The 243,793-nt window shown below is 40.7% G+C and overlaps 10 protein-coding genes and 1 long non-coding RNA gene across 13 annotated transcripts in view; 4 read left to right on the forward strand and 7 right to left on the reverse strand.

The window, feature by feature from the left end:
* The window catches only part of LOC139548569 (zinc finger protein ZFP2-like), a 54,225-nt gene extending 52,633 nt beyond the window's left edge, over positions 1-1,592 (reverse strand). For both annotated transcript variants that reach the window (XM_071358326.1, XM_071358318.1), the window contains exon 1: positions 993-1,592. In XM_071358326.1, coding sequence (XP_071214427.1) covers positions 993-1,356 — 364 coding nt within the window. In that variant the 5' untranslated portion in view covers positions 1,357-1,592. The remainder of the gene's footprint in view (positions 1-992) is intronic.
* The window catches only part of LOC139550284 (chemotaxis regulatory protein ChePep-like), a 196,554-nt gene extending 117,597 nt beyond the window's left edge, over positions 1-78,957 (forward strand). The window contains exon 2 of the mRNA XM_071361082.1: positions 78,203-78,957. Coding sequence (XP_071217183.1) covers positions 78,203-78,216 — 14 coding nt within the window. The 3' untranslated portion in view covers positions 78,217-78,957. The remainder of the gene's footprint in view (positions 1-78,202) is intronic.
* On the reverse strand, positions 17,739-62,928 carry LOC139550401 (zinc finger protein 271-like). Its single transcript, XM_071361283.1, has 5 exons — positions 62,289-62,928; positions 53,217-53,810; positions 28,332-28,405; positions 28,190-28,207; positions 17,739-19,491 (listed from the first exon to the last, which is right to left on the reverse strand). Exons 1-5 carry the CDS (start codon positions 62,638-62,640, stop codon positions 18,580-18,582), a joined length of 1,950 nt encoding a protein of 649 aa, XP_071217384.1. The 5' UTR covers positions 62,641-62,928; the 3' UTR covers positions 17,739-18,579.
* Positions 78,958-85,757: 6,800 nt separating the features above from the next.
* LOC139542161 (zinc finger protein 850-like) lies at positions 85,758-92,104 on the forward strand. The gene is made up of 2 exons (XM_071347255.1): positions 85,758-85,789; positions 87,298-92,104. The coding sequence occupies exons 1-2, from the start codon at positions 85,758-85,760 to the stop codon at positions 89,483-89,485; spliced, it is 2,220 nt and encodes a 739-aa protein (XP_071203356.1). The 3' UTR covers positions 89,486-92,104.
* Positions 92,105-100,740: 8,636 nt separating this feature from the next.
* On the reverse strand, positions 100,741-109,207 carry LOC139548537 (zinc finger protein ZFP2-like). Its single transcript, XM_071358237.1, has 2 exons — positions 108,796-109,207; positions 100,741-104,092 (listed from the first exon to the last, which is right to left on the reverse strand). The coding sequence occupies exons 1-2, from the start codon at positions 108,935-108,937 to the stop codon at positions 102,765-102,767; spliced, it is 1,470 nt and encodes a 489-aa protein (XP_071214338.1). The 5' UTR covers positions 108,938-109,207; the 3' UTR covers positions 100,741-102,764.
* Positions 109,208-117,942: 8,735 nt separating this feature from the next.
* LOC139547843 (zinc finger protein 271-like) lies at positions 117,943-205,546 on the reverse strand. Of its 2 annotated transcripts, none has more exons than XM_071356974.1 (2): positions 204,944-205,546; positions 117,943-121,476 (listed from the first exon to the last, which is right to left on the reverse strand). In XM_071356974.1, the coding sequence occupies exons 1-2, from the start codon at positions 205,287-205,289 to the stop codon at positions 119,774-119,776; spliced, it is 2,049 nt and encodes a 682-aa protein (XP_071213075.1). In that variant the 5' UTR covers positions 205,290-205,546; the 3' UTR covers positions 117,943-119,773. The 2 variants fall into 2 exon arrangements, with proteins under 2 accessions (XP_071213075.1, XP_071213084.1); XM_071356983.1 differs by lacking the exon at positions 204,944-205,546 and adding an exon at positions 135,215-135,851.
* LOC139550450 (uncharacterized) lies at positions 168,545-170,653 on the forward strand. The gene is made up of 3 exons (XR_011670043.1): positions 168,545-168,677; positions 168,878-169,927; positions 170,322-170,653. It is a non-coding gene; the product is annotated as an uncharacterized lncRNA (long non-coding RNA).
* On the forward strand, positions 172,392-187,793 carry LOC139548000 (zinc finger protein 135-like). Its single transcript, XM_071357291.1, has 2 exons — positions 172,392-172,997; positions 183,343-187,793. The coding sequence occupies exons 1-2, from the start codon at positions 172,631-172,633 to the stop codon at positions 184,749-184,751; spliced, it is 1,776 nt and encodes a 591-aa protein (XP_071213392.1). The 5' UTR covers positions 172,392-172,630; the 3' UTR covers positions 184,752-187,793.
* A 4,617-nt stretch (positions 205,547-210,163) lies between the features above and the next one.
* LOC139549295 (zinc finger protein ZFP2-like) lies at positions 210,164-212,371 on the reverse strand. Its single transcript, XM_071359596.1, has 2 exons — positions 211,738-212,371; positions 210,164-211,288 (listed from the first exon to the last, which is right to left on the reverse strand). Exons 1-2 carry the CDS (start codon positions 212,129-212,131, stop codon positions 210,579-210,581), a joined length of 1,104 nt encoding a protein of 367 aa, XP_071215697.1. The 5' UTR covers positions 212,132-212,371; the 3' UTR covers positions 210,164-210,578.
* An 11,414-nt stretch (positions 212,372-223,785) lies between these two features.
* LOC139550148 (cilia- and flagella-associated protein 251-like) lies at positions 223,786-228,075 on the reverse strand. The gene is made up of 3 exons (XM_071360821.1): positions 227,303-228,075; positions 224,752-226,177; positions 223,786-224,362 (listed from the first exon to the last, which is right to left on the reverse strand). The coding sequence occupies exons 1-2, from the start codon at positions 227,616-227,618 to the stop codon at positions 225,987-225,989; spliced, it is 507 nt and encodes a 168-aa protein (XP_071216922.1). The 5' UTR covers positions 227,619-228,075; the 3' UTR covers positions 223,786-224,362; positions 224,752-225,986.
* Positions 228,076-231,082: 3,007 nt separating this feature from the next.
* LOC139548940 (zinc finger protein 180-like) lies at positions 231,083-242,562 on the reverse strand. Its single transcript, XM_071358917.1, has 2 exons — positions 241,987-242,562; positions 231,083-234,035 (listed from the first exon to the last, which is right to left on the reverse strand). Exons 1-2 carry the CDS (start codon positions 242,321-242,323, stop codon positions 233,077-233,079), a joined length of 1,296 nt encoding a protein of 431 aa, XP_071215018.1. The 5' UTR covers positions 242,324-242,562; the 3' UTR covers positions 231,083-233,076.
* Positions 242,563-243,793: the final 1,231 nt, after the last annotated feature.

Raw genomic sequence — 243,793 nt, forward strand, 5'->3', positions numbered from 1 at the left:
GTTACAGTAGGTTGTAACTCTCTAGGTCATGCCAGTAGGTTACAGTAGGTTGTATCTCTCTAGGTCAAGCCAGTAGGCTACAGTAGGTTGTATCTCTCTAGGTCATGCCAGTAGGCTACAGTAGGTTGTATCTCTCTAGGTCATGCCAGTAGGCTACAGTAGGTTGCATCTCTCTAGGTCATGCCAGTAGCTTACAGTAGGTTGTATCTCTCTAGGTCATGCCAGTAGGCTACAGTAGATTGTATCTCTCTAGGTCATGCCAGTAGGCTACAGTAGGTTGTATCCAAGTGGAAACAATTATCTACCCAATGTGGAAAGTGTAGAATTTGGTCAACAACAAAATTAATGGCTTATTTGCTACGTGAGGTTTACTTGATCCAACAGAAGTTTCGTAATGCTTAAGTTGTTATGTGGACATGTGACATACCGACAACTTTGATAAAAACACTATAGGAGTTGTCTCCAGATCGCTATGCATATTCATGCTAGTAGCTTAGCATCTCTCTCCATTGAATACAGGCGGTTGACGTCAACAACCCTCAGAATAGAAACAATAGATTACAATAATTAGATGAATCCACCAATCCAAAGAAAGGATAGGCAGGAGCTAGACAACCCACAGTGCCGCTTTGTGGACAACTACTCCCCTTGTTAGGGCGGAGAGACATCTTGTCAGTATATCCATAATCTTTGGTGTAGCCAACCCAACTCTCACATGGCACTATTGGGGGGCACGGTGTGTAGTAAAACATCACTACATGAAAAACACTACATGCCGTGCCCCCCAGTCTGCGGTCAGCAGATAGACCCTTCTCAAATATATATGTTAAGTCACTTTTTGGAAACGGAACAGAGAAAACAAGGGGTAGCTTGCTCTCTACGTCGTCTGATTCTAGACATATCAATCATCATCCTGGGCCCTCCGTTGAAGAGGTATTGACGAGCCAACTCCGAATATCGAAAGTAAAAAACAAATTTAAGGCGGTACTTACTGGTGTTACTCAGATCTCCTATCTCCTCCTCTTCATCTTTCAATGTGACAGTAATCTCCCCTTCCTTCTTCACTCCAAAAACTGCATCCTCATCTTTCTCCTCTTCTTTCACAGTAACATCTTCCACCTTCACTCTGAACTCGTCTTCCTCTTCTTTCACTCTGAAATCGTCTTCCTCTTCTTTCACTGAAACGTCTTTCTCTTCTTCTTTCACCGTAACAGCCTCACCCTCTACTTCTTGTTTTACTGTGACATCCTCTTCTTCCTTCTCCTCTTTCACGACAATGTTCAGCCCCAGAGCTTCTTTCTCCGTCCAGCAGACCCCCTCTTCTTCAACGAGAGGGGAGATGTTTAGTGAGCTCATGTTCAGGGATGTTAGCTAGCTAGCTATCATTAGCGACTAGGCTAGTGCTAATTTAACCAGCCAGCTACTATAGCTGACTAATACAAAATAACGTAATATTAAACTAAATAGGTTAACAAGTAGATACGACAGAAGTGTGTCTAAAACACAGTAGCTAATATACACCAAAAGCGTATAAATAGCTTGAATCTTTCGGCTATGTTGGCTAGCAAGCTACCGAGGTGGTTGACGAGCTGTTTCTGAAGAACCGTCCACTAGATTATACGTCACGCTGGCAGCGTCGCCTGAAAGACGCACATCGCCGTCTGCTGACTGGAGGGGAAACGCAGTTGAGGATCATATTTTATTTTCAAACAATTTTAAATGGATTTAATGAAATAATACTATTATATTGACACATACAAAGACAATAATGTGTTGATTGATTAGTGCGAATAAAAAATGTTTACCACAGCACATTTAAGGCAGTTTCATTAAGTCATACTAAATCTAAATTAGCAGCTAGCTACTGTAGGTCTATACTGCTCCTACATAGTGTAACAATACATCATGTAGATGTATATAATGAACAGACTAGGTCTATACTGCTCCTACATGGTGTAACAATACATCATGTAGATGTATATAATGAACAGACTAGGTCTATACTGCTCCTACATGGTGTAACAATACATCATGTAGATGTATATAATGAACAGACTAGGTCTATACTGCTCCTACATGGTGTAACAATACATCATGTAGATGTATATAATGAACAGACTAGGTCCATACTGCTCCTACATGGTGTAACAATACATCATGTAGATGTATATAATGAACAGACTAGGTCTATACTGCTCCTACATGGTGTAACAATACATCATGTAGATGTATATAATGAACAGACTAGGTCTATACTGCTCCAACATGGTGTAACAATACATCATGTAGATGTATATAATGAACAGACTAGGTCTATACTGCTCCTACATGGTGTAACAATACATCATGTAGATGTATATAATGAACAGACTAGGTCTATACTGCTCCAACATGGTGTAACAATACATCATGTAGATGTATATAATGAACAGACTAGGTCTATACTACTCCTACATGGTGTAACAATACATCTACATGAAGGAAAGAAATTCCACAAATTAACATTTAACAAGGCACACCTGTTAATTGAAATTAATTTCAGGTGACTACCTCATGAAGCTGGTTGAGATAATGCCAAGAGTGTGCAAAGCTGTCATCAAGGCAAAGGGCGACTGCTTTGAAGAGTCTCAAATATAAATATATTTTGATTTGATTAACCCTTTTTTGGTTACTACATGATTCCATTTGTGTTATTTCATAGTTTTGATGTCTTCATTATTATTCTCCAATGTAGAAAATAGTAAAAATAAAGAAAAACCCTTGAATGAGTAGGTGTGTCCAAACTTTTGACTGGTACTGTATGTAAATGTGATATTTCAGTTGTTGTTTTTGATACATTTGAAACATTTATAAAAACCTGTTTTTGTTTTGTCATTATGGGGTATTGTGATGTCATTATGGGGTATTGTGATGTCATTATGGGGTATTGTGTGTAGAATGATGAGGGTAAATTATTGATTTAATCCATTTTAGAATAACGTAACAGATGTGGAAAAAGTGAAGGAAATGCATTGTATATATAGGGGCAGTAGTTAGTGACATCACTTCATGAAACAGGAGGTACAAATATATAACTTAGGTTCACAATATCAACATTCAATGCATTAAAATATATGACTAAGCTGGAAGTGGAAACGCCAGCCCAGCCACAATCCTAGAGGTTCACTGATGATCAACCTCCTCCTTCACATCTGACTCCTGATGATCAACCTCCTCCTTCACATCTGACTCCTGATGATCAACCTCCTCCTTCACATCTGACTCCTGATGATCAACCTCCTCCTTCACATCTGACTCCAGATAATCAACCTCTTCCTTCACATCTGACTCCTGATGATCAACCTCCTCCTTCACATCTGACTCCTGATGATCAACCTCCTCCTTCACATCTGACTCCTGATGATCAACCTCCTCCTTCACATCTGACTCCAATGATCAATCCAGAGCGTCTTCTTTTTGGGGAATCCCGATGGACGACGTCATCGAATAGGACGTCATCACCACCACCGCCCACAAGTTAATTGTCTTTCAGGTTATTAATGGGAAGAACATTGGCAATATGTCCTGTCTGGTAACTTGTCTCGTTCAAAGGATTTACATTGGCAGGTGCACAGGGAGAAACCCCATTAAAAAAACTCAGTTGATCTTAAACTGCGGAAACACTTTTGGAAGTCTTTAACTGCATCAAAGTCTGTGGCCTGTGATGTTGGGACAAATGATAGTCCCTTATTATACAAGAGACAAAATTCACAAATTCTACAGCACAACGGCAGAGTCATGTCTTCAGTGTAAAACTAACAATGACTCAATAATCCTTCTGGGAATGTTATGATGTCATAAAGTTATGGGCGGAGTTAGAAAGTTGGCTGTCAGAAGTACAGTTATACAATGTAAAATTACTTTTAATCTGTCTGTCTGTATATTTCAAAACATGGCATTTGAGGGTGCAGTGAGATACTCCAGAGTTGGACGATACTTTTCTCATCAATCATCTTAAATATTATACTTAATTAAAACCTGGAAATCAACCAATCCTCTGTTGTTAATTCAAAAGAAAGGTCAAATGCTTTATTATCCAAAAGTTCAAAGTGACGGAGAGAAATAAAATGGTGCTGATGCGGGCACTGGCTGGATGCAGGAGCTGGAGGTGTGTTCTAGTTGGTCTGGGCAGGTGTGATGTAGTTAATGTAGATGGAGGTGTGTTCTAGTGGGTCTGGGCAGGTGGGATGTAGTTAATGGAGATGGAGGTGTGTTCTAGTTGGTCTGGGCAGGTGTGATGTAGTTAATGGAGATGGAGGTGTGTTCTAGTGGGTCTGGTCAGGTGTGATGTAGTTAGTGGAGATGGAGGTGTGTTCTAGTGGGTCTGGACAGGTGTGATGTAGTTAATGGAGATGGAGGTGTGTTCTAGTGGGTCTGGGCAGGTGTTATGTAGTTAATGTTTCTATGATGTTGTTTGTATGTGTATGTTTTGTATTGTTTATAAAATATAAAATAAAATATAAAAAAATGTCCAATGCAAAGTAACACCTCACAGTTCTATGTTTGGAGTTATTACATTAAACCAATCAGAATTTAGAAGAATGCCAAAGTCAGGTGTGAAGTAATATGGAGGACCAGCCTATTCCCTATGATGTATACTACAACAGAAATAACTTAAAATGTATAACTTAAAATTAAACCAATAATTTGCACTCGTGACTTGAATGATTAAAGTAAACCACAGTTTTGTAAATACATAACGCCATCTAACCAAATATAAAAGAATGTTAGCTATATGCAGTTATCTTAGCCAGCCAGCTAACATTAGCTATATGCTGTTATCTTAGCCAGCCAGCTAACATTAGCTATATGCTGTTATCTTAGCCAGCCAGCTAACGTTAGCTATATGCAGTTATCTTAGCCAGCCAGCTAACATTAGCTATATGCAGTTATCTATATGCGGTTAGCCAACCAGCTAACGTTAGCTATTTAGCCAACCAGCACGGTTATGGTCAGCGAGACCAACTACCGGAGACCAGTTAGAACCCAAGTAACAGTAAGCCAAGGTGGGAAAAGTTACAAAACTCCCGTAGTCTAATTCACAAAGAACATGCTGAAAAGTAGTGATGGGGAAACAAAGAATCCTGAATCATTGATGCTTTCGAGCAAATTGTGTCAAAACAAAAATAGGTTCATTACTCAAGGCTTTGAGCGACACAGAATTTAGAACAGACACATTTTATAGATGAAGTCACACGCCGTAGCAGCGTAAACATTATGTGGCCGTGTTCGAGAGCATCAAATCCATGCTGCGTTGTGGGTAAACGGTGACTGGCTTACTGATTTATAATTAATAATAATTAGTAGTTATTTACGATGCAAGGTGATTTGTAAATTAGTCAGTCAGCAGCCACCTGCAATATCGGCTGCAATGTCGAACGAGCCCAATACCAAACCAATCAGGTGTTCGACGAAATTATTCTTCAGACGTCATTGATCACGTGTTGCTGATAAAGTGACACTGGTTTGAATTATACCGCTTAGCGACTTCAGTACATGCCTCATAGCTCCAGTCTCAAACTTAACCCCGTTCCTGCTGAAGAAGAGAAGGTCTGCTGGATGGAGAAAGAAGCTTTCGCGAAAGAGGAGGAAGAGGAGGTTGTTACAATACAAAAACAAGTAGAGGGTGATGCTGTTACCGTGAAAGAAGAAGAGAAAGATGTTTCAGTGAAAGAAGAGGAGACTGACGATGAACGGGCCCTGATTAACACTAGTAAGTACTGTCTTAACAGAAGCACAAACTCTGTGGTTGTTGAACTGATGCTTGGTGTTAAAGTGGAAATCTGCAAATGCTACATCCATATTTTGACTTTAAAAGTATTTATTTATTTATATATATGTATTTATATATTTATAGCCATTGATTCTTGGAGAATATAACACATGCCTCATGAGCTTAGTTAAACTGTTGTACCCCATCAGAACCCCAAATAAGCTTTTTTTACTCCAATGTTTAGAAACAATGTAAATCAACAGCCTCAACATGGTTAAAACTATAATGTTGATATCATGGATGGTCAGTCCTTGCATCCATCGGTCTGTCTATGAATTTGAGACCAGTTACATTTCTCCAGCCCCATCCATCATCTTGTTACCAAAACAGTGGTGGAATTACAGCTTTGTTATTGGTTGACTGCAGATTGGTTGATTGATTGTTGAGTGGCTTTTTTAAAGGGGCAACCTAGTTTTTAAACAAACAAAATGGCTGCCCAGAGTCCTGAGCTGTGTTAGAATACTCATACTAACCATACTATTTGTGAAGTAAACTGAGTATATATTCTGCTTATTGGTCATAGTATGATGTAGTTAGTATGCCAAAAGTTCCTGGATGTCGTCCTAAATTCGCCAAAAATACGAAGTATACACGCAGTACTTTAGGGCCCATAAAGCAATTATTCAGGAAATGGGCGTGGCTTCAACGTTTTGAGATTTGAAGAAAATGGAGGAAAATATGCAGCCGAAGTCCAACGAGAGAGGAGATACAAATGAACTGCTTTAAATAATTATGACAAATGTTGAGGAATGTAATAAAGTAATGACTTTTCAAACAAGTTACCTAACACTTTATATGACTATTGTTGTTCACTTGAGAATCTTAAGACAAATGTCAAATAATGAACATTCATTACAGACGTCATTGTTTGTACAACATCATGGCCACACATCACCTTGTACAGTGGATTTCTGCTGTTGTGGGCCTTAAACCATCTGTCTGACTTGTTGTTCACAAAGGAAAGAGACGTGACTATTGTGGATCCTCTGGGGAGCCTACACAACCTCATGATGCTGACGAGGCAGAGAAGAGTCTCTCTACGTCGAAACACCAGCAGAGAACCACAGGGAAGAAATCTCATTGCTGCTCTGACTGTGGGAAAGGTTGCACATCTTCATCAGAACTTAAAATACACCAGAGAACACACACAGGAGAGAAACCTTATAGCTGTGATCAATGTGGGATGAGTTTTACTACATATAGCTCTCTGACATCACACCAGAGAATACACACAGGAGAGAAATCTTATAGTTGTAATCAATGTGGGATGAGTTTTACCACATATAGCTCTCTGACATCACACCAGAGAATACACACAGGAGAGAAATCTTATAGTTGTGATCAATGTGGGATGAGTTTTACCACATATAGCTCTCTGACATCACACCAGAGAATACACACAGGAGAGAAGCCTTATATCTGTGATCAATGTGGGAAGAGTTTTTCTACATCTAGCCAGATGACTTCACACCAGAGAACACACACAGGAGAGAAACCTTAAAGCTGTGATCAATGTGGGATGAGTTTTACTACATCAAGCCATCTGATTCGACACCAGAGAACACAGACAGGAGAGAAATCTTATAGCTGTGATCAATGTGAAAAGAGTTTTACTACATATTGCTCTCTGACTGTACACCAGAGAACACACACAGGAGAGAAACCGTATAGTTGTAATCATTGTGAGAAGAGTTTTCCTACATCTGGCCAGCTGACATCACACCAGAGAACACACACAGGAGAGAAACCTCATAGCTGTGATCAATGTGACAAGAGATACTCTGATAAAAGATCTTTGATCAAACATCAGAAAATGCATACATGAAGGAGTTGTTTCATGATATCAATGAAATAATGTCACAATGTAGAATGTTTTAACATTGTATTAGGATTATTTTAATGATGTCACAATGTAGAATGTTTTAACATTGTAGTAGGAGTATTTTAATGACGTCACAATGTAGAATGTTTTAACATTGTAGTAGGAGTATTTTAATGATGTCACAATGTAGAACCCTAAATGTTTGTCCCCTGTTCAATTGATTGCAGCATGATATGGATATTAGCCTCAGGGGAAAATCCAGGCTCTACATTGAAAGAGTATTATTTAACAAAAAGTGACTAACAAAAAAAGAGCTGTGTTACACTTACTGCGTTGGTGACCCACTTCAATCAAAATGCAGCACTTCAAAATGTAGCCAGCTGTTTTCTACAAGTTGAAAAAGCTGCTTGTTTAAAAAATACATGTAATATGATAATTGTTGCAGATGTTTGTGTATATACACACATGAAAGCAGTATAATAAATTGGTCTATAATCAATTTTATTAACAATCTGACATCACTCCAGTATTTCTTTACAACATTCAAATGCTAATTGTCTTTATTCCACTACTGAAGAAGCATGACTCAAATCACCTCATATTTCAAACATTCAGCCTGACAAAAGATACATGTTTTATTATTCCATGCCTCACTGAAGTATTGCCAATACATATTAACAAAGGGGTGTACATTTGGTTTTGATTTTCATATTTACAATTTATGAAATATTTAGTAGTCATAATTATTTATGCAACCAGCTGACCATTTTCGGGTACAATTATATTGACAATGTTGCCCTGCTTTTAGAATATCAGGGTTCTTTCTCAGATGTGCTAACCCAAATGCATGAAATTGGGGACTGGGCCCGATCCAACAACATGCCTATCGAGTGAACCCTGAAAAGAGAGAGAGAAGTAAGGTGGAAAGTTACTACGGATATTGCAGGAGTTGGTTGCTGATTGTCTCAAGGGTGGGCAGTCAACAAGTTTTGCGTTTAGCCAGTGCGTTGCCATGGATCACAATTTATTTTGACTGCACGTTTTTCCGTATTGGAGACAAGTTTTTTGGGGGCTCGTTCCAAGGGGACGAGAGTTCTAGAAGCTAGTGGGTTTTAGGATTCTATTGAAAGAAAAAGGATTTAAAAAATAATACGATTGTATATTATTATTTAGAAATACGTGTTTTTTCTTGATTTTAATTGTTGACAGCCAGTAGACACTATGTTTATATTGTAGACGCATTGTAGTTGATTATGTGAAATGAAATTTGTTTTCTGTCGGTGGTGAGCAAACTTGTCCAACAAAAACATGGGATATATTTGTTTTCTTAAGGGGGAAAGTGTTACAGGCTTTGGTTTTTCCATTTATGTTTTGAGGTTGGACTTTAGCACGTATAGCTCGTTAACACGTATAGCTCGTTAGCACGAATAGCTCGTTAGCACATATAGCTCGTTAGCACGTAGGACTCACTGATTGGTGTCACCTCATTAGTCAGTATGTGTTACACCTGTGCTGGCTTGTCCATCTCGTTAGAGGGAAGGTGTTTCACCTGAGCTGGTCCAGGTTCTATTTAAGAGTGTCTGGCCCAGTGCTCCAGTTGTCTTGATAGATGTGGAGAGTCAACACCTTTAGTTGCTCCACCTTTTTGGTTTGCTTCCTGTCTTTAAGTTTGGTGTGGGTTTTTCTTTTGTTTGCCTCTTCTTGGCAGATTTAGTGGGTCTCATGGTGGGTGTCTTTTAGGTCCCAGTTGTTGTTACTAGTCAACTTTCAGTGGACACTGAGAGCAAAACTGCAACATTATGTTATAATACTTTTATTGGATCAAATGGTTGTTTTATGCAACAGAATAGAGGGTTCTTAGAACTATTGTGTCTGTTTGTTCTACTGAGGATGGGCCTCTGGGAGAAAACACTGACAGGAGATTTACAATGTCTTTTGGGTGATTAAACCTAAAGAGACCACATTCCAGGGCATGAGTTAATGTTTCTGTTCTATATGGTACCAAGGAGAGATGACCCCAGGGCCAGACCCTGGTCTCTACACAAAGAGTACTGTTTTTACAGCAGATACTGTCTGCTGAGAATTATAAATATATTTTCATACAAATCTTAACCTTGTGACCCGTTCTATACATCTGTTGTTCGTTATGTAGGTTGAAAGGGGTGTATCTTGGCTATAAAAGACCTTTGTACTTTTGTCTCGGGGCTCTCAACGAATCATCTGGGGGTGATTTGTTGACCAGCCATCATTTATCATAGATCACTCAATTCATTCACTTTATATGTGTGTGTTGTATTGACCTGCTCCCTTATTAATAAGTGAATAAAGATTTCGATTTAAGAATAACTCTGACTTGTGTGATAAGTTTGTCTGTTTTGAAATTAACCACCACATTTGGCGATGGGGGATGTGAATCTTGACTTGTTGACCGCTCCTGGCGACCTGGGTAAATGGTGCACCAGGGATCCCTCAAACTTGGGATCTCAGGGAGACCACACTTTGGGAATGGAGCAGATGGACCCACCTTTGATCTGAGAGGCAGCGAGCTGAGTGGATACCAAATCTCAAACCTAGTTTAAAAAAAGAGGTGAGCGAACCACACAAAGTGTAGTTTTTAGAAAAGCCTCGTAGGCTTTGAGTGTGTATTCCAGTGTGAGGGGGGTCACCTTGGAGGTGTAAACAGGACCCAGTCAGTAGGCTCTGAGTGTGTATTCCTGTGTGGAGGTGTTAACAGGGCCCAGTCAGGAGGCTCTGAGTGTGTATTCCTGTGTGGAGGTGTTAACAGGGCCCAGTCAGGAGGCTCTGAGTGTGTATTCCTGTGTGGAGGTTTATTATTTTATTAGGTTATTCCTGTAATTTCCCAGTATGAGAGGAGTTGCTAGATGTATTGAATAAACCTTTCTCCATAAAGTTAGTGAACCAAGGTGGCTGATTAGCTGTTGATGTTGAAGAAGTGTCCCGTCCACTAGATTATACTTCACGGTGGCAGAATCACCTGAAAGACGCACATCGCCACCTGCTGACTGGAATTGGTATCGCAGTTGAGAAAATACTTTCAGACAAAAAGCTAAAAAGCGACTGCCACTAAAAACCAACGACTCCCTTTTAAAACGGGCTATGTGGCATCAGAAACATTAATTATAGTGTAAAAATTTACTACAAAGTGTAGCTAAATAGAATAACTTTGGTCATACCCACTCAGCACGTGACGTCGAATTATGGGCCATATCAGGTCTGTCTGTTGTGGCCGCTATTTCGCCCCAAAATATTCATCCCAAATGGGGCTGTGTATAATATAACTATGTAAATGTCTCTCGGACAAGGTAACTTTTATCAATATACACTCTAAAAACTAAAGTTTCTTGGAGTATCCTTTAGGGGTTCTTCAAATTGAAACTGTAGGGGAACCCCTAAAAGTTATTCAAAGAACGTTTTGTGGGAACCCCTATAAGTTCATTGAAGAACCCCTTATCATGGTTCCTCAAAGAACCTTTTGGGTTTCATTTTTTTTAACTTCCTGTCCACCCTCCCTCCATTATAAAAACATATTTTAATAATAACAATATTGACAATATTGATTGAAATAATTCATTGTTTATTTAGTGGCACCACAAATGTGAATTAATATTTACAAAACAACTTACCAAACCAAACACATTACAAATTTGCAACATTTCTGCAGACATGTCAGACCATAATAAATAATATATTTACTTTGTATAGTGCTTTTCATGACATTTAAAAATGTATAAATAATGATGTACAATAAAAACAACATACATTAAAAATGAATCATAGGTAAACTAACAACATTGTAGACTTAATGCTAAATACAGATATTTCAGCTTTAGTGTGTATATCGTATCCACTTAGTTATGTTAGGAAGTTTTCCATCTTTATGACCGGCCCTGGTAACTTCACCCCAACTTCTCTTCTCCCAGAACACAGTAACTTAACAACATAAGTGTTTTTCTGACATTTTGGGGAAATTTAAGGGAAAATAGAAAATACAGCCGTAGCAGAGCCCCAGGACCCATGGAGACGTCCTCGAGGGCGTGGATGTTCTCCCCATCAAAGGCCAGCGGGATTTCACTCTCATGGTGAAATGGATTTCCGCCGATGTGCAGTAAAGGAGTGAAGAGCGGTGAAATCTGTGTCAACAAAAGTAAGAAAAGATTAATACACATACAATTAACAAAGAACAGAACAAATGTTCAGCTGTAGTTTTATATAAGCATGCACACCTATGTTTATGAAGAAACAGATGATTGGTGCATAGGCATACCTTGTCACGGACATAAAGGCCACTCGGGTCCTCATTGAAGAGGTAGGGCAAGAGCAGGATCGCTGCTGTGGTCTCCAGTCCTAGTAAAGTAAAGTAATGATCTTACTACACGTGCTAATTTTATTACAAAATATATTAGAGAAAGGGAAGGAATAAGAGCAAATACCTCTTCTGTATTGTCCTTCAGGGACTGTCAACATAGCAGGATGATGTCCTCACCCCTGCCTCGCCTCTCAACCTCTGATAGTCCTTGAATTATCTTTTTGTCTATATCCATTCCATGGACTTGATTCATTTATGAGAAGATCTGAAAAGATCCTTGGCACACATTTGTATGCTAATAGATGTCAGTTTGTATTGACTGCTATGTAGGTTAAATATGCACTTCAAATGCAGCTGTCCTACAACAGATCTGTACCTTCTTCTTGATCCCAATTGCATTGTGTCCATGTTCTGTCCTATAAGAATTTCAAAGGAAGAGAAAATGTGTCAAAGAAGAGTCTTACAAGCATTAAAATATATATATATATATATATCTATATATGTATATATATATATATATATATATATATTAAATAAATATTGAAAGATAAATGGCATCAACATACAATTGAAAGTAAAATATTAGAACATATTGGAGAAAGCACTAGCCAATACAGTACTGCCATACAGTAACAGTACTGCCATACAGGCCTAATATCACATTTCAAGATATCTTTGTTCACAAAGTGTTCAATATTTTATCAGGCTGACTTGAAAGATTATACGCAACATTTTGCTGCGTGGCAATACTGTGTTTGGATTCTGAAGGGCATTTATACAAAAGAGGTAGTCTAGACAATGTATTAACAACATTATGCATTTGAATCCCATCTACAGCTACCATCTAAGATATGAATTTCCCTCCACAAGGGGGCGGACATGTAACGTTTCCAAAATGGGATAGTATTGTCCATGTAACGTTTCCAAAATGGGATAGTATTGTACATGTAACGTTTCCAAAATGGGATAGTATTGTACATGTACCGTTTCCAAAATGGGATAGTATTGTCCATGTAACGTTATGCCCCCTTGTGAGTTAATAGTATTGCATGCTGTAGCAGGCTATATAAAGAGGAAGACCTCCATTGACGATTCAGTTCGTTGTAACATCTCGTCAGGACAGGTCACCGTCCTTAGTTAGTTAGTTAGTTAACGTTAGCTAGTTCATTATCACAAAAGTGAGAACTGCTCTAGATTGGAAACTTACGTTAATGAGTGTAAAGCCATGTTGGCTTATGGAAACGATGTACAATATATGGGAAAGAATATAGTTCAGGGAAATAATCCAAACCTAGTTGTGCCTAGTTAGGACATAACGTTAGCTAGCTAGATAACGGTACTGTACTGTAGCTCATACAACGCCGACGGTCAAACCCGGCTTTCTAATATTTACGGTAATTAACTATAGTAACGTTATGGAAGATATTCACAGAAAACCAACATTGTCTTCGTTATTCATTATTAGTATGTTATATTATTATAATAAATTATTTAGAGACATATTCAGAGCCAAACATCAACACAACTTAACCTTTTTAACTGTTGTCGCATCCAAACTTGTCACCATCGTTTTCAGTTGTAATTGCGAAGTTCCCGGAAGAAGTCCAGCAACAACGGAGGTTCCTCGATGAACCCACCTTCTAACAAGTTCTTTGAAGAACCTTTTGGGGCTGTTTTTCATTGACCAAGAACCCTACGGTTCTTAGGGGATCTGAGAACAACTCCAGTTGAACCCTTCATTTTTAGAGTTGTAGTCGGCTCTATTTACTCTCAGATTCAAAACATGATGATTAGCATCAACGATCAAGTCAGCTGCTGCTGCTCCAATACAGTATGAGGTGAGACGGTGAACTGATGTTGAACCGGGCAGTCAGCTGCTGCTGCTCCAATACAGTATGAGGTGAGACGGTGAACTGACGTTGAACCGGGCAGTCAGCTGCTGCTGCTCCAATACAGTATGAGGTGAGACGGTGAACTGATGTTGAACCGGGCAGTCAGCTGCTGCTGCTCCAATACAGTATGAGGTGAGACGGTGAACTGAAGTTGAACCGGGCAGTCAGCTGCTGCTGCTCCAATACAGTATGAGGTGAGACGGTGAACTGAAGTTGAACCGGGCAGTCAGCTGCTGCTGCTCCAATACAGTATGAGGTGAGATGGTGAACTGACGTTGAACCGGGCAGTCAGCTGCTGCTGCTCCAATACAGTATGAGGTGAGACGGTGAACTGATGTTGAACCGGGCAGTCAGCTGCTGCTGCTCCAATACAGTATGAAGTGAGACGGTGAACTGACGTTGAACCGGGCAGTCAGCTGCTGCTGCTCCAATACAGTATGAGATGAGACGGTGAACTTACGTTGAATGATAATGATTAAGTTAATACAAATGTATTAGTGAAACTGTTAAAAAATACTATATGGCCTATTAAATATATTACTTTATTGTTATCATATAGAAACATCATGGAATATTGTACATCATATTAAATATATTACTCTATTGTTATCATATAGAAACATCATGGAATATTGTACATCATATTAAATATAATACTCTATTGTTATCATATAGAAACATCATGGAATATTGTACATCATATTAAATATATTACTCTTGTTATCATATAGAAACATCATGGAATATTGTACATCATATTAAATATATTACTCTATTGTTATCATATAGAAACATCATGGAATATTGTAGATCATATTAGCATCAACATACATTATTGTTTCATTCAATTTCACATAATAAGGATATTTCATATTTTCAAGTTCAGAAGTCAGAACCCATCACCTGCTATGTAAAAGAGACAGAAGAATGTACAATGGTCAATGCTATCCGGGATCCTTGGGACATCCCTACCTAAACCCTAACTTAACCATTTTAAATGTGACTTCAACGGGCTAGGGACATCCCAAGGATGTATCTCTACCTGAAAATACATGATCTAAGTGATTGATAGTTGGTATTCAGCAGTCATAAAGCCTTATTTACTTTAAACACACAACACTATGTGTGGAGAACAAAAGGCACAGCACACCAACATCAAAGCCTCGTCCCAACTGTAAAGTCTGGTGGAGGGAGAGTCATGGTTTGGGGCTGCTTTGCTGCCTCAGGGTCTGGACAGCTTGCTGTCATCGACGGAAAAATGAATTCCCAAGTATATCAAGACATTTTTCAGGAGAATGTTAGGCTGTCTGTCCGCCAATTGAAGCTCAACAGAAGTTGGGTGATGCAACAGGACAACGGCTCAAAACACAGAAGTAAATCAACAACAGAATGGATCTAGTTTATCATTGTTGGTGTGGTTACAGACCCACACAAACATACACAAACTTCTCAACCTTAAAGAGATCCTTCAACACATTAGAAGTCGTATGAAGTTAAAGAGGTTAACATAGATTTTTCCCTCACAACACAGAGATAAATCAAACCCAGCCTGAACTGTGATGTAGTAGGGAGTTGTAGTTTCTCTAGAGATAAATCCGATCCAGCCTGAACTGTGATGTAGTAGGGAGTTGTAGTTTCTCTAGAGATAAATCAGATCCAGCCTGAACTGTGTGGTGTAGTAGGGAGTTGTAGTTTCTCTAGAGATAAATCAGATCCAGTCTGAACTGTGTGATGTAGTAGGGAGTTGTAGTTTCTCTAGAGATAAATCAGATCCAGCCTGAACTGTGTGATGTAGTAGGGAGTTGTAGTTTCTCTAGAGATAAATCAGACCCAGCCTGAACTGGGTGATGAAGTAGGGAGTGGTAGTTTCCAACAGGCCAATATTCAACATAATTTAGCGCATAAAACATAATTAACTACAATGACCATAATCCATTGCATGCCTACTTGTCTTGTCTGTGTTTATTTTACACCTGCTATGTAAAAGAGACAGAAGAATGTGCAATGGTCAATGCTATCTGGAATCCTTGGGACATCACTACCCTAAACCTTAACCATTTTAAATGTCAACTTCAACAGGCTAGGGACGTCCCAAGGATTTATCTCTACCTGAAAATACATGATCTAAGTGTTTGATAGTTGGTATTCAGCAGTCATAAAGCCTTATTTACTTTAATGAACTACTAAAATAGTGATTTTGTCAGACAGCAGCTCTACACTTTATTGACTGACTGATCCATTCATCCTTCCATCCCTCCTCAGCCTTCCTCTCCTCTGAAGACCCAGTGAGGGTGGAGCTCAGTCAGAGAGCTGTTGAGGGACTGGTTAGGAAGAACACTTCTACAGCCAGAGAGGTGAGAGGTCACACATGGTTTAGATGGTAAATATTTATGTCCCATTTTTTATTTATTTAACCAGGTAGGCCAGTTGAGAACAAGTTCTCATTTAGTTCTCAGTGCGACACAAACAACAACACACGTAAACAAACGTACAACACAAAAGAAAAATTGAAAAATCTATGTAGTGTGTGCAAATGTAGAAGAGTAGGGAGGTAATAAATAGGCCCTGGAGGCGAAAATAATTACAATTTAGCTGGAGTGATAGATGTGTAGATGATGACGTGCAAGTAGAGATACTGGGGTGCAAAAGAGCAAGGAATAACATGGGGATGAGGTAGTCGGGTGTGCTATTTACAGATTGGCTGTGTACAGGTACAGGGGTGCATCACGTAAGCAAAAGGGAATATGTTCCATCATCTATGTTTATTTACATTACTGCAAATTGTCCACTGATATTGGTGTCATTTCTCACCCCTTTCGGCTGTATGAAAGTTAATTTCCCCTCAGGCACACACATTTGTTCTTTGATATTATGAAGGTAATTTGTGTAGAATGTACTTTTCCCCACTCATTCACCCCATCTCTTTATATTGCTGATGCATATTCAGTGGCCTGACTGCATCCAGACTATGTCAAAGGCCCATCCTGGTAGATCTGAACCGAATGCAGCTTGGAGTGATCAGATGACAAAAGTCACATTTAGGTGCCAGGTGTAACTGAGGCCATAGATGCTCCATATCCATTACTTTGAGTGTTTTATATAATATGACTAAATGTGTTTCTGTGTTGCAGGGGCAGTCAAGAAATGGAACGGCAAGGTCACAGAACATGACATAAGCAGAGCTGTGGGAGACCACCTCAAGCCCCTGGTAGAGCCGGGGGTGGTAGTTACCACTCCACCAGCAGAGCTGTGGGAGACCACCTCAAGCCCCTGGTCGAGCCAGGGGTGGTGTTTACCACTTCACCAGCAGAGCTGTGGGAGACCACCTCAAGCCCCCGGTAGAGCCGGGGGTGGTGTTTACCACTCCACCAGCAGAGCTGTGGGAGACCACCTCAAGCCCCCGGTAGAGCCGGGGGTGGTGTTTACCACTCCACCAGCAGAGCTGTGGGAGACCACCTCAAGCCCCTGGTAGAGCCGGGGGCGGTGTTTACCACTCCACCAGCAGAGCTGTGGGAGACCACCTCAAGCCCCTGGTAGAGCCGGGGGTGGTGTTTACCACTCCACCAGCAGAGCTGTGGGAGACCACCTCAAGCCCCTGGTAGAGCCGGGGGTGGTGTTTACCACTCCACCACGCCTTCAGCCGGCTGGAAAAGTGGGATTGATCTGTTTGATCCATTTGTTTGTTTCAGTAGTTGGATCCTTTCACGTATTGATTTCAACAAATGGACTGGGTTGGTTGAAAAGTGATACTAAAACGTACATACCAGCACTATTTTGACATAGTGGGAGATATACTGAATTTATACTGTTTTTCATACTAAGATGGACCAAGATACGTGTTGCTTTTGCACAGATTTGTTCATTGGTTTAGCAAGAGTCTGTTGATTGGTCAGTCATTGGGTTCATTTATTTTGCAATATGTTCAAATCAAGCTTTATTTATACAGCACATTTCAGACATGATACTTAAACAAGCTCCTTATAAACTGCACAAGCACCAAAAACGCTGTTGTTTTGACAAGTAGCAATAAATCACGGGTATCGATTAGGGGGGAAATCAGGTTGTTCGTGCTGTTGAAACTAACACAACTAAACAAAACATGTGGAAATGAGAGATATATTTTACCTCACTGGTTAGAGGACATCCTGCAGAAGACAGTCAGCTACATTTGGGAGTGATGCATTTAAATTTATGGGTTGAAAAACAAAGGAACGCAACACTTATTTGTCATAACTAATCTATATCATGTTGAAATCATAACTCATCGATATAACGCTAAAATCATTTGTGCGACAGGAGGGAGATGAGGTTGCACGTCCTGTTAAAACTAACAGCTGAAAAACCACAAGGAATCTGGGAATAATGTGTACATCACTGGTTAGAGGACAACTTGTAGAAAACAGATCGCTACATTTTGAGGTGTTCCATTTTGATTCAAGTGGGTCACCAACACGGTAAGTGTAACACAGCTCTTTTTGTGTTAGTCACTTTTTGTTAAATCACATAAATAGTACTCTTTCAATTCAGAGCCTGGATTTCCCCCTGAGGCTAATATCCATATCATGTTGAAATCAATAGAACAGGGGGCAAACGTTTAGGGTTCTACATTGTGACATCATTAAAATACTCCTACTACAATGTTTAAACATTCTACATTGTGACATCATTTCATTGATATCATGAAACAACTCCATGTATTTTCTGATGTTTGATCAGAGATCCTTTATCATAGTATCTCGTCACACAAATCACAGCTATGAGGTTTCTCTCCTGTGTGTATTCTCTGGTGTAGAGTCAGAGTGCTAGATGCACCAAAACTCTTCCCACATTGACCACAGCTGTAAGGTTTCTCTCCTGTGTGTGTTCTCTGGTGTAATGTCAGCTGGTCAGATCTACCAAAACACTTCCCACATTGACCACAGCTATAAGGTTTCTCTCCTGTGTGTATTCTCTGGTGTAGAGTCAGAGTGCTAGATGCACCAAAACTCTTCCCACATTGATCACAGCTATAAGGTTTCTCTCCTGTGTGTGTTCTCTGGTGTGATGTCAGGTGGCCAGATCGACCAAAACTCTTCCCACATTGACCACAGCTATAAGGTTTCTCTCCTGTGTGTGTTCTCTGGTATAATGTCAGCTGGTCAGATCTACCAAAACTCTTCCCACATTGACCACAGCTATAAGGTTTCTCTCCTGTGTGTATTCTCTGGTGTAGAGTCAGAGTGCTAGATGCACCAAAACTCTTCCCACATTGATCACAGCTGTAAGGTTTCTCTCCTGTATGTGTTCTCTGGTGTAATGTCAGCTGGTCAGATCTACCAAAACACTTCCCACATTGCTCACAGCTATAAGGTTTCTCTCCTGTGTGTGTTCTCTGGTGTGATGTCAGGTGGCCAGATCGACCAAAACTCTTCCCACATTGACCACAGCTATAAGGTTTCTCTCCTGTGTGTGTTCTCTGGTGTGCTATCAGGCTGGTTGCCTGAGTAAAACTCTTCCCACATTGATCACAGCTATAAGGTTTCTCTCCTGTGTGTGTTCTCTGGTGTACAGTCAGATTGCTAGATATAGTAAAACTCTTCCCACATTGATCACAGCTATAAGGTTTCTCTCCTGTGTGTATTCTCTGGTGTTGAGTCAGCTGGCCAGATGTAGTACATCTCTTCCCACATTGACCACATCTATAAGATTTCTCTCCTGTGTGTATTCTCTGATGAATTTTAATGTCTGATGAGGAGGTGAATCTCTTCCCACAGTCAGAGCAGCAGTGAGTTCTCCTCCTTGTGGATCTCTGCAGGTGTTTATTGAGGTGTTCTGATCTGGAGAGACTCTTCTCTGCCTCTTCAGCATCATGAGGTTGTTGAGGCTCTCCAGAAGACCCACTGTAGTCCCGTCTCTCTCCTGTGTGAACAACAAAGTCAGACAGATGGTTAAAGGCCCACAACAGCGGAAATCCACTGTAAAAAGTGATGCCAACAGCGTAGCCATGAAGTTGTACAACAATTGACGTCTGTAATGAATGTAATGATTATTTGACATTTGTCTTAAAATGAGCAAGAACAGTCATATTTTGTCTTGTTTTCACATTAGTAGTAACATCTAAGATTGTAGACTTGAAATAAGTTATTCATGTTGTTGAAACTCTAAGCAGTGTGCCAGACGACTTTTGGTCTCCAATATAGGCTCCTTTCTGTGTTTAATAAAATTGCGGCACGAGGGCGATGCAAATGCAATTTGGTTGTAGAAACTCCTCCCTGCTTATGAGGAAACCGATAGTTATGGATGTAGTATATCTGGTAATGAGGAAACCACTAGTTATGGATGTAGTATATCTGGTAATGAGGAAACCACTAGTTATGGATGTAGTTAGTATATCTGGTAATGAGGAAACCACTAGTTATGGATGTAGTATATCTGGTAATGAGGAAACCGCTAGTTATGGATGTAGTATATCTGGTAATGAGGAAACCACTAGTTATGGATGTGGTGTATCTGGTAATGAGGAAACCACTAGTTATGGATGTAGTATATCTGGTAATGAGGAAACAACTAGTTATGGATGTGGTATATCTGGTAATGAGGAAACCACTAGTTATGGATGTAGTATATCTGGTAATGAGGAAACCACTAGTTATGGATGTAGTTAGTATATCTGGTAATGAGGAAACCACTAGTTATGGACGTAGTATATCTGCCTGGAGCAAAAATGGTGAGCAAAGATTTTAGTTTTTCACAATGTATTCTGAATGTGAATGGGGGAAAACTCATGGGAGTAGCCTCCATTTCCAGGTTGCTTATGAGTACATTTCACACTACTTTGGATTATAATTGTAAGGATCGTTTGAATGTCCTACTTAATATAATGTTTGTGTCATCATCGCAAATCAACCGCTTTGTATTTAAAAAACACTTCAACCAGTAAAATGCTCTTTGTCTAGCTTTTCCATCAGCCTGACAATGAGGGTTTGTACACTGTTTGCCAAATTGGCCCATAACTTCACCTAACAACAAATATACCTGTAATGAACGAAGAAGCACTTTGGTTGTTATTGCATGACATATATAGTGTACTCTAGGACCCATAACAACAACATAGACCCACTGTAGGATCCATAACATTACCTAACAATAACATAGACCTACTGTAGGACCCATAACTTCACCAAACAACAACGTAGACCTACAGTAGGACCCATAACAATAACATAGACCTACTGTAGGACCCATAACAATAACATAGACCTACTGTAGGACCCATAACTTCACAGGTCTGTGTCAAGTTTGCATGTTTTGCATTTAGTCTGTTTTAGTTTCACGGTCTTCGATTTGTTGTTTTGCTTCGTTGGTTCGTCTTCTTAATAAAGAGAAGATGTATTCTTTACACGCTGCGCCTTGGTCCGCTTTCTCTCCCTTTGTCGATCGTGACACTGTAGGACCCATAACTTCACCTAACAATAACATAGACCTACTGTAGGACCCATAACTTCACCTAACAATAACATAGACCTACTGTAGGACCCATAACTTCACCTAACAACAAATAAAGGAAAATAGCTCTGTGTGTTGTACAATAGCCTATCCATCAAGGAACAGTTCTCTACACATTATGAGCTAAGTATCTCTGTGTCTAAACAGACTAACGAGACCCTACTGTAAATCAAGCTGACAATAACACATTATAAACATCAATTTGTTAGGGATGTTGGATCCAACGTGGAGCACGGCATAACTGTCTTTACCAGAGTAATGAATGAAGAAGCACTTTGGTTGTTGTTGCATGTCGTGATGTTTGTCATGTGACTGTCATTCAGAAAATTATTTCCTGGATTAGCTGATGATAGTTGAACATGTGACTAACTAAACAGCTACAGTATTAAGAATGATGTGTAATTATTGAAGAACTGCGTTAATGACAGTATCCACTTGGGTGTTGTCAATAAAGTTAAGGTGACTGTCGGTTAGAACCCTTGAATTTAGCAAACTCAAATGATTTGGAATTTCTGTGCCCATGAAAACTGTTTTCCCAGCGTAATATAAGGAAACTAAATGTTACGTAGGTAGAGTGCATTTCAGAGATCTGAATACAAAAAACTGTACTAACAGGACAATAACCTAAACCACAAGGCCAAATCAACGCTGGAGGACCTTGCCAAGATGACATTGAATGTTCCTGAGTGGCCTAGTTACAGTTTGGACTTAAATCATCTTTAAAATCTATGGAAAGACTTGAAAATGGCTTTCTAGCAATGATCAACAACCAACTTGACAGAACAGGAAGGATTTAAAAAAGAATAATGAATATTCACATGAAGATCAGTCTCCTATTGGATGACATCACGACTTCCCATCAAGCCAACTCCTTGAAGGGCTTACTATGACGTCACTCACTCCTTCTAGTTTAAAAAAACAACAACTATTTTGCCCAAAACATTTATTTGTTTCTCTTTAGTGTGTTTATACTTTACTGTATTTATATATCACTTTTCAACAGGAAAAGTTAAAATCACTGGAGGACGTCATGAACAATTCCTACATTTTTTATTTTTCAACTTTTTTTAACCAGGTAGGCCAGTTGAGAACAAGTTCTCATTTACAACTGTGACCTGCCAAGATAAAGCAAAGCAGTGAGACAAAAACAACAGAGTTACACTTGGGATAAACAAACGTACAGTCAATAACACAATAGAAACATCTATATACAGTGTGTGCAAATGGAGTAAGGAGGTAAGACAATAAATAGGCCATAGTAGCGAAGTAATTACAATTTAGCATATTAAACCGAACCTCAACCCCGGATCCGGGATCACCCCCCACCCCCCCCACACTGATTAGCATAGCTAGCATAGCGTCACAATTAAATAGTAGCATCTAAATATCATTAAATCACAAGTCCAAGACACCAGATGAAAGATACAGATCTTGTGAATAACCCCATCATTTCTGTTTTTTAAAATGTTTTACAGGGAAGACACAATATGTAAATCTATTAGCTAAACACGTTAGCAAAATACACAATTTTTCCTTTGTCCACCATTTTCTCTCCACCAGTAGCTATCACCAATTCGGCTAAACTAAGATATTGATAGCCACTAACCAAGAAAAAACCTCCTCAGATGACAGTCTGATAACATATTTATGGTATAGGATAGGTTTTGTTAGAAAAATGTGCATATTTCAGGTAGAAATCACAGTTTACAATTGCACCCACAGTCACAACTGGACTAGAATTACTAGAGAGAGCAACGTGTATGACCAATTTACTCATCATAAAACATTTCATAACAATAGACAAAGCATAGCAATGGAAAGACACAGATCTTGTGATTTCAGACAATATTTCAGATTTTCTAAGCGTTTTACAGCGAAAACACAATAAATCGATAAGTTAGCACACCACATGTGCAAATAACACCAGAGCATCAATTCAAGCCAAAGAGAGCGTAACGTAATCATCGCCAAAAGATATTAATTTTTTCACTAACCTTCTCAGAATTCTTCCGTTGACACTCCTGTAACATCATATTACAACATACATATAGAGTTTGTTCGAAAATGTGCATATTTAGCCATAAAAAACCGTGGTTATACAATGAAGATGGTAGCAAAACCAACATGGAAAAGTCGGTCGCCATCTTTCAGAGTGATCTAGTTTAATCAATAGCTAATCATATACTTGACTAAAAAATACAGGTTTTACAGGAATCGAAAGACAAATTTGTTCTTAATGCAATCGCTGATTTACATTTCTAAAATTATCCTTACTGTGCAATACAGGGTTCGCCAAGCGAAGGGATAGAAAACAAGATGGCGAAATATGCGTTTAAAATATTTCGACAGAACAACGATTTATCATATTAAATATTACTTACTTTGAGGTGATTTTCCATCAGATTCTTGGGCAATGTATTCTTTCTTGGGTCCAATCTTCTTTTGGTCGAAAGATGTCCTTTGTCCGTCGAAATGCCCGCTAACGTTCGACCGGGACCCCGAAACGTGTCCTGGGCTTCAAAGTGTACCACAAAGAAAATACCTCAAAATCGCACTAAACGGATATAAATTGCTATAAAACGGTTTAAATTAACTACCTTATGATGTTTCTAACTCCTATATCAAATTAAATTACAGACGGATACATTTTACGTTGATAACCGAGCCTTTGAAAATGGCATCCCGAGGTGTCTTCATGCGTAAAGGCGAGCGTCGAAAGGGGGGCTACCCTCACTCCTTGGTCTTTTATAACCTCTGAGAGCAACGCAGAAGGCCCATTCCACTTCTCATTGGTTACTGACATCCAGGGGAAGGCGGGTGCAGTTCGTCTCCTTCCATAGGAGATACAGAGACTTTAAAAACTGATCTGAAACCAGAGCTTCGCTCTCAGACCTTTCACTGTCTGTCATGGATTTCGCTGTAGAAAGAGTTCTGGGTCACCCAGAGACATAATTCCAACGGTGTATGAAACTAGAAAGTGTTTTCTATCCAATAGAATTAATAATATGCATATTGTACGAGCAAGAAATTAGTACTAGGCAGTTTAATTTGGAGACGACAATATGCTAATTCGGAACAGCACCCCCTATAGTCGCAAGAAGTTAACACTGGAGTGATAGATGTGCAGATGATGATGTGCAAGTAGAGATACTGGTGTGAGCAAAAGAGAGAAAAAAAAGTTAATAAAAACATGGGGATGAGGTAGTTGGATGGGCTATTTACAGATGGGCTGTGTACAGCTGCAGCGATCGGTAAGCTGCTCAGATAGCTGATGTTTAAAGTTAGTGAGGGAGATATATGTCTCCAACTTCAGCAATTTTTGCATTTCATTCCAGTCATTGGCAGCAGAAAACTGGAAGGAAAGGTGGCCAAAGTAGGTGTTGGCTTTGTGGATGACCAGTGAGATATACTTCCTGGAGTGCGTGCTATGGGTGGGTGTTGCTATGGTGACCAGTGATCTGAGTTAAGGCGGCCTAGCAAAGACTCATAGATGACCTGGAGCCAGTGGGTTTGGCGACGAATATGTAGCGAGGGCCAGCCGACGAGAGCAGCGGTATATGGGGCTTTGGTGACAAAACGGATTGCACTGTGATAGACTGCATCCAGTTTGCTGTGTAGAGTGTTGGAGGCTATTTTGAAAATGAAATCGCCGAAGTCAAGGATCGGTAGGATAGTCAGTTTTACGAGGGTATGTTTGGCAGTGTGAGTGAAGGAGGCTTTGTTGTGAAATAGGAAGCCAATTCTAGATTTCATTTTGGATTGGAAATGCTTAATATTAGTCTGGAAGGAGAGTTTATAGTCTAACCAGACACCTAGGTATTGTAGTTGTCCACATATTCTAAGTCAGCACCGTCCAGAGTAGTGATGCTAGTCGGGCGGGTGTGGGCAGCGATCGGTTGTTGATTGATCGGTTGCTCTTATCGGCTGTTGAGTCTGCTGATAAGAATACGGTGATTGACAGAGTCGAAAAGCCTTGGCCAGGTCGATGAAGACGGCTGCACAGTACTGTCTTTTATCGATGGCGGTTATGATATCGTTTAGTACCTTGAGCGTGGCTGAGGTGCACCCGTGACCAGCTCGGAAACTGGATTGCACAGCGGAGAAGGTACGGTGGGATTCGACATGGTCAGTGATCTGTTTTACTTGGCTTTCGAAGACTTTAGAAAGGCAGGGCAGGATGGATAGAGGTCTGTAACAGTTTGGGTCTAGAGTGTCACACCCTTTGAACAGGGGGATGACCGCGGCAGCTGTACAATCTTTAGGAATCTCGGACGATACGAAAGAGAGATTGAACAGACTATATATATATGTATATATATCTATATGTATATATACACTGCTCAAAAAAATAAAGGGAACACTAAAATAACACATCCTAGATCTGAATGAATTCTTATTAAATACTTGTTTTTTTACATAGTTGAATGTGCTGACAACAAATTCACACAAAAATTATCAATGGAAATCAAATTTATCAACCCATGGAGGTCTGGATTTGGAGTCACACTCAAAATTAAAGTGGAAAACCACACTACAGGCTGATCCAACTTTGATGTAATGTCCTTAAAACAATTCAAAATGAGGCTCAGTAGTGTGTGTGGCCTCCACGTGCCTTTATGACCTCCCTACAACACCTGGGCATGCTCCTGATGTGGCGGAGACACCAGATGTCCAAGTCCAAGACACCAGATGAAAGGTGCACATCTTGTGAATCAAGCCAACATGTCCGATTTTTAAAATGTTTTACAGGGAAGACAAAATATGTAAATCTATTAGCTAACCACGTTAGCAAAAGACACAACTTTTCTAACTCCATCAGTTTCTTACTCCATCAGGTGCTATCACAAATTCGACCAAATAAAGATATAAATAGCCACTAACCAAGAAACAAATTCATCAGATGACAGTCTGATTAAATATTTATTGTATAGCATATGTTTTGTTCGAAAAATGTGCATATTTCATGTATAAACCATAGTTTACATTTCAGCTACAATCCGAAATTGCACCGAAAGCAGCCATAATATTTACAGACACCAACGTCAAATAGCTAATTACTCATCATAAAACATTTCTGAAAAATACACAGTCTGCAGCAATTGAAAGACAGGCATCTTGTGATTCCAAACAATATTTCCGATTTATTAAATGTTTTACAGCGAAAACAAAATGTATCGCTATATTAGCGTAGCTACAATAGACAGACACAATTGGGCGCCCACGGCCAGTTCACATGCACGACAGATATATCAAATAACATCATAAAATGGGTCTTACTTTTGCTGATCTTTCATCAGAATGTTGAAGAAGGTGTCCTCTGTCCCGATGAGTCGTTGTTTCGATCCAGAATGGCAAATTTCCCTCTTCCATTAGCATTGGCACTAGCCGAGTGGCATAAATTTCTCCAACGTAAACACAGTCAGAGTACGGAACACGGCAAAACTCCAGAATAAAGTTTCAATAATCTGATTAAACTATATTGAAAAAACATACATTACGATGATATGGTCACATGTATCAAAAAATATTCGAGCCGGAGATGTTAGCCGTTCGTTACCAAGGCAAAACAGAAGTCAATCCCACTTCCTTCAGAGTACCGGAAGTGGACGGTCACGTCAAAGAAATAGTTTTTTTTCCACCACAGAACAAGATGAGCACAAAAATGTATTCTCTGACATCCTCTTTACACCAATAGGAAGGCGTATAGAGTCTAAGTAGACTCCTAAGTGTCAAGACCATGTATAGGCATCAAGTTGAAAAGAGCATCGATTTCTGACATTTCACTTCCTGGTCAGGAAAAGTGCTGCAGAAGGACTTCTGTTTCACTCAGAGAAATAATTCCAACTGTTTTAGAAACTAGAAAGTGTTTTCTATCCAAAAAGAATAATAATATTCATATTGTACGAGCAAGATTTGAGTAGGAGGCCGTTTGAAATGGGCACGATTTCACTGGCTACTCAACACTTTGCCTTGCAGCCATAATAAGTTAATAAAAGGCACATGATAGCCAGCTTGGAGGTTTCCAAAAGGCATTCAGGCCAAAGAGTTCAATCTTGGTTTCATCAGACCAGAGAATACTGTTTCTCATGGTCTGAGAGTCCTTTAGGTGCCTTTTTGGCAAACTCCAAACGGGCTGTCAGGTGCCTTTTACTGACGAGTGGCTTCCGTCTGGCCACTCTACCACAAATGCCTGATTGGTCACCTCCCTGACAAAGGCCCTTCTCCCCCGATTGCGTAGTTTGGTCGGGTGGCCAGCTCTAGGAAGAGTCTTCCAAACTTCTTCCATTAAAAAATGATGGTGGCCACTGTGTTCTTGGGGACTTTCAATGTTGCAGACATTGTTTGGTACAATTCTCCAGATCTGTGCCTCGACACAATCCTGTCTCGGAGCTCTAAGGACAATTTATTCGACCTCTTTGCTTGGTGTTTGCTCTGACATGCATTGTCAAATGTGGGACATTATATAGACAGGTATAATCATACACAATATGATTTCATGTGGCACAAACAAAAAACACATTCTCAGTCAAAAATATAAGTCAGACTATGGCCTTTCTATTCTCTCATTTGATTTCAGGATCACTGAATGTTCTTCTACACAGAGAGCAGTGGTAGGACTTTTACCGGGTGTGTCCTCTTATGCTCCTTCAGGCTACTTGACCAGGTAAAACCCTTTCCAGACTGTGAACATTGGAAAGGCTTTTCTCCTCTGTATCCTCTCATGAGCTTTAAGGTACGTCATTCGTGAAAATCTATTTTTACACTGGGAGCAGAAAATGCTTTTCTCCTGTGTATTCTCTCATGCCTTTTCAGGTTAGTTAACATGGTAAAACTCTTTTCAAACTGGGAACATTGGTAAGGCTTTTCTCCTGTGTGTTTCCTCTTATGAGCTTTTAGGTCCCCATCCTGATTAAAACTCATTCCACATTGGGAACAGTGATAAGGCTTTTCTCCTGTGTGTATTCTCTTGTGCCTTTTCAGATTAGCTAACACAGCAAAATTCTTTCCACACTGGGAGCATTGGAAAGGCTTTTCTCCAGTGTGTGTCCTCTCATGCAGTTTTAGGTTCCCTAACCAGCAAAAACTATTTTCAGTGGGAGCAGTGGTGTTGTCTCGCTGGTTTGGGCGTCTCTGGGTCTGGTTCCCCTGAAGGACTCTTCCCGCTGTCAGAGTGAGTGTCACGTTCCTTATTTCCCTTGTTTTGTCTTTATTTAGTCAGGGTGTGAGTTGGGGTGGGCAGTCTGTTATTTGTTTCTATGTTTAGGTTTGTTCGTTTGGCCTAATATGGTTCTCAATCAGAGACAGGTGTTTGTCATTGTCTCTGATTGGGAACCATATTAAGGTAGGCTGTTTTTACTGTTTGTTTGTGGGTGATTGTTGCCGTGTCTGTATGTATGTTCGTACCACACGGGACTGTAGCGTTTGTTTGTAGTCTGTACCTGTTCGTGCGTTCTTCGTGTATTTGTATGTGTCTGTGTTTGTTCGCCACACGGTACTGTTTTCGTTCGTTTGTTCACGGCGTTTATTGTTTTGTATTTTGTCAGTGTTCTGTTTGTTGGATCTTCATTAAAATTAATCATCATAAACATTTACCACGCTGCGCCTTGGTCCTCCTCTCTTCCACCATACGACGAGCGTTACAGTGAGAGTCTGGTTTCTCGCAAAGACACACAGAGTATGTCGTTAAACACAGACCTAAATGAAACCTCCACATGATAAAACTGTCTTCCTATGAGGTTTAATCTAGACTAGATCCCTCAATAAAAGAGCAGAACTGTTCATCACAGTGCCTGTAGTGCTTTGTAGGCTGGGTAAATCCATTTGAATTCAATACATTTTTGACAGCATCCCTTTTGATTTAAAAAAATCTTTCCTTACATGTTTGACTATGGAAGAAGTGGTAAGAAAGTGACTTCATGTAACTGAATGTAAAAACATCCATGAGATATACAGTACCAGTCAAACGAGTGGACACACCTACTCATTCAAGGGTTATAATTATTTGTTTTACCATTTTCTACATTGTAGAATAATAGAAGTAATCAAAACTATGAAATAACACATATGGAATCATGTAGTAACCAAAAAAAGTGGTAAACAATTCTAAATATATTTTAGATTTTTCAAAGTAGCCACCCTTTGCCTTGACAGCTTTGCACACTCTTGACATTCTCTCAACCAGCTTCACCTGGAATGCTTTTCCAACAGTCTTGAAGCAGTTCCCACACATGCTGAGCACTTTTTAGCTGCTTTTCCTTCACTCTGTGGTCCAACTCATCCCAAACCATCTCAATTGGGTTGAGGTCAGGTGATTGTGAAGGCCAGGTAATCTGATGCAGCACTCCATCACTCTCCTTTTTGGTCAAATAACCCTTACACAGCCTGGAGGTGTGTTGGGTCATTGTCCTGTTGAAAAACAAATGATAGTCCCACTAAGCGCAAACCAGATGGGATGGCGTATCGCTTCAGAATGCTGTGGTAGCCAGACAGGTGTGTGCCTTTCCAAATCATGTCAATCAATTGAATTTACCACAGGTGGACTCCAAACAAGTTGTAGAAACATCTCAACCATGATCATTGGAAACAGGATGCACCTGAGGTCAATTTCAAGTCTCATAGCAAAGGGTCTGAATACTTATGTAAATAAGGTATTTCTGTTTTTTATTTTTAATAAATGTGACATTTTTTCTCCAAACCTATTTTCTCTTTGTCATTCGGGGTATTGTGTGTAGACTGATGAGGGTTTTTATTTATTTAATCCATTGTAGAATAAGGCTGTAATGTAACAAAATGTGGAAAGACTTAAGTGACAAAAAAAGGGGGTTAAAGACTTAAAGACATGTAAAAATATAGATATAATTTTTTACATCTCTTAGATATCAGACACTTCAGAACAAACTTCCTTTAGATGTTCTGGGGGAAACAAAGTTACTATGGTTACTGTTGTTCCATGTTGTGAATGTTATCCAATGTGTTACTATGGTTACTGTTGTTCCATGTTGTGAATGTTATCCAATGTGTTACTATGGTTACTGTTGTTCCATGTTGTGAATGTTATCTAATGTGTTACTATGGGTTATAGCAGTATGGACTGTTGTTCCATGTTGTGAATGTTAACCAATACGTTACTATGGTTACTGTTGTTCCATGTTGTGAATGTTATCCAATGCGTTACTATGGTAACTGTTGTTCCATGTTGTGAATGTTATCCAATGCGTTACTATGGTTACTGTTGTTCCATGTTGTGAATGTTATCCAATGTGTTACTATGGTTACTGTTGTTCCATGTTGTGAATGTTATCCAATGTGCTACTATGGTTACTGTTGTTCCATGTAGTGAATGCTATCCAATGTGTTACTATGGTTACTGGTGTTCTATGGGTTACAGCAGTATGGACAAATAATTTTTGTTGATACTTCCATGGGTCTTACAGTTCAAATAGCAAAATGATCCTTGGTGTAACCTTCTTAAAACAGTACAATACAGGGGAAGCCCTTCATGTTGTTTAAATCTTCTTAAAACAATTCCATATAGCTTAGAAGAACCTCCCCCTCAGACAGGGCTTAGCCTGTAATGGGTTAAAACTATCTGAAACTTACATTACTCTGAGACTAGTTATCCTGGGATCTAACATTACTCTGAGACTAGTTATCCTGGGATCTTACATTACTCTGAGACTAGTTATCCTGGGATCTTACATTTTACATTAATCTGAGACTAGTTATCCTGGGATCTTACATTACTCTAAGACTAGTTATCCTGGGATCTAACATTAATCTGAGACTAGTTATCCTGGGATCTTACATTACTCTGAGACTAGTTATCCTGGGATCTAACATTACTCTAAGACTAGTTATCCTGGGATCTTACATCTAACATTACTCTGAGACTAGTTATCCTGGGATCTAACATTACTCTAAGACTAGTTATCCTGGGATCTAACATTAATCTGAGACTAGTTATCCTGGGATCTTACATTACTCTGAGACTAGTTATCCTGGGATCTAACATTACTCTAAGACTAGTTATCCTGGGATCTTACATCTAACATTACTCTGAGACTAGTTATCCTGGGATCTAACATTACTCTGAGACTAGTTATCCTGGGATCTAACATTACTCTGAGACTAGTTATCCTGGGATCTTAAATTACTCAGACTAGTTATCCTGGGATCTAACATTACTCTGAGACTAGTTATCCTGGGATCTTACATTACTCTGAGACTAGTTATCCTGGGATCTTACATTACTCAGACTAGTTATCCTGGGATCTAACATTACTCTGAGACTAGTTATCCTGGGATCTAACATTACTCTGAGACTAGTTATCCTGGGATCTTACGTTACTCTGAGACTAGTTATCCTGGGATCTAACATTACTCTGAGACTAGTTATCCTGGGATCTTACATCTTACACTACTCTGAGACTAGTTATCCTGGGGAATAGTTTTAATACATTTGCAAAAAATCTAAACCTGTTTTTGATTTGGCATTAAGGGGTATTGTGATGGCATTATGTGGTATTGTGATGGCATTATGGGGTATTGTGATGGCATTATGGGGTATTGTGATGGCATTATGGGGTATTGTGATGGCATTATGGGGTATTGTGATGGCATTAAGGGGTATTGTGGTGGCATTATGGGGTATTGTGATGGCATTATGGGGTATTGTGATGGCATTATGGGGTATTGTGATGGCATTATGATGGCATTATGGGGTATTGTGATGGCATTATGGGGTATTGTGATGGCATTATGGGGTATTGTGATGGCATTATGGGGTATTGTGATGGCATTATGGGGTATTGTGATGGCATTATGGGGTATTGTGGTGACATTAAGGGGTATTGTGATGGCATTAAGGGGTATTGTGATGGCATTATGGGGTATTGTGATGGCATTATGGGGTATTGTGATGGCATTATGATGGCATTATGGGGTATTGTGATGGCATTAAGGGGTATTGTGATGGCATTATGGGGTATTGTGATGGCATTATGGGGTATTGTGATGGCATTATGGGGTATTGTGTGTAGATTGATGAGGGTAAAAAAAATAAATCATTTTTAGAATAATGGAATGCACCGAGATCACATTTTTTTGCCAATATTTTCCTTGCCCCAAAAAACGATACCGATAACCGGCCTTTTAACATTCTAGTACAGTTAAAGAGTTAACACACACGGACGCAGCGGTCTAAGTCACTGCATCTCAGTGCAAGAGGCGTCACTACAGTCCCTGGTTCCAATCCAGGCTGTATCACATCAGGCCGTGATTGGGAGACCCATAGTAGTTGTCTGTTATTGGTGTAGAGGGAACGACAAAGGACAGGGATCCGACAGTAGTTGTCTGTTATTGGTGTAGAGAGGAAGACATAGGAGAGGGATCCCACATGTGGATAGGAAGACACAAATTATCATTATTACTGGAAAATATTCATTTACAATCCAGCTATTGAACAACTTTAACTCTCTAGGTCATGCCAGTAGGTTACAGTAGGTTGTATCTCTCTAGGTCATGCCAGTAGGTTACAGTAGGTTGTATCTCTCTAGGTCATGCCAGTAGCCTACAGTAGGTTGTATCTCTCTAGGTCATGCCAGTAGGTTACAGTAGGTTGTAACTCTAGGTCATGCCAGTAGGCTACAGTAGGTTGTATATCTCTAGGTCATGTCAGTAGGCTACAGTAGATTGTAACTCTCTAGGTCATGCCAGTAGGTTGTAACTCTCTAGGTCATGCCAGTAGGTTACAGTAGGTTGTATCTCTCTAGGTTATGCCAGTAGGTTACAGTAGGTTGTAACTCTCTAGGTCATGCCAGTAGGTTACAGTAGGTTGTAAGTCTCTAGGTCATGCCAGAAGGTTACAGTAGGTTGTATCTCTCTAGGTCATGCCAGTAGGTTACAGTAGGTTGTATCTCTCTAGGTCATGCCAGTAGCCTACAGTAGGTTGTATCTCTCTAGGTCATGCCAGTAGGCTACAGTAGGTTGTAACTCTCTAGGTCATGCCAGTAGGCTACATTAGGCTACAGTAGGTTGTAACGCTCTAGGTCATGCCAGTAGGCTACAGTAGATTGTATCTCTCTAGGTCATGCCAGTAGGCTACAGTAGGTTGTAACTCTCTAGGTCATGCCAGTAGGCTACATTAGGCTACAGTAGGTTGTATCTCTCTAGGTCATGCCAGTAGCCTACAGTAGGTTGTATCTCTCTAGGTCATGCCAGTAGGCTACAGTAGGTTGTAACTCTCTAGGTCATGCCAGTAGGCTACATTAGGCTACAGTAGGTTGTAACGCTCTAGGTCATGCCAGTAGGCTACAGTAGATTGTATCTCTCTAGGTCATGCCAGTAGGCTACAGTAGATTGTATCTCTCTAGGTCATGCCAGTAGGCTACAGTAGATTGTATCTCTCTAGGTCATGCCAGTAGGTTGTAACTCTCTAGGTCATGCCAGTAGGTTACAGTAGGTTGTATCTCTCTAGGTCATGCCAGTAGGTTACAGTAGGTTGTATCTCTCTAGGTCATGCCAGTAGGCTAGAGTAGGTTGTAACTCTCTAGGTCATGCCAGTAGGCTACAGTAGGTTGTACCTCTCTAGGTCATGTCAGTAGGTTGTATCTCTCTAGGTCATGCCAGTAGGCTACAGTAGGTTGTAACTCTCTAGGTCATGCCAGTGGGCTACAGTAGGTTGTAACTCTCTAGGTCATGCCAGTAGGTTACAGTAGGTTGTATCTCTCCAGGTCATGCCAGTAGGTTACAGTAGGTTGTAACTCTCTAGGTCATGCCAGTAGGCTACAGTAGGTTGTATCTCTCTAGGTCATGCCAGTAGGTTACAGTAGGTTGTAACTCTCTAGGTCAAGCCAGTAGGCTACAGTAGGTTGTAACTCTCTAGGTCATGCCAGTAGGTTAGAGTAGGTTGTATCTCTCTAGGTCATGCCAGTAGGCTACAGTAGGTTGTATCTCTCTAGGTCATGCCAGTAGGCTACAGTAGGTTGTAACTCTCTAGGTCATGCCAGTAGGTTACAGTAGGTTGTATCTCTCTAGGTCATGCCAGTAGGCTACAGTAGGTTGTAACTCTCTAGGTCATGCCAGTAGGTTACAGTAGGTTGTATCTCTCTAGGTCATGCCAGTAGCCTACAGTAGGTTGTATCTCTCTAGGTCATGCCAGTAGGTTACAGTAGGTTGTAACTCTAGGTCATGCCAGTAGGCTACAGTAGGTTGTATATCTCTAGGTCATGTCAGTAGGCTACAGTAGATTGTAACTCTCTAGGTCATGCCAGTAGGTTGTAACTCTCTAGGTCATGCCAGTAGGTTACAGTAGGTTGTAACTCTCTAGGTCATGCCAGTAGGTTACAGTAGGTTGTAAGTCTCTAGGTCATGCCAGAAGGTTACAGTAGGTTGTATCTCTCTAGGTCATGCCAGTAGGTTACAGTAGGTTGTATCTCTCTAGGTCATGCCAGTAGCCTACAGTAGGTTGTATCTCTCTAGGTCATGCCAGTAGGTTACAGTAGGTTGTAACTCTAGGTCATGCCAGTAGGCTACAGTAGGTTGTATCTCTCTAGGTCATGCCAGTAGGCTACAGTAGGTTGTAACTCTCTAGGTCAAGCCAGTAGTTTACAGTAGGTTGTATCTCTCTAGGTCATGCCAGTAGGCTACAGTAGATTGTAACTCTCTAGGTCATGCCAGTAGGCTACAGTAGGTTGTATCTCTCTAGGTCATGTCAGTAGGCTACAGTAGATTGTAACTCTCTAGGTCATGCCAGTAGGTTGTAACTCTCTAGGTCATGCCAGTAGGTTACAGTAGGTTGTATCTCTCTAGGTCATGCCAGTAGGTTACAGTAGGTTGTATCCAAGTGGAAACAATTATCAACCCAATGTGGAATGTGTCGAATTTGGTCAACAACATAATGAATGGCTTATTTGCTAAGTGAGGTTTACTTGATCCAACAGAAGTTTCGTAATGCTTAAGTTGTTATGTGGACATGTGACATACCGACAACTTTGATAAAAACACTATAGGAGTTGTCTCCAGATCGCTATGCATATTCATGCTAATAGCTTAGCATCTCTCTACATTGAATACAGGCGGTGCATATTCATGCTAGTAGCTTAGCATCTCTCTCCATTGAATACAGGCGGTGCATATTCATGCTAGTAGCTTAGCATCTCTCTCCATTGAATACAGGCAGTTGACGACAACAACCCTCATAGAATATAAACAATAGATTACAATAATAAGATGTATCCACCAATCCAAAGAAAGGATAGGCGGGAGCTAGACAACCCGCAGTGCCGCTTTGTGGACAACGACTCCCCTTGTTAGGGCGGAGAGACATCTTGTCAGTATATCCATAATCTTTGGTGTAGCCAACCCAACTCTCGCATGGCAATATTGGGGGGCACGGTGTGTAGTAAATCATCACTACATGAAAATCACTACATGCCGTGTCCCCCAGTCTGCGGTCAGCAGATAGACCCTTCTCAAATATATATGTTAAGTCACTTTTTGGAAACGGAGAAAACAAGGGGTAGCTTGCTCTCTACGTCGTCTGATTCTAGACATGCCAGTTATCGTCCTAGGGCCCTCCGTTGAAGAGGTATTGACGAGCCAACTACGAATACCCAAAGTTAAAAACACATTTAAGGCGGTACTTACTGGTGTTAATCAAATCTCCTATTTCCTCCTCTTCATCTTTCAATGTGACAGTAATCTCCCCTTCCTTCTTCACTCCAAAAACTACATCCTCCTCTTTCTCATCCTCCTCCTCTTTCACTCTGAACGCGTCTTCCTCTTCTTTCACTGAAACGTCTTTCTCTTCTTCTTTCACTGTAACAGCCTCACCCTCTACTTCTTGTTTTACTGTGACATCCTCTTCTTCCTTCTCCTCTTTCACAAGAGCTTCTTTCTCAGTCCAGCAGACCGCCTCTTCTTTAACAAGAGGGGAGAGGTTTAGGGAGCTCATGTTCGGAGATGTTAGCTAGCTAGCTATCATTAGCGACTAGGCTAGTGCTAACTTAACCAGCCAGCTACTATAGCTGACTAATAAAGAATAACGTAATATTAAATTAAATAGGTTAACAAGTAGATAAGACAGAAGTGTGTCTAAAACACAGTAGGTAATATACACCGAAAGCGTCTAAATAGCTTTCGGCTATGTTGGCTAGCAAGCTACCGAGGTGGTTGACGAGCCGTTTATGAAGAACCGTCCACTAGATTATACGTCACGCTGGCAGCGTCGCCTGAAAGACGCACATCGCCGTCTGCTGACTGGAGGGGAAACACAGTTGAGGATCATATTTTATTTTCAGACAAAGATTATTTTAAATGGGTTGAATTAAATAATACCATTATATTGAGACATACAAAGACGGGAATGTGTTGATTGATTAGTGCGGATAAAAAATGTTTACTACTGCAGATTTAAGGCAGTTTCATTAAGTCAAACTAAATCTAAGTAATTAGCAAGCTACTGTAGGTCCATACTGCTGCTACATGGTGTAACAATACATTATGTAGATGTATATAATGAATAGACTAAGTCTATACTGCTCCTACATGGTGTAACAATACATCATGTAGATGTATATAATGAACAGACTAGGTCTATACTGCTCCTACATGGTGTAACAATACATCATGTAGATGTATATAATGAACAGACTAGGTCTATACTGCTCCTACATGGTGGAACAATACATCATGTAGATGTATATAATGAACAGACTAGGTCTATACTGCTCCTACATGGTGTAACAATACATCATGTAGATGTATATAATGAACAGACTAGGTCTATACTGCTCCTACATGGTGTAACAATACATCATGTAGATGTATATAATGAACAGACTAGGTCTATACTGCTCCTACATGGTGTAACAATACATACTATAGACCCGAGTGGTGCAGCAGTCTAAGGTACTAGATCACAGTGTTAGAGGTGTCACTATAGACCCGAGTGGTGCAGCAGTCTAAGGTACTGTATCACAGTGTTAGAGGTGTCACTATAGACCCGAGTGGTGCAGCAGTCTAAGGTACTGTATCACAGTGTTAGAGGTGTCACTATAGACCCGAGTGGTGCAGCAGTCTAAGGTACTGTATCACAGTGTTAGAGGTGTCACTATAGACCCGAGTGGTGCAGCAGTCTAAGGTACTGTATCACAGTGCTAGAGGCGTCACTACAGACCCGGGTTCGATCCCGGACTGTACCACAACCTGCTGTGATCGGGAGTCCCATAGGGCGGCACACAATTGGCCAAGCGTCGTCCGGGTTAGGGGAGGGTTTGGCCAAGGGGGGGGGGGCGTTACTTGGCTCATCGCGCTCCAGCGACTCTTTGTGGCGCCTGCAGGCTGACCTCGGTCGTCAGGTGAACGGCGTTTCCTCCGACATATTGGTGCAGCTTGCTTCAGGGTTAAGCGGGCGGGTGTGAAGAAGCTCGGTTTGGCGGGTCATGTTTCAGAGGACGTATGACTTGACCTTCGCCTCCCCAGCGTTGCAAAGATGAAACAAGATCGAAATTGTGGAGAAAAAACGGGGTAAAATGATAAAAATAAAAATAAAAAAGGATATTAAAAAAAGGTTGCATCCCAACGTGGCAATAAACAGCAGGCAACGTGACGTGTCACAATGAACTCAAACGTTTTACCATTGGGACGCTTGATGTAATTAAATCAAACGTTTTACCATTGGGACACTTGATGTAATTAAATCAAACGTTTTACCATTGGGACGCTTGATGTAATTAAATCAAACGTTTTACCATTGGGACGCTTGATGTAATTAAATCAAACGTTTTACCATTGGAACACTTGATGTAATTAAATCAAACGTTTTACCATTGGGACGCTTGATGTAATTAAATCAAACGTTTTACCATTGGGACGCTTGATGTAATGAACTCAAACGTTTTACCATTGGGACGCTTGATGTAATTAAGTAATTGTTCTTTTCGGATATAAAGAATACGCTGTATCAACAAAAAACGGATTGCAACTTGCAAAACATCAGACGGAGGCGCAACAACTTCCAACTTTGTTCGACATTTGAAGCTGCACAAAGAACGGTAAGTCGTGGCGAATATAGCCATCAGCTATACAATATTTGTTTAGCTTGTATAGCATGTAGGCTAACGTAACATTAAATCAATGAGCCTCCACACAGTCAGTCAGTACGGGAACGTGAACATTGCACCCAAGATTGCGCTACAACTGGCTAGGCAGTTGTAGTCTATGTATTACTCATCTCCTATGTATATACTGTATTCTATCCTATTCTACTGTATCTTAGTCTATGTATTACTCATATGTATATACTGTATTCTATCCTATTCTACTGTATCTGTCTATGTATTACTCATCTCATATGTATATACTGTATTCTATCCTATTCTACTGTATCAGTCTATGTATTACTCATCTCATATGTATATACTGTGTTCTATTCTCCCGTATCTTAGTCTATGCATTACTCATCTCATATGTATATACTGTATTCTATCCTATTCTACTGTATCTGTCTATGTATTACTCATCTCATATGTATATACTGTATTCTATCCTACTGTATCAGTCTATGCCGCTCTGACATCACTCGTCCAAATATTTATATATTCTTAATTCCATTCCTTTAGATTGTGTATATTATTAGATATTACTTGTTAGATATTATTGGACTGTTGGAGCTAGAAACACAATTATTACAATTATGCTACACCCGCAATAACATCTGCTAAACTTGTGTATGTGACAAATAAAATGTGATTTGATGTATAGAGGTCTGGTGTTGGAGATCATTCCACACTCTGTGTTCTACTACCCAGGTCTGGTGTTGGAGATCATTCCACACTCTGTGTTCTACTACCCAGGTCTGGTGTTGGAGGTCATTCCACACTCTGTGTTCTACTACCCAGGTCTGGTGTTGGAGGTCATTCCACACTCTGTGTTCTACTACCCAGGTCTGGTGTTGGAGAACATTCTACACTCTGTGTTCTACTACCCAGGTCTGGTGTTGGAGGTCATTCCACACTCTGTGTTCTACTACCCAGGTCTGATGTTGGAGAACATTCCACACTCTGTGTTCTACTACCCAGGTCTGATGTTGGAGAACATTCTACACTCTGTGGATCTCCTGCATGTATTTTCTGATGTTTAATCAGACCACTTGAATGAGAGTATCTCTTGTCACACTGATTAGGCTTCTCTCCTGTGTGGCTAAGTTCAAGTTGGCTACTGAGGTTCCTCTCAGCTCTAAGCTGAAAGTCGAAGGCCGGAGGGCAGTAAAACAGTTAAACAGTTATTGGGGGTAACGATTCTCAGCCGTTTTTGCTTTTCTTTTCAGTGTTTCCTTTTTTGGACGAGAGCGGGAGTGGAGATGGAGCAACATTCTTCAAATAGGTCGGTCCCTGGGATCGGGCTGGCGAATACGGTTCGCTTTGTGTGGAAGGACAAGGAGATGGAGCCATTCGGACGTGAAACTTTTGGAAGGACTATCTTAACTTCTTGCCACTAGGGGGTGCTATTTCGACATAGCACAAATGTGTATCCAATGTAAACGGTCTCCTACTCAATTCTTGCTCGTACAATATGCATATTATTCTTACTATTGGATAGAAAACACTCTCTAGTTTCTAAAACCGTTGGAATTATGTCTGTAAGTGAAACAGAACTCGACTTAGAGCACTTTTCCTATGTCTGTGTGAGAATGGGAAATTTTATCATCTGCTTTGAGACCTGTCTTTAACTTTGCCTGTCTTCTATTGGTTGAGATGCACTGCATACGCCTTCCCCTGGCTGTTAGCGAATAGGGAGAGTTGAAATGACGTCTTTACGTATTTCCCAAAGTTTTTAAATTGATTGGAACCGAGGTGTCCGACCTTTTGGGACTTCGCGCTGACGCAAAGAGGGTCTTGGCATGTCTTTTTAGAACGTCTGGTTTTAGCTCCTAGAAGTATCCGGCTCTGTTTTTATTCGCTATAGGCTTTAAAGACATCATAATCTTGTTATTTTGAACCGAATTATACCAGTTTAGGTCAGTATATTGCGATTTTCAGGTATTTATTTCCATGGCGCTGTAGAAACGTGGGTGTCTCTCTCTCGAATGCCATTCTGTACTGCTAATTGCAACGTCGAGGGAAACATTCTCCAACCCAGCAACGATTCTTTTGGCCAACGGACACCTTTCACAAGATTCTGATGGGAGTTCAGCTAATAGTAGGTACTATTTATGCTGATAAAACGTTGTTCTGTTGAAAAAGAAAAATGTATTAGACGCCATTATTTTCCATGTAGCGTTGCGCTATCGCACCCTGTATTGTACCCAGTATTGCGCAGTAAGGTTAATTTAAAAAATGTAATTCAGCGATTGCATTAAGAACTAATTTCTCTTTCAATTGCTGTCCAACCTGTATTTTTTTAGTCAAGTTTATGAATAGTTTTCGATAAGATTAGGTGCCTTTCCAAAATGGCGCCGGACAGATTGCTTGATTTTTTTGCCCACTAAACACGTTGTGTAACCACGAATTGTGCGGCTAAATATGCACATTTTCGAACAAACTATATGCATTGTGTAATATGATGTTACAGGACTGTCATCTGAAGAATTCTGAGAAGGTTAGTGAAAAAATTAATAGCGTTTGGTGGTTTATAACGTTATTGCTATTTTTGGCTTGAATCAATGCTACTGTGTGACTGACTTGTAGTAAGCTAAGATAACGCTATATTGTGTTTTCGCTGTAAAACACTTAGAAAATCTGACATATTGGCTATATTCACATGATCTGTGTCTTTCATCTGCTGTACGCTGTGTATTTTTAAGAAATGTTTTATGATGAGTAATTAGCTAATACACGATGGTCTCTGTAGTTATTCTAGTCATTTTAGTGATAGTTGTAATGGGGGCTGCAATTGTAAACTATGATTTATACCTGAAATATGCACATTTTTCTAACAAAACCTATGCTATACAATAAATATGTTATCAGACTGTCATCTGATGAGAATTGTTTCTTGGTTAGTGGCTATTTATATCTTTATTTGGTCGAATGTGATAGCTACTGATGCAGTAAAAAAAATGGTGGAATAAAAAAAGTGGTGTCTTTTGCTAACGTGGTTAGCTAATAGATTTACATATTGTGTCTTCCCTGTAAAACATTAAAAAAATCAGAGATGATGGCTTGAATCACAAGATCTGTATCTTTCATTTGGTGTCTTGGACTTGTGATTTCATGAACATTTTATTTTATGATATCCCTGTAACTTTAGGCTAGGCTAGGCTATGCTAGTCAGCTTTTGTGATGGGGGGGATCCGGGATCCGGGTTTGTGACTCGTGAAAGGTTAACGTGGATCCTTAAACTGACAGGGAAGGATGTGTTTTGCCTCCTAGGTTACCCGTTGGAGGGAACTTATGATGTGGCTTTACACACAGAAGAAAAACATGACGAGATCCTGAAAAAGGTGAGAGAAGTGGGAGGTGCGAGGCCAATGTGCCACTACGAGGTAACCAGCTTGGCAAAAAACAATTTCAGGATTGTAACTGTGAACATTTATAATCCGTACGTCAAGGACGAGGAGGTGAGGGCCTTTCTGGAGATACATGGATGACATCTCCTCAGCAAGGCACCTCAAGGACTCCCTGGGTTTTTGGAACGGGAGGAGAGACTTCCAGGCCCTCCTCAGGAAGGACCCAAAGGGACTGGGCGGCTACCTTCATCCTCCAGCTATGTTCTCCCTGGGGGCTGACAGGGGGACATTGTTTTATGCACGTCAGCCCCCGTTTTGCAAGCGTTGTATGGCCTACGGCCACATCCTAGCCTCGTGCAGCACAAGAAAGTGCAGATTTTGTGGATCTGGGGAGCACGAGGCGAAGGACTGTGACGAGCTCAAGGCGTGCCACGGGTGTGGCTCGTCAGCACACCTGTGGCAGGAATGCCCGGCTCGTCAGAGCTCGTCAGAGGTCACACAGTGTACCAGGTGGACATTGGGTTTGATTCAGACCCTGCCAGTGTACCAGGTGGACATTGGGTTTGATTCAGACCCTGCCAGTGTACCAGGTGGACATTGGGTTTGATTCAGACCCTGTCAGTGTACCAGGTGGACATTGGGTTTGATTCAGACCCTGTCAGTGTACCAGGTGGACATTGGGTTTGATTCAGACCCTGCCAGTGTACCAGGTGGACATTGGGTTTGATTCAGACCCTGCCAGTGTACCAGGTGGACATTGGGTTTGATTCAGACCCTGCCAGTGTACCAGGTGGACATTGGGTTTGATTCAGACCCTGCCAGTGTACCAGGTGGACATTGGGTTTGATTCAGACCCTGTCAGTGTACCAGGTGGACATTGGGTTTGATTCAGACCCTGTCAGTGTACCAGGTGGACATTGGGTTTGATTCAGACCCTGCCAGTGTACCAGGTGGACATTGGGTTTGATTCAGACCCTGCCAGTGTACCAGGTGGACATTGGGTTTGATTCAGACCCTGTCAGTGTACCAGGTGGACATTGGGTTTGATTCAGACCCTGCCAGTGTACCAGGTGGACATTGGGTTTGATTCAGACCCTGCCAGTGTACCAGGTGGACATTGGGTTTGATTCAGACCCTGCCAGTGTACCAGGTGGACATTGGGTTTGATTCAGACCCTGTCAGTGTACCGGGTGGACATTGGGTTTGATTCAGACCCTGCCAGTGTACCGGGTGGACATTGGGTTTGATTCAGACCCTGCCAGTGTACCAGGTGGACATTGGGTTTGATGCAGACCCTGTCAGTGTACCAGGTGGACATTGGGTTTGATTCAGACCCTGCCAGTGTACCAGGTGGACATTGGGTTTGATTCAGACCCTGTCAGTGTACCAGGTGGACACTGGGTTTGATTCAGACCGTGCCAGTGTACCAGGTGGACATTGGGTTTGATTCAGACCCTGTCAGTGTACCAGGTGGACATTGGGTTTGATTCAGACCCTGCCAGTGTACCAGGTGGACATTGGGTTTGATTCAGACCGTGCCAGTGTACCAGGTGGACATTGGGTTTGATTCAGACCCTGCCAGTGTACCAGGTGAACATTGGGTTTGATTCAGACCCTGCCAGTGTACCAGGTGAACATTGGGTTTGATTCAGACCCTGTCAGTGTACCAGGTGGACACTGGGTTTGATTCAGACCGTGCCAGTGTACCAGGTGGACATTGGGTTTGATTCAGACCCTGCCAGTGTACCAGGTGAACATTGGGTTTGATTCAGACCCTGCCAGTGTACCAGGTGGACATTGGGTTTGATTCAGACCCTGCCAGTGTGCCGGGTGGACATTGGGTTTGATTCAGACCCTGCCAGTGTACCAGGTGGACATTGGGTTTGATTCAGACCCTGCTAGTGTACCGGGTGGACATTGGGTTTGATTCAGACCCTGCCAGTGTACCAGGTGGACATTGGGTTTGATTCAGACCCTGCCAGTGTACCAGGTGGACATTGGGTTTGATTCAGACCCTGTCAGTGTACCGGGTGGACATTGGGTTTGATTCAGACCCTGCCAGTGTACCGGGTGGACATTGGGTTTGATTCAGACCCTGCCAGTGTACCAGGTGGACATTGGGTTTGATGCAGACCCTGTCAGTGTACCAGGTGGACATTGGGTTTGATTCAGACCGTGCCAGTGTACCAGGTGGACATTGGGTTTGATTCAGACCGTGCCAGTGTACCAGGTGGACATTGGGTTTGATTCAGACCCTGCCAGTGTACCAGGTGAACATTGGGTTTGATTCAGACCCTGCCAGTGTACCAGGTGAACATTGGGTTTGATTCAGACCCTGTCAGTGTACCAGGTGGACACTGGGTTTGATTCAGACCGTGCCAGTGTACCAGGTGGACATTGGGTTTGATTCAGACCCTGCCAGTGTACCAGGTGAACATTGGGTTTGATTCAGACCCTGCCAGTGTACCAGGTGGACATTGGGTTTGATTCAGACCCTGCCAGTGTGCCGGGTGGACATTGGGTTTGATTCAGACCCTGCCAGTGTACCAGGTGGACATTGGGTTTGATTCAGACCCTGCTAGTGTACCGGGTGGACATTGGGTTTGATTCAGACCCTGCCAGTGTACCAGGTGGACATTGGGTTTGATTCAGACCCTGTCAGTGTACCAGGTGGACATTGGGTTTGATTCAGACCCTGCCAGTGTACCAGGTGGACATTGGGTTTGATTCAGACCCTGCCAGTGTACCGGGTGGACATTGGGTTTGATTCAGACCCTGCCAGTGTACCAGGTGGACATTGGGTTTGATTCAGACCCTGCCAGTGTACCAGGTGGACATTGGGTTTGATTCAGACCCTGTCAGTGTACCAGGTGGACACTGGGTTTGATTCAGACCGTGCCAGTGTACCAGGTGGACATTGGGTTTGATTCAGACCCTGCCAGTGTACCAGGTGAACATTGGGTTTGATTCAGACCCTGTCAGTGTACCAGGTGGACACTGGGTTTGATTCAGACCGTGCCAGTGTACCAGGTGGACATTGGGTTTGATTCAGACCCTGCCAGTGTGCCAGGTGGACATTGGGTTTGATTCAGACCCTGCCAGTGTACCAGGTGGACATTGGGTTTGATTCAGACCCTGCCAGTGTGCCAGGTGGACATTGGGTTTGATTCAGACCCTGCCAGTGTTCCAGGTGGACATTTGGTTTGATTCAGACCCTGCCAGCATGGCAAGAAATGTATTCCAAGGTCAGTAACTTATAATCACAGAAGCACCCCAGACCTTTGATGCAAGACAAAAAACACCTAAGAAATTAGATTTACTGCCCTGGTCTAGCATGTCACCGTCACAGACACCATTCACAATGCTGGCTGAGGTACGGGTAAAACATGACATATTATTTCTTAACCATTCACAATGCTGGCTGAGGTACCAGTAAAACATGACATATTATTTCTTAACCATTCACAATGCTGGCTGAGGTACCAGTAAAACATGACATATAATTTCCTAACCATTCACAATGCTGGCTGAGGAATGAGTAAAACATGACATTATTTCCTAACCATTCACAATGCTGGCTGAGGTACGAGTAAAATATGACATTATTTCCTAACCATTCACAATGCTGGCTGAGGTATGTGTCACGTTCCTGACCTGTTCTCTGTTATTTTTGTATGTGTTAGTCGGTCAGGGCGTGAGTTTGGGTGGGCAGTCTATGTTATGTGTTTCTATGTTGGTGAATGGGTGACCTGATATGGTTCTCAATTAGAGGCAGGTGGTTTACGTTTCCTCTGATTGAGAGCCATATTAAGGTTGTAACTCTCTAGGTCATGCCAGTAGATTACAGTAGGCTACAGTAGGTTGTAACTCTCTAGGTCATACCAGTAGATTACAGTAGTCTGTAACTCTCTAGGTCATGCCAGTAGGTTACAGTAGGCTACAGTAGGTTGTATCTCTCTAGGTCATGCCATTAGGTTACAGTAGATTGTAACTCTCTAGGTCATGCCAGTAGGTTACAGTAGGCTACAGTAGGTTGTAACTCTCTAGGTCATGCCAGTAGGTTACAGTAGGCTACAGTAGGTTGTATCTCTCTAGGTCATGCCAGTAGGTTACAGTAGGTTGTAACTCTCTAGGTCATGCCAGTAGGCTACAGTAGGTTGTATCTCTCTAGGTCATGCCAGTAGGTTACAGTAGGTTGTAACTCTCTAGGTCATGCCAGTAGGTTACAGTAGGTTGTAACTCTCTAGGTCATGCCAGTAGGCTACAGTAGGTTGTATCTCTCTAGGTCATGCCAGTAGGCTACAGTAGGTTGTATCTCTCTAGGTCATGCCAGTAGGTTACAGTAGGTTGTAACTCTCTAGGTCATGCCAGTAGGTTACAGTAGGTTGTATCTCTCTAGGTCATGCCAGTAGGTTACAGTTGGTTGTATCTCTCTAGGTCATGCCAGTAGGTTACAGTAGGTTGTATCTCTCTAGGTCATGCCAGTAGGTTACAGTAGGTTGTAACTCTCTAGGTCATGCCAGTAGGTTACAGTAGGTTGTATCCAAGTGGAAACAATTATCAACCCAATGTGGAAAGTGTCGAATTTGGTCAACAACAAAATGAATGGCTTATTTGCTACGTGAGGTTTACTTGATCTAACAGAAGTTTTGTAATGCTTAAGTTGTTATGTGGACATGTGACAACTTTGATAAAAACACTATAGGAGTTGTCTCCAGATCGCTATGCATATTCATGCTAGTAGCTTAGCATCTCTCTCCATTGAATACAGGCGGTAGACGACAACAACCCTGGAACATAAACAATAGATTACAATAATAAGATGTATCCACCAATCCAAAGAAAGGATAGGCGGGAGCTAGACAACCCGCAGTGCCGCTTTGTGGACAACGACTCCCCTTGTGAGGGCAGAGAGACATCTTGTCAGTATATCCATAATCTTTGGTGTAGCCAACCCAACTCTCACATGGCACTATTGGGGGGCACGGTGTGTAGTAAAACATCACTACATGCGGTGCCCCCCAGTCTGCGGTCAGCAGATAGACCCTTCTCAAATATATATGTTAAGTCACTTTTTGGAAACGGAACAGAGAAAACAAGCTTGCTCTCTACGTCGTCTGATTCTAGACATATCAGTCATCATCCTGGGCCCTCCGTTGAAGAGGTATTGACGAGCCAACTCCGAATATCCAAAGTTAAAAATACATTTAAGGCGGTACTTACTGGTGTTAATCAGATCTCCTATCTCCTCCTCTTCATCTTTCAATGTGACAGTAATCTCCCCTTCCTTCTTCACTCCAAAAACTGCATCCTCTTCTTTTCCTCCTCTTCTTTTACTGTAACATCCTCCTCCTCTTTCACTCTGAACGCGTCTTCCTCTTCTTTCACTGAAACGTCTTTCTCTTCTTCTTTCACTGTAACAGCCTCACTCTCTACTTCTTGTTTTACTGTGACATCCTCTTCTTCCTTCTCCTCTTTCACGACAATGTTCAGCCCCAGAGCTTCTTTCTCCGTCCAGCAGACCGCCTCTTCTTTAACAGGAGGGGAGAAGTTTAGGGAGCTCATGGTCGGGGATGTTAGCTAGCTAGCTATCATTAGCGACTAGGCTAGTGCTAACTTAACCAGCCAGCTACTACAGCTGACTAATACAAAATAACGTAATATTAAATAGGTTAACAAGTAGATACGACAGAAGTGTGTTGAAAACACAGTAGGTAATATACACCGAAAGCGTATAAATAGCTTGAATCTTTCGGCTATGTTGGCTAGCAAGCTACCGAGGTGGTTGACGAGCTGTTTATGAAGAACCGTCCACTAGATTATACGTCACGCTGGCAGCGTCGCCTGAAAGACGCACATCGCCGTCTGCTGACTGGAGGGAAACGCAGTTGAGGATCATATTTTATTTTCAGACAAAGATTATTTTAAATGGATTTAATTAAATAATACTATTATATTGAGACATACAAAGACATGAATGTGTTGATCGATTAGTGCGAATAAAAAATGTTTACTACAGCACATTTAAGGCAGTTTCATTAAGTCAAACTAAATCTAAATAAGTAGCTAGCTACTGTAGGTCTATAATGCTCCTACATGGTGTAACAATACATCATATAGATGTATATAATGAACAGACTAGGTCTATACTGCTCCTACATGGTGTAACAATACATCATGTAGATGTATATAATGAACAGACTAGGTCTATACTGCTCTTACATGGTGTAACAATACATCATGTAGATGTATATAATGAACAGACTAGGTCTATACTGCTCCTACATGGTGTAACAATACATCATGTAGATGTATATAATGAACAGACTTGGTCTATACTGCTCCTACATGGTGTAACAATACATCATGTAGATGTATATAATGAACAGACTAGGTCTATACTGCTCCTACATGGTGTAACAATACATCATGTAGATGTATATAATGAACAGACTAGGTCTATACTGCTCCTACATGGTGTAACAATACATCATGTAGATGTATATAATGAACAGGCTAGGTCTATACTGCTCCTACATGGTGTAACAATACATCATGTAGATGTATATAATGAACAGACTAGGTCTATACTGCTCCTACATGGTGTAACAATACATCATGTAGATGTATATAATGAACAGGCTAGGTCTATACTGCTCCTACATGGTGTAACAATACATCATGTAGATGTATATAAAGAACAGACTAGGTCTGTACTGCTCCTACATGGTGTAACAATACATCATGTAGATGTATATAATGAACAGGCTAGGTCTATACTGCTCCTACATGGTGTAACAATACATCATGTAGATGTATGTATTGAACAGACTAGGTCTATACTGCTCCTACATGGTGTAACAATACATCATGTAGATGTATATAATGAACAGACTAGGTCTATACTGCTCCTACATGGTGTAACAATACATCATGTAGATGTATATAATGAACAGACTAGGTCTATACTGCTCCTACATGGTGTAACAATACATCATGTAGATGTATATAATGAACAGACTAGGTCTATACTGCTCCTACATGGTGTAACAATACATCATGTAGATGTATATAATGAACAGACTAGGTCTATACTGCTCCGACATTATTATGTATTATTATGTGTTATTTATTTCTCCTTTTTTTAACCAGGTCGGCCAGTTGAGAACAAGTTCTCATTTACAACTGCAACCTGGCCAAAATAAAGCAAAGCAGTTCGACAAAACCAACAACACAGAGTTACACATGAACAAACATTCAGTCAACAACAGCAATAGAAGATCGAGAATATATTTATGTTTAGAAATATTGTGAAACACGATCATTCCACTATTAATGCAGATATTATGGACATTTTATTTAAAACATGTAATTAAATTATATATGTATATAATATATATATATATATATATATATATATATATATATATATATATATATAATAATGTATGAAACATTATTGTCAACTGACTTGATGTCTACGGTGCCAAAGAGAGTTAGTTAGTTAGATAGTTGAGGGTGTTGGGAGTGTTGATATAACGGTAATAATGTCAAACTCTCACTTTTAACAAGTGAATTGGTTAATTGAAAGTTATACCCGAGTGGTGCAGCAGTCTAAGGTACTGTATCGAAGGGCTAGAGGCATCACTACAGACCCGGGTTTGATCCCGGGCTGTACCACAACCTGCTGTGATCGGGAGTCCCATAGGGCAGCACACTATAGGCCAAGCGTTGCCCAGGTTAGGGGAGGGTTTGGCCGGGGGGGGGGGCTTTACTACTCTAGCGAATCCTTGTGGCGCCTGCAGGCTGACCTCGGCCGTCAGGTGACCAGTGTTTCCTCCGACATATTGGTGCATCTTCCGGGTTAAGCGGGTAGCTGTTCAGAAGCGCAGTTTGGCTGGTTTCAGAGGACGCATGACTCGACCTTCGATATATATTATAATTATATAATATATAGATATATTCAATATTTGTATTTTTTATTTTACCTTTATTTATACAGGTTTTTCTCATTGAGATAACATCTCTTTTCCAAAAGAGACCTGGTCCAATAGCAGCAGGGGGAACAACGTTTCAGACAAAACAACTTACGTACACAACATTAAACAAAGCTATAAACACAGTACAACAATAACATTTTACGTTAAAAACACGAAAGTCTTGACTAAAAACAGCTGTCCTTCAAACAATTACACTCTTATATACATCGATCAAGTGTTTAAGCTCCACCAACAAAACTAGATCATCAAATTTTTAAATGTTCAGGAGAGAATTCCAGGACCACGGAGCTGAGTAACAATTCGACCTGATCTAATTTTTCGTTAGAAGCAAATGAGAAGGGGACCGTAGTTGATATTTATTTACCGACCTGACTAAAACAGAACAGAGATAAAAATGGCATTTTACCCAAAATGGCCTTAAATATCAGTGTATACCCGTGTTTAAGCCTACGCAAGTTCAATGACGACCAGCCAACAGCACTGTAGACATCACAATATCGAAATTGTGGAGAAAAAACGGGGGTAAAATTATTTAAAAAATGCCGAAATTGGTTGTTCCCCCACCATTTACAACAACATCACTGAGCACCATCACTGTCTTTCCTTCGTGGATCTCCTGCATGTTTACATATCTGGCATTACTCATCTCATATGTATATACTGTATTCTATCCTGTTCTACTGTATCTTAGTCTATGTATTACTCATCTCATATGTATATACTGTATTCTATCCTATTCTACTGTATCTTAGTCTATGTATTACTCATCTCATATGTATATACTGTATTCTATCCTATTCTACTGTATCTTAGTCTATGTATTACTCATCTCATATGTATATTCTGTATTCTATCCTATTCTACTGTATCTTAGTCTATGTATTACTCATCTCATATGTATATTCTGTATTCTATCCTATTCTACTGTATCTTAGTCTATGTATTACTCATCTCATATGTATATACTGTATTCTATCCTATTCTACTGTATCTTAGTCTATGTATTACTAATCTCATATGTATATACTGTATTATATTCTATTCTACTGTATCTTAGTCTATGCATTACTCATCTCATATGTATATACTGTATTCTATTCTACTGTATCTTAGTGTATGTATTACTCATCTCATATGTATATACTGTATTCTATCCTATTCTACTGTATCTTAGTCTATGTATCACTCATCTCAAATGTATATACTGTATTCATTAACAAATACTAAAAGGGACCAAGAATCTGTTGATTGGTCAGTCATTGGGTTCATTTGTTGAAATCAAATCAAGCTTTATTTATACAGCACATTTCAGACATGGATGCAACACAATGGCTTCACAGGAAAAAACAGAAATATTTAGTACACAACAAACAGAAGACTAACAACTGAAAGACTAACGGGCACCCTAAGGAAATGCCATTGATAAAAATATTAATTGGATGCAATATCCATCCCAAAATTCATTTTTGGAAATAAAAAACATTTTTTTTTAGGATGGGCTCTGAAAGACACTATGGGGGTGTCCACTGACAATTGACTAGTAACAACAACTGGGACCGAAAAAAGACACCCACCATGAGACCCACTAAATCTGCCCAAGAAGAGGAAAACAAAAGAAAAACCCACACCAAAATTAAAGACAGGAAGCAAACCAAAACGGTGGAGCAACTAAAGGTGTTGACTCTCCACATCTATCAAGACAACTGGAGCACTGGGCCAGACACTCTTAAATAGAACCTGGACCAGCTCAGGTGAAACACCTTCCCACTAACGAGATGGACAAGCCAGCACAGGTGTAACACATACTGACTAACGAGGTGACACCAATCAGTGCGTCCTACGTGCTAACGAGCTATACGTGCTGAAGTCCAACCTCAAAACATAAATGGAAAAACCAAAAGCTGTAACACCTGAAGAGAATGCTCACCACCAACAGAAAACAACTTCCATGTCACATTATAATCAACTACAATGCTTCACCGTCACCAATATAAACATGGTGTCTGTCTAACAACAATTAAAAACAATATTTATTTTTCCCACAAAGAAACCTAAAACTCACTAGCTTCTAGAACTCTCATCCCCTTGGAACGAGCCCAAACAAAACTCATCTCCAATACGGAAAAACAGTCAAAATAAATTGTGATCCATGGCAACGCACTGGCTAAACGCAAAACATTTTGACTGCCCACCCTTGAGACAATCAGCAACCAAGTTGTCCTCACCACAGACATGTCTGATTTCAAGAGGAAACTCCTGCAATATCTGTAGTAACTTTCCACCTAACTGCAGAGCTTCTCTCTCTTTTCAGGGTTCACTAGATAGGCATGTTGTTGTATCGGGGCCCAGTCCCCAATGTCATGCTCTAGTACATTTGGTTTGGCACATGTGAGAATGAACCCTGATATTCTAAAAACAGGGCAACAATGTCAATATAATTGTACCAAAAAACTGTCAGTTGGTTGCATGAATAATTTTCATTACTAAATGTTACATGAAATGTAAATATGAAATATTTGATTGCATAGTATTATTTTCAATGGCTTTTCAATTACATTTTGCTAGGTGGGATAGCCCACTGTCAAAACACAGTTTTAACGTGTCCAAATCAATAACCAATATGCAGAAACAGTTTGGGATAAATTGAAGTTGTCCTCACCATGGACACAAGCACCAGAAACACTGTTGTTTTGACAAGTACCAATAAATCACTGATATCGATTAGGGGGGAAATCAGGTTGTACGTGCTGTTGAAACTAACAACTAAAAAAACACATGGAAATGGGAGATATCTTTTACCTCACTGGTTAGAGGACAACCTGCAGAAGACAGTCAGCTACAATTTGGAGTGATGCATTTAAATTTAGGGGTCGCTAAACAAAGGAACGCAACACTTATTTGTCATAACTCATCAATATCATGCTAAAATCATTTGTGTGACAGGAGGGAGATGAGGTTGCACGTCGTGTTAAAACTAACAGCTCAAAAACCACACGGAGTCTGGGAATAATGTGTATGTCACTGGTTAGAGTTTTCTCTTTTTTTGTCAGTCAATTTTTGTTAAATCACATAAATAGTACTCTTCCAATTCAGAGCCTGGATTTTCCCCCTGAGGCTAATATCCATATCATGTTGAAATCAATAGAACAGGGGACAAACGTTTAGGGTTCTACATTGTGACATCATTAAAATACTCCTACTACAATGTTAAAACATTCTACATTGTGACATTAATTCATTGATATCATTCCTTCATGTATTTTCTGATGTTTAGTCAGAGATCTTTTATCAGATTATCTCTGGTCACAGCTATGAGGTTTCTCTCCTGTGTGTGTTCTCTGGTGTTGTTTGACTGAGTAAAACTCTTCCCACATTGATCACAGCTATAAGATTTCTATTATGTGTGTTTTCTCTGGTGTACATTCAGCTGCCCAGATGTAGTAAAACTCTTCCCACATTGATCACAGCTATACGGTTTCTCTCCTGTGTGTGTTCTCTGGTGCACTGTCAGATCACTAGATTGACAAAAACTCTTCCCACATTGACCACAGCTATAAGGTTTCTCTCCTGTGTGTGTTCTCTGGTGCACTGTCAGATAGCCAGATGTAGTAAAACTCTTCCCACATTCATCACAGCTATACGGTTTCTCTCCTGTGTGTGTTCTCTGGTGTATAGTCAGATTGCTAGATGTAACAAAACTCTTCCCACATTGATCACAGCTATAAGATTTCTCTCCTGTGTGTGTTCTCTGGTGTATAGTCAGATTGCTAGATGCAGTAAAACTTTTCCCACATTGAACACAGCTAAAAGGTTTCTCTCCTGTGTGGATTATCTGATGAATTATAATGCCTGCTGAGGAGGTGAATCTCTTCCCACAGTCAGAGCAGCAGTGAGATTTCTTTCCTGTGGGTCTCTGCTGGTGTTTCTTGAGGAGTTCTGATCGGGAGAGACTCTTCTCTGCCTCGTCAGCATCATGAGGTTGTTGAGGCTCCCCAGAGGATCCACGATAGTCCCGTATCTCTCCTGTGTGAACAACAAAGTCAGATGATTAAAGGCACACAACAGTGGAAATCCACTGTAAAAGGTGATGCCAACAGCGTAGCCATGATGTTGTACAACAATTGACGTCTGTAATGAATGTTAAAATTATTTGACAATTGTCTTAAAATGAGCAAGAATAGTCATATTTTAGTAGTAAGATCGATGATTGTAGACTAGAAATAAGTTATTCATGTTGTTGAAACTCTAAGCAGTGTTTCAGACGACTTTTGGTCTCCAATATAGGCCCCTTTCTGTGTTTAATAAAATTGCGGCACGAGGGCGATGTGCACACAATTTGATTGCAGAAACAGCTCCCTGCTAATGAGGAAACCGATAGTTATGGATGTAGTATATCTGGTAATGAGGAAACCACTAGTTATGGATGTAGTATATCTGTTAATGAGGAAACCACTAGTTATGGATGTAGTATATCTGCTAATGAGGAAACCACTAGTTATGAATGTAGTATATCTGCTAATGAGGAAACCACTAGTTATGGATGTAGTATATCTGGTAATGAGGAAACCACTAGTTATGGATGTAGTATATCTGGTAATGAGGAAACCACTAGTTATGGATGTAGTATATCTGGTAATGAGGAAACCACTAGTTATGGATGTAGTATATCTGGTACTGAGGAAACCACTAGTTATGGCTGTAGTATATCTGGTAATGAGGAAACCACTAGTTATGGATGTAGTATATCTGGTAATGAGGAAACCACTAGTTATGGATGTAGTATATCTGGTAATGAGGAAACCACTAGTTATGGATGTAGTATATCTGCTAATGAGGAAACCACTAGTTATGGATGTAGTATATCTGGTAATGAGGAAACCACTAGTTATGGATGTAGTATATCTGGTAATGAGGAAACCACTAGTTATGGATGTAGTATATCTGCTAATGAGGAAACCACTAGTTATGGATGTAGTATATCTGGTAATGAGGAAAATCTGCTAATGAGGAAACCACTAGTTATGGATGTAGTATATCTGGTAATGAGGAAACCACTAGTTATGGATGTAGTATATCTGGTAATGAGGAAACCACTAGTTATGGATGTAGTATATCTGATAATGAGGAAACCACTAGTTATGGATGTAGTATATCTAGTAATGAGGACACCACTAGTTATGGATGTAGTATATCTGGTAATGAGGAAACCACTAGTTATGGATGTAGTATATCTGGTAATGAGAAAAACACTAGTTATGGATGTAGTATATCTGGTAATGAGGAAACCACTAGTTATGGATGTAGTATATCTGGTAATGCAGAAACCACTAGTTATGGATGTAGTATATCTGGTCATGAGGAAACCACTAGTTAAGGATGTAGTATATCTGGTAATGAGGAAACCACTAGTTATGGATGTAGTATATCTGGTAATGAGGAAACCACTAGTTATGGATGTAGTATATCTGGTAATGAGGAAACCACTAGTTATGGATGTAGTATATCTGGTAATGAGGAAACCACAAGTTATGGATGTAGTATATCTGCCTGGAGCAAAAATGGTGAGCAAATATTTTAGTTTTTCACAATGTATTCTGAATGTGAATGGGGGAAAACTCAGGGGAGTAACCTCTATTTCCAGGTTGATTATGAGTACATTTCACACTACTTTGGATTATAATTGTAAGGCTCGTTTGAATGTCCTGCTTAATATAAATGTTTGCTACAGTATTAAGAATTATGTGTAATTATTGAAGAACCGCGTTAATGACAGTATACATTTGGGTGTTGCTAATAAAGTTAAGATTTCTTTGTATTTCACCTTTATTTAACCAGATAGGCCAGTCGAGAACAAGTTCTCATTTACAACTGCGACCTGGCCAAGATAAAGCAAAGCAGTGCGACAAAAAAAACAACAGAGTTACATACACTTGGGATAAACAAACGTACAGTCAATAACACAATAGAAAAATCTATATACAGTGTGTGCAAATGGAGTAAGGAGGTAAGGCAATAAATAGGCCATAGTAGCGAAGTAATTACAAATGAACACTGGAGTGATAGATGTGCAGATGATGATGTGCAAGTAGAAATACTGGTGTGCAAAAGAGCAAAAAAAGTTAATAAAAACATGGGGACGAGGTAGGCAATTGGATGGGCTATTTACAGATGGGCTGTGTACAGCTGCAGCGATCGGTAAGCTGCTCAGATAGCTGATGCTTAAAGTTAGTGAGGGAGAGTCTCCAGCTTCAGTGATTTTTGCATTTCGTTCCAGTCATTGGCAGCAGAGAACTGGAAGGAAAGGCGGCCAAAATAGGTGTTGGCTTTGGGGATGACCAGTGAGATATACTTCCTGGAGCACGTGCTACGGGTGGGTGTTGCTATGGTGACCAGTGAGCTGAGTTAAGGCGGAGCTTTACCTAGCAAAGACTTATAGATGACCTGGAGCCAGTGGATTTGGAGACGAATATGTAGCGAGGGCCAGCCGACGAGACCAGTGGTATATGGGGATATGGTGACAAAACGGATGGCAATGTGATAGACTGCATCCAGTTTGCTGTGTAGAGTGTTGGAGGCTATTTTGAAAATGACATCACTGAAGTCAAGGATCGGTAGGATAGTCAGTTTTACGAGGGTATGTTCGGCAGCGTGAGTGAAGGAGGCTTTGTTGCAAAATAGGAAGCCAAATCTAGATTTAATTTTGGATTGGAAATGCTTAATATTAGTCTGGAAGGAGAGTTTACAGTCTAGCAAGACACCTAGGTATTTATAGTTGTCCACATATTCTAAAGTCAGAACCGTCCAGAGTAGGCATGCTGGACGGGCGGGTACGGGCAGCGATCGGTTGAAGGGCATACATTTAGTTTTACTACTTAAGAGCAGTTGGAGGCCACAGAAGGAGTGTTGTATGGCATTGAAGCTCATTTGGAGGTTTGTTAACCTTTATGGGATAGGGGGCAGCATTTTCACTTTTGGATGAATAGCGTGCCCAGAGTGAACTGCCTCCTACTCTGTCCCAGATGCTAATCAATCAAGTTTATTTTATGTAGCCCTTCGTACATCAGCTAATATCTCGAAGTGCTGTACAGAAACCCAGCCTAAAACCCCAAACAGCAAGCAATGCAGGTGTAGAAGCACGGTGGCTAGGAAAAACTCCCTAGAAAGGCCAAAACCTAGGAAGAAACCTAGAGAGGAACCAGGCTGAGGGGTGGCCAGTCCTCTTCTGGCTGTGACGGGTGGAGATTATAACAGAACATGGCCAAGATGTTCAAAATGTTCATAAGTGACAAGCATGGTCAAATAATAATCAGGAATAAATGTCAGTTGGCTTTTCATAGCCGATCATTAAGAGTTGAAAACAGCAGGTCTGGGACAGGTAGGGGTTCCATAACCGCAGGCAGAACAGTTGAAACTGGAATAGCAGCAAGGCCAGGTGGATACCCCCGGACAGGGCCAAACAGGAAGGATATAACCCCACCCACTTTGCCAAAGCACAACCCCCGCACCACTAGAGGGATATCTTCAACCACCAACTTACAATCCTGAGACAAGGCCGAGTATAGCCCACAAAGATCTCCACCACAGCACAAACCAAGGGGGGGCGCCCCCCAATAATATATGCATATTATTATTAGTATTGGATAGAAAACACTCATATGGCCAAATAGCCACTTGTTGTTAGCGTGTTCAGCCCAGTCATCCATCTTCATGAGGCGCAGGCACTTCGTCCAGACAAAAACTCGAGAAGTTCCGTTACAGTCCTTTAGAAACATGTTAAACGATGTATGGAATCAATCTTTAGGATGTTTTTAACATAAAAACTTTAACATCAATAATGTTCCAACCGGAGAATTCCTTTGTCTGAAGAAAAGCACTGGAACTAGAGGTAACTCTGTCGGGAGCGCGCGTCATGAGACCAAGGCACTCTGCCAGACAACTGACTCAAAGAGGTCTCATGAGCCCCTCCTTTATAGTAGAAGCCTCATTCAAGTTTCTAAAGACGGTTGACATCTAGTGGAAGCCGTAGGAAGTGCAACTTTATCCATATCTCAATGTGTATTCGGTAAGCCAAGCTTTAAAAAACTACAAACCTCAGATTTCCCACTTCCTGGTTAGATTTGTCTCAGGTTGTCGCCTGCCATATGAGTTCTGTTATACTCACAGACAACATTCAAACAGTTTTAGAAACTTCAGAGTGTTTTCTATCCAATACTAGTAATAATATGCATATATTAGCATCTGGGACAGAGTAGCAGGCATTTTACTCTCAGCACCTTATTCATCCAAGCTACTCAATACTGCCCTCCTGTCACCAAGAAGTTAAAAGTGTCCAAAGTGTCCAAAGAAGGGCCAGATGTATACAGAATGGTGTCGTCTGCATAAAGGTGGATCAAGGAATCACCCGCAGCAAGAGCAACATCGTTGATATATACAGAGAAAAGAGTTGGCCCGAGAATTGAACCCTGTGGTACCCCCATAGAGACTGCCAGAAGTCCATACAACAGGCCCTCCGATTTGACACACTGAACTCTATCTGAGAAGTAGTTGGTGAACCAGGCGAGTCAGTCATTTGAGAAACCAAGGCTGTTGAGTCTGCCGATAAGAATACGGTGATTGACATAGTCGAAATCCTTGGCCAGGTTGATGAAGACAGCGACACAGTATTGTCTTTTATCAATGGCGGTTATGATATCGTTTAGTACCTTGAGCGTGGCTGAGGTGCACCCGTGACCAGCTCGGAAACCGGATTGCACAGCGGAGAAGGTACGGTGGGATTCAAAATGGTCAGTGACCTGTTTGTTGACTTGGCTTTTGAAGACTTTAGAAAGGCAGGGCAGGATGGATATAGGTATGTAACAGTTTGGGTCTAGAGTGTCACCCCCTTTGAAGAGGGGGGTGACCGCAGATAAGAGAGGTTGCATCTCTGGAGGCACTAGTTATGCTAGGTGAGGTCACCGCATGTGTGGAAGGTGGGACAAAAGAGTTCTCTGAGGCATGTTGAGTGGGACTAGGGGCTCCGCAGTAAAATAAAACAATGATAACTACCCTAAACAACAGTATACAAGGCATATTGACAGAGAGACATAACGCGAGGCATAAAGCAATCACAGGTGTTGATTGGGAGAGCTAGCTAAGACAACAACGGTTAAGACAACAGTTAATCAGCTAAGACAACAACAGGTAAAATGGCGATGAATGGGCAGAGAGGGTCAGTTAACTACACACAGGGCCTGAGTTCGAGGCTGGGGCCGACAGATAAACAAAATAAACAAAATGGAGAACCGTGATTAATGAACAGTCCAGCAGGCATCAGCTATGTAGCCAAGTGATCATAGGGTCCAGTGAACAGCAATATATGAACTAGGGAAGCCGTTAGGTAGTCATTACTACGCTAGCTGGGGGATGCACCTGGCTCGAGGCTAACTGGTGCTAGCTTCCGGACAAGGGCGTTAGCCACTGTAGCCAATCTGGTGCAAAGGTCCAGAACTTACGGCAGGAATCCGGTGATGTAGTGGCTTCTAATCGTGTTAGTGAAGAGTCTGGGAGGAATCAGCTGTGTAGCCGAGTGATCATAGGGTCCACTGAGCAGGCCGGGAGATGGGCCTGGCTCAAGGCTAGCGTCGGGGCTGGGCCACTCGGTAGCAGCTAGCCAGCTGCGATTATCCGGTGTAATGGTCCAGAGCTTACGGCAGGAATACGGTGATGTAGTGGAGAAAAACAGTCCGATATGCTCAGGGTTGATATCGCGCTGTGCAGACTGGCAGGTATTATCCAGGCGAAAAGCGGCTGGTGTCTGAGCTAAAAAGGTAAAGGCCGCTAGCAGTGGCTAACAGTGACTAAATAGCTAGTAGCTCATTAGCTGGTTAGCTTCTGATGGCTAGCTTCTGATGGAGGTTCTAGCTATAAGGTCAAAAAAAAAAAAATAGCAGATCCGTATCATATTGGGTGAGGCGGGTTGCCGGAAGGTATATTTAATTTAAAAATGGAGAAAGATTTAAATATATTGCAATATATACAAAAAAAGACAAAAAATACATACCATTTACAACAAACAGGTCTTAATGCTACACCATCTTGGATTACAAGATGACTCAGTTAAAAACCATTGGATTTAGCAAACTCTGAAATGATTTAGTAGTTCTGTGCCCAAGAAAACTGTTTTCCCAGCATAACATAAGGAGCCACTAAATGATACATAGTTCGAGTGCATTTCAGAATACAAAAAAACTATCCGACAGCAAGATCCCTTATTTAAGTTCATCATATGACAAGCGTAACGTTATGACTATAACTACTGTTCCCCTGAAGGAGGGAAACTAGGTACAACATACTATTAAATCCACGCCTCGCTGGAAGCACCACCGTCCACAGGTGATGAGTGAGGCTTGGATTTATTCCTTAAAATGTAATTTACATTTACATTTAAGTCATTTAGCAGACGCTCTTATCCAGAGCGACTTACAAATTGGATGCCGCTCTTCACCAACCCAGGAAAGGGCGGGGACAAACAGGTGTTGAACCTCGATTCCCTCCTTAAGGGAAGAGTAATTATAATCAAAGTTACACTCCCTTTCAGTCGGTCAACTTCGGTACAACATACTATGGGGAAATACAATCATTCCCCAGCCGACCCAAACGGATACTAAATGAAACGTTCCCTGGCAGACCACCCAGACCTGACCCCGCAAGATGCGTCAGTTTTGTCAATTTATTAATTGTCTTTTGTTTGAAACACTCCTGTCAATGTTGAGTAAGGACGCACACCTGATTACACATATAGAAGTAGGACTAGTCTACCTGGCCGGCACACAAATGTAGGCCTATAAATGTGCCCATTTGGGGATGTCTGATAGTATTTCTCATTGTCTTAACGCTGCACCACTAATGAGTTGTGGAGCTTCTCAAAGTAACTTTTTCTTCACCTCCAAACAGCAAGTAAACAAAGTCTACTCAAAATCAATTGCGAATGACAATAGTTCCTCAAATTATTTTCGTAAAATATTTCCACTCGGCATGAAAAGGAAAAAATGTAATTCTCTGATCCAGTGGAAATGTCATAAAATACCTGATAACTTCTTATCCTTTGCACAAATAGCCGACAGCTGTGTCTGTCCTGAACTCACTGGCACGGGAAACTGAGGGCCCAGAATATTTTAGACAATGTCGCAAGCTTGCCATCACAAGTTTCGGAGGACCCAGTTGATAGTTGATACAATGTTTCAAGTTTGTTGTAGACAGGCCATGAGCAGCCAATGTGATTTCTAGGATATTTATTTTTATCAGGATATTTTCTACCTGCAGAATGCAATGTTTTTATTTGTTATGTTGGCTATTTTTTTTTACATAGTTGGCAATAAAAGTTACTTTTAGATTTGTAAAATTTTCATTTAGATTTAGATAGAATGTAGATTAATCACAGACAATGATTTTCAGATACTATTATAAATTAAATGAAACTGTTCCACAAAAATGTGCATATGAAAATCATAACTGACACGCAGATCGGTAGAAATGGTCAGATACATTGTCACTCTAAATGGAAAAGTTTGACGACCGCTTTTGTAGTTAATTACTGAAAACTTCAGGGGCATAACGACAGTATTTACAAAGTCCAGCAGCAGCGGGAGGGAAGAGTTTTTCTCGGTTATATTGATGACTGGCTCCCTCGAGTAACTTGTGTATCTGTAATTATTTAATCAAACAGCATGCTCAAAGCATCAGACAACTTAAAGCAACAACTTTGAGAAGGGTTTAAAACAAAGGTTTCAAACCAATTCATGAATGTAATTGCATCTAGGTATGTTTTGCCTTTAAAGCAAGGGCATGAAAAAAATTGGCTGAATATTATACAATGACTTATCAACAGCTCTAATAATTTGACCCCCACAGGAAATCTACACTGGTAATTCTAGAATATACTATATATCCTAGAAACCTGGTTAAACTATCATTATGACATCATGGATGAATTCTAGAATATACTATATATCCTAGAATTCTCTTTAAAACTATAATTTTGACCTCATGGATGGCTAGTCTTTGTATTCATAGTGTAGTGAATTCAGGGGATAGCCTGAAGGTTGCTACAATAGGTTTCTCAGCTGATTACCAGACCAAGTTTCTGAGCAGCCATTTCGTTGCGTTTTTAAAAAATCACTCCACCACTGTTTTTGGTAATAAGAGAAATGAAACTACTTTCAAATTCATAGAGAGACCATCCATGATATCAACATTATAGTTTTAACCATGTTGAGGCTATACAGTGTTGATTTACATTGTTTCTAAACATTGGAGTAAAAAAAGCTTATTTGGGGTTCTGATGGGGTAAACAGTTGAACTAAGCTCATGAGGCATGTGTTATATTCTTCAAGAATCAATGGCTATATATAAATAAATTAAAAGTCCAAAAATTGATGTAGCAATTGCATATTTCCCCTTTAACGCCACACATCAGTTCAACAACTGCAGAGTTTGTGCCTCTGTTTTTAAGACAGTACTTACGAGTGTTAATCAGGACGCTCTTTCTCAAAACCATCTTACGGCTAATTTCATCGTTGGATGCCTTAAGATGCGTTTGGGAAACCGGCCTCAGACATCCAGTTTCCTCCTCGTTCTCTTTTTTCGATGTAACAGTCATCTCCCCTTCCTCCTCTTTCATTCCAAATACTGCATCCTCCCCTTTCTCTTCCTCTTCCTTCACTGAAACGTATTTATCTTCTTTCACTGTAACAGCCTCATTCTCTACTTCTTGTTTTACTGTGATATCCTCCTCTTCCACCAGAAAGATCAGAGCTTCTTTCTCCGTCCAGCAGATATTATCTTTAGCAGGAGAAGAGTAGCTTAGTGACCGCATGGTCGGGGATGTTAGCGAGCTAGGCTAATGCTAACTTAACCAGCCCGCCAGCTGACTAATAACAACAACACCGTAAATATGAAATTAAATCGGATAACTAACTAGACGACAGAAGTGGTTTTAAAACACAGTGGCTAATAAAAAAACGAAAGCATCTAAAGAGCTTTATTGGTTCGGCTATTTTGTCTAGCAAGCTACCGAGGTGTCTGACTAACTATTGCTGCTGCTGAAAGAAGCGTCCACTAGATTATACGTCACACCAACAGCGTCGCCTTAAATTCCCACACCGCCAACTGCTGACTGGATTGGGTAGTTGAATAAAATGTATATTTAATTTTCAGACAAAAAGTTAAAGGGTAGGAACCAGAGACGTCGCTAGAACTAAAATATTAATTAGCCCCCCCCTAAATATATCAATATCAGTCTATATATTTTGACTGTGATTTTTTTTTTTTTTCGTCAACCATTCCATCGCATCTTAAACTTCTTATAGGGCCAGCACTAGGACCGGGGGAGGCTGCTGCTGCTGCACTAGTGATTGTTAGACTTTCTTCAGCAAAGATGGCTGAAAGAAATACTTCGAGAGAGGGGTACCACTACACAGAACTGGATCAAAGATGGTGGACAGAAATACTAGGAGAGAGAGGTACCCCTACACAGAACTGAACTGGATCAAATATGGTGGACAGAAATACTAGGAGAGAGGGGTACGCCTACACAGAACTGAACTGGATCAAAGATGGCGGACAGAAATACTAGGATGGAAGCAAATGTAAGGGATTATAACGTCAAAATGAATCATGCAAAAACATGCACAGTTGACAGGAATGTTAGTTCATGTAGAGAAAAACGATTCTGCATTTTTTTATCATGAAGTTCATTTCCAAAAATCGTGATTTAGCAAGCTAGCTGACTAGCTAACATTAGCCAGCTAGCTGACTAGCTAACATTAGCCAGCTAGCTGACTAGCTAACATTAGCCAGCTAGCTGACTAGCTAACATTAGCCAGCTAGCTGACCCAGCTAACATTAGCCAGCTAGCAGACTAGCTAACATTAGCCAGCTAGCTGACTAGCTTTATGGGTATTGTGTATTTTAGGGACTCCTGAAACAACAAGAAAACCAGGCTGTCGTTTTGGGAAACAGTGGATGTATAGAATCTAGCTAGCTGAAGAATTTACTGCAAATTGAATGTACAATTTTGTAAGTTTGCCTTGCTGATATTTGCCATGCAGATAGATGAAATCACGTAGCTAGCTATGTTCGTACTTATTGTGCAGTGGATGATTAAAATCCCTGTATGCCCATGGATGTGTAGCTAGCTATCTAGCCGATCTGTGTATGGACCCAAACGTTTGGTATACATATTAGTTCAGAACCTAGCTATGAACCTCAGCTATCATAGCCAGTTGTATCAACTTCAAAACAGCCTGAATGACATTAATGAAGCCTATGGATTGAGTAGAATATCATGTTGTGCCAAGGATGCAAGTCGTATATACATGTAGTTATTACCATGCATGAGATCCCCACATTGTAGCCTGTACATTTAATATATTCACTGATCATGTACTCTACCATGGCAAATAAAGGTGCAGTTTAGGTATGAATGTCTTTGAGATTATTTTTCAGTCATATCCAATACCAGGAGTATCAAATTCCAGTCTTTGAATGACGCTGTGTCTGCATGTATGTATTACAATTCAACAGTGTTTACCAATCTTGGTCCTGGGACATCAATGGTTACACATTGTAACTAATAGACTAGAAACAGGATTTAACTAGTTAATTCATATATACAGAAACATAATGTTAAAAAACAGTACACTACACTTCCTATGCATCATGTAAATACTCTAACACCGGTTCATCTCAACATCTAATGCCCTTCATCTGCATTGATCTGATAAACACAGGATAGGTGGAGTATTTCATCACATTACACTTCATTTCAACCAGTAGAGAATGTGAAACGCTTGATTGAAAAGCTCATTATCCAAGTGTTATAAATACAAGTTCAATCTGTCCTTCAATGCACATCTGTTGTGCATTATAAAAACAGAGGAAGAAAGAGGAGGTGGAGAGAGAGGTGTAAAAGACAGAAAGGGAAAGAGGTAAGCAGATAGGAGCAGGGAAGGCAGCACATGATTAATGAATCACAGTGCTACATAAATATTCTCTCAGTTCATCACAATTACATAATAGTGTCTCACGTCGGCCTAAAGGTTATCTTAAAAGAGGGTGAGGTGGCGATGATGGGACTGGGGGTTGGCATCCTCTCACATCAAAACATATCTGCAGACGAGAGACAGATGGAGAGAGAGAGCATGTTTAAGCCTTGTGTTTTAATTTTTTATTCTAACATTGTTAGTCATCAATCAGGAGGTGAAATGCAAAACTGACCTGGGATCATTAACTCTGGGACTACTGCATCTCTGTCTTTATTTCAATGTAAAGCATCTCTTTAATAATACTTCCTGTATAATATAAACTGACCTGGGATCATTAACTCTGGGACTACTGCATCTATCTGTATTTCAATGTAAAGCGTCTCTTTAATAATACTTCCTGTATAATATAAACTGACCTGGGATCATTAACTCTGGGACTACTACATCTGTCTGTATTTCAATGTAAAGCATCTCTTTAATAATACTTCCTGTTGACCTGACCAAGTGACCTCTCCCCTCTGATCATGCTGTGCCCTCTATGTAGCCAGTTCAGATGCAGGAGGGGTTCACCGACACAGCTGATATAACCTAGAGGATTTAGGGAGAAGGGGAGAGAGGGATGAAGTGAAGGAGAGAGACTGTTATTGAGAAAATAAGGCAGTTAAAGCCTCAGTGTTCAACAGGAATCTGTGTGTGGCCTCACCTGGTGTCCACATCACACTAAGTGGCTGCAGAGTACTTTATGCTGAAAAACATAATGAAGTGTCTTACTATTCTCCATGGTTGGCCCTCTTGCCTATTCTTTGAAGGTGGAAGGAGCCACAGTTTATACACCTGAGCCTGCTTACTGCACAACACAATCCATCAATCAGATTGATACATGGTGTGGGTTATAGGGTGTCTAATTGTTCTACATTTTTTTCAATATGGGTGATAGCCTGTTTTGTTTTTGCACAGACTGTCCGCTGTCTGAAACACTCATCCAGCCATTCCTCTGGGTAACCCCGCTGTCTGAAACACTCACCCTTACCTAAACAGCACCCTCACCTGAGAAGTAGAAATCAAAGGGAGAGAAACTGTGAATTGAATAACTGCAGTTGACATAGCTGAGTAAATGGAAGAATACTCTTATTGCAATGTGATTGGCTCTTAAAAGAGCCTTTGGTTGTGCATAGTGTAGTCTATGGTGTTGCCAGGGAACAGCACCCTCTTTGAAGAAGTAGGAGGTGAAGATCTCCCGCACACGGATTGCCTCTCTTGCTGCGTTGTTGGACCCCATCCTTGAAACATCCTGCAGAGCAGCAGACTTCTCCTCTGGGACACGGCGGCGAGCTGCAGATCCCCTCCTGGTCCTCGTGTCCATCGTCATGAAGTTACGCAGGACACAGGTAGCCTTCACACATCTGCATTCCTCCAGGAGGCAGTCCCAGATGACCCTGGTCACCCAACCTTGCAGTGCCCTCCACGGTAACTGTAGGCAATCGTTTTGAAGGAATCTCCAGTTACAAGGTATCTGTAGGAATATGGAAGACAATGTCATTATTAGACTTTTACATCACCAGGTCATTGTGGATTACTAAAGTATAATAACCCTGATTAAAAAATCATGATAACATTGAATTGATAGATGGATGGGCACACATATGTACATGTGTAGCATGTGACAATAACAGGATCATATCAAGGATGGCATCACAAATGAATACATAAATACCACTTAAAGCTTGATGATGAGTTGATCATTTGAATCAGCTGTGCAGTGCTGAGGCAAAAACAACAATGTGCCTCTGAGTCCCCAGGACTGAGAACCACTGCTCTTCATTGGGACCTCTTCACATGTAGACTGGCTTTCATAGCGCTCTTTATCTGAGGACAGAAAACCTCACAAGAAACACACTTCATTATAGTCAAATTACACCACACTGAATATTATGTTACTTTTTATCTCCGTCCTCACTTCTAGGGACAGGAACTACACAAAAGTACCTGCCCTATCCAGAATAGCCTCCTCTCTCACTGACAGTTGGGGCTGCTATCCTTTCACCCTCCATGGCTGTTAGCTAGCTACCTACAAATGCATTTGGAGTTTGTTTTTTACAGTGATAAATACATCAAGACAGCTAATATGAAGTTAAGTAGCTGGTGATATTTAATTCACTTAGCTATCTATCTATACAGATTGGTTACCTATTTAGATGTGATATAAAAGTATTGTGTGAAATTATTTTGATGTTAAAGTATTTTAAATTATTTTGATGTGATATGAAAGTATCATGTGAAATTATTTTGAGGAGTAACGGGGGCAGAGAATCAGCAGTAGAAACAATAACAAAGCGTACTCCCTGCCCGTTGAGAATCGATTCACATTTAGATGGAATATTTGACTATTTTAGCTGCCAGAGCCAGTCTACCTCTGAAAATAACATACAGTCCTTGGACCTTGAGGAGTAACGGGGGCAGCAATCAGCAGTAGAAACAATAATAAAGCGTACTCCCTGCCCGTTTCGGTAAAAAGCTGAGGGATGGGGCTGGAGAAATGCAACCATCCATGATACCAACATTATAGTTTTAACCATGTTTTGGGAATATACAGTGTTTGTTTATATTTACTGACAAACATTGGAGTAAATAAAGCTCATATTTGGGCTCTGATGGGGTACGACAGTTAAACTAAGCTCATGAGGCATTTATAAGTGAATTCTTCAAGAAACAATGGGTACATATCAAAAATGTATAAGTCCCCAAATGGATGTAACAACTGCTGATTGCCCCTTTAAGACTACATATTGGGCTAATCTAATAAGAGATATTGAGGACCACAGTATTTCAGGCATTGTCTTTGGATGCATTTGATTGATGTTCTACACGTTACAGTGTAGCTTCAGCCATTCCTACAGAACATTAAAGTGTAGAACCCCTTTACTGCATATTGGTTCAACGACTGCAGAGACGGTACTTACTGGTGTTAAACAGATCTCCAACCTCCTCTTCTTCCTCCAATGTGACAGTAATCTCCCCCTCCTCTTTCACTCCAAAAACTGCATCCTCCTCTCCTTTTACTGTAACTTCCTCCTCTTTCACGGTAACAGCCTCACCCTCTACGTGTTTTAATATTGTAACAGCCTCCTCTTCCTTCTCCTCTTTCACTCTGAACGCGTCTTCCTCTTCTTTCACTGTAACATCCTCCTCTTTCTCTTCCTCCTCTTCTTTTACTGTAACATCCTCCTCCTCTTTCACTCTGAACGCATCTTCCTCTTCTTTCACTGAAACGTCTTTCTCTTCTTCTTTCACGGTAACAGCCTCACCCTCTACTTCTGGTTTTACTGTTCACCCTCTACTTGTTTTTGTATTGAAACAGCCTCCTCTTCGTCCTCCTCTTTCACGAAAGCTTCTTTCTCCGTCTCTTCTTCTTTCACGGTAACAGCCTCACCCTCTACTTCTGGTTTTACTGTTCACCCTTGTTGATGATTCGTTACTTGAGAAATGAGACCAAGTCAAGACGCTGGACAGGGTGGATCGGTATTTAGTAAGACAGTTTATTCGATGTAAAGATATCTGAGCAAAACGTGCACGGACTCATTCATTTAGCTCAGAAGGAACTAGCCGACAGGAGTCCCGAGACATGGAGTACATTTACATTTTATACATTAAATGACGTAGGTAGATTCTGGCAGTTCGTACTCCTGACTGGTCGCTGTGAGTGGAGGGCGATCCCCTTCAGGCTGATATCAATGTTCCATTGGTTCTTAGTAGTGTTCTTTGTCCTTGGAACCCAGCCACGACAGAGGGGTGTGAGTGTGTATGTGTGTGCGTTCGTGCAGTGGCATTCTTGTGTGTTTCTGCAGTCATGAGATAAGAGGAGACAGTAACCAGCAGTTGTTGTCTTAGGGCCAGGGGTTCCCTGCCTGGAGGAATGTTGAGCAATTACCCTATTCTGGCGGTTTAGTTTTATTGCTCTTTTATAACACTGGGTATCCTGTTCGTGCCTCAGCAATTTTGTGCTTTAGAAATGGGGTGTGTTGAACAACAGACCATGCTTATAAAATAAGTAGTTATAACAAGTTTTAACTGTGTATTGTTATAAATCAAAAATATCATTTATTACCCACTCTACTTGTTTTTGTATTGAAACAGCCTCCTCTTCCTCCTCCTCTTTCACGAAAGCTTCTTTCTCCGTCCAGCAGATCTCATCTTCTTTAGCAGGAGGAGAGTAGCTTAGTGAACTCATGGTCGGAGATGTTAGCTAGCTAGCATTAGCGACTAGCCTAGTTCTAAGCTAACTTAGCAAACCAGCTAGCTGACAAACAACGTAAATATATAATTAAATGGGCCAACATGTACATACGACAGAAGTGTGTTTAATACACAGCGACTAATATACACCAAAACAGTGTAAAGAGGGTGAATGTTGTAGCTATGTTTGCTAGAAAGCTACCGAGGTGTCTGACTAGCTGTTATTGTTGAAGAAGCGTCCCGTCCACTAGATTATACGTCACACTGGCAGCGTCGCCTGAATCTAAAAGACGCACATCGCCATCTGCTGACTGGAGTAGGTAACGCAGTTGAGGAACCAAAAGTTTATTTTTCATTTATTTCATAAAAGTGTAATCTAACCAAAGTCTTGCAGACGTTTACATGGTTTGACACATCTGCCAGGTGATTCACTTCTAACCGAAGTCTTGCAGGTGTTTACATGGTTTGACACACCTGCCAGGTGATTCACTTCTAACCGAAGTCTTGCAGGTGTTTACATGGTTTGACACACCTGCCAGGTGCTTCACTTCTAACCGAAGTCTTGCAGGTGTTTACATGGTTTGACACACCTGCCAGGTGATTCACTTCTAACCGAAGTCTTGCATGTGTTTACATGGTTTGACACATCTGCCAGGTGATTCACTTCTAACCGAAGTCTTGCAGGTGTTTACATGGTTTGACACATCTTCCAGGTGATTAAAAATCTAATTTCAGTACCAGTGTATTATATATATATTTTTTCACCAATGTCATGAAATCCAATTGCAACTCCTCGGGGGAGAGGCAAAGGTCGAGAGCCATGCGTCCTCCGAAACACGACCCTGCCAAGCTGCACTGCACATCTTGATCCACTGCTCGCTTAACCTGGAAGTGATACTGCCTGGATTAGAACCATAAAATGATGCAGCTGATGATCATTAGATTAGAATCAGGGACTGTAGTTACGCCTCTAGTGACGCCAATGACAAGCATACCCATTACATGATGCAGCCACCACCATGCTTGAAAATATGTAGTCAGTGATGTGTTGAATTTGCCCCAAACATAACGCTTTTGTATTCAGGATATAAAGTTAATTGCTTTGCCACATTGTTTTTCAGTATTACTTTAGTGCCTTATTGCAAACAGAATGAATGTTTTGGAATATTTGTATTCTGTACAGTCTTCCATCTTTTCACTCTGTAATTTAGGTTAGTATTGTGGAGTAACTACAATGTTGTTGATCCATCCTCAGTTTTCTCCTATCACAACCTTTAAACACTAACTATTTTAAAGTCACCATTGGCCTCATGGTGAAATCCCTGAGCGGTTTCCTTCCTCTCCAGCAACTGAATTAGTGACTGGGTATATTGATACACCATCTAAAGTGTAATTAATAACTTCACCATGCTCAAAGGGATATTCAATGTCTGCTTTTTTTTACCCATTTACCAATAGGTGCATTTCTTTGCGAGGCATTGGAAAACCTCCCTTGTCTTTGTGGTTGAATCTGTGTTTGAAATTCACTGCTCGACTGAGGGACATTACAGATAATTGTATGTGTGGGGTACAGAGATGAGGTAGTCGTTCAGACATCATGTTAAACACTATTATTGCACACAGAGTGAGTCCCTGCAACTTATTATGTGAATTGTTAAGCAAAATCTTTACTCCTGAACTTATTTAGGCTTTTAATTACATTTGTAAACATTTCCAAAAACATAATTCCACTTTGACATTATGGGGTATTGAATCCATTTAACCCCAGTATCTCTACTTGCACATTCATCTTCTGCTATTCACATTCACATTCCCTACCATTCCAGTGTTTAATTGCTATATTGTAATTACTTCGCCACCATGGTCTATTTATTGCCTAACCTCTCTTATCCTACCTTATTTGCACATGCTGTATATAGATTTTTCTACTGTATAATTGATTGTATGTTTGTTTATTCCATGTGTAACTCTGTGTTGTTGTATGTGTCATTGCAAATGAGAACTTCTTCTCAACTAGTCTACCTGGTTAAATAAAGGTTAAATAAAAATACATTTTAAATTCAGGGTGTAACACAACAACATGTGGGACCAGTCAAGGGGGGTGAATACTTTCTGAAGTCTCTGTATTTATAAAACTCCCCCCACCCAGCAATCTAATAGCATCAGTAAAATCTGTTGAAATAAAACCACAGATAAATATACCTAACATAGTACATCTATTAAACAATACATCGGAATACATCAGAAATAGTTACACATTATAGATCCATTCATGGATGTACAGGTCTGTTGGATAAACCTTCAGAAATGTCCGCTGCTGATTTCTTCCAGGTGTCCATAGCGGACACCCTGGTCCTGTGAATCCTGGCCGTGGACATATTCTCAGTCAGAAACATAAGTCAGAACACAGCCTCTCTATTCTCTCGTGTGTTTTCAGGTCCTCTGACTGGGAAAATGTCTTTCCACAATGAGAGCAGTGGTATGTTGTCTCCTCCTGTGTATTAGTATGTTGGAAAGGCTTCTCTCCTGTGTGTTTTCTCTCATGCTTTTTCAGAGTCCCTGACCACCTAAAACTCTTTCCACAGTGAGAACAGTGATAAGGCATTTCTCCTGTGTGTATTCTCTCATGCGTTTTCAGACTCCCTGACCATCTAAAACTCTTTCCACAGTGAGAACAGTGATAAGGCTCTTCTCCTGTGTGTATTCTCTCATGCGTTTTCAGGACCCATAACCACCTAAAACTCTTTCCACAGTGAGAACAGTGATACGGCTTTTCTCCTGTGTGTTTTCTCTCATGCGTTTTCAGACTCCCTGACCACCTAAAACTCTTTCCACAGTGGGAGCAGTGGTGTTGGTTAGGCGTCTCTGGGTCTGTTTCCTCTGAGGAACTCTTCCCGCTGTCAGAGTCTGGTCTCTCTCCTGCCAAAAGACAAACAGATTATTTAGTTAAACAGAGAGACCTGAATGAAGCCTGTATTAAATAAAATTGTCTTCCTATGAGGTTTAATCTAGACTAGATCCCTCAATAACCTGAGGTCAGTCTTCACAACATTACATCATTAAAAATAAACTTGGTGACGGTGAGATTTAAAAACAAATGATGTAGAGCTCCAAATCTAATCTCTCAGGGAATGTCATGATGTCATAATAAGAGCTCTATAATAATAGATAATGTCATGGTTACAGGCTGAGCAGAGCTCTATAATAATAGATAATGTCATGTTTATTGGCTGAGCAGAGCTCTATAATAATAGATAATGTCATGTTTATAGGCTGAGCAGAGCTCTATAATAATAGATAATGTCATGTTTATAGGCTGAACAGAGCTCTATAATAATAGATAATGTCATGTTTATAGGCTGAACAGAGCTCTATAATAATAGATAATGTCATGTTTATAGGCTGAACAGAGATCTATAATAATAGATAATGTCATGTTTATAGGCTGAGCAGAGCTCTATAATAATAGATAATGTCATGTTTATAGGCTGAGCAGAGCTCTATAATAATAGATAATGTCATGTTTATAGGCTGAACAGAGCTCTATAATAATAGATAATGTCATGTTTTAGGCTGAACAGAGATCTATAATAATAGATAATGTCATGTTTACAGGCTGAGCAGAGCTCTATAATAATAGATCATGTCATGTTTATAGGCTGAGCAGAGCTCTATAATAATGGATAATGTCATGTTTATAGGCTGAACAGAGCTCTATAATAATAGATAATGTCATGTTTTAGGCTGAACAGAGATCTATAATAATAGATAATGTCATGTTTACAGGCTGAGCAGAGCTCTATAATAATAGATCATGTCATGTTTATAGGCTGAGCAGAGATCTATAATAATAGATAATGTCATGTTTATAGGCTGAACAGAGATCTATAATAATAGACAATGTCATGTTTTAGGCTGAACAGAGATGGTTGTTTGCCATTATGTGAGACAATTAAGTTGTGATTTTGTGGTGGGGGGGGGACTCTGATGGTATACACATGTTACAGTTAAGCAATAAGACCCGAGGAAGTGTGGTATATGGCCAATATAGCATGGTTAAAGACTGTCCTTAAGCACGACGCAACGCAGAGTGCCTGGATACAGCCCTTAGCCGTGGTATATTGGCCATATATCACAAACCCCTGGGGTAGATTATTGCAATTATAAACTGGTTACCAACGTAATTAGAGCAGTAAAAATACATGTTTTGTCATACCCATGGTATACGGCCTGATATACCACGGCTGTCAGCCAATCAGCACTCAGGGCTTTAATCACCCATTTTAAAATGTAGCTTTAACATTATATTATCACATAAATTCCTATAGTACAGAACAACATTTTCAAGTATAGAATTTCAGTAGCATGCTGCTTAAAAACCACACATTCATTCAAAACCTTTAGAGAGTTAGAGCCCGTTTTTAAGACAGTACTTACTGGTGGTAATCAGATCTCCTGACTCCTCTGTCAATATGACCGTTATCTCTCCCTCTTTCTCCTTCTTCACTCCAAAAACTGCATCCTCCTCTTTCTCTTCCTCCTCCTCTTCTTTTACTGTAACATCCTCCTCCTCTTTCACTCTGAACGCGTCTTCCTCTTCTTTCACTGTAACAGCCTCATTCTCTACTTCTTGTTTTACTGTAACATCCTCCTCTTCCTCCTCGACAATGTTCAGCCCCAGAGCTTCTTTCTCCGTCCAGCAGACTGCCTCTTCTTTAACAAGAGTGGAGTAGCTTACTGACCTCATGGTCGGAGATGTTAGCTAGCTAGTTAGCATTAGCGACTAGACTAGCGCTAGGCAAATTTAAGACGTCTGCCTGACTAACAACGTAAATATGAAAATAAATGGGGCAACTCGCTATAAAACAGAAGTATGTCTAAAACACATAGGCAAATATGCACTGAAACAGTCTAAAAAGCTTGAATGTTTAGGCCATGTCGCCTAGCAAGCTACTGAAGTGACTGACTCGCTGTTGTTGTTGAAGTGTCCCGTCCACTAGATTATACGTCACACTGGCAGCATCGTCATCAGCTGACTGGAGTGGGTAACGCAGTATAAGGAAATGTTTATTTTATTTCCTGACAAAAAAATGTATTTTAAAATGTATTTCATTAAATAATATTATATTGATACGTCCAAAGGAAAGCATGTGTTGATTGATTAGTGAAGATGTGTAATAAATGAGAATTTAAACTTTACATCTAACGCTGCATTTAAGGCAATGTCATATTCACTCAGTCAAACAAACGCTCTGCAGCGTCTGGTTTAACAGTGATCTACGTTCTATGAAAGCTGCTGGGAGCAAACTGGAGAATAGCTAGAGGAAAACAACGCTAACTGTGCATCACCAGTCCCTGGTATATCACCAGACTGCATACAAACCTAACTGCATCCCCAGTCCCTGGTATATCACCAGACTACATACAAACCTAACTGCATCCCCAGGCCCTGGTATATCACCAGACTGCATACAAACCTAACTGCATCCCCAGGCCCTGGTATATCACCAGACTACATACAAACCTAACTGCATCCCCAGGCCCTGGTATATCACCAGACTGCATACAAACCTAACTGCATGCATAGTCCCTGGTATATCACCAGACTGCATACAAACCTAACTACATCACCAGGCCCTGGTATATCACCAGACTACATACAAACCTAACTGCATCCCCAGGCCCTGGTATATCACCAGACTGTACAAACCTAACTGCATGCCCATTCCCTGGTATATCACCAGACTACATACAAACTAACTGCATCCCCAGTCCCTGGTATATCACCAGACTACATACAAACTAACTACATCCCCAGTCCCTGGTATATCACCAGACTGTACAAACCTAACTGCATGCATAGTCCCTGGTATATCACCAGACTGTACAAACCTAACTACATCCCCAGTCCCTGGTATATCACCAGACTGTACAAACCTAACTACATCCCCAGTCCCTGGTATATCACCAGACTGCAAAACTAAACCAAACCTAACAAACCTAAATGTTGTAGATCTTAATGTTTTTCCACATAATCCTGGACTATCGGACCACCATTTTATTACGTTTGCAATCGCAACAAATAATCTGCTCAGACCCCAACCAAGGAGCATCAAAAGTCGTGCTATAAATTCTCAGACAACACAAAAATTCCTTGATGCCCTTCCAGACTCCTTCTGCCTACCCAAGGACGTCAGAGGACAAAAATCAGTTAACCACCTAACTGAGGAACTCAATTTAACCTTGCGCAATACCCTAGATGCAGTTGCACCCCTAAAAACGAAAAACATTTGTCATAAGAAACTAGCTCCCTGGTATACAGAAAATACCCGAGCTTTGAAGCAAGCTTCCAGGAAATTGGAACGGAAATGGCGCCACACCAAACTGGAAGTCTTCCGACTAGCTTGGAAAGACAGTACCGTGCAGTACCGAAGAGCCCTCACTGCTGCTCGCTCATCCTACTTTTCCAACTTAATCGAGGAAAATAAGAACAATACAAAATTTATTTTTGATACTGTTGCGAAACTAACTAAAAAGCAGCATTCCCCAAGAGAGGATGGCTTTCACTTCAGCAGTAATAAATTCATGAACTTCTTTGAGGAAAAGATCATGACCATTAGAAAGCAAATTACGGACTCCTCTTTGAATCTGCGTATTCCTCCAGGGCTTAGCTGTCCTGGATCTGCACAGCTCTGCGAGGGCCTGGGATCGGGAGAGACACTTAAGTGTTTTAGTACTATATCTCTTGACACAATGATGAAAATAATCATGGCCTCTAAACCTTCAAGCTGCATACTGGATCCTATTCCTACTAAACTGCTGAAGGAGCTGCTTCCTGTGCTTGGCCCTCCTATGTTGAACATAATAAACAGCTCTCTATCCACCGGATGTGTACCAAACTCACTAAAAGTGGCAGTGATAAAGCCTCTCTTGAAAAAGCCAAACCTTGACCCGGAAAATATAAAAAACTATCGGCCTATATCGAATCTTCCATTCCTCTCAAAGATTTTAGAAAAAGCTGTTGCGCAGCAACTCACTGCCTTTCTGAAGACAAATAATGTATACGAAATGCTTCAGTCTGGTTTTAGACCCCATCATAGCACTGAGACTGCACTTGTGAAGGTGGTAAATGACCTTTTAATGGCGTCAGACCGAGGCTCTGCATCTGTCCTCGTGCTACTAGACCTTAGTGCTGCCTTTGACACCATCGATCACCACATTCTTTTGGAGAGACTGGAAACCCAAATTGGTCTACACGGACAAGTTCTGGCCTGGTTTAGATCTTACCTGTCGGAAAGATATCAGTTTGTCTCTGTGAATGGTCTGTCCTCTGACAAATCAACTGTACATTTCGGTGTTCCTCAAGGTTCCGTTTTAGGACCACTATTGTTTTCACTATATATTTTACCTCTTGGGGATGTTATTCGAAAACATAATGTTAACTTTCACTGCTATGCGGATGACACACAGCTGTACATTTCAATGAAACATGGTGAAGCCCCAAAATTGCCCTCGCTAGAAGCCTGTGTTTCAGACATAAGGAAGTGGATGGCTGAAAACTTTCTACTTTTAAACTCGGACAAAACAGAGATGCTTGTTCTAGGTCCCAAGAAACAAAGAGATCTTCTGTTAAATCTGACAATTCATCTTGATGGTTGTAAAGTCGTCTCAAATAAAACTGTGAAGGACCTCGGCGTTACTCTTGACCCTGATCTCTCTTTTGACGAACATATCAAGACTGTTTCAAGGACAGCTTTTTTCCATCTACGTAACATTGCAAAAATCAGAAATTATCTGTCCAAAAATGATGCAGAAAAATTAATCCATGCATTTGTTACTTCTAGGTTAGACTACTGCAATGCTCTACTTTCCGGCTACCCGGATAAAGCACTAAATAAACTTCAGTTAGTGCTAAATACGGCTGCTAGAATCCTGACTAGAACCAAGAAATTTGATCATATTACTCCAGTGCTAGCTTCCCTACACTGGCTTCCTGTTAAGGCAAGGGCTGATTTCAAGGTTTTACTGTTAACCTATAAAGCGTTACATGGGCTTGCTCCTACCTATCTTTCCGAGTTGGTCCTGCCGTACATACCAATACGTACGCTACGGTCACAAGACGCAGGCCTCCTAATTGTCCCTAGAATTTCTAAGCAAACAGCGGGAGGCAGGGCTTTCTCCTATAGATCTCCATTTTTATGGAACAGTCTGCCTACCCATGTGAGAGACGCAGACTCGGTCTCAACCTTTAAGTCTTTACTGAAGACTTATCTCTTCAGTAGGTCATATGATTGAGTGTAGCCTGGCCCAGGAGTGTGAAGGTGAACGGAAAGGCTCTGGAGCAACGAACCGCCCTTGCTGTCTCTGCCAGGCCGGTTCCCCTCTCTCCACTGGGATTCTCTGCCTCTAACCCTGTTACAGGGGCTGAGTCACTGGCTTGCTGGTGCTCTTTCATGCCGTCCCTAGGAGGGGTGCGTCACTTGAGTGGGTTGAGTTACTGACGTGATCTTCCTGTCTGGGTTGGCGCCCCCCCTTGGTTTGTGCTGTGGTGGAGACCTTTGTGGGCTATACTCGGCCTTGTCTCAGGATTGTAAGTTGGTGGTTGAGGATTTCCCTCTAGTGGTGCGGGGGCTGTGCTTTGGCAAAGTGGGTGGGGTTATATCCTTCCTATTTGGCCCTGTCCGGGGGTTTCTTCGGATGGGGCCACAGTGTCTCCTGACCGCTCCTGTCTCAGCCTCCAGTATTTATGCTGCAGTAGTTTGTGTCGGGGGGCTAGGGTCAGTTGGTTACCTGGAGTACTTCTCCTGTCTTATCCAGTGTCCTGTGTGAATTTAAGTATGCTCTCTCTAATTCTCTCGTTCTCTCTTTCTCTCTGAGAACCTGAGCCCTAGGACCATACGTCAGGACTACCGGGCATGATGACACCTTGCTGTCCCCAGTCCGCCTGGCCTTGCTGCTATTCCAGTTTCAACTGTTCTGCCTGTGGTTACGGAACCCCTACCTGTCCCAGACCTGCTGTTTTCAACTCTTAATGATCGGCTATGAAAAGCCAACTGAGATTTATTCCTGATTATTATTTGACCATGCTTGTCATTTATGAACATTTTGAAAATCTTGGCTCTCTCTAATTTTCTCCTTCTCTCTTTCTTTCTCTCGGAGGACCTGAGCCCTAGGACCATACGTCGGGACTACCGGCCGTGGTGACTCCTTGCTGTCCCCAGTCCGCCTGGCCTTGCTGCTATTCCAGTTTCAACTGTTCTGCCTGCGGTCATGGAACCCCTACCTGTCCCAGACCTGCTGTTTTCAACTCTTAATGATCGGCTATGAAAAGCCAACTGAGATTTATTCCTGATTATTATTTGACCATGCTTGTCATTTATGGAAATTTTGAAAATCTTGGCTCTCTCTAATTTTCTCCTTCTCTCTTTCTTTCTCTCGGAGGACCTGGGCCCTAGGACCATGCGTCGGGACTGCCGCCCGTGGTGACTCCTTGCTGTCCCCAGTCCGCCTGGCCTTGCTGCTATTCCAGTTTCAGCTGTTCTGCCTGCGGTTATGGAACCGCCACCTGTCCCAGACCTGTTGTTTTTCAACTCTTGATGATCGGCTATGAAAAGCCAACTGAAAATTATTCATGATTATTATTTGACCATGCTTGTCACTTATGAACATTTTTGAACATCTTGGCATAGTTCTGTTATAATGTCCACCCGGCACAGCCAGAAGAGGACTGGCCACCCCTCATAGCCTGGTTCCTCTCTAGGTTTCTTCCTAGGTTTTGGCCTTTCTAGGGAGTTTTTCCTAGCCACCGTGCTTCTACACCTGCATTACTAGCTGTTTGGGGTTTTAGGCTGGGTGTCTGTACAGCACTTCGAGATATTAGCTGATGTACGAAGGGCTATATAAAATAAAATTGATTGAACTGCATCACCAGTCCCTGGTATATCACCAGACTGCATACAAACCTAACTGCATGCATAGTCCCTGGTATATCACCAGACTGCATACAGACCTAACTGCATGCATAGTCCCTGGTATATCACCAGACTACATACAAACCTAGCTGCATGCATAGTCCCTGGTATATCACCAGACTACATACAAACCTAACTGCATCCCCAGGCCCTGGTATATCACCAGACTGCATACAAACCTAACTGCATCCCCAGTCCCTGGTATATCACCAGACTGCATACAAACCTAACTACATGCATAGTCCCTGGTATATCACCAGACTGCATACAAACCTAACTACATGCATAGTCCCTGGTATATCACCAGACTGTACAAACCTAACTGCATGCATAGTCCCTCGTATATCACCAGACTGCATACAAACCTAACTGCATGCATAGTACCTGGTATATCACCAGACTGCATACAAACCTAACTGCATCCCCAGGCCCTGGTATATCACCAGACTGCATGGAAACCTAACTACATCCCCAGGCCCTGGTATATCACCAGACTGCATACAAACCTAACTGCATCCCCAGTCCCTGGTATATCACCAGATTGCATACAAACCTAACTGCATCCCCAGGCCCTGGTATATCACCAGACTGCATACAAACCTAACTGCATCCCCAGGCCCTGGTATATCACCAGACTGCATACAAACCTAACTGCATGCATAGTCCCTGGTATATCACCAGACTGCATACAAACCTAGCTGCATCCCCAGTCCCTGGTATATCACCAGACTGTACAAACCTAGCTGCATCCATAGTCCCTGGTATATCACCAGACTGCATACAAACCTAACTGCATCCCCAGGCCCTGGTATATCACCAGACTGCATACAAACCTAACTGCATCCCCAGTCCCTGGTATATCACCAGACTGTACAAACCTAGCTGCATCCATAGTCCCTGGTATATCACCAGACTGCATACAAACCTAGCTGCATCCATAGTCCCTGGTATATCACCAGACTGCATACAAACCTAACTGCATCCATAGTCCCTGGTATATCACCAGACTGCATACAAACCTAGCTGCATCCCCAGTCCCTGGTAAATCACCAGACTGCATACAAACCTAACTGAATCCCTAGTCCCTGGTATATCACCAGACTGCATACAAACCTAACTGCATGCATGGTCCCTGGTATATCACCAGACTGCATACAAACCTAACTGCATCCCCAGTCCCTGGTATATCACCAGACTGTACAAACCTAACTGCATGCATAGTCCCTGGTAAATCACCAGACTGCATACAAACCTAACTGCATGCATAGTCCCTGGTATATCATCAGACTGCATACAAACCTAACTGCATCCCCAGTCCCTGGTATATCACCAGACTGCATCCTCAGTCCCTGGTATATCACCAGACTGCATCCTCAGTCCCTGGTATATCACCAGACTGCATACAAACCTAACTGCATGCATAGTCCCTGGTATATCACCAGACTGCTGTGACGACCCTCCCACTCTGTCTGCAGAATTATTTCTCTTTGCTCTTGTTTTCCTTAATAGGATGTCGGTGGGCGGAGCCGGGAGGGTCTTCAGTGAAATGGGACACACCTGGGCTCGGGTGTGTCCCAGGATAAATGCACCTCTTCCCCCTTCATTGAGGAGACTCTCTCCATGCAGACACAGACAGATTTTGGTTGTTTGGGCTCTGGTGTGTCCCAGGATAAATGCACCTCTTCCCCAGTCATTGAGGAGACTCTCTCCATGCAGACACAGACAGATTTTGGTTGTTTGGGCTCGGGTGTGTCCCAGGATAAATGCACCTCTTCCCCAGTCGTTGAGGAGACTCTCTCCATGCAGACACAGACAGATTTTGGTTGTTTCTGTTGGCACCTTTCAACACCCCTCATTATCACATGAAAAACACGTGACCAATCACTTACACTACTGACTAAACACACAGCAGTGTTAATTGTATTTACTTTACTTCAGTTAATAAATATATTTTGTTATTCTTTATCTCCACGTTGTCTCACTTTTTGTCACGGTCTTCGAGCCGGTTCGTGACACTATGGTCAGTGAGCTGGAGCCCAACTAATGGAGACCAGTTAGAACCCAACTAACAAAACCCAACTAAAACAGGACTGCAGATCAAAAGAGACATACAGAATGATGGCAGGGAAAATCCCCAACATCCAAAATAGATAGATTCCATGATGGTGAAACAAAGCTTCCTGAAGCATTGACGCTTTCCAGCCAATAGTCTCAAAAATAGGTTAATTACTCAAGGCTTTGAGCAACACAGAATTTATAACAGATAAATTATTATAGATGACATCCCACACCGTAGCACGTAGCAGCATAGCCTTTATGTCATTATTATAGATGACATCCCACACCGTAGCAGCAAAGCCTTTATGTCATTATTATAGATGACATCCCACACCGTAGCAGCATAGCCTTTATGTCATTATTATAGATGACATCCCACACCGTAGCAGCATAGCCTTTATGTCATTATTATAGATGACATCCCACACCGTAGCAGCATAGCCTTTATGTCATTATTATAGATGACATTCCACACCGTAGCAGCATAACCTTTATGTCATTATTATAGATGACATCACACACCGTAGCAGCATAGCCTTTATGTCATTATTATAGATGACATCCCACACCGTAGCAGCATAGCCTTTATGTCATTATTATAGATGACATCCCACACCGTAGCACGTAGCAGCATAGCCTTTATGTCATTATTATAGATGACATCCCACACCGTAGCAGCATAGCCTTTATGTCATTATTATAGATGATATTCCACACCGTAGCAGCATAGCCTTTATGTCATTATTATAGATGACATCCCACACCGTAGCACGTAGCAGCATAGCCTTTATGTCATTATTATAGATGACATCCCACACCGTAGCAGCATAGCCTTTATGTCATTATTATAGATGACATCCCACACCGTAGCAGCATAGCCTTTATGTCATTATTATAGATGACATCCCACACCGTAGCAGCATAGCCTTTATGTCATTATTATAGATGACATCCCACACCGTAGCAGCATAACCTTTATGTCATTATTATAGATGACATCCCACACCGTAGCAGCATAGCCTTTATGTCATTATTATAGATGACATCCCACACCGTAGCAGCATAGCCTTTATGTCATTATTATAGATGACATCCCACACCGTAGCAGCATAGCCTTTATGTCATTATTATAGATGACATCCCACACCGTAGCAGCATAGCCTTTATGTCATTATTATAGATGACATCCCACACCGTAGCACGTAGCAGCATAGCCTTTATGTCATTATTATAGATGACATCCCACACCGTAGCAGCATAGCCTTTATGTCATTATTATAGATGACGTCCCACACCGTAGCAGCATAGCCTTTATGTCATTTATGTCATGAAGTCACACGCCGTAGCAGCGTAGACATTATGTCATATATTAAACCACTGGCCGTGTTTGAGAGCATCAAATCCATGCTGCATTGTGGGTAAATGGTGACTGGCTGACTGATTTATAAATAATAATGAGTAGTTATTCATGATGTAAGGTGATTTGTAGATCAGTCAGTCGCCTGCAGTGTCGAACCAGCCCAATACCAAACCAATCAGGTGGTTGTTCGATGAAACGAAGCTTCAGACGTCATTGATCACGTGCTGCTGATAAAGTGATACAGGCATCAACACAAAAAAAGTTTACTGCTTTCAAGGCCTCGTACCTCCGGTATCAAACATAACATTCATATCGAAAAGTTGACAAAACAAAAAGGAGCAAGCAGGTTGATTTCCTCTGTCATTTTGAGCCCACGGCAAGAAGGCACCAGAGCCTACCGTGCTAACGGGTTCCCACTAGATAACACAACCACACAGTTCATGAAAAGCATGAGGTGAAGCTTGAGCTAGATATCAACCTATCGAGCTAGTGTGACCTTCCTGGTCTCTCAAGTCAGTGAGTCAACACAGGAAGGAGCAATGGATGGATAGTTCATTTATTTCCAAAGCTGCAATGATGGGACACACACAGTATGGATGAATGATCAGTAGTGACGGGATATAAATAGCACTCCCACAGCAATTATACATTAATCTGCCCTATAATATTCGAACAAAAAAAATATTGAAATGTCTATCAAAGTCATTGTGATCGTATAGTGGATTTAACAATTCCTACTAATTCCTAATTTACTATAATAAAATGAATAGATTGTTTCCATGTGTCTCATATTCACTACATCAGAATAAACTGTCATCCATTTTACTATCAAAATATATCAAATTAACCTGAAGATTTACTCAATGTCCCCCTCTGGTGGCGAAGAAGTATAATACACCTAAACTAACAAAACCGGGCTGATAAACTGGCTGGTGTTCATGAGTTTATAAAACATGTACTTTATACATTTGTCATAAATGACCTGCATTGATGAGACACACAGTGTGGATGAATAATCAGTAGTCGACAGGGTAAAAATAGCACTCCTAAAGAAGATGCATTTTCCAGTTAGATACCAACTTGAAAGAGGGAACTTTAGCATAAAACCCACATGGAAAACTGAGATTTGGCAAATAACATATAAAGAGAGGCTTATTTGACGCCAAACCAACAACAGTAGTTCCTAAAACATAAATTGCTAATGTATGATTTAAAACGTGGATTTTATGATGTAATGTCAACTTTATACATTTTAACTTGTTGTCTGAAGATAAAATATTAATTTTACTCAACTGCGTTACCCACTCCAGTCAGCAGATGGCGGTCTGCGACTTTAAGGTTATGCTGTTGGTGTGACGTATAATCTAGTGGACCGAACGCGTCTTTCAGCAGCAGCAACAATAGTTAGTCAGACACCTCGGTAGCTTGCTAGACAAAATAGCCGAACCAATATAGCTCTTTAGACGCTTTAGTGTATATTAGCCACAGTGTTTTAAACCCACTTCTGTCGCCTAGTTAGTAATCCGATTTAATTTCATATTTACGGTGTTGTTATTAGTCAGCTTGCGGGCTGGTTAAGTTAGCATTAGCCTAGCTAGCTAACATCCCCGACCATGCGGTCACTAAGCTACTCTCCTGCTAAAGGAGATGAGGATATCACAGTAAAACAAGAAGTAGAGGGTGAGGCTGTTACAGTGAAAGAAGAAGAGAAAGACGTTTCAGTGAAAGAAGAGGAAGACGCGTTCAGAGTGAAAGAGGAGGAGGATGTTACAGTAAAAGGAGAGGAGGATGCAGTTTATGGAGTGAAAGAGGAGGGAGAGATGTCTGTTACATCGAAAAAGTTGGAGGAAGAAGAGGAGGAAACTGGATTTCTGGGCCCGGTTTCCCAAACACATCTTAAGGCATCCAATGGTTCTAACGATGAATTTAGCCATAAGATGGTTTTGGGAAACCGTTCCCTGATTAACACTAGTAAGTACTGTCTTAAATATAGAGGCACAAACTCTGCGGTTGTTGAACTGATTTTTGGTTTTAAAGGGGAAATCTGCAATTGCTACATCCATATTGTGACTTTTAAATTATTTATTTATAGCCATTGATTCTTGAAGAATATAACACATGACTCATGAGCTTAGTTCAACTGTTTACCCCATCAGAACCCAGAATAAGCTTTTTTTACTACAATTTTTAGAAATAATGTAAAGCAACACTGTATAGCCTCAACATGGTTAAAATTATAATGTTGATATCATGGATGGTCAGTCCTTGCATCCATAGGTCTGTCTGTCTCTAGTTACATTTCTCCAACCCCATAATCATTTCATTACCAAAACAGTGGTGGAATGACAGATTTGTTATTGTTTGAACTGCAGATTGCTGGGTTGTGTGGGTTTTTTAAACAGCAACAAAATGGCTGCCCAGAGACTTGGTTTGGTAAACAGCTGAGGGATGGGGGAAGGAGAAGTGTAACCAATCAAGTGCCGAATGGTGAAAGGGCGAGAGCTGGAAATATTTTACGAAAATACTTTGAGGAACTATTGTCATTCGCAATTGATTTCATTAAGACTTTGTTTACTTGCTTTGGTGACGAAAAAATTACTTTGAGAAGCTCCACAACTCATTAGTGGTGGTGCGTTAAAACCTGTTATAGCTGAAGAGGCAGAATCGAATAACCTGGAAAGAGGTGGCCATTTCAAACTGCCTCGTACTCAATTCTTGCTCGTACAATATGCATATTATTATTACTATTGGATAGAAAACAATCTCTAGTTTCTAAAACCGTTTGAAATTTTTCTCTAAGTGGAACAGAAGTCATTTGGCAGCACTTTCCCTGACCAGGAAGTAGAATGTCAGAAATCTATGCTCTCTTCAACGTTCTGCCTATACATGGTCATCATACGTAGGACCCTACTTACACCTCATAGGCCTTCCTCTGGGTGTCATGCGGAAGTGAGAGCAGAAAGGACTTGATTATCTCGTTCAGAGGTGGAATAAAACCAACTTCTTTGACTTGACCGTCCACTTCCGGTACTCTGAGGCGCGCGACTTGGAAGTGAGATTGCCTTATGTTTTGCTGCCGTTTCGGACGACAACTATCTCCGGCTCGGATATTATTTGATAAATGTGACCATATCATCGTAATGTATGTTTTTTCAATATAGTTTAATCAGATTATTGAAATTTTTTCGGGAGTTTTGCCGTGTTCCGTTCTGTTACTTTTTTTACGTTTGAGAGATCCGTGCCACTCGGCTCGTGCCCATGCTAAATGAAGAGGGAAAATTAACGTTTTTAATCCAAACAACGACTGTTCTTGACAAAGGACACCATGTCCAACATTCTGACGGAAGATCACGAAAAGTAAGAAACATTTTATGATGTTATTTCATAGATCTGTTGTGCATGTCTACTGGTCGTGGGCGCCCAAGTGTGTCTGGCTATTGTTGCTATGCTAATATAGCGCTACATTTTGTTTTCGCTGTAAAACATTTAATAAATCGGAAATATTGTCTGGAATCACAAGATGCCTGTCTTTCAATTGCTGCACACTATATATTTTTCAGAAATGTTTTATGATGAGTAATTAGGTATTTGAAGTTGGTGTCTGTAAATATTATGGCTGCTTTCGGTGCAATTTCTGATTGTAGCTGAAATGTAAACTATGATTTATACCTGAAAAATGCACATTTTTCTAAAAAAACATATGCTATACCATAAATATGTTATCAGACTGTCATCTTATGAAGTTTTTTCTTGGTTAGTGGCTATTTATTTCTTTATTTGGTCGAATTTGTGATAGCTAGTGATGGAGTAAGAAACTGATGGAGTAAGAAAAATGGTGTCTTTTGCTAACGTGGTTAGCTAATAGATTTACATATTTTGTCTTCCCTGTAAAACATTTTAAAAATCGGACATGTTGGCTGGATTCACAAGATGTTTATCTTTCAAATGCTGTATTGGACTTGTTAATGTGTGAAAGTTAAATATTTTAAAAAACTATCTTTTGAATTTCGCGCCCTGCACTTGAGCTGGATGTTGTCATAAGTGTACCGGTGTCGGGCTGCAGCCATAACAGGTTAAGACAATCAGAAATACTATCAGACATCCCCAAATGGGCACATTTATAGGCAGGTAGACTAATCCTACTTTTATATGCGCAATCAGGTGTGCGTCCTTACTCAACATTGACAGGAGTGTTTCAAATGAAAGACAATTTAATAAATTGACAAAACTGGCGTATCTTGTGGGGTCAGGTCTGGGTGGTCTGCCAACTATCATCAGCTGATCCAGGAAATCATTTTCTGAATGCCAGTCAAATTACAAACATCACGACATGCTACAACAACCAAAGTGCTTCTTCATTCATTACTCTGGTAAAGACAGTTATGCCGTGCTCCACGTTAGATCCAACATCCCTAACAAATTGGTGTTTATAATGTTATTGTCTGCTTGATTTACTGTAGGGTCCCATTAGTCTGTTTGGACACGGAGATACTTAGCTCATAATGTGTAGATAACTGTTCCTTGATGGATAGGCTATTGTACAACACACAGAGCTATTTTCCTATATTTGTTGTTAGGTGAAGTTATGGGCCAATTTGGCAAACAGTGTACAAACCCTCATTGTCAGGCTGATGGAAAAGCTAGCCAAAGAGCATTTTACTGGTTGAAGTGGTTTTTAAGTACAAAGCGGTTGATTTGCGATGATGACACATACCTTATATTAAGCAGGACATTCAAACGAGCCTTACAATTATAATCCAAAGTAGTGTGAAATGCACTCATAAGCAACCTGGACATGGAGGTTACTCCCCTGAGTTTCCCCCCATTCACATTCAGAATACATTGTGAAAAACTAAAATCTGGAGATTTCTGCTGTTGTGGGCCTTTAACCTTCTGTCTGACATTGTCATTCACACAGGAGAGAGACGGGACTATCGTGGATCCTCTGGGGAGTCTCAACAACATCATGATGCTGACGAGGCAGAGAAGAGTCTCTCCACATCAGACCTCAAGAAACACCAGCAGAGATCCACAGGGAAGAAATCTCACTGCTGCTCTGACTGTGGGAAATGTTGCAAATCTTCATCAGAACTTAAAATACACCAGCGAACACACACAGGAGAGAAACCTTATACCTGTGATCAATGTGGGAAGAGTTTTACTAGATCTCACTATCTAACTATACACCAGAGAACACACACAGGAGAGAAACCTTATAGCTGTGATCAATGTGGGAAGAGTTTTGCTAAATCTATCCATCTGACTGTACACCAGAGAACACACACAGGAGAGAAACCTTATATCTGTGATCAATGTGGGAAGAGTTTTACTCATCTAAGCAGCCTGACAGGACACCGGAGAACTCACACAGGAGAGAAACCTTATGGCTGTGATCAATGTGGGAAGAGTTTTACTATATCTAGCTCTCTGACTGTACACCAGAGAACACACACAGGAGAGAAACCTTATATCTGTGATCAATGTGGGAAGAGTTTTACTATATCTAGCTCTCTGACTGTACACCAGAGAACACACACAGGAGAGAAACCTTATACCTGTGATCAATGTGGGATGAGTTTTACTAGATCTAGCTATCTAACTATACACCAGCGAGTACACACAGGAGAGAAACCATATAGCTGTGATCACTGTAGGAAGAGTTTTACTACATCTGGTAATCTAACTGTACACCAGAGAACACACACAGGAGAGAAATCTTATAGCTGTGATCAATGTGGGAAGAGTTTTGCTAAATCTAGCCATCTGACTGCACACCAGAGAACACACACAGGAGAGAAATCTTATGGCTGTGATCAATGTGGGAAGAGTTTTACTCAGCTAAGCAGCCTGACAGGACACCGGAGAACTCACACAGGAGAGAAACCTTATGGCTGTGATCAATGTGGGAAGAGTTTTACTAGATCTCGCTATCTAACTATACACCAGAGAACACACACAGGAGAGAAACCTTATAGCTGTGATCAATGTGGGAAGAGTTTTACTAGATCTAGCTATCTAACTATACACCATAGAACACACACAGGAGAGAAACCTTATATCTGTGATCAATGTGGGAAGAGTTTTACTATATCTAGCTCTCTGACTGTACACCAGAGAACACACACAGGAGAGAAACCTTATACCTGTGATCAATGTGGGATGAGTTTTACTAGATCTAGCTATCTAACTATACACCAGCGAGTACACACAGGAGAGAAACCATATAGCTGTGATCACTGTAGGAAGAGTTTTACTACATCTGGTAATCTAACTGTACACCAGAGAACACACACAGGAGAGAAACCTTATAGCTGTGATCAATGTGGGAAGAGTTTTGCTAAATCTAGCCATCTGACTGCACACCAGAGAACACACACAGGAGAGAAATCTTATGGCTGTGATCAATGTGGGAAGAGTTTTACTCATCTAAGCAACCTGATAGTACACCTACGGGGACACACAGGAGAGAAACCATATAGCTGTGATCACTGTAGGAAGAGTTTTACTACATCTAGCTATCTAACTATACACCAGAGAACACACACAGGAGAGAAAGCTTATGTCTGTGATCAATGTGGGAAGAGTTTTACTCAGCTAAGCAGCCTGACAGGACACCGGAGAACTCACACAGGAGAGAAACCTTATGGCTGTGATCAATGTGGGGAAAGTTTTACTTCATCTAGTTATCTGACTAAACACCAGAGAACTCACACAGGAGAGAAACCTTATGGCTGTGATCAATGTGGGAAGAGTTTTACTGCATCTAGCGATCTAAATAGACACCAGAGAATACACACAGGAGATAAACCTTATGGCTGTGTTCAATGTGGCAAGAGTTTTATTCGGCTACAAACCCTGAAATCACACCGGAGAACTCACACAGGAGAGAAATCTTATAGCTGTGGTCAATGTGGGAAGAGTTTTACTACATTTAGCTATCTGACTATACACCAGAGAACACACACAGGAGAGAAGCCTTATAGCTGTGATCAATGTGACAAGAGATACTCTGATAAAAGATCTCTGATCAAACATCAGAAAATACATACATGAAGAAGTTGTTTCATGATATCAATGAAGTAATGTCACAATGTAGAATGTTTTAACATTGTAGTAGGAGTATTCTAATGATGTCACAATGTAGAATGTTTTAACATTGTAGTAGGAGTATTTTAATGATGTCACAATGTAGAATGTTTTAACATTGTAGAAGGAGTATTTTAATGATGTCACAATGTAGAACCCTAATCGTTTGTTAAATTGATTTTAGGGAAAAAGAGGAAAAATCCAGGCTCTGAATTGAAAGAGTATTATTTATGAGATTTATCAAAAAGTGACTAACAAAAAAGAGCTGTGTTACACTTTACCATGTTGGTGACCCACTTGAATCAAAATGCAACACTTCAAACTGTTTCTGCATATTGGTTATTGATTTGGACACGTTAAAACTGTGTTTTGACATTGCACTATTCCCATTTAGCAAAATGTCATTCAAAAGACGTTGAAAATAAGACTATTTCTGACGTCCAGTATATGTTCGGTTGTAGTTGAAAGTGAAAGTTGAAAAGATGTCTTTTCTGGTCGATTTTTTTCAATGACTTGAAAACTGCTTAATTTCAACGTACTTGCAGCCGATACACCTATAATCAATTTTTATTAACAATCTGACATCACTCCAGTATTTCTTGACAACATTCAAGTGCTAATTGTCTTTATTCCACTACTGAAGAAGCATGACTCAAATCACCTCATATATTCAAACATCCAGCCTGACAAAAGATACATGTTTTATTATTCCATGCCTCACCATTAAGTTAATTATTGCCAATACATATTAACAAAGGGGTGAACATTTGGTTTTGATATTTCATATTTACAATTATGTAACATTTAGTAATCATAGTTATTCATGCAACCAACTTGACATTTTTGGGTACATTTATATTGACAATGTTACCCTGCTTTTATATCCAACAACATGCCTATCTAGGTAACCCTGAAAAGAGATAGAAGCTCCGCAGTGAGGTGGAAAGTTACTACGGATATCGCAGGAGTTTCATCTTGAAATCAGACATGTCTGTGTTAAGGACAACTTGGTTGCTGATTATCAAGGGTGGGCAGTCAAATAGATTTGTGTTTTGCATTTAGCCAGTGAGTTACCATGATCACAATTTCACAAACACGTTTTTCCCGTGTTGGAGATTAGTTTTATCTCTTATTCTTTTCTGTATTTTTTTTGAAACGGCATTGTTGGTTAGGGGCTCGTAAGTAAGAGTTCCAGTGTTGTATCCGGCCCATGTGACTAATACTATTTGATTTGAGTTTTGTTTGGGCTCATTCCAAGGGGACGAGAGTTCTAGGAGCTAGTGAGTTTTAGGGAGACGAGAGTTCTAGAAGCTAGTGAGTTTTAGGAAGACGAGAGTTCTAGAAGCTAGTGAGTTTTAGGAAGACGAGAGTTCTAGAAGCTAGTGAGTTTTAGGAAGACGAGAGTTCTAGAAGCTAGTGAGTTTTAGGATTCTATAGAAAGAAAAAGGAGAAAAAAATAATACGATTGTATATTATTATTTAGAAATATGTGTTTTTTCTTGTTTTTAATTGTTGACAGCCAGTAGACACCATGTTTATATTGTAGAAGGTGAAGCATTGTAGATGATTATGTGAAATGGAAGTTGTAGAGATACTCTGAAGGATTGGCTATGAAAAGCCAACTGACATTTACTCCTGAGGTGCTGACCTGTTGCACCTTCGACAACCACTGTGATTATTATTATTTGACCCTGCTGGTCATCTATGAACGTTTGAACATCTTGGCCATGTTCTGTTATAATCTCCACCCGGCACAGCCAGAAGAGGACTGGCCACCCCTCAGAGCCTGGTTCCTCTCTAAGTTTCTTCCTAGGTTCTGGTCTTTCTAGGGAGTTTTTCCTAGCCACTGTGCTTCTACACCTGCATTGCTTGCTGTTTGGGGTTTTAGGCTGGGTTTCTGTACAGCACTCTGTGACATCAGCTGATGTAAGAAGGGCTTTATAAATACATTTGATTGATTGATTGATTGTACAACTGAATGCATTCAACTGAAATGTGTCTTGGGAGCACTGATTGGTGTCACCTCGTTAGTCAGTATGTGTTACACCTGTGCTGGCTTGTCCATCTCGTTAGTGGGAAGGTGTTTCACCTGAGCTGGTCCAGGTTCTATTTAAGAGTGTCTGGCCCAGTGCTCCAGTTGTCTTGATAGATGTGGAAAGTAAACACCTTTAGTTGCTCCCCCTTTTTGGTTTACTTCCTGTCTTTAAGTTTGGTGTGAGTTTTTCTTTTTTTTTCCTCTTCTTGGGCAGATTTAGTGGGTCTCATGGTGGGTGTCTTTTAGGTCCCAGTTGTTGTTACTAGTCAACTTTCAGTGGACACCCCCATAGTGTCTTTCAGAACCCCTCCTAAAAAACAAGCTTATATTTTGGGTTGGGTTGGATATAGCATCATATTGTTTATATTTTAATCAATGGCATTTCCTTGCAATGTTCATTTGTCTTTCAGTTGTTATTCTTCTGTTTTTTATCCTCTTATGTTTGTTGTGTACTAAATATTTCATTTTTTTTCTTAGTTTTTTCCTGTGAAGCCATTGTGTTGCATCCATGTCTGACATGTGCTGTATAAATAAAGCTTGATTTGAAAATATCAACAGACTCTTGGTCCATCTTAGTATGAAAATCAGTATCAATCCCACTTTTCCAGCCTGCTGAAGGCCTGGTGGAGTGGTAAACACCACCCCCGGCTCTACCAGGGGCTTGAGGTGGTCTCCCACAGCTCTGCTGGTGGAGTGGTAAACACCACCCCCGGCTCTACCAGGGGCTTGAGGTGGTCTCCCACAGCTCTGCTGGTGGAGTGGTAAACACCACCCCCGGCTCTACCAGGGGCTTGAGGTGGTCTCCCACAGCTCTGATGGTGGAGTGGTAAACACCACCCCCGGCTCTACCAGGGGCTTGAGGTGGTCTCCCACAGCTCTGCTTATGTCATGTTCTGTGGCCTTGCTGTTCCATTTCTTGACTGCCCCTGCAACACAGAAAGAAACACATTTAGTCATATTATATAAAACTCTCAAAGTAATGGATAAGGAGCATCTATGGCCTCAGTTACACCTGGCACCTAAATGTGACTTCTGTCATCCAATCACTCCAAGCTGCATTAGGTTCAGATCTACCAGGATGGGCCTTGACATAGTCTGGATGCAGTCAGGCCACTGAATATGCATCAGCAATATAAAGAGATGGGGTGAATTAGTGGGGAAAAGTACATTCTACATAAATTACCTTCATAATATCAAAGAACAAATGTGTGTGTCTGAGGGGAAATTAACTTTCATACAGCCAAAAGGGGTGAGAAATTACACCCATATCAGTGGACAATTTGCACTAATGTAAATAAACATAGATGATGGAACATATTCCCTTTTGCTGACGTGATGAACCACTAAGGGGACATAAATATTTACCATCTAAACCATGTGTGACCTCTCACCTCTCTGGCTGTAGAAGTGTTCTTCCTAACCAGTCCCTCAACAGCTCTCTGACTGAGCTCCACCCTCACTGGGTCTTCAGAGGAGAGGAAGGCTGAGGAGGGATGGAAGGATGAATGGATCAGTCAGTCAATAAAGTGTAGAGTTGCTGTCTGACAAAATAACTATTTTAGTAGTTCATTAAAGTAAATAAGGAATTATGACTGCTGAATACCAACTATCAATCACTTAGATCATGTATTTTCAGGTAGAGATACATCCTTGGGACGTCCCTAGCTCATTGAAGTTGACATTTAAAATGGTTAAAGTTAGGGTTTAGGTAGGGATGTCCCAAGGATCCCAGGTAGCATTGACCATTGTGCCTTCTTCTGTCTCTTTTATATAGCAGGTGATGGGTTCTGACTTCTGTACTTTTAAATATTAAATATCCTTATTATGTGAAATTGAATGAAACAATAATGTATGTTGATGCTAATATGATGTACAATATTCCATGATGTTTCTATATGATAACAATAGAGTAATATATTTAATATGATGTACAATATTCCATGATGTTTCTATATGATAACAATAGAGTAATATATTTAATATGATGTACAATATTCCATGATACCGTAATATATTTAATATAATGTACAATATTCCATAATGTTTCTATATGATAACAATAGAGTAATATATTTAATTTGCCATATACTATTTTTTAACAGTTTCACTAATTAACTTATTCATTATGATTCAACGTCAGTTCACCGTCTCACCTCATACTGTATTGGAGCAGTAGCAGCTGACTGCCCAGTTCACCGTCTCACCTCGTACTGTATTGGAGCAGCAGCAGCTGACTGCCCGGTTCAACATCATTTCACCGTCTCACCTCATACTGTATTGGAGCAGCAGCAGCTGACTGCCCAGTTCAACGTCAGTTCACCGTCTCACCTCATACTGTATTGGAGCAGCAGCAGCTGACTGCCCAGTTCACCGTCTCACCTCATACTGTATTGGAGCAGCAGCAGCTGACTGCCCAGTTCAACGTCAGTTCACCGTCTCACCACCGTCTCACCTCATACTGTATTGGAGCAGCAGCAGCTGACTGCCCAGTTCAACGTCAGTTCACCGTCTCACCTCATACTGTATTGGAGCAGCAGCAGCTGACTGCCCGGTTCAACGTCAGTTCACCGTCTCTCCTCATACTATATTGGAGCAGCAGCTGACTGCCCAGTTCAACATCAGTTCACCGTCTCACCTCACACTGTATTGGAGCAGCAGCAGCTGACTGCCCGGTTCAACGTCAGTTCACCGTCTCACCTCATACTGTATTGGAGCAGCAGCAGCTGACTGCCCGGTTCAACGTCAGTTCACCGTTTCACCTCATACTGTATTGGAGCAGCAACAGCTGACTGCCGGTTCAACATCAGTTCACCGTCTCACCTCATACTGTATTGGAGCAGCAGCAGCTGACTTGATCGTTGATGCTAATCATCATGTTTTGAATATGAGAGTAAATAGAGCCGACTACAACTCTAAAAATGAAGGGTTCAACTGGAGTTGTTCTCAGATCCCCTAAGAACCGTAGGGTTCTTGGTCAATGAAAAACAGCCCCAAAAGGTTCTTCAAAGAACTTGTTAGAAGGTGGGTTCATTGAGGAACCTCCGTTGTTTGCTGGACTTCTTCCGGGAACTTCGCAATTACAACTGAAAACGATGGTGACAAGTTTGGATGCGACAACAGTTAAAATGGTTAAGTTGGGTTGATGTTTGGCTCTGAATATGTCTCGAAATAATTTATAATAGTAATAATATAACATAATAATTAATAACGGAGAAAATGATGGTTTTCTGTGAATAGCTTCCATAACGTTACTATAGTTAATTACCGTAAATATTAGAAAGCCGGGTTTGACCGTCGGCGTTGTTTGAGCTACAGTACAGTACCGTTATCTAGCTAGATAACGTTATGTCCTAACTAGGCACAACTAGGTTTGGATTATTTCCCTCAACTATATTATTTCACATATATTGTATATCGTTTCCATAAAGCAAACATGGCTTTACACTCATTAACGTAAGTTTCCAATCTAGAGCAGTTCTCACTTTTGTGATAATGAACTAGCTAACGTTAACTAACTAAGGACGGTGACCTGTCCAGACGAGATGTTACAACGAACTGAATCGTCAATGGAGGTCTTCCTCTTTATTTTTATTTTATTTAACCTTTATTTAACCAGGTAGGCAAATTGAGAACACGTTCTCATTTACAATTGCGACCTGGCCAAGATAAAGCAAAGCAGTTCGACACATACAACAACACATAGTTACACATGGAGTAAAACAAACATATAGTCAATAATACAGTGAAAAAAAAAATAAGTCTATATACAATGTGAGCAAGTGAGGTATATAGCCTGCTACAGCATGCAATACTATTAACTCACAAGGGGGCAAAACGTAACATGGACAATACTATCCCATTTTGGAAACGTTACATGGACAATACTATCCCATTTTGGAAACGTTACATGTACAATACTATCCCATTTTGGAAACGTTACATGGACAATACTGTCCCATTTTGGAAACGTTACAGGGACAATACTGTCCCATTTTGGAAACGTTACAGGGACAATACTGTCCCATTTTGGAATCGTTACATGGACAATACTATCCCATTTTGGAAACGTTACATGTCCGCCCCCTTGTGGAGGGAAATTAATATCTTAGATGGTAGCTGTAGATGGGATTCAAATGCATAATGGTATTAATACAGTGTCTAGACTACCTCTTTAGTATAAATGCCCTTCAGAATCCAAACACAGTATTGCCACGCAGCAAAATGTTGCGTATAATCTTTCAAGTCAGCCGGATAAAATATTGAACAATTTGTGTACAAAGATATCTTGAAATGTGATATTAGGCCTGTATGGCAGTACTGTTACTGTATGGCAGTACTGTATTGGCTAGTGCTTTCTCCAATATGTTCTTCTATTTTGCATTCAATTGTATGTCGATGCCATTTATCTTTCAATATTTATTTAATATATATATATATATGTTTTAATGCTTGTAAGACTATTCTTTGACACATTTTCTCTTCCTTTGAAATTCTTATAGGACAGAACATGGACACAATGCAATTGGGATCAAGAAGAAGGTACAGATATGTTGTAGGACAGCTGCATTTGAAGTGTACATTAAACCTACATAGCAGTCAATACAAACTGAAATCTATTAGCATACAAATGTGTGCAAATGATCTTTTCAGATCTTCTCAGAAATGAATCAAGTCCATGGAATGGATATAGACAAAAAGATAATTCAAGGACTATCAGAGGTCGAGAGGCGAGGCAGGGGTGAGGACATCATCCTGCTATGTTGACAGTCCCTGAAGGACAATACAGAAGAGGGATTTTCTCTTATTCCTTCCCTTTCTCTAATGTATTTTGTAATAAAATTAGCAAGTGTAGTAAGGTCATTGCTTTACTTTACTAGGACTCGAGACCACAGCAGCGATTATTTTCAGATCTTCTCAGAAATAAATCAAGTCCAGGGAATGGATATGAGAGTGAAATCCCGCTGACCTTTGAAGGCGAGAACATCCACGCCCTCGAGGACATCCCTATGGGACTTGGGGCTCTGCTAGGGCTGTATTTTTTATTTCAGTGTCAGGATGGCGCTAGGTTGCCCGCAACCGACCAATGATAGATGTGTTTGAGTCGACTGACTCTCAGATCATCCTCCACTGACTCGGCCCTGTCTACACCTCCAAGGTGACCCCCCTCACACTGGAATACACACTCAGAGCCTCCTGACTGGGCCCTGTTTACACCTCCAAGGTGACCGCCCTCACACTGGAATACACACTCAGAGCCTCCTGACTCGGCCCTGTTTACACCTCCACACAGGAATACACACTCAGAGCCTACTGCCTCGGCCCTGTTTACACCTCCAAGGAGCCCCCCTCACACTGGAATACACACTCAGAGCCTCCTGACTGGGCCCTGTTTACACCTCCAAGGTGACCGCCCTCACACAGGAATACACACTCAGAGCCTCCTGACTGGGCCCTGTTTACACGTCCAAGATGACCGCCCTCACACAGGAATACACACTCAGAGCCTCCTGACTCGGCCTTGTTTACACCTCCACACAGGAATACACACTCAGAGCCTCCTGACTCGGCCCTGTTTACACCTCCACACAGGAATACACACTCATAGCCTCCTGACTCGGCCCTGTTTACACCTCCAAGGTGACCGCCCTCACACTGGAATACTCAGAGACTACGAGGTTTTGATAAAAACTCCACTTTGCGTGTTTCGCTCACCTCTTTTTTTAAACTAGGTCCGAGATGTGGTATTCACTCGGCTCGCTGCATCTCAGATCAAAGGTGGGTCCATCGGCTCCGTTCCCGAAGTGTGGTCTCCCTGAGATCCCAAGTTTGAGAGATCCCTTGTGCACCATTTACCCAGGTAATCAGGAGCCAGGTCATTTACCCAGGTCGTCAGGAGCCAGGTCATTTACCCAGGTCGTCAGGAGCCAGGTCATTTACCCAGGTCATCAGGAGCCAGGTCATTTACCCAGGTCGTCAGGAGCCAGGTCATTTACCCAAGTCGTCAGGAGCCAGGTCATTTACCCAGGTCGTCAGGAGCCAGGTCATTTACCCAGGTCATTTACCCAGGTCGTCAGGAGCCAGGTCATTTACCTAGGTCGTCAGGAGCCAGGTCATTTACCCAGGTCGTCAGGACCCAGGTCATTTACCCAGGTCATTTACCCAGGTCGTCAGGAGCCAGGTCATTTACCCAGGTTCACAGGAGCCAGGTCATTTACCCAGGTCGTCAGGAGCCAGGTCATTTACCCAGGTCATCAGGAGCCAGGTCATTTACCCAGGTCGTCAGGAGCAAGGTCATTTACCCAGGTCATTTACCCAGGTCATTTACCCAGGTCGTCAGGAGCCAGGTCATTTACCCAGGTCATTTACCCTGGTCGTCAGGAGCCAGGTCATTTACCCAGGTCCTCAAGAGCCAGGTCATTTACCCAGGTCGTCAGCAGCCAGGCCATTTACCCAGGTCGTCAGGAGCCAGGTAATTTACCCAGGTAGTTAGGATTCAGGTCATTTACCCAGGTCATCAGGAGCCAGGTCATTTACCCAGGTAGTCAGGAGCCAGGTCTTTACCCAGGTAGTTAGGATTCAGGTCATTTACCCAGGTCATCAGGAGCCAGGTCATTTACCCAGGTTGTCAGGAGCCAGGTCATTTACCCAGGTCATCAGGAGCCAGGTCATTTACCCAGGTAGTCAGGAGCCAGGTCGCCAGGAGCCAGGTCATTTACCCAGGTCGTCAGGAGCCAGGTCATTTCCCCAGGTCGTCAGGAGCCAGGTAATTTACCCAGGTCGTCAGGAGCCAGGTCATTTACCCAGGTCATTTTACCAGGTCGTCAGGAGCCAGGTCATTTACCTAGGTCGTCAGGACCCAGGTCATTTACCCAGGTCATTTACCCAGGTCGTCAGGAGCCAGGTCATTTACCCAGGTTCACAGGAGCCAGGTCATTTACCCAGGTCGTCAGGAGCAAGGTCATTTACCCAGGTCATTTACCCAGGTCGTCAGGAGCCAGGTCATTTACCCAGGTCATTTACCCTGGTCGTCAGGAGCCAGGTCATTTACCCAGGTCCTCAAGAGCCAGGTCATTTACCCAGGTCGTCAGCAGCCAGGCCATTTACCCAGGTCGTCAGGAGCCAGGTAATTTACCCAGGTAGTTAGGATTCAGGTCATTTACCCAGGTCATCAGGAGCCAGGTCATTTACCCAGGTAGTCAGGCGCCAGGTCATTTACCCAGGTAGTCAGGAGCCAGGTCGTCAGGAGCAAGGTAATTTACCCAGGTAGTTAGGATTCAGGTCATTTACCCAGGTCATCAGGAGCCAGGTCATTTACCCAGGTAGTCAGGAGCCAGGTCTTTACCCAGGTAGTTAGGATTCAGGTCATTTACCCAGGTCATCAGGAGCCAGGTCATTTACCCAGGTTGTCAGGAGCCAGGTCATTTACCCAGGTCATCAGGAGCCAGGTCATTTACCCAGGTAGTCAGGAGCCAGGTCGCCAGGAGCCAGGTCATTTACCCAGGTCGTCAGGAGCCAGGTCATTTCCCCAGGTCGTCAGGAGCCAGGTAATTTACCCAGGTCGTCAGGAGCCAGGTCATTTACCCAGGTCATTTTACCAGGTCGTCAGGAGCCAGGTCATTTACCTAGGTCGTCAGGACCCAGGTCATTTACCCAGGTCATTTACCCAGGTCGTCAGGAGCCAGGTCATTTACCCAGGTTCACAGGAGCCAGGTCATTTACCCAGGTCGTCAGGAGCAAGGTCATTTACCCAGGTCATTTACCCAGGTCGTCAGGAGCCAGGTCATTTACCCAGGTCATTTACCCTGGTCGTCAGGAGCCAGGTCATTTACCCAGGTCCTCAAGAGCCAGGTCATTTACCCAGGTCGTCAGCAGCCAGGCCATTTACCCAGGTCGTCAGGAGCCAGGTAATTTACCCAGGTAGTTAGGATTCAGGTCATTTACCCAGGTCATCAGGAGCCAGGTCATTTACCCAGGTAGTCAGGCGCCAGGTCATTTACCCAGGTAGTCAGGAGCCAGGTCGTCAGGAGCAAGGTCATTTACCCAGGTCGTCGGGAGGCAGGTCCTTTACTCAGGTAGTCAGGAGCCAGGTCATTTACACAGGTAGTCAGGAGCCAGGTCATTTACCCAGGTTCACAGGAGCCAGGTCATTTACCCAGGTCGTCAGGAGCCAGGTCCTTTACTCAGGTAGTCAGGAGCCAGGTCATTTACACAGGTAGTCAGGAGCCAGGTCATTTACCCAGGTTCACAGGAGCCAGGTCATTTACCCAGGTCGTCAGGAGCCAGGTCATTTACCCAGATCGTCAGAAGCCAGGTCATTTACCTAGGTCGTCAGGAGCCAGGTCATTTACCCAGGTCGTCAGGAGCCAGGTCATTTACCCAGGTCATTTTACCCAGGTCGTCAGGAGCCAGGTCATTTACCCAGGTCGTCAGCAGCCAGGTCATTTACCCAGGTCATCAGGAGCCAGGTCATTACCCAAGTAGTCAGGAGCCAGGTCGTCAGGAGCAAGGTCATTTACCCAGGTCGTCGGGAGGCAGGTCATTTACCCAGGTCATTTACCCAGGTCATCAGGAGCCAGGTCCTTTACTCAGGTAGTCAGGAGCCAGGTCATTTACACAGGTAGTCAGGAGCCAAGTCATTTACCCAGGTTCACAGGAGCCAGGTCATTTACCCAGGTCGTCAGGAGCCAGGTCATTTACCCAGATCGTCAGAAGCCAGGTCATTTACCTAGGTCGTCAGGAGCCAGGTCATTTACCCAGGTCGTCAGGAGCCAGGTCATTTACCCAGGTCATTTACCCAGGTCATTTTACCCAGGTCGTCAGGAGCCAGGTCATTTACCCAGGTCGTCAGCAGCCAGGTCATTTACCCAGGTCATCAGGAGCCAGGTCATTTACCCAGGTAGTCAGGAGCCAGGTCATTTACCCAGGTAGTCAGGAGCCAGGTCTTTTACCCAGGTCGTCAGGAGCCAGGTCATTTACCCAGGTCGTCAGGAGCCAGGTCATTTACCCAGGTCTTCAGGAGCCAGGTCATTTACCCAGGTCGTCAGGAGCCAGGTCATTTACCCAGGTCGTCAGGAGCCAGGTCATTTACCCAGGTCTTCAGGAGCCAGGTCATTTACCCAGGTCGTCAGGAGCCAGGTCATTAACCCAGCTCGTCAGCAGCGGTCACCAAGTCAAGATTCACATCCCCGTTGCCAAATGTGGTTAATTTCTTTCATATCAAATGAGGAGAGACAAACTTATTACACAAGTCAGAGTTATTCTTAAACTAAATCTTTATTCACTTATTAATAAGGGAGCAGGTCAATACAACACGCAAATATAAAGTTAATCAATTGAGTGCTGTACGATGATGGCTGGTTGACAAATCACCCCCAGATGATTCGTTGAGAGCGACAAGACAAAAGTACAAAGGTCGTTCAACCTACATGACGAACAACAGATGTATAGAACGGGTCACAAGGTTAAGATTTGTATGAAAGATACTTATAATTCTCAACAGACAGTATCTGCTGTAAAAACAGTACTCTTTGTGTAGAGACCAGGGTCTGGCCCTGGGGTCATCTCTCCCTGGTTCCATATAGAACAGAAACATTAACTCATGCTCTGGAATGCGGTCTCTTTAGGTTTTATCACCCAAAAGACATTGTAAATCTCCTGTCAGTGTTTTCTCCCAGAGGCCCATCCTCAGTAGAACACACAGACACAATAGTTCTAAGAACCCTCTATTCTGTTGCATAAAACAACCATTTGATGCAATAAAAGTATTTTAACATAATGTTGCAATTTTTCTCTCAGTGTCCACTGAAAGTTGACTAGTAACAACAACTGGGACATAAAAGACACCAACCATGAGACCCACTAAATCTGCCCAAGAAGAGGCAAACAAAAGAAAAACCCACACCAAACTTAAAGACAGGAAGCAAACCAAAAAGGTGGAGCAACTAAAGGTGTTGACTCTCCACATCTATCAAGACAACTGGAGCACTGGGCCAGACACTCTTAAATAGAACCTGGACCAGCTCAGGTGAAACACCTTCCCACTAACGAGATGGACAAGCCAGAAAAGGTGTAACACATACTGACTAACGAGGTGACACAAATCAGTGCGCCCAACGTGCTAACGAGCTATACTTGCTAACGAGCTATACGTGCTAAAGTCCAACCTCAAAACATAAATGGAAAAACCAAAGACTAACACCTTAAGAGAATGTGCACCACCAACAGAAAACAACTTCCAATTCACATTATAATCAACTACAATGCTTCACCTTCACCAATAAAAACATGGTGTCTACTGGCTGTCAACAATTAAAAACAAGAAGAAAAAAAACTTTATTTTTCCCTTCCTAAAACTCACAAGCTTCTAGAACTCTCGTCCCCTTGGAACGAGCGCAAACATAACTCATCTCTAATACGGAAAGTCAAAATAATTTCTGATCCATGGACCGCACTGGCTAAACACAAATCTTTTTGACTGCCAAACCTTGAGACAATCAGAAACCAAGTTGTCCTCACCATGGACACAAGCACCAAAAACGCTGCTGTTTTGACAAGTAGCAATAAATCACTGATATCGATTAGGTGGTAAATCAGGTTGTACGTGCTGTTGAAACTAACATCTAAAATAACACATGGAACTGGGATATATCATTTAGCTCACTGGTTAGAGGACAACCTGCAGAAGACAGTCAGCTACATTTTGGAGTGATGCATTTAAATGTAGGGGTCGCTGAACAAAGGAACACAACACTTATTTGTCATCACTCATCGATATTATGTTGAAATCAATTGTGCGAGAGGAGGTTGCACGTCCTGTTAAAACTAACAGCTCAAAAACCACACGGAACCTGGGAATAATGTGAACATCCCTGGTTAGAGGACAGCTTGTAGAAAACAGATCGCTACATTCTGAAGTGTTGCATTTTGATTCAAGTGGGTCACTAACGTGGTAAGTGGAACACAACTCTTTTCTTGTTAGTCACTTTTTGTTAAATCTCATAAATAGTACTCCTCCCCTGAGGCTGATATCCATATCATGCTGAAATCAATTGATAAGGGGGCAAACATTTAGGCTTCTACATTGTGACATTGTTAAAATATTCCTACTACAAAGTGTTAACATTCTACATTGTGACATTAATTCATTGATATCATGAATCAACTGCTTCATGTATGTATTTTGTAATATTTGATAAGATATCTTTAATCAGATTATCTCTGGTCACAGCTAAAAGATTCCTCTCCTGTGTGTGTTCTCTGGTGCATTGTCAGATCACCAGATGAAACAAAACTCTTCCCACATTGATTACAGCTAAAAGACTTATCTCCTGTGTGTGTTCCCTGGTGTACTGTCAGATCACCAGATGGAACAAAACGTTTCCCACATTGATTACATATAAAATACTTCTCTCCTATGTGTGTTCTCTGGTGTACTGTCAGATCGCCAGATGGAACAAAACTCGTCCCACATTTACCACAGCTATAGTGTTTCTCTCCTGTGTGTGTTCTCTGGTGTACAGTCAGAAGGCCAGATGAAACAAAACTCTTCCCACATTGATAACAGCTATACGATTTCTCTCCTGTGTGTGTTCTCTGGTGTCGTGTCAGGCTAGTTGAATGGCTAAAACTCTTCCTACATTGAATACAGCTATAAGGTTTCTCTCCTGTGTGTATTCGCTGGTGTGATATCAGGCTGGTTGAATGGCTAAAACTCTTCCCACATTGAGTACAGCTATAAGGTTTATCGCCTGTGTGTGTTCTCTGGTGTGATATCAGGCTGGTTGACTGGCTAAAACTCTTCCCACATTGAGTACAGCTATAAGATTTCTCGCCTGTGTGTGTTCTCTGGTGTATTATCAGGCTGCTTAGCTGAGTAAAACTCTTCCCACATTGATCACAGCTGTACGGTTTCTCACCTGTGTGTGTTCTCTGGTGTGTTATCAGGTTGCTTAGCTGAGTAAAACTCTTCCCACATTGATCACAGCTGTACGGTTTCTCTCCTGTGTGTTTTCTCTGGTGTGTTATCAGGTTGCTTAGCTGAGTAAAACTCTTCCCACATTGAGTACAGCTATGAGATTTCTCACCTGTGTGTGTTCTCTGGTGTGTTATCAGGTTGCTTAGCTGAGTAAAACTCTTCCCACATTGATTACAGCTATAAGGTTTCTCTCCTGTGTGTATTCTCTGGTGTACAGTCAGAAGGCCAGATGAAACAAAACTCTTCCCACATTGATAACAGGTATAAGGTTTCTCTCCTGTGTGTGTTCTCTGGTGTCGTGTCAGATTGCAAGACTTAGTAAAACTCTTCCCACATTCATCACAGCTAAAAGGTTTCTCTCCTGTGTGGATTCTCTGATGAATTATAATGCCTGCTGAGGAGGTGAATCTCTTCCCACAGTCAGAGCAGCAGTGAGATTTCTTCCCTGTGGATCTCTGCAGGTGTTTCTTGACGTGTTCTGATCTGGAGAGACTCTTCTCTGCCTCGTCAGCATCATGATGTTGTTGAGGCTCCCCAGAGGATCCACGATAGTCCCGTCTCTCTCCTGTGTGAACAACAAAGTCATACAGATGGTTAAATGCCCACAACAGCAGAAGTTTATTTGAGGTAAAGGGTGATGCCCAGAGCGTACCCATGAAGTTGTACAACAATTGACGTCTGTTAAATTTAACAATTAAGACAGTCAAGATAGGAACAATAGTGATATTTTGTCTTGTTTTCACATTAGTAACATCGATGATTGTCGGCTAGAAATAAGTTATTCAAGTTGTTGAAACTCTAAGCAGTGTGCCAGACGTCTTTTGGTGTCCAATATAGGCCCCTTTCTGTGTTTGCTAAAATTGCGGCACGAGGGCGATGCATACGCAATTTGGTTGCAGAAACTCCTCCCTGCTAATGAGGAAACCACTAGTTATGGATGTAGTATATCTGGTAATGAGGAAACCACTAGTTATGGATGTAGTATATCTGCTAATGAGGAAACCACTAGTTATGGATGTAGTATATCTGCTAATGAGGAAACCACTAGTTATGGATGGAGTATATCTGGTAATGAGGAAACCACTACTTATGGATGTAGTATATCTGGTAATGAGGAAACCGCTAGTTATGGATGTAGTATATCTGGTAATGAGGAAACCACTAGTTATGGATGTAGTATATCTGCCTGGAGCAAAAATGGTGAGCAAAGATTTTAGTTTTTCACAATGTATTCTGAATATTACAGCACAAGATCAGGAGTGCTAGTCAGGGAAACTCACATTAACCTCTGGTATCTATTCACTAATTCACCACCGTGGGGGAAAACTCAGGGGAGTTCTCATAGGCTGACAGCAAAAATAGCCTCCATTTACAGGTTACTTATGAGTGCATTTCACATTTCACATGTGTGTTATTGCATTTTACATTACTTTGGATTATAATTGTAAGGCTCATTTGAATCTCCTGCTTAATATGTGTGTGTTATTGCGGCAAATCAATTGCTTTAAACTGAAACACTTCAACCAGTAAAATGTTCTTTGCCATCAGCCTGACAATGAGGGTTTGTACACTAAGTGTTTGACAAATTGGCCCATAACTTCACCAAACAATAACATAGACCTACTGTAGGACCCATAACTTCACCTAATAACAAAACAGACCTACTGTAGAACCCATAACTTCACCTAACAATAACATAGACCTAGGACTATAAACAATTTAATATTTCAGGTGAAACATGGAAACTAAAATGTCTTTGTCGTGACATTTCATAACCTGGTCACCAGATAATTTGGTGAATAATCCCACTAGGCTACTCTGTAATGTGTTGTCATTCTAAATGTCCTGAATAACGGAAAATAGCTCTGTGTGTTGTACAATAGCCTATCCATCAAGGAACAGTTCTCTACACATTATGAGCTAAGTATCTCTGTGTCCAAACAGACAAACGAGACACTACTGGAAATCAAGCAGACAATAACACATTATAAACATCAATTTGTTAGGGATGTTGGATCCAACATGGAGCACGGCATAACTGTCTTTACCAGAGTAATGAATGAAGAAGCACTTTGGTTGTTGTTGCATGTCGTGATGTTTGTCATTTGACTGTCATTCAGAAAATTATTTCCTGGATCAGCTGATGATAGATGAACATGTGACTAACTAAACAGCTACAGTATTAAGAATGATGTGTAATTATTGAAGAACCGCGTTAATGACAGTTAAAGTTAAGGTGACTCTCGGTTAAAACCATTGGATTTTGCAAACTCTGAAGTTATTTAGGATTTCTGTGTCCATGAAAACTGTTTTCCCAGCGTAACGTAAGGAGACACTAAATGCGTCAGTTTTGTCAATTTATTAAATTGTCTTTCATTTGAAACACTCCTGTCAATGTTGAGTAAGGACGCACACCTGATTACGCATATAGAAGTAGGACTAGTCTACCTGATTACAGATATAGAAGTAGGACTAGTCTACCTGGCCTGAGCACAAATGAAGGCCTATAAATGTGCCCATTTGAGGATGTCTGATAGTATTTCTGATTGTCTTAACGCACCACCACTAATGAGTTGTGGAGCTTCTCAAAGCACATTTCTCTTCACCTCTAACAGCATGTAAACAAAGTCTAATCAAAATCAATTTCAAATGACAATAGTTCAAAGTATTTGAAAAATATTTCCAGCTCTCGCCCTTTCGATAACCACTCATCATGAAAGGGAAAAATGTAATGCTCTGATCCAGTGGAAATGTCATAAAATACCGTATTACTTCTTATCCCTTACACAAATAGCCTACAGCTGTGTCTGTCCAGAACTCACTGGAGCAGGAAACTGAGGGCCTAGAATATTTTATACAATGTTGCAAGCTTGTTGTAGTCAGGCCATGTGCAGCCAAAGTGATTTCTAGCATATTTTTATTAGGATATTTTCTAAATGCAGAATGCAATGTTTTTATGTGTTGGCTTTATGTAGGCTATCTTTTACATAGTGGGCTATAAAAGTTACTTTTAGATTTGTATAATTTTCATTTAGATTTAGATAGAATGTAGATTAATCACAGACAATGATTTTGAGATACTATTATAAATGAAATTAAACTGTTCCAGTAAAATGAACATATGAAAATCATAACTGGCACCAGATCAGTAGAAATGGTAAGATACATTTGCACTCCAAATGTAGGTTGCTGACTGCTTGTGTAGCCGATTACCAGCAACGTCAGAATGTATGAAGGACAGCAAGAGGAGGTGGTTCAGGAAGAGTTTATTCTCTTCTGGTTGGGCGTTATTGATGTAATGGCATGAAAATAAATGCTGAATATTATACAATGATTTATCAACAGCTCTAACAATTTGACCCCCACAGGAAATCTACACTGGCAATTCTAGAATATACTATATAGCCTAGAAACCGGTTCAACTATCATTATGACATCATGGATGAATTCTAGAATATACTATATATCCTAGAAACCTGGTTAAACTATCATTATGACATCATGGATGAATTCTAGAATATACTATATAGCCTAGAAACCTGGTTAAACGATCATTATGACATCATGGATGAATTCTAGAATATACTATATAGCCTAGAAACCGGTTCAACTATCATTATGACATCATGGATGAATTCTAGAATATACTATATATCCTAGAAACCTGGTTAAACTATCATTATGACATCATGGATGAATTTTAGAATATACTATATAGCCTAGAAACCTGGTTAAACTATCATTATGACATCATGGATGAATTCTAGAATATACTATATATCCTAGAAACCTGGTTAAAATATCATTATGACATCATGGATGGCCAGTCCTTGTATTCATTGTGTAGTGAATTCAGGGGGTAGCCCTGAGCTGGACTCAAACCTGGGTCCAGCGACTGTCAAGCCAACACCTTAAAACTGTTTTGCCAAGATGTCTGAACTTCTTGACGAGGTCGCTAGGTGTTGGATTACGGTTGATACAATAGCTTTCTCTATGAATTTGAGAGTGGTTACATTTCTCCAGCCCCCATCCCAGCCCCCATCCCTCAGCTGTTTACCAAACCAAGTCTCTGGGCAGCCATTTTGTTGCTGTTTAAATACTAGGTTGTCCCTTTAAAAAAGCCACACAAGAATCAATCAACCAATAACAAAGCTGTAATTCCACCACTATTTTGCTAATAAGATGATGATGGGGCTGGAGAAATTTAACTACTCTCAAATTCATAGACAGACCTATGGATGCAAGGACTGACCATCCATGATATCAACATTATAGTTTTAACCATGTTGAGGCTTTACAGTGTTGATTTACATTGTTTCTATACATTGGAGTACAAAATCTTATTATGGGTTCTGATGGGGTACAACAGGTGAACTAAGCTCATGAGGCATGTGTTATATTCTTCAAGAATCAATGGCTATAAATAAATAATTTAAAAGTCAAAATATGGATGTAGCAATTGCAGATTTCCCCTTTACCACCACACATCCTTCCAGTTCTCTGCTGCCAGTGACAGGAGCGAATTTCAAAAATCACTGAAGCTGGAGACTTATATCTCCCTCACCAACTTTAAACATCAGCTATCTGAGCAGCTAACCGATCGCTGCAGCTGTACATAGTCCATCTGTAAATAGCCCACCCAGTCCACCTACCTCATCCCCAAACTGTTTTTATTTATTTTTCTGCTCTTTTGCACACCAGTATCTCTACTTGCACATCATCATCTGCTCATTTATCACTCCAGTGTTAATCTGCTAAATTGTAATTCTTCGCTACTATCGACTATTCATTGCCTACCTCATGCCTTTTGCACACACTATATATAGACTTTCTTTTTTTCTACTGTGTCATTAACTTGCTTATTGTGTTATTGGCTTGTTTATTGTTTATTCCATGTGTAACTCTGTGTTGTTGTCTGTGTCACACTGCTTTGCTTTATCTTGGCCAGGTCGCAGTTGTAAATGAGAACGTGTTCTCAACTGGCCTACCTGGTTAAACTATCATTATGACATCATGGCCTACCTGGTTAAACTATCATTATGACATCATGGCCACCTGGTTAAACTATCATTATGACATCACGGTCACCTGGTTAAACTATCATTATGACATCATGGTCACCTGGTTAAACTATCATTATGACATCATGGTCACCTGGTTAAACTATCATTATGACATCATGGCCACCTGGTTAAATAAAGGTTAAATAAAAAAACATCAGTTCAACAACTGCAGAGTTTGTGTCTCTGTTTTTAAGACAGTACTTACTAGTGTTAATCAGGGAACGGTCTCTCAAAAACATCTTATGGCTAAGATCATCCTTAGAACCACTGGATGCCTTAAGATGCGTTTGGGAAACCGGGCCCAGATATCCAGTTTCCTCCTCCTCCTTTTTCGATGTGACAGTCATCTCCCCCTCCTCCTCTTTCACCCCAAAAGCTGCATCCTCCTCTTCTTTTACTGTAAAATCCTCCTCCTCTTTGAACGCGTTTTCCTCTTCTTTCACTGAAACGTCTTTCTCTTCTTCTTTCACTGTAACAGTCTCATCCTCTACTTCTTGTTTAACTGTAACAGCCTCGCCCTCTAATTCTTGTTTTACTGTGATATCCTTCTCTTCCTCCTCCTCTTTCACCAGAGCTCCTTTCTCCGTCCAGCAGTCCTCCTCTTCATTAACAAGAGAGTAGCTCTTCATTAACAAGAGAGTAGCTTAGTGACCTCATGGTTGGAGATGTTAGCTAGCTAGGCTAATGCTAACTTAACCAGCCCGCTAGATGAATAAAAACAATACCGTAAATATGAAAATTATGAAATTAAAAAGGATAACTAACTAGACGACAGAAGTGGGTTTAAAATACATTGGCTAATATACACTAAAGCGTCTAAAGAGCTTTATTGGTTCGTCTATTTTGTCTAGCAAGCTACCGAGGCGTCTGACGAACTGTTGCTGCTGCTGAAAGAAGCGTTCCGTCCACTAGATTATACGTCACAGTAGCAGCATTGCCTTAAAGTCGCAGACCGCCATCAGCTGACTGGAGTGGGTAACGCAGTTGAGTAAAATGTAAATTAAATTTTCAGACAAAAGGTAGGTAGGAATCAGGAACATAGCTAGTCCTAAAATATTAATTACCCCCCCCCCTAAATAATTCAATATCAGTCAATATATTTTTTCTGTGATTTCTTATTTTCGTCAACCGTTCCATCGCATGATAAACTTTTTACAGGGCCGGCACTAGGACCGGGGGAGGCTGCTGCTGCGCTAGTGACTGTTAGACTTTCTTCAGCATCGATGGCGGACAGAAATACTAGGAGAGAGGGGAACCCTACACAGAACTGAATTGAATCAAAGATGGCGGACAGAAATACTAGGAGAGAGGGGTACCCCTACACAGAACTGAATTGAATCAAAGATGGCGGACAGAAATACGAGGAGAGAGGGGAACCCCTACACAGAACTGAACTGAATCAAATATGGCGGACAGAAATACTAGGAGAGAGGGGTACCCCTACACAGAACTGAACTGAATCAAAGATGGCGGACAGAAATACTAGGAGAGAGGGGAACCCCTACACAGAACTGAATCAAAGATGAACTGTAGGATGGAAGCAACTGTAAGGGATTATAACGTCATAACTAATCATGCAAAAAACATGTACAGTTGTCAGGAATGTTAGTTCATGTAGAGACAAACGATTATGCATTTTTTTTTTACATAAAATTTATTTACGAAAATCGCGATTTAGTCAGCTAGCTGACTAGCTAACATTAGCCAGTTAGCCAGCTAGCTTTATGGGTGTTGTGACATGAGTATGACATTGTAATTCTGGTTGTTTTAGGGTCTCCTGAAACAACCAGCAAACCAGGCTTTCGATTTGTGTAACAGTGGATGTAAAGAATCTAGCTAGCTGAAGAATTTACTGCAAATTGAATGTACAATTTTGTAAGCTTGTCTTGCTGATATTTACCATGCAGATAGATGAAATAACGTAGCTAGCTATGTTCTTGCTTATTGTGCAGTGGATGATTAAAATCCCTGTATGCCCATAGATGTGTAGCTAGCTATCTAGCCGATCTGTGTATGGACCCAAACGTTTGGTATACATATTAGTTCAGAACCTAGCTATGAACCTCAGCTATCATAGCCAGTCGTATCAACTTCAAAACAGCCTGAATGACATTAATGAAGCCTATGGATTGAGTAGAATATAATATCATGTTGTGCCAAGGATGCAAGTCGTATATACATGTAGTTATTACCATGCATGAGATCCCCACATTGTAGCCTGTACATTTAATATATTCACTGATCATGTACTCTACCTTGGCAAATAAAGGTGCAGTTTAGGTATGAATGTCTTTGAGATTATTTTTCAGTCATATCCAATACCAGGAGTATCAAATTCCAGTCTTTGAATGACGCTGTCTGCATGTATGTATTACAATTATACACTTCAACAGTGTTTACCAATCTTGGTCCTGGGACATCAATGGTTACACATTGTAACTAATAGACTAGAAACAGGATTTAACTAGTTAATTCATATATACAGAAATATAATGTTAAAAACCAGAACACTACACTTCCTATGCATCATGTAAATACTCTAACACCGGTTCATCTCAATATCTAATGCCCTTCATCTGCATTGATCTGATAAACACAGGATAGGTGGAGTATTTCATCACATTACACTTCATTTCAACCAGTAGAGAATGTGAAACGCTTTATTGAAAAGCTCATTATCCAAGTGTTATAAATACAAGTTCAATCTGTCCTTCAATGCACATCTGTTGTGCATTATAAAAACAGAGGAAGAAAGAGGAGGTGGAGAGAGAGGTGTAAAAGACAGAAAGGGAAAGAGGTAAGCACATAGGAGCAGGGAAGGCAGCACATGATTAATGAATCACAGTGCTACATAAATATTCTCTCAGTTCATCACAATTACATAACAGTGTCTTCTCGTTGGCCTAAAGGTTATCTTAAAAGCAGGTGAGGTGGCGATGATGGGACTGGGGGTTGGCATCCTCTCACATCAAAACATATCTGTAGGAGGCCAGTAGGAGGCACTCTTTCCTCTGGTCTAAAAAAAATATCCCAATGCCCCAGGGCAGTGATTGGGGACACTGCCCTGTGTAGGGTGCCGTCTTTCGGATGGGACGTTAAACGGGTGTCCTGACTCTCTGAGGTCATTAAAGATCCCATGGCACTTATCGTAAGAGTAGGGGTGTTAACGCCGGTGTCCTGGCTAAATTCCCAATCTTGCCCTCGAACCATCACGGTCACCTAATAATCCCCAGTTTACAATTGGCTCATTCATCCCCCTCCTCTCCCCTGTAACTATTCCCCAGGTCGTTGCTGCAAATGAGAACGTGTTCTCAGTCAACTTACCTGGTAAAATAACGGAAAATGAATATCTGCAGATGAGAGACAGATGGAGAGAGAGAGCATGTTTAAGCCTTGTGTTTTTATTTTTTATTCTAACATTGTTAGTCATCAATCAGGAGGTGAAATGCAAAACTGACCTGGGATCATTAACTCTGGGACTACTGCATCTATCTGTATTTCAATGTAAAGCACCTCTTTAATAATACTTCCTGTATAATATAAACTGACCTTGGATCATTAACTCTGGGACTACTGCATCTCTGTCTGTATTTCAATGTAAAGCATCTATTTAATAATACTTCCTGTATAATATAAACTTACCTGGGATCATTAACTCTGGGACTACTGCATCTCTGTCTGTATTTCAATGTAAAGCATCTCTTTAATAATACTTCCTGTATAATATAAACTGACCTGGGATCATTAACTCTGGGACTACTGCATCTATCTGTATTTCAATGTAAAGCGTCTCTTTAATAATACTTCCTGTATAATATAAACTGACCTGGGATCATTAACTCTGGGACTACTACATCTGTCTGTATTTCAATGTAAAGCATCTCTTTAATAATACTTCCTGTTGACCTGACCAAGTGACCTCTCCCCTCTGATCATGCTGTGCCCTCTATGTAGCCAGTTCAGATGCAGGAGGGGTTCACCGACACAGCTGATATAACCTAGAGGATTTAGGGAGAAGGGGAGAGAGGGATGAAGTGAAGGAGAGAGACTGTTATTGAGAAAGGTAGTTAAAGCCACAGTGTTCAACAGGAATCTGTGTGTGGCCTCACCTGGTGTCCACACCACACTAAGTGGCTGCAGAGTACTTTATGCTGAAAAACATGAATGGACACATGAGGACAAACAATATAGTGTAGTTATATAGTGTCTTACTATTCTCCATGGTTGGCCCTCTTGCCTATTCTTTGAAGGTGGAAGGAGCCACAGTTATACACCTGAACCTGTTTACTGCACAACACAATCCATCAATCAGATTGATACATGAGTGTGTAGGTGTGGGTTATAGGGTGTCCAATTGTTCAAAAATTTTGCAATATTAGTGATTTAAGATAGCCTGTTTTGTTTTTGCACAGACATCACACCCTTACCTAAACAGCACCCTCACCTGAGAAGTAGAAATCAAAGGGAGAGAAACTGTGAATTGAATAACTGCAGTTGACATAGCTAAGTAAATGGAAGAATACTCTTATTGTAATGTGGATGGCTCTTAAAAGAGCCTTTGGTTGTGCATAGTGTAGTCTATGGTGTTGCCAGGGAACAGCACCCTCTTAAAAGAGCCTTTGGTTGTGCATAGTGTAGTCTATGGTGTTGCCAGGGAACAGCACCCTCTTAAAAGAGCCCTTGGTTGTGCATAGTGTAGTCTATGGTGTTGCCAGGGAACAGCACCCTCTTAAAAGAGCCTTTGGTTGTGCATAGTGTAGTCTATGGTGTTGCCAGGGAACAGCACCCTCTTTGAAGAAGTAGGAGGTGAAGATCTCCCGCACACGGATTGCCTCTCTTGCTGCGTTGTTGGACCCCATCCTTGAAACATCCTGCAGAGCAGCAGACTTCTCCTCTGGCACACGGCGGCGAGCTGCAAATCCCCTCCTGGTCCTCGTGTCCATCTTCATGAAGTTACGCAGGACACAGGTAGCCTTCACACATCTGCATTCCTCCAGGAGGCAGTCCCAGATGACCCTGGTCACCCAACCTTGCAGTGCCCTACACGTTAACTGTAGGCAATCGTTTTGAAGGAATCTCCAGTTACAAGGTATCTGTAGGAATATGGAAGACAATGTAATTATTAGACTGTTACATCACCAGGTCATTGTGGATTACTAAAGTATAATATCCCTGATAACAAATCATGATAACATTGGATTGATAGATGCATGGGCACACATATGTGCATGTGACAATAACAGGATCATATCAAGGATAGCATCACAAATGAATACATAAATACCACTTGAAGCTTGATGATTAGTTGATCATTTGAATCAGCTGTGCAGTGCTGAGGCAAAAACAACAATGTACCTCTTTGAGTCCCCAGGACTGAGAACCACTGCTCCTCATTGGGACCTCTTCATATGTAGACTGGCTTTCATAGCGCTCTTTATCTGAGGACAGAAAACCTCACAAGAAACACACTTCATTATAGTCAAATTACACCACACTGAATATTATGTTACTATTATCTCCGTCCTCACTTCTAGTGACAGGAATTACACAAAAGTACCTGGCCTATCCAGAATAGCCTCCTCTCTCACTGACAGTTGGGGCTGCTATCCTTTCACCCTCCATGGCTGTTAGCTAGCTACCTACAAATGCATTTGGAGTTTGTTTTTTACAGTGAAAAATACATCAAGATAGATAGCTAATATGAAGTTAGGTAGTTGCTGATATTTCATTCACTTAGTTATCTATCTATACAGTATTTGCTAGCCAACTAGCTAGCTCATTTAGCAGCTCATTTGAGTTAGCCTTCACTGTAGCTAGTTAGCTAATAATACATCATTGCTCCTTTACATTTCCAAAATCTATTTCCTTACTTGAATAGGTTCTCCCAGCCATGTGGACAACTGGAAACAGGGCAGTAAAGTTTGTCCCCAGAGCGTTTTAGAGGATATTACTATTGAACTATGAACCCATTTAATAACCAGACCTTCATACAAACTTGCTCTGCTGAATTCTTGACGGAGTCACAACGGGCGGCCTAAGCGGCATCTAGTCCATCTGCTGACTGGACGCAGTTGAGTAAAATGTAGATTTAATGTTCAGACAAAAAGTTAAAGGGTAGGAAGCATGAGTTTTTACTCACCAGTGTAACAACACAGTGTGGTTAAAGACTTAGTAACTTAGTTGTAGTCACGATCTGGTTACCTACAAGGACAAACAGTTAAGTTTTTGTTTTAAATTTACAAAATTAAAATTACAAATTTACATTTTAAATGTTTTCTTTACTCAAGTATTACAATTGGTTTTTTAGGGGTGTAGGGTGGAAGCTGTCTCTGCGTAAGAGGGAATTCCTGTCCGTCTGCTTCCTGTATAGGTCTGTGCTAAAACCACCCCCCTCCCTCTTAATCAAAATGTCCAGATAACTTGTTTAATGCGCATCAAAGGTGAGGGTGAATTTCAGATGTTCACTGCTTGTATTGATGAAGGAGTGGAATCGATGTTCCTCTGCTGTGAATTTCAGATGTTCACTCTGAAATTGATGAAGTTCCTCTGCTGTCCCCTGGAATAGAAGGAACACGTCATCAATGAAGACTTTTTCAGAGCCTGATGAGGTGCTAGAATGGATTGTTAGGGCTGTCAATCACGTTCTTCTCTAACAACCCCACAAACAGATTGGCATAATTAGATGCTATTATTTAAAATACAATGACCATAATGCACTGCGTGTCTACTTGTCTTGTCTGTTTATTTTACACCTGCTATGTAACAGAGACAGAAGAATGCACAATGGTCAATGCTATCTGGAATCCTTGGGACATCCCTACCCTAAACCCTAACCTTAACCCTTTTAAATGTCAACTTCAACGGGACATCCCTAGCCCGTTGAAAATACATGATCTAAGTGATTGATAGTTGGTATTCAGCAGTCATTAAGCCTTATTTACTTTAATGAACTACCAAAATAGTGATTTTGTCAGACAGCAGCTCTACACTTTATTGACTGACTGATCCATTCATCCTTCCATCCCTCCTCAGCCTTCCTCTCCTCTGAAGACCCAGTGAGGGTGGAGCTCAGTCAGAGAGCTGTTGAGGGACTGGTTAGGAAGAACACTTCTACAGCCAGAGAGGTGAGAGGTCACACATGGTTTAGATGGTAAATATTTATGTCCCCTTAGCAGTTCATCACGTCAGCAAAAGGGAATATGTTCCATAATCCATGTTTATTTACATCAGTGCAAATTGTCCACTGATATTGGTGGAATTTCTCACCCCTTTTGGCTGTATGAAAGGTAATTTCCCCTCAGGCACACACATTTGTTCTTTGTTATTACCCGAGCCACTGCCTGTTCACCCCACTATCATCTAGAAGGCGAGGTCAGTACAGGTGCATCAAAGCCTGTTCACCCCACTATCATCTAGAAGGTGAGGTCAGTACAGGTGCATCAAAGCCTGTTCACCCCGCTATCATCCAGAAGGCGAGGTCAGTACAGGTGCATCAAAGCCTGTTCAGTCCGCTATCATCCAGAAGGCGAGGTCAGTACAGGTGCATCAAAGCTGTGACCGAGAGACAGAAGCTGTTTTTCCATCACTAACACAGAGAGGCTGCTGCCTACATACACAGACTTGAAATCATTGGCCACTTCAAGGAATGGAACACTAGTCACTTTAATAATGTTTATATATCTGGCATTACTCATCTCATATGTATATACTGTATCTTAGTCTATGTATTACTCATCTCATATGTATATACTGTATTCTATCCTATTCTACTGTATCTTAGTCTATGTATTACTCATCTCATATGTATATACTGTATTCTATCCTATTCTACTGTATCTTAGTCTCATCTCATATGTATATACTGTATTCTATCCTATTCTACTGTATCTTAGTCTATGTATTACTCATCTCATATGTATATACTGTATTCTATCCTATTCTACTGTATCTTAGTCTCATCTCATATGTATATACTGTATTCTATCCTATTCTACTGTATCTTAGTCTCATCTCATATGTATATACTGTATTCTATCCTATTCTATTGTATCTGTCTATGTCACTCTGACATCGCTTGTCCATATATTTATATATTCTTATTCCATTACTTAGATTTGTGTGTATTAGGTATTTGTTGTGAAATTGTTAGATATTACTGCACTGTTGGAGCTAGGAACACAAGCATTTAGTTAGATATTACTGCACTGTTGGAGCTAGGAACACAAGCACACAAGCATTTAGTTAGATACTACTGCACTGTTGGAGCTAGGAACACAATCATTTGTTTAGATATTACTGCACTGTTGGAGCTAGGAACAGAAGCATTTCACTACACCAGCAATAACATCTGTATGTGACAAATAACATTTGATTTATTATGAAGGTCATTTGTGTCAAATGTACTTTTCCCCACTCATTCACCCCATCTCTTTACATTGCTTATGTATATTCAGTGGCCTGACTGCATCCAGACTGTCAAAAGCCCATCCTGGTAGATGTGAACCTAATGCAGCTTGGAGTGATCAGATGAAAGAAGTCACATTTAGGTGCCAGGTGTAACTGAGGCCATAGATGCTCCATATCCATTACTTTGAGTGTTTTATATAATATGACTAAATGTGTTTCTGTGTTGCAGGGGCAGTCAAGAAATGGAACGGCAAGGCCACAGAACATGACATAAGCAGAGCTGTGGGAGACCACCTCAAGCCCCTGGTAGAGCCGGGGGTGGTGTTTACCACTCCACCAGCAGAGCTGTGGGAGACCACCTCAAGCCCCCGGTAGAGCCGGGTGTGGTGTTTACCACTCCACCAGCAGAGCTGTGGGAGACCACCTCAAGCCCCCGGTAGAGCCGGGGGTGGTGTTTACCACTCCACCAGCAGAGCTGTGGGAGACAACCTCAAGCCCCCGGTAGAGCCGGGTGTGGTGTTTACCACTCCACCAGCAGAGCTGTGGGAGACAACCTCAAGCCCCTGGTAGAGCCGGGTGTGGTGTTTACCACTCCACCAGCAGAGCTGTGGGAGACCACCTCAAGCCCCTGGTAGAGCCGCCTTCAGCAGGCTGGAAAAGTGGGATTGATCTGTTTGATCCATTTGTTTGTTTCAGTTTTCAGTAGTTGAATCCTTTGAAGTATTGTTGATTAAAAAAAAAAACATTTTTTAACAAATGAACTAGGTTGGTTGAAAAGTGATACTAAACGTACATACCAGCACTATTTTGACAGTGGAAGATACACTGAATTGATACTGTTTTTCATACTAAGATGGACCAAGATCTGTGTTGCTTTTGCACATATTTTGTTCATTTGTTTTGCAAGAGTCTGATTGGTCAGTCATTGGGTTCATTTGTTTTGCAATATGTTCAAATCAAGCTTTATTTATACAGCACATTTCAGACATGGATGCAACTCAATGGCTTCACAGGAAAAAACAATGAAAATTAACAGATATATTTAGTACACAACATAAAAAACAGAAGACTAACAACTGAAAGACTAATGAGCATCCTATGGAAATGCCATTGATTAAAATATTAACAATATGATTCTATATCCGACCCAAAATATCAGCTTGTTTGACTCCATTGTTTGTTGTGACATTCCCCAGCAAGAAAACCAGAAATATTCCTTAAACAGAAGAGGGAACTAACAAAGAGTCACTGACAACAACCACAACTAAACAGGTGGGGTTTTAGGAGGGGCTCTGAAAGACACTATGGGGGTGTCCACTGAAAGTTGACTAGTAACAACTGGGACCTAAAAGACACCCACCATGAGACCCACTAAATCTGCCGAAGAAGAGGCAAACAAAAGAAAAACCCACACCAAACTTAAAGGAAGCAAACCAAAAAGGTGGAGCAACTAAAGGTGTTGACTCTCCACATCTATCAAGACAACTGGAGCACTGGGCCAGACACTCTTAAATAGAACCTGGACCAGCTCAGGTGAAACACCTTCCCACTAACGAGATGGACAAGCCAGCACAGGTGTAACACATACTGACTAACGAGGTGACACCAATCAGTGCGTCCTACGTGCTAACGAGCTATACGTGGTAACGCGCTATACGTGCTAACAAGCTATACGTGCTAAAGTCCAACCTCAAAACATAAATGGAAAAGCCAAAGTCTGTAACACCTTCCCCCTTAAGACAACAAATATATCCTACATTTATGACTCAATTTATTAGGATTGTTAATAAAATTGATTATAGACCGATTTATTATACTGCGTCCATGTGTATAAGCTGCAAGTACGTTGAAATTAAATAGTTTTTTACACTTTCAAGTAAAACCAAACTTATATTGTACGTCGGTCATAGTCTTATTTTCAACGACAGTTTGCTAGGTGGGATATCCCCAATGTCACAGTTTGCTAGGTGGGATATCCCCAATGTCACAGTTTAAACGTGTCCAAATCAATAGTCCAAATGCAGAAACAGTTTGTGATAAATTGAAAACCTAAACATAAAATGTACTATATACACAAACATCTGCCACAATAATCATATTACTTAAACAAGCACCTTATAAACTGCACAAGCACCAAAAACGCTGTTGTTTTGACAAGTAGCAATAAATCACTGATATCGATTAGGGGGGAAATCAGGTTGTACTTGCTGTTGAAACTAACACAACTAAAAAAACACATGGAAATGGGAAATATATTTTACCTCACTAGTTAGAGGACAACCTGCAGAAGACAGTCAGCTACATTTTGGAGTGATGCATTTAAATGTAGGGGTCACTATACAAAGGAACGCAACACTTATTTGTAATCACTCATCGATATCATGTTGAAATCATTTGTGCAAGAGGAGGGAGATGAGGTTGCACATCCTGTTAAAACTAACAGCTCAAAAACCACACGGAATCTGGGAATAATGTGAACATCCCTGGTTAGTGGACAACTTGTAGAAAACAGCTCGCTACATTTTGAGGTGTTGCATTTTGATTCAAGTGGGTCACCAACATGGTAAGTGTAACACAGCTCTTTTATTGTCACTTTTTTGTTAAATAACATAAATAGTACTCTTTCAAGAGCCTGGATTTTTCCCAAGGCTGAAATCAATTGAATGGGGCAAACGTTTAGGGTTCTACATTGTGAAATTCCTAAAAATACTCCTTCTACATTGTTAAAAACATTCTACAATGTGACATTAATTCATTGATATCATGAAACAATTCCTTCATGTATGTATTTTCTGATGTTTGATCAGAGAACTTTTATCAGAGTATTTCTTGTCACACTGATCACAGCTATAAGGCTTCTCTCCTGTGTGTATTCTCTGGTGCAGAGTCAGAGTTCTAGTTGCAGCAAAACTCTTCCCACATTGACCACAGCTATAAGGTTTCTCTCCTGTGTGTGTTCTCTGGTGTTGAGTCAGAGTTCTATATGCAGCAAAACTCTTCCCACATTGATCACAGCTATAAGGTTTCTCTCCTGTGTGTATTCTCTGGTGCACTGTCAGCTCTCCAGATTGACTAAAACTCTTCCCACATTGATCACAGCTATAAGGTTTCTCTCCTGTGTGTGTTCTCTGGTGTATAGTCAGATTATCAGATCTAGTAAAACTCTTCCCACATTGATCACAGCTGTAAGGTTTCTCTTCTGTGTGTGTTCTCTGGTGCACTGTCAGTGCTCCAGATCGAAGAAAACTCTTGCCACATTGAACACAGCTATAAGGCTTCTCTCCTGTGTGTATTCTCTGGTGCAGAGTCAGAGTTCTAGTTGCAGCAAAACTCTTCCCACATTGACCACAGCTATAAGGTTTCTCTCCTGTGTGTATTCTCTGGTGTTGAGTCAGAGTTCTAGTTGCAGCAAAACTCTTCCCACATTGACCACAGCTATAAGGTTTCTCTCCTGTGTGTATTCTCTGGTGTTGAGTCAGAGTTCTAGTTGCAGCAAAACTCTTCCCACATTGACCACAGCTATAAGGTTTCTCTCCTGTGTGTATTCTCTGGTGCACTGTCAGCTCTCCAGATTGACTAAAACTCTTCCCACATTGATCACAGCTATAAGGTTTCTCTCCTGTGTGTGTTCTCTGGTGTATAGTCAGATTGCCAGATCTAGTAAAACTCTTCCCACATTGATCACAGCTGTAAGATTTCTCTCCTGTGTGTGTTCTCTGGTGCACTGTCAGCTCTCCAGATCGAAGAAATCTCTTCCCACATTGACCACAGCTATAAGGCTTCTCTCCTGTGTGTATTCTCTGGTGCAGAGTCAGAGTTCTAGTTGCAGCAAAACTCTTCCCACATTGTCCACAGCTATAAGATTTCTCTCCTGTGTGTATTCTCTGGTGTTGAGTCAGCTCTCCAGATTGACCAAAACTTTTCCCACATTGACCACAGCTATAAGATTTCTCTCCTGTGTGTGTTCTCTGGTGTTGAGTCAGAGTTCTATATGCAGCAAAACTCTTCCCACATTGATCACAGCTATAAGGTTTCTCTCCTGTGTGTGTTCTCTGGTGTAATACCAGATGGCCAGATTGACCAAAACACTTCCCACATTGACCACAGCTGTAGGGTTTCTCTCCTGTGTGTGTTCTCTGGTGTTGAGTCAGAGTCCCAAATGCAGCAAAACTCTTCCCACATAGATCACAAATATAAAATTTCTCTCCTGTGTGTATTCTCTGGTGTTGAGTCAGAGTCCCATATGCAGCAAAACTCTTCCCACATTGACCACAGCTAAAAGGTTTCTCTCCTGTGTGTATTCTCTGATGAATTTTAATGCCTGACGAGGTGAATCTCTTCCCACAGTCAGAGCAGCAGTGAGTTCTCTTCCCTGTGGATCTCTGCAGGATTTCTGATCTGGAGAGACTCTTCTCTGCCTCTTCAGCATCATGAGGTTGTTGAGGATCCCCAGAGGATCCACGATAGTGAAGTATCTCTCCTGTGTGAACAACAAAGTCAGACAGATGATTAAAGGCCCACAACAGCGGTAATCCACTGTAAAAGGTGATGCCAACAGAGTAGCCATGATGTTGTACAACAATTGATGTCTGTAATGAATGTTAAAATTATTTAACAATCGTCTTAAAATGAGCAAGAACAGTCATATTTTGTCTTGTTTTCACATTAGTAGTAACATCAAGGATTGTAGGCTAGAAATAAGTTATTCATGTTCAACTCTAAGCAGTGTGCCAGACGACTTTTGGTCTCCAATATAGGACCCTTTCTGTGTTTGCTAAAATTGTGGCACGAGGGCGATGCAACACAACTTGATTGTAGAAACTCCTCCCTGATAATGAGGAAACCACTAGTTATGGATGTAGTATATCTGGTAATGAGGAAACCACTAGTTATGGATGTAGTATATCTGGTAATGAGGAAACCACTAGTTATGGATGTAGTATATCTGGTAATGAGGAAACCATAAGTTATGGATGTAGTATATCTGGTAATGAGGAAACCACTAGTTATGGATGTAGTATATCTGGTAATGAGGAAACCACTAGTTATGGATGTAGTATATCTGGTAATGAGGAAACCACTAGTTATGGACCTACTGTAGAACCCATAACTTCACCAAACAATAACATAGACCTACTGTAGGACCCATAAGTTCACCTAACAACAACATAGACCTACTGTAGGACCCATAACTTCACCTAACAACAACATAGACCTACTGTAGGACCCATAACTTCACCTAAAAACAACATAGACCTACTGTAGGACCCATAACTTCACCAAACAACAAATATAGGAAAATAGCTCTGTGTGTTGTACAATAGCCTATCCATCAAGGAACAGTTCTCTACACATTATGAGCTAAGTATCTCTGTGTCTAAACAGACTAACGAGACCCTACTGTAAATCAAGCAGACAATAACACTATAAACATCAATTTGTTAGTGATGTTGGATCCAACGTGGAGCACGGCATAACTGTCTTTACCAGAGTAATGAATGAAGAAGCACTTTGGTTGTTGTTGCATGTTGTGATGTTTGTCATTTGACTGTCATTCAGAAAATGATTTCCTGGATCAGCTGATGATAGTTGAACATGTGACTAACTAAACAGCTACAGTATTAAGAATGATGTGTAATTATTGAAAAACCACGTTAATGACAGTATCCATTTGGGTGTTGTCAATAAAGTTAAGGGGACTTTCGGTTAGAACCATTGGATTTAGCAAACTCTGAAATGATTGAAAACTGTTTTCCCAGCGTAACATAAGGAGACACTAAATGTGACGTAGTTAGAGAGCATTTCAGAGATCTGAATACAAAAAACTGTCCCACTGCAAGATCCAGTATTTAAGTTGAAGTTCATCATATGACAAGCGTAACGTTATGACTATAACTACTGTTCCCTGAAGGAGGGAAACTAGGTACAACATACTATTAAATCCACATGTTATCCACGCCTTCCTGGAATCCCTGTCTTCCACAGGTGATGAGCGTGAGGCTTGGATTTATTCCTTCAATTTAATACCGCTCTTCACCGACCCAGGAAGGGGTGGGGCCAATCAGGTGTTGTACCTCGTTTCCCTCCTTGAGGAAACAGTAATTATAGTCAAAGTTACACTTCCTTACAGTCGGTCAACTTCGGTACAACATACTATGGAGAAATAGATTCATTCCCCATGCCGACCCAAACGGATACTAAATGAAACGACCCATGGCAGATCACCCAGACCTTACCCCGCAAGATGCGTCAGTTTATTCATTCTTTCGTTTGAAACACTCCTGTCAATGTTGAGTAAGGACGCACACCTGATTACCCATATAGAAGTAGGATTAGTCTACCTGGTTACACATATAGAAGTAGGACTAGTCTACCTGATTACACATACAGAAGTAGGACTAGTCTACCTGATTACACATATAGAAGTAGGACTAGTCTACCTGACTACACATACAGAAGTAGGACTAGTCTACCTGACTACACATACAGAAGTAGGACTAGTCTACCTGGTTACACATATAGAGGTAGGACTAGTCTACCTGGTTACACATATAGAAGTAGGACTAGTCTACCTGGTTACACATATAGAAGTAGGACTAGTCTACCTGGTCACACATATAGAAGTAGGACTAGTCTACCTGATTACACATACAGAAGTAGGACTAGTCTACCTGGTTACACATATAGAAGTAGGACTAGTCTACCTGATTACACATACAGAAGTAGGACTAGTCTACCTGATTACACATATAGAAGTAGGACTAGTCTACCTGACTACACATATAGAAGTAGGACTAGTCTACCTGACTACACATACAGAAGTAGGACTAGTCTACCTGACTACACATACAGAAGTAGGACTAGTCTACCTGACTACACATACAGAAGTAGGACTAGTCTACCTGACTACACATACAGAAGTAGGACTAGTCTACCTGGTTACACATATAGAGGTAGGACTAGTCTACCTGGTTACACATATAGAAGTAGGACTAGTCTACCTGGTTACACATATAGAAGTAGGACTAGTCTACCTGGTTACACATATAGAAGTAGGACTAGTCTACCTGGTTACACATATAGAAGTAGGACTAGTCTACCTGGTTACACATATAGAGGTAGGACTAGTCTACCTGGTTACACATATAGAAGTAGGACTAGTCTACCTGGTTACACATATAGCAGGAGGACTAGTCTACCTGGTTACACATATAGAAGTAGGACTAGTCTTCCTTCCCTGAGCGCAAATTAAGGCCTATAAATGTGCGCATTTGGGGATGTCTGATAGTATTTCAGATTGTCTTAACGCACCACCACTAATGAGTTGTGGAGCTTCTCAAAAAAAAAATGATTCAGCTTCTCCAACTAATTTTTATTAGAATCCATTACGAATGACAATAGTTGCTCAAAGTATTTGTAAATTATTTCCAGCTCTCGCCCTTTCGATAACCACTCAGCATTAAAGGGAAAAACGTAATGCTCTGATCCAGTGGAAATGTTATAAAATACCTGATTACTTCTTATCCTTTGCACAAATAGACGACAGATGTGTCTGTCCAGAACTCACTGGCCCGGGAAAACTGAGTGCCCAGAATATTTTATACAATGTTGCAAGTTTTGGAGGACCCAGTTGATAGTTGATAGAATGTTTCAAGTTCGTTGTTGACAGGCCATGTACAGCCAATGTGATTTATAGGATATTTATTTTTAAAATCGGGATATTTTCTACCTGCAGGCTGCAAATGTTTTTTGTTTGTTGGTTTCATGTAGGCTATTTTTACATAGTTGGCAATGGCAATAAAAGTTACTTTTAGATTTGTATAATTTTCATTTAGATAGAATGTAGATTAATCACAGATAATGATGTTGAGATAAAGACTATTATAATAATTATTACTATTATAAATTAAATGAAACTGTTCCAGTAAAATGTGAATATGAAAATCCTAACTGGCACCAGATCAGTAGAAATGGTCAGATAAATTGGCACCAAATGGAAAAGGTTGCTGACTGCTGGTGTAGCCTATTACCAGAAACTATAGGAGCATAACGACTGCTGGTGTAGTCTATTACCAGAAACTATAGGAGCAAAACGACTGCTGGTGTAGCCTATTACCAGAAACTATAGGAGCATAACGACTGCCAGTGTAATCTATTACCAGAAACTGTAGGAGCATAACGACTGCTGGTGTAGCCTATTACCAGAAACTGTAGGAGCATAACGACTGCTGGTGTAGCCTATTACCAGAAACTATAGGAGCATAACGACTGCTGGTGTAGCCTATTACCAGAAACTATAGGAGCATAACGACTGCTGGTGTAGCCTATTATCAGAAACTATAGGAGCATATGTCGGGTTCACCTAGGGGTCATAAAAGGGGTTGTACCCAAATGTTTGATGTATTAGAAAAAATTGTATTATGTTTATGTTTTATTAATAGAAGGGGAGGGGTTGAAAGACCCCTCCCTCCTTACATTTATAGGGTTTTAGACTACTGATTAACAATAGATATAGTCATTGTAGAAGTTTAGTATTGTTCTCTCTCTGCCTCATTATAAAGAGGCCCTTAGACAGAACAGGGGAGTGAATGAGATAAGACTAGGTAAACATTCCACAATGGGTCAACTGGGGGAAGGGGACATTTACTGCTATGTGTTTAGCTAACAATAAAGGGCCTGTTTATACAGCTTTGTAGGCATGGTTTTGGTCCCAGGAGTAGAGGATGATGATATTGGCAGTGACATCACCAGGGCGCGACTTAAGGTTTTAATAAAACCACTGGATACCCATTGGTGGGGGCAGAACTTACTCAGAAACATGCGTGCTATGTTCCTGTTTGTCAACTTCTGTCTGCAATTGCATTAATCAAGGTTTTGAATGATTTAATTAAAGATATTGTCATAATGCTAATTTCACCAATGAACCAATGATTGACAAAAAAGGACGTAAGGAACGAACCCTAACACATAACATCAGAATTTACGAAGGCCAGCAGCAGCGGGAGGAGTAGGCTAAAGAAGAAGTTTTTCTGATGGTTAGCCTTTTGAGAATACAGGGGGTGCTGTTTCAACTTCGACATTTTGCGTCTCCAAATTAAACTGCCTCGTACTCAATTCTTGCTCGTACAATATGCATATTATTATTACTATTGGATAGAAAACAATCTCTAGTTTCTAAAACCGTTTGAATTATGTCTGTGGGTGAACCAGAACTCTTTCTACAGCGAAAATCATGACAGGACATGCGAAGGTCAGAAAAATAGTCTCTGTTCTCAGATCAGTTTAAAGCTCTGTGTGTGCCCTATGGATCGAAATGAACTGCACCCGCCTTCCCCTGGATGTCAGTAACCAATGAGAAGTGGAATGGAGTCTCTACGTATTTCTCAGAGTTTATAAAAGGCAATGGAGTGACATGTCCTTTCTTTTGGACGCTCGCCAAGGCGCAAGAGAGGACATCAGAATGGCATGCTGAAAAGCTCTCGTTATCGGCCTAAGATATATCCGTCTGTGATTTAATCCGATATAGGTGTTAGAAAAATCATAACGAAGTTATTTGAAACCGATTTATATCAGTTTATGCGAGTATATTGCTATTTTCGGAATTTTCGTAGTATTGCGTTTGAGGATTTGGACATGTTGTGGCCACATAGCAATTGTTAGCTGCTAGTTCCGAAGTTGAAGACGACATTTTACAACAAAGCAACGATTCTTTTGGAGACACCTTGCCCAAGATTCTGATGGAAGCTCGTCCAAAAGTAAGAGCTATTTATGATTTTATTCCGTATTTATGTGGAAAAATTTAAACGCATTTTGTCGGCCATTATTGCGGCACTAGTCTGGCTGTAACGCACACTGTATGTCTAGTAACGTTAATTTAAAAAATCAGCGGTTGCATTAATAACCAATGCATCTTTCATTAGCTGTCCAACCTGTATTTTTTTAGTCAATCTAATCGATAAATAATCGTAAACTTAGGTGCCTTTCCAAGATGGCGCCGGCCAGAATGCATGCCATGTTTTGACAGATTACATTGCATAACCACGATTTGTGATGCTAAATATGCACATTTTCGAACAAACTCTATATGCATTGTGTAATATGATGTTACAGGACTGTCATCTGAAGAATTCTGAGAAGGTTAGTGAAAAAATTAATATATTTTGGTGGTGATAACGTTATCGCTCTTTTTGCCTTGAATCAATGCTGGGGTGATGTTAGCTCATGTGGTATGCTAATATAACGATATATTGTATTTTCGCTGTAAAACACTTAAAAAATCGGACATATTGGCTGGATTCACAAGATGTTGGGCTTTCATTTGCTGTACGCTGTGTATTTTTAAGAAATGTTTTATGATGAGTAATTAGGTAATACACGTTGCTCTCTGTAGTTATTCTAGTCGCTTTGGTGAGTTTTGTGATAGTGGCTGCAATGGTAAACTATGATTTATACCTGAAAAATGCAAATTTTTCTAAAAAAACATATGCTATACCATAAATATGTTATCAGACTGTCATCTTATGAAGTTGTTTCTTGGTTAGTGGCTATATATATCTTTATTTAGTCGAATTAGTGATAGCTACTGATGGAGTAAAAAACTGGTGGAGTAAAAAGTGGTGTCTTTTGCTAACGTGGTTAGCTAATAGATTTACATAGTGTCTTCCCTGTAAAACATTTTAAAAATCAGAAATGATGGCTGGATTCACAAGATGTTGGTCTTTCATTTGCTGTATGCTGTGTATTTTTCAGAAATGTTTTAGGATGAGTATTTTGGTAATTGACGTCGGTCTCTGTAATTATTCCGGCTGCTTCCAACGCTATTTCAGATTGCAGCTGCAATGTAGAACTGTGATTTATACCTGAAATATGCACATTTTTCTAAAAAAACATATGCTATACCATACATATGTTATCAGACTGTCATCTTATGAAGTTGTTTCTTGGTTAGTGGCTATATATATCTTTATTTAGTCGAAATTGTGATAGCTGCCCATGCAGGAAAAAAATGGTGGAGAAAAAAAAGTTGTGTCTTTTGCTATCGTGGTTAGCTAATAGATTTACATATTGTGTCTTCCCTGTAAAACATTTTAAAAATCAGAAATGATGGCTGGATTCACAAGATCTGTATCTTTCATCTGGTGTCTTGGACTTGTGATTTAATGATATTTAGATGCTAGTATTTACTTGTGACGCTATGCTAGGCTATGCTAGTCAGCTTTTTACTGTGGGGGGTGCTCCCGGATCCGGGATGGTGACTCGTGAGAAGTTAAGCTATCTTGTTTCAGAGGGGTGTCATCAATAGCCCATAATGACAGTGAAAACAGGTAAAAAACAGAAATACCTTATTTTCATAAGTATTCAGACCCTTCGCTATGAGACTCAAAATTGCTTTCAGGTGCATCTTGTTTCCATTAATCATCCTTGAGATGTATCTTCAACTGTATCTTCAAGTCCACCTGTGGTAAATTCAATTGATTGGATATGATTTGGAAGGCACACCTGTCTATATAAGGTCCCACAGTTGACAGTGCATGTCAGAGAAAAAAACAAGCAATGAGGTCGAAGGAATTGTCCGTAGAGCTCCGAGACAGGATTATGTCGAGGCACAGATCTGGGGAAGGGTACCAAAACAATTCTGCAGCATTGAAGGTCCCCAAGAACACAGTGGCCTCCATCATTTTTAAATGTAATACTCTTCCTAGTCACCTGGCCAAACTGGGCGATTGTGGGAGAAGGGCCTTGGTCAGGGAGGTGACCAAAAACCTGATGGTCACTGACAGAGCTCCAGAGTTCCTCTGTGGAGATGGGAAAACTTTTCAGAAGGACAACCATCTCTGCAGCACTCCAACAATCAGGCCTTTATGGTAGAGTGGCCAGACGGAAGCCACTCCTCAGTAAAAGACACATGACAGCCTGCTTGGAGTTTGCCAAAAGGAACCCAAAGGATGGATGGAATGGAAAAGGTCGCCGACTGCTGTTGTAGCTTATTACCAGAAACTATAGGAGCATAACATCAGAATTTACGAAGGCCAGCAGCAGCGGGTGGAGGAAGAGTTTCTTTCTGATGGTTAGGTTATCTTGATCTCTGGCTCCCGAGTCATTTGTGGGTCTTAATTATTTAATAAACAGCGTGCTTAAAGCATCAGACCAGTTCAGTACATATAGTTGATTTAATTAAAACACATGGGGCATGTCTATATATGGAAAAATACACGTTATAACATTTCTACCAATCGAAAGTGCCCTAGTGCATTCATTAAGTTCAGACCACTCCCCTTTTTACACATTTTGATATTGAGGACTACAGTATTTCAGGTATTGTTATTGGATGCATTTTATCACTTGTTAACGTTTTGTTGATGGTCCACTCTTGATGTTCTACACGTTAACAGTGTAGCTCCAGCCATTCCTACAGAACAACATTAAAGTGTAGAACCCCTTTACTGCATATTGGTTCAACGACTGCAGAGACGGTACTTACTGGGGTTAAACGGATCTCCAACCTCCTCTTCTTCCTCCAATGTGACAGTAATCTCCTGCTCCTCTTTCACATCCTTCTCCTCTTCTTTTACTGTAACTTCCTCCTCCTCTTTCACTCTGAACGCGTCCTCTTCTTTCACTGAAACGTCTTTCTCTTCTTCTTTCACTGTAACAGCCTCATCCTCTACTTCTTGTTTAACTGTGACATCCTCCTCTTCCTTCTCCTCTTTCACGACAATGTTCAGCCCCAGAGCTTCTTTCTCCGTCCAGCAGACCGCCTCTTCTTTAACAGGAGGGGAGTAGTTTAGGGAGCTCATGTTCGGGGATGTTAGCTAGCTAGCTATCATTAGCAACTAGGCTAGTGCTAACTTAACCAGCCAACTACTATAGCTGACTAATACAAAATAACGTAATATTAAATTAAATAGGTTAACAAGTAGATACGACCTAAGTGTGTCTAAAACACAGCAGCTAATATACACCGAAAGCGTATAAATAGCTTGAATCTTTCGGCTGTGTTGGCTAGCAAGCTACCGAGGTGGTTGACGAGCTGTTTATGAAGATTTTTTTTTTTACCACAGCATATTTAAGGCAGTTTCATTAAGTTATACTACATCTAAATAAGTAGCTAGCTACTGTAGGTCTATACTGCTCCTACACGGTGTAACAATACATCATGTAGATGTATATAATTAACAGACTAGGTCTATACTGCTCCTACATGGTGTAACAATACATCATGTAGATGCATATAATGAACAGACTAGGTCTATACTAGTCTGGTCTAGGTCTATACTGCTCCTACATGGTGTAACAATACATCATCTAGAAGTATATAATGAACAGACTAGGTCTATACTGCTCCTACACGGTGTAACAATACATCATGTAGATGTATATAATGAACAGACTAGGTCTATACTGCTCCTACATGGTGTAACAATACATCATGTAGATGTATATAATGAACAGACTAGGTCTATACTGCTCCTACACGGTGTAACAATACATCATGTAGATGTATATAATGAACAGACTAGGTCTATACTGCTCCTACACGGTGTAACAATACATCATCTAGATGTATATAATGAACAGACTAGGTCTATACTGCTCCTACATGGTGTAACAATACATCATGTATATAATGAACAGACTAGGTCTATACTGCTGCTACATTTTTTGTATTATAATTTTATATTTACTTAACCTTTATTTATCCAGGTCGGCCAGTTGAGAACAAGTTCTCATTTACAACTGCAACCTGGCCAAGATAAAGCAAAGCAGTGTGACAAAAACAGAGTTACACATAAACAAACGTACAGTCAATAACACCATAGAAAAATCTATATACAGTGTGTGCAAATGGAGTACGAAGGTAAGGCAATAAATAGGCCATAGTAGCGAAGTAATTACAATTTAGCAAATTAACACTGGAGTGATAAATGATGATGTGACGGGAATGGGAACAATCTTTGTTTGGTTTTAGAATGGCATTTTCCCCTCTTGAATTAGCAAGCACACTAGCGAAGTGGCGCGAAGCTCTCCATCGTCAACAAACGCAGACAACGCAACACGCCTAACGTCCCGAAAAAATGTCAATAATCTAATAAAACTATATTGAAAAAACATACTTTACGATGATAGTCACATTTATGAAATAAAATCAAAGCCGGAGATATTAGCCGTCTATAACGACAGCTTTTCAGAAGGCAATACCCGGTCCCTTCTCGCGCGTTCCAGAAAACAGGAAATTGGTGTCACGTCATGCCAAGAGCTCTTATTCAACCTCAGATCAAGTTATACACTACATTTCTTCTCTCCCTGCCTGTTGACATCTAGTGGAAGGCGTATGCAGTGCATGTCGACCAATAGAACACATGCAAATTAATAAACTGACCCTAGAACAGACTGCCTGATTTCAGATTTCTCACTTCCTGTCAGGAAGTTTGCTGCAAAATGAGTTCTGTTTTACTCACAGATATAATTCAAACGGTTTTAGAAACTAGAGAGTGTTTTCTATCCAATAGTAATAATAATATGCATATTGTACGAGCAAGAATTGAGTACGAGGCAGTTTAATTTGGGAACGAAATTTTTACAAAGTGAAAACAGCACCCCCTATTGAGAAAAGGTTAATGAACAGTCCAGCAGGCATCAGCTATGTAGCCAAGTGATCATAGGGTCCAGTGAACAGCAATATATGAACCAGTGAACAGCAATATATGAACCAGGGAAGCCATTAGGTAGTCGTTACTATGCTAGCCGGGAGCCGCGCCTGGGTCGAGGCTAACTAGTGCTATCTTCGGGACAAGGGTGTCACCGACGTCTGGCAAAGACCGGTTGAGGGCACATCTGACGGAATTGCGTTGGCAGACCAGTCGTGATGGATCGGCGGGGCTCTGTGTCGACAGAGGGTCCAGGCCAACTGGCAAAAGAGGTATTGTAGCTGGAGTAATTTTGTTTGCTAGCCGGGAGATGCACCTGGCTCGAGGCTAACTTGTGCTAGCTTCGGGACAAGGGCGTTAGCCACTATAGCCAATCCAGTGCAAAGGTCCAGAGCTTACGGCAGGAATGCGGTAATGTAGTGGCTTCTAGTCGTCTTAGTGAAGAGTCTGGGAGACATCAGCTGTGTAGCCGAGTGATCATAGGGTCCACTGAGCAGGCCGGGTGATGGGCCTGGCTCAAGGCTAGCTTAGGGGCTGGGCCACTCGGTGGCAGCTAGCTAGCTGCGATTAGCCGGTGTAATGGTCCAGAGCTTACGGCAGGAATACGGTGATGTAGTGGAGAAAAACAGTCCGATATGCTCAGGGTTGATATCGCGCAGTGCAGACTGGCAGGTATTATCCAGGCTAAAAGCGGCTGGTGTCTGAGCTAAAAAGGTAAAGGCCGCTAGCAGTGGCTAACAATGACTAAATAGCTAGTAGCTAATTAGCTTCTGATGGCTAGCTTCTGATGGAGGTTCTAGCTATAAGGTCTAAAAAAAAAATAGCAGATCCGTATCACATTGGGTGAGGCGGGTTGCCGGAAGGTATATGTAATTAAAAAAATGGAAAAAGAGATTGAAATATATTGCAATATATACAAAAAAAGATAACATTTACAACAACAAACACGTCTTACTGCTACACGCCATCTTGGATTACAAGATGACTCAGTTAAAAACCATTGGATTTAGCAAACTCTGAAATTATTTAGTATTTCTGTGCCCATGAAAACGGTTTCCCCAGCGTAACATAAGGAGCCACTAAATGATAAGTGGGTCGAGTGCATTTCAGAATACAAAAAAATTGTCCGACAGCAATATCCCGTATTTAAGTTGAAGTTCATCATATGACAAGCGTAACGTTATGACTATAACTACTGTTCCCTGAAGGAGGGAAACTAGGTACAACATACGATCAAATCCACGCCTTGCTGGAAGCCCCACCACCCACAGGTGATGAGAGGCGTGGATTTATTCTGCTCTTTAATACCGCTCTTCACCGACACAGGAAAGGGCGGGGACAAACAGGTGTTGTACCTCATTTCCCTCCTTCAGGGAAGTGCAATTATAATCAAAGTTACACTCCCTTTCAGTCATTCAACTTCGGTACAACATACTATGGGGAAATACAATCATTCCCGATGCTGACCCAAACGGATACTAAATGAAACAGCCCCCTGCAGACCACCCAGACCTGATCCTACAAGATGCGTCAGTTGTCAATTTATTCATTGTCTTTTGTTTGAAATAGTCTATCTATCTGTAGACTATTAGTCTACTACTGAAAACTTAAGTAGCAGAACGGCAGAATTTACGAAGTCCAGCAGCGGAGGGGCGAATGGTGTAGCCTATTACCAGAAACTATAGGAGCATAACGACTGCTGGTGTAGCCTATTACCAGAAACTATAGGAGCATAACGACTGCTGGTGTAGCCTATGACCAGAAACTATAGGAGCATAACGACTGCTGGTGTAGCCTATTACCAGAAACTATAGGAGCATAACGACTGCTGGTGTAGCCTATTACCAGAAACTATAGGAGCATAACATCAGAATTTACGAAGGCCAGCAGCAGCGGGAGGAGTAGGCTAAAGAAGAGGTTTTTCTGATGGTTAGGCTATCTTGTTTCAGAGGGGTGTCATCAATAGCCCATAATGACAAAGTGAAAACAGGTAAAAAAACAGAAATACCTTATTTACTTAATTATTCAGACCCTTTGCTATCAGACTTTTATTTGTTGGCTTTATGTAGGCTATTTTTTACATAGTTGGCAATAAAAGTTACTTTTAGATTTGTATAATTTTCATTTAGATTTAGATGGAATGTAGATTAATCACAGACAATGATTTTGAGAAACTATTATCAATGAAATTAAACTGTTTCAGTAAAATGTGCAAATGAAAATCATAACCGGCACGCAGATCGGTAGAAATGGTAAGATACATTTGCACTCCAAATGTAGGTTGCAGACTGCTTGTGTAGCCTATTACCAGCAACATCAGAATGTATGAAGGCCAGCAGGAGTTGGTTCAGGAAGAGTTTATTCTCTTCTGGTTGGGCGATATTGATGTAATGGCATGAAAATAAATTGGCTGAATATTATACAATGACTTATCAACAGCTCTAACAATTTGACCCCCACAGGAAATCTTCACTGGCAATTCTGGATGAATTCTAGAATATACTATATATCCTAGAAACCTGGTTAAACTATCATTATGACATCATGGATGAATTCTGGAATATACTATATATCCTAGAAACCTGGTTAAACTATTATTATGACATCATGGATGAATTCTAGAATATACTATATATCCTAGAAACCTGGTTAAACTATCACTATGACATCATGGATGAATTCTGGAATGTACTATATAGCCTAGAAACCTGGTTAAACTATCATTATGACATCATGGATGAATTCTAGAATATACTATATATCCTAGAAACCTGGTTAAACTATTATTATGACATCATGGATGAATTCTAGAATATACTATATATCCTAGAAACCTGGTTAAACTATCATTATGACATCATGGATGGCCAGTCCTTGTACTCATAGTGTAGTGAATACAGGGGGTAGCCCTGAGCTGAACTCAAACCTGGGTCCAGTGACTCAAGTTAACACCTTATAACTGTTACACCAAGATGTCTGAACTTCTTGACGAGGTCCCTAGGTTTTGGGTTAAGGTTGATACAATAGCTTTCTCTATGAATTTGAGAGTGGTTACATTTCTCCAACCCCCATCCCCCAAACCAAGTCTCTGGGCAGCCATTTTGTTTCTGTTTAAATCCTAGGTTGTCCCTTTAAAAAAGCCACACAACAAACAACCAATCTGCAGTTGAAACAATAACAAAGCTCTAATTCTACTACTGTTATGCTAATAAGATGATGATGGGGTTGGAGAAATGTAACTACTCTCAAATTCATAGACAGACCAATGGATGCAAGGACTGACCATCCATGATATCAACATTATAGTTTTAACCATGTTGAGGCTATACAGTGTTGATTTACATTGTTTCTAAACATTGGAGTAAAAAAAGCTTATTTGGGGTTCTGATGGGGTACAACAGTTTAACTAAGCTCATGAGGCATGTGTTATATTCTTCAATAATCAATGGCTATAAATAAATAATTTAAAAGTCCAAATATGGATGTAGCAATTGCAGATTTCCCATTTAACACCAAACATCAGTTCAACAACTGCAGAGTTTGTGCCTCTGTTTTTAAGACAGTACTTACGAGTGTTAATCAGGGAACGGTTTCTCAAAACCATCTTAAGGCTAAGTTCACCGTTAGAACCATCAGACACCTTAAGATGCGTTTGGGAAACCGGGACCAGATATCCAGTTTCCTTCTCTTCTTCCTCCTCCTTTTTCGATGTAACAGTCATCTCTTCCTCCTCTTTCACTCCATAAACTGCATCCTCCTCTCCTTTTACTGTAACATCCTCCTCCTCTTTCACTCTGAACGCGTCTTCCTCTTCTTTCACAGTAACGGCCTCACTCTCTACTTCTTGTTTTACTGTGATATCCTCATCTCCTTTAGCAGAGGAGTAGCTTAGTGACCGCATGGTCGGGGATGTTAGCTAGCAAGGCTAATGCTAACTTACCAAGCCCGCAAGCTGACTAATAACAACACCGTAAATATGAAATTAAATCGGATTACTAACTAGGCGACAGAAGTGGGTTTAAAACACTGTGGCTAATATACACTAAAGCGTCTAAAGAGCTATATTGGTTCGGCTATTTTGTCTAGCAAGCTACCGAGGTGTCTGACTAACTATTGTTGCTGCTGCTGAAAGACGCGTTCGGTCCACTAGATTATACGTCACACCAACAGCATAACCTTAAAGTCGCAGACCGCCATCTGCTGACTGGAGTGGGTAACGCAGTTGAGTAAAATGAATATTTTATCTTCAGACAACAAGTTAAAATGTATAAAGTTGACATTACATCATAAAATCCACGTTTTAAATCATACATTAGCAATTTATGTTTTAGGAACTACTGTTGTTGGTTTGGTGTCAAGTAAGCCTCTCTTTATATGTTATTTGCCAAATCCCAGATTTCCATGTGGGTTTTATGCTAAAGTTCCCTCTTTCAAGTTGGTATCTAACTGGAAAATGCATCTTCTTTAGGAGTGCTATTTTTACCCTGTCGACTACTGATTATTCATCCACACTGTGTGTCTCATCAATGCAGGTCATTTATGACAAATGTATAAAGTACATGTTTTATAAACTCATGAACACCAGCCAGTTTATCAGCCCGGTTTTGTTAGTTTAGGTGTATTATACTTCTTCGCCACCAGAGGGGGACATTGAGTAAATCTTCAGGTTAATTTGATATATTTTGATAGTAAAATGGATGACAGTTTATTCTGATGTAGTGAATATGAGACACATGGAAACAATGTATTCATTTTATTATAGTAAATTAGGAATTAGTAGGAATTGTTAAATCCACTATACGATCACAATGACTTTGATAGACATTTCAATATTTTTTTTGTTCGAATATTATAGGGCAGATTAATGGAGAATTGCTGTGGGAGTGCTATTTATATCCCGTCACTACTGATCATTCATCCATACTGTGTGTGTCCCATCATTGCAGCTTTGGAAATAAATGAACTATCCATCCATTGCTCCTTCCTGTGTTGACTCACTGACTTGAGAGACCAGGAAGGTCACACTAGCTCGATAGGTTGATATCTAGCTCAAGCTTCACCTCATGCTTTTCATGAACTGTGTGGTTGTGTTATCTAGTGGGAACCCGTTAGCACGGTAGGCTCTGGTGCCTTCTTGCCGTGGGCTCAAAATGACAGAGGAAATCAACCTGCTTGCTCCTTTTTGTTTTGTCAACTTTTCGATATGGATGTTATGTTTGATACCGGAGGTATCATTGAATTGAATTGAATCATTGCATTGAAAGCAGTAAACTTTTTTTGTGTTGATGCCTGTATCACTTTATCAGCAGCACGTGATCAATGACGTCTGAAGCTTCGTTTCATCGAACAACCACCTGATTGGTTTGGTATTGGGCTGGTTCGACACTGCAGGCGACTGACTGATCTACAAATCACCTTACATCATAAATAACTACTCATTATTATTTATAAATCAGTCAGCCAGTCACCATTTACCCACAATGCAGCATGGATTTGATGCTCTCAAACACGGCCAGTGGTTTAATATTTGACATAATGGCTACGCTGCTACGGCGTGTGACTTCATGACATAAATGACATAAAGGCTATGCTGCTACGGTGTGGGATGTCATCTATAATAATGACATAAAGGCTATGCTGCTACGGTGTGGGATGTCATCTATAATAATGACATAAAGGCTATGCTGCTACGGTGTGGGATGTCATCTATAATAATGACATAAAGGTTATGCTGCTACGGTGTGGAATGTCATCTATAATAATGACATAAAGGCTATGCTGCTACGGTGTGGGATGTCATCTATAATAATGACATAAAGGCTATGCTGCTACGGTGTGGGATGTCATCTATAATAATGACATAAAGGCTTTGCTGCTACGGTGTGGGATGTCATCTATAATAATGACATAAAGGCTATGCTGCTACGTGCTACGGTGTGGGATGTCATCTATAATAATTTATCTGTTATAAATTCTGTGTTGCTCAAAGCCTTGAGTAATTAACCTATTTTTGAGACTATTGGCTGGAAAGCGTCAATGCTTCAGGAAGCTTTGTTTCACCATCATGGAATCTATCTATTTTGGATGTTGGGGATTTTCCCTGCCATCATTCTGTATGTCTCTTTTGATCTGCAGTCATGTTTTAGTTGGGTTTTGTTAGTTGGGTTCTAACTGGTCTCCATTAGTTGGGCTCCAGCTTGCTGACCATAGTGTCACGAACCGGCTCGAAGACCGTGACAAAAAGTGAGACAACGTGGAGATAAAGAATAACAAAATATATTTATTAACTGAAGTAAAGTAAATACAATTAACACTGCTGTGTGTTTAGTCAGTAGTGTAAGTGATTGGTCACGTGTTTTTCATGTGATAATGAGGGGTGTTGAAAGGTGCCAACAGAAACAACCAAAATCTGTCTGTGTCTGCATGGAGAGAGTCTCCTCAACGACTGGGGAAGAGGTGCATTTATCCTGGGACACACCCGAGCCCAAACAACCAAAATCTGTCTGTGTCTGCATGGAGAGAGTCTCCTCAATGACTGGGGAAGAGGTGCATTTATCCTGGGACACACCAGAGCCCAAACAACCAAAATCTGTCTGTGTCTGCATGGAGAGAGTCTCCTCAATGAAGGGGGAAGAGGTGCATTTATCCTGGGACACACCCGAGCCCAGGTGTGTCCCATTTCACTGAAGACCCTCCCGGCTCCGCCCACCGACATCCTATTAAGGAAAACAAGAGCAAAGAGAAATAATTCTGCAGACAGAGTGGGAGGGTCGTCACAGCAGTCTGGTGATATACCAGGGACTATGCATGCAGTTAGGTTTGTATGCAGTCTGGTGATATACCAGGGACTGAGGATGCAGTCTGGTGATATACCAGGGACTGAGGATGCAGTCTGGTGATATACCAGGGACTGGGGATGCAGTTAGGTTTGTATGCAGTCTGATGATATACCAGGGACTATGCATGCAGTTAGGTTTGTATGCAGTCTGGTGATTTACCAGGGACTATGCATGCAGTTAGGTTTGTACAGTCTGGTGATATACCAGGGACTGGGGATGCAGTTAGGTTTGTATGCAGTCTGGTGATATACCAGGGACCATGCATGCAGTTAGGTTTGTATGCAGTCTGGTGATATACCAGGGACTGGGGATGCAGTTAGGTTTGTATGCAGTCTGGTGATTTACCAGGGACTGGGGATGCAGCTAGGTTTGTATGCAGTCTGGTGATATACCAGGGACTATGGATGCAGTTAGGTTTGTATGCAGTCTGGTGATATACCAGGGACTATGGATGCAGCTAGGTTTGTATGCAGTCTGGTGATATACCAGGGACTATGGATGCAGCTAGGTTTGTACAGTCTGGTGATATACCAGGGACTGGGGATGCAGTTAGGTTTGTATGCAGTCTGGTGATATACCAGGGCCTGGGGATGCAGTTAGGTTTGTATGCAGTCTGGTGATATACCAGGGACTATGGATGCAGCTAGGTTTGTACAGTCTGGTGATATACCAGGGACTGGGGATGCAGCTAGGTTTGTATGCAGTCTGGTGATATACCAGGGACTATGCATGCAGTTAGGTTTGTATGCAGTCTGGTGATATACCAGGGCCTGGGGATGCAGTTAGGTTTGTATGCAGTCTGGTGATATACCAGGGCCTGGGGATGCAGTTAGGTTTGTATGCAATCTGGTGATATACCAGGGACTGGGGATGCAGTTAGGTTTGTATGCAGTCTGGTGATATACCAGGGCCTGGGGATGTAGTTAGGTTTCCATGCAGTCTGGTGATATACCAGGGCCTGGGGATGCAGTCAGGTTTGTATGCAGTCTGGTGATATACCAGGTACTATGCATGCAGTTAGGTTTGTATGTAGTCTGGTGATATACGAGGGACTATGCATGCAGTTAGGTTTGTACAGTCTGGTGATATACCAGGGACTATGCATGTAGTTAGGTTTGTATGCAGTCTGGTGATATACCAGGGACTATGCATGCAGTTAGGTTTGTATGCAGTCTGGTGATATACCAGGGACTGGTGATGCAGTTAGGTTTGTATGCAGTCTGGTGATATACCAGGGCCTGGGGATGCAGCTAGGTTTGTATGTAGTCTGGTGATATACCAGGGACTATGCATGCAGTTAGGTCTGTATGCAGTCTGGTGATATACCAGGGACTATGCATGCAGTTAGGTCTGTATGCAGTCTGGTGATATACCAGGGACTATGCATGCAGTTAGGTTTGTATGCAGTCTGGTGATATACCAGGGACTGGTGATGCAGTTCAATCAATTTTATTTTATATAGCCCTTCGTACATCAGCTAATATCTCGAAGTGCTGTACAGACACCCAGCCTAAAACCCCAAACAGCTAGTAATGCAGGTGTAGAAGCACGGTGGCTAGGAAAAACTCCCTAGAAAGGCCAAAACCTAGGAAGAAACCTAGAGAGGAACCAGGCTATGAGGGGTGGCCAGTCCTCTTCTGGCTGTGCCGGGTGGACATTATAACAGAACTATGCCAAGATGTTCAAAAATGTTCATAAGTGACAAGCATGGTCAAATAATAATCATGAATAATTTTCAGTTGGCTTTTCATAGCCGATCATCAAGAGTTGAAAAACAACAGGTCTGGGACAGGTGGCGGTTCCATAACCGCAGGCAGAACAGCTGAAACTGGAATAGCAGCAAGGCCAGGCGGACTGGGGACAGCAAGGAGTCACCACGGGCGGCAGTCCCGACGCATGGTCCTAGGGCCCAGGTCCTCCGAGAGAAAGAAAGAGAGAAGGAGAAAATTAGAGAGAGCCAAGATTTTCAAAATTTCCATAAATGACAAGCATGGTCAAATAATAATCAGGAATAAATCTCAGTTGGCTTTTCATAGCCGATCATTAAGAGTTGAAAACAGCAGGTCTGGGACAGGTAGGGGTTCCATGACCGCAGGCAGAACAGTTGAAACTGGAATAGCAGCAAGGCCAGGCGGACTGGGGACAGCAAGGAGTCACCACGGCCGGTAGTCCCGACGTATGGTCCTAGGGCTCAGGTCCTCCGAGAGAAAGAAAGAGAGAAGGAGAAAATTAGAGAGAGCCAAGATTTTCAAAATGTTCATAAATGACAAGCATGGTCAAATAATAATCAGGAATAAATCTCAGTTGGCTTTTCATAGCCGATCATTAAGAGTTGAAAACAGCAGGTCTGGGACAGGTAGGGGTTCCGTAACCACAGGCAGAACAGTTGAAACTGGAATAGCAGCAAGGCCAGGCGGACTGGGGACAGCAAGGTGTCATCATGCCCGGTAGTCCTGACGTATGGTCCTAGGGCTCAGGTTCTCAGAGAGAAAGAGAGAACGAGAGAATTAGAGAGAGCATACTTAAATTCACACAGGACACTGGATAAGACAGGAGAAGTACTCCAGGTAACCAACTGACCCTAGCCCCCCGACACAAACTACTGCAGCATAAATACTGGAGGCTGAGACAGGAGCGGTCAGGAGACACTGTGGCCCCATCCGAAGAAACCCCCGGACAGGGCCAAATAGGAAGGATATAACCCCACCCACTTTGCCAAAGCACAGCCCCCGCACCACTAGAGGGAAATCCTCAACCACCAACTTACAATCCTGAGACAAGGCCGAGTATAGCCCACAAAGGTCTCCACCACAGCACAAACCAAGGGGGGGCGCCAACCCAGACAGGAAGATCACGTCAGTAACTCAACCCACTCAAGTGACGCACCCCTCCTAGGGACGGCATGAAAGAGCACCAGCAAGCCAGTGACTCAGCCCCTGTAACAGGGTTAGAGGCAGAGAATCCCAGTGGAGAGAGGGGAACCGGCCTGGCAGAGACAGCAAGGGCGGTTCGTTGCTCCAGAGCCTTTCCGTTCACCTTCACACTCCTGGGCCAGGCTACACTCAATCATATGACCTACTGAAGAGATAAGTCTTCAGTAAAGACTTAAAGGTTGAGACCGAGTCTGCGTCTCTCACATGGGTAGGCAGACTGTTCCATAAAAATGGAGATCTATAGGAGAAAGCCCTGCCTCCCGCTGTTTGCTTAGAAATTCTAGGGACAATTAGGAGGCCTGCGTCTTGTGACCGTAGCGTACGTATTGGTATGTACGGCAGGACCAACTCGGAAAGATAGGTAGGAGCAAGCCCATGTAACGCTTTATAGGTTAACAGTAAAACCTTGAAATCAGCCCTTGCCTTAACAGGAAGCCAGTGTAGGGAAGCTAGCACTGGAGTAATATGATCAAATTTCTTGGTTCTAGTCAGGATTCTAGCAGCCGTATTTAGCACTAACTGAAGTTTATTTAGTGCTTTATCCGGGTAGCCGGAAAGTAGAGCATTGCAGTAGTCTAACCTAGAAGTAACAAATGCATGGATTAATTTTTCTGCATCATTTTTGGACAGAAAATTTCTGATTTTTGCAATGTTACGTAGATGGAAAAAAGCTGTCCTTGAAACAGTCTTGATATGTTCGTCAAAAGAGAGATCAGGGTCAAGAGTAACGCCGAGGTCCTTCACAGTTTTATTTGAGACGACTTTACAACCATCAAGATGAATTGTCAGATTTAACAGAAGATCTCTTTGTTTCTTGGGACCTAGAACAAGCATCTCTGTTTTGTCCGAGTTTAAAAGTAGAAAGTTTTCAGCCATCCACTTCCTTATGTCTGAAACACAGGCTTCTAGCGAGGGCAATTTTGGGGCTTCACCATGTTTCATTGAAATGTACAGCTGTGTGTCATCCGCATAGCAGTGAAAGTTAACATTATGTTTTCGAATAACATCCCCAAGAGGTAAAATATATAGTGAAAACAATAGTGGTCCTAAAACGGAACCTTGAGGAACACCGAAATGTACAGTTGATTTGTCAGAGGACAGACCATTCACAGAGACAAACTGATATCTTTCCGACAGGTAAGATCTAAACCAGGCCAGAACTTGTCCGTGTAGACCAATTTGGGTTTCCAGTCTCTCCAAAAGAATGTGGTGATCGATGGTGTCAAAGGCAGCACTAAGGTCTAGTAGCACGAGGACAGATGCAGAGCCTCGGTCTGACGCCATTAAAAGGTCATTTACCACCTTCACAAGTGCAGTCTCAGTGCTATGATGGGGTCTAAAACCAGACTGAAGCATTTCGTATACATTATTTGTCTTCAGAAAGGCAGTGAGTTGCTGCGCAACAGCTTTTTCTAAAATCTTTGAGAGGAATGGAAGATTCGATATAGGCCGATAGTTTTTTATATTTTCCGGGTCAAGGTTTGGCTTTTTCAAGAGAGGCTTTATCACTGCCACTTTTAGTGAGTTTGGTACACATCCGGTGGATAGAGAGCTGTTTATTATGTTCAACATAGGAGGGCCAAGCACAGGAAGCAGCTCCTTCAGCAGTTTAGTAGGAATAGGATCCAGTATGCAGCTTGAAGGTTTAGAGGCCATGATTATTTTCATCATTGTGTCAAGAGATATAGTACTAAAACACTTAAGTGTCTCTCCCGATCCCAGGCCCTCGCAGAGCTGTGCAGATCCAGGACAGCTAAGCCCTGGAGGAATACGCAGATTCAAAGAGGAGTCCGTAATTTGCTTTCTAATGGTCATGATCTTTTCCTCAAAGAAGTTCATGAATTTATTACTGCTGAAGTGAAAGCCATCCTCTCTTGGGGAATGCTGCTTTTTAGTTAGTTTCGCAACAGTATCAAAAATAAATTTTGTATTGTTCTTATTTTCCTCGATTAAGTTGGAAAAGTAGGATGAGCGAGCAGCAGTGAGGGCTCTTCGGTACTGCACGGTACTGTCTTTCCAAGCTAGTCGGAAGACTTCCAGTTTGGTGTGGCGCCATTTCCGTTCCAATTTCCTGGAAGCTTGCTTCAAAGCTCGGGTATTTTCTGTATACCAGGGAGCTAGTTTCTTATGACAAATGTTTTTCGTTTTTAGGGGTGCAACTGCATCTAGGGTATTGCGCAAGGTTAAATTGAGTTCCTCAGTTAGGTGGTTAACTGATTTTTGTCCTCTGACGTCCTTGGGTAGGCAGAAGGAGTCTGGAAGGGCATCAAGGAATTTTTGTGTTGTCTGAGAATTTATAGCACGACTTTTGATGCTCCTTGGTTGGGGTCTGAGCAGATTATTTGTTGCGATTGCAAACGTAATAAAATGGTGGTCCGATAGTCCAGGATTATGTGGAAAAACATTAAGATCTACAACATTTAGGTTTGTTAGGTTTGGTTTAGTTTTGCAGTCTGGTGATATACCAGGGACTGGGGATGTAGTTAGGTTTGTACAGTCTGGTGATATACCAGGGACTGGGGATGTAGTTAGGTTTGTACAGTCTGGTGATATACCAGGGACTATGCATGCAGTTAGGTTTGTACAGTCTGGTGATATACCAGGGACTGGGGATGTAGTTAGTTTGTATGTAGTCTGGTGATATACCAGGGACTGGGGATGCAGTTAGTTTGTATGTAGTCTGGTGATATACCAGGGAATGGGCATGCAGTTAGGTTTGTACAGTCTGGTGATATACCAGGGCCTGGGGATGCAGTTAGGTTTGTATGTAGTCTGGTGATATACCAGGGCCTGGTGATGTAGTTAGGTTTGTATGCAGTCTGGTGATATACCAGGGACTATGCATGCAGTTAGGTTTGTATGCAGTCTGGTGATATACCAGGGCCTGGGGATGCAGTTAGGTTTGTATGTAGTCTGGTGATATACCAGGGCCTGGGGATGCAGTTAGGTTTGTATGCAGTCTGGTGATATACCAGGGCCTGGGGATGCAGTTAGGTTTGTATGTAGTCTGGTGATATACCAGGGACTGGGGATGCAGTTAGGTTTGTATGCAGTCTGGTGATATACCAGGGACTGGTGATGCACAGTTAGCGTTGTTTTCCTCTAGCTATTCTCCAGTTTGCTCCCAGCAGCTTTCATAGAACGTAGATCACTGTTAAACCAGACGCTGCAGAGCGTTTGTTTGACTGAGTGAATATGACATTGCCTTAAATGCAGCGTTAGATGTAAAGTTTAAATTCTCATTTATTACACATCTTCACTAATCAATCAACACATGCTTTCCTTTGGACGTATCAATATAATATTATTTAATGAAATACATTTTAAAATACATTTTTTTGTCAGGAAATAAAATAAACATTTCCTTATACTGCGTTACCCACTCCAGTCAGCTGATGACGATGCTGCCAGTGTGACGTATAATCTAGTGGACGGGACACTTCAACAACAACAGCGAGTCAGTCACTTCAGTAGCTTGCTAGGCGACATGGCCTAAACATTCAAGCTTTTTAGACTGTTTCAGTGCATATTTGCCTATGTGTTTTAGACATACTTCTGTTTTATAGCGAGTTGCCCCATTTATTTTCATATTTACGTTGTTAGTCAGGCAGACGTCTTAAATTTGCCTAGCGCTAGTCTAGTCGCTAATGCTAACTAGCTAGCTAACATCTCCGACCATGAGGTCAGTAAGCTACTCCACTCTTGTTAAAGAAGAGGCAGTCTGCTGGACGGAGAAAGAAGCTCTGGGGCTGAACATTGTCGAGGAGGAAGAGGAGGATGTTACAGTAAAACAAGAAGTAGAGAATGAGGCTGTTACAGTGAAAGAAGAGGAAGACGCGTTCAGAGTGAAAGAGGAGGAGGATGTTACAGTAAAAGAAGAGGAGGAGGAAGAGAAAGAGGAGGATGCAGTTTTTGGAGTGAAGAAGGAGAAAGAGGGAGAGATAACGGTCATATTGACAGAGGAGTCAGGAGATCTGATTACCACCAGTAAGTACTGTCTTAAAAACGGGCTCTAACTCTCTAAAGGTTTTGAATGAATGTGTGGTTTTTAAGCAGCATGCTACTGAAATTCTATACTTGAAAATGTTGTTCTGTACTATAGGAATTTATGTGATAATATAATGTTAAAGCTACATTTTAAAATGGGTGATTAAAGCCCTGAATGCTGATTGGCTGACAGCCGTGGTATATCAGGCCGTATACCATGGGTATGACAAAACATGTATTTTTACTGCTCTAATTACGTTGGTAACCAGTTTATAATTGCAATAATCTACCCCAGGGGTTTGTGATATATGGCCAATATACCACGGCTAAGGGCTGTATCCAGGCACTCTGCGTTGCGTCGTGCTTAAGGACAGTCTTTAACCATGCTATATTGGCCATATACCACACTTCCTCGGGTCTTATTGCTTAACTGTAACATGTGTATACCATCAGAGTCCCCCCCCCACCACAAAATCACAACTTAATTGTCTCACATAATGGCAAACAACCATCTCTGTTCAGCCTAAAACATGACATTGTCTATTATTATAGATCTCTGTTCAGCCTATAAACATGACATTATCTATTATTATAGATCTCTGCTCAGCCTATAAACATGACATGATCTATTATTATAGAGCTCTGCTCAGCCTGTAAACATGACATTATCTATTATTATAGATCTCTGTTCAGCCTAAAACATGACATTATCTATTATTATAGAGCTCTGCTCAGCCTGTAAACATGACATGATCTATTATTATAGAGCTCTGTTCAGCCTATAAACATGACATTATCCATTATTATAGAGCTCTGCTCAGCCTATAAACATGACATGATCTATTATTATAGAGCTCTGCTCAGCCTGTAAATATGACATTATCTATTATTATAGATCTCTGTTCAGCCTAAAACATGACATTATCTATTATTATAGAGCTCTGTTCAGCCTATAAACATGACATTATCTATTATTATAGAGCTCTGCTCAGCCTATAAACATGACATTATCTATTATTATAGAGCTCTGCTCAGCCTATAAACATGACATTATCTATTATTATAGATCTCTGTTCAGCCTATAAACATGACATTATCTATTATTATAGATCTCTGTTCAGCCTATAAACATGACATTATCTATTATTATAGAGCTCTGCTCAGCCTATAAACATGACATTATCTATTATTATAGAGCTCTGCTCAGCCTATAAACATGACATTATCTATTATTATAAATCTCTGTTCAGCCTATAAACATGACATTATCTATTATTATAGAGCTCTGCTCAGCCTATAAACATGACATTATCTATTATTATAGAGCTCTGCTCAGCCTATAAACATGACATTATCTATTATTATAGAGCTCTGCTCAGCCTATAAACATGACATTATCTATTATTATAGATCTCTGTTCAGCCTAAAACATGACATTATCTATTATTATAGAGCTCTGCTCAGCCTATAAACATGACATTATCTATTATTATAGAGCTCTGTTCAGCCTATAAACATGACATTATCTATTATTATAGAGCTCTGTTCAGCCTATAAACATGACATTATCTATTATTATAGAGCTCTGCTCAGCCTATAAACATGACATGATCTATTATTATAGAGCTCTGCTCAGCCTATAAACATGACATTATCTATTATTATAGAGCTCTGTTCAGCCTATAAACATGACATTATCTATTATTATAGAGCTCTGTTCAGCCTATAAACATGACATTATCTATTATTATAGAGCTCTGCTCAGCCTATAAACATGACATGATCTATTATTATAGAGCTCTGCTCAGCCTATAAACATGACATGATCTATTATTATAGAGCTCTGCTCAGCCTGTAACCATGACATTATCTATTATTATAGAGCTCTTATTATGACATCATGACATTCCCTGATAGATTAGATTTGGAGCTCTACATCATTCGTTTTTAAATCTCACCGTCACCAAGTTTATTTTTAATGATGTAATGTTGTGAAGACTGACCTCAGGTTATTGAGGGATTTAGCCTAGATTAAACCTCATAGGAAGACAATTTTATTTAATACAGGCTTCATTCAGGTCTCTCTGTTTAACTAAATAATCTGTTTGTCTTTTGGCAGGAGAGAGACCAGACTCTGACAGCGGGAAGAGTTCCTCAGAGGAAACAGACCCAGAGACGCCTAACCAACACCACTGCTCCCACTGTGGAAAGGGTTTTAGGTGGTCAGGGAGTCTGAAAACGCATGAGAGAATACATACAGGAGAAAAGCCCTACCACTGTTCTCACTGTGGAAAGAGTTTTAGGTGGTTAGTGAGTCTGAAAACACATGAGAGTACACACACAGGAGAAAAACCTTTCCAATGTTCCCAGTGTGAAAAGAGTTTTAGGTGGTATGGGAGTCTGAAAACGCATGAGAGAACACACACAGGAGAGAAGCCTTTCCAACATACTAATACACAGGAGGAGACAACATACCACTGCTCTCATTGTGAAAAGACATTTTCCCAGTCAGAGGACCTGAAAACACATGAGAGAATAGAGAGGCTGTGTTCTGACTTATGTTTCTGACTGAGAATTTGTCCACGGCCAGGATTCACAGGACCAGGGTGTCCGCTATGGACACCTGGAAGAAATCAGCAGCGGACATTTCTGAAGGTTTATCCAACAGACCTGTACATCCATGAATGGATCTCTATAATGTGTAACTATTTCTGAAGGTTTATCCAACAGACCTGTACATCCAGGAATGGGTCTCTATAATGTGTAACTATTTCTGATGTATTGTGATGTATTGTTTAATAGATGTACTATGTTAGGTATATTTATCTGTGGTTTTATTTCAACAGATTTGACTGATGCTATTAGATTGTACTATGTTAGGTATATTTATCTGTGGTTTTATTTCAACAGATTTGACTGATGCTATTAGATTGTACTATGTTAGGTATATTTATCTGTGGTTTTATTTCAACAGATTTTACTGATGCTATTAGATTGCTGGGTGGGGGGAGTTTTATAAATACAGAGACTTCAGAAAGTATTCACACCCCTTGACTGGTCCCACATGTTGTTGTGTTACATCCTGAATTTAAAATGTATTTTTATTTCACCTTTATTTAACCAGGTAGACTAGTTGAGAAGAAGTTCTCATTTGCAATGACACATACAACAACACAGAGTTACACATGGAATAAACAAACATACAATCAATTATACAGTAGAAAAATCTATATACAGCATGTGCAAATAAGGTAGGATAAGAGTGGTTAGGCAATAAATAGACCATGGTGGCGAAGTAATTACAATATAGCAATTAAACACTGGAATGGTAGGGAATGTGAATGTGAATAGCAGAAGATGAATGTGCAAGTAGAGATACTGGGGTTAAATGGATTCAATACCCCATAATGTCAAAGTGGAATTATGTTTTTGGAAATGTTTACAAATGTAATTTAAAGCCTAAATAAGTTCAGGAGTAAAGATGTTGCTTAACAAGTCACATAATAAGTTGCAGGGACTCACTCTGTGTGCAATAATAGTGTTTAACATGATGTCTGAATGACTACCTCATCTCTGTACCCCACACATACAATTATCTGTAATGTGCCTCAGTCGAGCAGTGAATTTCAAACACAGATTCAACCACAAAGACCAGGGAGGTTTTCCAATGCCTCGCAAAGAAGTGCACCTATTGGTAAATGGGTAAAAAAAAGCAGACATTGAATATCCCTTTGAGCATGGTGAAGTTATTAATTACACTTTAGATGGTGTATCAATATACCCAGTCACTAATTCAGTTGCTGGAGAGGAAGGAAACCGCTCAGGGATTTCACCATGAGGCCAATGGTGACTTTAAAATAGTTAGTGTTTAATGATTGTGATAGGAGAAAACTGAGAATGGATCAACAACATTGTAGTTACTCCACAATACTAACCTAAATGACAGAGTGAAAAGATGGAAGCCTGTATAGAATACAAATATTCCAAAACATGCATTCTGTTTGCAATGAGGCACTAAAGTAATACTGAAAAACAATGTGGCAAAGCAATTAACTTTATATCCTGAATACAAAAGCGTTATGTTTGGGGCAAATTCAACACATCACTGACTACATATTTTCAAGCATGGTGGTGGCTGCATCATGTAATGGGTATGCTTGTCATTGGCGAAACTAGAGGCGTAACTACAGTCCCTGGTTCTAATCTAATGATCATCAGCTCCATCATTTTATGGTTCTAATCCAGGCAGTATCACTTCCAGGTTAAGCGAGCAGTGTGTCAAGATGTGCAGTGCGGCTTGGCAGGGTCGTGTTTCGGAGGACGCATGGCTCTCGACCTTCGCCTCTCCCCCGAGTCCGTAGAGGAGTTGCAATTGGATTTCATGACATTGGTGAAAAAATATATATATAATACACTGGTACTGAAATTAGATTTTTAATCACCTGGAAGATGTGTCAAACCATGTAAACACCTGCAAGACTTCGGTTAGAAGTGAATCACCTGGCAGATGTGTCAAACCATGTAAACACCTGCAAGACTTCGGTTAGAAGTGAATCACCTGGCAGGTGTGTCAAACCATGTAAACACCTGCAAGACTTCGGTTAGAAGTGAATCACCTGGCAGGTGTGTCAAACCATGTAAACATCTGCAAGACTTTGGTTAGATTACACTTTTATGAAATAAATGAAAAATAAACTTTTGGTTCCTCAACTGCGTTACCCACTCCAGTCAGCAGATGGCGATGTGCGTCTTTTAGATTCAGGCGACGCTGCCAGTGTGACGTATAATCTAGTGGACGGGACGCTTCTTCAACAATAACAGCTAGTCAGACACCTCGGTAGCTTTCTAGCAAACATAGCTACAACATTCACCCTCTTTACACTGTTTTGGTGTATATTAGTCGCTGTGTATTAAACACACTTCTGTCGTATGTACATGTTGGCCCATTTAATTATATATTTACGTTGTTTGTCAGCTAGCTGGTTTGCTAAGTTAGCTTAGAACTAGGCTAGTCGCTAATGCTAGCTAACATCTCCGACCATGAGTTCACTAAGCTACTCTCCTCCTGCTAAAGAAGATGAGATCTGCTGGACGGAGAAAGAAGCTTTCGTGAAAGAGGAGGAGGAAGAGGAGGCTGTTTCAATACAAAAACAAGTAGAGGGTGAACAGTAAAACCAGAAGTAGAGGGTGAGGCTGTTACCGTGAAAGAAGAAGAGACGGAGAAAGAAGCTTTCGTGAAAGAGGAGGACGAAGAGGAGGCTGTTTCAATACAAAAACAAGTAGAGGGTGAACAGTAAAACCAGAAGTAGAGGGTGAGGCTGTTACCGTGAAAGAAGAAGAGAAAGACGTTTCAGTGAAAGAAGAGGAAGATGCGTTCAGAGTGAAAGAGGAGGAGGATGTTACAGTAAAAGAGGAGGAGGAAGAGAAAGAGGAGGATGTTACAGTGAAAGAAGAGGAAGACGCGTTCAGAGTGAAAGAGGAGAAGGAAGAGGAGGCTGTTACAATATTAAAACACGTAGAGGGTGAGGCTGTGGCTGTTACCGTGAAAGAGGAGGAAGTTACAGTAAAAGGAGAGGAGGATGCAGTTTTTGGAGTGAAAGAGGAGGGGGAGATTACTGTCACATTGGAGGAAGAAGAGGAGGTTGGAGATCTGTTTAACACCAGTAAGTACCGTCTCTGCAGTCGTTGAACCAATATGCAGTAAAGGGGTTCTACACTTTAATGTTCTGTAGGAATGGCTGAAGCTACACTGTAACGTGTAGAACATCAATCAAATGCATCCAAAGACAATGCCTGAAATACTGTGGTCCTCAATATCTCTTATTAGATTAGCCCAATATGTAGTTTTAAAGGGGCAATCAGTAGTTGTTACATCCATTTGGGGACTTATACATTATTGATATGTACCCATTGTTTCTTTAAGAATCCCCCTATAAATGCCTCATGAGCTTAGTTCAACTGTCGTACCCCATCAGAACCCAAATATGAGCTTTTTTTACTCCAATGTTTGTCAGTAAATATAAACAAACACGGTATATCCTCAAAACATGGTTGAAACTATAATGTTGGTATCATGGATGGTTGCATTTCTCCAGCCCCATCCCTCAGCTTTTTACCAAAACGGGCAGGGAGTACGCTTTATTATTGTTTCTACTGCTGATTGCTGCCCCCGTTACTCCTCAAGGTCCAAGGACTGTATGTTATTTTCAGAGGTAGACTGGCTCTGGCAGCTAAAATAGTCAAATATTCCATCTAAATGTGAATCGATTCTCAACGGGCAGGGAGTACGCTTTGTTATTGTTTCTACTGCTGATTCTCTGCCCCCGTTACTCCTCAAAATAATTTCACATGATACTTTCATATCACATCAAAATAATTTAAAATACTTTAACATCAAAATAATTTCACACAATACTTTTATATCACATCTAAATAGGTAACCAATCTGTATAGATAGATAGCTAAGTGAATTAAATATCATCAGCTGTCTAACTTCATATTAGCTAGCTATCTTGATGTATTTATCACTGTAAAAAACAAACTCCAAATGCATTTGTAGGTAGCTAGCTAACAGCCATGGAGGGTGAAAGGATAGCAGCCCCAACTGTCAGTGAGAGAGGAGGCTATTCTGGATAGGGCAGGTACTTTTGTGTAGTTCCTGACCCTAGAAGTGAGGACGGAGATAATAGTAACATAATATTCAGTGTGGTGTAATTTGACTATAATGAAGTCTGTTTCTTGTGAGGTTTTCTGTCCTCAGATAAAGAGCGCTATGAAAGCCAGTCTACATATGAAGAGGTCCCAATGAAGAGCAGTGGTTCTCAGTCCTGGGGACTCAAAGAGGCACATTGTTGTTTTTGCCTCAGCACTGCACAGCTGATTCAAATGATCAACTCATCATCAAGCTTCAAGAGGTATTTATGTATTCATTTGTGATGCCATCCTTGATATGATCCTGTTATTGTCACATGCTACACATGTACATATGTGTGCCCATGCATCTATCAATCCAATGTTATCATGATTTGTTATCAGGGATATTATACTTTAGTAATCCACAATGACCTGTTGTCTTCCATATTCCTACAGATACCTTGTAACTGGAGATTCCTTCAAAACGATTGCCTACAGTTAACGTGTAGGGCACTGCAAGGTTGGGTGACCAGGGTCATCTGGGACTGCCTCCTGGAGGAATGCAGGTGTGTGAAGGTTACCTGTGTCCTGCGTAACTTCATGAGGATGGACAAGAGGACCAGGAAGGGATCTGCAGCTCGCCGCCGTGTGCCAGAGGAGGAGTCTGCTGCTCTGCAGGATGTTTCAAGGACGGGGTCCAACAACGCAGCAAGAGAGGCAATCCGTGTGCAGGAGATCTTCACCTCCTACTTCTTCAAAGAGGGTGCTGTTCCCTGGCAACACCATAGACTACACTATGCACAACCAAAGGCTCTTTTAAGAGGGTGCTGTTCCCTGGCAACACCATAGACTACACTATGCACAACCTAAGGCTCTTTTAATTCAAATTGCAATAGGAGTATTCTTCCATTTACTTAGCTGTCAACTGCAGTTATTCAATTCACAGTTTCTCTCCCTTTGATTTCTACTTCTCAGGTGAGGGTGCTGTTTAGGTAAGGGTGTGATGTCTGTGCAAAAACAAAACAGGCTGTTTTAAATCACCCATATTGAAAAAATGTAGAACAATTAGACACCCTATAACCCACACCTACACACTCATGTATCAATCTGATTGATGGATTGTGTTGTGCAGTAAGCAGGCTCAGGTGTATAACTGTGGCTCCTTCCACCTTCAAAGAATAGGCAAGAGGGCCAACCATGGAGAATAGTAAGACACTTCATTATTTCTATAACTACGCTATATTGTTGGTCCTTGTGGGTCCGTTCATGTTTTTCAGCATAAAGTACTCTGCAGCCACTTAGTGTGGACACCAGGTGAGGCCACACACAGATTCCTGTTGAACACTGTGGCTTTAACTACCTTATTTTCTCAATAACAGTCTCTCTCCTTCTCTTCATCCCTCTCTCCTCTTCTCCCTAAGTCCTCTAGGTTATATCAGCTGTGTCGGTGAACCCCTCCTGCATCTGAACTGGCTACATAGAGGGCACAGCATGATCAGATGTGAGAGGTCACTTGGTCAGGTCAACAGGAAGTATTATTAAAGAAATGCTTTACATTGAAATACAGACAGAGATGCAGTAGTCCCAGAGTTAATGATCCCAGGTCAGTTTATATTATACAGGAACTATTATTAAAGATATGCTTTACATTGAAATACAGATAGATGCAGTAGTCCCAGAGTTAATGATCCCAGGTCAGTTTATATTATACAGGAAGTTTTATTAAAGAGATGCTTTACATTGAAATACAGATAGATGCAGTAGTCCCAGAGTTAATGATCCCAGGTCAGTTTATATTATACAGGAAGTATTATTAAAGAGATGCTTTACATTGAAATACAGATAGATGCAGTAGTCCCAGAGTTAATGATCCCAGGTCAGTTTTGCATTTCACCTCCTGATTGATGACTAACAATGTTAGAATAAAAAATAAAAACACAAGGCTTAAACATGCTCTCTCTCTCCATCTGTCTCTCGTCTGCAGATATGTTTTGATGTGAGAGGATGCCAACCCCCAGTCCCATCATCGACACCTCACCTGCTTTTAAGATAACCTTTGGGCCGACTAGAGACACTATTATGTAATTGTGATGAACTGAGAGAATATTTAGGTAGCACTGCGTTTCATTAATCATGTGCTGCCTTCCCTGCTCCTATGTGCTTACCTCTTTCCCTTTCTGTCTTTTACATCTCTCTCTCCACCTCCTCTTTCTTCCTCTGTTTTTATAATTCACAACAGATGTGCATTGAAGGACAGATTGAACTTGTATTTATAAACCTAGGATAATGAGCTTTTCAATCAAGTGTTTCACATTCTCTACTGGTTGAAATGAAGTGTAATGTGATGAAATACTCCACCTATCCTGTGTTTATCAGATCAATGCAGATGAAGGGCATTAGATGTTGAGATGAACCGGTGTTGGAGTATTTACATGATGCATAGGAAGTGTAGTGTTCTGTTTTTTAAATTCTATTTCTGTATATATGAATTAACTAGTTAAATCCTGTTTCTAGTCTATTAGTTACATAGTGTAACCATTGATGTCCCAGGACCAAGATTGGTAAACACTGTTGAAGTGTAGAATTGTAATACATACATGCAGACACAGCGTCATTCAAAGACTGGAATTTGATTCTCCTGGTATTGGATATGACTGAAAAATCATCTCAAAGACATTCATACTTAAACTGCACCTTTATTTGCCAAGGTAGAGTACATGATCAGTGAATATATTAAATGTACAGGCTACAATGTGGGGATCTCATGCATGGTAATAACTACATGTATATACGACTTGCATCCTTGGCACAACATGATATTATATTCTACTCAGTCCATAGGCTTCATTAATGTCATTCAGGCTGTTTTGAAGTTGATACAACTGGCTATGAGAGCTGAGGTTCATAGCTAGGTTCTGAACTAATATGTATACCAAACGTTTGGGTCCATACACAGATCGGCTAGATATCTAGCTACACATCCATGGGCGTACAGGGATTTTAATCATCCACTGCACAATAAGCAAGAACACAGCTAGCTACGTGATTTCATCTATCTGCATGGCAAATATCAGCAAGGAAAGCATACAAAATTGTACCTTCAATTTGCAGTAAATTCTTCAGCTAGCTAGATTCTATACATCCACTGTTTCACAAAATGACAGCCTGGTTTGCTGGTTGTTTCAGGAGTCCCTAAAACAACCAGAATTACAATGTCATACTCATGTCACAACACCCATAAAGCTAGTCAGCTAGCTGGCTAATGTTAGCTAGTCAGCTAGCTGGCTAATGTTAGCTAGTCAATTTTTGAAAATGAACTTTATGATAAAAAAAATTCATAATCGTTTGTCTCTACATTAACTAACATTCCTGTCAACTGTGCATGTTTTTGCATGATTCGTTTTGACGTTATAATCCCTTACATTTGCTTCCATCTTAGTACTGTTGTCCACCATCTCTCTCCTAGTCACCATCTTTGATCCAGTTCAGTTCTGTGTAGTGGTACCCCTCTCTCCTAGTATTTCTTTCAGCCATCTTTGCTGAAGAAAGTCTAACAATCACTAGTGCAGCAGCAGCTTCCCCCGGTCCTAGGTGCCGGCCCGGTAAGAAGTTTAAGATGCGATGGAATGGTTGACGAAAAAAATAAATCACAGAAAAAATATATAGACTGATATTGATTTATTTAGGGGGGGGCTAATTAATATTTTAGTTCTAGCGACGTCTCTGGTTCCTACCCTTTAACTTTTTGTCTGAAAATTAAATATACATTTTACTCAACTACCCAATCCAGTCAGCAGTTGGCGGTGTGGGAATTTAAGGCGACGCTGTTGGTGTGACGTATAATCTAGTGGACGCTTCTTTCAGCAGCAGCAATAGTTAGTCAGACACCTCGGTAGCTTGCTAGCCAAAATAGCCGAACCAATAAAGCTCTTTAGATGCTTTCGTTTTTTTATTAGCCACTGTGTTTTAAAACCACTTCTGTCGTCTAGTTAGTTATCCGATTTAATTTAATATGTACGGTGTTGTTGTTATTATTCAGCTGGCGGGCTGGTTAAGTTAGCATTAGCCTAGCTAGCTAACATCCCCGACCATGCGGTCACTAAGCTACTCTCCTCCTAAAGATAATATCTGCTGGACGGAGAAAGAAGCTCTGATCTTTCCGGTGAAAGAGGAGAAGGAAGAGGAGGATATCACAGTAAAACAAGAAGTAGAGGGTGAGGATCTTACAGTGAAAGAAGAGGAAGACGCGTTCAGATTGAAAGAGGAAGAGGATGTTACAGTAAAAGAAGAGGAAGAGAAAGGGGATGATGCCGTATTTGGAGTGAAAGAGGAGGAAGGGGAGATTACATCGAAAAAGGAGAACGAGGAGGAAACTGGATGTCTGAGGCCGGTTTCCCAAACGCATCTTAAGGCATCCAACGATGAAATTAGCCGTAAGATGGTTTTGAGAAACAGCGTCCTGATTAATACTAGTAAGTACTGTCTTAAATACCAAACTCAGCAGTTGTTGAACTGATGTGTGGCGTTAAAGGGGAAATATGCAATTGCTACATCCATTTTTGGACTTTTAAATTATTTATATATAGCCATTAATTCTTGAAGAATATAACACATGCCTCATGAGCTTAGTTCAACTGTTTACCCCATCAGAACCCCAAATAAGCTTTTTTTACTCCAATGTTTAGAAACAATGTAAACCAACACTATCGCCTCAACATGGTTAAAACTATAATGTTGATATCATGGATGGTCTCTCTATGAATTTGAAAGTAGTTACATTTCTCTTATTATCAAAACAGTGGTGGAATGATTTTTTAAAAACCGCAACAAAATGGCTGCTCAGAAACTTGGTTTGGTAAACAGCTGAGGGATGGGGGCTGGAGAAATGTAACCACTCTCAAATTCATAGAGAAAGCCATTGTAGCAACCTTCAGGCTATCCCCTGAATTCACTACACTATGAATACAAAGACTGGCCATCCATGAGGTCAAAATTATTGTTTTAAACAGAATTCTAGGCTATATAGTATATTCTAGAATTCATCCATGATGTCATAATGGTAGTTTAACTAGGTTTCTAGGCTATATAGTATATTCTGGACTTCATCCATGATGTCATATTTATAGTTTAACCAGGTTTCTAGGCTATATAGTATATTCTAGAATTCATCCATGATGTCATAATGATAGATTAACCAGGTTTCTAGGCTATATAGTATATTCTAGAATTGCCAGTGTAGATTTCCTGTGGGGGTCAAATTATTAGAGCTGTTGATAAGTCATTGTATAATATTCAGCACATTTTTTTCATGCACTTACTTTAAAGGCAAGACATACCTAGATGCAATTACATTCATGAATTGGTTTGAAACCTTTGTTTTAAACCCTTCTCAAAGTTGTTGCTTTAAGTTGTCTGATGCTTTAAGCATGCTGTTTGATTAAATAATTACAGATACACAAGTTACTCGAGGGAGCCAGTCATCAATATAACCGAGGAAAAACTCTTCCCTCCCGCTGCTGCTGGACTTTGTAAATACTGTCGTTATGCTCCTGAAGTTTTCAGTAATTAACTACACCAGCCGTCGTCAAACTTTTCCATTTAGAGTGACAATGTATCTGACCATTTCTACCGATCTGCGTGCCAGTTATGATTTTCATATGCAAATTTTTGTGGAACAGTTTCATTTAATTTATAATAGTATCTGAAAATCATTGTCTGTGATTAATCTATATTCTATCTAAATCTAAATGAAAATTTTACAAATCTAAAAGTAACTTTTATTGCCAACTATGTAAAAAAAAAAAGCCGACATAACAAATAAAAACATTGCATTCTGCAGGTAGAAAATATCCTGATTAAAAATAAATATCCTAGAAATCACATTGGCTGCTCATGGCCTGTCTACAACAAACTTGAAACATTGTATCAACTATCAACTGGGTCCTCCGAAACTTGTGATGGCAAGCTTGCGACATTGTCTAAAATATTCTGGGCCCTCAGTTTCCCGCGCCAGTGAGTTCAGGACAGACACAGCTGTCGGCTATTTGTGCAAAGGATAAGACGTTATCAGGTATTTTATGACATTTCCACTGGATCAGAGAATTACATTTTTTCCTTTTCATGCCGAGTGGAAATATTTTACGAAAATAATTTGAGGAACTATTGTCGTACGCAATTGATTTTGATTATACTTTGTTTACTTGCTGTTTGAGGTGAAGAAAAAAAATACTTTGAGAAGCTCCACAGCTCATTAGTGGTGGTGCGTTAAGACAATGAGAAATACTATCAGACATCCTCAAATGGGCACATTTATAGGCCTACATTTGCACACAGGCCAGGTAGACTAGTCCTACTTCTATATGCGTAACCAGGTAGACTAGTCCTACTGCTATATGCGTAGTTGGGTGTACATTGGCAGGAGTGTTTCAAACAAAAGACAATGAATACATTGACAAAACTGACGCATCTTGCGGGGTCAGGTCTGGGTGGTCTGCCAGGGGCCGTTTCATTTAGTATCCGTTTGGTTCGGCATGGGGAATGATTGTATTTTCCCATAGTATGTTTTACTGAAGTTGACCGACTGAAAGGGAGTGTAACTTTATGACTATTGTTGGGTTCGGGCTAAACTTTGAAAATTGAGATATTAAAGACATGATAGATCAGACGCAGAGTATATAAAGGAGTGAGATCTGTAGAAAGACAGTGGCTGTGGAATGTGCTGGGTGGACGGGAGGAGATAACAGGATTGCTTTAGGGGAAGTGGATGAACATCTGTGGATTAGGTGAAGGAGGGGTTGAGGTCAGGTCAGATCCCCTGAAGGGAGTAATAAGGGTTTAGTATCCTGTTATCCTCTTCCTGTTGACCCAGAATATGTAAGGACTGGAGAGGAGGATTGTCCAAAGTGGGGTATATATACTTGTGATGGTGAGAACATGTTGTTGTCTGAATTACAGCTCTAACTGGGATGGGATGAATTAAACTTGGTTAACCTCTCTTGTGTATGTGGGATGCTAGCGTCCCAACTCGACCACAGCCATTGAAATAGCAGGGCGCCAAATTCAAAACAACAAAAACCTCATAATTCAAATTTCTCAAACATACAAGTATTAGACACCATTTTAAAGATAAACTTCTCGTTAATCCAACCACAGTGTCCGATTTCAAAAAGGCTTTTCGGCGAAAGTACACCATTAGATTATGCTAGGACAGTGCCAGGACAAGAAAAACCACACAGCCATTTTACAAGCAAGGAGAGGCGTCACAAAAAACAGAAATACAGCTAAAATTAATCACTAACCTTTGACAATCTCCTTCAGATGACACTCCCAGGACTCGCTGTTACACAATACATGTATGTTTTGTTCGATAAAGTTCATATTTATATCCAAAAACCTCAGTTTACATTGGTGCGTTATGTTCAGAAATACTTTGCCTCCAAAACTCTCCGGTGAAATTCCAGAGAGCCACATCAAATGACAGAAATACTCATCATAAACGTTGATTAAAGATATAAGTGTTTTACATGGAATTAAATATAAACTTGTTCTTAATGCATCCGCTGTGTCAGATTTCAAAAAAGCTTTGCGTCGAAAGCACATTGTTCAATATTCTGAGTACAGCGCCCAGAGACAAAGCAAGCCATACAGTTACCAGCCATGTTGTGGAATCAAAGTCAGAAACAGAGTTATAAATCTTCACTTACCTTTGCTGATCTTCGGTGGAATGCACTCGAAAGACTCTCAGTTCCACAATAAATGTTAGTTTTGTTCGATAAAGTCCATATTTATGTCCAAAATCCTCCGTTTTGTTCAGGTGTTTCCTTCACTCTTCCAAATGCACCAGGCGCGCTCAGAACATCAATACGAAAAGTCAAAAAAGTACCATCAAAGTTCGTAGAAACATGTCAAACGTTGTTTACAATCAATCTTTAGGATATTTTTATCAAAAATCTTCAATAATAATCCAACCGGACAATTGCGTATTACAGAAGAATTACAGAACAAAAAGAAAGTAAGGCGAGCATCACGGGAATGCGCGAGTGCACTAAGGTTCTTCAGGAAGCCCCCTCTTCAAACAGCTCTTATTCTCTCATTTTCCACAATAGAAGCCTCAAACAACGTTTTAAAGACTGTTGACATCTGCTGGAAGGCTTGGGAAGTGACCCCATAGACACAGTATATTAGTAAGTCATTCAATTGAAAAACTACAACCCTCAAAATCTCCAACTTCCTGGTTGGATTTCCTCAGGTTTTTGCCTGTCATATGAGTTGTGTTATACTCACAGACATTATTTTAACAGTTTTGGAAACTGTAGAGTGTTTTATATCAAAATCTACACGTTATATGCATATCCTAGCTTCTGCGCCTGAGTAACAGGCAGTTTACTTTTTGCACGCTTTTAATCCTCTTCGAAGGGGGTGACACTCTAGACCCAAACTATTACAGAGCTATATCCATCCTGCCCTGCCGTTCTAATGTCTTTGAAAGTCAAGTTAATTATCAAACAGATCACTGACCATTTTGAATCCCACCGTACCTTCTCCGCTGTGCAATCCAGTTTCCGAGCTGGTCACGGGTGCACCTCAGCCACGCTCAAGGTACTAAAGGATATCATAATAGCCATCGATAAAAGACAGTACTGTGCAGCCGTCTTCATCAACCTAGCCAAGGCTTTCGACTTTGTCACTCACCGTATTCTTATCGGCAGACTCAACAGCCTTCGTTTCTCAAATGACTGCCTCGCCTGGTTCACCAACTACTTCTCAAACAGAGTTCAGTGTGTCAAATCGGAGGGCCTGTTGTCCAGACCTCTGGCAGTCTCTATGGAGGTACCACAGGGTTCAATTCTCGGACCGACTCTTTTCTCTGTATATACCAATGATGTTGCTCTTGCTGCGGGTGAATCCTTGATCCACCTCTATGCAGACGACACCATTCTGTATACATCTGGCCCTTCTTTGGACACTGTGTTAACTTCTACTTGGTCACAATCCCACAATCCCGGATCCGGGAGCATCCTCATCAGTAAAAAAGCTGACTAGCATAGCCTAGCATAGCGCCACAAGTAAATACTAGCATATAAATATCATGAAATCACAAGTCCAACACACCAGATGAAAGATACACATCTTTTGAATCCAGCCATCATTTCCGATTTTTAAAATGTTTTACAGCGAAAACACTATGTATTTCTATTAGCTAACCACGATAGCAAAAGACTCAACTGCATATTTTCACCATTTTTTTACCGCATAAGTAGCTATCACAAATTCGACCAAATAAAGATATAATTAGTCACTAACCAAGAAACAACTTCATCAGATGACAGTCTTATAACAGATTTATTGTATAGCATATGTTTTGTTGGCAAAATGTGCATATTTCAGGTATAAATCATAGTTTTACATTGCAGCCACCATCACAAATCTCACCAAAGCAGCTAGAATAACTACAGAGACCAACGTGAAATACCTAAATACTCATCATAAAACACTTATGAAAAATACATGGTGTACAGCAAATGAAAGACAAACATCTTGTGAATCCAGCCAATACGTCAGATTTTTTAAGTGTTTTACAGCGAAAACACAATATAGCATTATATTAGCTTACTACAATAGCCAACCACACAACCGCATTCATTCACCACAAAGGTAGCGATAGCGAAAAAAACAGCAAAAGATATAAATGTATTCATTAACCTTCACATACTTCATCAGATGACAGTCCTATAACATCATATTACACAATACATATATGGTTTGTTCGAAAATGTGCATATTTAGCGGTACAATTCGTGGTTTTACAATATGAATACGTAGCCAAACCGCACAAAATTATCCGGATATATTTCTGACACTCACCTAATCTAATCAAATAACTCATCATAAACTTTACTACAAAATACATGTTGGACAGCAAATGAAAGATACACTAGTTCTTAATGCAACCGCTGTGTTAGATTTAAAAAAAATAACTTTAGTACGACATACAGCTTACGTTATAGCGAGACAGCGCCCAAAATCAGGGCGGAAAATATGACTACACATTTTCGACAGAAATGCGAAATAACATCATAAATGGTTCCTACTTTTGATGAGCTTCCATTTTGATTCCATCAGACTGTTGTACAAGTTGTCCTTTGTCCAGAATAATCGTTGTTTGATTGTAGAGTCCTCTTCACCTGTCGAATTAGCAATATAAGCCATGTGGCGCAGAAGTGTCCAACATCACATAACGCAAAGAAAAGAAAATGCCGAAATCGCAATAAACATTCAAACAACTGATATAAATTGGTTTAAAATAACTACTTTATGATGTTTTTAACACATATATCAAATAAAATCAGAGCCGGAGATATCTAACGTCTATACCGTAAGCTTTTCAGAACGCAATCCAGGGTTCCTTCCCGCGCCTTGCTGAACAAAGGAAATAGTGGTCACGTCATTCCAAAAGCTCTTGTTCGGCCTCAGATCAAGCCATCAAGCCAGACACCCCATTCCACCTCTCACTGCCTCGTGACATCTAGTGGAAGGCGTATGCAGTGCATGTAGATCCATAGATTTCAGGCAAATTAATAGGATGGCCCTGGAACAGAGCCTCGATTTCAGATTTTTCACTTCCTTTCAGGAAGTTTGCTGCAAAATGAGTTCTGTTTTACTCACAGATATAATTCAAACGGTTTTAGAAACTAGAGAGTGTTTTCTATCCAATAGTAATAATAATATGCATATTGTACGAGCAAGAATTGAATACGAGGCCGTTTGAAATGAGCACCTTTCATCCAAGCTACTCAATACTGCCCCTGCAGCCCAAAGAAGTTAACGCGGTTCTTCAATAATTACACATCATTCTTAATACTGTAGCTGTTTAGTTAGTCACATGTTCAACTATCATCAGCTGATCCAGGAAATAATTTTCAGAATGACAGTCACATGACAAACATTATATGAAACAGGACATTCACATTAGCCTTACAAGTATAATCCAAAGTAGTGTGAAATGCACTAATAAGCAACCTGGACATGACATTGTGAAAAACTAAAATCTTTGTTCACCATTTTTGCTCCAGGCAGATATACTACATCCATAACTAGTGGTTTCCTCATTACCAGATATACTACATCCATAACTAGTGGTTTCCTCATTACCAGATACACTACATCCATAACTAGTGGTGTCCTCATTACCAGTTATACTACATCCATAACTAGTGGTTTCCTCATTACCAGATATACTCCATCCATAACTAGTGGTTTCCTCATTACCAGATATACTACATCCATAACTAGTGGTTTCCTCATTAGCAGATATACTACATCCATAACTATCGGTTTCCTCATTAGCAGGGAGGAGTTTCTACAATCAAATTGTATGTGCTTTGCCCTCGTGCTGCAATTTTATTAAACACAGAAAGGGGCCTATATTGGAGACCAAAAGTCGTCTGGCACACTGCTTAGAGTTTCAACAACATGAATAACTTATTTCTAGCCTACAATCATCGATATTACTACTAATGTGAAAACAAGACAAAATATGATTATTGTTGCTCATTTTAAGACAATTGTCAAATAACTTTAACATTAATTACAGATGTCAATTGTTGTACAACATCATGGCTATGCTGTTGGCATCACCTTTTACTTTTACAGTGGATTTCCGCTGTTGTGGGCCTTTAATCATCTGTCTGACTTTGTTGTTCACACAGGAGAGAGACGGGACTATCGTGGATCCTCTGGGGAGCCTCAACAACTTCATGATGCTGACGAGGCAGAGAAGAGTCTCTCCAGATCAGAACACCTCAAGAAACACCTGCAGAGACCCACAGGGAAGAGAACTCACTGCTGCTCTGACTGTGGGAAGAGATTCACCTCATCAGGCATTAAAATTCATCAGAGAATCCACACAGGAGAGAAACCTTATAGCTGTGGTCAATGTGGGAGGAGTTTTGGTCAATCATGCCATCTGACTCAACACCAGAGAATACACACAGGAGAGAAATCTTGTAGCTGTGTTCAATGTGGGAAGAGTTTTACTCAGTCAACCAGCCTGATATCACACCAGAGAACACACACAGGAGAGAAACATTACACCTGTGATCAATGTGGGAAGAGATGTACTACATCTGGCTCTCTGACTATACACCTGAGAACACACACAGGAGAGAAACCTCATAGCTGTGATTTGTGTGACAGGAGATACTCTGATAAAAGATCTCTGATCAAACATCAGAAAATACATCAAGGAGTTGTTTCATGATATCAATGAAATAATGTCACAATGTAGAATGTTTTAACATTGTAGTAGGAGTATTTTAATGATGTCACAATGTAGAATGTTTTAACAATGTAGAAGGAGTATTTTAATGATGTCACAATGTAGAAGCCTAAATGTTAGTCCCCTGTTCTGTTGATTTCAACATGATATGGATATTAGCCTCAGGGGGAAAATCCAGGCTATGAATTGGAAGAGTACTATTTATGAGATTTATCAGAAAGTGACTAACACAAAAAGAGCTGTGTTACACTTACCATGTTGGTGACCCACTTGAATCAAAATGCAACACTTCAAAATGTAGAGATCTGTTTTCTACAAATTGTCCTCTAACCAGTGATGTACACATTATTCCCTGATTCCGTGTGGTGTTTGAGCTGTTAGTTTTAACAGGACGTGCAACCTCATCTCCCTCCTCTCGCACAATTGATTTCAACATGATGTTGTTGTTCCTTTGTTTAGCGACCCCTAAATTTAAATGCATCACTCCAAAATGTAGCTGACTGTCTTCTGCAGGATGTCCTCTATTCAGTGAGGTTAAATATATCTCCAATTTCCATGTGTTTTTTTTAGTTGTGTTAGTTTCAACAGCACATACAACCTGATGTCCCCCCTAATTGAATTCAGTGATTTGTTGCTATTTGTCAAAACAACAGCGTTTCTGGTGCTTGTGCAGTTTATAAGGAGCTTGTTTAAATAAATAAAATTATTGTGGCAGATGTTTGTGTATATACCACATGTTAGGTTTCAAATTGATCCCAAACTGTTTCTGCATATTGGTTATTGATTTGGACACGTTAAAACTGTGTTTTGACATTGGGCTATCCCACCAAGCAAAATGTCATTGAAAAGACATTGAAAATATGACTATGCAATCAAATATTTCACATTTACATTTCATGTAACATTTTGTAGTGATATTTATTCATGCAATCAACTGACAATTTTTGGGTACAATTATATTGACTTTGTTGCCCTGCTTTTAGAATATCAGGGTTAATTCTCACATGTGCCAAACCAAATGTACTAGAGCATGACATTGGGGACTGGGCCCCGATCCAACAACATGCCTATCGAGTGAACCCTGAAAAGAGAGAGAAGCTCTGCAGTTAGGTGGAAAGTTATTACAGATATTGCAGGATTTTCCTCTTGAAATCAGACATGTCTGTGGTGAGGACAACTTGGTTGCTGATTGTCTCAAGAATGGGCAGTCAAAATGTTTTGTGTTTTGTGTTTAGCCAGTGCGTTGCCATGGATCACAATTTATTTTGACTGCACGTTTTTCCGTATTGGAGATGAGTTTTGTTTGGGCTCGTTTCAAGGGGACGAGAGTTCTAGAAGCTAGTGAGTTTTAGGAAGACGAGAGTTCTAGAAGCTAGTGAGTTTTAGGATTCTATAGAATGAAAAAGGTTTTTAATTGTATATTATTATTTAGAAATACGTGTTTTTTCTTGTTTTTAATTGTTGACAGCCAGTAGACACTATGTTTATAATGGTGAAGGTGAAGCATTGTAGTTGATTATAATGTGAAATGGAAGTTGTTTTCTGTTGGTGGTGAGCATTCTCTTAAGGTGTTACAGCTTTTGGTTTTTCCATTGATGTTTTGAGGTTGGACTTCAGCACATATAGCTCGTCAGCACGTAGGACGCACTGATTGGTGTCACCTCGTTAGTCAGTATGTGTTACACCTGTGCTGGCTTGTCCATCTCGTTAGTGGGAAGGTGTTTCACCTGAGCTGGTCCAGGTTCTATTTAAGAGTGTCTGGCCCAGTGCTCCAGTTGTCCTGATAGATGTGGAGAGTCAACACCTTTAATTGCTCCACCTTTTTGGTTTGCTTCCTGTCTTTATCTTTGCTGTGGGTTTTTCTTTTGTTTGCCTCTTCTTGGGCAGATTTAGTGGGTCTCATGGTGGGTGTCTTTTAGGTCCCAGTTGTCGTTACTAGTCAACTTCCAGTGGACACCCCCATAGTGTCTTTTCAGAACCCCTCCTAAAAAAAAAGCTTATTTTGGGTTGGATATAGCATCATATTGTTTATATTTTAATCAATGGCATTTCCTTACAATGCTCATTAGTCTTTCAGTTGTTTATTCTTGTTCTTCAGTTTTTTTTTTCCTCTTATGTTTGTTAAATATTTATCTTTATTTTTTTTGTGTTGTGCTGTATAAATAAAGATTTAACATATTGCGAAACAAATGAACCCAATGACTGACAATCAACAGACTCTTGGTCCATCTTAGTATAAAAATCAGTATCACTTTTCCAGCCTGCTGAAGGTGTGGTGGAGTGGTAAACACCACCCCCGGCTCTACCAGGGGCTTGAGGTGGTCTCCCACAGCTCTGCTTATGTCATGTTCTGTGGCCTTGCTGTTCCATTTCTTGACTGCCCCTGCAACACAGAAACACATTTAGTCATATTATATAAAACACTGAAAGTAATGGATATGGAGCATCTATGGCCTCAGTTACACCTGGCACCTAAATGTGACTTCTGTCATGTGATCACTCCAAGCTGCATTAGGTTCAGATCTAACAGGATGGGCCTTTGACATAGTCTGGATGCAGTCAGTTCACCGAATATGCATAAGCAATGTAAAGACATGGGGTGAATGAGTGGGGAAAGGTACATTTTACACAAATGACCTTCATATCAAAGAACAAATGTGTGTGCCTGAGGGGAAATGAACTTTCATACAGCCAAAAGGGGTTTGAAATTACACCAATATTAGTGGACAATTTGTACTAATGTAAATAAACATGGGTGATGGAACATATTCCCTTTAGCTTACGTGATAAACCACTAAGGGGACATAAATATTTACCATCTAAACCATGTGTGACCTCTCACCTCTCTGGCTGTAGAAGTGTTCTTCCTAGGTTAGGGATGTCCCAAGGATCCCAGATAGCATTGACTATCTTGCATTATTCTTTAAAAAAAAAGCAGGTGTAAAATAAACAGACAAGACAAGTAGACACGCAGTGCATTATGGTCATTGTAGTTTAACAAGTAGCATCTAATTATGCCAATCTGTATGTGGGGTTGTTAGAGAAGAATGTGATTGACAGCCCTAACAATCCATTCTAGCACCTCATCAGGCTCTGTAAAAGTCTTAATTGATGACGTGTTCCTTCTATTCCAGGGGACAGCAGAGGAACTTCATCGATTCCACTCCTTCATCAATACAAGCAGTGAACATCTGAAATTCACCCTCACCTTTGATGAGCATGAAACAAGTTATCTGGACATTTTGATTAAGAGGGAGGGGTGTGGCTTTAGCACAGACCTATACAGGAAGCCGGACGGACAGGAATTCCCTCTTACGCAGAGACAGCTTCCACCCTACACCCCTAAAAAAACAATTGTAATACTTGAGTAAAGAAAACATTTAAAATGTAAATTTGTAATTTTAATTTTGTAAATTTAAAACTTAACTGTTTGTCCTTGTAGGTAACCAGATCGTGACTACAACTAAGTTACAAAGTCTTTAACCACACTGTGTTGTTACACTGGTGGGTAAAAACTCATGCTTCCTACCGTTTAACTTTTTGTCTGAACATTAAATCTACATTTTACTCAACTGCGTCCAGTCAGCAGATGGACTAGATGCCGCTTTGGCCGCCCGTTGTGACTCCGTCAAGAATTCAGCAGAGCAAGTTTGTATGAAGGTCTGGTTATTAAATGGGTTCATAGTTCAATAGTAATATCCTCTAAAACGCTCTGGGGACAAACTTTGCTGCCCTGTTTCCAGTTGTCCACATGGCTGGGAGAACCTATTCAAGTAAGTAAATCGATTTCGAAAATGTAAAAACAACGATGTATTATTAGCTAACTAGCTACAGTGAAAGGCTAACTCAAATTAGCTGCTAAACGAGCTAACTAGTTGGCTAGCTAGCTATCTAACCAACTTCAAATACTGTATAGATGGCTAGCTAAGTGAATTAAATATCACCATCTACCTAACTTCATATTAGCTATCTATCTATTAATCACTGTAAAAAACAAACTCCAAATGCATTTGTAGGTAGCTAGTTAACAGCCATGGAGGAGGGTGAAAGGATAGCAGCCCCAACTGTCAGTGAGAGAGGAGGCTATTCTGGATAGGGCAGGTACTTTTGTGAAGTTCCTGTCCCTAGAAGTGAGGACGGAGATAATAGTAACATAATATTCAGTGTGGTGAAATTTGACTAATGAAGTGTGTTTCTTGTGAGGTTTTCTGTCCTCAGATAAAGATGAAAGCCAGTCTACATATGAAGAGGTCCCAATGAAGAGCAGTGGTTCTCAGTCCTGGGGACTCAGAGGCACGTTGTTGTTTTTGCCTCAGCACTGCACAGCTGATTCAAATGATCAACTCATCATCAAGCTTCAAGTGGTATTTATGTATTCATTTGTGATGCCATCCTTGATATGATCCTGTTATTGTCACATGCTACACATGTACATATGTGTGCCCATGCATCTATCAATTCAATGTTATCATGATTTGTTATCAGGGATATTATACTTTAGTAATCCACAATGACCTGGTGATGTAACAGTCTAATAATTACATTGTCTTCCGTATTCCTACAGATACCTTGTAACTGGAGATTCCTTCAAAACGATTGCCTACAGTTAACGTGTAGGGCACTGCAAGGTTGGGTGACCAGGGTCATCTGGGACTGCCTCCTGGAGGAATTCAGATGTGTGAAGGCTACCTGTGTCCTGCGTAACTTCATGAGGATGGACACGAGGACCAGGAGGGGATCTGCAGCTCGCCGCCGTGTCCCAGAGGAGAAGTCTGCTGCTCTGCAGGATGTTTCAAGGATGGGATCCAACAACGCAGCAAGAGAGGCAATCCGTGTGCGGGAGATCTTCACCTCCTACTTCTTCAAAGTTTCCTGGCAACCCCATAGACTACACTATGCACAACCAAAGGCTCTTTTAAGAGGGTACTGTTCCCTGGCAACACCATAGACTACACTATGCACAACCAAAGGCTCTTTAAAGAGCCATTCACATTGCAATAGGAGTATTCTTCCATTTACTTAGCTATGTCAACTGCAGTTATTCAATTCACAGTTTCTCTCCCTTTGATTTCTACTTCTCAGGTGAGGGTGCTGTTTAGGTAAGGGTGTGATGTGTGTGCAAAAACAAAAACAGGCTGTTTTAAATCACCCATATTGAAAAAATGTAGAGCAATTAGACACCCTATAACCCACACCTACACACTCGTGTATCAATCTGATTGATGGATTGTGTTGTGCAGTAAGCAGGCTCAGGTGTATAACTGTGGCTCCTTCCACCTTCAAAGAATAGGCAAGAGGGCCAACCATGGAGAATAGTAAGACACTTCATTATTTCTATAACTACGCTATATTGTTTGTCCTTGTGTGTCCGTTCATGTTTTTCAGCATAAAGTACTCTGCAGCCACTTAGTGTGGTGTGGACACCAGGTGAGGCCACACACAGATTCCTGTTGAACACTGTGGCTTTAACTAACTTATTTTCTCAATAACAGTCTCTCTCCTTCACTTCATCCCTCTCTCCCCTTCTCCCTAAATCCTCTAGGTTATATCAGCTGTGTCGGTGAACCCCTCCTGCATCTGAACTGGCTACATCGAGGGCACAGCATGATCAGAGGTGAGAGGTCACTTGGTCAGGACAACAGGAAGTATTATTAAAGAAATGCTTTACATTGAAATACAGACAGAGATGCAGTAGTCCCAGAGTTAATGATCCCAGGTCAGTTTATATTATACAGGAAATATTATTAAAGAGATGCTTTACATTGAAATACAGAGAGATGCAGTAGTCCCAGAGTTAATGATCCCAGGTCAGTTTATATTATACAGGAAGTATTATTAAAGAGATGCTTTACATTGAAATACAGACAGAGATGCAGTAGTCCCAGAGTTAATGATCCCAGGTCAGTTTTGCATTTCACCTCCTGATTGATGATTAACAATGTTAGAATAAAAAATTAAAACACAAGGCTTAAACATGCTCTCTCTCTCCATCTGTCTCTCATCTGCAGATATGTTTTGATGTGAGAGGATGCCAACCCCCAGTCCCATCATCGTCACCTCAGCTGCTTTTAAGATAACCTGTGGGCCGACTAGAGACACTGTTATGTAATTGTGATGAACTGAGAGAATATTTATGTAGCACTGTGATTCATTAATCATGTGCTGCCTTCCCTGCTCCTATGTGCTTACCTCTTTCCCTTTCTGTCTTTTACACCTCTCTCTCCACCTCCTCTTTCTTCCTCTGTTTTTATAATTCACAACAGATGTGCATTGAAGTACAGATTGAACTTGTATTTATAACACTTGGATAATGAGCTTTTCAATCAAGCGTTTCACATTCTCTACTGGTTGAAATGAAGTGTAATGTGATGAAATACTCCACCTATCCTGTGTTTATCAGATCAATGCAGATGAAGGGCATTAGATGTTGAGATGAACCGGTGTTGGAGTATTTACATGATGCATAGGAAGTGTAGTGTTCTGTTTTTAACATTATATTTCTGTATATATGAATTAACTAGTTAAATCCTGTTTCTAGTCTATTAGTTACAATGTGTAACCATTGATGTCCCAGGACCAAGATTGGTAAACACTGTTGAATTGTAATACATACATGCAGACACAGCGTCATTCAAAGACTGGAATTTGATACTCCTGGTATTGGATATGACTGAAAAAATAATCTCAAAGACATTCATACCTAAACTGCACCTTTATTTGCCATGGTAGAGTACATGATCAGTGAATATATTAAATGTACAGGCTACAATGTGGGGATCTCATGCATGGTAATAACTACATGTATATACGACTTGCATCCTTGGCACAACATGATATTATAATCTACTCAATCCATAGGCTTCATTAATGTCATTCAGGCTGTTTTGAAGTTGATACAACTGGCTATGATAGCTGAGGTTCATAGCTAGGTTCTGAACTAATATGTATACCAAACGTTTGGGTCCATACACAGATCGGCTAGATAGCTAGCTACACATCCATGGGCATACAGGGATTTTAATAATCCACTGCACAATAAGCAAGAACATAGTTAGCTACGTTATTTCATCTATCTGCATGGCAAATATCAGCAAGGAAAGCTTACAAAATTGTACATTAAATTTGCAGTAAATTCTTTAGCTAGCTAGATTCTATACATCCACTGTTTTCCAAAACGACAGTCTGGTTTGCTGGTTGTTTCAGGAGTCCCTAAAACAACCAGAATTACAATTTCATACTCATGTCACAACACCCATAAAGCTAGCCAGCTAGCTGGCTAATGTTAGCTAGTCAGCTAGTTGGCTAATGTTAGCTAGTCAGCTAGCTGGCTAATGTTAGCTAGTCAGCTAGCTGGCTAATGTTAGCTAGTCAGCTAGCTGGCTAATGTTAGCCGGGTCAGCTAGCTGGCTAATGTTAGCTGGTCAGCTAGTTGGCTAATGTTAGCTAGTCAGCTAGCTGGCTAATGTTAGCTAGTCAGCTAGCTGGCTAATGTTAGCTAGTCAGCTAGCTGGCTAATGTTAGCTAGTCAGCTAGCTTGCTAAATCACGATTTTTGGAAATGAACTTTATGATAAAAAAAATGCATAATCGTTTGTCTCTACATTAACTAACATTCCTGTCAACTGTGCATGTTTTTGCATGATTCGTTTTGACGTTATAATCACTTACATTTGCTTCCATCTTAGTACTGTTGTCCACCATCTTTGATCCAGTTCAGTTCTGTGTAGTGGTACCCCTCTCTCGAAGTATTTCTTTCAGCCATCTTTGCTGAAGAAAGTCTAACAATCACTAGTGAAGCAGCAGCCTCCCCCGGTCCTAGTGCCAGCCCGTTAAGAAGTTTAAGATGCGATGGAATGGTTGACGAAAAAAATAAATCACAGAAAAAATATATAGACTGATATTGATTTATTCAGGGGGGGGGCTAATTAATATTTTAGTTCTAGCGACGTCTCTGGTTCCTACCCTTTAACTTTTTGTCTGAAAATTAAATATACATTTTTCTCAACTACCCAATCCAGTCAGTAGTGTGGGAATTTAAGGCGACGCTGTTGGTGTGACGTATAATTTAGTGGACGGAACGCTTCTTTCAGCAGCAGCAATAGTTAGTCAGACACCTCGGTAGCTTGCTGGACACAATAGCCGAACCAATAAAGCTCTTTAGATGCTTTCGTTTTTTTTATTAGCCACTGTGTTTTAAAACCACTTCTGTCGTCTTGGTTAGTTATCCGATTTAATTTCATATTTACGGTGTTGTTGTTATTAGTCAGCTGGCGGGCTGGTTAAGTTAGCATTAGCCTAGCTAGCTAACATCCCCGACCATGCGGTCACTAAGCTACTCTTCTCCTGCTAAAGATAATATCTGCTGGATGGAGAAAGAAGCTCTGATCTTTCTGGTGAAAGAGGAGAAGGAAGCGGAGGATGTCACAGTAAAACAAGAAGTAGAGGATGAGGCTGTTACAGTGAAAGAAGAAGAGAAAGACGTTACAGTAAAAGAAGAGGAAGAGAAAGGGGATGATGCCGTAATTGGAGTGAAAGAGGAGGAAGGGGAGATGACTGTCACATCGAAAAAGGAGAACGAGGAGGAAACTGGATGTCTGAGGCCGGTTTCCCAAACGCATCTTAAGGCATCCAACGATGAAATTAGCCGTAAGATGGTTTTGAGAAACAGCGTCCTGATTAATACTAGTAAGTACTGTCTTAAATACCAAACTCAGCAGTTGTTGAACTGATGTGTGGCGTTAAAGGGGAAATATGCAATTGCTACATGCCTCATTAGCTTAGTTAAACTGTTGTAGCCCATCAGAACACCAAATAAGCTTTTTTTACTCCAATGTTTAGAAACAATGTAAACCAACACTGTATCGCCTCAACATGGTTAAAACTATAATGTTGATATCATGGATGGTCTCTCTATGAATTTGAAAGTAGTTACATTTCTCTTATTACCAAAACAGTGGTGGAATGATTTTTTAAACCGCAACAAAATGGCTGCTCAGAAACTTGGTTTGGTAAACAGCTGAGGGATGGGGGCTGGAGAAATGTAACCACTCTCAAATTCATAGAGAAAGACATTGTAGCAACCTTCAGGCTATCCCCTGAATTCACTACACTATGAATACAAAGACTGGCCATCCATGAGGTCAAAAGTATTGTTTTAAACAGAATTCTAGGCTATATAGTATATTCTAGAATTCATCCATGATGTCATAATGATAGTTTAACCAGGTTTCTAGGATATATATAGTATATTGTAGAATTGCCAGTGTAGATTTCCTGTGGAGGCAAATTATTAGAGCTGTTAAGTCATTGTATAATATTCAGCCAATTTTTTTTCATGCCCTTACATTAATGGCAAGACATACCTAGATGCAATTACATTCATGAATTGGTTTGAAACCTTTGTTTTAAACCCTTCTCAAAGTTGGTCCCTTGACGGATTTGTAAAAAATGGTTTATCATGAAACACTTTTTTTTATTTATTTAAATGTAACCTTTATTTAACTAGGCAAGTCAGTTAAGAACAAATTCTTATTTTACAATGACTGCCTACCCCGGAAGACGCTGGGCCAATTGTGCGCCGCCCTATGGGACTCCCAATCACGGTCGGTTGTGATACAGCCTGGTTTTGATCCAGGTTGTCTGTAGTGGCGCCTCAAGCACTGAGATGCAGTGTCCGCTGCGCCACTCGGGAGCCCCAAAATCATGTTCTAGTGCTGTCCCCAACTAAAATACATATTGGTCAACCAAGAGTCATCTGTTCTTTCTACCAATCGCCCCATGTGTTTTTATAAAATCAAATATACGTACTGAATTTGTCTGATGCTTTAAGCATTCTGATCAAATAATTTTGACACACAAATGACTCGAAGTCATAACTAGGGGGATAACCATAACTAGAGGGAGCCGGTCGTCAGCATAACCTGACCAGAGGGAGCCGGTCGTCAGCATAACCTGACCAGAGGGAGCCGGGCGTTAGCATAACCTGACCAGAGGGAGCCGGTCGTCAACACAACCCGACCAGGGGGAGCCGGTCGTCAACACAACCCGACCAGGGGGAGCCGGTCGTCAACACAACCCGACCAGGGGGAGCCGGTCGTCAACACAACCCGACCAGGGGGAGCCGGTCGTCAACACAACCCGACCAGGGGGAGCCGGTCGTCAACACAACCCGACCAGGGGGAGCCGGTCGTCAACACAACCCGACCAGGGGGAGCCGGTCGTCAACATAACCCGACCAGGGGGAGCCGGTCTTCAACAAAACCCGACCAGGGGGATTCCCCCCTCCGCTGCTGGACTTCGTAAATTCTGCCGTTTTGCTCCTGAAGTTTTCAGTAATAGACTAATAGACTACAGATAAATAGACTAATAGACTAGTAATTGACTACACCATCAGTCTGCAACCTTTTCCAGTTGGAGTGCCAATTTATCTGACCGTTTCTGCAAATCTGTGTGCCAGTTATGATTTTCATATGCACATTTTCGTGGAACAGTTTCATTTAAATTATAATAGTATCTCAAAATCTTTGTCTGTGATTAATCTACATTCTAAATGAAAATTATACAAATCTAAAAGTAACTTTTATTGCCATTGCCAACTATGTAAAGATAGCCTACATAAAGCCAACAAATAAAAACATGGCATTCTGCAGGTAGAAAATATCTTGATAGAAATAAATATCCTAGAAATCACATTGGCTGCACATGGCCTGTCTACGACAAACTTGAAACATTGTATCAACTATCAACTGGGTCAGGAAACTCGGATAGCAAGCTTGCGACATTGTATAAAATATTCTAGGCCCTCAGTTTCCTGCTACAGTGAGTTCTTGACAGTAATCAGGTATTTTATGACATTTTTATGACATTTCCACTGGATCAGAGCATTACATTTTTCCCTTTTCTGCTGAGTGGTTATCGGAAGGGCAAGAGCTGTAAATATTTTACGAAAATACTTTGAGGAACTATTGTCATTCGCAATTGATTTTGATTAGACTTTGTTTACTTGCTGTTTGGAGGTGAAGAAAAAGTTACTTTGAGAAGCACCACAACTCATTAGTGGTGGTGCATTAAGACAATCAGAAATACTATCAGACATCCCCAAATGGGCACATTTATAGGCCTACATTTGTGTGCAGGCCAGTTAGACTAGTCCTACTTCTATGTGTAATCAGGTGTACGTCCTTACTCAACATTGACAGGAGTGTTTCAAACAAAAGACAATTAATAAATTGACCAAACTGACGCATCTTGCGGGGTCAGGTCTGGGTGATCTGCCATGGGCCGTTTCATTTAGTATCCGTTTGGGTCGGCTGGGGAATGATTGTATTTCCCCATAGTATGTTGTTCCGAAGTTGACCAACTGAAAGGGAGTGTAACTTTGATTATAATTACTCTTCCCTTAAAACTTCTTAAGGACTGGGGGTGCTGTTTACACTTTTGGGGAAAATCGTATCCAATTTAAACGGCCTCGTACTCAATTCTTGCTCGTACAATATGCATATTATTATTAATATTGGATAGAAAACACTCTCTAGTTTCTAAAACAGTTCTAATTATTTCTCTAAGTGAAACAGAACTCTTTTTACAGCCAATTTCCTATCCGGAAGTGAGATTTCCAATAGCGAGGTCTCTCTTCAAGAGCTTGTCTATAAAAGGGCATGTCACTTATGACTGTAGAAACACGTCATACACCTTCCCCTGGGTGTTATGCGGAAGTGAGAGCAGAAATGACTTGATTATCTCGTTCTGGGATTGAATACAACCTCTTGGAGTGAGAGGTCCGCCATTATTTGTTTTTGGAAGGACCTGGAATCGCCTCCTGGAAAACCGTCGTTATAGGTGAATATGATCTCCGGCTTCGATATTATTTGATACATGTCACAATATCATCCTAAAGTATGTTTTTTCAATATAGTTTAATTATATTATTGAAATTTATTCGGGACTTTAGACGTGATGCGTTGGAGGAATTTGTTCAAGAAGGAGAGGTTAGCGCCGCACGGCCAGTGTGCTTGCTAATTCAAGAGGGAAATAGTTCGTTCTGAATCCAAACAAAGACGCTTCTGAACAAAGGACCCCTTGTACAACATTCTGATGGAAGATCAACAAAGATAAGGACCCAATTTGGGATGCTATTTCATATATCTGTCAAACTGTGCTATCGCTACCGTTTGCATTGAATCAATGCTGTTGTGTGATAGCTATTGTAGTAAGCTAATATAACGATACATTGTGTTTTCGCTGTAAAACACTTCAAAAATCGGAAATATTGGCTTTATTCACAAGATCTTTGTCTTTCATTTGCTATCCACCATATATTTCTCTGAAATGTTTTATGATGAGTAATTAGGTAGTTGACGTTGGTGTCTGTATTTACTCTGGCTACTCCCGTGCTATTTCTGACTGTAGCTATGATGGTAGCAGTAATGTAAAACTGATTTATAGCTCAAATATGCACATTTTTTGAACAAAACATAGATTTATTGTGTAACATGTTATAGGACTGTCATCTGAGGGAGTTGTTTCTAGGTTAGTTAGGTTGGTTCTAGGTTAGTTAGGTTGGCTTTGTGCATGCTACCTGCTGTGAAAAATGGTGCTGTGAAAAATGTCTGTCCTCTTTTGTATTTGGTGGTGAGCTAACATAAATATACGTGGTGTTTTTGCTGTAATACATTTTAAAAATCGGACATGTTGGCTGGATTCACAAGATGTTTATCTTTCAAATGCTGTATTGGACTTGTTAATGTGTGAAAGTTAAATATTTCTAAAAAATATTTTTTTGAATTTCGCGCTCTGCCTTTTCAGTGGAATGTGGGAGGAGTTCCGCTAGCGGAACGCCAGTCCTAAACAGGTTTTAGGGAGGGAATCGAGGTTCAACACCTGTTTGTCCCCGCCCTTTCCTGGGTTGGTGAAGAGCGGCATTACATTTTAAGGAATAAATCCAAGCCTCACTCTCATCACCTGTGGACGGTGGTGCTTCCAGCGAGGCGTGGATTTAATAATATGTTGTACCTAGTTTCCCTCCTTCAGGGAACAGTAGTTATAGTCATAACGTTACACTTGTCATATGATGAACTTCAACTTAAATACTGGATCTTGCTGTCGGACAGTTTTTTTTGTATTCTGAAATGCAACTGTTTTCATGGGCACAGAAATACTAAATCATTTCAGAGTTTGCTAAATCCAATGGTTTTTAACTGAGTCATCTTGTAATCCAAGATGGTGTAGCATTAAGACCTGTTTGTTGTAAATGGTATGTATTTTTCGTCTTTTTTTGTATATATTGCAATATATTTAAATCTTTTTCCATTTTTAAATTAAATATACCTTCCGGCAACCCGCCTCACCCAATATGATACGGATCAGCTATTTTTTTTTTATACCTTATAGCTAGAACCTCCATCAGCAGCTAGCCATCAGAAGCTAACCAGCTAATTAGCTACTAGCTATTTAGTCATTGTTAGCCACTGCTAGCGGCCTTTACCTTTTTAGCTCAGACACCAGCCGCTTTTAGCCTGGATAACACCTGCCAGTCTGCACAGCGCGATATCAACCCTGAGCATATCGGACTGTTTTTCTCCATTACATCACCGTATTCCTGCCGTAAGCTCTGGACCTTTACACCAGATAATCGCAGCTGGCTAGCTGCTACCGAGTGGCCCAGCCCCGAAGCTAGCCTTGAGCCAGGCCCATCTCCCGGCCTGCTCAGTGGACCCTATGATCACTCGGCTACACAGCTGATGCCTCCCAGACTCTTCACTAAGACGACTAGAAGCCTCTACATCACCGGATTCCTGCCGTAAGTTCTGGACCTTTGCACCGGATTGGCTACAGTGGCTAACACCCTTGTCCCGAAGCTAGCACCAGTTAGCCTCGAGCCAGGTGCATCTCCCGGCTAGCAAACAAAATTACTCCAGCTACAATACCTCTTTTGCCAATTGGCCTGGACCCTTTGTCGACACGGAGCACAGCCGATCCATCACGACTGGTCTGCCGACGCAATTCCGTCCGATGTGCCCTCAACCGTCCTTTGCCAGACGTCGGTGACGCCCTTGTCCCGAAGCTAGCACCAGTTAGCCTCGAGCCAGGCGCATCTCCCGGCTAGCGTAGTAATGACTACATAGCGGCTTCCCTGGTTCATATATTGCTGTTCACTGGACCCTATGATCACTTGGCTACTTAGCTGATGACTGCTGGACTGTTTTTCATCACGGTTCTCCATTTTGTTTATCTGTCGGCCCCAGCCTTGAACTCAGGCCCTGTGTGTAGTTAACTGACCCTCTCAGCCCATTCATCGCCATTTTACGTGTTTTTGTTGTTTTAGCTGATTAACTGTTGTCTTACCCGTTGTTGTCTTATCTAGCTCTCCCAATCAACACCTGTGATTGATTTATGCCTCGCTTTATGTCCCTCTAATGTCAATATGCCTTGTATACTGTTGTTTGGGGTAGTTATCATTGTTTTATTTTACTGCGGAGCCCCTAGTCCCACTCAACATGCCTCAGAGAACTACTTTGTCCCACTTCCCACACATGCGGTGACCTCACCTAGCATAACTGGTGCCTCCAGAGATGCAACCTCTTATCGTCACTCAGTGCCTAGGTTTACCTCTACTGTACCCACACTCTACCATACCCCTGTCTGTACATTATGCCTTGAATCTATCCTACCACACCCAGAAATCTGCTCCTTTTATTCTCTGTTCCCAAAGCACTAGACGACCAGTACTGATAGCCTTTAGCCGCACCCTCATCCTACTACTCCTCTGTTCCTCGGGTGATGTAGAGGTTAACCCAGGCCCTGTGTGTCCCCAGGCGCTCTCATTTGTTGACTTTCTGTAACCATAAAAGCCTTGGTTTCATGCATGTTAACATCAGAAGCCTCCTCCCTAAGTCTGTTATACTCACTGCTTTAGCACACTCCAACCTTGATGTCCTTGCCGTGTCTGAATCCTGGCTTTGGAAGGCCACCAAAAATTCAGAAATTTCCAGCCCCATCTACAACATTTTCCGTCAAGATAGAACTGCCAAAGGGGGAGGAGTTGCAATCTACTGCAGAGATGGCCTGCAAAGTTGTATCATGCTTTCCAGGTCTAAACCCAAACAGTTCGAGCTTCTAATTTTAAAAACGAATCTCTCCATAAATAAGTCTCTCACTGTTATAGACACCCCTCAGTTCCCAGCTGTGCTCTGGACACCATATGTGAATTGATTGGCCCCATCTATCTTCAGTTTGTTCTGTTAGGTGACCTAAACTGGGATATGCTTAACCTCTCTAGGAGGTGTGGGACGCTACCGTCCCACCTGGCCAACATCCAGTGAAATTGCAGAGCGCCAAATTCCAAAACAGAAATACTCATTATAAAAATTCATGAAACATACAAGTGTTATACATCAGTTTAAAGATGAACAGTTACCAGCCAAGTAGAGGAGTTACACAAGTCAGAAATAGCAATAAAACTAATCACTTACCTTTGATGATCTTCATATCGTTCCACTCACAAGACTCCCATTTACTCAATAAATGTTTGTTTTGTTCGATAAAGTCTCTCTTTATATCCAAAAACCTCAGTTTTGTTCAGTAATCCACAGGCTCAAAGGCAATCACAACATCCAGACGAAAAATCTGAATAGTATCAGTAAAGTTCGTAGAAACATGTCAAACGATGTTTATAATCAATCCTCAGGTTGTTTTTAGCCTAAATAATAGATAACATTTCAAAGGTAAACAAGAACGGCGCATTCTGGGACACTGAATGGTTCACTCATTCAGAGTGGTCTTACTCTCTCAATTTTCAGAATACAAGCCTGAAACAATTTTTAAAGACCGTTGACATCTAGTGGAAGCCATAGGAAGTGCAATTTGAGTCCTAAGTCAATGGAATCTGTATAGGCAGTCAATGGAAAAATATAAAAATCCCACTTCCTGGATGGATGTTTCTCAGGTTTTCGCCTGTCATATCAGTTCTGTTATACTCACAGACATTATTTTAACAGTTTTGGAAACTTTAGAGTGTTTTCTGTCCAAATCTATCAAGTTTACTTTGGGCACGCTTTTCATCCGGAGGTGAAAAAATAGACCCTAGTGAGGTTAACACCCCCGCCGTCCTACAATCCAAGCTAGATGCCCTCAATCTCACACAAATGATCAAGGAACCCACCAGGTACAACCCTAAATCCGTTAACATGGGCACCCTCATAGATATTATCCTGACCAACTTGCCCTCCAAATACACCTCTGCTGTTTTCAATCAGGATCTCAGCGATCACTGCCTCATTGCCTGCATCCGTTATGGGTCCGCGGTCAAACGACCAGCCCTCATCACTGTCAAACGCTCCCTAAAACACTTGTGCAAGCAGGCATTTCTAATCGACCTGGCCCGGATATCCTGGAAGGATATTGACCTCATCCAGTCAGTAGGAGATGCCTGGTTGTTTTTTAATTGTAATTTCTTCACCACCTTAAATAAGCATGCCCCTTCAAAAAATGTAGAACTAAGAACAGATATAGCCCTTGGTTCACTCAAGACCTGACTGCCCTCGACCAGCACAAAAACATCCTGTGGCGTACTGCACTAACATCGAATAGTCCCCGCGATATGCAACTTTTCAGAGAAGTCAGGAACCAATACACACAGTCAGTTAGGAAAGCAAAGGCTAGCTTTTTCAAACAGAAATTTGCATCCTGTAGCTCTAACTCCAAAAAGTTTTGGGACACTGTAAAGTCCATGGAGAACAAGATTCCTAAAGATTGGAAAGCTGCCACGGTCATCCCCCTCTTCAAAGGGGGTGACACTCTAGACCCAAACTATTACAGACCTATATCCATCCTGCCCTGCCGTTCTAAAGTCTTTGAAAGTCAAGTTAACAAACAGATCACTGACCATTTTGAATCCCACCGTACCTTCTCCGCTGTGCAATCCAGTTTCCGAGCTGGTCACGGGTGCACCTCAGCCACGCTCAAGGTACTAAACGATATCATAACCGCCATTGATAAAAGGCAGTACTGTGCAGCCATCTTCATCGACCTGGCCAAGGCTTTCGACTCTGTCAATCACCGTATTCTTATCGGCAGACTCAATAGCCTTGGTTTCTAAAATGACCGACTCGCCTGGTTTACCAACTACGTCTCAGACAGAGTTCAGCGTGTCAAATCGGAGGACCTGTTGTCTGTACCTCTGGCAGTCTCTATGGGGGTACCACAGGGTTCAATTCTCGGACCGACTCCTTTCTCTGTAAATACCAACGATATTGCTCTTGCTGCGGGTGATTCCTTGATCCACCTCTACGCAGACGACACCATTCTGTATACATCTGGCCCTTCTTTGGACACTGTTAACAAACCTCCAAACGTGCTTCAATGCCATACAACACTCCATCCGTGGCCTCCAACTGCTCTTAAACGCTAGTAAAACTAAATGTATGCTCTTCAACCTATCGCTGCCTCCCCCCGTCCAGCATCACTACGATTCTGACTTAGAATATGTGGACAACTATAAATACCTATGTGTCTGGCTAGACTGTAAACTCTCCTTCCAGACTCACATTAAGCATCTCCAATCCAAAATTAAATCTAGAATCGGCTTCCTATTTTGCAACAAAGCGTCCTTCACTCACGCTGCCAAACATACCCTCGTAAAACTGACTATTCTACCGATCCTTGACTTCGGTGATGTCATTTTCAAAATAGCCTCCAACACTCTACTCAGCAAACTGGATGCAGTCTATCACAGTGCCATCCGTTTTGTCACCAAAGCCCATATACCACCCACCACTGCGACCTGTATGCTCTTGTCGGCTGGCCCTCACTACATATTTGTCGCCAAACCCACTGGCTCCAGGTCATCTATAAGTCTTTGCTAGGCCGCCTTAACTCAGCTCACTGGTCACCATAGCAACACCCACCCATAGCACGCGCTCCAGGACGTTTATCTCACTGGTCATCCCCAAAGCCAACATCTACTTTGGCCGCCCTTCCTTACAGTTCTCTGCTGCCAATAACTGGAACAAATTGCAAAAATCGCTGAAGTAGGAGACATATGGGCAGCTGTACACAGCCCATCTGTAAATAGCCCATCTAACTACCTACCTCATCCCCATGTTTTTATTTACTTTTTTTGCTCTTTTGCACACCAGTAATTCTACTTGCACATCATCATCTGCACATCTATCACTCCAGTGTTAATTTGCTAAATTGTAATTACTTTGCTACTATGGCCTATTTATTGCCTTACCTCCTTACTCCATTTGCGCACACTGTATATAGATTTTTCTATTGTGTTATTGACTGTACTTTTGTTTATCCCACGTGTAACTCTGTTGTTTTTTTGTCGGTCTGCTTTGCTATATATATGAGAAATATACAAATAAAATCTTTACTTTATTGACAACACCCAAATGGATACTGTCATTAACGTGGTTCTTCAATAATTACTTATAATTCTTCAAACATATTAAACAGGACATTCAAACGAGCCTTACAATTATAATCCAAAGTAGTGTGAAATGCACTCATAATCAACCTGGAAATAGAGGTTACTCCCCTGAGTTTTCCCCCATTCACATTCAGAATACATTGTGAAAAACTAAAAGCTTTGCTCACCATTTTTGCTCCAGGCAGATATACTACATCCATAACTTGTGGTTTCCTCATTAGCAGATATACTACATCCATTACTATCGGTTTCCTCATTAGCAGGGAGGTGTTTCTGCAATCAAATTGTGTGCGCATCGCCCTCCTGCCGCAATTTTAGCAAACACAGAAAGGGGCCTATATTGGAGACCAAAAGTCATCTGACACACTGCTTATAGTTTCAACAACATGAATAACTTATTTCTAGTCTACAATCATCGATCTTACTACTAAAATATGACTATTCTTGCTCATTTTAAGACAATTGTTAAATAATTTTTACATTCATTACAGACATCAATTGTTGTACAACATCATGGCTACGCTGTTGGCATCACCTTTTTACAGTGGATTTCCACTGTTGTGGGCCTTTAATCATCTGACTTTGTTGTTCACACAGGAGAGATACGGGACTATCGTGGATCCTCTGGGGAGCCTCAACAACCTCATGATGCTGACGAGGCAGAGAAGAGTCTCTCCAGATCAGAACGCCTCAATAAACACCTGCAGAGATCCACAGGGAAGAGAACTCACTGCTGCTCTGACTGTGGGAAGAGATTCACCTCATCAGGCATTAAAATTCATCAAAGGATCCACACAGGAGAGAAACCATATAGCTGTGTTCAATGTGGGATGAGTTTTAAAGCATCTAGCAATCTGACTACACACCAGAGAACACACACAGGAGAGAAACCTTATAGCTGTGATCAATGTGGGAAGAGTTTTACTACATTTGACTCTCTGACAGTACACCAGAAAATACACACAGGAGAGAAACCTTATAGCTGTGTTCAATGTGGGAAGAGTTTTACTGCATCTAGCAATCTGACTACACACCAGAGAACACACACAGGACAGAAACCTTATAGCTGTGATCAATGTGGGAAGAGTTTTACTACATCTAGCTATCTGACAGTACACCAGAGACTACACACGGGAGAGAAACCTTATAGCTGTGTTCAATGTGGGAAGAGTTTTACTGCATCTAGCAATCTGACTACACACCAGAGAACACACACAGGAGAGAATCCTTATAGCTGTGATCAATGTGGGAAGAGTTTTACTGCATCTAGCAATCTGACTACACACCAGAGAATACACACAGGAGAGAAACTATATATATGTGATGAATGTGGGAAGAGTTTTACTACTTCTGGCCATCTGACAGTGCACCAGAGAACACACACAGGAGATAAGCCTTATAGCTGTTATCAATGTGGGAAGAGTTTTTGTCAATCTGGTGATCTGACAGTGCACCAGAGAACACACACAGGAGAGAAACCGTATAGCTGTGATCAATGTGGGAAGAGTTTTACTACATCTGGCTCTCTGACTTTACACCAGAGAACACACACAGGAGAGAAACCTTATAGCTGTGGTCAATGTGGGAAGAGTTTTGGTCAATCTAGTAAACTGACAGTGCACCAGAGAACACACACAGGAGAGAAACCGTATAGCTGTAATCAATGTGGGAAGAGTTTTGTTACATCTAGCTATGTGACTATACACCAGAGAACACACACAGGAGAGAAACCTTATAGCTGTAATCAATGTGGGAAGAGTTTTGTTACATCTAGCTATGTGACTATACACCAGAGAACACACACAGGAGAGAAACCTTATAGCTGTAATCAATGTGGGAAGAGTTTTGTTACATCTAGCTATGTGACTATACACCAGAGAACACACACAGGAGAGAAACCGTATAGCTGTAATCAATGTGGGAAGAGTTTTGTTACATCTAGCTATGTGACTATACACCAGAGAACACACACAGGAGAGAAATCTCTTAGCTGTGACCAGAGGTAATCTGATAAAAGATCTCTGACTAAACATTAGAAAATACATGAAGCAGTTGTTTCATGATATCAATTAATTAATTTAACATTGTAGTAGGAGTATTTTAATGATGTCACAATGTAGAATGTTTTAACATTGTAGTAGGAGTATTTTAATGATGTCACAATGTAGAATGTTTTAATATTGTAGAAGGAGTATTTTAATGATGTCACAATGTAGATTGTTTTAACATTGTAGTAGGAGTATTTTAATGATGTCACAATGTAGAACCCTAAATGTTTGTCCCCTGTTCTATTGATTTCAACATGATATGGATATTAGCCTCAGGGGAAAAATCCAGGCTCTGAATTGAATGAGTACTATTTATGAGATTTAGTAAGTACACATTATTCCCAGATTCAGTGTGGTTTTTGAGCTGCTAGTTTTAACAGGACGTGCAACCTCATCTCCCTCCTGTCGCATAAATGATTTTAGCATGATATCGATTAGTTATGACAAATTAGTGTTGCGTTCCTTTGTTTAGCGACCCCTACATTTAAATGCATTCCAACATCACGTACAACCTGATTTCCCCCCTAATCGATATCAGTGATTTATTGCTACTTGTCAAAACAACAGGGTTTCTGGTGCTTGTGCAGTTTATAAGGAGCTTGTTTAAAAAAATACAAGAAATATGATTATTGTGGCAGATGTTTGTGTAAATAGCACATGTTATGTTTAGGTTTTCAATTCATCCCAAACTGTTTCTGCATATTGGTTATTCATTTGGACATGTTAAAACTGTGTTTTGACATTGAGGCTATCCCACCGAGCAAAATGTAATTGAAAAGTCATTGAAAATAAGACTATGCAATCAAATGTTTTTTTTTAACATGTTTTATTATACCATGCCTTACCTTAAGTGAATTATTGACAATACATATTAACAAAGGGGTGTACATTTGGCTTTGGTAATTCATGTTTACAATTCATGTAACTTTTAGTAATCATAATTATTTATGCAATCAACTGACAATTTTCGGGTATAATTATATTGACATTGTTGCCCTTCTTTTAGAATAGCAGGGTTAATTCTCAGATGTGACAACCCAAATGTACTAGAGCATGATATTGGGGACTGGGCCCCGATCCAACAACATGCCTATCGAGTGAACTCTGAAAAGAGAGAGAAGCTCCGCAGTGAGGTGGAAAGTTACTATGGTTATTGCAGGAGTTTCCTCTTGAAATCAGACATGTCCGTGTTAAGGACAACTTGGTTGCTGATTGTTTCAAGGGTGGGCAGTCATAGTTTTGCGTTTAGCCATTGCGTTGCCATGGATCAATTTATTTTGACTGCACGTTTTTCCGTATTGGAGATGAGTTTTGTTTGGGCTCGTTCCAAGGGGACGAGAGTTCTAGAAGCTAGTGAGTTTTAGGAAGACGAGAGTTCTAGAAGCTGGTGAGTTTTAGAAAGACGAGAGTTCTAGAAGCTAGTGAGTTTTAGGATTCTATAGAATGAAAAAGGAGAAAAAAATAATACGATTGTATATTATTATTTAGAAATACGTGTTTTTAATTGTTGACAGCCAGTAGACACCATGTTTATATTGTAGAAGGTGATGCATTGTAGTTGATTATAATGTGAAATGGAAGTTGTTTTCTGTTGGTGGTGAGCAAACTTGTCCAACAAAAATTATAGGATTTATTTGTTGTCTTAAGGGGAAAGGTGTTCCAGGCTTTCGTTTCTCCATTTATGTTTTGAGGTTGGACTTTAGCACGTATAGCTCGTTAGCATATATAGCTCGTTAACACGTATAGCTCGTTAGCACGTAGGGCACACTGATTGGTGTCACCTCGTTAGTCAGTATGTGTAACACCAGTTCTTTTGTTTGCCTCTTCTTGGGCAGATTTAGTGGATCTCATGGGTGACTTTTATGTCCCAGTTGTTGTTACTAGTGAATTATTTAGAAATGTTTTTTTTCTTGTTTTTAATTGTTGACAGCCAGTAGACACCATGTTTATATTGGTGAAGCATTGTAGTTGATTATAATGTGAAATGGAAGTTGTTTTCTGTTGGTGGTGAGCAAACTTGTCCAACAAAAATATAGGATATATTTGTTGTCTTAAGGGGGAAGGTGTTACAGGCTTTGGTTTTTCCATTTATGTTTTGAGGTTGGACTTTAGCTCGTCAGCACGTAGGATGCACTGATAAGTGTCACCTCGTTAGTCAGTATGTGTTACACCTGTGCTGGCTTGTCCATCTCGTTAGTGGGAAGGTGTTTCACCTGAGCTGGTCCAGGTTCTATTTAAGAGTGTCTGGCCCAGTGCTCCAGTTGTCTTGATAGATGTGGAGAGTCAACACCTTTAGTTGCTCCACCTTTTTGGTTTGCTTCCTGTCTGTAAGTTTGGTGTGGGTTTTTCTTTTGTTTCCCTCTTCTTGGGCAGATTTAGTGGATCTCATGGTGGGTGTCTTTTATGTCCCAGTTGTTGTTACTAGTCAACTTTCAGTGGACACAGAGCAAAATTGCAAGATTATGTTAGAATTCTTTTATTGCATCAAATGGTTGTTTTATGCAACAGAATAGAGGGTTCTTAGAACTATTGTGTCTGTGTGTTCTACTGAGGATGGGCCTCTGGGAGAAAACACTGACAGGAGATTTACAATGTCGTTTGGGTGATAAAACCTAAAGAGACCGCATTCCAGTGCATGAGTTAATGTTTCTGTGCTCTATGGTACCAGGGAGAGATGACCCCAGGGCCAGACCCTGGTCTCTACATAAAGAGTACTGTTTTTACAGCAGATACTGTCTGCTGAGAATTATAAGTCTCTTTCATACAAATCTAACATTGTGACCCGTTCTATACAGCTGTTTTTCGTTATGTAGTTTGAAAGGGGTGTATCTTGGCTGTAGAAGACATGTGTACTTTTATCTCGTGGCTCTCAACAAATCATCTGGGGGTGATTTGTCGACCAGCCATCATTATCGTAGAGCACTCAATTGATTCACTTTATATGTGTGCATTGTATTGATCTGCTCCCTTATAAGTAATAAAGGTTTAGTTTAAGAATAATTCTGACTTGTGTGATAATTTCTTTGATATCAAATGAGGAGAGAAACTTAACAACCACATTTGGTGATGGGGATGTGAATCTTCACTTGGTGACCGCTTCTGACGACCTGGGTAAATCGTGCACTTGGGATCTCAGGGAAACCACACTTCGGGAACGGAGCAGATGGACCCACCTTTGATCTGAGAGGCAGCGAGCCGAGTGGATACCAAATCTCGAACGTAGTTTAAAAAAAAGAATGAGGTGAGTGAAACAAGTGGAGTTTTTAGAAAAGCCTCGTAGGCTCTGAGTGTGTATTCCTGTGTGAGGGGGCACCTTGGAGGTGTAAAGAGGGCCGAGCCAGCTATCTGTGTGAACTGGATGAAAACTAGAATCTGTGTTTACTAGTTAATAACCTCTTGGAAATAGGGGGCGCCCTTTTCACTTCTGGATAAAATTGTGCCCAATTTAAACGGCCTCGTACTCTGTCCTAGATCATATGATATGCATATATATTACTATTGGATAGAAAACACTCTGAAGTTTCTAAAACTGTTTGAATTATATCTGTGAGTAAAACAGAACTCATTTGGCAGGCAAACTTCCAAACAGGAAGTGATATTTCTGAAATGGGTCTCTGTGAAAGGCATTGCCTATTCAATTGCCTTGTATTTATGGATCTGTTTGCACTTCATACGCCTTCCACTAGATGTCAACAGGCAGTAGAACGTGGAATGAAGTTTCTAGCCTTCTCTGGAACCGGATGGGACTCATTGGAGTGAGAGGTCAGCCATATTGGCAGTACTTGGCTACGCACTTCGGTTTGTCATATCGTTGTCTGCAATGCGTTAGGTAGACACGAAGAAATGCTCCGTCTGGGACGTTATTGGATATATATGAGAAAAACATCCTCAAGATGGATTATCAACTGAGTTTGACCAGTTTATTCGACTATTATTATGACTTTTTGAATTTTTCGTTCATTCGTAAAATCTTCATGGACATGTGAGCTACACCATGCTAACCAAAGTTGCTAATTCGACAGAAGAAATGGACATTCTAAAACAAAACGATTTTTTTGTGGAACTAGGATTCCTGGCACTGCATTCTGATGAAAGTTCATCAAAGGTAAGGGAATATTTATGATGTTATTTCGTATTTTTGTGGACTCTTTGGACTCCAACATGGCGGAGAATGGCTGAGCGCTGTCTCAGATTATTGCATGCTGTGCTTTGTACTAAAGTTATTTTTTTTAAATCTAACACAGTGGTTGCATTAAGAACCAGTGTATCTTTAATTATATATGCAACATGTATTTTTCAGCAAAGTTTATGATGAGTGTTTTTGTTAGATTACGTGGCTGTCTAAAATTTCTCTGGACATTTTGGGGCCATTTGTGACCATGGCTGCAATGTAGAACCACGATTTATAGCTATAAATATGCACATTTTCGAACAAAACATAAATGTATTGTATAACATAATGTCATAAGACTGTCATCTGAAGAAGTTGTTCAAAGGTTAGTGATTAATTTTATCTTTATTTGTGGGTTTTGTGAAAGCTATCTTTACGGTGAAAAAATGGCGTGTGTTGGGCTATTGTGGTGAGCTAACATATATATATGTTGTGTTTTCGCTGTAAAACATTTTTAAAAAATCGGACATGTTGGCTGGATTCACAAGATGTTTATCTTTCATTTGCTGTATTGGACTTGTGATTTCATGAAATTATATTATATGATATCCCTGTGGCGCTAGGCTAGGCTATGCTAGTCAGCATTTCTGATGAGGATGATCCCGGTTTTTTAAGACCATGTATGATAAGGTGCACCTGTGTAAGGTGTAATTGTTTTAAACCTGTAATTATTTTAAACATGTAATTATTTTAAACCTGGAACCCATTTTAGAAGTATTGAAAGATGTAAATGTATGTAGTTACATTTAAAAAGTTAAAGTTACAGTTAAATAACTTTAAGAACTAGCCATGAGACAGAAATGAGAAAATATTCCTGTAGGTTAAAATATTGTTGAAAAACAACTAATTGATTAGCTATGTTTGGGAATAGCATTGTGTGACTGCAATATGAGACGTCTGTGATTGAGTCTTAATCTGAAGTTTAGATAGTAACAGAGATATAAAAAAAAAATGGTTCTGCTGGGAGTATGTTTGGAGAGCTGCTTCGTAGCTGTAGAGTCCTTGAAAAAGCAAATGGAATGGTTGTCGTGAGTACCTGAGAATGTCTTACGTTTTATATGGGTTCTGTGAATATATGAAAATATGATAAATTGTATGTGTGTATAATCGATTACTAGAGATTTGATAAAGTAATACTGGGAATATAATTAGATAAAATTTAAACAACCCATATGTAGACGAACGTAGGTTTTGAGTTGGTATCTTTAATGGATGATTTGATAAAGATGAGGTTTAAGCATTATTAAACTGTCTACAAAGTCTGGGCAGTTGTCTCAGAAACTGATGAGAGTGTGTCCACTTTAGGGCAAGTTACCATAAGGATGAAACTATAAAACGCTTATTGGATTTTCTCTGTCCGGGTGCTACATTTGAAACTAGCTGTTGATGTTGAAGAAGCGTCCCGTCCACTAGATTATACGTCACAGTGGCAGAATCACCTGAAAGACGCACATCTCCATCTGCTGACTGGAGTTGGTATCGCAGTTGAGAAAATACTTTCAGGCAAAAAGCGACGTCCAAGGACGTCGAATTATGGGCGATATCAGGTCTGTCTGTTGTAGCCACTATTTCGCCCCAAAATAGTCATCCCAAATTGGGCTGTGTATAACTATGTAAATGTCTCTCGGACAAGGGGACTTTTATCAATATACACTCTAAAAAGTAAAGGTTCCTGGAGTATCCATTTTCTTAAACTCCCTGTTCACCCTCCCTCCATTATAAAAAAAAATATTTTAATAACAATATTGACAATATTTATTTAAATAATTCATTATTTATTTAGTGGCACCACAAATGTGAATAAATATTTACAGAACAATTTACCAAACAAAACACATTACAATATTGCAACATTTCTGCAGACATGTCAGACCATAATAAATAATACATTTACTTTGTATAGTGCTTTTCATGACATTTAAAAATATATAAATAATGATGTACAATGAAAACAACATACATTAAAATGAATCATAGGTAAACTAACAATATTGTAGACTTGATGCTAAATACAGATTTTTCAGCTTTAGTGTGTATATCGTATCCACTTAGTTATGTTAGGAAGTTTGCCATCTTTATGACCGGCCCTGGTAACTTCACCCCAACTTCTCTTATCCCAGAATACAGTAACTTAACAACATAAGTGTTTTTCTGACATTTAAGGGAAAATAAAAAATACAGCCCTAGCAGAGCCCCAAGTCCCATGGCGACGTCCTCGGGGGCGTGGATGTTCTCCCCATCAAAGGCCAGCGGGATTTCACTCTCATGGTGAAATGGATTTCCGCCGATGTGCAGTAAAGGAGTGAAAAGCGGTGAAATCTGTGTCAACAAAGTAAGAAAAGATTAATACAATTAACAAAGAACATAACAAATGTTCAGCTGTAGTTTTATATCAGCATGCACACCTATGTTTATGAAGAAACAGATGATTGGAGCATAGGCATACCTTGTCACAGACATAAAGGCCACTCGGGTCCTCATTGAAGAGGTTGGGCAAGAGCAGAATCACTGCTGTGGTCTCCAGTCCTAGTAAAGTAAAGCAATGATCTTACTACACTTGCTAATTTTATTTTTCATTCCATGGACTTGATTCATTTCTGAGAAGATCTGAACTGATCATTTGCACACATTTGTATGCTAATAGATGTCAGTTTGTATTGACTGCTATGTAGGTTAAATGTACACTTCAAATGCAGCTGTCCTACAACAGATCTGTACCTTCTTCTTGATCCCGATTGCATTGTGTCCATGTTCTGTCCTATAAGAATTTCAAAGGAAGAGAAAATGTGTCAAAGAATAGTCTTGCAAGCATTAAAACATATATATATTAAATAAATATTGAAAGATAAATGGCATCGACATACAATGTAATGTAAAATAGAAGAACATATTGGAGAAAGCACTAGCCAATACAGTACTGCCATACAGTAACAGTACTGCCATACAGGCCTAATATCACATTTCAAGATATCTTTGTACACAAATTGTTCAATATTTTATCAGGCTGACTTGAAAGATTATACGCAACATTTTGCTGCGTGGCAATACTGTGTTTGGATTCTGAAGGGCATTTATACAAAAGAGGTAGTCTAGACACTGTATTAATACCATTATGCATTTGAATCCCATCTACAGCTACCATCTAAGATATTAATTTCCCTCCACAAGGGGGCGGACATGTAACGTTTCCAAAATGGGATAGTATTGTACATGTAACGTTTCCAAAATGGGATAGTATTGTCCATGTAACGTTTCCAAAATGGGATCGTATTGTCCATGTAACGTTTCCAAAATGGGATAGTATTGTACATGTAACGTTTCCAAAATGGGATAGTATTGTCCATGTAACATTTCCAAAATGGGATAGTATTGTACATGTAACGTTTCCAAAATGGGATAGTATTGTCCATGTAACGTTTCCTAAATGGGATAGTATTGTACATGTAACGTTTCCAAAATGGGATACTATTGTACATGCAACGTTATGCTCCCTTGTGAGTTAATAGTATTGCATGCTGTAGCAGGCTATATAAAGAGGAAGACCTCCATTGACGATTCAGTTCGTTGTAACATCTCGTCTGGACAGGTCACCGTCCTTAGTTAGTTAGTTAGTTAACGTTAGCTAGTTCATTATCACAAGTGAGAACTGCTCTAGATTGGAAACTTACGTTAATGAGTGTAAAGCCATGTTGGCTTTATGGAAACGATATACAATATATGGGAAAGAATATAGTTGAGGGAAATAATCCAAACCTAGTTGTGCCTAGTTAGGACATAACGTTATCTAGCTAGATAACGGTACTGTACTGTAGCTCATACACCGCCGACGGTCAAACCCGGCTTTCTAATATTTACGGTAATTAACTATAGTAACGTTATGGAAGTTTTTCACAGAAAACCAGAATTGTCTTCGTTTTTCATTATTAGTGTGTTATATTATTATATATAAATTATTTCGATACATATTCAGAGCCAAACATCAACCCAAATTAACCTTTTTAACTGTTGTCGCATCCAAACTTGCCACCATCGTTTTCAGTTGTAATTGCGAAGTTCCCGGAAGAAGTCCAGCAACAACGGAGGTTCCTCGATGAACCCACCTTCTAACAAGTTCTTTGAATAACCTTTTGGGGCTGTTTTTCATTGACCAAGAACCCTACGGTTCTTAGGGGATCTGAGAACAACTCCAGTTGAACCCTTCATTTTTAGAGTTGTAGTCGGCTCTATTTACTCTCAGATTCAACACATGATGATTAGCATCAACGATCAAGTCAGCTGCTGCTGCTCCAATACAGTATGAGGTGAGACGGTGAACTGATGTTGAACTGGGCAGTCAGCTGCTGCTGCTCCAATACAGTATGAGGTGAGACGGTGAACTGACGTTGAGTCATGATTAAGTTAATCAATGATTAAGTTAATTAAAATTAATTAGTGAAACTGTTAAAAAATAGTATATGGCATATTAAATATATTACTCTATTGTTATCATATAGAAACATCATGGAATATTGTAAATCATATTAGCATCAACATAAATGATTGTTTAATTCATTTTCACATAATAAGGATATTTCATATTTAAAAGTTCAGAAGTCAGAACCCATCACCTGCTATGTAAAAGAGACAGAAGAATGCACAATGGTCAATGCTACCTGGGATCCTTGGGACATCCCTAAACTAAACCCTAACCTTAACCATTTTAAATGTCAACTTCAACGGGCTAGGGACGTCCCAAGGATGTATCTCTACCTGAAAATACATGATCTAAGTGATTGATAGTTGGTATTCATCAGTCATAAAGCAATAATTACTTTAATGAAATACTAAAATAGTGATTTTGTCAGACAGCAGCTCTACACTTTATTGACTGACTGATCCATTCATCCTTCCATCCCTCCTCAGCCTTCCTCTCCTCTGAATACCCAGTGAGGGTGGAGCTCAGTCAGAGAGCTGTTGAGGGACTGGTTAGGAAGAACACTTCTACAGCCAGAGAGGTGAGAGGTCACACATGGTTTAGATGGTAAATATTTATGTCCCCTTAGTGGTTCATCACGTCAGCAAAAGGTAATATGTTCCATCATCCATGTTTACTTACATTAGTGCAAATTGTCCACTGATACTGGTGCAATTTCTCACCCCTTTTGGCTGTATGAAAGTTAACTTCTCCTCAGACACACACATTTGTTCTTTGATATTATGAAGGTAATTTGTGTAGAATGTACTTTCCCCCACATCTCTTTACATTGCTTATGCATATTTGGTGGCCTGACTGCGTCAAAGGCCCATCCTGTTAGATCTGAACCTAATGGAGCTTAGTGTGATCGGATGACAGAAATCACATTTAGGTGCCAGGTGTAACTGAGGCCATAGGTGCTCCATATCCATTACTTTGAGTGATTTATATAATATGACTAAATGTGTTTCTTTCTGTGTTGCAGGGGCAGTCAAGAAATGGAACAGCAAGGCCACAGAACATGACATAAGCAGAGCTGTGGAAGACCACCTCAAGCCCCTGGTAGAGCCAGGGGTGGTGTTTACCACTCCACCAGCAGAGCTGTGGGAGACCACCTCAAGCCCCTGGTATAGCCGGGGGTGGTGTTTACCACTCCACCAGCAGAGCTGTGGGAGACCACCTCAAGCCCCCGGTAGAGCCGGGGGTGGTGTTTACCACTCCACCAGCAGAGCTGTGGGAGACCACCTCAAGCCCCCGGTAGAGCCGGGGGTGGTGTTTACCACTCCACCAGCAGAGCTGTGGGAGACCACCTCAAGCCCCCGGTAGAGCCGGGGGTGGTGTTTACCACTCCACCATCAGAGCTGTGGGAGACCACCTCAAGCCCCCGGTAGAGCCGGGGGTGGTGTTTACCACTCCACCAGCAGAGCTGTGGGAGACCACCTCAAGGCCCTGGTAGAGCCGGGGGTGGTGTTTACCACTCCACCACGCCTTCAGCAGGCTTTAAAAGTGAGAGCCTGGAAAAGTGGGATTGAAAATGTTTTTCATACAAAGATGGACCAAGAGTCTGTTGATTGGTCAGTCATTGGATTAATTTGTTTTGCAATATGTTCAAATCAAATCAAGCTTTATTTACAGCACATTTCAGACATGAAATCAGGTTGTATGTGCTGTTGAAACTAACATCTAAAAAAACACATGGAAATGGGAGATATATTTTACCTCACTGGTTAGAGGACAACCTGCAGAAAACAGTCAGCTACATTTTGGAGTGATGCGTTTAAATGTAGGGGTCGCTAAACAAAGGAACACAACACTTATTTGTCATCACTCATCGATATCATGTTGAAATCATTTGTGTGACAGGAGGGAGATGAAGTTACGCATCCTGTTAAAACTAACAGCTCAAAAACCACACAAAATCTGGTAGTAATGTGTACATCCCTGGTTAGAGGACAATTTGTAGAAAACAGCTAGAGACATTTGGAAGTGTTGCATTTTGATTCAAGAGGTTGACCAATGTGGGAAGTGTAACAACTCTTTTTTTGTTAGTCACATTTTGTTAAATTCATTTCAGATCTTTCCCCTTTTATAGAACATTTAGGGTTCTATATTGTGACATCATTAAAATACTCCTACTACAATGTGTACATCCCTGGTTAGAGGACAACTCTTTTTTTGTTAGTCACTTTTTGTTAAATCATATAAATAGTACTCTTTCAATTCAGAGCCTCGATTTTCCCCCTGAGGCTAATATCCATATCATGCTGAAATCAATAGAACAGGGGACAAACATTTAGGGTTCTACATTGTGACATCATTAAAATACTCTTACTACAATGTCAAAACATTCTACATTGTGACATCATTTCATTGATATCATGAAACAACTCCTTCATGTATTTTCTGATGTTTAATCAGAAATCTTTTATCAGAGTATCTCTTCCCACATTGATCACAGCTATAAGGTTTCTCTCCTGTGTGTATTCTCTGGTGTATAGTTAGATAGCTAGATGCAGTAAAACTCTTCCCACATTGATCACAGCCATAAGGTTTATCTCCTGTGTGTATTCTCTGGTGTATAGTTAGATAGCTAGATCTAGTAAAACTCTTCCCACATTGATCACAACTATAAGGTTTCTCTCCGGTGTGATTTCAGGGTTTGTAGCTGAATAAAACTCTTCCCACATTGATCACAGCCATAAGGTTTATCTCCTGTGTGTATTCTCTGGTGTATAGTTAGATAGCTAGATGCAGTAAAACTCTTCCCACATTGACCACAGCTATAAGGTTTCTCTCCTGTGTGTGTTCTATGGTGTGATTTCAGGGCGCTTGACTGAGTAAAACTCTTCCCACATTGATCACAGTTATAGGGCTTCTCTCCAGTGTGAATTCTTTGATGTATTTTAAGGTCTGATGAAGAGTTGAATCTTTTCCCACAGTCAGAGCAGCAATGAGATTTCTTCCCTGTGGGTCTCTGCTGGTGTTTCTTGAGTTCTGATGTGGAGAGACTCTTCTCTGCCTCGTCAGCATCATGATGTTGTTGAGACTCCCCAGAGGATCCACGATAGTCCCGTCTCTCTCCTGTGTGAACAACAAAGTCAGACAGAAGGTTAAAGGCCCACAACAGCAGAAATCCACTGTTAATTTGAGGTAAAAGGTGATACCCATGAAGTTGTACAACAATTGACGCCTGTTAAATTATTTGACAATTGTCTTGTTTTCTCATTTTCACAGTAGTAACATCGATGATTGTAGGCTCGAAATAAGTTATTAAAGTTGTTGAAATCCTAAGCAGTGTGCCAGATGACTTTTGGTCTCCAATATAGGCCCCTTTCTGTGTTTGTAAAATTGCGGCAGGAGGGCGATGCAACACAATTTGGTTGCAGAAACTCCTCCCTGCTAATGAGGAAACCACTAGTTATGGATGTAGTATATCTGGTAATGAGGAAACCACTAGTTATGGATGTAGTATATCTGGTAATGAGGAAACCACTAGTTATGGATGTAGTACATCTGGTAATGAGGAAACCACTAGTTATGGATGTAGTATATCTGGTAATGAGGAAACCACTAGTTATGGATGTAGTATATCTGGTAATGAGGAAACCACTAGTTATGGATGTAGTATATCTGCTAATGAGGAAACCACTAGTTATGGATGTAGTATATCTGGTAATGAGGAAACCACTAGTTATGGATGTAGTATATCTGGTAATGAGGAAACCACTAGTTATGGATGTAGTATATCTGGTAATGAGGAAACCACTAGTTATGGATGTAGTATATCTGGTAATGAGGAAAACACTAGTTAAGGATGTAGTATATCTGGTCATGAGGAAACCACTAGTTATGGATGTAGTATATCTGGTAATGAGGAAACCACTAGTTATGGATGTAGTATATCTGGTAATGAGGAAACCACTAGTTATGGATGTAGTATATCTGGTAATGAGGAAACCACTAGTTATGGACGTAGTATATCTGCCAGGAGCAAAAATGGTGAGCAAAGATTTTAGTTTTTCACAATGTATTCTGAATGGGGGAAAACTCAGGGGAGTAACCTCCATTTCCAGGTTGCTTATGAGTACATTTCACACAACTTTGGATTATAATTGTAAGGCTCGTTTGAATGTCCTGCTTAATATAATGTGTGTGTCATCATCGCAAATCAACCGCTTTGTATTTAAAAAACACTTCAACCAGTAAAATGATCTTTGTCTAGCTTTTCCATCAGCCTGACAATGAGGGTTTGTACACTGTTTGCCAAATTGGCCCATAACTTCACCTAACAACAAATATACCTGTAATGAACAAAGAAGAACTTTGGTTGTTCTTGCATGACATACATAGTGTACCATAGGACCCATAACAACAACATAGACCTACTGTAGGACCCATAACTTCACATAACAACATAGACCTACTGTAGGACCCATAACTTCACCTAACAACAACATAGACCTACTGTAGGACCCATAACTTCACCTAATAATAACATAGACCTACTGTAGGACCCATAACTTCACCTAACAACAACACAGACCTACTGTAGGACCCATAACTTCACCTAACAACAACATAGACCTACTGTAGGACCCAAAACATTACCTAACAACAACATAGACCTACTGTAGGACCCATAACTTCACCTAACAACAACATAGACCTACTGTAGGACCCAAAACATTACCTAACAATAACATAGACCTACTGTAGGACCCATAACTTCACCAAACATAGACCTACTGTAGAACCCATAACTTCACCTAACAACAACATAGACCTACTGTAGCACCCTTCACCTAACAATAACATAGACCTACTGTAGAACCCATAACTTCACCTAACATAGACCTACTGTAGAACCCATAACTTCACCTAACAACAACATAGACCTACTGTAGAACCCATAACTTCACCTAACAACAACATAGACCTACTGTAGCACCCTTCACCTAACAATAACATAGACCTACTGTAGGACCCATAACTATAACATAGACCTACTGTAGGACCCATAACTTCACCTAACAATAACATAGACCTACTGTAGCACCCTTCACCTAACAACAACATAGACCTACTGTAGGACCCATAACTTCACCTAACAACAACATAGACCTACTGTAGGACCCATAACTTCACCTAACAACAACATAGACCTACTGTAGGACCCATAACTTCACCTAAGAATAACATAGACCTACTGTAGGACCCATAACAATAACATAGACCTACTGTAGGACCCATAACAACAACATAGACCTACTGTAGGACCCATAACTTCACCTAACAATAACATAGACCTACTGTAGGACCCATAACAATAACAGACCTACTGTAGGACCCATAACAATAACATAGACCTACTGTAGGACCCATAACTTCACCTAATAATATCATAGACCTACTGTAGGACCCATAACTTCACCTAACAATAACATAGACCTACTGTAGGACCCCTAACTTCACCTAACAACAACATAGACCTACTGTAGGACCCATAACTTCACCTAACAATAACATAGACCTACTGTAGGCCCCATAACTTCACCTAACAATAACATAGACCTACTGTAGGACCCATAACTTCACCTAACAATAACATAGACCTACTGTAGGACCCATAACTTCACCTAACAACAACATAGACCTACTGTAGGACCCATAACTTCACCTAACAACAACACAGACCTACTGTAGGACCCATAACTTCACCTAACAACAACATAGACCTACTGTAGGACCCAAAACATTACCTAACAACAACATAGACCTACTGTAGGACCCATAACTTCACCTAACAACAACATAGACCTACTGTAGGACCCAAAACATTACCTAACAATAACATAGACCTACTGTAGGACCCATAACTTCACCAAACATAGACCTACTGTAGAACCCATAACTTCACCTAACAACAACATAGACCTACTGTAGCACCCTTCACCTAACAATAACATAGACCTACTGTAGAACCCATAACTTCACCTAACATAGACCTACTGTAGAACCCATAACTTCACCTAACAACAACATAGACCTACTGTAGAACCCATAACTTCACCTAACAACAACATAGACCTACTGTAGCACCCTTCACCTAACAATAACATAGACCTACTGTAGGACCCATAACTATAACATAGACCTACTGTAGGACCCATAACTTCACCTAACAATAACATAGACCTACTGTAGCACCCTTCACCTAACAACAACATAGACCTACTGTAGGACCCATAACTTCACCTAACAACAACATAGACCTACTGTAGGACCCATAACTTCACCTAACAACAACATAGACCTACTGTAGGACCCATAACTTCACCTAAGAATAACATAGACCTACTGTAGGACCCATAACAATAACATAGACCTACTGTAGGACCCATAACAACAACATAGACCTACTGTAGGACCCATAACTTCACCTAACAATAACATAGACCTACTGTAGGACCCATAACAACAACATAGACCTACTGTAGGACCCATAACTTCACCTAACAACAACATAGACCTACTGTAGCACCCTTCACCTAACAATAACATAGACCTACTGTAGAACCCATAACTTCACCTAACATAGACCTACTGTAGGACCCATAACTTCACCTAACAATAACATAGACCTACTGTAGGCCCCATAACTTCACCTAACAATAACATAGACCTACTGTAGGACCCATAACTTCACCTAACAACAACATAGATCTACTGTAGGACCCATAACTTCACCTAACAACAACATAGACCTACTGTAGGACCCATAACTTCACCTAACAACAACATAGACCTACTGTAGGACCCATAACTTCACCTAACAACAACATAGACCTACTGTAGGACCCATAACTTCACATAACAATAACATAGACCTACTGTAGGATCCATAACTTCACCTAACAACAAATATTGGAAAATAGCTCTGTGTGTTATACAATAGCCTATCCATCAAGGAACAGTTCTCTACACATTATGAGCTAAGTATCTCTGTGTGCAAACAGACGAACGAGACCCTACAGTAAATCAAGCAGACAATAACATTATAAACATCAATTTGTTAGGGATGTTGGATCCAACGTGGAGCACGGCATAACTGTCTTTACCAGAGTAATGGATGAAGAAGCACTTTGGTTGTTGTTGCATGTCGTGATGTTTGTCATGTGACTGTCATTCAGAAAATGATTTCCTGGATCAGCTGATGATCGTTGAACATGTGACTAACTAAACAGCTACAGTATTAAGAATGATGTGTAATTATTGAAGAACTGCGTTAATGACAGTATCCACTTGGGTGTTGTCAATAAAGTTAAGGTGACTCTCGGTTAGAACCCTTGAATTTCTGCAAACTCAAATGATTTGATTTGGAATTTCTGTGCCCATGAAAACTGTTTTCCCAGCGTAATATAAGGAAACTAAATGTTACGTAGGTAGAGTGCATTTCAGAGATCTGAATACAAAAAAACTGTATTAACAGGACAATAACCTAAACCACAAGGCCAAATCTACACTGGAGGAGCTTACCAAGATGACATTGAATGTTCCTGAGTGGCCTAGTTACAGTTTGGACTTAAATCGTCTTTAAAATCTATGGAAAGACTTAAAATTGCTTTCTAGCATGATCAACAACCAACTTGACAGAACAGGAAGGATTTTAAAAAGAATAATGAATATTCACATGAAGATCAGTCTCCTATTGGATGACATCACGACTTCCCATCAAGCCAACTCCTTGAAGGCCTTACTATGACATCACTCACTCCTTCTAGTTTGCAGTTGTCTAAAAAAACACTATTTTGCTCAAAACATTTATTTGTTTCCCTTTAGTGTGTTAATACTTTACTGTATTTATATATCACTTTTCAACAGGAAAAGTTCAAATCACTGGAGGACGTCATGAACAATTCCTCAATTTTTTCTTTTTCAACTTTATTTAACCAGGTAGGCCAGTTGAGAACAAGTTCTCATTTACAACTGCGACCTGGCCAAGATAAAGCAAAGCAGTGCGACAAAAACAACAGAATTACACATGGAATAACATGTGGGATAAACAAAAGTACAGTCAATAACACAATAGAAAAATCTATATACAGTGTTAAGTTAAAAATCACTGGAGGACGTCATGAACAATACAGTGTGTGCAAATGGAGTACAGAGGCAATAAAGGCAATAAGGCAATAAATAGGCCGTAGTAGCAAAGTAATTACAATTTAGCTGTGTACAGCTGCAACGATCGGTAAGCTGCTCAGATAGCTGATGCTTAAAGTTAGTGAGGGAGATATATGTCTCCAACTTCAGCGATTTTTGCAATTCGATCCAGTCATTGGCAGCAGAGAACTGGAAGGAAAGGTGGCCAAAGTAGGTTTTTGGCTTTGGGGATGACCAAGCATCTTACATGACTCTGAGACTAGTTATCCTGGGATCTTACATGACTCTGAGACTAGTTATCCTGGGTTCTTACATTACTCTGAGACTAGTTATCCTGGGTTCTTACATTACTCTGAGACTAGTTATCCTGGGATCTTACATGACTCTGAGACTAGTTATCCTGGGATCTTACATGACTCTGAGACTAGTTATCCTGGGATCGTACATTACTCTGAGACTAGTTATCCTGGGGAATAGTTTCAATACATTTGCAAAAAACCTAAACCTGTTTTTGCTTTGGCATTATGGGGTATTGTGATGTCATTATGGTGTATTGTGATGTCATTATGGGGTATTGTGATGTCATTATGGGGTATTGTGAAACATTTTAGAATAAAGGGATGCACCGATATTACATTTTTGGCTAATACCGATATCTAATATTTTCCTTGCTCCAAAAAACGATACCGATAACCGGTATTTAAAATTTTAGAGGCCTTTTAAGCATTCTAGTACAGCATTCTAATAGTTAACACACACACGGATGCAGCGGTCTAAGCCACTGCATCTCAGTGCAAGAGGTGGCACTACAGTCCCTGGTTCGAATCCAGGCTGTATCACATCCGGCCGTGATTGGGAGTCCCACAGTAGTTGTCTGTTATTGGTGTAGAGAGGACGACAAAGGAGAGGGATTCCACATGTGAATAGGAAGATACAAATTATCATTATTACTGGAAAATATTCATTTAAAATCCAGGAATTTTATAACTTTAGCTCTCTAGGTCAGTAGGTTACAGTAGGTTGTAACTCTAGGTCATGCCAGTAGGCTACAGTAGGTTGTATCTCTCTAGGTCATGCCAGTAGGCTACAGTAGGTTGTATCTCTCTAGGTCATGCCAGTAGGTTACAGTAGGTTGTATCTCTCTAGGTCATGCCAGTAGGTTACAGTAGGTTGTATCTCTCTAGGTCATGCCAGTAGGTTACAGTAGGTTGTATCTCTCTAGGTCATGCCAGTAGGCCACAGTAGGTTGTAACTCTCTAGGTCATGCCAGTAGGCTACAGTAGGTTGTATCTCTCTAGGTCATGCCAGTAGGCTACAGTAGGTTGTAACTCTCTAGGTCATGCCAGTAGGCTACAGTAGGTTGTAACTCTCTAGGTCATGCCAGTAGATTACAGTAGGTTGTAACTCTCTAGGTCATGCCAGTAGGTTACAGTAGGTTGTAACTCTCTAGGTCATACCAGCAGGCTACAGTAGGTTGTAACTCTTTAGGTCATGCCAGTAGATTACAGTAGGTTGTAACTCTCTAGGTCATGCCAGTAGGTTACAGTAGGTTGTAACTCTCTAGGTCATGCCAGTAGGCCACAGTAGGTTGTATCTCTCTAGGTCATGCCAGTAGGTTACAGTAGGTTGTAACTCTCTAGGTCATGCCAGTAGGTTACAGTAGGTTGTATCTCTCTAGGTCATGCCAGTAGGTTACAGTAGGTTGTATCTCTCTAGGTCATGCCAGTAGGTTACAGTAGGTTGTATCTCTCTAGGTCATGCCAGTAGGCCACAGTAGGTTGTAACTCTCTAGGTCATGCCAGTAGGCTAAAGTAGGTTGTATCTCTCTAGGTCATGCTAGTAGGCTACAGTAGGTTGTAACTCTCTAGGTCATGCCAGTAGGCTACAGTAGGTTGTAACTCTTTAGGTCATGCCAGTAGATTACAGTAGGTTGTAACTCTCTAGGTCATGCCAGTAGGTTACAGTAGGTTGTAACTCTCTAGGTCATGCCAGTAGGTTACAGTAGGTTGTAACTCTCTAGGTCATGCCAGTAGGCCACAGTAGGTTGTAACTCTCTAGGTCATGCCAGTAGATTACAGTAGGTTGTAACTCTCTAGGTCATGCCAGTAGGCTACAGTAGGTTGTATATCTCTAGGTCATGCCAGTAGGCTACAGTAGGTTGTAACTCTCTAGGTCATGCCAGTAGGCTACAGTAGGTTGTAACTCTCTAGGTCATGCCAGTAGGTTACAGTAGGTTGTATCTCTCTAGGTCATGCCAGTAGGTTACAGTAGGTTGTAACTCTCTAGGTCATGCCAGTAGGCTACAGTAGGTTGTAACTCTCTAGGTCATGCCAGTAGGTTACAGTAGGTTGTATCTCTCTAGGTCATGCCAGTAGGTTACAATAGGTTGTATCTCTCTAGGTCATGCCAGTAGGCTACAGTAGGTTGTATCTCTCTAGGTCATGCCAGTAGGCTACAGTAGGTTGTAACTCTCTAGGTCATGCCAGTAGATTACAGTAGGTTGTAACTCTCTAGGTCATGTCAGTAGGCTACAGTAAGTTGTAACTCTCTAGGTCATGCCAGTAGGTTACAGTAGGTTGTAACTCTCTAGGTCATGCCAGTAGGCTACAGTAGGTTGTAACTCTCTAGGTCATGCCAGTAGGCTACAGTAGGTTGTAACTCTCTAGGTCATGCCAGTAGGCTACAGTAGGTTGTGTCTCTCTAGGTCATGCCAGTAGGTTACAGTAGGTTGTATCTCTCTAGGTCATGCCAGTAGGTTACAGTCTCGTAATGCTTAAGTTGTTATGTGGACACGTGACATACGGACAACTTTAATAAAAACACTATAGGAGTTGTCTCCAGATCGCTATGCATATTCATGCTAGTAGCTTAGCATCTCTCTCCATTGAATACAGGCGGTTGAAGACAACAACCCTAGAACATAAACAATAGATTACAATAATAAGATGAATCCACCAATCCAAAGAAAGGATAGGCAGGAGCTAGACAACCCGCAGTGAAGCTTTGTGGACAACGACTCGCCTTGTTAGGGCGGAGAGACATCTTGTCAGTATATCCATAATATTTGGTGTAGCCAACCCAACTCTCACATGGCACTATTGGGGGGCACGGTGTGTAGTAAAACATCACTACATGAAAATCACTACATGCAGTGCCCCCCAGTCTGCGGTCAGCAGATAGACCCTTCTCAAATATATATGTTAAGTCACTTTTTGGAAACGGAACGGAGAAAACAAGGGGTAGCTTGTTCTCTACGTCGTCTGATTCTAGACATATCAGTCATCATCCTGGGCCCTCCGTTGAAGAGGTATTGACGAGCCAACTCCGAATATCCAAAGTTAAAAACAAATTTAAGGCGGTACTTACTGGTGTTACTAAGATCTCCTATCTCCACCTCTTCATCTTTCAATGTGACAGTAATCTCCCCTTCCTTCTTCACTCCAAAAACTGCATCCTCCTCTTTCTCTTCCTCCTCTTCTTTTACTGTAACATCTTCCTCCTCTTTCACTCTGAACGCGTCTCCCTCTTCTTTCACTAAAACGTCTTTCTCTTCTTCTTTCACTGTAACAGCCTCAGCTTCTACTTCTTGTTTTACTGTGACATCCTCTTCTTCCTTCTCCTCTTTCACGACAATGTTCAGCCCCAGAGCTTCTTTCTCCGTCCAGCAGACCCCCTCTTCTTTAACAAGAGGGGAGAAGTTTAGGGAGCTCATGTTCAGGGATGTTAGCTAGCTAGCTATCATTAGCGACTAGGCTAGTGCTAACTTAACCAGCCAGCTACTATAGCTGACTAATACAAAATAACGTAATATTATATTAAATAGGTTTACAAGTAGATACGACAGAAGTGTGTCTAACACACAGTAACTAATATACACCGAAAGCGTATAAATAGCTTGAATCTTTCGGCTATGTTGGCTAGCTAGCTACCGAGGTGGTTGACGAGCTGTTTATGAAGAACCGTCCACTAGATTATACGTCACGCTGGCAGCGTCGCCTGAAAGACGCACATCGCCGTCTGCAGACTGGAGGGGAAACGCAGTTGAGGATCATATTTTATTTTCAGACAAAGATTATTTTAAATGGATATAATTAAATAATACTATTATATTGAGACATACAAAGACAGGAATGTGTTGATTGATTAGTGCGAATATTTTTTTTTTACCACAGCATATTTAAGGCAGTTTCCTTAAGTCATACTACATCTAAATTAGCAGCTAGCTACTGTAGGTCCATACTGCTCCTACATGGTGTAACAATACATCATGTAGATGTATATAATGAACAGACTAGGTCTATACTGCTCCTACATGGTGTAACAATACATCATGTAGATGTATATAATGAACAGACTAGGTCTATACTGCTCCTACGTGGTGTAACAATACATCATGTAGATGTATATAATGAACAGACTAGGTCTATACTGCTCCTACATGGTGTAACAATACATCATGTAGATGTATATAATGAACAGACTAGGTCCATACTGCTCCTACATGGTGTAACAATACATCATGTAGATGTATATAATGAACAGACTAGGTCTATACTGCTCCTACATGGTGTAACAATACATCATGTAGATGTATATAATGAACAGACTAGGTCTATACTGCTCCTACATGGTGTAACAATACATGTAGATGTATATAATGAACAGACTAGGTCTATACTGCTCCTACATGGTGTAACAATACATAATGTAGATGTATATAATGAACAGACTAGGTCTATACTGCTCCTACATGGTGTAACAATACATCATATAGATGTATATAATGAACAGACTAGGTCTATACTGCTCCTACATGGTGTAACAATACATCATATAGATGTATATAATGAACAGACTAGGTCTATACTGCTCCTACATGGTGTAACATTACATCATGTAGATGTATATAATGAACAGACTAGGTCTATACTGCTCCTACATGGTGTAACAATACATCATGTAGATGTATATAATGAACAGACTAGGTCTATACTGCTCCTACATGGTGTAACAATACATCATGTAGATGTATATAATGAACAGACTAAGTCTATACTGCTCCTATATTTTTATGTATTATTATGTGTTATTTATTTCTCCTGTATTTAACCAGGTCGGCCAGTTGAGAACAAGTTCTCATTTACAACTGTGACCTGGCCAAGATGAAGCAAAGCAGTTCGACAAAAACAACAACACAGAGTTACACATAAACAAATATTCAGTCAACAACACAATAGAAAATGTAATTTATTTTTCTGTTTTGGAATATTGTGAAACACTATCATTCCACTATTAATGCAGATATTATGGACATTTTATTTAAAACACGTAATTACATTTTAATTGTATCTCCTTTAATTCAGACCCAAAATGTATTTGCTATAATGTGTGCCATTGCCTGGCTATTAAAAGGGACCTGTGAGTATTTGAGCCTCAGAAATGTTTGGTCACATGGAATCAAGTGGTCACTAGATGTCTACGGTATCAAATAGATTGATAGTTGGTGGTGTTGGGAGTGTCCAGTGTGTTGATTTAACGGTAATAATGTCAAAATTCCACTTTTAACAACCATCAGAATTGGTTAAAAAAAGGTTATGCCTGAGTGGCACAGCGATCTAAGGTACTAGATCACAGTGTTAGAGGTGTCACTATAGACCCGAGTGGTACAGCAGTCTAAGGTACTGGATCACAGTGTTAGAGGCGTCACTATAGACCCGAGTGGTGCAGCGGTCTAAGGTACTGCATGGCAGTGCTAGAGGCGTCACTAGAGGCGTCACCCGGGTTCGATCCCGGGCTGTACCACAACCTGCCGTGATCGGGAGTTCCATAGGGCGGCACACAATTGGCCAAGCGTCGCCCGGTGTTTCCTCCACACATTGGTGCAGCTGGCTTCCGGGTTAAGCGGGCGGCTGTTAAGAAGCGCGGTTTGACGGGTCATGTTTCAGAGGACGCATGACTCGACCTTCGCCTCCTGAGCCCATTGGGGAGTTGCAGCGATGAGACAAGATCCACATTGGGGAGAAAAAACGGGGGTAAAATTATTATAATTTTTTTTTAAAATGACAACAAACAAAGGTTGCATCCCAACGTGACAATAAACAGTAGGCAAAGTGACCAGGACAAAATGAACTCAAACGTTTTACCATTGGAACACTTGATGTAATGATGTAATAATGGACAAAATGAACTCAAACGTTTTACCATTGGAACACTTGATGTAATGATGTAATAATGGACAAAATGAACTCAAACGTTTTACCATTTTACCCACCATTTGCAACAACGTCACTGAGCACCATCACTGTCTTTCCTTCGTGGATCTCCTGCATGTTTACATATCTGGCATTACTCATCTCATATGTATATACTGTATTCTATCCTATTCTACTGTATCTTAGTCTATGCATTACTCATCTCATATACTGTATTCTATCCTATTCTACTGTATCTTAGTCTATGTATTACTCATCTCATATGTATATACTGTATTCTATCCTATTCTACTGTATCTTAGTCTATGTATTACTCATCTCATATGTATATACTGTATTTTATCCTATTCTATTGTATCAGCCTTTGCCGCTCTGACATCGCTCGTCCATATATTTATATATTCTTATTCCATTACTTAGATTTGTGTGTATTAGGTATTTGTTGGGAAATTGTTAGATATTACTGCACTGTTGGAGCACAAGCATTTCGCTACACCCACAATAACATCTGCATGTGACAAATAACATTTGATTTGATTTATTATGAAGGTCACTTGTGTAAAATGTACTTTTCCCCACTCATCTTTTGACATTGCCTATGCATATTCAGTGGCCTGGCTGCTTCCAGACTATGTCAAAGGCCCGTCCTGGTAGATCTGAACCTAATGCAGCTTGGAGTGATCAGATGACAGAAGTCACATTTAGGTGCCAGGTGTAACTGAGGCCATAGATGCTCCATATCCATTACTTTGAGTGTTTTATATAATATGACTAAATGTGTTTCTGTGTTGCAGGGGCAGTCAAGAAATGGAATGGCAAGTCCACAGAACATGACATAAGCAGAGCTGTGGGAGACCACCTCAAGCCCCTGGTAGAGCCGGGGGTGGTGTTTACCACCCCACCACGCCTTCAGCAAGCTTGAAAAGTGGGATTGAGACTGATTTTCATACCAAGATGGACCAAGAGTCTGTTGATTGGTCAGTCATTGGGTTAATTTGTTTTGCAATATGTTCAAATCAAATCAAGCTTTATTTATACAGCACAAAAATATTAACAATATGATGTTTTATCCAACCCAAAATATAACTTGTTTTTTAGGAGGGGCTCTGAAAGACAGTATGGAGGTGTCCACTGAAAATTGACTAGTAACAACAACTGGCACCTAAAAGACACCCACCATGAGACCCACTAAATCTGCCCTAGAAGAGGCAAACAAAAGAAAAACCCACACCAAACTTAAAGACAGGAAGCAAACAGAAAAGGTGGATCGACTAAAGGTGTTGACTCTCCACATCTATCAAGACAACTGGAGCACTGGGCCAGACACTCTTAAATAGAACCTGGACCAGCTCAGGTGAAACACCTTCCCACTAACGAGATGGACAAGCTAGCACAGGTGTAACACATACTGACTAACGAGGTGACACCAATCAGTTTAGCTATACGTGCTAACGAGCTATACGTGCTAAAGTCCAATCTCAAAACATAAATGGAAAAACCAAAGCCTGTAACACCTTCCCCCTTAAGACAACAAATATATCCTATGTTTTTGTTGGACAAGTTTGCTCACCACCGACAGAAAACAACTTCCATTTCACATAATCAACTACAATGCTTCTACAATATAAACATAGTGTCTACTGGCTGTCAACAATTAAAAACAAGAAAAAACACATTTCTAAATAATAATATACAATCGTATTGTTTTTTTTAATCCTTTTTCTTTCAATATAATCTTAAAACTAACTCGATTCTAGAACTCTCGTCCCCTTGGAACGAGCCCCAAAAAAACTAATCTCCAATACGGAAAAACGTGCAGTCAAAATAAATTGTGATCCATGGCAACGCACTGGCTAAACGCAAAACTTGTTGACTGCCCACCCTTGAGACAATCAGCAACCAACTCCTGCAATATCCGTAGTAACTTTCCACCTTACTTCTCGCTCTCTTTTCAGGGTTCACTCGATAGGCATGTTGTTGGATCGGGCCAAGTCCAAAATGTCATGCATTTGGGTTAGAACATCTGAGAATGAACCCTGATATTCTAAAAGAAGGGCAACACTGTCAATATAATTGTACACAAAAAATGGTCAGCTGGTTGCATAAATAATTATGAATACTAAATGTTACATGAATTGTAAATATGAAAATCAAAACCAAATGTACACCCCTTTGTTAATATGTATTGGCAATAATTCACTTAAGGGTGAGGCATGGAATAATAAAACATGTATCTTTTGTCAGGCTGAATGTTTGCAGTATGAGTCGGTGATTTGAGTCATGCTTCTTCAGTAGTGGAATAAAGACAGTTAGCATTTGATTGTTGTCAAGAAATACTGGAGTGATGTCAGATTGTTAATCAAATTTATTATAGACCAATTTATTATTATTCATGTGTGTATATACACAAACATCTGCAACAATTATCATATTACATGTATTTTTTTAAACAAGCAGCTTTTTCAACTTGTAGAAAACAGCTGGCTACATTTTGAAGTGCTGCATTTTGATTAAAGTGGGTCACCAACGCAGTAAGTGTAACACAGCTCTTTTTTTGTTAGTCACTTTTTGTTAAATAATACTCTTTCATTTCAGAGCCTGGATTTTCCCCTGAGGGTAATATCCATATCATGCTGCAATCAATTGAACAACTTCCATTCCAAAGGATAAGGTAGAACATAATTAAAATACTCCTACTACAATGTTAAAACATTCTACATTGTGACATCATTAAAATACTCAAACTAAAATGTTAAAACATTCTACATTGTGACATTATTTCATTGATATCATGAAACAACTTCTTCATGTATTTTCTGATGTTTGATCAGATATCTTTTATCAGAGTATCTCTTGTCACATTGATCACAGCGATGAGGTTTCTCTCCTGTGTGTGTTCTCTGGTGTGAAGTCAGCTGGCTAGATGTAGGAAACCTCTTCTCACAATGATTACAACTATAAGGTTTCTCTCCTGTGTGTTTTCTCTGGTGTACAGTCAGATGGCTTGATGTAGTAAAACTCATCCCACATTGATCACAGATATAAGGTTTCTCTCCTGTGTGTGTTCTCTGGTGTGAAGTCAGCTGGCTAGATGTAGGAAAACTCTTCCCACATTGATCACAGATATAAGGCTTCTCTCCTGTGTGTGTTCTCTGGTGTACAGTCAGATAGCAAGATGTAGTAAAACTCTTCTCACATTGATCACAGCTATAAGGCTTCTCTCCTGTGTGTGTTCTCTGGTGTCGAATCAGATGGCTTGATGTAGTAAAACTCATCCCACATTGATCACAGCTATAAGGTTTCTCTCCTGTGTGTATTCTCTGGTGTATTTTAAGTTCTGATGAAGATGTGCAACCTTTCCCACAGTCAGAGCAGCAATGAGATTTCTTCCCTGTGGTTCTCTGCTGGTGTTTCAACTTGGAGAGACTCTTCTCTGCCTCCTCAGCATCATGAGGTTGTTGAGGCTCCCCAGAGGATCCACGATAGTCATGTCTCTCTCCTGTGTGAACAACAAGTCAGACAGATGGTTTAAGGCCCACAACAGCAGAAATCCACTGTAAAAGGTGATGTGTAGCCATGATGTTGTACAAACAATAACTTCTGTAATGAATGTTCATTATTTGACATTTGTCTTAAGATTGTCAAGTGAACAACAATAGTCATATAACGTGTAAGGTAACTTATTTGAAAAGTCATTACTTCATTACATTGCTCAACATTTGTCATGATTATTTAAAGCAGTTCATTTGTATCCGCTCTCTCGTTGGACTTCGGCCGCATATTTTCCCCCATTTTCTTCAAATCTGAAAACGTTAAAGCCACGCACATTTCCTGAAGAATTGCAAAAAGTCACAATATGGATGTAGCAATTGCATATGTCCCCTATAAAACCAAACATCAGTTCAACAACTGCAGAGTTTGTGCCTTTGTTTTTAAGACAGTACTTACTAGTGTTAATCAGGGCCCGTTCATCGTTAGAGCCATTGGATGCCTTAACATGCCTTTGGGAAACCGAGCCCAGATATCCAGTTTCCTCATCTTCATCCTCCCCTTCCTCCAATGTGACAGTCATCTCCCCCTCCTCCTCTTTCACTCCAAAAACAGAATCTTCCTCTTTCTCCTCCTCTTTCACTGTAACATCCTCCTCCTCTTTCACTCTGAACGCATCTTCCTCTTCTTTCACTGAAACGTCTTTCTCTTCTTCTTTCACTGTAACAGCCTCACCCTCTACTTCTTGTTTTACTGTGATATCCTTCTCTTCCTTCTCCTCTTTGACGAGAGCTTCTTTCTCCGTCCAGCAGTCCTCCTCTTCATTAACAAGAGAGTAGCTTAGTGACCTCATGGTTGGAGATGTTAGCTAGCTAGGCTAATGCTAACTTAACCAGCCCGCTAGATGAATAAAAACAATACCGTAAATATGAAATTTATGAAATTAAAAGGGATAACTAACTAGACGACAGAAGTGGGTTTAAAATACAGTGGCTAATATACACTAAAGCGTCTAAAGAGCTTTATTGGTTCGTCTATTTTGTCTAGCAAGCTACCGAGGTGTCTGACTGTCTGTTGCTGCTGTTGAACGAAGCGTTCCGTCCACTAGATTATACGTCACAGTAGCAGAATTTCCTTAAATTCTTTGGGTAACGCAGTTGAGTAAAATGTAAATAAAATTTTCAGACAAAAGGTAGGTAGGAATCAGGAACATAGCTAGTCCTAAAATATTAATTAGCCCCCCTCCCTAAATAATTTAATATCAGTCAATATATTTTCTCTGTGACTTCTTATTTTCGTCACCCGTTCCATCGCATCTTAAACTATTTACCGGGCCGGCACTAGGACCGGGGGAGGCTGCTGCTGCTGCACTAGTGACTGTTACGCTTCGAACACACCGACTGGGTCCTTGCATCACTGCTGCATAACATTTTGCGCATATACTGATGCAGGTACCTTTTGCAAATGGTCGCATGCGGTTGGACACATGGAGGAGAGAATAATTTTCGCAGTATCTTCAAAACCGTGTCTTCTTGACACAACTGCTGACAGCTACAGGGACATAAACACAAAAAATGCTGCTTGGAGACAAGTCCATATAGTAGGATTGCCAGGTCAGTTTAGTAGCTTGTGCTAGATGTGGCTAGTTAGCGTTAGCTAACCTAGCTTGCTAACCTAGCCAATGAGGTGGTCGTTGGTCTCATTGTTGAAAGAGCCTACTCTGCCTATCTTTACTATTTATTATTGCATTTCGCTCCAAAACTGCATTTTGGAGGGAAATTATATTATAGGCTCTCACAATTAATTTGAGGATGTCATCGAATAAATAATATACTTGGCAAATAAATTTATAAAAAATGTAAAGAAAATATGCAATCAAACTGTTTTTATGTAATCACAAATTTTTACTGAATGTGTGTGCAAAAAAAAATCTACATTCATATTTTGCTACTTTCTGTCAAGTCCACTCAAATCGAACGTATGCACCGCACAGAACGCACTGCAACTGCCTCTGCAACGCAAATGCAAATGCAGCGTTCCATTGGATATGAATGTCCTTCTGGTGTATCAAACACAGTCGGTGTGTTCGAAGCGTTAGACTTTCTTCAACATAGATGGCGGACAGAAATACTAGGAGAGAGGGGAACCCCTACACAGATCTGAACTGAATCAAAGATGGCGAACAGAAATACTAGGATGGAAGCAAATGTAAGGGATTATAACGTCATAACTAATCATGCAAAAAACATGTACAGTTGACAGGAATGTTAGTTAATGTAGAGACAAACGATTATGCATTTTTTTAACATAAAATTAATTTACGAAAATCGCGATTTAGCCAGCTAGCTGACTAGCTTTATGGGTGTTGTGACATGAGTATTGTTGATAAAACGTTTACTTGAGACAGGAGAACAAGTGGAGACATAGGACGAGGTGGATAATTTTATAATAAGGCCGTTTTATTCAAGTGTAAAGATATCAGGCAACAGCGTGCACGGCCCCTTTCTGTCAGATTCTTATGAAATCGTCGGAGAAGAGGCCGCTCTAAGCAGTACATACAGATTATATAGGCAACAAGCAAAGTAGGTTGATCTTGTCGTCTGGCCTTCCGATTGGTCGATCTGGGTCGTGGGTAGTCCTGCTCGTACCCGGTGTCAACGTTCCATTGGTTCTTGACATAGTTCTTTGTCTGGAGCTCCAACCCTGAGTTGTGTGTGTCTGAGTGATTGTCATGGGGGAGGGGAGTTGTGGGTGTCGTGCATGTGTCCAATGAGTCCAGCATATGTCCAATAGAAAGAGGGAGTGTGTATATTATGTCAACCATAGCTAATGTTGAGAAGTTGTCAAAACAAGTTACCAATATCTAATACAATTCCTTACAAATCCCTCTCTTCACGTCTCACAAGAGACGTGACATAAAAGTATAAAAAATAAAAAAGACAAAACTAAAGGATAAAATTTGTCAGAAGACAAATTTTTTAATTCCCTCTCTTCACGTCTCACAAGAGACGTGACATAAAAGTATCTTAGTCCTCAAATAGATAAACAGGTCCAGCTTCCCCATCATCAAGCAATGGGAACATTTGGGCCCTTTCCTGAATAGGGTCTATGGCGGCAGTGATAACACGGCTAGCAAGCGTCCGCGCACATGGAATGCAACAGCACCCACAAAGTACAAGAATGCCTGCAAAAACGGAAATAGATACTAGGATAGAGGAAACCAGCGTCTTATATTTACCAAAGGCATCCATCCATGAGTCCCACATAGAAGTGTTCACTCCAGAATGCTGTTTCATCTTACCATTAAGGGTACGAAGTCCCTTCAATGCTACAGTCAGACTCCCATCCGTAGCTGTGTTATTGGGAATGAAAGTACAACACTGTTCACCAAACATTGCACAGACCCCCCCCCGTTCAGCCAATAACATATCAACCGCGATTCTATTTTGAAATGCCATCAGGGATGTGGCTGCCAATTGTCCATGGACCGCCTCGAAGCCTTGTTGAGTCCAATTGCCCAGTTTCTGGACATTAAAATGAATGTAGTTAATTCTGTCCACATTTTTATTAACTGTACACCACCAACAGACAGAAGATTCAAACCCAGCTGTCACTTAGTCCACCAGTTTATATTCATCTGGCACCCCCTAGGGACACCACTAGCATCAATGTAAGTTGAGTCGTAAATAAGCAAGGACCAAAAAGGAGACCACTCCAATAACTACACCTGGAGTGGCCAACCACACATTAGTAACCCAAAAAACGAGAATATGTTAAACCCTCAGGTCCATCCCTCTATACAACCTGTACCAGGTGGGCTCGTCGCCACCCGGGAACTTCAAACCTTCACAACAGGGAGGACAAACATCACTTTTTATTCATTCGACAACATCAACTACAGCAAACCAAGGGTCCTCCTCTGTCAAGCCCACTTTCCTGCGGAAGCTTGTTTTCGTATCAGCCTCTCCAACTGGAGCATCAAGCAGCGGCATCATACCATAGGCCCTTTCCACATCTGTAACAGACTTCAAACAAGGTATGATACAGGCAACACAAAAATGAAAAACAACAACTAGTGTCAGAAATCCAGTAATCATCATTGTAGTGTACTTACCAAACCAACCACCCAGCCAGAGAACAGTCCACTCTCCTCCACACCTGCAAGACCCTTCATCTCCACTGAACCTTGCCAACCCACTCAGAGCTTTTGAAATGCTCCCATCCGGACTAGTATTGTTTAGGGACAAACGTGCAACACTGTTCTCCAATCATTTTACATACACCTCCCTGGTTGGCCAGAATCATGTCCAGTTCTAGTCTATTTTGTCTACTGGTTTGAGAGGTAGCCTCCAATCGTTCAGCCATCCCCGTAAGTACTGTGTGGGTGTAGTTTAACAAATCATTGTTGATTATAGTAGATATAATTGATCCAAGCATTCTGCTTAGCATCAACAATAGCTGGGCCAAACTGGGCAATAGATGCCACAGGCCATCATTCCTGTTTGATGTCTGGTATTCGTGGGGGACCCCTATTGGGACCCCAACAGGTTGGTGTGCATGTTATCTGTACCCTCGGACCAAGGAGCGTCACGGTTCTGCCGTCTCCTGGGTTGGTACCGAGTCTCTGTGTCATGTGCAGCTCCCAGAAGTTGATTAGCTGTAACCTCAATAATAGGCAATGGTGTTATCAGACTGGCCAAAACACATGTGCAACGACAATTTCCTTTCAAAATGGGGGTCAACTGCCTGGCAGGTCCACACATCCACCATACATCAGCAACACCTCTAGTTAATAGTGACATTAGTGATGCAGGCAGCAGTAGGGAACCTCCCATAGTCTCTACCTCTACCTGTACCAGTGTTACAGCTGTAATATCCTCCATATGCCTTAACTCCCCACGGTACCTTCTGGGGAGGTACTTCTGGGAACACAAAACTCAAGAGTTTTACACAAGGTTGAATTTGGCTTAAACTTTCCAATATACACATCCAACCTTCCACATTACTTAGGGCAAATGGGTGAGCAGCCAGAATAGGTCTGGCATGTCCACATACGACACAGTCCTTTCTATTAAGTATTCTGTAGGCCAACCACATATTCTCCCTTTCCTCATAACCAGTTTCAGTCCCCAATTGTTCACTATCTTAGATGTCTTTTATATTTATTACCTGTACCAGATTGGAGAGCTTAGGTGGTGGTGTGGGACTTGGTCTTGAAGTGGTGGAGGAGGCCGGCTGAACCCTGGTCCGTTAGAACTGGTGGTGGTTCTGGCAACACTGTGATGGTAACATCCCCATCGTATCCTAATCAGACAGCTCAGGACTGCAAGCAGTCCTGTAAAACCCCACCCTCTCCCAAAGAACACATCATCAGCCAGAGGTCAAACAACACTTTCACTTCTATGAACGTACACAGTGAGGAAAGGTCGGGGTCAGGGAATTTTCATTAAGGAGTTGACCCCCGAGCTTTATTAGCAACAGTTCTTCTCCTTAACTCTGTGATCATTCGGCAGTGTCAGTGTGCCTCACCCTCCAAGTGCGATATGCCCCCAGGTCGAGTGAATCACCTTCTCCTTTAATTCACCTGCAACGCATAAAATCCTGGACATACAGATTTGGTTAACCACCAGTTTCTCATTTGTTTTATCTGATTATATATTTAACTTCTATACCTATTTGTTAGCTATAATTTTGAATTTTACATTAGTTTATTTTCCAATAGGCCCCATCCTATCCTAGACCACAATGTACCCCTCCCCCGTTTGATACCTGGCTCTGGCCAGGTATCAACCTTACCTACTCTAAATAATGACTTAGTACATTATAATATAGAAACGTCCCATTCATTCGCCGCATATCCAATTCTCCCTTGGGCGTACATTCATATCTATTTTTTTCCAATTCTCTGTCAAGTGACTTATCTACTTTAAAATGTATCTGTGCTGCTTATATATGTTAAACCCTTTCTCTCCTTTCTTATTTCACAGCCTACCTTGCTCATTTCCCGGTCCACCCTCCCCACTCTACTCTCAAACCTTCAAAGTCTCAACAGTGCGGGGTAGACCCATCTGTCTGCCTTTTTCTAATAATAGTCAATAACAACTATGTGTTCTTTTGCAATATTAACTAAGTGTCTCACTGTTTTGACTTTATCTATCCCAAATGGATTTAAAATAACAACATGTCTTATAGTGTCAATCTCTAAAGTCCTTACATAACCTTAATAAACCTATCTCTATCTTCTAATGGCCAAAACAAATGCTAACCTTATGGTCAAGAGTTATAAACTAGTATCCCAAATGACACAAATTCATTATTCCCACTACATTCTCCCGTGAGTGATCAAGTCACCGGAAAATGCAATGAAAATAGGTCAAAAAGGTTACACCTACATTCGTGTTCCATACCATATCTAGGCATACCAAAAGAACCCTTCATCTTCTCAAAGTCCCTTGCCTAAATAAAACTCAGAAAGTAAAACTCCTATTCCAATATGAGTGTATTCTTTTAAGATATCTTGTCTCTGGGAACACGGAAAACCCCTTAACCCAAACGTTTACCACAAAAACAAAACCTAATAATTATGATAATACCCTTAAATCATTCGTTCTAAATTTCCCCGATGTTTCATGTAACACAACTGTGATAAACGTGTACTGTCCCTTTAAAAACTCCCTGCCAGCCATACCAGGTTGCGAGTCGTTCATTGTTCCCCATAATGAAAACAGATCACGTTTAGAATACGTTTACTTATTGTTCGAATTCTCTGGTGTTACCTAAACAAAAACCAATAACTTTCAGCAACTTTTGAAAAGTATCTCAAAGCTATAATGTACACATTTTCCCTCTAAATGACACAACCAATTTTCTCTAGCATAATTTAATACGGCCACACCCGGTGGGGAAAGTACACATTTTATCCCGTTCCTCCTATAATACTCAATGCTAAATTCAAAGTTGTGGTTAAATATATGGATTTGCCAATCATTATCAAATGTTAAATATACAGGTTTAGTACTTTTATCAAATAGATTAGTATAGTTCAAATAAAGATATGCGTTTACTAGCGCTCAACCTGTGTTCAGAACGCAGCAACTAGCCAATATAATACCAAAAATGACTGTCTTATTCCTGCCTCTAGGCAAAACATCTAGTTACCCCAACTAAGTTTGGCAGCAAAACTATCGTATAAGTAAAATCGACTTCTCAACTTTCTCCATTCCAAAGTGTAAACTTACCATATACTTCGCTAAATTTATCTCGCATGTCACCCAATCCATAACAATAATATCATTAGTCTGTAAATTTAACCTGAATAAGTTATTAAACGTATTCTCTCTACTCCGAATTGGTTTTAAGTTTTTTTCTCTGTCACCAGCACTCAAACAGGCTCCTGGGAGACCGTTGAGTGCTGCAATACTGCCATCTTCTGTCCATTCTCTGTATAGCTCTCCACCCCCAAACTATTCTAAGAGTTATGAGTGTGTGGAGGAATATCACAAATAAGGGGCCAGATATCCCTAGTCTTGCCCAGGGAGGGAGAAATGTCCCTCTAAATGGGCGAGGTTCCTTTTTCAGGGGAGGCGGAGTTTGATGCCGCATCCCCTGAGTCAGGAATGTCTTCATTTGGAATCGGATTTAAGCTGTTTAAATCAGCTCTGACTTCTGTCAGTGTTCTAGAAGGGATTGGGGCTGGAGTGCAATGTGTGAGGTGGTGCCAAGGTGCGCCTGATTTACCTTTGACCTGGACTGAGTGTGAAGTAACTTCCCTCACTTCGTACAGTCCAGTCCACCTGGGTTCTAGCCACTTTCTCTTGCGGACTTTTAACCCCACCCAGTCACCAATTTTTTACCTTCAGTGATGGCGGATCTTCTGTCAGCTTCCCCATTTGGACCTTGTGAATCTGTGTGGAGAGAGCTGCAGAAAGTTCCGTCAATTATCAGACATTACAATTTGTTATACATCAAGGGCGGGCATATGACCTCCCTCCCTTGGTGAACCCAGCATGACTCCTCCAGCCATTGTCTCATGAGGAGAGAGATGGGTGCCTGCACCTGGAGAGGCTATCATGGCCAGCAACGCCAGGGGCAGGACTTTAACCCAAATCAACTTCAAACCTGCACATACATTTGATTGGCGCGTTCCACGAGACTTATGAGATTGTGGCCTGTACACTAACCCCATCATTAAACAACATCCATTAATCAGTTGACATTTACACATCCGACCCTATTGGTACATGGAGCGTTTGTCATTAAACAATACACATGAGTTCGGTTTGCAGCCACTTCCTTTCAGCGCTGAACGTGAATTCTTTGCTCATCAGATATGCTGCAACCCCATGGTGGGTGTGGATTTCCAATGGATGGCACATTATCATGTGGGCTGTTTTTCCAATAGCTTTTGCCACTGCAGCCACATACCTGGAGCATGTGGTTTGCCCTTCTTCAATGTGGTCCAGTTTGGAGGAGTGATACCTCAACACTCTACTCTCCCCCTCTAGGTTCTGGAAAAGGATGGATGATGTAAATCCTTCCTTTTCAGAAACATCCAGATGGAACTTGTTTTTTTTTTTGTCAGGTGCTGTTAGGGCTACTGCCACTTAGAGATCTGTTTTCAAGAGTGCAAAAGCCTTTGATGCTTCAGTAGTCCAGGACAATGATGAGTGTAGGTTAGTGGTGAGCAGCTTCAGGGCCATGGGGCATATTCGTCAGCCATGCCCTGAAAAGGGGGAGGTGATTGCTGATTCGGGTCTGGATTGGGGTGATTGTATGCGGGTTGAAGGGCCGCACGTGGTTGATACATCATTGGCCTGACTCCCCCTTGGTCTAGGGGCGTATCCTCGTCCCCTTTTGGCCAGAAACTGGCTTTGGGCCGGGGTTATTGGGTGCGGACACTGTCGCACCATGTGCCCAGCTTGTTTACAATTATGACAGCTTCCATAAGATCCAGAGTACCTCTGGGGCTGTCCCCATGTGGGTGAATAGTTTGATTGTGGTAGTGGGTAGTAGGGTTGTAGTGGTGGTTCCGACGAAGGGTATGGCTGAAGCGGGTAGGCATACGGCAGTTGGAATGGCTGCTCCTGGGGTGGGTGTATAGTTGGTCCCTGCTGGGTGAAGATGGGTAGTTGTTGTTGCTGTATCATTCGGGAAACAGTTTTTTCAATAATTTGTGAGATTTCTTGTTGGTCTTCAGCCACCATCTGTTTCTTGGGTTTCTCTCCTTTCTGGGCCTCTTTCAATTGTAGTTTCAAAAGTTGTACCTGTAGGGACTGGATTTGTGGTTCAGCCCCTCCCTTATCCTTATTGTATTGGGTGATGTGGTGATGCACATGGGAGTTGAACTGAGCCTGGGGAATTGCCATTAACCCCACAGTGCCCCTGAGATGGATTGGGGCCGATGGGGCTGCTGTGGTGGTAGGTGGGGCGTCATTATTGTTGGGCCTGCCCTCTTTGGTGTCAGTTGGTGCTCCAGTGCCCACCCCCATCGTATCAGGTTTCCTGTAAGGGAGTGCTCTTCTAATTTCTTCAATTGCCCAAATTCCTATTTTCAGCTCAGCCTCTGCTCTTTCCCTTTGCTTTGTTCCTTCCTTTTTAAATAAGTGACTCTTATTCTTTTCAGCTTCACTTTCTATCTTTTCCTTCACTGCTTCCCCTAATTTTTTCTCCATAGTGAGGAGCTGCCCTTTTGATGGGGAGACTCCACTAAGGAAACCGGCTTGCGTCCATTTCAGCCTCACTTCTTCCCAAATTCTTTTAACGGGTTTGTAATGTAATCTCCCGCCTGCTCTGTCTTTCATTCTCTGATCTAAATATTCGTTGAATTTGTGTTTGGGGACGATAGTCGTGGTCATTTTGTCGTTAAGCTATGTCTGGGTCTATTATTATCTTTGTATACTTTAGCCCGTCACTGATCGAAACCAGCGATGTATTTTTTCTCTAACCCCCCTTAGTCTCGTGTCCGACCCGCGTGGACAAAGAATTTTATTGCCGTGTATTCGATGAATTATTTTCGTTTTCCAACAATATTTCAGCTATATCTTTTTGAAACAATATACGAATATATTCACGCGCTCCTGATATAATTGGAATGACAGTTTTAGGTACTTATAATAAAAATATTATTGCTTTTCGCTTATTCAATTAATTAAATACCTTGGCAAAATATTTCAGAAGTTTCCTTTGGGAACAATATACTAATGAATTCAGGCGCTCCTGATATAATTGGAATGGCAATTATAAGATCTTTTATTCGAAAGATATTATTACTTTTAACTTTTTCGATTAATTTGAACTCGTTTTTTTTCTCGATTAATTAAATACTTTGCCAAAACATTCAAGAAATTTCCTTTGGGAACAATATACTAGTAAATCAAGCGCTTCTAAAATAATTGTCAAATTAATTCTAACCCTTAAGGATTTATCAACAGCACGAGAGGGAAAAATCAGGTCAACTTATCAGCAGAAAATAGCTGCTTCTCTGACCCGGCGGTCACTTCCAACACAGCCTCAACTTAGCATATGGCTAATTATTAGCAATCGGCCTCGTGGAACGTTCAATCACTCACATTGATTTGGCGTTATCGACTTGTCTCGGTTCTGCTCATGCAACTTATTTCATCGATTCCTCACTGGTATATCAGACTACTTGGAATACATTTCAGCATTTAATTCCTCACTGTTATCAGACTACTTGGAATACATTCAGCATAGCCTTCTGTCTACTGGAATGCCAACTCCAGTAGGCTCAGGTTCGCTATTACCACAATTCCTCACTGGTATATCAGACTACTTGGAATATATTTCAGAATTCCTCACTGTTATCAGACTACTTGGAATACATTCAGACAAAATTCATTTAATTCCTCACTGTTATCAGACTACTTGGAATACATTCAGACAAAATTCATTTAATTCCTCACTGTTATCAGACTACTTGGAATACATTCAGACAAAATTCATTTAATTCCTCACTGTTATCAGACTACTTGGAATACATTCAGTTAATTCCTCACTGTTATCAGACTACTTGGAATGGGATTTTTAACGCAGATATCCTTACACCGTGCCTTAGATTCTAGACAATTCCACATAAATTTAGCAACAATTCACACTCACCTCAGTACTTCTGATCATTGAATTTAGATATTGGCTATAATACAATATGCAGATTTTGATTAAACCGGCTCTGCTTACCTTAATATTTTCGAGCTCTTTGATCAGTTTCCTGGGTGAGTTGAATCCCCGGCAGCTCCTTTTCAGGTCACCCGTCTCTCTGATCCGTCTCTCACTTGTCTCTTTTCTCTATCAACTTTTTATGGACCGAATTCAGAGAAGAAAACCATCCTCTGCTACCAATTTGTTGATAAAACGTTTACTTGAGACAGGAGAACAAGTGGAGACATAGGACGAGGTGGATAATTTTATAATAAGGCCGTTTTATTCAAGTGTAAAGATATCAGGCAAAAGCGTGCACGGCCCCTTTCTGTCAGATTCTTATGAAATCGTCGGAGAAGAGGCCGCTCTAAGCAGTACATACAGATTATATAGGCAACAAGCAAAGTAGGTTGATCTTGTCGTCTGGCCTTCCGATTGGTCGATCTGGGTCGTGGGTAGTCCTGCTCGTACCCGGTGTCGACGTTCCATTGGTTCTTGACATAGTTCTTTGTCTGGAGCTCCAACCCTGAGTTGTGTGTGTCTGAGTGATTGTCATGGGGGAGGGGAGTTGTGGGTGTCGTGCATGTGTCCAATGAGTCCAGCATATGTCCAATAGAAAGAGGGAGTGTGTATATTATGTCAACCATAGCTAATGTTGAGAAGTTGTCAAAACAAGTTACCAATATCTAATACAATTCCTTACAGTATGACATTGTAATTCTGGTTGTTTTAGGGACTCCTGAAACAACCAGCAAACCAGGCTTTCGTTTTGTGTAACAGTGGATGTAAAGAATCTAGCTAGCTGAAGAATTTACTGCAAATTGAATGTACAATTTTGTAAGCTTGTCTTGCTGATATTTGCCATGCAGATAGATGAAATCACGTAGCTAGCTATGCTCTTGCTTATTGTGCAGTGGATGATTAAAATCCCTGTATACCCATGGATGTGTAGCTAGCTATCTAGCCGATCTGTGTATGGACCCAAACGTTTGGTATACATATTAGTTCAGAACCTAGCTATGAACCTCAGCTATCAGTCAGTTGTATCAACTTCAAAACAGCCTGAATGACATTAATGAAGCCTATGGGTTGAGTAGAATATAATATCATGTTGTACCAAGGATGCAAGTCGTATATACATGTAGTTATTACCATGCATTAGATTCCCACATTGTAGCCTGTACATTTAATATATTCACTGATCATGTACTCTACCTTGGCAGATAAAGATGCAGTTTAGGTATGAATGTCTTTGAGATTATTTTTCAGTCATATCCAATACCAGGAGTATCAAATTCCAGTATTTGAATGACGCTGTGTCTTCATGTATGTATTATAATTGTACACTTCAACAGTGTTTCCCAATATTGGTCCTGGGACATCAATGGTTACACATTGTAACTAATAGACTAGAAACAGGATTTAACTAGTTAATTCATATATACAGAAATATAATGTTAAAAAAACAGTACACTACACTTCCTATGCATCATGTAAATACTCCAACACCGGTTCATCTCAATATCTAATGCCCTTCATCTGCATTGATCTGATAAACACAGGATAGGTGGAGTATTTCATCACATTACACTTCATTTCAACCAGTAGAGAATGTGAAAAGCTTTATTGAAAAGCTCATTATCCAAGTGTTATAAATACAAGTTCAATCTGTACTTCAATGCATTATAAAACAGAGGAACAAAGAGGAGGTGGAGAGAGAGGTGTAAAAGACAGAAAGGGAAAGAGGTAAGCACATAGGAGCAGGGAAGGCAGCACATGATTAATGAATCACAGTGCTACCTAAATATTCTCTCAGTTCATCACAATTACATAACAGTGTCTCTAGTCGGCACAAAGGTTATCTTAAAAGAGGGTGAGGTGGCGATGATGGGACTGGGGGTTGGCATCCTCTCACATCAAAACATATCTGCAGACGAGAGACAGATGGAGAGAGAGAGAGCATGTTTAAACCTTGTGTTTTAATTTTTTATTCTAACATTGTTAGTCATCAATCAGGAGGTGAAATGCAAAACTGACCTTGGATCATTAACTCTGGGACTACTGCATCTGTCTGTATTTCAATGTAAAGCATCTCTTTAATAATACTTCCTGTATATAAACTGACCTGGGATCATTAACTCTGGGACTACTGCATCTCTCTGTATTTCAATGTAAAGCATCTCTTTAATAATACTTCCTGTATAATATAAACTGACCTGGGATCATTAACTCTGGTACTACTGCATCTATCTGTATTTCAATGTAAAGCATTTCTTTAATAATACTTCCTGTTGACCCGACCAAGTGACCTCTCACCTCTGACCATGCTGTGCCCTCTATGTAGCCAGTCCAGATGCAGGAGGGGTTCACCGACACAGCTGATATAACCTAGAGGATTTAGGGAGAAGGGGAGAGAGGGATGAAGTGAAGGAGAGAGACTGTTATTGCAAAAATAAGGTAGTTAAAGCCACAGTGTTCAACAGGAATCTGTGTGTGGCCTCACCTGGTGTCCACACCACACTAAGTGGCTGCAGAGTACTTTATGCTGAAAAACATGAACGGACACACAAGGACAAACAATATAGCGTAGTTATAGAAATAATGAAGTGTCTTACTATTCTCCATGGTTAGCCCTCTTGCCTATTCGTTGAAGGTGGAAGGAGCCACAGTTATACACCTGAGCCTGCTTACTGCACAACACAATCCATCAATCAGATTGATACATGATTGTGTAGGTGTGGGTTATAGGGTGTCTAATTGTTCTACATTTTTTCAATATGGGTGATTTAAAACAGCCTGTTTTGTTTTGGCACAGACATCACACCCTTACCTAAACAGCACCCTCACCTGAGAAGTAGAAATCAAAGGGAGAGAAACTATGAATTGAATAACTGCAGTTGACATAGCTAAGTAAATGGAAGAATACTCTTATTACAATGTGAATGGCTCTTAAACGAGCCTTTGGTTGTGCATAGTGTAGTCTATGGTGTTGCTAGGGAACAGCAACCTCTTTGAAGAGCCTTTGGTTGTGCATAGTGTAGTCTATGGTGTTGCCAGGGAACAGCATCCTCTTTGAAGAAGTAGGAGGTGAAGATCTCCTGCACACGGATTGCCTCTCTTGCTGCGTTGTTGGACCCCATCCTTGAAACATCCTGCAGAGCAGCAGACTCCTCCTCTGGCACACGGCGGCGAGCTGCAGATCCCCTCCTGGTCCTCGTGTCATCGTCATGAAGTTACGCAGGACACAGGTAGCCTTCACACACCTGAATTCCTCCAGGAGGCAGTCCCAGATGACCCTGGTCACCCAACCTTGCAGTGCCCTACACGGTAACTGTAGGCAATCGTTTTGAAGGAATCTCCAGTTACAAGGTATCTGTAGGAATATGGAAGACAATGTCATTATTAGACTTTTACATCACCAGGTCATTGTGGATTACTAAAGTATAATATCCCTGATAACAAATCATGATAACATTGGATTGATAGATGCATGGGCACACATATGTACATGTGTAGCATGTGACAATAACAGGATCATATCAAGGACAGCATCACAAATGAATACATAAATACCACTTGAAGCTTGATGATGAGTTGATCATTTGAATCAGCTGTGCAGTGCTGAGGCAAAAACAACAATGTGCCTCTTTGAGTCCCCAGGACTGAGAACCACTGCTCTCCATTGGGACCTCTTCATATGTAGACTGGCTATCATAGAGCTCTTTATCTGAGGACAGAAAACCTCACAAGAAACACACTTCATTATAGTCAAATTACACCACACTGAATATTATGTTACTTTTATCTCCGTCCTCACTTCTAGGGACAGGAACTACACAAAAGTACCTGCCCTATCCAGAATAGCCTCCTCTCTCACTGACAGTTGGGGCTGCTATCCTTTCACCCTCCATGGCTGTTAGCTAGCTACCTACAAAAGCATTTGGAGTTTGTTTTTTACAGTGATAAATACATCAAGATAGCTAGCTAATATGAAGTTAGACAGCTGATGATATTTAATTCACTTAGCTATCTATCTATACAGACTGGTTACCTATTTAGATGTGATATGAAAGTATTGTGTGAAATTATTTTGATGTGATATTAAAGTATTGTGTGAAATAATTGTTATGTGATATGAAAGTATTATGTGAAATTATTTTGAGGAGTAACGGGGGCAGAGAATCAGCAGTAGAAACAATAACAAAGCGTACTCCCTGCCCGTTGAGAATCGATTCACATTTAGATGGAATATTTGACTATTTTAGCTGCCAGAGCCAGTCTACCTCTGAAAATAACATACAGTCCTTGGACCTTGAGGAGTAACGGGGGCAGCAATCAGCAGTAGAAACAATAACAAAGCGTACTCCCTGCCTGTTTCGGTAAAAAGCTGAGGGATGGGGCTGGAGAAATGCAACCATCCATGATATCAACATTCTAGTTAACCATGTTTTGGGGATATACCGTGTTTGTTTATATTTACTGACAAACATTGGAGTAAAAAAAAGCTCATATTTTGGGTTCTGATGGGGTACGACAGTTGAACTAAGCTCATGAGGCATTTATAAGTGATTTCTTCAAGAAACAATGGGTACATATCATTAATGTATAAGTCCCAAAATGGATGTAACAACTGCTGATTGCCCCTTTAAGACTACATATTGGGCTAATCTAATAGGAGATATTGAGGACTACAGTATTTCAGGCATTGTCATTGGATGCATTTGATCAATTGTTAACGTTTTGTTGATGGTCCACTCTTGATGTTCTACACGTTACAGTGAAGTTTCAGCCATTCCTACAGAACAACATTACAGTGTAGAACCCCTTTACTGCATATTGGTTCAACAACTGCAGAGACGGTACTTACTGGGGTTAAACAGATCTCCAACCTCCTCTTCTTCCTCCAATGTGACAGTAACCTCCCCCTCCTCTTTCACACCAAAAACTACATCCTCCTCTTTCTCATCTTCCTCCTCTTTAACTCTGAACGCGTCCTCCTCTTCTTTCACTGAAACGTCTTCCTCTTTCACTGTAACAGCCTCACCCTCTACTTCTTGTTTTACTGTGACATCCTCTTCTTCCTCCTCCTCTTTCACGACAATGTTCAGCCACAGACCTCCTTTCTCCGTCCAGCAGACCTTATCCTCTTCTTTAACAGGAGGGGAGAAGTTTATGGAGCTCATGTTCGGGGATGTTAGCTAGCTAGCTATCATTAGCGACTAGGCTAGTGCTAACTTAACCAGCCAGATACTATAGCTGACTAATACAAAATAACGTAATATTAAATTGGTTAACAAGTAGATACGACCTAAGTGTGTCGAAAACACAGCAGCTAATATACACCGAAAGCGTATAAATAGCTTGAATCTTTCGGCTATGTTGGCTAGCAAGCTACCGAGGTGGTTGACGAGCTGTTTATGAAGAACCGTCCACTAGATTTTACGTCACGCTGGCAGCGTCGCCTGAAAGACGCACATCGCCGTCTGCTGACTGGAGGGGAAACGCAGTTAAGAGAAATATTTTATTTTCAGACAAAGATTATTTTAAATGGATTTAATTAAATAATACTATTATATTGAGACATACAAAGACAGGAATGTGTTGATTGATTAGTGCGAATAAAAAATGTTTACCACAGCATATTTAAGGCAGTTTCATTAAGTTATACTACATCTAAATTAGCAGCTAGCTACTGTAGGTCCATACTGCTCCTACGTGGTGTAACAATACATCATATAGATGTATATAATGAACAGACTAGGTCTATACTACTCCAATATTTACCCTCTTAATACAAATGATCCAAATACAAATGGTACAAATAACAAAATGAAAGCAGCCTGAAAGTTGTTTACACCGTTTGCTCTAAGATTCAATACATCATGTAGATGTATATAATGAACAGACTAGGTCTATACTGCTCCTATATAATGAACAGACTAGGTCTATACTGCTCCTACATGGTGTAACAATACATCATGTAGATGTATATAATGAACAGACTAGGTCTATACTGCTCCTACATGGTGTAACAATACATCATGTAGATGTATATAATGAACAGACTAGGTCTATACTGCTCCTACATGGAGTAACAATACATCATGTAGATGTATATAATGAACAGACTAGGTCTATACTGCTCCTACGTGGTGTAACAACACATCATGTACATGTATATAATGAACAGACTAGGTCTATACTGCTGCTGCATTTTTGTATTATTATGTGTTATTTATTTCCCCTTTATTTAACCAGGTCGGCCAGTTGAGAACAAGTTCTCATTTACAACTGCAACCTGGCCAAGATAAAACAAAGCAGTTCGACACATACAACAACACAGAGTTACACATGGAGTAAAACAAACATACAGTCAATAATACAGTAGAAAAATAAGTCTATATACAATGTGAGCAAGTGAGGTGAGATAAGGGAGGTGAAGGCAAAAAAAGGCCATGGTGGCGAAGTAAATATAATATAGCAAGTAAAACACTGGAATGGTAGATTTGCAGTGGAAGAATGTGCAAAGTAGAGATAGAAATAATGGGGTGCAAAGGAGCTTAAATAAATAAATACACTAGGGAAAGAGGTAGTTGTTTGGGCTAAATTATAGTTGGGCTATGTACAGGTGCAGTAATATGTGAGCTGCTCTGACAGCTGGTGCTTAAAGCTAGTGAGGGAGATAAGTGTTTCCCGTTTCAGAGATTTTTGTAGCTCGTTCGTATTAATGCAGATATTATGGACATTTTATTTAAAACATGTAATTAAACTATAATTGTAGCTCCTTTAATTTAGACCCAAAATGTATTTGCTATGTGTGCTATTGCCCGGCTATTAAAAGGAACAGGCGACTATTTGAGACTCAGCCTCAGGAATGTTTGGTCACATGGAATCAAGTGGTCACTAGATGTCTACGGTGCCAAAGAGAATTATAGTTGGGAGTGTTGGGAGTGTTAAGTGTGTTGATATAACGGTAATAATGTCAAAATTCCACTTTTAACAACCATCAGAATTGGTTAAAAAAAGGTTATGCCTGAGTGGTGCAGCAGTCTAAGGTACTGTATCGCAGTGTTAGAGGTGTCACTATAGACCCGAGTGGTGCAGCAGTCAAAGGTACTAGATCACAGTGTTAGAAGTGTCACTATAGACCAGAGTGGTGCAGCAGTCTAAGGTACTAGATCACAGTGTTAGAGGTGTCACTATAGACCCTAGTGGTGCAGCAGTCTAAGGTACTAGATCACAGTGTTAGAGGTGTCACTCTAGACCCGAGTGGTGCAGCGGTTTAAGGTACTAGATCACAGTGCTAGAAGTGTCACTATAGACCAGAGTGGTGCAGCAGTCTAAGGTACTGTATCGCAGTGTTAGAGGTGTCACTATAGACCCGAGTGGTGCAGCAGTCTAAGGTACTGTATCACAGTGTTAGAGGCGTCACTATAGACCCGAGTGGTGCAGCAGTCTAAGGTACTGTATCACAGTGTTAGAGGTGTCACTATAGACCGAGTGGTGCAGTGGTCTATGGTACTAGATCACAGTGTTAGAGGTGTCACTATAGACCCGAGTGGTGCAGCGGTCTAAGGTACTGTATCACAGTGTTAGAGGTGTCACTATAGACCCTAGTGGTGCAGCAGTCTAAGGTACTGTATCACAGTGTTAGAGGTGTCACTATAGACCGAGTGGTGCAGTGGTCTATGGTACTAGATCACAGTGTTAGAGGTGTCACTATAGACCCGAGTGGTGCAGCGGTCTAAGGTACTAGATCACAGTGTTAGAGGTGTCACTATAGACCCGAGTGGTGCAGTGGTCTAAGGTACTGTATCACAGTGTTAGAGGTGTCACTATAGACCCGAGTGGTGCAGCGGTCTAAGGTACTGGTCCCGTGTGGCTCAGTTGTTAGAGCATGGCGCTTGCAACGCCAGGGTTGTGGGTTCATTCCCCACGGGGGGACCAGGATGAATATGTTTAAACTTTCCAATTTGTAAGTCGCTCTGGATAAGAGCGTCTGCTAAATGACTTAAATGTAAATGTACTGCATGGCAGTGTTAGAGGCGACACTAGAGGCGTCACCCGGGTTCGATCCCGGGCTGTACCACAACCTGCCGTGATCGGGAGTTCCATAGGACGGCACACAATTGGCCAAGCGTTGCCCGGTGTTTCCTCCTACACATTGGTGCAGCTGGCTTAAGCGGGCGGGTGTTAAGAAGCGCGGTTTGACGGGTCATGTTTCAGAGGACGCATGACTCGACCTTCGCCTCCTGAGCCCATTGGGGAGTTGCAGCGATGAGACAAGATCGAAATTGGGGAGAAAAAACGGGGGTAAAATGATAAAAAATGTTTAAAAAATGACAACAAAGGTTGCATCCCAACGTGACAATAAACAGTAGGCAAAGTGACCATGTCAGGACAAAATGAATTCAAACGTTTTACCCTCCATTTGCAACATCACTGACCACCATCACTGTCTTTCCTTCGTGGATCTCCTGCATGTTTACATATCTGGCATTACTCATCTCATATGTATATACTGTATTCTATCCTATTCTACTGTATCTTAGTCTATGTATTACTCATCTCATATGTATATACTGTATTCTATTCATTAACAAATACTAAGAGGGACCAAGAGTCTTTTGATTGGTCAGTCATTGGGTTCATTTGTTGAAATCAAATCAAGCTTTATTTATACAGCACATTTCAGACATGGATGCAACACAATGGCTTCACAAGAAAAAAACAAATAAAAAAATGAAATATTTAGTACACAACAAACAGAAGACTAACAACTGAAAGACTAATGAGCAGCCTAAGGAAATGCCATTGATTAAAATATTAATTGGATGCAATGCAAAATTCAAGGTATTTTTTTTTTAGGAGGGGTTCATCTCTCCCTGGTACCATATAGAACAGAAACAGTAACTCATGCTCTGGAATGCGGTCTCTTTAGGTTTTAATCACCCAAAAGACATTGTAAATCTCCTGTCAGTGTTTTCTCCCAGAGGCCCATCCTCAGTAGAACACACAGACAGAATAGTTCTAAGAACCCTCTATTCTGTTGCATAAAACAACCATTTGATGCAATAAAAGTATTATAACATAATGTTGCAATTTTTCTCTCAGTGTCCACTGAAAGTTGACAAGTAACAACAACTGGGACCTAAAAGACACCCACCATGAGACCCACTAAATCTGCCCAAGAAGAGGCAAACAAAATAAAAAACCCACACCAAACTTAAAGACAGGAAGCAATCCAAAAAGGTGGAGCAACTAAAGGTGTTGACTCTCCACATCTATCAAGACAACTGGAGCACTGGGCCAGACACTCTTAAATAGAACCTGGACCAGCTCAGGTGAAACACCTTCCCACTAACGAGGTGACACCAATCAGTGCGTCATACGTGCTAACGAGCTAGACGTGATAAAGTTCAACCTCAAAACATAAATGGAAAAACCAAAGCCTGTAACACCTTCCACCTTAAGACAAATATATCCTATATTTCTGTTGAACAAGTTTGCTCACCACCAACAGAAAACTTTTTTCTGTTGAAATATTTTTCCCCTTCCCCTTCTAGAACTCTCGTCCCCTTGGAACAAAATAAATTGTGATCCCTGGCAACGCACTGGCTAAACGCAAAACTTGCTGACTGCCCACCCTTGAGACAATCAGCAACCAACACCTGCAATATCCGTAGTAACTTTCCACCTTGCTTCTCTCTCTTTTCAGGGTTCAGTCGATAGGCATGTTGTTGGATCGAGCCCAGTCCCCAATGTCATGCATTTGGGTTGGCACATCTGAGAATGAATCCTGCTATTCTAAAAGAAGGGTAACAACATCAATATAACCATATCAAAAAGCAGGGCAACATTGTCAATATAAATGTACCCAGAAATGGTCTGCTGGTTACAGAAATAATTATCATTACTAACTGTTACATAAATTGTAAATATGAAAATCAAAACCAAATGTTCACCCCTTTGTTAATATGTATTGGCAATAATTCACTTAATGGTGAGGCATGGAATAATAAAACATATCTTTTGTCAGGCTGAATGTTTGAATTATGAGGTGATTTGAGTCATGCTTCTTCAGTAGTGGAATAAAGACAATTAGCATTTGAATGTTGTCAAGAAATACTGGAGTGATGTCAGATTATTAATAAAATTGATTGTAGACCAATTTATTATACTGCTTTCATGTGTGTATATACACAAACATCTGCAACAATTATCATATTACATGTATTTTTTTTAAACAAGCAGCTTTTTTTAACTTGTAAAAAACAGCTAGCTACATTTAGAAGTGCTGCATTTTGATTAAAGTGAGTCACCAACAAAGTAAGTGTAACACAGCCCTTTTTTTGTTAGTCACTTTTTGTTAAATAATACTCTTTCAATTCAGAGCCTGGATTTTCCCCTGAGGCTAATATCCATATCATGCTGCAATCAATTGAACAGAGCAAAGGATAAGGTAAAATATCATTAAAATACTCCTACTACAATGTTAAAACATTCTACATTGTGACATCATTAAAATACTCCTACTACAATGTTAAAACATTCTACATTGTGACATCATTAAAATAGTCCTACTACAATGTTAAAACATTCTACATTGTGACATTTCATTGATATCATGAAACAACTCCTTCATGTATGTATTTTCTGATGTTTGATCAGAGATCTTTTATCAGAGTATCTCTTGTCACATAAATCACAGCTATAAGGTTTCTCTCCTGTGTGTGTTCTCTGGTGTGAAGTCAGCTTGCTAGATGCAGGAAAACTCTTCCCACATTGATCACAGCTATAAGGCTTCTCTCCAGTGTGGGTTCTCTGGTGTACTATCAGGTTGTTTAGCTGAGTAAAACTCTTCCCACATTGATCACAGCTATAAGGTTTCTCTCCAGTGTGTGTTCTCTGGTGTAGAGTCAGATTGCCAGACCGAACAAAACTCTTCCCACATTGACCACAGCTATAAGATTTTTCTCCTGTGTGTGCTCTCTGGTGTAAAGTCAGAGAGCCAGATTGAACAAAACTCTTCCCACATTGACCACAGCTATAAGGTTTCTCTCCTGTGTGTATTCTCTGGTGTACAGTCAGAGAGCCAGATGTAGTACATCTCTTCCCACATTGACCACATCTATAAGGTTTCTCTCCTGTGTGTATTCTCTGGTGTAGAGTCAGAGAGCCAGATTGAACAAAACTCTTCCCACATTGACCACAGCTATAAGGTTTCTCTCCTGTGTGTATTCTCTGGTGTGATATCAGGCTGATTGACTGAGTAAAACTCTTCCCACATTGAACACAGCTATAAGGTTTCTCTCCTGTGTGTGCTCTCTGGTGTAATGTCAGATGGCCAAATCGACTAAAACTCTTCTCACATTGACCACAGCTATACGATTTCTCTCCCGTGTGTGTTCTCTGATGAATTTTAATGCCTGATGAGGTGAATCTCTTCCCACAGTCAGAGCGGCAGTGAGTTCTCCTCCCTGTGGGTCTCTGCAGGTGTTTCTTGAGGTGTTCTGATCTGGAGAGACTCTTCTCTGCCTTGTCAGCATCATGAGGTTGTTGAGGCTCCCCAGAGGATCCACGATAGTCCCGTCTCTCTCCTGTGTGAACAACAAAGTCAGACAGATGATTAAAGGCCCACAACAGCGGTAATTCACTGTAAAAGGTGATGCCAACAGCATAGCCATGATGTTGTACAACAATTGATGTCTGTAATGAATGTTTAAATTATTTGACAATTGTCTTAAAATGAGCAACAAGTCATATTTTGTCTAAAATGTCACATTAGTAGTAACATCTAAGATTGTAGACTAGAAATAAGTTATTCATGTTGTTGAAACTCTAAGCAGTGTGGCAGAAGACTTTTGGTCTCCAATACAGGCCCCTTTCTGTGTTGCTAAAATTGCGGCACGAGGGCAATTTGGTTGCAGAAACTCCTCCATGCTAATGAGGAAACCACTAGTTATGGATGTAGTATATCTGGTCATGAGGAAACCACTAGTTATGGATGTAGTATATCTGGTAATGAGGAAACCACTAGTTATGGATGTAGTATATCTGGTAATGAGGAAACCACTAGTTATGGATGTAGTATATCTGGTAATGAGGAAACCACTAGTTATGGATGTAGTATATCTGGTAATGAGGAAACCACTAGTTATGGATGTAGTATATCTGGTAATGAGGAAACCACTAGTTATGGATGTAGTATATCTGGTCATGAGGAAACCACTAGTTATGGACGTAGTATATCTTTTAATGAAGAAACCACTAGTTATGGATGTAGTATATCTGCTAATGAGGAAACCACTAGTTATGGATGTAGTATATCTGGTCATGAGGAAACCACTAGTTATGGATGTAGTATATCTGCCTGGAGCAAAAATGGTGAGCAAAGATTAGAGTTTTTCACAACGTATTCTGAATGTGAATAGGGGAAAACTCAGGGGAGTAACCTCCATTTCCAGGTTGCTTATGAGTGCATTTCACACTACTTTGGATTATAATTGTAAGGCTCGTTTGAATGTCCTGCTTAATATAATGTTTGTGTCATCATCACAAATCAACCGCTTTGTACTTAAACACTTCAACCAGTAAAATGCTCTTTGGCTAGCTTTTCCATCAGCCTGACAATGAGGGTTTGTACACTATTTGCCAAATTGGCCCATAACTTCACCTAACAACAACACAGACCTACTGTAGAACCCATAACTTCACCTAACAATAACATAGACCTACTGTAGGACCCATAACTTCACCTAACAATAACAGACCTACTGTAGGACCCATAACTTAACCTAACAACAACATAGACCTACTGTAGGACCCATAACTTCACCTAACAACAACACAGACCTACTGTAGAACCCATAACTTCACCTAACAATAACAGACCTACTGTAGGACCCATAACTTAACCTAACAACAACATAGACCTACTGTAGGACCCATAACTTCATCTAACAACATAGACCTACTGTAGGACCCATAACTTCACCAAACAACAAATAAAGGAAAATAGCTCTGTGTGTTGTACAATAGCCTATCCATCAAGGAACAGTTCTCTACACATTATGAGCAAAGTATCTCTGTGTGCAAACAGACTAACGAGACCCTACCAGTAAATCAAGCAGACAATAACACATTATAAACACCAATTTGTTAGGGATGTTGGATCCAACGTGGAGCACGGCATAACTGTCTTTACCAGAGTAATGAATGAAGAAGCACTTTGGTTGTTGTTGCATGTCGTGATGTTTGTCATGTGACTGGCATTCAGAAAATGATTTCCTGGATCAGCTGATGATCGATGAACATGTGACTAACTAAACAGCTACAGTATTAAGAATTATGTGTAATTATTGAAGAACCACATTAATGACAGTATCCACTTGGGTGTTGTCAATAAAGTTAAGGTGACTCTCGGTTAGAACCATTGAATTTAGCAAACTCTGAAATTATTTAGGATTTCTGCAAACTCAAATGATTTGATTTGGAATTTCTGTGCCCATGAAAACTGTTTTCCCAGCGTAATATAAGGAAACTAAATGTTACGTGGGTAGAGTGTATTTCAGAGATCTGAATACAAAAAAAACTGTACTAACAGGACAATAACCTAAACCACAAGGCCAAATCGACGCTGGAGGACCTTACCAAGATGACATTGAATGTTCCTGAGTGGCCTAGTTACAGTTTGGACTTAAATCATCTTTAAAATCTATGGAAAGACTTGAAAATGGCTTTCTAGCAATGATCAACAACCAACTTGACAGAACATGAAGGATTTTAAAAAGAATAATTAATATTCACATGAAGATCAGTCTCCTATTGGATGACATCACGACTTCCCATCAAGCCAACTCCTTGAAGGCCTTACTATGACATCACTCACTCCTTCTAGTTTGCAGTTCTCTAAAAAAACACTATTTTGCTCAAAACATTTTTTTGTTTCCCTTTAGTGTGTTTATACTTTACTGTATTTATATATCACTTTCAACAGGAAAAGTTTTTTATTTATTTTTTATCACTGGAGGAGGTCATGAACAATTCATTAAAAAAATGTTCACCTTTATTTAACCAGTTGAGAACAAGTTATCATTTACAAATGCGACCTGGCCAAGATAAAGCACAGCAGTGCGACAAAAAAAACAGAGTTACACTTGGGATAAACAAAAGTACAGTCAATAACACAATATAAATATCTATATACAGTGTGTGCAAATGGAGTACAGAGGCAATAAAGGCAATAAGGCAATAAATAGGCCATAGTAGCAAAGTAATTACAATTTAACAAATTAACACTGGAGTGATAGATGTGCAGATGATGATGTGCAAGTAGAAATACTGGTGTGAGCAAAAAAAGTAAATAAAAACATGGGGATGAGGTAGGCAGTTGGATGGGCTATTTACAGATGGGCTGTGTACAGCTGCAGCGATCGGTAAGCTGCTCAGATAGCTGATGCTTAAAGTTAGTGAGGGAGATATAAGTCTCCAACTTCAGCGATGTTTTCAATTCGTTCCAGACATTGGCAGCAGAGAACTGGAAGGAAAGGCGGCCAAAGGAGATGTTGGCTTTGTGGATGACCAGTGAGATATACTTCCTGGAGCGCGTCCTATGGGTGGGTGTTGCTATGGTGACCAGTGAGCTGAGTTAAGGCGGCCTAGCAAAGACTTATAGATGACCTGGAGCCAGTGGGTTTGGCGACGAATATGTAGCGAGGGCCAGCCGACGAGAGCAGTGGTATATGGGGCTTTGGTGACAAAACGGATGGCACTGTGATAGACTGCATCCAGTTTGCTGTGTAGAGTGTTGGAGGCTATTTTGAAAATGAAATCGCCGAAGTCAAGGATCGGTAGAATAGTCAGTTTTACAAGGGTTTGTTTGGCAGTGTGAGTGAAGGAGGCTTTGTTTGCGAAATAGGAAGCCGATTCTAGATTTAATTTTGGATTGGAAATGCTTGGAAATGCTTAATATTAGTCTGGAAGGAGAGTTTACAGTCTAGCCAGACACCTAGATATTTATAGTTGTCCACATATTCTAAGTCAGAACCGTCCAGAGTAGTGATGCTAGTCGGGCGGGTGTGGGCAGCGATCGGTTGTTGATTGATCGGTTGTTCTTATCGGCTGTTGAGTCTGCCGATAAGAATACGGTGGTTGACAGAGTCGAAAGACTTGGCTAGGTCAATGAAGACGGCTGCACAGTACTGTCTTTTATCGATGGCGGTTATGATATCGTTTAGTACCTTGAGCGTGGCTGAGGTGCACCCGTGACCAGCTCGGAAACTGGATTGCACAGCGGAGAAGTTACGGTGGGATTCAAAATGGTCAGTGATCTGTTTGATAATTAACTTGACTTTCAAAGACTTTAGAACGGCAGGGCAGGATGGATATAGGTCTGTAACAGTTTGGGTCTAGAGTGTCACACCCTTTGAAGAGGGGGATGACCACGGCAGCTTTACAATCTTTAGGAATCCCGGGTGATACGAAAGAGAGGTTGAACAGACTATATATCTATATGTATATATATATACACACCTTAATAAAAGGCACATGATAGCCAGCTTGGAGGTTTCCAAAAGGCTTCATCAGACCAGAGAATCTTGTTTCTCATGGTCTGAGAGTCCTTTAGGTGCCTTTTTTGGCAAACTCCAAGCAGGCTATCAGGTGCCTTTTACTGAGGAGTGGCTTCCGTCTGGCCACTCTACCACAAATGCCTGATTGGTGGAGTGCTGCAGAGATGGTTGTCCTTCCGGAAGGTTCTCCCATCTCCACAGAGGAACTCTGGAGCTCTGTCAGAGTGACCATCGGGTTCTTGGTCACCTCCCTGACAAAGGCCCTTCTCCCCCGATTGCGTAGTTTGGCCGGGTGGCCAGCTCTAGGAAGAGTCTTCCAAACTTCTTCCATTAAAAAATGATGGTGGCCACTGTGTTCTTGGGGACTTTCAATGTTGCAGATATTTTTTGGTACCATTCCCCAGATCTGTGCCTCGACACAATCCTGTCTCGGAGCTCTAAGGACAATTTATTCAACCTCTTTGCTTGGTGTTTGCTCTGACATGCATTGTCAACTGTGGGACATTATATAGACAGGTGTAATCATACACAATATGATTTCATGTGGCACAAACAAAAACACAAATTCTCAGTCAAAAATATAAGTCAGAATACAGCCTTTCTATTCTCTCATTTGATTTCAGGATCTCTGAATGTTCTTCCACACAGAGAGCAGTGGTAGGACTTTTACCGTGTTTATCCTCTAATGCTCCTTCAGGCTACTTGACCAGGTAAAACCCTTTCCAGACTGGGAGCATTGGAAAGGCTTTTCTCCTCTGTATCCTCTCATGAGCTTTAAGGTACGCCATTCGTGAAAATCTGTTTTTACATTGGGAGCAGAAAATACTTTTCTCCTGTGTGTATTCTCTCATGCCTTTTCAGGTTAGTTAACATAGTAAAACTCTTTCTACACTGGGAGCATTGGTAAGGCTTTTCTCCCGTGTGTGTCCTCTCATGCAGTTTTAGGTTCCCTAACCAGCAAAAACTATTTTCACAGTGGGAGCAGTGGTGTTGTCTCGCTGGTTTGGGCGTCTCTGGGTCTGGTTCCCCTGAAGGACTCTTCCCGCTGTCAGAGTGAGAGTCTGGTTTCTCTCCTTGCAAAGACACACAGAGTATGTCGTTAAACAGAGACCTAAATGAAACCTCCACATGATAAAACTGTCTTCCTATGAAGTTTAATCTAGACTAGATCCCTCAATAAAAAAGCAGAACTGGTTGTCACAGAGTGGCTGTAGTGCTTTGTAGGCTGGGTAAATCCATTTGAATTCAATACATTTTTGACAGCATCCCTTTTGATTTAAAGAAATCTTTCCTTACATGTTTGACTATGGAAGAAGTGGTAATAAAGTGACTTCATGTAACTGAATGTAAAAACATTCATGAGATATACAGTACCAGTCAAACGAGTGGACACACCTACTCATTCAAGGGTTATAATTATTTCTTTTACCATTTTATCTACATTGTAGAATAATCGTGAAGAAATCAAAACTATGAAATAACACATATGGAATCATGTAGTAACCAAAAAAAGTGGTAAACAATTCTAAATATATTTTAGATTTTTCAAAGTAGCCACCCTTTGCCTTGATGACAGCTTTGCACAGTTACTATGGTTACTGTTGTTCCATGATGTGAATGTTATCCAATGTGTTACTATGGGTTATAGCAGTATGGACTGTTGTTCCATGTTGTGAATGTTATCCAATGTTTTACTATGGTTACTGTTGTGAATGTTATCCAATGTGTTACTATGGTTACTGTTGTTCCATGTTGTGAATGTTATCCAATGTGTTACTATGGTTACTGTTGTTCCATGTTGTGAATGTTATCCAATGTGTTACTATGGGTTATAGCAGTAAGGACAAATATTTTTTGTTGATACTTCCATGGGTCTTACAGTTCAAAATCAAATAGCAAAATTATCCTTGGTATAACCTTCTTAAAACAGTACAATACAGGGGAAGCCCTTCATGTTGTTTAAACCTTCTTAAAACAATTCCATATAGCTTAGAAGAACCCCCCCCCCCCCCCCCTCAGACAGGTCTTAGACTGTAATGGGTTAAAACTATCTGAGACTTACATTACTCTGAGACTTGTTATCCTGGGATCTAACATTACTCCGAGACTAGTTATCCTGGGATCTTACATTACTCTGAGACTAGTTATCCTGGGATCTAACATTACTCTGAGACTAGTTATCCTGGGATCTAACATTACTCTGAGACTAGTTATCCTGGGATCTTACATTACTCTGAGACTAGTTATCCTGGGGAATAGTTTTAATACATTTGCAAAAAATCTAAACCTGTTTTTGATTTGGCATTAAGGGTATTGTGATGGCATTATGGGGTATTGTGATGGCATTATGGGGTATTGTGTGTAGATTGATGAGGATTTAAAAAATAATCATCAATTTTAGAATAATGGGATGCACCGATATCACATTTTTGGCCAATATTTTCCTTGCCCCAAAAAACGATACCGATAACCGATATTTACATTTTTAGCGGCCTTTTAACATTATAGTACAGTTAAAAAGTTAAACACACACACGGAAGCAGCGGTCTAAGTCACTGCATCTCAGTGCAAGAGGCGTCACTACAGTCCCTGGTTCCAATCCAGGCTGTATCACATCAGGCCGTGATTGGGAGACCCATAGTAGTTGTCTATTATTGGTGTAGAGAGGAAGACAAAGGAGATGGATCCCACAGTAGTTGTCTATTATTGGTGTAGAGAGGAAGACAAAGGAGAGGGATCCCACATGTGGATAGGAAGACACAAATTATCATTATTACTGGAAAATATTCATTTAAAATCCAGGAATTGAACAACTTTGACTCTCTAGGTCAAGCCAGTAGGTTACAGAAGGATGTAACTCTCTAGGTCATGCCAGTAGGTTACAGTAGGTTGTAACTCTCTAGGTCATGCCAGTAGGTTACAGTAGGTTGTAACTCTCTAGGTCATGCCAGTAGGCTACAGTAGATTGTATCTCTCTAGGTCATGCCAGTAGGTTACAGTAGATTGTATCTCTCTAGGTCATGCCAGTAGGCTACAGTAGGTTGTATCTCTCTAGGTCATGCCAGTAGGTTACAGTAGATTGTATCTCTCTAGGTCATGCCAGTAGGCTACAGTAGATTGTATCTCTCTAGGTCATGCCAGTAGGTTACAGTAGGTTGTAACGCTCTAGGTCATGCCAGTAGGTTACAGTAGGTTGTATCTCTCTAGGTCATGCCAGTAGGTTACAGTAGGTTGTATCTCTCTAGGTCATGCCAGTAGGCTACAGTAGGTTGTATCCACGTGGAAACAATTATCAACCCAATGTCGAATTTGGTCAACAACAAAAATGAATGGCTTATTTGCTACATGAGGTTTACTTGATCCAACAGAAGTTTCGTAATGATTAAGTTGTTATGTAGACACATGACATACCGACAACTTTGATAAAAACACTACAGGAGTTGTCTCCAGATCACTATGCATATTCATGCTAGTAGCTTAGCATCTCTCTCCATTGAATACAGGCGGTTGACGTCAACAACCCTCATAGAATATAAACAATATATTGCAATAATAAGATTAATCCACCAATCCAAAGAAAGGATAGGCGGGAGCTAGACAACCCGCAGTGAAGCTTTTTGGACAACTACTCCCCTTGTGAGGGCAGAAAGACATCTTGTCAGTATATCCATAATCTTTGGTGTAGCCAACCCAACTCTCACATGGCACTATTGGGGGGCACGGTGTGTAGTAAAACATCACTACATGAAAATCACTACATGCCGTGCCCCCCAGTCTGCGGTCAGCAGATAGACCCTTCTCAAATATATATGTTAAGTCACTTTTTGGAAACGGAACGGAGAAAACAAGGGGTAGCTTGTTCTCTACGTCGTCTGATTCTAGACATATCAGTCATCATCCCAGGGCCCTCCGTTGAAGAGGTGTTGACGAGGCAACTCCGAATATCCAAAGTTAAAAACACATTTAAGGCGGTACTTACTGGTGTTAATCAGATCTCCTTTCCCCTCCTCTTCATCTTTCAATGTGACAGTAATCTCCCCTTCCTTCTTCACTCCAAAAACTGCATCCTCCTCTTTCTCTTCTTTTACTGTAACACCCTCCTCCTCTTTCACTCTGAACGCGTCTTCCTCTTCTTTCACTGAAACGTATTTCTCCTCTTCTTTCACTGTAACAGCCTCACCCTCTACTTCTTGTTTTATTGTAACAGCCTCCTCTTCCTTCTCCTCTTTCACGACAATGTTCATCCCCAGAGCTTCTTTCTCCGTCCAGCAGACCTCCTCTTCTTTAACAAGAGGGGAGTAGTTTAGTGAGCTCATGTTCGGGGATGTTAGCTAGCTAGCTAGCTATCATTAGCGACTAGCCTAGTGCTAACTTAACCAGCCAGCTACTATAGCTGACTAATACAAAATAACGTAATATTAAATAGGTTAACAAGTAGATACGACAGAAGTGTGTCTAAAACACAGTAGCTAATATACACCGAAAGCGTATAAATAGCTTGAATCTTTCGGCTATGTTGGCTAGCAAGCTACCGAGGTGGTTGACGAGCTGATTATGAAGAACCGTCCACTAGATTATACGTCACGCTGGCAGCATCGCCTGAAAGACGCACATCGCAGTCTGCTGACTGGAGGGGAAACGCAGTTGAGGATCATATTTTATTTTCAGACAAAGATTATTTTAAATGGATTTAATTAAATAATACTATTATATTGAGACATACAAAGACAGGAATGTGTTGATTGATTAGTGCGAGTAAAAAAATGTTTACTACAGCACATTTAAGGCAGTTTCATTAAGTCAAACTAAATCTAAATTAGCAGCTAGCTACTGTAGGTCCATACTGCTCCTACACGGTGTATCAATACATCATGTAGATGTATATAATGAACAGACTAGGTCTATACTGCTCCTACATGGTGTAACAATACATCATGTAGATGTATATAATGAACAGACTAGGTCTATACTGCTCCTACATGGTGTAACAATACATCATGTAGATGTATATAATGAACAGACTAGGTCTATACTGCTCCTGCATGGTGCAACAATACATCATGTAGATGAATATAATGAACAGACTAGGTCTATACTGCTCCTACATGGTGTAACAATACATCATGTATATAATGAACAGACTAGGTCTATACTGCTCCTACATGGTGTAACAATACATCATGTAGATGTATATAATGAACAGACTAGGTCTATACACGGTGTAACAATACATCATGTAGATGTATATAATGAACAGGCTAGGTCTATCCTGCTCCTACATGGTGTAACAATACATCATGTAGATTTACACTATCGTTCAAAAGTTTGGGGTCCTTGTTTTTTAAAGAAAATCTAATTTTTTCATTTATTTACCTGTTTTTGCTTTGTCATTATGGGGCAATGTGATGTCTTATGGGGTATTGTGATGTCATTATTGGGTATTGTGTAGATTGATTAGGGGGAAAAACGATTTAATCAATTTTAGAATAAGGCTGTAACGTAACAAAATATGGAAAAAGTGAAGGGGTCTGAATGCTTTCCGAATGCATTGTATATATAGGGGCAGTACTTAGTGACATCACTTCATGAAACAGGAGGTACAAATATATAACATAGATTCACAATATCAACATTCAATGTATCAAAATATATGACCAAGCTGGAAGTGGAAACGCCAGCCCAGCCACAAGCCTAGAGGTTCACTGATGATCAACCTCCTCCTTCACATCTGACTCCTGATGATCAACCTCCTCCTTCACATCTGACTCCTGATGATCAACCTCCTG

The sequence above is a fragment of the Salvelinus alpinus genome, chromosome 2, assembly GCF_045679555.1.
Source record: "Salvelinus alpinus chromosome 2, SLU_Salpinus.1, whole genome shotgun sequence".
Lineage (NCBI taxonomy): Eukaryota > Metazoa > Chordata > Actinopteri > Salmoniformes > Salmonidae > Salvelinus > Salvelinus alpinus.

Bases quoted from the DNA above. Each gene is read 5' to 3' on its own strand.
- LOC139550401 (XM_071361283.1), bottom strand. From the start codon at position 62,640: ATGCGGTCACTAAGCTACTCTTCTCCTGCTAAAGATAATATCTGCTGG. The intron at 53,811-62,288 runs GTAAGTACTGTC...TTGTTCACACAG, and splicing joins GAGCGTCCTGATTAACACTC to GAGAGATACGGGACTATCGT. The intron at 28,406-53,216 runs AGCTGAATGTAC...GCTGGTTAGGGA, and splicing joins GAGTTTTACTACATCTGGGC to ACCTAAAACTGCATGAGAGG.
- LOC139542161 (XM_071347255.1), top strand. From the start codon at position 85,758: ATGTCCAACATTCTGACGGAAGATCACGAAAA. The intron at 85,790-87,297 runs GTAAGAAACATT...TAAAATCTGGAG, and splicing joins CTGACGGAAGATCACGAAAA to ATTTCTGCTGTTGTGGGCCT.
- LOC139548537 (XM_071358237.1), bottom strand. From the start codon at position 108,937: ATGACTGTCACATCGAAAAAGGAGGAGGAGGAAACTGGATATCTGGGC. The intron at 104,093-108,795 runs GTAAGTACTGTC...TTGTTCACACAG, and splicing joins CCGTTCCCTGATTAACACTA to GAGAGAGACGGGACTATCGT.
- LOC139548000 (XM_071357291.1), top strand. From the start codon at position 172,631: ATGCGGTCACTAAGCTACTCTTCTCCTGCTAAAGATAATATCTGCTGG. The intron at 172,998-183,342 runs GTAAGTACTGTC...TTGTTCACACAG, and splicing joins CAGCGTCCTGATTAATACTA to GAGAGATACGGGACTATCGT.
- LOC139547843 (XM_071356974.1), bottom strand. From the start codon at position 205,289: ATGAGCTCCCTAAACTTCTCCCCTCTTGTTAAAGAAGAGGGGGTCTGC. The intron at 121,477-204,943 runs GTAAGTACCGCC...TTGTTCACACAG, and splicing joins AGGAGATCTTAGTAACACCA to GAGAGATACTTCACTATCGT.
- LOC139549295 (XM_071359596.1), bottom strand. From the start codon at position 212,131: ATGAGGTCACTAAGCTACTCTCTTGTTAATGAAGAGGAGGACTGCTGG. The intron at 211,289-211,737 runs GTAAGTACTGTC...TTGTTCACACAG, and splicing joins ACGGGCCCTGATTAACACTA to GAGAGAGACATGACTATCGT.
- LOC139550148 (XM_071360821.1), bottom strand. From the start codon at position 227,618: ATGAGCTCCATAAACTTCTCCCCTCCTGTTAAAGAAGAGGATAAGGTC. The intron at 226,178-227,302 runs GTAAGTACCGTC...GTTTCTTGTGAG, and splicing joins TGGAGATCTGTTTAACCCCA to GTTTTCTGTCCTCAGATAAA.
- LOC139548940 (XM_071358917.1), bottom strand. From the start codon at position 242,323: ATGAGCTCACTAAACTACTCCCCTCTTGTTAAAGAAGAGGAGGTCTGC. The intron at 234,036-241,986 runs GTAAGTACCGCC...TTGTTCACACAG, and splicing joins AGGAGATCTGATTAACACCA to GAGAGAGACGGGACTATCGT.